This window comes from Oncorhynchus mykiss, chromosome 3, assembly GCF_013265735.2.
Source record: "Oncorhynchus mykiss isolate Arlee chromosome 3, USDA_OmykA_1.1, whole genome shotgun sequence".
Classification (NCBI taxonomy): Eukaryota; Metazoa; Chordata; class Actinopteri; order Salmoniformes; family Salmonidae; genus Oncorhynchus; species Oncorhynchus mykiss.
This window is the reverse complement of record NC_048567.1, coordinates 51500710-51789067: the sequence shown is the minus strand read 5'-3', so window position 1 is coordinate 51789067 and position 288358 is coordinate 51500710. Positions and strand designations below refer to the sequence as shown.

Below are 288358 nucleotides of genomic sequence, written 5' to 3'. Positions count from 1 at the left end.
ACAAAACCGTGACTCGTCAGTAAAGAGCACTTTTTGCCAGTCCTGTCTGGTCCAGCGATGGTGAGTTTGTGCCCATAGGCGACGTTGTTACCGGTGATGTCTGATAAGGACCTGCCTTACAACAGGCCTACAAGCCCTCAGTCCAGCCTCTCTCAGCCTATTGCGGACAGTCTGAGCACTGATGGAGGGATTGTGCGTTCCTGGTGTAACTCAGAGAGTTATTGTTGCCATCCTGTACCTGTCACGCAGGTGTGATGTTCGGATGTACCGATCCTGTGCAGGTGTTGTTACACGTGGCCTGCCATTGCGAGGACGATCAGCTGTCCGTCCTGTCTCCCTGTAGCGCTGTCTTAGGCGTCTCACAGTATGGACATTGCAATTTATTGCCCTGGTCACATCTACAGTCCTCATGCCACCTTGCAGCATGCCTAAGGCACGTTCACACAGATGAGCAGGGACCCTGGGCATCTTTCTTTTCGTGTTTTTCAGAGTCAGTAGAACGGCCTCTTTAGTGTCCTAAGTTTTCATAACTGTGACCTTAATTGCCTACCGTCTGTAAGCTGTTAGTGTCTTAACGACCATTCCACAGGTGCATGTTCATTAATTGTTTATGGTTCATTGAACAAGCATGGGAAACAGTGTTTAAATCCTTTACAATGAAGATCTGTGAAGTTATTTGGATTTTTACGAATTATCTTTGAAAGACAGGGTCCTGAAAAAGAGATGTTTCTTTTTTTCCTTTGTTTATTACAGTTGGCCATTGGTATTTAGAGACGTCATGCCCATAGGGGGCACAAGGGCATGGGCCCTCCCTTGTCCTGTATTTTGTTCTTCTTCAGAAGTTCACTTAGTTACTCAACTTCATTTTATAAAAAAATATCTGTCAGTGGTATTTTGAGGAGGGGGCAACGAGTTATTCTCCCTAGTAAGTGGTTACTTCCAAGGTGCACCACAGAGCAAAGTTATGCTAGGCAGGATGCTAGATACTTGAGTGCGTGCAGACAGTATCGTCAGTGGAGGAGAAGAGAGAGAATGTAGAGCTACACACGCAGTGCTAGATTTGATTTTAGCTGCTGGTGATGGGAAGGACTCGCAGAAGGTATGTTTGTATATTCATTTGATCAAGCTATGTATCCTATTGATTCCTTGATTAATAAATAAACATTTTTGTTGTTTCTCTGTAATACTAGCCACCTAACAATGTTATGAAGTTAGCTTTAGCTAGATAGGTTATCAATCTCCCAACCTCATAACTAGCTACCATTTCAGGCTATCAATCAAGTTAAAATAGTTTGTCTAACTATCTTAGCTGACATGCCGGCTGGCAAGATTGGTAGACTTTAGAAAAGCAAGCACTAAATGTTGGTCTACTGAATAAGACTCACATTCCTTTATCCACATTTTAGCATAGATGCAGAGAAGCATATTTAGGGTTCGATACTACTGCATATTCCAGTGTGGCAGTTGTACTAAACTCCTAAGGCATAAAAGTTATATAAAAAATGTATGTACATCATTAATTAAAATGACAATTGAACAGGTAAATATGTATGCTTAAATAATTTATGCAGAAAAATATAAAAAATGTTTTTACATAGAATTAGGCATAATGATTAATAGCTCTAGATTGCAAGTGTTTGAAAAATGCTAAATTCTCCAACTTCCCAAGGGTAGATCAACCCCGCTCCAGAGCACACCCCCCATCCATCCACACATACTTCGTGCCCCCTCTAAAATAATGACTGTTGGTATTTATTGTGCTCATGCTGAACTCATTGCCGTACATTCACTCATAAAATGTACGGCAAATAACATCCTTACACCACTGACCCCAGAAAAAAACTCAGCAATTAGTGTGTATTCTTCACAAGGTTAACTGCTTTGCAAGTGAAGACATAGATCTGTCTAGAGTAGTAAAAACAGTGTGCTTCGCTCCATGTTTAGCCTCTGGCAATTACCATTAAGTTGTTAGCCTTGAGGTGTGAATAGACAGCTAGCTACCAAGCTGCGTGCATCAAAATTGACTTTTCTGCCTTAGGGCAATATAGCACTGCAGTTTCCTCTCCTCACCACTAGAGGCCGAGAGTCATAAAATACACACATGAACCAAGAAAGTAATCATGATTCATAAAAGATGATCCAGATCTCGTAATCAACATCAACACAAGGTCACCTACACAGTATTACAAAATCGTTTGAGGATCCTTTCACTCACATTCAGTGAGTCTAGTACTGATATATAAAGATGAAAAGGGGGAATAAGGATGACAGAACCATAGAACTCTCAGAAAGCGGATAGATAGAGTCGGCAGACGTTAAGAGTAATGTAATGTAGACCTCAGGGCACCGGACATGTCTGAGGCTGATACAACCACTTCAAACACCTCGTCTCATTAACATTCATCGCTGGGCTCTAATTGGTGGAAGGAACGGATGGATGTAAAAGGGAGGAGGATAGGAAGGGAGAGAGGGAGGGAAGAGCCCAGCTCTGTGGCCATTAGCCAAAATGAATTAGTGTGGCCAAGCCATAAGGGACTGCATGCTGCTTACAGTGGCAAAACCTGGCTTCCGGATTTTACAGAGATCATTATCAGGGATCATTACACTCTCCTTCCCACAGGCGTATAAGGAGATGGTGTGTGTGATGTCCCTCCTCACATAAGAGAGCACTAACTGAAGGAATGTGAGGTCTTGAAGCTTCAGTCAACACGTGTCATACTGTAGTAGGGTACTGTGGAATACTATGGGTACTAACCATGTAAAGGATGAGATATTCACCATTTTTAGCACAACCTACCCACGCATGTAGAAACATAAAAATAAAATAAATCGAATAGATGTCCCCATTCAAGTCAATAATGGCATAATGGGTGGACTGGTGGCCATTTTGAGTGTACCCATTAGAGCAAAGCAGGAAGGTAAAGCAGGAAGTAAAAGCAGGAAGTGTACCCATCAATCTGTGCTGTGATTTGTTTAATGTTTAGTTTAAACTGACATTACACAAAATATATCCCATTGCATGAGCCACATCAGTTAGCAACATTTGAGTGAACTTTCTACATACCACTACAACCACACTGCACACGGCCCTAACCCATCTGGACAAGAGGAATAGCTATGTGAGTATGCTGTTCATTGACTACAGCTCAGCATTTAACACCATAGTACCCTCCAAACTCGTCATCAAGCTCGAGACCCTGGGTCTCGACCCCGCCCTGTGCAACTGGGTACTGGACTTCCTGACGGGCCGCCCCCAGGTGGTGAGGGTAGGTAACAACATCTCCACCCCGCTGATCCTCAACACTGGGGCCCCACAAGGATGCGTTCTGAGCCCTCTCCTGTACTCCCTGTTCACCCACGACTGCGTGGCCATGCACGTCTCCAACTCAATCATCAAGTTTGCGGACGACACTACAGTGGTAGGCTTGATTACCAACAATGACGAGATGGCCTACAGGGAGGAGGTGAGGGCCCTCGGAGTGTGGTGTCAGGAAAATAACCTCCAGAAGGCGAGGTCAGTACAGGTGCATCAAAGCAAGGACAGAGAGACTGAAAAACATATTCTATCTCAAGGCCATCAGACTGTTAAACAGCCACCACTAACATTGAGTGGCTGCTGCCAACACACTGACTCAACTCCAGCCACTCTAATAATGGAAATGTATGTAAAAATGTATCACTAGCCACTTTAAACAATGCCACTTAATATAATGTTTACATACCCTACATTACTCATCTCATATGTATATGTATATACTGTACTCATTTAAACTGTTGCATCTTGCCATCTTTATGTAATACATGTATCACTAGCCACTTTAAACAATGCCACTTTTATGTTTACATACCCTACATTACTCATCTCATATGTATATACTGTACTCTATACCATCTACTGCATCTTGCCTATGCCGTTCTGTACCATCACTAATTCATATATCTTTATGTACGTACATATTCTTTATCCCTTTCCACTTGTGTGTATAAGGTAGTAGTTGTGGAATTGTTAGGTTAGATTACTTGTTGGTTATTACTGCATTGTCGGAACTAGAAGCACAAGCATTTCGCTACACTCACATTAACATCTGCTAATCATGTGTATGTGACAAATACAATTTGATTTGATTTGGTCATTGGATCACAATATCAGGCAGCCATCGCGAGTGTTCCCATGAGTTTACCAGTCAAACTGTCAGGGTCAGAGGTTCCAAGACTATTCTATTCATTATATTTCCATGTGTAGAATACTAACACTGCACAGATGGTTGACGGGATTTCATATAGATTGCAAGTGTACATTTCTGCCTGTGCCGTGTAGAGAACTCATTTAGATGAGTTGTTATGTAGTCAATTTGAACACAATACAACGCAAGACTCGACATGACAGGAGAACCTACACTCCTAGGACATGGTTAAAGTTGCACATTTACAATTTACAAACAGCAGAGGCCTATTCAAATACCTTTACCAACCATACCATGGGGGCAAGGCTGCTTTCCTCTACAGTGCCTTTGGAATGGGATTCTGGGGCTTGTTACAGGCATAAGGGAACATGGCAGATGGAAGCTTCTTAGGCTGGGGAGGGGAAATCACCATCCCTCAGACACCTTGTATTTGTTATCCTGGTGTCTGTCCCTGGAAGTGAGCAAATGTATCAAAGTGGGAGAGGTGTTCCTGGGCATTCTAAAACCATTTACACAGTAATGCTGTACAGCTGGTGGAAAGCGTGCCAAGGAATGAAAGCAAAGGTTCTGCATCTGACTACATAACATTAAGCTTGCATGGTAGCCACTCAGTGGAACTCACACACACCTACAGAAATCGCATACACCTACATACCAGAGGAGGTTTGGTGGGAGGAGCTGTATGAGGATGGGCTCATTGTAATGGCTGGAATGGAATCAATGGAACAGAGTCAAACATGTGGTTTCCATGTATGTTTAATACCGTTCTATTTATTCCATTCCAGCCATTTCAATGAGCCTGTCCTCCTATAGCTCCTCCCACCAGCCTCCTCTGCTACGGACATGCACATGTGCACGGTGCCCACACACATGCATGCATGTGCACACATGCACACACACACGGGCACACATGTACGAGCAGACACGCACGCACACAGTCACACACACTTGTTCAAACACGCCAACAGAAGAACAATAATTGACCCTGACCTCTTCCTGTTGCTCTCCATCCGACACAGGTGTTGAATATGAGCCGTTGAATATGCCATCCTGAAGGGTTGTGAAAAGTAATGACATTTAAGAAACAGGGGCATAGAGCTGGGAGGAGATAAGAGGTGAGGAGAGACTCTACAGAGAGGCAGGATAGGTTCTGACACTGTGACTAAGTGTGAAATGGTGTCCTCTGGGTCTCGGTTATGGAGAGCCTGGGTTTCATTACATTCATTTCTGTGGAAGGTAAACAACAGGAAGGAGAGAGGAGCCAGAAGTGGGCTTTTTGTTCCTGCTCAAGAAGGATATCCTTCTTTCAGCAGAGCTACCTTTCAGGTGCACTCATTATCAGTTAAGACAAATAGGCCTTTATGCTGCCGCCCCTCATTTGTTTAAGACAAAGTCATGTAATTAAAATCTAATCAGAGACGGGGCCAGAGTGCCAAAGAATACATGAATAGTTAAATCTGTTTTGCTTCTGAATCTTAATGAAATGGTAATTTATGAAAGCTGCGGGCTTAATTTTGGCCAGGGAGCAAATTAACTGGATTTCAAGAGATTCCCTAAAGTATTTTCCCCTCCCAGCTTTTCCTCCTCAATGTGTGTTACATATGGAAATCGGAATAAAAGTTCTATTTAAAGCTTGCCCCAACAGCTTATCCAACAAATTCATACAATTTTTCCCCCCCAAAAAATGTAATCAATGTATATTCTCAGAAAAATTATGTTTTCTTGGTGGTGTAGGAGTTGTTGCTATTTAATATTATGGCCAAGAGGGAGGTTCAAATCATGTTTTGAGGCAATGCCGATTTTACACCCTTGAGTGAGCGCCTTAATCTGCGTTGGCTCAGAGTATCTCCAGCTCTATAAATGGAGGAGTTAAAAGTCTTAAGTTATGTAAGCATCCCAGGGCAGACGACTCAGCTGGCCTTGTAAATAATGGAAGATGTTGAAGGGCAACTGCACTTCCTGATTTGGCCTAATTTTTTAAGAAATGCTAGCAGCCATAACATGAGTTGGTTTTGGGGTGTGGTTTGATGCAGGTGTCTCATGTGTGTGTGTGTTCGCAAGTGGGAAGAGTTAGCCAAATTATTTGGCCAATTAGCTTTAGCCGGCTGGTGTATGACAGTGGCAAAATTGGTTTGACTTTGGATAGCCCACTCTGGGGTTAGTTAGGGAATAAATTACAGAACGTTAAATAAATGTATTGTGTTACAGGATTCATGATGCTTGTATCTAAACCAAAGTAGATTGTTTTAAGACTATATTCTACATCAGTTGGGGTCTCTATAAGTTATAACATGAGGTATTAAACCTACCATGAAAGTGCATCATTGTAGCTCTGTATGCTAATATAGAACAAATGTTTGCTTTGGGGTACAGTAAGTTGAGCCAATGGCCACTAAACCCCATACAAATTATGATGACATTTTGTCAGTTGTATGTATAATTTGCATAATATTTTTGCAATGTGTCATGCGTTTTTATTGTTACATAGCCGACATCATCATGCCCCGTGGATACAAATGTAAAACAAGCAGGGGTCTAGGCCCTCTTGAGGATCTTAGAGAGCAGCCAAGGAAATGAGAGAAGGGGAAAAGTCCATTAGACAAAAAATATGTTAATGTACCTGTGCGGAAGAGAGGCTACGATAGAGTAGCAGAGGCACACAAGTTCTTATCTTATGACATGGAGTCTGAGCTTGCTAAACATATCAAGAATTTCACGAACCAGTTTCATGGGCTTAGTAGCCTCAAATGCAGAGAAGTTGCTTACGAATTGGCACATCGAAACAACATCTCTGTCCCAGACAACTGGTCAAGTAATGGAAGGGTAGGTGATATTTAACCAATATGTCTATATCCGAATGTCGGCGTACCTTTAAGATATAAAATATACCACACCCCCTTCCATGAATTCAACTTTGACCTACCAGCACCATTGATCACTGTCAATAGACACCATCATCCACTTACCCCAAGGCGGCTCAACTTACCCTCCCATGCTCCCATACCTGGGGTAAGTTGTGCCAAGAGACCATTATGTTTGAACAAGCTATGTTTTTAAAACTGTTATGTTTACATTCATTCTGATTATTTCAAGGGATACACAACATCCTGAAATATATGTAGATATCTTTGTTAAAAAATAATATATTTCCTTTGACATAGTATTGCTGAATGTAAAAAGTGTCTCAACTTATCCCTCTCCCCTAAATACGATCATTTTTTTCATAAAGCCAGTCTTGTCAAACCATCTATAAATTGTAGAAATTCATATCGAAATATAGAAATATAGAAAGCATTTCATGAATGTGCAAGGAGTGAAACAAAAAATATTGTCTCATTCACATGGTGAAAATCTTCTTTTTTTTTCATATATTTTTTTTTAACCTATCTTTCTTACCACTTTTTCCATGTGATTTCTTTCCTTCACAGACTACATATTTGGTCACAATTCATTTTGTGTATGGTTTCCTTGAAAATGCCACAATAGGCTGTTTTCTAAATTAGAAGTTGGTTTTTAGGGGCACTTACACTTTAAAACTGGCAGCCTCCACTGTCTCATCGCCATTGGCTTGACTTTGTTCCATTTCTGTTTGCATGAGTTGTTACGCCACATGCATGCATTTCCCGCCAAGTGGCACTGGTGTTGAAAGCAGACTTGTTATTGTGGATAAAATCCTGAGCCATCGCTACATGACCTGGGGGAGTATCCCAACTGTTAGGAAGAGACTGAAAATGGATCATGTCTCAAGGAAAAGGGATTGGGCATTAGTTTGATGTGAAAAGCCATATTGGACATCATCAATGCTCATTGGCATTTCAACACTATTTCAACCATGCTTATCAGGCCTATGTTTAAACCAAACATAGAGATATAGAGTATATAACATAGAGTATATTACACAGGTATTTGTCCTCCTAGAGTTACTCTCATTCAGCGACCCAGTCAAATAGCCTTTAGCGCTCCTTTACAAATGCAATCCTTTTCACACTAGGAATAGATGCTGAATTGGTTAAGTTCATATCACCAAAGGATTAAGGAGTCTATGTTTACAGAAATGGCTGAAATGAAAGCCTGCACATCTTTCAGTCTAGCCTACTACTGTGTTCCAATCGAGTATTATAGTCTGCACTGAAAGTGTCTGTGAATGTATTCATATTTTATTTTCACAATTTCACATGGGTTCTTGGGTTCAACTTGCAATTTCAAGCTTAATCAACTTCATCTCCAACATGGTGTCCAACCCTAGGCTGCTATACATTCATCTTTAGCTATTCATCACTCAATCGTATATACTGGCTCTACGTACTGGCTTTTTACTGGGTACGCATTGCCTTGGAGGGATGTTTGTGTTTTTCATTTTAAATGAGGCCATTTTCAAGGGGGCGATAATCGAGGTGTGTATCTAGGGGGAAATGAGAGACAAACGGTTAAATAAACGAGATCTCAAGTGGAAAATGACATGGTGTTGGACATGATTGCATTTCAAAAGATGTCTTCGAAGAGTCACACATGGCTCAGTGGAGTCCACCACTCACGGGCTGTCAAGACGTCTCCTTTGCCAAAACGTTCAGGGGCAAACACTATTTATTGTCAAATATGTTTTTGAAAGCCACTCTCCCTTTTCTAAATGTCTCTTTCAGCTGAAATTACAGCGCAGCTGGTAAGGATGGTACGGAATATATTTTCACGGACTGGAGAAATTGCTCGTCACTCTTGCTGAGAGAGTGCATGCATTTCCGCAAACATCTTTAGTAGGCGCAATTTGGCATTCTAGATTAATGAGATCTTTTTCTGCTAAAGCTGGCAGTGAAACACACAGGGTGATGAAGCTAAATCTAATCAGACTCCTTCCTCACAGAGAGTGGGTATTACAGTTTGAAGAAAAACTGAGTTAAAAACCGAGAGGCATCCCAAGGCTTGCAGTATCCCCGCTACACTATGATAGAGGTCCCGTATAATACTGATATTAGGATGTACTTTGAGCACCCGAAGAGTGTAGGGGTGGGAACAGACTGCTTTTGGACCCATTTGGTGGCTAAATGACTCGATACAAGGTTTATTTGGCAACACTCCACAGAGACTTAATTGACTGCAGCTGCACACCTTACACACCTGGCTGCAATTAGCGGTGCAGAAGCAACACATAGGCCATGCAGTAGCATTCACAGAGAGGAGAGAGCTGTGAGGAGAACCTGCCAAAGCTCTGTGGTGGGCGTTGGCCCACCCAGAACAGAACCCCAATATGCACAAGGATTAAGCTCTCTCTGCCCTGGGGTATAAGATTATCTTCCCAAGTACTTAAGTTTACTTAAGTTATTGCTTTAAAGAGCCAGTGTTTGATTTGGAGTGTTTACCATGCTTTAGTGAGGACTTTATTTTGGGACATTATTCCCCAAGCTGCCTGTTAAGTCTTATGAGTTAAATACCCATTTGAGAACTGCATTGTTTTGTCTAACTTTTGGTTTTGCACTACCATACACGTGACTACTCTCCACCTATGGGGTAGATAAATTACATTGTCATGTTGCGGAATTCTGGACAAAGGTGTATCTGTCAATGAATTGAGTAGAACATGTATTGCCTTTAATCTAACATTATCTATACAAAATGAGTGAGACAAAACCAAAGAGAAGAAACTGACGAAAGGACAGAGGCACTTTCACATCCTTCACATGTCTGTGAAATCATATCCTGCAGGCTCAGTGGATAGGTGTCAAGACTGCCTGCTCCTCTAACAAGGACAGGAAGACAAAATAAACGCATAGGCTTAGTGCAGTAAAAAAAATGTGATTTCCTTGTTTTATAAAGTATTCATACCCCTTGACTTATTCCACATTTGGTTGTTACAACCTGAATTCAACATTTTTGCCCCCCTCACCCATCTACACCCCATAATGACAAAATGAAAACATGTTTTTAGATTTGTTTCGGTCTGTTTTAGGTTATTATCTTGCTGAATGGTGAATTCATCTCCAAGTGTCTGGTAGAAATCAGACTGAACCAGGTTTTCCTCTAGGATTTTGCATGTGATTATCTCCATTCCATTTATTTTGTATCCTGAAACTCCAGTCCTTAACAATTACAAGCATACCCATAACATGATGCAGCCACCACAATGATTGAAGATATTGGAGCATGGTACTCAGTAATGTGTTGCATTGGATTTGCCCCAAACATAACAATGTATAGAGGACAACATTTTTAGCAGTATTACTTCAGTGCCTTGTTGCAAATAGGATGCAAGTTTTGGAACATTTTTATTCTGTACAGGCTTCCTTCTTTTCACTTTGTCTATTAGGTTAGTGTTGTGGAGTAACTAGAATGTTGTTGATCCATCTTCAGTTTTCTCCTATCACATCCATTAACCCCCTAGAGTCTATTGATGCACCGGTGTGTCAATCTGAGAAACATAATTCAAAAAATCCCCATCAAAATCTGTCAGTTTAAACTAGAGATAGGACTATCGTTTTTTTTTGTAATGGATGCGTCTCAAGCTATCGTATACGCCTATGTCGCACTTCCGCATATGCGGTGAAAGGTGGCAGAGCTAGAGTGGTGTTTGTCATCCCGGAAATCGGTCTTCTCACCAAAATGTCTGTAGCATTCGAATGGTTTGACCTAGAAACTATTATGACCCCACTGTGGAAAGGGGCGATTATCACGAACACGGAACTGTGAAGGTAGTTTTGTGCCTAACCAAAAAAGAGGTTAAATATGTGGAAAAATAAATAAAATAAAATATATATATATATTTCCTGAGCATTCTTATATCTCCTAGATATAGGACAGACACTTACTGTCTTTTTTGCCATTTATGAATGTGTTATTCAATGCGTTTCTCTGGGCTATAGTAGCAAAGGCACTGTATATTTGAATAGTAAGGTTAGAATAATATTGTTAAAATGATGATAATGCCCTTTTAGTGTAAGAGCTGTTTGAAAAGACCACCTGATATTTCCTCCTGTTTTGGTGGGATAGAGTTTTGTTTGGCCTTCCATGGTGACATCCCCATGCGGTAAAATATACTGAACAAAAATATAAACGCAACATGTAAAGTGTTGGTACCATGTTTCATGAGCTGAAATACAAGATCCCAGAAATGTTCAATACGCACAAAAAGCTTATTTCTCTAAAGTTTTGTGCAAAAATTTGTTTGCATCCCTGTTATTGAGCATTTTTCCTTTGTCAAGATAATTCATCCACCTGACAGGTGTGGAATATCAAGAAGCTGATTAAGCACCATGATCTTTACAAAGGTGCGCCTTGTGCTGGGGACAATAAAAGGCCACTCTAAAATGTGCCGTTTTTTCACACAACACAAAGCAACAGATGTCTCAAGTTTTGAAGGAGCGTGCAATTGGCATGCTGACTGCTGTCCACCAGAGCTTTTGACAGAGAATTTAATGTTAACTTCTCTACCATAAGCTGTCTACAGAGTTGTTTTAGAGAATTTGGCAGTACGTCCAACTGGCCTCACAACCGCAGACCATGTGTAACCCCGTCAGTCCAGGACCTTACATCTGGCCTCTTCACCTTCGTGACCATCTGAGACCAGCCACCAGGACAGGACAGCTGATGAAAATATGGGTTTGCTCACCTTTCATGGCCACTGGCACCCTGGAGAGCTGTGCTATTCACGCCATCACCTCATGTTTCAGCATGATAAAGCACAATAATGCAAGGCCCCATGACGCAAGGATCTGTACACAATTAATGGAAGCTGAAAATGTCCCAGTTCACCAGACATGTCACACATTGAGCATGTTTGGGATGCTCTGGATTGACATGTACGACAGCGTGTTCCAGTTCCCGCCAATAACCATCAACTTCGCAGAGCCATTGAAGAGGAGTGGGACAACATTATACAGGCCGCAATCAACAGCCTGATCAACACTATGCAAAGGAGATGTGTCGCACTACATGAGTCAAATTTTGGTAACACCAGATACTGATTGGTTTTCTGATCCATGCCCCTACCTTTATTTAAGGTATCTGTGACCAACAGATGCATATCTGTATTCCTAGTCATGTGAAATCCATAGATTAGGGCCTAATGAATTTGTTTAAATTGACTGTTTTCCTCATGTGAACTGCAACTCAGTAACATTGTCACGCCCTGACCGTAGATTGCTTTGTATGTTTCTATTTTTAGTTTCGTCAGGGTGTGATGTGGGTTGGTATTCTATGTTTTGTTCTATGTTTGTATTTCTATGTGTTTGGCCTGGTATGGTTCCCAATCAGAGGCAGCTGTCAATCGTTGTCTCTGATTGAGAACCATACTTAGGCAGCCTGGTTTCACCCTTGAGTTGTGGGTAGTTGGTTTCTGTTTTGTGTGTGTCATCTGACAGAACTGTTTTGTTCTCGTTGTTATTTTGTTTCATGGTCAGTTTTGATTAAATTTCCAACATGAATACCTACCACGCTGCACCTTGGTCCTCTCCTTCTTCCACCTATGACGACCGTTACAGAACTACGCACCACAACCAGACCAAGCAGCGTGGTAACCAGGAGCCGAGGGTTCTGGACTCCTGGACATGGGAGAAGATTCTGGACGGTAAGGGACCCTGGGCACAGGCTGGGGAATATCGCCGCCCCAGGGAAGAGCTGGAGGCAGCTAAAGCCGAGCGGCGGCGATATGAGGAGTTTGCATGGCAGCGCAACAGGGACGAGAGGCAGCCCCAAAAAATGTATTGGGGGGGGCACACGGGGAGTGTGGCTAAGTCAGGTAGGAGACCTGAGCCAACTCCCCGGGCTTACCGTGGAGAGAGGTTGACCGGGCAGTCACCGTGTTATGCGGTGAGGCGCACGGTGTCCCCAGTGCGCACGAATAGCCCGGTGCGCTACATCGCAGCTCCTCATATCGGCCGGGCTAGAGTGGGCATCAAGCCAGGAGGAATGAAGCCGGCTCAGCGCATATGGTCTCCAGTGCGTCTCCTCGGGTTATACCAGGTTATATGACACCAGCCCTACGCACGGTGTCCCCGGTTCGCCAGCACAGCCCAGTGCGGTCTGTTCCACCCCGCCGCACTTGCCGGGCTACAGGGGGAATTCAGCCAGGACAGGTTGTGCAGGCTCGGTGCTCGAGACCTCTAGTGCACCTCCACGATCCGGTCCATCCAGTGCCTCCTCCACACACCAGGCCTCATGTGGCAGCCCCACGCACCCGGCTGTATCTCCGTCTCCTCCCTCCAGGTGCTCGTTCTCGTTGTTCCTCATTGTTATTTTGTTTAGTGTTCAGTTTTGATAACATTTCCAACATGAACACTTACCACGCTGCACCTTGGTCCTCTCCTTTTTCCACCTACGACGACCGTTACAAACATCTTTGAAATTGTTGTGTGTTGCATCTATATTTTTATTCAGTATAATATCTAATAACTAGGCATGTTTTGCTTCATGGGCAAGTATGTTTCACTCATATTTCAAAGACATTGCTAATAACTGGGTCTGAATATAAACTCAGCAAAAAAAGAAACGTCCCTTTTTCAGGACCCTGTCTTTCAAAGATAATTCGTAAAAATCAAAATACAGTGCCTTGCGAAAGTATTCGGCCCCCTTGAACTTTGCGACCTTTTGCCACATTTCAGGCTTCAAACATAAAGATATAAAACTGTATTTTTTTGTGAAGAATCAACAACAAGTGGGACACAATCATGAAGTGGAACGACATTTATTGGATATTTCAAACTTTTTTAACAAATCAAAAACTGGAAAATTGGGCGTGCAAAATTATTCAGCCCCTTTACTTTCAGTGCAGCAAACTCTCTCCAGAAGTTCAGTGAGGATCTCTGAATGATCCAATGTTGACCTAAATGACTAATGATGATAAATACAATCCACCTGTGTGTAATCAAGTCTCCGTATAAATGCACCTGCACTGTGATAGTCTCAGAGGTCCGTTAAAAGCGCAGAGAGCATCATTAAGAACAAGGAACACACCAGGCAGGTCCGAGATACTGTTGTGAAGAAGTTTAAAGCCGGATTTGGATACAAAAATATTTCCCAAGCTTTAAACATCCCAAGGAGCACTGTGCAAGCGATAATATTGAAATGGAAGGAGTATCAGACCACTGCAAATCTACCAAGACCTGGCCGTCCCTCTAAACTTTCAGCTCATAGGAAGAGAAGACTGATCAGAGATGCAGCCAAGAGGCCCATGATCACTCTGGATGAACTGCAGAGATCTACAGCTGAGGTGGGAGACTCTGTCCATAGGACAACAATCAGTCGTATATTGCACAAATCTGGCCTTTATGGAAGAGTGGCAAGAAGAAAGCCATTTCTTAAAGATATCCATAAAAAGTGTCGTTTAAAGTTTGCCACAAGCCACCTGGGAGACACACCAAACATGTGGAAGAAGGTGCTCTGGTCAGATGAAACCAAAATTGAACTTTTTGGCAACAATGCAAAACGTTATGTTTGGCGTAAAAGCAACACAGCTGAACACACCATCCCCACTGTCAAACATGGTGGTGGCAGCATCATGGTTTGGGCCTGCTTTTCTTCAGCAGGGACAGGGAAGATGGTTAAAATTGATGGGAAGATGGATGGAGCCAAATACAGGACCATTCTGGAAGAAAACCTGATGGAGTCTGCAAAAGACCTGAGACTGGGACAGAGATTTGTCTTCCAACAAGACAATGATCCAAAACATAAAGCAAAATCTACAATGGAATGGTTCAAAAATAAACATATCCAGGTGTTAGAATGGCCAAGTCAAAGTCCAGACCTGAATGCAATCGAGAATCTGTGGAAAGAACTGAAAACTGCTGTTCACAAATGCTCTCCATCCAACCTCACTGAGCTCGAACTGTTTTGCAAGGAGAAATGGGAAAAAATGTCAGTCTCTCGATGTGCAAAACTGATAGAGACATACCCCAAGCGACTTACAGCTGTAATCGCAGCAAAAGGTGGCGCTATAAAGTATTAACTTAAGGGGGCTGAATAATTTTGCACGCCCAATTTTTCCGTTTTTGATTTGTTAAAAAAGTTTGAAATATCCAATAAATGTCGTTCCACTTCATAATTGTGTCCCACTTGTTGTTGATTCTTCACAAAAAAATACAGTTTTATATCTTTATGTTTGAAGCCTGAAATGTGGCAAAAGGTCGCAAAGTTCAAGGGGGCCGAATACTTTCGCAAGGCACTGTAACTTAACAGATCTTCAATGTAAAGGGTTTAAACACTTTTCCCATGCTGGTTCAACAAACCATAAATAATTGATGAACATGCACCTGTGGAATGGTCGTTAATACACTAACAGCTTACAGACGGTAGGCAATTAAGGTCACAGTTATGAAAACTTAGGACACTAAAGAGGCCTTTCTACTGACTCTGGAAAACACCAAAAGGTAGATGCCCAGGGTCCCTGCTCATCTGAGTGAACATGCCTTAAGTATGCTGCAAGGAGGCATGAGGACTGCAGATGTGGCCAGGGCAATAAATTGCAATGTCCATACTGTGAGACGCCTAAGACAGCGCTACAGGGAGACAGGATGGACAGCTGGTCATCCTCGCAGTAGCAGACCACGTGTAACAACACCTGCACAGGAGTTACACCAGGAACGCACAATCCCTCCATCAGTGCTCAGACTGTCCGCAATAGGCTGAGAGAGACTGGACTGAGGGCTTGTAGGCCTGTTGTAAGGCAGGTCCTCACCAGACATCACCGGCAACAACGTCACGTATGGGCACTAACCCACCGTCGCTGGACCAGACATGACTGGAAAAAAGTGCTCTTCACTGACGAGTCACGGTTTTGTCTCACCAGGTGTGATGGTTGAATTTGCGTTTATCGTCAAAGGAATGAGCGTTACACCGAGGCCTGTACTCTGAAGCGGGATCGATTTGGAGGTGGAGGGTCCGTCATGGTCTGGGGAGGTGTGTCATAGCATCATCAGACTGAGCTTGTTGTCATTGCAATCTCAACGCTGTGCGTTACAGGGAAGACATCATCCTCCCTCATGTGGTACCCTTCCTGCAGGCTCATCCTGATATTACCTTCCAGTATGACACTGCCACCAGCCATACTGCTCATTCTGTGCACGATTTCCTGCAAGACAAGAATGTCAGTGTTATGCCATGGCCAGCAAAGAGCCTGGATCTCAATCCCATTGAGCACGTCTGGGACCTGTTGAATCGGAGTGTGAAGGCTAGGGCCATTTCCCCCAGAAATGAGGTGCCTTGGTGGAAGAGTGGGGTAACATCTCACAGCAAAAACAAATCAGCAAATCTGGTGCAGTCCATGAGGAGGAGATGCACTGCAGTATTTAATGCAGCTGGTAGCCACACCAGATACTGACTGTTACTTTTGATATCGACACCCCCCCCCCCCCCCCCCCTCTTTGTTCAGGGACACATCATTCCATTTCTGTTAGTCACGTCTGTGGAACTAGTTCAGTTTATGTCTCAATTGTTGAATGTTCATACAAATATATACACGTTAAGTTTGCTGAAAATAAACGCAGTTGGCAGTGAGAGGACTTTTTTTTGTTGCTGAGTTTATAATAGCTGTGCTCAAAAGATTGTGCTTGTGTGTGCTTGCCAATCTGTGCATGCATGCCAATGTGTGTAAATGTGAGCTACTCGTAAACTTATCTTTAAGTCGGTATAGACCCCATCTGAATGATGAGTTTGCCTAACGATCAGCGCAGGAGGGCCTGTCAAGGGGGAGAGAACATGTCATTGGGAATGTGGAGTGTTCCTGATTGACTTGTCATTGAGACCTCCCATGTCCCCCGCCCCCACGCTGCAACAGCACTGTTCCTCTGACACTCTGCTACACTGCCGTGTCAGACACTTTGATCTGCTCATTATGTTCTCCAACCGCTGGTGTCTACATCTACCCAGTCCTCCGCCTTCCCAGCATGCCACCTGTCATGGGGCTCGCTCAGTTCCCTTCCCACTGTCCTAGAGGTTGACATAGACTAGAGTCTGTTGGACCTAACTTGGATGTGAGGGAATATGGGTGTCTCAGGCAAATAAACTTCCTTGAGATTGGCATGGACTGTCACTGTGGTTCTACGTGTTATTTCTAGAGCTTTGGGATGCTGTTTTTAAATCAGGAGGGCTATTGTTGGAAGCACAAATCTGTTGGGAATATTTGATATTTGATGTGATGTAAAGCTTGCATTACGAGTGACTCATTCTGCCGTGCACAACAGACTTTGCCCATTCAGATTAATCACGTTTGTGGATCCCTAGAGAGAAGTAGTATTATGTGAATTCATCCTCAAACCACAACATGTGACCAGAATTGATTTATTGCCATGAATGTAAAAAAGAGCATTGATGGATGATCGTGGTAAATACTGTTCATTTAAGTGCTCTGGGCAGATGTTCATTAAATAAACATATGACTTTTCAATAAATTACATAGTTTATTTAATTAATTGGTCATTTGAAGTTTCTTATCTCAAAAACCTCTGCTTAACAGCCTCTTATTACTAGTAACAGGTGTATTACAGCATTGGCATCCTGAATATTATCTCAAATCAGAGGCTTAAGAATCCAACAACTGCTGGATAAGACCTTCTGAGGGCATTAAAAATGTATACTCTTAAAATGCTGATGTCAAAATAGAAGCTTCTTAACATCAACTGCACCCGAGACAAAAGCACACAAAAATCACACACCACAGCATGCATATCAAAAGAGAGAAATACATTTAGTGCAGGAAAATGTCATTTTGCAAGGCTGCAATGGCGCAACAGTGCCCCCTTTTGAAACTGAGCCTCCTCTCCTTCAGTGCAACTGCCAACCCAACCGTCACTACTATGGCCATGCTGACATGTCTACTGCGCCTACTCTGTTTTGCGCTCCACAATCCTACATCTCTCACGCAGTCAGTTGAAAAAGGAAGAGAAAGGAACAAGAAAAACATGAAAAATGCAGTTCCATGTTTCATAAAACCAAAGAAATCACTTTCATACACATTTTAAATAGAAACCAATGAAACAAGAGAGCATTGAAGTGTTGGACCCAGAAACTGTTTTCACTGATTCAAACTGTTGATTAAACTACACTGAACAAAAATAAACACAACATGCAACAATTTCAAAGACTTGATAGTGTTAGTTCATATACTGAACAAAAATATAAATGCAACATGTAAATTGTTTGTCCAATGTTTCATGAGCTGAAAAAAAATGGTCCCAGAAATGTTCAAAATACCCCAAAATCCTCTTTCTCTAAAATATGCACACATTTCCTTACATCCCTATTAGTGAGCATTTCACCTTTGCCAAGATAATCTATCCACCTGACAGGTGTGGCATAATAAGAAACTGATTAAACAGCATGATCATTACACAGGTGCACCCTTGCTGGGGACAATAAAAAGCCACTCTAAAATGTGCAGTTTTGTCACAAAACACAATGCCACAGATGTCTCAAGTTTTGAGGGAGCGTGCAACTGTCATGCTGACTGCAGGAATGTCCACCAGAGCTGTTGCCAGATAATTGTATGTTAATTTCTTTACCATAAGCGCCTCAATATCATTTTAGAGATTTTGACAGTACGTCCAACCGGCCTTACAACCACAGACCGACCACATGTAACCACGCCAGCCCAGGACCTCCACATCAGGATTCTTCACCTGCGGGATCATCTGATACCAGCCACCAGGACAGCTGATGAAACTGTGGGTTTGCAGAAGCAAAGAATTTCTGCACAAACTGGCAGAAACCATCTCAGGGAAGCTCATCTGCATGCTTGTCGTTCTCACCAGGGTCTTGACCTGACTGCAGTTTGGCCACTGGGGCAGCGTGCTCTTCACGGATTATTCTCGGTTCCAACTGGGCGAGTGTGGGGTTATGGTATGGGTAGGCATAAGCTACGGACGATGAACACAATTGCATTTTCTTGATGGCAAATTGAATACACAGAGATACCGTGACGAGATCTTGAGGCCCACTGTCGTGTCATTCATCCGCCGCCATCACCTCATGTTTCAGCATGAGAATGCACAGCCTCATGTCGCAAGGATCTGTACACAATTCCTGGGAGCTGAACATTTCCCAATTCTTCCATGGACTGCATACTCACCAGACATGTCACATTGAGCATGTTTGAGATGCTCTGGATCGACGTGTACAACAGCGTGTTCCAGTTCCCGCCAATATCCAGCAAGTTCGAACGGCCATTGAAAAGGAGTGGGACAACATTCCACAGGCCACAATCAACAACCTTATTAATGCGAAGGGGATGTGTCACGCTGTATGAGGCAAATGGTGGTCACATCAGATACTGGCTGATTTTCTGATGCAGTACATTTCTGTCTGACAACTGCCCGGTACAATCGAAATCGGGATTCGTCCATTAAGGGCACACTTCTCCAGCGTGCCAGTGGCCATCGAAGGTGAGCATTTGCCCAATGAAGTCAGTTACGACGCCGAACTGCAGTCAGGTCAAGAACCTAGTGAGGATGACGAGCATGCAGAGGAGCTTCCCCAAGACAGTTTCTGTCAGTTTGTGCAGAAATTATTTGGTTGTGAAACCCACAGTTTCATCAGCTGTCTGGGTGGCTGGTCTCAGACCATCCCACAGATGAAGAAGCAAGGAGTGGAGGTCCTGGGCTGGACTGGTTACACGTGGTCTGAGGTTGTGAGGCCGGTTGGACGTACTGCCAAATTCTCTAAAACAACGTTGGAGGGGGTTTATGGTAGAAAAATTAACATTAAATTATCTGGCAACAAGTCTGGTGGATATTCCTGCAGTCTATATACCAATTGCACGGGTCCCTCAAAACTTGAGACATCTGTGGCATTGTGTTGTGTAACAAAACTACACATTTTAGATTGGCCTTTTATTGTCCCCAGCACAAGGTGCACCTGTGTAATGATCATGCTGTTTAATTATCTTATTGATATGCCACACCTCTCAGGTGGATGGATTATCTTGGCAAAGGAGCATATAAAGAAAATTGTGCACAAAGTTTCAGAGAAAATCTTTTTGTGCGTATGGAACATTTCTTGGACATTTTATTTCAGCTCATGAAACATGGGATCAACATGTTGTATTTACATATTTTTTCAGTGATTCAATTGGTAGAAAGTATCACGTGAAGTCCAAGACGCAAGATAGGCTGCTATCATGATTGGGATCTAGCAGCAGGATGTGCGTAACTGGAGAACTCCCCTTGTTTCACTAACACCCTCAGCTATTGAGCCCTTTGTGTGTATCACCACTAGCAATCAAGAGTAGATTAGAACTACGAGACATTAGCTCCTCCAACTGACAAAAGAAAGAGAAATTAATCACTGCTTCTCTCACAGAGGCATAACTATTTCTAGAGATGTGGTCACTGCCTTTCAGGCCTAGCCAGCCACGCCACCGGGAACAAAAATTTACTCCAGACTGGCCAACGATAGCATCGTATGGCAAAACATTAAATCTGAACTACCACATGAACTGTGCTGCTCAGTTTTCAGAGTTGGACTTCATGAAACTGATTTTCAGCTGAATGGTTTATAGCCCAGATAAACTGCACTAAAGAATTGGGTCATAACCTTGTAGAAATCGAACTTTTCATATTCATAATGTAGCCTACTCTTTGTCCTCCAGTTGCCCTTTTGAAATGCGTTTTCCCATTCTTGCACATGGTTGGGGTCTAGCTTTAGGAAATTATCCGTCTGAGGCCATAAGAGAGTTCTGTAAAACGGATTTCAACTGTGACCGTGACATCCTATAACAAGTCATGAGACTGACTGCTCATTTCGTATAATGCCAATTACAACTCTTCCCTGTCTCATGGGCTGTGAAAATCACCACTGTCGACAGATTTCAAAGTGGCCCATGTGAAAATGTAGTCATGGGAGGGAGGCCTTTGTTCATTTCACAGGGTTTCACCTGCTAGATCCATTTGCACAGTAAAGAGCAGCAACGCTTCACTCAAGGATCACGCGGACACTTTAAGGTGAGGTCGACAAGGGCTCATTTAATCGCACTTAATGCCATGTGTTCAATTAACACTTTGGGAGATGACACCAGCCGGCCAGGTACTATACCCAGCGTCTAATTGCCACAGCCTGCTGCTCTGTTCCTCTCGGTCAGTGTAATAGCTCCGTGTAGTCCATATTCGCTGAGCTACAGTGGCGTAGGTGTGTAAATGCTGGAGGTGTGTGTGTGTGTGTGAGTGAGAAATGCTGAAGAGTCAGCTGGTGGTAAATGAAAAACAACCAGGCTCTTAAAAAAATCACCCAGTGAAGAGAGTGTGGAGGGATTGCACTTCTGTTTTGGGTACATGAAGACCTGAAGGGTATGATACAAAGCAGGATCAATGAGTTAGCCAGCTCTCTTCGATAAACAACTAAAAATAACTTTCAAATGTCTGGTTCAATAAGAAAGCCGAACTTCAATATGTTCATGGTGATCCATAACGCCAGAGTCGGAAATTAGCTGCACCTGAATGATCATCTTTCTCTTTCATGAAAGTAGTATATCTAATCTTGCCCTTAGAGCGTGTCATAACTTTAGATTTCGTTATTTATAAATTGTGCTTGATATGCCATTATGGAACGGCTGGAAGCCAATCAGTCTGAGCCCAGTCAGGATCTGCAGACACAGAGTACAACAGGCACACTGAAGGCCTGCCTAATTGGCTACCTGCTTCCATACCTGGAACTGTGGTTTAGAAAAACAGTAAACCCTTACGGGGCTGTGTGACACCGCACTATGCACTGACAAAGTCACTGTGGGAAGCATCTGCTAAAGAAAAGACTAGCGGATACATTATAATGATACAAGTCAGTGAAGTCACTTAAACTGGGACAGCAAACTTGCAGGCTATGAAAAAAATAATAATATGATGATTGAGGATAAACTGTAATCTCTCCTCTTAATCCAATTGCCATTATCCCTCTTGAAAAGGCTAGATGCACATTTCACAAAAATAAAACAAGTTTTTAGATTTACTTTTAATGCATAATTCATGGACATAATACAATTTCTCCTCAATACACACAGTCGGACCAGAGAAGAGAATGTTCCAGATTGGATCAAACGGATAATCCCATATTTAGACTTCTCCACCCATAGGGAGGAGTGAACAGGTATGTGGGGGGGTTGAGGGAGGGAATGAGGAACGAACCATTCATCTACAGCAATCAGCTCCAGAGTAGTCAGGTCCACTCATTCACTTCAGCCAGATGTTCGTGTCTCCTATGTCTGCATTATAACCTGCAGCGTACTTCTTTCCCAGGATCTTTTGGAAAGAAAAGGACAGTCAAATTAATTAGAGTGAGATAAGTGATAGGGGATATAGCCTATTATGTATGCTAAAACATCTGGGATGTATTTGCTGAAACAGTTGCCAAAAATATAGGAGAGAAAATCTTAGTGAAGTTGCAAGTAAAATACAACGTAGTTAAGCTAGGTATAAACAAGAACAACTTAATAAATGTTTGCCTTTTTGGAAATAAATCAAGTTAGCAGCCTAATAGTTATTCTGAGAGTTCTGTAACCCTTTTAGTCTGGGCATACAGGTCATAACCTACGCTTCACTGATGAAATCCTTAAAACGAATCCAACGCGAGGGTCAAGGAGTCATCCTTGACTTAAAAAAAACATTTGTGGGAATTGCCTGGGTAAAAAGAGACACACGATATTCCACAGGACACTTGGGCAGGTTTAACAGTTCTCCGATTTAAGAAGCCGGGCCTTCTTATTCCCTTAAGCTTTGAAGAACTAGCCACTCAAGACTCATCCATCCTTAGATGTGGGAAGACAGCAAAGACTAATGGTATAGCAAAGTGTTTTGTCACTAGGGGCGACATTGCAGTCCATCACCCCCTAGCCTTAGCAAACAGCGCGTTATGAGTTCCTGCTAATGTGAAGCCACGTCAGTGACAGACTGATCGACAGCCAGGCTGCTCTCAGTCACCTAGGCGACACTAGCCCATCAGTCTTGTGAGCATGAAACAAAAAAGATAGTCTAGTGTTAACTAAGGCCTACATTAACACAGCTTCTCTTTCTTTCAACTGTTATCAGTCAGCCAAAGAAGCAGAAAACAGACTTAAATATAAAGACATTTACAGCCTCAAAAACAAAAATCAGCCAAGAATGAAGAAGTGGTGTTGGATTGCAAACAGCAACACTGATAGACATTCAAGTTTTGTTTACCTAGTTTTACTTTGACATCTGCGGTACAACTTAGCGCAAGTTTGAGCTGGCGAAGCCAAAATGATATCACCAGACAAACACCTATCGGTTGTTGTTCTTGTCAAACAGTACAGTACACACTCTACTGCGGAATCCTAGCTTGCACTTCAGAAGAAGTGAACTTTGTCAAGTAGAAGTATGGATGAGAAAACGCAGACAACCTAAGCCCGCCATAGTTCACATTCCCCAAGCTTGTCCTCCCACTCGTTCCAGTATAATAGCGGGCACCGAGCAAAATGTCAGCTCAAAGAATCCTGTAGCACATTATATACCCCCACATCTCCAGTCAATAAACTTTAAAGGTCAGCACAGAATGTTTTCCTGCAAGACTGATGACACCAATGACTTGGAGAATATTCCACATATGGCATTTCCCTTTTCGTATATCATTTGATATTTCAGCTACCAAAATAGTTATTTAATATGCTGGAGGCAAAACCACAAGACGGCCACAAAACCCAGAAGAGACTGAGAGGGAAAATACTATTGAAGGAGGGAAAAGTTTTCTACCTTTGCAGTATGGTACCTATAGCTCATACCCCACTTTATCATAATCTGGTCATATCAGGTGATCGAGCCACACCACATCATAAGAGAAGTAGAGTGCTTTTCTCCCTTACTGATTTGAAGGCATAGTAGCCTGCGTCATACTCGTGAGCCCCAATGGTGACCTCAGGCAGGAAGTTGGGTACAAGGGTCAGGTCTGCAACCCTCATCTTGTCTTCCACCCTTTGGAGAGAGAGGAAGGAAAACAGCAGGCTGATGAGAAAGCTTCCAGAGCTCCAATATGAACTATATAGGCCTACCCATGTACGTGATGGAAAAGTAAGGTCTACACGTGTAGGGAACAAATTAAGTGGTTATACTTACAGCATTCTCATGTAGTGGAGTGTGACATCATCCTGCTCTACCCAAGGTCCTTTCTCAAATTTCAAGTCCTCAATGTCTTCTGCAATCTAAAGAGAAAAAACAAAAAAGTGAAGTCTGTTTGATGAGAGAGTTTTGTGAGAGAATAAGACAGGTTTTCAATAGCAGTCAGTGCATTTCAGTATGATGCATTGGCTAGGCCTATAACATATCAACACCATGTTTGTTTTCTCACCAGAAACTACAAGATTATTATTATATAATTTGATGCCTCTAGTCATTCACTGGATTTTCTTACCCTCTCCATGTCTTGTGCTTGGGTAGCATCATAAGCGAGCAATTCTGCATTCTCACTGAAATAAAGAAAAACTCTCAACACTTTTCTTGTAAATGGTTGAAGGTCAGATCGGAGTTGTCTTGAGAAATTGCATTGTTAAAAACGTTCAAGTTGTTAAAAGACAGGGTCATCTCGGAGGTATAATGAATATATGTTTCACTAGAGAGCTTTCTAATCCACTAACCTGATTTTGGGAAGGTAGGTCTTCTTGTAGGCATCCTCAATGCTCTTCAGATAGGGTAGGGGTACATCCTGAGGGTAAGACAGGATAGATTCATAAAGACAGGAACAACACACACCAGAAAATAGACTATTTGAAAAGACCGCTAACACCAGACCCAACACAATTCTCTTGCTTAGTCAAAGTGCCTTAAACGGATTTAACTTAACAAGCGGAACACCCAAAGTGGTAAAGAAGCAGAAGATCTGTTTGGAGCTGTTGAAGCAGATTCTCACCTTCAATGATCTGATCCGTAGAGCGGAAAGGTAATTAAACCTAACTTAAGAATAACCACGGCACGCAAAACCAAATAACTCAGTGGCAACTGATATGAATCTATTTGAAGGGCCATGCTTGAATTCTTATCCGGGCTTCAGCTTGATTTAATTCCTTTATTGACCAGTATTAAGACTTTAGAAGTTTGACAGATGGTTTGTTTCCAAAAATGCTACCCATCCAATCCTATTGGTGATCTAAAAACACAAGTGCAGCTTTTGGGCATATACAGTATCTTCAGAAAGTATTCTCTTTTTTTATGTATTCACTTTTTCCACATTTTGCTGTGTGTTACACAACCTGAATTTAAAATGGATCGAGATGTTTTTGTAACTGGCCTACACACAATACCCCATCATGTCAAAGTGGAATTAGGTTTATTGACATTTTTGTGGCAAACTTAAATAAGTTCAGGAGTAAAGTCTACCTTAACAAGTCACATAAGTTGCATGGACTAACACTAATAGTGTTTAACAAGACCCTTGAATGAGTATGCGTCCAAACTTTTGAATGACGACCTCATTTCTGTACCCTACACATACAGATAATTGTACGGTCCCTCAGTCAAGCAGTGAATTTCAAACACAGATTCAACCACATAGACCAGGGTGGTTTACCAATGCCTCGCAAAGGGCACCTACCAGTAGATAAAAAAAGCAGAAATGTAATATCCCTTTGAGCATGGTTAAGTTATTAATTACATGTTGGATGGAGTATCAATACACCCAGTCACTACTAAGATAAGGCCAATGGTGACTTTAAAACAGAAAAAAAAATGTAACGGCTGTGATAGGAGAAAACTGAGGATGAGTCAACAACATTGTAGTTACTCCACATTACTAACCTAGATGACTTGAGTGAAAAGGAAGCCTGTATAAAATAAAATACCAAACATGCATCTGTTTGCAACAAGGTAAAAACAAACGTAATACTGCAAAAAATGTGCAATAACCTTTTAGTCCTGAATAACAGGTGTTATGTTTAGGGCAAATCCAATACAACATGTCACTGACTACCACTTGCTATATTTTCAAGCATAGTGGTGGCTGCATCATGTTATGTCAACAGTGTGCAAAGCTGTCACCAAGGCAAAGGGTGGCTACTTTAAAGAATCTCCAATATAAAATATATTTTGATTTGTTTAACACCTGTTTGGTTACTACATGATCCCACGTGTTATTTCATAACACAAAATAACAAATTATTATTTTATTTTTTTAAATAAAGAAAAACCCTTGAATGAGTACGCATCCAAACGTTTGACTGGTACTGTATAGTTGATTTTAAAAACACACAGGATATGTAAAAAATAAAAATTCTGCCAATTGATTGGTCGAAAGAAAAGAAGACTTTCGGTCCACCGAGATTTAATCGAGGACAGCCCTAAAGTTTTTTTTTTTTATAATAAAAATAAAAATAATTTACAAAACGTTAACATTTTTCTTCCAGTTCAATATTGCAGAGTATTTTGTGAAGATTGTTGACAGAAAAATTACAATTCATTCCATTTTAATCCCACTTTGTAACAAAAACATTTTGGGGAAAAGTCCAGGGCTGTGAATACTTTCTGAAGGCAATAGCCTAAATGCCTCGATGAAAATGGTTATTCAACATGCACCCTAAACATTGCATAGATAAAAAGATCCATCATGTTGATCACTGAAAGGATACATTTGGCTTTAAATACGGGAGTGTGATTCAACATCTTTAAAACTGAGATTTAAACATGTTATATATTTAAATCCAATCAGAGATGTGAGAATTACACTCCGGAAAGAAAAGTTTGGAACACAGATCTGAAGTATGAATCAAACTACCTAAGTTGAGCAACAAGACTTGTCCTAAAAGCTCCTTTTTCTGGTAGAATTTGAGGCTGCATATTTATCTCAATTTGCACCGAATTCCACCAGCCCTCCATGATTATGTTTAAAGACAGGATTATTGCTGGGGCCACAATTGCATAATGCTAAAAACAACCAGGATTTGTGAGGCCCGCCCACCTGCCAAATGTGAGAGGTCCTAAATGGGCGTACGTGAAACCAACAACTAATTTCTATAATTTTCACACATTACCAGAGGCATTTGGCAAAGGAAAGGTTCCAATTAAGAACATTACTTGCTGTTAGCAACAGACTGATAATCATTTTTTAAATGTTTCTAACCTAGCTCATGACCACAGTAGAGACTTTTTGAGGAGTTTAAAACGTTTTTTGTTTAAAGCCCCAAATACATTAATATTAGAAAAAGTTCACATAATAATGTGAACTTAATAATTAATAATAATTACTGGACAGGACACCAAATTGGTTGAGTAAAACTTCCATAGGTTCTCTACCAGCTGATAATGAATGGTCCTTCAGTCAAACAGACAAACTATATGCCTAGAAAAGTATAGCATGGATATTTTCCTTGTTTGTGTCTCCCTACTTTGCCTGATGCCTTTAGCTTCTTCTGCACTTCTTCCGCTGGCTTGTCCACATAGATGACCAAGTGAGGGGGCAGGAACTCACAGATGCTGATACCTTTGATTTCATTGTAGTGGTCTACACCTGCATTACAGAACATATGAGATTCAACCACAGCAATGTAAAATGCCGCTTTTGTAGTAATGGTGGCACACATAAAAAAGCATCTTCACCCAAAGTTTATTTATTTAAAACACTAATGACCTTTCAATATCATGGCTTGTCAGGTTGGTGTTAAACCAGATCTGATTCATCATATATTGCTAGGTAAAGCCCTGCCTTATCTCAGCTCACTATAGCAGCACCCACCCGTAGCACGTGCTCCAGCAGGAATACTTCACTGGTCACCCCCAAAGCCAATTCCTGCATTGGCGGCCTTTACTTCCAGTTCTCTGCTGCCAATGACTGGAACGAATTGCAAAAATCACTGAAGCTGGAGATTCATATCTCCCTCTCTAACTTTAAGCACCAGCTGTCAGAGCAGCTCAGATCATGGCACCTGTATATAGCCCATCCAACTACCTCATCCCCATACCGTTTTTTTTTTTTGCTCCTTTGCACCCCAGTATCTCTACTTGCACATCTATCACTCCAGTGTTTAATTGCTAAATTGTAAATATTTCACCACTATGGCCTTACCTCCCTTATCTGACCTCATTTGCACACACTGTATATGGACTTGTCTATTGTGTTATTGACTGTATGTTTGTTTATTCCATGTGTAACTGTTGTTGTTTGTGTCGCACTGCTTTGCGTTATCTTGGCCAGGTCGCAGTTGTAAATGACACTATTCAGATCTGTACCAGCCTTATTATAGAGATTTCAGTACTTACACTGCCTTCTGATGTATCCCTGTTTGAACATGGCCTCCACAAACACCATGTCACTGTAGGGGGAGCGCTCCAAGATCACACCTTGGCCTAGAATGGAGAAAGTTTATGAGAAGGACATGACTAAAAACCCAAAAAGGAAAGAATAATATTTTTGCAATAAGCCATTTAGAATAACACAAGGCATTAATTTAAACTACAGGAATGTAAGCTCAAGAGCTCAATTCTTTGTTTTCCCCGATTCCCTAACACAATCCTGATGTCATTTGTGAGTGATATCTGAGCGCATTCCCATAGCCAGCCAGCCGTACCTGTGGTTAGCAGGTGCTCCATGGCATCTGACCACTGAAGGAGCCTCATGAGGTACATCCATGCTTGTAGCCGGTAGGAGTTCCCGTCAGCAGCCTTGGGGTCTGCATAGAACTTCTCCAAGCTGCAGTTACCGTTGAAGGCGATAGGCAGAGGCTCCTTCTCCGCTGTCATCTTGTCCAAGTAGTGCGTGTTGGGCTCAGGCATGTACAGCATCCCTACAGACATCAAAGTGTTAATGGAGTCAATGTACATTAATCCTGTTTTGTACCAGAAGGTAGGGAATTAAGTTTATTTTTAGTTAATGCAATTGGCATTATAAACTTCTAACTCCCCAAGTTATAAATATGTATAAATAAGTAGTCTAGACTTCAATAACTGCATCGACAACAGGATCATTACCCAGCTTATCAGCCAGACTCTTGGCCAGCGCCCCCTTTCCCGAGGCCAGGTTGCCATCAATGGAGATGATCTTGCTGTTCTCTTTGAACCTTGGGGTTGTCCTCTCGCCCAGTGCATATGCCCACCAGCCGTACCGTAGGTTCCTTAATGAGCTTGTGTGAATACCAGCCTAAAGATAAGATATGTTGATCAATTAATTCTCAAATAAAATATTGAGTTGTACTCCGTATCAATAGAATGAGTATGTGAGTGTCATCCTTCTGACCATCCTGCCCACCATGAAATAAATATGCTTCATTGTAATTGATAAAACTGAAATACTAGCTAGCATGTCAGGAGGATGACAAGAAAGGGATAACGGTAATTAGACAATTAGTTCAAATAAGCTAGCTAACAAACGAATTAATATTGCCGCTAATAACAATACATTGCGACACAATAGTTGTTGACAACCACATAAGACACCAATCTGCTAGTTAGCCTTCTTAGCATTAGCATTCTTGTTATGGTGTCCTTGTATCGAGGGCGGCTTGTGAACTCGTTGCGCGAGAGAGCATTTTGGAAATGATTCTGCCAATCTTACCGTCTGAATAAGTGTCCCTGCTTTGAAAACGGCTGTCCCCGAGGGGATGACCAAACGAATCACCCGTAACGCCATGATTTTACCACCAGACCCGCAAATCTGACCCAAAAATCACCCTCTATGCAAGTTATGTCGAGGCGCGATAATAACGCGTGAAATTGTCTTTTTTGCCCGTAGTCGAGTAATATTGACGTCATCAAGTGTGTCCAATTGTATTGCCTGAAAGAAAAATACAATTTAAAATGAGCGCCATGGTTATCGTTATGGTAAGGGGTAAAGTTAGGGTTTAGGGTAGGGACGTCCCAAGGATCCCGGATAACACTTACCAGATATAAAGATTTACATATTATCTACTGTCTTCGCCACAGGAGGTTGGTGGCACCTTAATTGGGTAAGACAGGCTCATGGTAATGGCTGGAGCAGAATTAGTGGAGTGGCATCAAATCACATTTTATTTGTCACATGGGCCGAATACTTACGAGCTCCAAAACAACAATGCAGTTTTAAAAAATACGGACAAGAATAAGAGATAAAAGTAACAAGTAATTAAAAAGCAGCAGTAAAACAACAATAGCGAGACTATATACCGGTACAGAGTCAATGTGCAGGGGCACCGGTTAGGAGAGGTAGTATGTACATGTAAGTAGAGTTATTGACGCGATTATGCATAGATGACAACAACAGAGAGTAGCAGTGGTGTAAAGGGGGGAGGGGGGCAATGCAAATAGTTTGGGTAGCCATTTCATTAGATGTTCAGGAGTCTTATGGCTTGCGGGTAGAAAATGTTTAGAAGCCTCTTGGACATAGACTTGGCGCTCCGGTACCGCTTGCCATGTGGTAGCAGAGTGAAAAGTCTATGACTAGGGTGGCTGGAGTCTTTGACAATTTTTAGGGCCTTCCTCTGACACAGCCTGGTATAGCGGTCCTAGATGGCAGGAAGCTTGGCCCCAGTGATGTACTGGGCCATTAGCACTACCCTCTGTAGTGCCTTGCGGTCGGAGGCTGAGCAGTTGCCACACCAGGCAGTGTTGCAACCAGTCAGGATGCTCTCAATGGTGCAGCTGTAGAACCTTTTGGGGATCTAGGGACCCATGACAAATCTTTTCAGTCTCCTGAGGGGGAATAGGTTTTGTTGTGCCCTCTTCACGACTGTCTTGATGTGCTTGGACCATGTTAGTTTGTTGGTGATGTGGACACCAAGGAACTTGGTCAAGGAACTTCATCAAGCTCTCAACCTGCTCCACTGCAGCCCCGTCGATGAGAATGGGGGCGTGCTCGATCCTCTTTTTCCTGTAGTCCACAATCATATCCTTTGTCTTGATCACATTGAGGGAGAGTTTGTTGTCCTGGCACCACATGTCCAGGTCTCTGACCTCCTCCCTATAGGCTGTCTCGTCGTTGTCGGTGATCAGGCCTTCCACTGTTGTGTCATCAGCAAATTTAATGATGGTTTTGGAGTCATGCCTGGCTGTGCAGTCATAAGTGAACAGGGAATACAGGAGGGGACTGAGCACACACCCTTCAGGGGCCCCTGTGTTGATGATCAGCGTGGCAGATGTGTTGTTACCTACACTTACAACCTGGGGGCCGGCCCATCAGGAAGTCCAGAATCCAATTGCAGAGGGAGATGTTTAGTCCCAGGGTCCTTAGCTTATTGATGAGCTTTGAGAGCACTATGGTGTTGAACGGTGAGCTAAAGTTAATGAATAGCATTCTCACATACAGTTGAAGTTTACATACACTTAGGTTGGAGTCAATAAAACTTGTTTTTCAACCACTCCACAAATTTCTTGTTAACAAACTATAGTTTTGGTAAATCGGTTAGGACATCTACTTTATGCAAGGCACAAGTAATTTCTCCAACAATTGTTTACAGACAGATTATTTCACTTATAATTCACTGTATCACAATTCCAGTGGGTTAGAAGTGTACATACACTGTTGACTGTGCCTTTAAACAGCTTGGAAAATTCCAGACAATTATGTCATGGCTTTAGAAGCTTCTGATAGGCTAATTGACATAATATGAGTCAATTGGAGGTGTACTTGTAGATGTATTTCAAGGCCTACCTTCAAACTCAGTGCCTATCTAGTTGCTTGACATCATGGGACATCATGACATCATGACATCATGACATCATGACATCATGGGAAAATCAAAAGAAGTCAGCCAAGACCTAAAAAAAAATAATTGTAGACCTCCACAAGTCTGGTTCATCGTTGGGAGCAATTTCCAAACACCTGAAGGTGCCACGTTCATCTGTACAAACAATAGTATGCAAGTATAAACACCATGTGACCACGCAGCCGTCATAACGCTCAGGAAGGAGACGCGTTCTGTCTCCTAGAGATGAACATACTTTGGTGCGAAAAGTGCAAATCAATCCCAGAACAACAGCAAAGGACCTTGTGAACATGCTGGAGGAAACAGGTACAAAAGTATCTATATCCACAGTAAAACAAGTCCTATATTGACATAACCTGAAAGGCTGCTCAGCAAGGAAGAAGCCACCAAAACCGCCAAAAACAGCCAGACTACGGTTTGCAACTGCACATGGGGACAAAGATTGTACTTTTTAGAGAAATTTCCTCTGGTCTGATGAAACACAAATAGAACTGTTTGGCCATAATGACCATTGTTATGTTTGGAGGAAAAAGTGGAGGCTTGCAAGCCGGAGAACACCATCCCAACCGTCAAGCACGGGGGTGTCAGCATCATGTTGTGGGGGTGTTTTGCTTCAGGAGGGACTGGTGCACTTCACAAAATAGATGGCATCACGAGGGTGGAAAATGATGTGGATATATTGAAGCAGCATGTCAAGACATCAGTCAGGAAGTTAAAGCTTGGTCGTAAATTGGTCTTCCAAATGAACAATGACCCCAAGCATCCTTCCAAAGTTGTGGCAAAATGTGGGCAGAACTGAAAAAGTGTGTGCGAACAAGGAGGCCAACAAACCTGACTCAGTTACAACATCTCTGTCAGGAGGAATGGGCCAAAATTCACCCAACTTATTGTGGTAAGCTTGTGGAAGGATACCCGAAACGTTTGACCCAAGTTAAACAATTTGAAGGCAATGCTACCAAATACTAATTGAGTGTATGTAAACTTCTGACCCACTGGGAATGTGATGAAAGTATTAAAAGCTTAAATAAATCACTCTCAACTATTATTCTGACATTTCACATTCTTAAAATAAAGTGATGATCCTAACTGACTTAAGACAGAGTTTTTGCTAGGATTAAATGTCATGAATTGTGAAAAACTGAGATCAAATGTATTTGGCTAAGGTGTATGTAAACTTCTGACTACAATTGTAGGTGTTTCTTTTTGTTCAGGTGGGTAAGGGTAGTGTGGAATGCAATAGAGATTGCATCATTTGTGGATCTGTTGGGGCGGTATACCAATTGGAGTGAGTCTAGGTTTTCTAGGATAATGGTGTTTATGTGAGCCATGACCAGGCTTTCAAAGCACTCATGGCTACAGACGTGAGTACTACGGGTTGGTAGTAATTTATTCAGGTTACCTTAGTGTTCTTGGGCACATGCACTATGGTGGTCTGCTTAAAACATGTTATTACAGACAAGGAGAGGTTGAAAATGTCAGTGAAGACACTTGACAGTTGGTCAGCGTGTGCTCACAGTACAATCCGTCTGGCTCTGCGGCCTTGTGAATGTTGACCTGTTTAAAGGTCTTACTCACATTGGCTGCGGAGAGCGTGATCACACAGTGTTATTTGCCTTGAAGCGAGCATAAAAGTAATTTAGCTCTTCCGGTAGGCTTGTGTCGCTGGGCAGCTCTCGGCTGTGCTTCCCTTTGTAGTCTGTAATGGTTTGCAAGCCCTGCCACATCCGACGAGCGTCAGAGCCAGTGTAGTACGATTCAATCTTAGTCCTGTATTGATGCTTTGCCTGTTTAATGGCTCATCGGAGGCCATAGCAGGATTTCTTATTAGCTTCTGGGTTAGAGTCCCACTCCTTGAAAGCGGCAGCTCTACCCTTTAGATCAGTGCTGATTCTGCCTGTAATCCATGGCTTCTGGTTGGGGTATGTACGTACGGTCACTGTGGGGACGACGTCATCGATGCACTTATTGATGAAGCCAATGACTGATGGGTGTACTTCTCAATGCCATCGGATGAATCCCAGAACATATTCCAGTCTGTGCTAGCAAAACAGTCTTGTAGCTTAGCATCTGCTTCTTCTGACCATTCTCAGAAATTCTCAGAAGGCAGCCCGCCCTTTGGCCCCTTTTTCTCCGCCTCTTCTTCAAACAAATCGCGGGGATCGGGGCCTGTTCCCGAGAAAGCAGTTTATCCTTTGCGTTGGGCAAAGTCGTGAAAGAAGAAAAAGGATTCTGCTAGTCCGTGGTGAGTAATCGCAGTCCTGATGTCTAGAAGTTATTTTCGGTCATAAGAGACGGCAGAGGCAACATTATGTACAAAATTTGTAAAAAAATAAGTTACAACGCAAATAAACAAACAATAAAACACAATAGGTTTGATGCCATTCCATTGGCTCCATTCCAGCCATTTATGAGCCTTTCTCCACTCAGCATCCTCCACTGGTCTCCACCCTTACTTCACCCATGCACACTAAGCTTTGATAATACAGCTATGTTGGTTTACAAGTTGGCCTACAACTGTACTTCAAACAGACAGCATTTACCTGTTAGCAGACGGTCTTATCCAGAGTGCCTTCAACTAGGTAATCCACATATCACAGTCTTCTCAAGTAATACTTTCTTCAATAAAGCCGTTATCAGGGAAAGCAGTGCTAGTATGAAAATATGAGTGCTCATGCTAAAAAGACTAGCAAACTATAGCAATGTTAGTTATTTTGTTTGTTTGTTTCTATTACTGGGGTTCGTTCAACCAAGGTGCTTTTCGTGCTCCTTGAAGAGATCAATTCAAGGAGCAAATCATTATTTTACTTTTAAATGTGTGTAATGTTAGATATTACTGTGCTGATGGAGCTAGCATTTCATTACACCCGCAATAACATCTGCTAAATATGTGTATGCCACCAATAAAAAGTATTTAATTTAATTTGATTTCAACCAGACACGAAGAAGCGACAAAATCTGTCCACCAAAATAAGACCATTTTGGCATTTTTGTATGGAGTCAATGAGAACTTGTCGAATTTGGTCAACAAAAAATTGAATTGCTAATTTTAGGAGGCAAGTCAGTTAAGAACAAACTCTAATTTACAATGAAGACCTGCCAGGTTAACTACCTTGTTCAGGGGGCAGAACAACATTTTGTCATATTAGGGATTCGATCCAGCAACCTTTTGGTTACTGGCCCAACACTCTAACCACTAGGCTAACTGCACCCCAATGAGGCTTAATTGATCGAATGTAAGTTTCGTAATTGTTAGGTTGTTATGAAACTGATTTAAGTGGATTCACGTGGCATTTCGGGCAAATGAAAAAAAAATAGTGAGTTGTGCCTGTTGTTCGAACTCATATCCCCCCTCTCATTGGCTAGAATGGTCCCACCAGATCTCGCCTTCTCCTTCTCCATCTTCGAGGACATGTATTTCCATTACACTAAGTAGAACGGTCACTCGTCTATCTCGTCATTATAATAGAAAATATGTTATTCAACACAGAGCAGATGTAGGCCTGCTGTATGTCCACTAGATGGTGCTAACTGACCCTGTACTATGCTGCAATGATAACTTAGTAGGTATACTGTACTGGATACAGTAGGCTGCAGTATATCAAAATGGGTTAACGAAAAATATGTTAAGTGTATCTTAGAGTAATCAATTATGTTTATTTGTCTGTTTGCTACTGGTATTTCATTAAAGTGCTAAATATATATTTTTGACATTCTCAACGCATGTAAATAAGAGTTTGTTCTTAACTGACTTGCCTAGTTAATAAATAAAGGTTAAATAAAAACATCTAAAATAAATAAAGTTCATGTTACTGTATGTTACTGTATCCTGGACAAAACATATCTGCTTGGGAGGATGTGCTGGTCAAATATATGAGATTGAAAAACATATATTTTATGTAGATGTTTATTTTTAGATGTGAAGATCTTAACACACTTAATGAATACATATATTTTCCAGTATTACAAATATTATTTTGGGAAGATAGTATTAATCACTATTGTTCACGTGACAGACAATCGCTTACAGAATCACTACTTTCTTTCTGGAAGGAGCAGTCTACATGTCCAGACCCTACAGTTGCTTATCTTGAGATGATCGCCAAGTTATTTTCTCTATTACCTTCTGACATGCCTCCAACAGTATTTTTTTTTATTGTAAATCTTTAGTGCATTTCATGCTTGTTCATGGCAAACGGCCATCGGCCTACACCAAGCCAACTAAGCTAAGCAGAAAATGTTGAGTTCTATGACCCAAGAGCATTCCCTTAGAGTAAAAAAATATGTATATTTGGTTTTATGGGGTCTTAGATTTAAATGTTGATGTTTCAGCAGCAAGTTTAACCACTGTGGTCCCGAGTAGGAAATTATTCCCTGACCAATGTCAACCACACTAAGTATTCTTAAGCACTGGTCCTAGACACAGTTTCTTAACCCTAGTATTAACCCAAACCCTAAAACTAAACTGACCTTTAAACTCATTCACTTTAGTGACCTTTTAAAGTCTATCTACACGCTATCATAGATGTAGTGCAATGTCATTGATTTAAGCCCTAAGTAGACCATTGCTGCCTGTATTTGGAGTCTTGAATACAAAAGCTGTATTATTGATGATGCAGGCATCTGTTGACCCCTGTCAAGGCTGGCTCTAGCCTTTTGAGGGCCCTAAGCGAGATTTTGTTGAGGGGCCCCCTCACCAAACGGCAGAGAGAAAAAGTTAAGTATTAAAGATTATTGTCTGTATTAAAGATTCTTTTCACGTTTTGCCTTGGGGTGTAGAGTAAATGTTTCAGTTTAAAAGCAAGTTTTCTACAGTTCTACACATTTTTCCAATGGAGGAGAGAATGTTGCAATTTTACAACAAATGTCGTGCTATTCTTATTGTACTAATTTTGTCATGGGGCAGAGAGAAAATGTTGCAGCTTTAAAGCTAATTTCCTGCAAATCTATCCATTTTGCCATGGGGTGGAGAGACGTTTTTGCAGTTTTAAAGCTAATTTCCTGCAATTCTACTTATACCATGTTAATGATATCTGAGTGAGAGTGACTCACTCAATGGGGGCCCCCTGGAGGTCATGACCCCTGGGCACGTTCCCTGCGTGCCTGGTCGGTATTTGGCCATGATTCTTACAAGTTTTGATAATTGGGGGCCTCCCGAGTGGGGCAGTGGTCTATGGCACTGCATCACAGTGCTAGCTGCGCCAATATAGATCCTTGTTCAAGTCCAGGCTCTATCGCAGCCAGCCACGACTGGGAGACCCACGGGGCGGTACACAATTGCCCAGCGTTTTCCGGGTTAGGGGAGGGTTTGGCCAGCAGGGATGCTCTTGTCCCATTGCACTCTAGCAACTCCTGTGGCGGGCTGGGCACAATGCAGGCTGACACAGTCGCCAGGTGTATGGTGTTTCCTCTGACACATTGGTGCGGCTGGCTTCCGGGTTAAGTGGGCAGCTTGGCTGGGTTGTGTTTTGGAGGACGTCCGGCTCTTGACTGTGGCCTCTCCCGAGTCCGTACAGGAGTGGCAGCAATGAGATAAGACTGTAACTACCAATTGGATACCACGAAATTGGGGAGAAAAAGGGGTAAAAGTAGAAAAAATAAAATAATAAATCAATTGTTTAGATAATTGGCTAAACTAGCTTAGCAATCTAAAATTTGTTAGCTTACATGGCTACTTGAGTGACTGTCTGTGACTGATGCACAACCAAATGTATTACTTTCACCTTGTATATTCTTCTATTCTAACTCTCAACAGTAAGTTGAGATAACGACTGAGTTCCAAAAATAAAATACAAATAACCTAACATTTATGTCGCTTATGCCTAGAGCCGTCCCTGACCCCCGTCGCCACACCACTAACACCTGTAGCACTCTCGGCTTCCTTACTGTCAGCTCCTGAGCGTGACTCGGCAGCTGTTATCCCTGTCGTCCCGGAGACCATGAATGTAAACATGGCCTACTGTCAGCCCCAGTCGTCCATATTTCATTCCTCCAACTTCAAGCCAACATTTCTCACATATTTTCTGCAGGAAAAATCCTCAAAGTGAAAAAGGTAAACATGTGTGATTACCTGCCAAAACTTTGTTTGAAAAGGTTGGGAAAGATTTCAAGGACACTAAAGAAATCCGGGCACACCTCATCAATTATTGCAGTGATTGAAGACTAATATTTGTTTAGGCCACGCTTTATTAAAGATAGTTTACATGAATGAAGATGGGCAGAGAGTAAATCTTAACACTGTACGACAGTGCAGTGCTGTGCAAAAATTGTCAACTTCAAAACTTCTAGTGTGCAATTTGTGCTGCCCTTGAAAGATAAGCCGCACATGCACATACATGCAAAAGCACATACAAAGCATAGAAACGCCCACCCTCTCACTATTACCCCCATCCCCACATAGACACATGCAAGTGCACACAAGTTCACACAACTACACCCACCCATACACACACACATGCTTGTGGAGACACACAGACACGCACTCACACACACTTATCTACAGGAACCAGGGTAATTGGTAAATAATGTACAGTGCAGTAAAACAACAATATGCCACATTTAGGTCTCACGGCTTAAGCCCTGTGAGGCCAGTTGTGGGATTTGGCAATGCGTCTTTGCCAAATTTCCCCTGGTTTATGGCAGGTTTTATTTAACTTTTCTGCAGCTCAGAGTGGCTTTTACAGTGCCAATAGGGAGGCAATTTGCCTGCTTTGTTTATCATTAAACAACTGGAGGCCCATGGCAACAAAAATAGGTTTAAGCTTTCAACCCGGTGCTTTAACTGAAAATAGTTACTTTATGGGAGGGATTTATATTGATTTGCCATATATTGCTGTTCTTATCATCACTCTTTACAGCCCTTATCTAATCTGCATAACCCAGCTGCATACTTCCATTTCATATTATGAATATTGCTGACCTATAATAAGAAAGTCTATAGTGCATTTGATAGAGATACCCTTGCTTCTGTGTAATGAAACAGAACATTATTTTTCACTATTAGAACATTTTTGTTCTTGATAACAGATTCCAGTCAATAGGAGAAGGGTGCTAGTAGACAACACAATCTGTTTCTTGTCCATAGGGAGCAGAGGAAGAGTCAAACACAAAAGGCAGAAAAAACACAACACATGGGGCAACAATTATGGTCCTCGCTTCCCTGCATGACAGACATTGTGGTTTCTCCCGAACTCAGAACACACAGAAGCATTTGCCATAGTTAGCTAATAACATCACCCTTTACAGCTCGACCGCTGCAGTCCAAATCGGCAGAAACCCCTGGACACATTATATGACCTGATGGTAATAGTAGCAGTTTTATAGTCTTATAGCAGGACTGAGTCAAAATTTGAGGTGTTCTAATAATGCATTTGCAGACTTCACACGCTACTGCCTTCCCACAGGAACAGCTAGCATCATGTTTTCATATGAGTCTGCAGTGCCCTGCACAGAGGCTGAAGTTAGGATGAGGAGAAAGGACTGCATTTCAAGTTACAATAGTCTAGCTATGTTGCTTATTTTATGTTTGTCAGAAACACGGTACAGTACATGTGTGCATCCTTTACTGGTTTAAACAACCAACCATGCTACTGAGCCTTAGTAAACTTTTGGAAAAAATGGTGTTGACCAGATACAATGCTACATTTTCACAGTAAACAAATTAACAACTGACTTTCAGCACGCTTATAGAGAAGGGCACTCAACATGTACGGCACTGACACAATTTTTTTTCACCTTAATTTAACCAGGTAGGCAAGTTGAGAACAAGTTCTCATTTACAATTGCGACCTGGCCAAGATAAAGCAAAGCAGTTCGACACATAAAACAACACAGAGTTACACGTGGAGTAAAACAAACATACAGTCAATAATACAATAGAAAAATAAGTCTCTATACAATGTGAGCAAATGAGGTGAGATAAGGGAGGTAAAGGCAAAAAAAAGGCCATGGTGGCAAAGTAAATACAATATAGCAAGTAAAACATTGGAATGGTAAATTTGCAGTGGAAGAATGTGCAATGTAGAAATAGAAATAATGGGGTGTAAAGGAACTAAATAAATACAGTAGGGGAAGAGGTAGTTGTTTGGGCTAAATTATAGATGGGCTATGTACAGGTGCAGTAATCTGTGAGCTGCTCTGACAGCTTGTGCTTAATGTCACGACTCAGTGCGTTACACTTAAAGATAGTGAGGGAGAGAATTGTTTCCAGTTTCAGAGATTTTTGTAGTTCGTTCCAGTCATCGGCAGCAGAAAACTGGAAGGAGAGGCGGCCAAATGAGGAATTGGTTTTGGGGCTGACCAGAGAGATATACCTGCTGGAGCACGTGCTACAGGTGGGTGCTGCTATGGAGATCAGCGAGCTGAGATAAGGGGTCTTGTAGATGACCTGGAGCCAGTGGGTTTGGCGACGAGTATGAAGCGAGGGCCAGCCAACGAAAGCGTACAGGTCGCAGTGGTGGGTAGTATATGGGGCTTTGGTGACAAAACGGATGGCACTGTGATAGACTGCATCCAATTTATTGAGTAGGGTGTAGGAGGCTATTTTGTAAATTACATCGCCAAAGTCGAGGATCGGTAGGATAGTCAGTTTTACGAGGGTATGTTTGGCAGCATGACTGAAGGATGCTTTGTTGCGAAATAGGAAGCCATTTCTAGATTTAACTTTGGATTGGAGATGTTTCATGTGAGTCTGGAAGGAGAGTTTACAGTCTAACCAGACACCTAAGTATTTGTAGTTGTCCACATATTCTAAGTCAGAACCATCCAGAGTAGTGATGCTGGACGGGCGGGCAGGTGCAGGCAGCGATTGGTTGAAAGGCCACAGAAGGAGAGTTGTATGGCATTGAAGCTCGTCTGGAGGGTTGTTAACACAGTGTCCAAAGAAGGGCCAGAAATATACAGAATGGTGTTGTCTGCGTAGAGGTGGATCAGAGACTCACCAGCAGCAAGAGGGACATCATTGATGTATTCAGAGAAGAGAGTCGGCCCAAGAATTGAACCCTGTGGAACCCCCATAGTGACTGCCAGAGGCCCGGACAACAGGCCCACCGATTTGAAACACTGAATTCTATTAGAGAAGTAGTTGGTGAACCAGGCGATGCAATAATTTGAGAAACCAAGGCTATCAAGTCTGCCGATGAGGATGTGGTGATTGACAGAGTCGAAAGCCTTGGCCAGGTAAATGAATACGGCTGCAGAGTATTGTTTCTTATCGATGGAGGTTAAGATATCGTTTAGGACCTTGAGGTGCACCCATGACCGGCTCTGAAACCAGATTGCATAGCGGAGAAGGTGCGGTGGGATTCAAAAGGCTCGGTACTCTGTTTGTTGACTTGACTTTCGAAGACCTTAGAAAGGCAGGGTAGGATAGATATAGATCTGTAGCAGTTTGGGTCTAGAGTGTCCCTCCCCCCTTTTGAAGAGGGGGATGACCGCAGCTGCTTTCCAATCTTTGGGAATCTCAGACGACACTAGGGGTTGAACAGGCTAATAATAGGGGTTGCAACAATTTCGGCAGGTAGTTTTAGAAAGAAAGGGTCCAGATTGTCTAGCCCGGCTGATTTGTAGGGGTCCAGATTTTGCAGCTCTTTCAGACCATCAGCTGACTGGATTTGGGAGAAGGAGAAATTGGGGAAGGCTTGGGCGAGTTGCTGTGGGGGGTGCAGTGCTGTTAACCAGGGTAGGGGTAGCCAGGTAGAAAGCATGGCCAGCCATAGAAAAATGCTTCTTGAAATTCTCAATTATAGTGGATTTATCGGTGGCGACAGAGTTTCCTATCCTCAGTGCAGTGGGCAGCTGGGAGGAGGTGTTCTTATTCTCCATTGACTCTACAGTGTCCCAGAACCTTTTTGAGTTTGTGTTGCAGGATGCTGGGGGCAGAGGGTGGTCTATAGCAGGCGGAAACGGTGAGAGACTTGTTTCTAGAGAGTTGGATTTTTAAAAGTAGAAGTTCAAATTGTTTGGGTACAGACCTGGATAGTAGGACAGAACTCTGAAGGCTATCTCTGCAGTAGATTGCAACACTGCCCCCTTTGGTCGTTCTATCTTGTTTGAAAATGTTGTAGTTAGGGATGGAGATTTCAGAGTTTTTGGTGGTTTTCCTAAGCCAGGATTCAGACACGGCTAGGACATCCGGGTTGGCAGAGTGTGCTGAAGCAGTGAAAAAAAAAAAACTTAGGGAGGAGGCTTCTAATGTTAACAACATGCATGAAACCAAGGCTATTACGGTTACAGAAGTCATCAAAAGAGAGCACCTGGGGAATAGGAATGGAGCTAGGCACTGCAGGGCCTGGATTCACCTCCACATCGCCAGAGGAACAGAGGAGGAGTAGGATAAGGGTACGGCTAAAAGCTATGAGAATTGGTCGTCTAGGACATCTGGAACAGAGAATCAAAGGAGCATGTTTCTGGGGGCGATAAAATAGCTTCAAGGTATAATGTACAGACAAAGGTATGGTAGGATGTGAATACAGTGAAGGTAAACCTAGGCATTGAGTGATGATGAGAGAGATATTGTCTCTAGAAACATCATTGAAACCAGGTGATGTCATCGCATGTGTGGGTGGTGGAACTGAAAGGTTCGATAAGGTATAATGAGCAGGGCTAGAGGCTCTACAGTGAAATAAGCCAATAAACACTAACCAGAACAGCAATGGACAAGGCATATTGACATTAAGGAGGGGAATGCTTAGCCGAGTGATCATAAGGGTCCAGTGAGTAGTGAGGTTGGTTGGGGTCATGGCGATTCAGACAGCTAGCCGGGCCATGGGTAGCAAGCTGTCAGAGGATGGAGGTCTGTTTATAGCCACCTCGTGCGTTTCTGTCGGTAGATTAGTGGGGTTCCGTGTGGTAGAGGGGACCAATCCAATTAGTGAAAATAGATATACTGTAGTTATAGTGACCCAAGAAAATTGTCAGATGGACCTATCCAGATAGCAGCCGATAAGACAGCTAACGATTAGCGGGCCGCAGATGGGCGTTCAGGTAACGTCGCGACGGAGAGGCCAGTTGGATAACTCCCTTAGGCAGATAACGTCGGTATTCCAGTCGTGAAGGCCGGTGTGGCTTTACGTCGGCAGTAAAACAGGTCCGTATAGGTGATTGTAGCCCAGGAGTGGCTGATGGAACTCTTCACCTGGATAGCTCCGGAATAATTGATGTTTGCTCCGGGATCGACGTCAGCCAATAGTCACTTGGATAGCAGCTAGCTAGCTGCAAGATCCAGGTGTAAATGTCCAGAGCTTGCGGTAGAAATCCGACGATATGGAGAGAAAACAGGTCCGGTATGCTCTGGTCTGAGTCGCGTTGTACAAAACTGGCGATAGCTTTTCAAGCTAAAGGATAGCTGATGACCGCCAACTGTGGTTAGCTGAATACTAACGTTAGCCAGTAAACTGGCTAGCTTCTGGCTAGCTTCAAATGACTGATATTTGGCTGAAAGAAATTGATATTAAGAAGTCGGGAGCTGTTTTTTTTAGACTTCAGTGTAGCTTTTGACATTATGGATCATAGTCTGCTGCTGAAAAAAACGTACAGTGCATTCGGGAAAGTATTCAGACCTCTAGACTTTTTCCACATTTTGTTACATTACAGCCTTGTTCTAAAATGGATAAAATAGGTTTTTCCCCTCATCAATCTACACACAATACTTCATAATGACAAAGCAAAAACAGTTTAAAAAAAAAACGTTAGCAAAAAAAATACAAAGAAATTAAATATCAGATTTACGTAAGTATTCAGACCCTTTACTCAGTACCTTGTTGAAGCACCTTTGGCAGCGATTACAGCCTCAAGACTTCTTTGGTATGACGCTACAAGCTTGGCAGACCTGTATTTGGGGAGTTTCTCCCATTCTTCTCTGCAGATTCTCTCAAGTTCTGTCAGGTTGGATGGGGAGCGTCGCTGCACAGCTATTTTAAAGCCTCTCCAGAGATGTTAGATCGGGTTCAAGTCCGGGCTCTGGCTGGGCCTCTCAAGTGCATTCAGAGACTTGTCCCGAAGCCACTCCTGCGTTGTCTTGGCTGTGTGCTTAGGGTCGTTGTCCTGTTGGAAGGTGAACTTTGCCCCAGTCTGTGGTCCTGAGCTTTCTGGAGCAGGTTTTCGACAAGTATCTCTCTGTAATTTATTCATCCTTCCTTGATCCTGACTAGTCTCCCAGTCCCTGCCAATGAAAAACATCCCCACAACATGATGTTACCACCATCATGCTTCACCGTAGGGATGGTGCTAGGTTTCCTCCAGATGTGATGCTTGGCATTCAGGCCAAATGGTCTGATTGTCCTTTATGTGCCTTTTGGCAAACTCCAAGCAGTCTGTCATGTGCATTTTACTGAAGAGTGACTTCAGTCTGGCAACTCTACCATAAAGACCTGACTGGTGGAGTGCTGCAGAGATGGTTGTCTTTCTGGAAGTTTCTCCAATCTCTACAGAGGACCTCTGGAGACCTGACCAAGGCCCTTCTCCCCCTATTTCTCAGTTTTGCTGGGTGGCCAGCTCTAGGAAGGGTTTTGGTGGTTCCAAACTTCTTCCATTTAAGAATGATGGAGGTCACTGTGCTCTTGAGGACCTTCAATGCTGCAGAATTGTTTTGGTACCCTTCCCCAGATCTGTGTCTTGACAGTTTCCTGTCTCGGAGCTCTATGGACAATTCCTTCAACCTCATGGCTTGGTTTTTGCTCTGGCATGCACTGCCAACTGTGGGTCCTTATATTGACAGGTGTGTACCTTTCCAAATCATGTCCAATCAATTTAATTTACCAGAGATGGACTCCAATCAAGTTGAAGAAACATCTCAAGGATGATCAATGGAAACAGGATGCACCTGAGCTCAATTTTGAGTCTCGTAACAAAGGGTCTGAATACTTATGTAAATAAGGTATTTCTGTTTTTATTTGTCATAAATTTGCTATAATTTTGAAAAACTTGTTTTCGATTTGTTATTATGGGGTATTGTGTGTAGATTGATGATGAAAGCAAGCCCGGGGTCAGGGCAGGCAGAAGACGGGAAAACACGCTGGTAAGACCTGACAAGACAAGACAAACTGGTAACTGTGACGTCTGTCGTTAGATGAATGAGACCAAAGCGCAGCGTGGAAAGTGTTCATGATATTTTATTACTGAACACCAACAAAACAACAAAATACAAAACCGAACGTAAAGTTCTGGAGGACTAGACAACAACTATGCAAAAACAAGATCCCACAAACTAAAGGTGGAAAAAAGTCTGCCTAAGTATGATCCCCAATCAGAGACAATGATAGACAGCTGCCTCTGATTTGGAACCATACACGGCCAACAAAGAAATATAACAAGTAGAATGCCCACCCAAATCACACCCCAACCCAACCAAATAGAGAAATAAAAAGGCTCTCTAAGGTCAGGGCGTGACAGCAACAGACAGACAGAGAACACAGGTATAAATACACAGGGGATAATGGGGAAGGTAGGTGATACCTGGAGGGGTGGAGACAAGCACAAAGACAAGGGAAACTGATCAGGGTGTGACAAATTGGTGGATAGTAAAAACCTAAAAGCATTGTATTGTATCTCCTTCACTGCAGCCGATGTGAGTAAAACATTTATACGTGTTAACCCTCGCAAGGTTGCAGGCCCAGACGGCATCCCCAGCCGCGTCCTCAGAGCATGCGCAGACCAGCTGGCTGGTGTGTTTACGGACATATTCAATCAATCCTTATCCCAGTCTGCTGTTCCCACATGCTTCAAGAGGGCCACCATTGTTCCTGTTCCCAAGAAAGCTAAGGTAACTGAGCTAAACGACTATCGCCCCATAGCACTCACTTCCGTCATCATGAAGTGCTTTGAGAGACTAGTCAAGGACCATATCACCTCCACCCTACCTGACACCCTAGACCCACTCCAATTTGCTTACCGCCCCAATAGGTCCACAGACAACGCAATCGCAACCACACTGCACACTGCCCTTACCCATCTGGACAAGAGGAATACCTATGTGAGAATGCTGTTCATCGACTTGAGCCAAAGGGGTAAGTTGAACCACCCTTGTTTCTAGGAAATCATGGACAAAATAAATAATTTGACCAAATAGGTCATCATTTCATGGAGTCTGTGAAGGAAGAAACCACATGGAACAAGTGGTAAGCAAGTTAGATCCAAAAAACTGATTTTCACAAAGGCAAATCATTTTTTTGTGTTAGAAGTTTCATGATGCTTGTATCTGAACCAAAGTAGATCATTTGAGGATTATTATATATATCATGGGTTGCAATAAACTTCAATATGAGGTCCTAAACCTAGTATGAAATATCCTTGTAGCTGTGTGGGCTAATATAGTCTAAATGTTTTTCTTCGGGAAAGTTGAGCCAATGGCTATGGGCTAAGTTTAGCAATGGTTGAGCCAATGGCAAGTTGAGAACATTTTATTGTTTTCTTCCCAGGTGTAATGCAAGACATTACCACTGGGATATAAGGTAACAACTTGTCCTGGCCTATTTTAAAAGTGTTTTAAAAAAGTACAAAGTGTTTGGCAATGGATACTTCCACAATGTCAGATTTACAAAAAAAAATGATGTTTTCGTCTTTTGAGCTTCTTGTCAATAAATCTATGCAGCCTACTCAATCACTTTTTTATAGCTACTGTTTACAGGCCTCCTGGGCCATATATAGCATTCCTCATTGAGTTCCCTGAATTCCTATCGGACCTTGTAGTCATAGTAGATAATATTCACATTTTTGGTGACTTTTAATGTTCACATGGAAAAGTCCACATACCCACTCCAAAAGGCTTTCGGAGCCATCATCGACTCAGTGGGTTGTGTCCAACATGTCTCTGGACCTACTCACTGTCAGAGTCATACTCTGGACCTAGTTTTGTCACATGGAATAAATGTTGTGGATCTTAATGTTTTTCCTCATAATCCTGGACTATCGGACCACCATTTTATTACGTTTGCAATTGCAACAAATAATCTGCTCAGACCCCAACCAAGGAGCATCAAAAGTCGTGCTATAAATTCACAGACAACACATAGATTCCTTGATGACCTTCCAGACTCCCTCTGCCTACCCAAGGACGTCAGAGGACAAAAATCAGTTAACCACCTAACTGAGGAACTCAATTTAACCTTGCGCAATACCCTAGATGCAGTTGCACCCCTAAAAACTAAAAACATTTCTCATAAGAAACTAGCTCCCTGGTATACAGCAAATACCCGAGCTCTGAAGCAAGCTTCCAGAAAATTGGAACGGAAATGGCGCCACACCAAACTGGAAGTCTTCCGACTAGCTTGAAAAGACAGTACCGTGCAGTATCGAAGAACCCTTACTGCTGCTCGATCGTCCTATTTTTCCAACTTAATTGAGGAAAATAAGAACAATCCGAACAGCAAAAAATTATACTGTTGCAAAGCTAACTAAAAAGCAGCATTCCCCAAGTGAGGATGGCTTTCACTTCAGCAGTAATAAATTCATGAACTTCTTTGAGGAAAAGATCATGATTATTAGAAAGCAAATTACGGACTCCTCTATAAATCTAGGTATTCCTTCAAAGCTCAGTTGTCCTGAGTCTGCACAACTCCACCAGGACCTAGGATCAAGAGAGACACTCAAGTGTTTTAGTACTATATCTCTTGACACAATGATGAAAAAATCACGGCCTCTAAACCTTCAAGCTGCATACTGGACCCTATTCCAACTAAACTACTGAAAGAGCTGCTTCTTGTGCTTGGCCCTCCTATGTTGAACATAATAAACGGCTCTCTATCCACCGGATGTGTAACAAACTCACTAAAAGTGGCAGTAATAAAGCCTCTCTTGAAAAAGCCTAACCTTGACCCAGAAAATATACAAAAATATCAGCCTATATTGAATCTTCCATTCCTCTCAACATTTTTAGAAAAGGCTGTTGCGCAGCAACTCACTGCCTTCCTGAAGACAAATAATGTATACGAAACGCTTCAGTCTGGTTTTAGTCCCCATCATAGCACTGAGACTGCACTTGTGAAGGTGGTAAATGACCTTTCAATGGCATGAGACATTAGTGCTGCTTTTGATACCATCGATCACCACATTCTTTTGGAGAGATTGGAAACCCAAATTGGTCTACATGGACAAGTTCTGGCCTGGTTTAGATCTTATCCGTCGGAAAGATATCCGTTTGTCTCTGTGAATGGCTTGTCCTCTGACAAATCAACTGTAAATTTCCGTGTTCCTCAAGGTTCCGTTTTAGGACCACTATTGTTTTCACTATATATTTTACCTCTTGGGGATGTCATTCGAAAACATAATGTTAACTTTCACTGCTATGCGGATGACACACAGCTGTACATTTCAATGAAACATGGGTCATAATTGCCCTCGCTAGAAGCCTGTGTTTCAGACGTAAGGAAGTGAATGGCTGCAAACTTTCTACTTTTAAACTCTGACAAAACAGAGATGCTTGTTCTAGGTCCCAAGAAACAAAGAGATCTTCTGTTGAATCTGACAATTAATCTTAATGGTTGTACAGTCGTCTCAAATAAAACTGTGAAGGACCTCGGCGTTACTCTGTACCCTGATCTCTCTTTTGACGAACATATCAAGACTGTTTCAAGGACAGCTTTTTTCCATCTACGTAACATTGCAAAAGTCAGAAACTTTCTGTCTAAAGATGATGCAGAAAAAATAATCCATGCTTTTGTTACTTCTGGGTTAGACTACTGCAATGCTCTACTTTCCGGCTACCTGGATAACGCACTAGATAAACTTCAGTTAGTGCTAAATACGGCTGCTAGAATCCTGACTAGAACCAAAAGATTTGATCATATTACTCCAGTGCTAGCCTCCCTACACTGGCTTCCTGTCAAGGCAAGGGCTGATTTCAAGGTTTTACTGCTAACCTACAAATCATTACATGGGCTTGCTCCTACCTATCTCTCTGATTTGGTCCTGCCGTACATACCTACATGTACGCTACGGTCACAAGACGCAGGCCTCCTAATTGTCCCTAGAATTTCTAAGCAAACAGCTGGAGGCAGGGCTTTCTCCTATAGAGCTCCATTTTTATGGAATGGTCTGCCTACCCATGTGAGAGACGCAAACTCGGTCTCAACCTTTAAGTCTTTACTGAAGACTCATCTCTTCAGTGGGTCATATGATTGAGTATAGTCTGGCCCAGGAGGGTGAAGGTGAACGGAAAGGCTCTGGAGCAACGAACCGCCCTTGCTGTCTCTGCCTGGCCGGTTCCCCTCTTTCCACTGGGATTCTCTGCCTCTAACCCTATTACAGGGGCTGAGTCACTGGCTTACTGGTGCTCTTTCATGCCGTCCCTAGGAGGGGTGCGTCACTTGAGTGGGTTGAGTCACTGATGTGATCTTCCTGTCTGGGTTGGCGCCCCCCTTGGGTTGTGCCGTGGCGGAGATCTTTGTAGGCTATACTCGGCCTTGTCTCAGGATGGTAAATTGGTGGTTGAAGATATCCCTCTAGTGGTGTGGGGGCTGTGCTTTGGCAAAGTGGGTGGGGTTATATCCTTCCTGTTTGGCTCTGTCCGGGGGTATCATCGGATGGGGCCACAGTGTCTCCTGACCCCTCCTGTCTCAGCCTCCAGTATTTATGCTGCAGTAGTTTATGTTTCGGGAGCCTAGGGTCAGTTTGTTATATCTGGAGTACTTCTCCTGTCTTCTCCGGTATCCTGTGTGAATTTAAGTATGCTCTCTCTAATTCTCTCTTTCTTTCTCTCTCTCTGAGGACCTGAGCCCTAGGACCATGCCTCAGGACTACCTGGCATGATGATTCCTTGCTGTCCCCAGTCCACCTGGCCATGCTGCTGCTCCAGTTTCAACTGTTCTGCCTGCGGCTATGGAATCCAGACCTGTTCACCGGACGTGCTACCTGTCCCAGAACTATTATTTTACCATGCTGGTAATTTATGAACATTTGAACATCTTGGCCATGTTCTGTTATAATCTCCACCCGGCCACCCCTCACAGCCTGGTTCCTCTCTAGGTTTCTTCCTAGGTTTTGGCCTAGAGAGTTTTTCCTAGGCAATGTGCTTCAACACCTGCATTTCTTGCTGTTTGGGGTTTTAGGCTGGGTTTCTGTACAGCACTTTGAGATATCAGCTGATGTACGAAGGGCTATATAAATAAATATGATTTGATTTGATAAACGCGTGGACACAATTGATTTGTCTCGTTGTGCAGGTTGAAGGAAGTTGCTAACTAGCATTGGCACAATGACTGGAAGTCTATGGTAAATGCTAGTATGCTAGTAGATACCATAGACTTACAGTCATTGCACTAGAGCTAGTTAGCATTGGCACGCAAAACTACTAACTTCCTTCCTACTGGATGCAGAGACATACTTTTTTATCCATGGGTTCATCTAACTATTGGGAAGTAGACAAAGGGCTCCATTGCCAATATCCCGAAGTATCCCTTCAAGCCTGTGTTTAAAGACGCTTAAAATTATTAAAAAACAAAAAGGCGATTGTGATTCTGTTGAATTGTGTTTGGTAAGTAAAGATAGACATGTTTTAATAGGTAGTGGTAATATTTCATTCAGTACAAAAATGTGTAGGCAGCTTAACTTACCAAACACGGGGTAAGTTGTGCCAAGAGACCACTTTTTTTTGGACAGGCTATGTTTTCAAAACTGTAATGTTTACATTAATTCTGATTATTTCCAGGATACACAACATCTTGAAATATACAGTGCATTCAGAATGTTTTCAGACCCCTTTTCCTTTTCCACGTTTTGTTTCGTTACAGCCTTTTTCTAAAATTGATTAAATTAATTGTTTTCCTCATCAATCTACACACAATACCCCATAATGACAAAGTGAAAACATTTTTTTTTTTTTTGCAAATGTATTAAAAATAAAAAACAGAAAGACCTTATTTACATAAGTATTCAGACCCTTTGCATCTTGTTTCTATTGATCATCCTTGAGATGTTTCTTCAACTTGATTGAAGTCCACCTGTGGTAAATTCAATTGATTGAACATGACTTGGAAAGGCGCACACCTGTCTATATAAGGTCCCACAGTTTACAGTGCATGTCAAAGCAAAAACCAAGCCATGAGGTTGAAGGAACTGTCCGTAGAGCTCAGAGACAGGATTGTGTCGAGGCTCAGATCTGGGGAAGGGTACCAAAACATATCTGCAGCATTGAAGGTCCCCAAGAACACAGTGGCCTCCATCATTCTTAAATGTAAGAAATTTGGAACCACCAAGACTCTTCCTAGAGCTGGTTGCATTGCCAAACAGAGCAATGGGGGTGAATGGCCTTGGTCGGGGAGGTGACCAAGAGGATGGTCACTCTGACAGAACTTCAGAGTTCCTTTGTGGAGATGGGAGAAAACTTCCAGAAGGACAACCATCTCTGCAGCACTCCACCTTTATGATAGAGTGGCCAGACGGAAGCCACTCCTCAGTAAAAGGCCTATGACAGCCCGCTTGGAGCTTACCGAAAGGCCCCTAAATTACTCTCAGACCATGAGAAACAAGATTATCTGGTCTGATGGAACCACATTTTAAGTATTTGGCCTGAATGCCAAATGTCACATCTGGAGGAAACTTGTCACCCTCCCTACGGTGAAGCATGGTGGTGGCAGCACAATGCTCTGGGGGTGTTTTTCAGCAGCAGGGACTGGGAAACTAGTCAGGATTGAGGGGATGAAAACCAGCTCCAGAGCGCTCAGGACCTCAGACTGGGGCAAAGGTTCACCTTCCAACAGGACAATGACCCTAAGCACAACAAAGTACTGAGTAAAGGGTCTGAATACTTATGTAAATTTGATATTTCAGTTTGTGTGTAGATTGATGAGAGAAAAAAAGATTTCATCCATTTTAGAATAAGGCTGTAATGTAACAAATACTTTCCGAGTGCACTGAATGTAGATATCTTTGTTAGAAATTATACTATATTTCCCTTGACAGAGTAATGCTGAATATAAACCTAAACTTACCCAACTTCCCCCTTTAAGTCATGCATTCTGGTGCATTCCTGCATTTCCTTTACTATTAAATACCAGTTGAAGGCTTTAATGAGACTCAAACCAGTATGCTATTGGAGGAACAGGTTTATTAATCCTGGGTGTGATGCATGTGTTTAAAGCCTGTGCCCGTATAAATAAAAAAAAACAAGCTACCAACTCAAACTTAAATAAACCTTGTTAAGTAGCCTCCCATTTTGTCTAAGAGGTACAGAACTTAACATTGCTGTGCTTAAAAATAGTATGGATAATATATCTGTCAGATATACAGTACTTAAAAAATATTGTCAGTAACAACAACAGAGAACCGTGTTGTCTGTTGCAGCTAAAAAAACGGCAGGACAATAAAAGATAGTGAGTGAGGTTGTTTGCATGTCCACAAAAACTCAGCCAGTCAACTATGTAGTTTCTCCTTCAGACCAAATCTATCTATAAAGACATCTTGCCACGGAGTCTATTGCCCTTCACCGGTGACTGTCACCCAGGAATGCACCGTGGCCACATAAACAAACACACATAATAAATGAATCCCATAGGAACAGCTGCATGATAGGCCTCTCCACTACCATGGTCAGAATTCTGTGGCAAGGACAGCAACCATGTTCCTCAGCTCCCACAGTCTGAATAGCACTTTGTCTGAATTTTTATTCTTCTGCACGAGCAAAACTATCATTACCACTGGACTGCTGCTGAAATTAGAGGCAGGCTGACTGGCTGGCTAGCTCACTGTAAAGCAGAGCACAGAGCTAGGTTGGCCTGCCTGCAGCGTTATGGCAACAGGAGTTTAACAAAATATGAAATGTTGGAAAAATACAATTTGACGAAGGCACCCACAAACACACTCCCTCATTTATGCTACAACTCTCACAGTTGTGTTTAATACAGTCATTTCCCACCGCCCTTTGATGTTCTGTAATGATAGCTTACAGCGAGTTTATGAATGTGTGGTTGGTTACAGGTAACAGGTAATGGGCCTGTACAGGTAATAGAGAAGCCAGACTTGAAAAGCAGGTCACCCTTGGAACGTCGCAAAGTTTACCACGTCCACAAATACTCAGCCTTTTTTTTCTCTTCCTTTACTATTTGTCTGGTTGTTAGGGAAGTGATTTACATGGCCCTAGGGCAGAATGTATCCTCTCCCAATGATAGAGACATGGCAGATACTCCATACATATACCTACAGCACCTCTCAATCATGGCCCACAGTAGTAGATCATGAGTGTACATGTGTAAGATCTTAATTTGAGCCACTTTTCTACATCAGGAAATGTTAATTATTATGTGGATTATAATTCATGGACATCTTTGTAGGGGTTGATACATTTTTCTTCCTGGAAAATAAAGTCTGCAAATTTTAAACGGGAAATTATGAACTTCAGAAGCAGTTTTAAACCTCAAATGTTTTAATGTTCTACATTGCAGGAAAGTTTTCCTGCAACAGGATGATCAAATTTAGATCCTACATCTGTTTGAGATCATGCTGCGGATGTTGAGCAATGTTTGTTCATCTTTTGTTTGTGAGAGGCAATGGTAGCTTACTTTCACTGATGGGGAGGGAGGAGAATGGAGTTCCCTGCATACTTCGGGCACAGGATGGGAACATGGTAACAGATGCTTGCTATGAGGAAGTGTCACAGGGTTTTCTAGATAAACATGCTGTTTACAGAGGGCCACAGGGAGTGCTGGGAGTGTGAAACGCTGTCTCTGTGTGCCACACGCACGGCTTCTGACTGTCACTGAGGTGTGGTGATGTGTGGGAATATGGGCTGTGTTCTTTGGTCTATATGCTCTACAACATACAGACAGCCACCAGGGCTCTGCATGGGGCTAAGTTGAACTTTTTATCAATCTCTCTCACTCTCCAGGCTTTTGTCATTAAATAAGTGAGGCTTGCACCAACTTGATGCTTGAAACCGTGCTGCAAATGTCAGCCCATCATTGTCAGACATAAATGTATTGACATTAAATTAGTAGGTTATTACTTTATTATTACCATGATATTGTACAATTAAACCACTATTACTTTTCTTTCACTAATGCAGGCACGGATCCATCCAAAATATCTGTAAGAACTCTACCAGCTAAGCTATGGTTCCCCCTAGTCAGATGTGTCACCCATGATGATGTTGAGTTGGAGCACCTGCATACAGTACGCTGTAAAGGTGTTACTGTGAATTTGACAGAAGCTTACAGTCAGCTCAGTGGCAAGTAAAATTCTCTATTTCACATTACAGTACACCGACAGTAATATAAATATGGTATCAATGCAAGTACTGTGTAATGACACAGTAAAATACCGTAAAATTGTGTATATGCTCCTAAAAACCAGTGAGATGGGAGAGGCGGGACTTGCAGCACATCAAGCATCACAAATAGAACCAAATGATATTTTAGTGCATGTTAGAGGATAAGCATTGGCCTACATGGTTATATTATTTGTGCATGTCATATCGAAAGTTGTTATAACTCTGTAGTTACTAAAATGATTGAATAACATTACTTGCAAATGTAAATGTGTAACTGATTCTACTGCACATGACTTCCAAATGAAAATGAATGTGTTTATAATCGATTTAATGCACGCAACAAACGTAGGGAGTTCTTTGCGCTTTTTCTACTGCTCTCGGGTATCCACTTCTATTCTGGTCCACCTTAAAAGTGCTCCGACTGTCCGTGTATGATTTCCTGACAACGCCCCATGCCAAAAACGATAGGCCAATTTTACCTGCTGTAAAAGAGCAGCTCCGAAGCTGTTCAAAGGGTTGGGTTGGGCTACGGCAAAATCTACCACTTTAGAATAAGTATTTTATTGTTTGTTTGGGGGTCTGGAGAGACTGGACTTCTCACGGAAAAAGAACAGGATCACGCACATATTAAGCTATTCATTCAGGGGAATTTTCCTAAAGTTGCTTAATCCCCCAAACACTTCTGGATTTTCACCGCGCATCTAACACGGTCGACTTTGACCGCCTGGGTCTGTCTACGTCGCGTTACGGGAGATCTGCGTTACAAAGAGACCTCTCTATTTTTAAATATGTTTTTATTTTATTTTACCTTTATTTAACTAGGCAAGTCAGTTAAGAACAAATCTTTGATGGGATTCACTTATGTCTGGACATTAACTTCCCTTGTTATTTGAGAACTGTCTGTGAGGAAGACAGTGAATGTTATTTTGTTGGTGTTGTTGAACATTTTATAGCCGATTTACAGCAGAAGCGTCACCATGTTGAGTAACAACGCTGGAGTCTATGCTGTCAAAAAGCGGAAGAAGCCCGTTCAGAAAACGTAAGGATGTCATTTAAACTTGTTTGACCAGACAATAAATGTTTTGGGAAGTTCGATTTTAGGTCTAGCTTGAGGTAGATAGTCTACAGAATCGTGCATGATTCTAACATTTGCAACATGTCTTTTCCCGACCATATATACCAAATATATTGACATGTTATAATGCAATTTCTCACAAATATGCTAATGAAAATACAATGTGTGCATTGCATGCATTACAATGTCAAGTGAGTTATTTTACTCTCGTTCGATGTAATTTCAGTAACAGCCAATTCAATGGCGTATTCAATAGCCAGGTGAGATATAATTAATATGTTTAAGCTTTACATTGGCTATTTATCCATGCAGCTAAATATAATCATTTACTTCGTGCTGTTGGATTATTTTCTTCATAAATGGTTATTAGTGTTGGTCTATTGCTAATTTTCTACTCTTTCTTCTGGGGTAACTGGCTTTCTTTCTACACAGACAGTGGTAAAAGTCTCACGTTTACGCACGCAAAGCTTGTAATAGTGCATGTGTGTTGTGTTGATGTGTTGCTGTAAATTTATGCCTGACCAGAAGTTCTGGTGCCTCCATTTAGTTTTCACCGGGTCACCTTAAGAATCTCTCATCGTGTATAGTTTTGGTCTGGCATGGAAATAGTACTCTTGCATTAATCACAATCAAGTTTGAGAGTCGGCTGCGCTCTCACGCGATGCTTAAAGGAGGGCGGGGTGCGCGGGATGATCGCTGGCTTGAAGTATGTTATTGTAATCTGATATACGGTTTCTTCTCATTATGCGAAAACACTTCTGCGTCTTTTCTACTTTTTTCGTTTAAGCATATTTTTTTGACACACACTGATATTACACAACCCAGTTACAAAAGACACGTGTTTTATAATGCCGTTTTTCGCGACTAAGTAAGATTTACTAATAGCTTGGCTGGAAAAAACAAAACTTTTCCTCCATGGAAAACTTAAGCGGTGCAATATGTTTGTATTTGTTGTAGGCTACTAGTATGCTATGACATTACATTTCCAATGTTTCCACTTTTTTTTTATGATTCCAATAAAGTATTGAGAATGTTTCACGCGCACGAATAATTAATAACACCTAGATAAGTATTTGCTTACTATAATATATCCTAAAAATAAAATGTTAAAACGTTGATTTCACCAGGTTAATATTAGTTCATTACCATCTTCATGCTGTTATTTTCATGCATTCTAAATGCATTTTCTTTAGGCGTGACATGTTGGATTTGTCAAAACAACCAGACAAAATGAATGGAATGTGTTACAGCTATATGTGCATGTGTGCTTGTGGGCATGTGTCTGTTGAACGTCTATGTTCTCCATGTTAGTGAAATCATATACAGTTTTTTCAAATAGACCTTTCCCAGTATAAATCCCACATCAAAAATAAGTAACTTTAGACATGTGCCTGTGCGGACATATGTCTCTGTCTTTGTGAAGATGTGGGGCTGTTCAGAGAGGCCTAAGGTTTCCTGGACAGCCATCTGGGTTTTGCAGCACAAAGGCACCATGAGACTGACTGTAAAAAAAACTGTGGTCACTGCATAGTAGCATTCCAAAAGGGTTCTGTCCATCTGAATCTCTCATTTCTTTGTCAATTTTTTTCTCTCGCCTTTGCTCATAGGCCTACGGCATGCTTTCATACGTTTCTGCTCTTGTGTTTTCAGTAGGTTAAAGCATTCTACAAGTGGTTATATGCCTAATCATGTTAGACCAAATATGTGCATTACAGTAAAGATATCCAATATTATATTTTTAGTAACTGTAACTATTCTTTCAATATAAATGACAGATTGTTCTGTTAGGCCTCTAAATGTACAATTGAAAAGTACATGGACAACTTACACATTAGTACTATTGTAATTGCATAGTTAAGTTGCCTACCTGATGTAAAGTGTTTAACATATACAGTATATCTGAGACATTTCTACATCAGGTTGTGATTACTCCCAGAGCCCACTGTGTGACAATATGACTTAATTATTTCCTTAAGGTCATTAAAGTCTTTGTGGGAAAGATTGTGTGAAGGTGTGTGTTGTGTGTGTGTGTGTGTGTGTGTTTGCATGGTAGCTTAAGTAGCATGTGTGTGTTTGTATCTGTTTGTGAGTGTGAGAGAGTTACGGATGATTAAGATAAAATGTATTATTGAATGTTCAATTTTGTGGCAGAACACACTGTTCATAAGTAGATTTCCAATGATTTGTATGGTGTTACAGTTGTTAATCCGTTTCAGAACACGACAAAAAGCTTATTATGAGAGTGCTTACCATGTTCTGCTGGTGTCAACATTATTGTTGGCCAACAGCGAGGTAGGGGGATTAGTATGTCTCTACTAGCTAACAATGGGGGAAAGGTAGGTGTGTGTGTGTGTGTGTGTACACAAAGTCTAGCTGATAGAGGTGAGGCAGAAAGCCAAAACAAATCTTATGCACAACAGCATAATGGCTTATTGTTCTATGGTTGTCTCATATCTACAGGGAGGCCTCCACAACAGCCTCAACTGTATACATCAAGTCACTGTTCTCAGCTGAACTTAGGCCACAACAGAAATTCACTAGGACCAGTTTGTTCTAACTGCAGCCTACATGTCAAACCAAAGACATATTTTAACAAACGTTTAGATTAATAATGTACCTGAGTGTGCTACTGTTGTTTATGTGGAGAAAAACCCCCACTCTACTTTCAACCTTAAATAATGCTTAATAACGCTACACTGTCTCTTTTATGTTGCCCCGCCTGATCTGGGGAATGGGTTTTAGTTTGAGACAAGAGACAGTTTCTTTGAACAAAGTAACAAGGATGGTAATACCATCGTGATACCAGCCTTCATAGCCAGGCTTTCTTCTACGTATAGGCAGCAGCCCTCAGTCTTTCTAGTGCTAGGGATCAGCTGATCAGACTGCAGCTCCCTGGGGGTTCGTGGAGAGGGGGACTCACTCAGTTTCCTTGCCAGGAGAGATGCCCTCCTGGCTGGCTACAGGACAACTTGAAGTGAGGTGTCCATACGTTACGGTGCTGTGGAGCCGTAGCGGATGAAACAGATCAGTCCATTTTCATCCGCAACTAACAGAGCTTAGGTGGAAGGAATGTTCAGAGCACCTCAGGAACAGATAAATGGATGTGGATATTGTGAAATAAAGTAGCTCTGTGTGTGTAGCCTTTCCTTCAGTGTTTCTGTAGTGTAGTAAGCTGTCCTTCATTAGAGTGTTTCAGTGCTGTTTATGCTAAATGTCATGTGCTGTTTGAGTGAGTGTCCACTCCAGTCCACCATGTGGCTGAATAAGTCCATGGTTTCAAAGTTGTTAGATCTGATTGCATGATTGTAGTTGTGGGTGCAGCCTACACATTTTTGGATGTATTCTCAGCCTGTTCAAAATACTTTCATGATCCCCAAACCACCCACTTTGAGCAGACAAAAGCATGCCGATTGCATTACAACGTACTGTGTGCAACATGAATCCCTATGAATCAGAGTGAAGGGTCTTTGGGTTCAGCCATGTCTTTTTGCACTTTAAATAGACTATCCATGAGAGAGGAAGAGAGAGAGATGAGGTAAACCTAGTTTGCTCTAACTCTAACAATGACTGCCCTGATGTCTGTGTCTGGAGTCCCATGATGCACTGCAACCGAAGGTGGAAAAAATGGGTCTGAATACTGGCATTTGTCTCCGCAGGCGTTTTTGAAAAGTGAGGTCAGTCTTGCTCTATTTCTGGTTAGGTATTGCTTGGGTCTAAGGACGGGAATTGAATTATGGCTGTATTCCCTGCAGGAAATTCAATAGGGAAGAGGGGGAAAAAACTATACCTATGATCATCGGCAGTTTCTGTAATGGGAAAGTCACACAAAGTATGGGAGAAGCAGCTCTGTGAGGAAGGTGGAACCCTTGAATTTGGGAGAAGGGGAGATGTGTGGTTGTTGAACCTGACCAGCAGCTGTTATCTCCTGCTGTTCACTAGCCTACACTAGTTTGGGTTGGGTCTTGTGTTGAGTTGGACTGTTGTATTGAAATGGATTAAAACCTTATATAGTCCACTTATCATGGTTTTTCTCCAGTTGGTGTGAATATGCTTTTTGTCCCCTGAGAATTCATTGTCTTACTGTTACAGTATGTGTTACAGGCACTGTTTGAACAAAGCCCTTGAGATAAATAGCAGCTGCCACTCCTCCAACCCACATTTGAAAACGTTTAATGGTGTACTGAAGTCGTCCACTTTTGCTCCAGCAGGTGTGAGGGGAGTTGTAGCCTCCTGACTCCCATGGTTTGGGTTTAGGGTATGTGTCATCTCCCTCCCTCCCTCTCTTCCAGTCCCAGCATGCTTGGCTTGAGCCTGAGCATGTGTGTCTGATTTGCAATTAATGACATGTGTGGTGGTCAACAATGGTGGTCCCAAGACTTCATCACACAGTTGCTCCTGAAGTGAAATAGAACATGAGCTCAACAAAACAAACAAAGACCATGAGTAGCCTCTGATGTGGCCAAAAATACTTGGTTTTGACACAGTGGAAATTAGAAAAAAAATCGAATTTAAGTCCTCAAGGTTGCATTGGAATTATTAAATAGATGTGAACGTTTGTAGACATTAATAACTGTCCATCTTTGTTAATTGTAATTTTTCCACTATTCCACTACAGGCTTTTTTTGCATTGCAGGATGTTTAATATTGGATAAACTGTAGAGAGGAGTGATATTTGTATAGTGCATGCCAGCAGCTGCACTGTAGGGTATTCAACGCTTTTCTACTTAAAGCAGGCCATCCCTCTGGCCTCAGGCGCTGCGATTGTCTCGTCTGACTCCTATCTCAGTAGGCTAATGATGCATGATGACTCACATTATAAAACAGTGTTCTTCACTATGTTTATTAGTCACGTTTATGAGTTGCATCGTCTTTCCTGCTTTCGGGCAAGAGTGGCGTACCACATTGCTCAGTGGGTTTCAATGCTGTATGTGGCGCACCACTATTGCTCATTGGGTTTCGATACTGTTCATGTTTTTATTAGTGTGTCATACACCAGTGATGGGAAGTTTGGCTGTTTTTACCGACTTTTCAACTCATTCAGTCAAAAAAACATGAATTTGTTTATTTGATTCAGTAATGCCTAGAGCACGCAGGACCCACTACCGGCGAACGATGGACTAAAAACGTGAAAGAATCATGACGGGGGGCTTATTGGAGCTGTCGTTTGTGACTGAGAATTCTGAAAGTGTGCTTCAAACTATGTACAGTTGTGATTGCTAGGCATACAAATAAGATTATTTCTTGATACCTTTGAAACCAGTTCTAATTGCGGCCGCAAACGGACTAGATTGTGAGCGACTCTTGACGTAATGCCATTGCTTGACTGTGCGAGGGAGATTAGCACAACAAACTCCAGAAGCCCCCCCAAATGATTTGTTCGTTCACAAGTTCGAGTGTTGAGCAGAGGCAGCCTATGTATGTTTGGGTAGAAAGCTGTGTCCATCAATAACAAACAATAATCAATGAATTGCTTTCTTTTTTGCACCATGTAATCAGTTATGAGTTCTATATATGCCTTTTCCTTCTCTATGCGCCCTGCAGCATGAACTATTTTCTGTGTGCACGTGATAGACAGTTGTTGGTAGGAGCCGCTGAGCTGGGGGAGCTCGTATTAATCCTGCTGTAGGACTCATTACGGCCAGCAGCAGGTCACATGAACAACTCAAATGAAAGAGTCGCATGCAAAAAGAAATTGAAGTTGTTCAAAAAATAACAAATTGTTTACGAACTGTACCTCCCTATCGTACCCCAAACTCAGAAAAAGCTATGCCCTGGCAGGGCCTGCAGGCAAGGATGACTGAAGTGAGTCGGTCTTGGTTCATTTCGTTTTTAAAGTTCCTGTTCCCCTCTGCTTATGAAAGTGTTACGAAATGTTTCCTTTGTTAAATGATTCATGCTTCTTATTTCATCACAGGAAGCTGTTTTAGTGGATGTCACTCTTGCCAAGCATTTAAAGCTTATGGCATTTAGCTATAATAACATGTGTCATTGACATATTTTAGGTAAGCTAAAGTCTAAAGTGTGATGTGTACACTGGCCATTATGAAGTGCAGTGCATTTTACAACAAACTAACCACAACGATAATGTCTCTTTGCCCCTCAGCAAGAAAACCCCTGCTCCAGAAGTGGTCAAGTCGAACCCTTCCAAACGCCACCGGGATCGGCTGAATGGGGAGCTGGACAGGCTGACGGGCCTTCTACCATTCCCTGAGGATGTGTGCTCTCGCCTGGACAAACTCTCCGTGCTCCGCCTCAGCGTTGGGTACCTGAAGGTCAAGAGCTTCTTCAAAGGTGAGTGTCAGCTCAAGTGCCAGTCAAGTACCAAATTAATCAAACAAACATTGCTTGACTTGGGCTGGAGCTGTCCGGAACGCCATACCGGCACTTCACCTTTTTGGGGAACCGTGTACCAGCTCCTCTATAGAAGCAAAGTAGCCTATCGCTGGCCCAGATTCACACACCGAGGCAAAAAAGGTTGACCAAAGCGGAATGAAGGCGGGATCTTCATTGAATAGCAATGGAGAGTAGGCATTCATTTCCTGATTCCGCTTTGTTCGAGTTTATTTTCAGCTAGTCTGTGAATCTGTGAGTGACAGTAGGCTGTTTGAGATTGAACCAGATTGAAAATGTGCCAGCCTGAATGACATGAGGCGCTGTACCAAGTTGTCAAGTTATGGTTTTTAAGGTCATCAAAGGTCATGGAAATTAGTTGAATAATTGTTGTTCATGTAATTCATGAAGGCACACTTTTAAATATGATCAATCAATAAAAACAATTTTGAAAACGACATATCAGCCGTTATAGAAATGACCCTTCAGTATATGTCTGGGGTTCTGCATGTGTGCCAGTGCGAGTAGGCCATTGCCCGAGGAGAGAGAGCGCAACATTTCAAATCAAATTACATTTTATTTGTCACATACACATGTTTAGCAGATGTTATTGCGGGTGTAGCGAAATGCTTGTATTTATTTAAGATCGACTGCAGCAGGTATAAAATAATGACAGACTAACTTGATCACCAATTCAAAACATAACTTGTAGCAGTTATGTCGCTAGTTAACTATAGCTAACTAAGCATTCATTTTGTTGTTGCCTTTCCACTGGCACGGTAGAGCCTAAATAAATCTGTACCATTGGAAAGCTGGGATTCCCCTCTATTAAACAGTAGCCATGTAACTGAATTGACAAATAACTTGCTGTGCATAGATCTCCCCCAAAACATGAATATTTGAGCTTTATATATTAACATGCCGAGTTAGATATCGTGCTTGAAGTAGTCTACCTTGTCCATTTGATCCGTGATTTATTGAATGAGGGAATCATTTTACAAAGATAAAGGTTTTTGGTTGTAATGTTGAAAAAGCCAAGCCTGCACACCCAGGAGCTCTCCATATGGAGGGTTGACCAGATGTTGACAACATGTGACTAACAGTGCAGTTCCACAGTTGAAGCTGGAAGTTTACATACACCTTAGCCAAGTACATTTAAACTCAGTTTTTCACAATTCCTGATATTTTATCCTCGTAAGCATTCCCTGTCTGAGGTCAGTTAGGATCACTACTTTGTTTTAAGAATGTGAAATGTCAGAATAATAGTAGAGAGAATGATTTATTTAAGCTTTTATTTCTTTCATCACATACCCAGTGGGTCAGAAGTTTACATACACTCAATTAGTGTTTGGTAGCATTGCCTTTAAATTGTTTAACTTGGGTCAAGCATTTCGGGTAGCCTTCCACAAGCTTCCCACAATAAGTTGGGTGAATTTTGGCCCATTCCTCCTGACAGAGCTGGTGTAACTGAGTCAGGTTTGTAGGCCTCCTTGCTTGCACACGCTTTTTCAGTTCTGCCCTCACATTTTCTGTAGGATTGAGGTCAGGGCTTTGTGATGGCCACTCCAATACCTTGACTTTGTTGTCCTTAAGCCATTTTGCCACAACTTTGGAAGAATGCTTGGGGTCATTGTCCATTTGGAAGACCCATTTGTGACCAAGCTTTAACTTCCTGACATGTCTTGAGATGTTGCTTCAATATATCCACATCATTTTCTTCCCTCATGATGCCATCTATTTTGTGAAGTGCATCCGCCCCTCCTGCAGCAAAGCACCCCCACAACATGATGCTGCCACCCCCGTGCTTTACGGTTGGGATGGTGTTTTTTGGCTTGCAAGCCTCCCCCCTTTTCCTCCAAACATAACGATGGTCATTATGGCCAAACAGTTCTATTTTTGTTTCCTCAGACCAGAGGATATTTCTCCCAAAAAATATGGTCTTTGTCCCCATGTGCAATTGCAAACCGTAGTCTGGCTTTTTTTATGGCGGTTTTGGAGCAGTGGCTTCTTCCTTGCTGAGTGGCCTTTCAGATTATGTCGATATAGGGCTCGATTTACTTGTTTTTTACCTTTATTTAACTAGGCAAGTCAGTTAAGAACAAATTCTTATTTTCAATGACGGCCTAGGAACAGTGGGTTAACTGCCTGTTCATAGATACTTTTGTACCTGTTTCCTCCAGCATCTTCACAAGGTTCTTTGCTTTTGTTCTCGGATTGATTTGCACTTTTCGCACCAAAATACAATGGGGCAAAAAAGTATTTAGTCAGCCACCAATTGTGCAAGTTCTCCCACTTAAAAAGATGAGAGAGGCCTGTAATTTTCATCATATGTACACTTCAACTATGACAGACAAAATGAGAAAAAAAATCCAGAAAATCACATTGTAGGATTTTTTATGAATTTCTTTGCAAATTATGGTGAAAAATAAGTATTTGGTCACCTACAAACAAGCAAGATTTCTGGCTCTCACAGACCTGTAACTTCTTCTTCTTCTTCTGTCCACTCGTTACCTGTATTAATGGCACCTGTTTGAACTTGTTATCAGTATAAAAGACACCTGTCCACAACCTCAGAATAATCTGTCTGTAAACAATTGTTGGAAAAAGGGAAAAGCTAGAGGAAATGTTGTGTGGTTGACTGCAGAGCATCAGCTGACCCAGGACATAACAACATGACAACAATTGAACTAGAATCTCCAACGCAGCATACACAGCAGTACTAGGCCTTCCTTTGGCTCCCAGAATCACAACAATCCTACTATGGCACGATAGGCCCTGATTCCAGCTAATTTCCCTGAACAAGGGCCATTTGTAAACACATCTGAAAGCGCTATCTTGTATTTCCTTGTTCCGTGACTATTTTTATGTACTGTTGAAAGTCTGCACTCCCCTAGTGGGTTGGCAGCAGGACAGCCTCAGAGCGCGGACATGAATAAATCAAGATGTTGTTGCATCTGTAGAAATGTGCCCAGGCCTGCCCCTGTCACTCTGTTTGTCTAACCTGGGTCACCTAAATATTTGAAGCCTTTGGGGCCATTTCTACTTTCGACGCAGACACAACAAACGTGTCGCCAGTAATGCACTTGGTAGACAACATAACGGGATGTTTTTGTTATCATGCTGTATAGTTTCAATACCATACATCAGTGAATCTTTCTGTTACGTCATGGCTATAAAATACTTACATAAACAGGCAAACAGGCAACGTAATTCCTGAGACGAAAAATAAAAGAAACGACATAAGTTATAGCTCAATACTCCAATTAGCATCTGTCTTAAGCCAGTACTGTATCTCGGAAAAGGAACCATGTCATCGTGGTCCATCTCTCGAACTCTCTTTCTTGGAATTTCAGATCATCAAATCTTTAACTCTTTTTACCTTGTGTTGTTGTGGTGATGATAATCGTAAGGAAAGAGTCCTGAAACAGACAGGTATGTTTCACTGCTCTCGTGCCAATGTGCCATTGGCGACAGAAAGCTACTTAAGAGTGCATGGCATGCTAGGAATCTGATAGAAGGGAAAGAGCACATCCTCAACAGTCGTTACGTTACCCCCCCCCCCCCCCCCCCCCCCCCCCTCCCCAATGTAATGGATACCACTGAAAATATCACAGGCTGCCACTTAATCATATCGATAAATTGAGTGTTGAGCACAGCAGAGGTGGAATTTACATAAGCTTTGGCCACTGGCCCATATTACCTAACAATGATTGACTGGGATTGGGACAGTCACATACCAAATGTTTGGTTCTATATCATGCAGACCAATGTCCAGTTACTCATAAGATGCCTAATCATTCAAAAACCAACTACAACAACCTCAACATGGCAGCCATTGAGGGTTAACAGACATCAAAGCCGGAGCGTTGGCAGAGGAATTGCTGAGTCAGTTACTTTGGCGCCTCTGGCACAGCCACCATATCCTCTCAGTCTCCATGTCTTCTTACACTCTCAACCCTGGCCAGAACCATAACCCTGGCCATTGGTGAGCGTTGATGGGCAGTTTCAGCTTTAGAAAACCAATGACTTCTTTATTCACATTCTCAGTGAATCCTCAATAACTCAGCCCTCAACCTCTACCGCCATAGGCGCCAACATGAGGTCCTGTAGTGGGCTAGGCATTGACAAGCTCACATCCCATAGATTTATGAGCTGTTAGAACTAGTTATTTAAAGTTTATCCCTCTCTTCTCACAGTCTATTTAGCTCTGGAAAAAGTCCCTGGTCTGTGTACAGTGCAAGACTCGCTGATTTAAAGAATGGATCGGTTTGAAAGTGTTGAAAGACAAATCACAGCTCTGCTCATCTCAAACCAGAGGTGATGACGTTCCTAAAGAGAGTTGACTCCTCCTCATATGTCATTGCGCCCTCTCACCCCTTTCTCTCCCACACGAGATATGATTTATATTCCCTGTCATAGAGAAGTTCTTATGTCAACTTTGCGTGGGGTAAGCGTGTGACCCGGTGATTCATAAACTGTGTTCCATTCATGTTTAATTACACAGGTGAGCTATGAAGGCCTGAAGGATTCTGGTCTGCGCTGTTAAAGTGGATAAAGAGGAGAATGATAAAGGTGTCTGTGAGGGAGGCAATTCTCTCTCTCTCTCTCTCTCTCTCTCTCTCTCTCTCTCTCTCTCTCTCTCAATTTAAGATATTTATTGGCATGGCAAACATATGTTAACATTGCCAAAGGAAGTGAAGTAGATAATTAACAAAAGTGAAATAAACAATAAAAATGAACAGTAAACATTATACACACAGAAATTCCAAAATAATAAAGACATTTGAAATGTCATATTATATCTATATACAGTGTTGTAGCAATGTGCAAATAGTTAAAGTACAAAAGGGGAAAATAAATAAACATAAACACAGTGCATTGCGAAAGTATTCGGCCCCCTTGAACTTTGCGACCTTTTGCCACATTTCAGGCTTCAAACATAAAGATATAAAACTGTATTTTTTTGTGAAGAATCAACAACAAGTGGGACACAATCATGAAGTGGAACGACATTTATTGGATATTTCAAACTTTTTTAACAAATCAAAAACTGAAAAATTGGGCGTGCAAAATTATTCAGCCCCTTTACTTTCAGTGCAGCAAACTCTCTCCAGAAGTTCAGTGAGGATCTCTGAATGATCCAATGTTGACCTAAATGACTAATGATGATAAATACAATCCACCTGTGTGTAATCAAGTCTCCGTATAAATGCACCTGCACTGTGATAGTCTCAGAGGTCCGTTAAAAGAGCAGAGAGCATCATGAAGAACAAGGAACACACCAGGCAGGTCCGAGATACTGTTGTGAAGAAGTTTAAAGCCGGATTTGGATACAAAAAGATTTCCCAAGCTTTAAACTTCCCAAGGAGCACTGTGCAAGCGATAATATTATATTGAAATGGAAGGAGTATCAGACCACTGCAAATCTACCAAGACCTGGCCGTCCCTCTAAACTTTCAGCTCATACAAGGAGAAGACTGATCAGAGATGCAGCCAAGAGGCCCATGATAACTCTGGATGAACTGTAGAGATCTACAGCTGAGGTGGGAGACTCTGTCCATAGGACAATAATCAGTCGTATATTGCACAAATCTGGCCTTTATGGAAGAGTGGCAAGAAGAAAGCCATTTCTTAAAGATATCCATAAAAAGTGTCATTTAAAGTTTTCCACAAGCCACCTGGGAGACACACCAAACATGTGGAAGAAGGTGCTCTGGTCAGATGAAACCAAAATTGAACTTTTTGGCAACAATGCAAAACGTTATGTTTGGCGTAAAAGCAACACACCATCCCCACTGTCAAACATGGTGGTGGCAGCATCATGGTTTGGGCCTGCTTTTCTTCAGCAGGGACAGGGAAGATGGTTAAAATTGATGGGAAGATGGATGGAGCCAAATACAGGACCATTCTGGAAGAAAACCTGATGGAGTCTGCAAAAGACCTGAGACTGGGACGGAGATTTGTCTTCCAACAAGACAATGATCCAAAACATAAAGCAAAATCTACAATGGAATGGTTCAAAAATAAACATATCCAGGTGTTAGAATGGCCAAGTCAAAGTCCAGACCTGAAACCAATCTAGAATCTGTGGAAAGAACTGAAAACTGCTGTTCACAAATGCTCTCCATCCAACCTCACTGAGCTCGAGCTGTTTTGCAAGGAGGAATGGGAAAAAATGTCAGTCTCTCGATGTGCAAAACTGATAGAGACATACCCCAAGCGACTTACAGCTGTAATTGCAGCAAAAGGTGGCGCTACAAAGTATTAACTTAAGGGGGCTGAATAATTTTGCACGCCCAATTTTTCAGTTTTTGATTTGTTAAAAAAGTTTGAAATATCCAATAAATGTCGTTCCACTTCATGATTGTGTCCCACTTGTTGTTGATTCTTTACAAAAAAATACAGTTTTATATCTTTATGTTTGAAGCCTGAAATGTGGCAAAAGGTCGCAAAGTTCAAGGGGGCCGAATACTTTCGCAATGCACTGTATGGGTTGTATTTTACAATGGTGTTTGTTCTTCAGTGGTTGCCCTTTTCTTGTGTCAACAGGTCACAAATATTGCTGCTGTGGTGGCACACTGTGGTATTTCACCCAGTAGATATGGGAGTTTATCAAAATTGGATTTGTTTTCAAATACTTTGTGGATCTGTGTAATCTCTCTCTCTCTCTCTCAGTTGTGTTGTTCCTCTGGCATTTTGTTGGCACCTCTAAATCACGCAGACAGATGGTAGTGAGTAGAAAAGCTGCTCTGACTTTTTTTTAGATACTTGTAGGAGGTATTTTTAGTACACAATGGATGATAGCTATACATGCTTCATACACAGTTGGTTTGTTGTGTCTACACTTCTTTGATGCTCAATGGCTAAATGGCTCTATTTTTTTACAATTTGGAAAAGAATGAGTGGCAGAAGAATTAAAATAATGAGACAGCTCCCTTCCCCTCCTCTCTCCTCTCTGCACTCAGTCAGAGGTCAAGGTTCAGAAAGTTACCCTCTCCCCCGGCCCCGGCACACACCTCCTCTTCCATCCTCCCTCCTGGGAGTCCCTTTTCAACAGGAAAAACATCCCTGTCCCAAAGTGGGAGTGGAGGAACAAACATCATACTGTTGAACTTTCAGTGAGTCTGGGCTTTCACTTGGCTTACAGGAAGTTGAATAGATACGGTCCTAATAGACAGGTAACTGCCAAAATAAAGGAAACACCAACATAAATTGTCTTAATAGGCCGTTGGGCTACCACAACCTGCCAGAACCGCTTTAATGTGCCTTGGCATAGATTTTACAAGTGTCTGGAACTCTATTGCAGGGATGCGACACCTTTCTTCCACAAGAAATGTAAAAAAATAAAAAATGTATGATGGTGGAAAACGCTGTCTCATGCACCGCGCCAGACTGCGCTGTGATCTGGTGACTGAGACACACACACACACCCTAACCCTATTTAGGGGACTTTGAGTGGTTTTCTGGCCTATCCAGAAAAAATAATAAATTTTCTCTACCTCTGAGCGACAGAGCAAATCCAGCAATCGTGGTTTCACCTCACTGTGAAACTCTCAACATAATTTTGTAGAATTGAAACACGACCACTTTCCCTTGGTCACAGAGGAACGAAATGACCTTTTGCATAAAACTGAAGTTATAACGAGTCTGCAGACGTTAGAATGGTGTCTCTGCGTTGCTCAGAGGAGGCTTGGCAGAAAATGCTCTGTCGTCAGTTATATGAAATGGGGCCAAATTTGTAATTTCACTAAATATGATCATATTTATTCTATAGTTATAAGAAAAGTGAAATCTTATAGTAATTCATTTATAATTTGATTGTTACTATATTTAGAAAGCATTTCAGTCATTTCAAGCCCTATTCACCCAGAGTTGTTGAATATATTTTCATTATATTTGTACTATGTACTCGAGCTTACGTCATCAAAATGAGTTTTTTTAACAAAAAATTCTGTCCCTTTCAAGAACTATGCAGCATTCCTAGTTATTGTTAATGGCCATCTCATGAAAAATAATTTATTTTGGGAATGTCTATTTAGAAGGAAATCTACATTCTGCCATAAAGCTCAAGAGGCCCGCTATGTTCCTTTGTGACACCTCTATCAAAGTTGCAGAGATCTCTTCTTCTACAGTAGCCATGGTATTTAAAATAATGGGCAACTGGGCATGTTTTTACATGACCCTAAACATGATCGGATGTAAATTGCTTAATTAACTCAGGAGCCGCACTTGTGTGGAAGCACCTGCTTTCAATATACTTTGTATCCCTCATTTACGCAAGTGTTTCTTTATTTCGGCAGTTATCTGTACATGTATGTATCACGGCTCAGGATATGACCCAAATGCAGACACAGAAGGTGGATAGTACAGTTCTCAGATGATTTATTGTGAACACGAGGCAGCCAAAGGGCAGGTCGAGGACAGACAGGGGTTTGTGATCAGGTCAGAGTCAGGCAGGTACAGGACAGCAGGCAAGCTCAGAGTAAGGAATAGTCAGAACTGAGAAAACTAGGAAACAGAACTTAAGAAATAGGAAGATGGGAAAGCACGCTAGACGAACTGGCAACAGACAAACAGAGAACACAGGTATAAATGCCCTGGGGATAATGGGGAAGATGGGCGACACCTGGAGGGGGGTGGAGACAAGCACAAAGACATGTGAAACAGATCAGGGTGTGACTATGTGTAAATTGTGTGTGTCAGTGTTCATTATGTCAACAAACATAGTGACTAAAATATTTGTCAAACATTTTTCAGTGGCAATTGATGAGAATATAACTGATTCAAAAGACCCTGAAAAAAACTCTAACTAAACATTTTTTTTATTTCAGTTGACTAAAAGAAGACGAGACAAAATTATCTAAATCTGACAACTAAGTGTACTGGACAAGAGTTTTTGGAGAGATTGAGAGCTTTTCAGTGATAAGCACAATTAATATTAGCAGCACAGCAGCTCAGCGCAGTTCTGTTCAGCAGTAGGAAGGACATGCCACACCTCCTCAGAGATGTCCCTCCTGCAAGGGAGCAAGCGATTAGTGTGGCCAGACAGTCTCCGCTCTGCCTTCGATTATACAGATTGCGCAGGGGACTCCTATGCTTCCCTTTGCTTTAGATACCCTTTGCCTGGTCAAGAAACACAAGCTGCTTTACAAAATTAAATACAATAGCAGCATTGAGTTTAATTTTAATATAACAGTCTAGCTATGTTTTTCTCTCTGTTGAGTATATAAAGTTGTCTGTCTTTGAATTTGTAACGAGTCTGCAGACATTGAAATTGATGATTGAGTTGAAGGCGAACCCTTGTGGGGCCCCTTTGTTGAGGATCAGCGAAGTGGAGGTGTTGTTTCCTACCTTCACCACCTGGGGGTGGCCCGTCATGGAAGTCCAGGACCCAGTTGATTTGATTTGATTTGAATGCTGAGCTGTAGTCAATGAACATAATTCTCACATAGGTATTCTTCTTGTCCAGATGCAATAGGACGGTGTGCAGTGCGATGGCGATTGCATTGTCTGTGGATCTATTGGGGCGGTAAGCAAATTGAAGTCGGTATAGGGTGTCAGGTAAGATGATATGATCTTTAACTAGCCTCTCAAAGTACTTCATGACGACAGAAGTGAGTGCTACTCATTTAATGGTAATTTATTTCAGTTACCTTTGCTTTCTTGGGTACAGGAATAATGTTGGACATCTTGAAGCAAGTGGGGACAGCAGACTGGGATAGGGAGAGATTGAATATCTCCGTAAACAGCTGGTTTAGCATGCTCTGAGAACAAGGCTAGGGATGCCGTCGCGAGGGTTAATACGCTTAAATGTCTTACTCACGTCGATCACGGAGAAGGAGGGCCCATAGCCCTTGGTGGCAGGCCGCGTCGGTGGCACTTTGTTATTGTCATGTCTGCTTACCGCTCCCCCTCTCTGGTTGCTCGAGGACGCCTGGCTGCCCACCATTACGCACTCCTGCCACCATCGTTACGCACATCAGCACTTCATTGGACTCACCTGGACTCCATCACTTTATTGATTGCCCCTTCTTTATCTGTCTATTCCTCAGTTTAATCCCCGTGTCAGCATTAATGTAATTTTGTTTCCCTTGTTCAGACACTGTCCGTGATTTGTTTCATGTCTGTTATTGATTAAATATTCACTCCCTGTACTTGCTTCTCGTCTCCCAGCGTCTGTCCTCACATTTATCCTCAAAGCAGGCAAAGGTGTTTAGCTTGTCCGGAAGCAAGACGTTGGTGTCCACAACGTGGCTGGTTTTCCCTTTGTATTACGTGATTGTCTGTAGACCCTGCCACATACGTCTCGTGAATTGCAACTCCGCTTTGTCTCTGTATTGACGTTTAGGAACACCTTCCTAATGTTGAATTGCACCCCCTTTTGCCCTCAGAACAGCCTCAATTCCTCAGGGCATGGACTCTACAAGCGTTCCACAGGGATGCTGTTCCATGTTGACCCCAATGATTCCCACAGTTGTATCAAGTTGGTTAGGTGGTGGACTGTTCTTGATACACACGGGAAACTGTTTAGCGTGAAAAACCCAGCAGCTTTGCAGTTCTTGACACACGCAAACTGTTGGGCCTGGCACCTACTACCATACCCTGTTCAAAGGCACTTAAATATTTTGTCTTGCCAATTCAGCCTCTGAATGGCATACATACTATACAAAATCCATGCCTCAATTGTCTCAAGTCTTAAAAAGCATTCTTTAATTTAACCTGTCTCTTCCCCTTCATCTACACTGATTGAAGTGGATTTAACAGGTGACTGCTAAGGGATCATAGCTTTCACCTGGATTCACCAGGTCAGTCTATGTCATGGAAAAAGCAGGTGTTCCTAATGTTTGTCATATTTCTGTTGTAGGGAAGATAATTGGATGTTATGCAAAAAAATATGTTGATAGGACAAGGCTAGGTATGTTTGTGCACATGGAAGTCAGTGATTTACAGAGCATTTGCAAAGTATTCAGACCCCTTGACTTGTTCCACATTTTGTTACGTTACAGCCTTATTTTAAAAATTTAGTTTTTTAAAATCCTCGTCAATACCCCACAATGACAAAGCAAAAACAGGGTTTTAGACATTTTTGCAAATGTATTAAAAATAAAAAATTATAAACAGAAATACCTTATTTACATAAGTATTCAGACCCTTTGCTAAGAGACTTGAAATTGAGCTCAGGGGCATCCTGTTTCCATTTATCATCCTTGAGATGTTTCTACTACTTGATTGGAGTCCACCTGTGGTAAATTCAATTGATTGGACATGATTTGGAAAGGCACACAACTGTCTGTATAAGGTCCCACAGTTGACAGTGCATGTCAGAGCAGAAAAACAAGCCATGAGGTTGAAGGATTTATCTATAGATCGCCGAGACAGGATTGTGTTGAAGCACATATCTGGGGAAGGGTACCAAAACAATTCTGCCGCATTGACGTAAATTGAAGAAGTTTGGAACCACCAAGACTCTTCTTAGAGCTGGCTGCTGGCTCGGCCAAACTGAGCAATCGGGGGAGAAGGGCTCCAGAGTTCCTCTGTGAAGATGGGAGAACCTTCCAGAAGGACAACCATCTCTGCAGCACTCCACCAATCAGGCCTTTATGGTAGAGTGGCCAGACGGAAGCCACTCCTCAGTAAAAAGGTATATGACAGCTCGCTTGGAATTTGCCAAAAGGCACATAATGGACTATCAGACCATGAGAAACAAGATTCTCTGGTCTGATGAAACCAATATTGAACTATTTGGCCTGAAGGCTAAGCGTCACGTCTGGAGGAAACCTGGCACCATCCCTACAGTGAAGCATGCATAACGCAGCAGCATCAATGGCAGGTTCTGGGAGACTTTGAAAGGGCATTTGGTTGACTAAAATTTCTCACTGTTTTTGTCATTTTGAATATAACTAGACAAAATCATTATTCAAATTACAACAATTTGACTAAGACTGATGATATTTTAGTCAAAGTTACATAGACTAGACTAAATCAAAAATCTTCATTTGAAGCCTAACAATTTGTTCAATGGGCAGGTTTTTTCCCTGACACCGTGAGGCTACTTTCCCATTATTATCATGTGCTGGAGGAACAGAGACATAGTGGCACCTGCCCAATGCAGCATCATTTGTATTCTGCTATTAGTGGCATTTTTATGGGCATACAATACATGCCAATGTAACCCCTCGCCCTTTGACCCTACTCCTTTAGCATCCACATGTTATGGACATGCAGCACCTGAAACCTTGCACACTTGTCTCAGCCCCAACCGGTCAACAAGTTTAAAGAGCACAGTGTCCATGCCAACTCTAGCCTTGCGTGGCATGGTCTTTTAAAAACTGGGCTTAGCGACTTTGAATCGGTGATTAAAGGGCCTCAGTTGCATTGTTGTCGTTTTTCATTCTTTATTTGATATGATTGAACAATAGACGCCGGAAAGTGGGTCATTTGCACACTTGGCAATAGCAGATTGCATCATCACACATTGCATTGTCTCATGGTCCACACTGTAAAGTATTCAAAGAGCTTTGATATTCATTGTGATGTCGTTCATTGTCTCTGTTTCCGTCGGCCGGGTTGAATTCCCAGAGACTGTGTTATGTAGTGAAGTTGAAAATCTCACAGAATAGTAGAGTATGGACCTACACTACCAGTCAAAAGTTTTAGAACATCTATTCATTCAAAGGTTTTCCTTTATTTCTACTATTTTCTACACTGTAGAACAATAGTGAAGACATCAAAACTATGACATAACACATTTGGAATCATGTAATAAACAAAAAAGTGTTAAACAAATCAAAATAGATTTGAGATTTGAGATTCTTCAACTAGTTACCCTTTGCCTTGATGACAGCTTGGCACACTCTTGCCATAGTCTCAACCAGCTTCCTGAGGTATCATCCTGAAATGCATTTCAAATAACTGGTTAGCCTTCTTAAAAGTTAATTTCTGAAATGTATTTCCTTCTTAATGTGTTTAAGCCAATCAGTTGTGTTGTGACAAGGTAGGTGTGGTATGCAGAAGATAACCAAATTTGGTTAAAGACCACGTCCATATTATGGCAAGAACAGGTCAAATAAGCAAAGAGAAATGACAGTCCATCATTACTTTAAGACATGAAGGTCAGTCAATCCGGAACATTTCAAAAACGTTGAAAGTTTCTTCAAGTGCAGTCGCAAAAACCATCAAGTGCTATGATGAAACTGGCTCTTATGAGGACCGCCACAGGAATGGAAGACCCAGAGTTACCTCTGCTGCAGAGGATAAGTTCATTAGTTACCAGCCTCAGAAATTGCAGCCCATATAAATGCTTCACAGAGTTCAAGTAACAGACACATCTCAACATCAATTGTTCAGAGGAGATTGTGTGAATCAGGCTTTCATGGTTGAATTGCTGCAAAGAAACCACTACTAAAGGACACCAATAAGAAGAAAATACTTGCTTGGGCCAAGAAACATGAGCAATGGACAGTAGACCGGTGGAAATCTGTCCTTTTGTCTGGAGTCCAAATTGGAGATTTTTGGTTCCAACCGCCGTGTCTTTGTGAGATGCGGTGTGGGTGAATGGATGATCTCTGCATGTGTGGTTCCCACCGTAAAGCATGGAGGAGGAGGTGTTATGGTATGGGGGTGCTTTGCTGGTGACACTGTCTGTGATTTATTTAGAATTCAAGGCACACTTAACCTGTAACGGCCGTTGGTGGAAGAAGGTGAGGACCAAGGTGCAGCATGGTAGGTGTTCATCTTTTATTCGTTGAACTGAACACTGAATAGACAAACAATAAAGAGAACAACCAAAACATTTCTGTCTGGTGCAGACACAAAAACAGAAAGCAACTACCCACACCACACAGGTGGGAAAAGGCTACCTAAGTATGGTTCTCAATCAGAGACGATAGACAGCTGCCTCTGATTGAGAACCACACCCGGCCAAACAACACAGAAATCCAAAACATAGAATGCCCACCCTAGTCACATGTGACATGACCAGCATGGCTACCACAGCATTCTGCAGCAATAAGCAATCCCATTTGGTTTGGGCTTGGTGGGACTACTGTATCATTTGTTTTTCAACAGGACAATGACCCAACACACCTACAGGCTGTGTAATGGCTATTTCACAAAGAAGGAGAGTGATGGAGTGCTGCATCAGATGACCTGGCATCCACAATCCCCCGACCTCAACCAAATTGAGATGGTTTGAGATGAGTCAGACCGCAGAGTAAAGGAAAAGCAGCCAACAAGTGCTCAGTATGTGTGGGAACTCCGTCAAGACTGTTGGAAAAATGTGTTCCAGGTGAAGCTGGTTGAGAGAATGTCAAGAGTGTGCAAAGCGGTCATCAAGGCAAAAGGTGGCTATTTGAAGAATCTCAAATACAAAATATATTTTGATTTGTTTAACACTTTTTTGTTTACTACATGATTCCGTATGTGTTATTTAATAGTTTTGATGTCTTCACTAGTTTTCTACAATGTAGAAAATATTACAAATCAAGAAAAACCCTTGAATGAGTAGGTGTTCTAAAACTATTGACCGGTAGTGTAGAAAACTAGGGAAAGGATCCAGCCTTTTCCATCGTACGTTTTCTGGTGAAAACATTGCACACAATTTTATAATACACAAAAAAATATGTTTATTTTTTATTTTCGGAGGAGCATTTTTCTTAATTCTCAGATTGACCAAATGTGTTGACCCTCATGCCATTGGTGAATAGAATCACAACAGATATAGAAGCACAAAAACAAGTCCACTGCATCGTTTCAGAGGGTCTTTGCCTGGGCAACAATACAGATAGTATCAGCCAGCTCGGTCTACTCTGTACTGCTCCCCCCAGTCAAAACAAACACTGGTAGAGCTCTGGTGGGGGCAGGTTTAGGACGTGATAAAGATCCTGTAAACGGTTTGGGAGAGAAATGGCAGAACAAAATATATTTGACGGATGCGGATAGTTACATTTAAAGGGCCATTTATGAAAGCTTGATGTGTGTGTCTTTGCTTTTCCTTTTCAAATTCCTTTTCAAATGGCTGAAATGGCCCGAACTGATTTGAAAACGGCATATTGTATGTGTGTCTTGGCTTTGTATCGAGACTTTATTAGGTAACGTTAGATATTTTGGAACACTTGTAGGACATTCTCCTGGCGGCACATTGTGTGTCATTGTAAAAAAGCAAATAATGGAGCGTCTTTTCAAGTTAATTGAAAAAATCCTCAGTATGTCTGTTTGCCATTATAGCTGCTTTGTTGATGTCAAATCGCTCGCTGTTCATTTCTATGTCTTAGGAATGTCCACAAAGCACCCACATTGACACAAACCGACCAACCCAAACAAGGTCAAAGTGTATCACAACAATAAGAACACTTGTCAAAAACACAATCATTTGAGAATGGGGTAAAAACTTCTAAAAGCCTTCTACTTGGGAGAGGCAAGAGCATTTGTATTGGAGAAGTCTTGTTGTTTGTTATTGAATCATGATTAACTGATCATCAGTCTATTTTCTTGAAGGACAAGCTGTTTTGGGTAAAACTCTCTTTAAACCCCAGTGTAATTCACCTGTCAACCCAATATCAACATCTCCAGGAAAGACCATTTTAATGAAGTGACAGGTTTTATTTTCATTGAACAATTGCCTGTTGGCTCTCACTCTATGGCTCGCCTTTCAGTATAGCGTGAGAATACAAACGACCATTGGGAAGTCGTTTTAATGATGTTTTCATTTCTACTAACCAAATTTGGTTTAAGGGTTATGATCTGGGTCCCACTGCCGACATGATACTCCCATTTTCTGCCTTATTTTGGATCATAAGAACTTTAGGCGTTTGAACCTGCACACCATTCTGCTCAGGACACATGAATAAATAATAGTCCTTCTAAATGCCAACCTTTTTGGAGCTGACAAAAATAATCAAATTTGATTCAAATATAGCCTGGGTAACTTATGTTATATAAGGGCATAGATTATGATTGCTCATCTTATGTTGGAAGGTTGACCTGAAGTAGGCAGGTGGTGGTCAAATGTTTAGTAGATCCACTGCTGTTGTGCTCTTTCACCCTCTCATTGTCTGCCTTTGTGTTGTTGTTGGCTTCCTTCAGGCTGGCCTGCTACCATGGTTTATACGCTGACATTTAACAACTCCCACAGAGGACCACTCTGTTTGTTTAAAACTATAATCAACGGACTATGAACCATTTCAGAGACTTTATAGAGAATTCTCAGGCAATGATAAAAAAAATGGAGGATATATTAGTCTTTCTGTGATTCATATCTCTCTCAAAGTATTGAAGAATTGTGAAATATCAACAACAAAATACAAGCCATGAAGGACGACATCATCCTTCCTCTAGAACAGCAAAGAATTCAGAAGAAAACCAAACACGTCTAATGCAAACAAGCATGACATAAACAACAAGAAGAAGCGGCCTGTTTTGGGAGAGTAGTTCTATTTTTTCTGAAATGGCTGTCGGTGTGCCATTGAGTTCATGCAACAACCTAACACGCCTCTCTTTGACCCTGTTCTCTTCTCTGAAAGGGCAGGTCACAGAAGGAATATCAACCACCATTACCACTCACACTCTATCAGACATAGCCTAATCCCCTCCCGCTGTTACTCACTACCATCTCAACCAAACACTATCTGATCTGAGAGGCTAAATTTAGACGGGAGATATGGGCCAATTTCAACATGTTTTTTTTGTCTTCAAACTATTCCCGTACGTCTCGGCACAATGAGTTCTTTCTCCCAGCTTTGATCAACTGCATACAAGGTCATAAGGATCAGTATGGCAGTGTGATATCTAGAGCACACCAGGCACAGAGTTAGTTTGGGTTGCCAGATCATATTCACTTTTGCCAAGGAGGAAGATTCCTATCCTAGATTGTGCCCCCATCAAGCATCATTTTTTAACAGACACGGAGAAGAACTCAAATTGTTCATTGCATCTCTCATACTGAGTTATGAATGGTGCCTTAACCCTGTTTATTTACTTGGATGAACCCCTCATCCAGGTTGGCTTAGTTGACTTTCATGAGGCGGAGGGTAGCCTAGTGGTTAGACTAGTAACCGCAAGGTTGCAAGATCGAATCCCCGAGAGGACAAGGTAAAAATCTGTCGCTCTGCACCTGAGCAAGACAGTTAACCCACTGTTCCTAGGCTGTCATTGTAAATAATAATTTGTTGTTAACTGTCTTGCCTAGTTAAATAAAGGTAAAAAAAAACAAATGCAGTTCTCCATAAAGTAGTACTTGTAACATAAATCAAATCAAAGTTTACAGTGAATTGCTTACTTACAGGCTCTAACCAATAGTGCAAAAAAGGTATTAGGTGAACAATAGGTAAGTATAGAAATAAAACAACAGTAAAAAGACAGGCTGTATACAGTAGTGAGGCTATAAAAGTAGTGAGGCTACATACAGACACTGGTTAGTCAGGCTGATTGAGGTAGTATGTACATGTAGATATGGTTAACGTGACTATGCATATATGATGAACAGAGAGTAGCAGTAGCGTAAAGTGGGGTTGGTGGGTGGTGGGACACAATGCAGATAGCCCGGTTAGCCAATGTGCGGGAGCACTGGTTGGTCGGCCCAATTGAGGTCGTTTGTACATGAATGTATAGTTAACATGACTATGCATATATGATAAACAGAGTAGCAGCAGTGTAAAAAGAGGGGTTGGGGGGGGCACACAATGCAAATAGTTTGGGTAGCCATTTGATTACCTGTTTAGGAGTCTTATGGCTTGAGGGTAAAAACTGTTGAGAAGCCTCTTTGTCCTAGACTTGGCACTCCGGTACCACTTGCCATGCGGTAGTAGAGAGAACAGTCTATGCTCCCAGTCTATAAGGGATAGGTTGTTATTCTGGCACCACCCTGCCAGATCTCTGACCTCCTCCCTATAGGCTGTCTCATCGTTGGAAGTAGATTTATAATAAATAGATTTATAATTTATAGTAAAATATATACAGGGGTACATGTGTTTTGGGGAAGGGGGGATGGAGTGAAAATGTATAAATTGAGCAGTATAATAAGTGGTAGCAGCAGTTGTGATGTGCTAAGGTGCACAGAATCAGAGCAGGCGGTCAGTAGAGTTCACGTGTTCAGCAGTCTGATGGCTTGCAGATAGAAACTCTCTGAGCCTGTTGGTCATCCTCCGATACCGTCTGCCCGACGGTAAGGGAGAGAACAGCTCGTGGCACTGTACTATGACAGGAAAAGGCAGACGATGTTGCCTTTCCCTCCAGTCATGGAAGTAACAGGAACATTAATCAAGTGAGTGACAGAGGGTTGGCCCTATAGGGCAGCTAGCTCACCCCATTGGCTCTCGCTGTGTCATTATCCCCACCCCCACAGGCTTCATGCCCATAGCGTCATGTGGCCCCTCAGATTTGTCCTGTTAAAAAATCAGAAAATAGAAATGGGTTTAGTTTTTTCTCTGTAATACTACTGGAAACTTAGCAATTGTATGAAGTTGTCTTTAGCCCAGATAGGTTCCCAATATCCCAACCTCATAACTAGCTAACAAGAAGCCTTTTCAGGCTATCAATCAAGTTAAAGTAGCTAGCTTGTGTAACTATTTTAGTTGGCATGCCTGCTGGCAAGGTTGGTAGACTTTATAAAAGCAAGCAATAACTAAATGTACTGAATTAAGACTTGCATTCCTTTCAATTTTTAATCAGAATTGAGCAGAATGCAGAGAAGCATATTTTGTTTCTTTAAAAAACAAAACCACCAATCAGGAGGATACAGACAAATCAAGAGGTACAGTATATATAGATATACAGAAAAATATACATATTTATTTAGATAGAATTAAGCATAATGATTATGGCTCTAGATTGCAGGAAAAGACCGTTTCAGGTGTTCAAAAAATGCTAAATTCTCAAAGCCCCCCTCCGGACCACCTACCAGCTGTCCGCACGTACGTTGTTCCCGCTCAGATTTTTGGGGTGCATGATGTCCCTGCCTGCCACTTCCTGCACATCTGCGTGAGAACAGAGATCTTTGTACTGGATCTGCTGGAACTAAATGTTTTCAAATCAAGATAATATTCCCCTATGCATAGCTGGCATGCTTTCATTTCTCCCCCTCTCTTTCTGGCACTGCTCTTCTCGTAGCCCCTCTCTCTCTACGACAACGTCGTGCACTTTCATTTATACTCGTTAATTCTCTTTCTTGCGCAATCTGCCTTTTCATAAACTCTCTGTCAGTCCCAGTCCCGTCAACTGCATTCCTTTCAGCCTTTCACTTTTTTAGAGCTCGTACTCAGCCTCTCTTTCTGGCTAGCACAGTCTTTCTTTCACAAATCTCCTGTCTTGTCTCAGTGTCCAGATTTTGTATTACATTTTTTTATTGAACCTTTTCTTAACTAGGCAAGTCAGTGTCCAGATTTAAGTTTGCATACAGTGTATTCTTCAGGCACTACTTAAGCACAACATTGCACATGATAAGTTATAGTGGGCCGTCAAGTCACGTCTTTCATGTACTGTACATAATATACTGCAGACAGATCTCTCCTAAATAGCCGAACCAGCTGTATTACCTCCTCTTTTTAACATTTTAATTTCAGCTAATTATATTCCTTTGAGAAGATATCACATTCTTGAAGGGCTATACCAGTTCCTCTTACACTGAATGACAAGGAAATCTTGCCTGGAGTGAAGCTCATGTTCATTGTTATAGAATCCTATAATGGTGGTTGTAACAGACAGAGGAGGCCACAGTAGGCTGGTGGTTAATGCCCTGTCAGAGTGGTGTTGGGTTTCATAGCCAGGCATACTGAAAAACACTTTCATGGACAATCAGCCACGGTTTAAAAGGGTCAAAATGTCCTCCTCTTCAGTCTAGCTAAACAGCATTGGTTGGATGAAGATATCAGATATCGTTATCAAACATCTGCTGCAAGTTTAGTAACACTTGGAGGGCAGTAAGTGAGATTGATTTGTTTTCTATTCTACAGTAGGGTTGTGTGCCAAACCATTAGCTGCTGCCAGACCATTAACTTAATCATGTATGCGCTTACTGTTATTTAACATGAATCACCTGGATTTGTACATGATAGAGTATGATAACAGGAATCAACCAATGGCAGGGGCCGTGGATGAAGGTGGATGCTAGGTCAACACATGCTGTGATGACATGGACTCTAAATAGGCTTTTCACTACACTCGACTTTTAGAAGAATCAACAAATCATGTGTGCTTTCATATGGGTGGTGGCACATTGGTTGTATGTAGGTCAATTCAGGGCCCTTTGAAAAAGCTGTGGCTTTTATTAGCACATTGATGCAAATGTGTCTTTTATTTCATTGCTAATCTGTTTTCCTAAAAGACAATGCAGGTATTATGGGAAGGTATTTGCATAGGTAGCTGACTGTGTGAAGGACAAGAGTGATAACAGCATGTCGTCTTTTACATGTATTTGTCAGGACTTTGCTGAACTGAAAAATAAAAAGCACAGAGAAAACATTGTAGGGGTTGTGAGGATCTGGATGACTGCCAGACGTCTTTGCAGTGTTCGTGTGAGACCACACAAAATGACGCTTGCAAAAACAGTCCAGCCGACTATCTGGCAGTGTCGGGTTTTGATTGTGTTAAACCTTGGGTCTGTGCCAAAAGACAGGTTTTCTCATTGAAAGCTGCAGGACTGATCTAGCAGCCTACACACACACACACACACACACACACACACACACACACACACACACACACATACACACACATCCTCCCTCCTCCCGCATGGGCCCCTAGGGCTTTTGTAAGCAATACCGACAAGAGCGTTTCCCTTATCTGAGCAGCTGCCGCAGGAAAATCCCAGGATGTGGCCTCTCCCCAGCCCATCCGTCCACTCTAGTCACGCAACGCTTTTAGCGGTGAGAGGGGCCCCCTGAGCACACACCCCCCTGCCTGCCTCTTGGAAAGTGCGCACACAGCACACAAACATAAACACATACAGTACAACACACACATAAGTGAATGCTAACATGCTCACATAAAGTCATGTCCATCTAGAAACAGACATTAACAAGTACACACACATAATGAACGCTGCTCAGGCTCAAGTCTCTGAACAAGCTCCCAGGCAAACCAAGCTGTGCATCAAACGACCAAACAAATGAAAACAGACTAAATATCAGACCTAATGACAAACACACTGCCTCTACCTACTGTGTAGCCCTGCCGCCTCTCTCACACATAGACAGGCAATCTCTCCAAAACACACAGTGCAAGGCAGGCCAATCCAAGCCAGAATCTGGACGATCCAATACATCCTATTTTTTTTTTGTTGCCCTCCTCACTGTTTGCGTGAGTAAGTGGGCCCTCAGCAGCGCTCTGTGTGTTTTGAGTCTGGTTTTCTTTCGCAGTGCATTGTGTTCTTTCTTCTTCTTTTTTCCATTGTTAACTGCTAGCGTTTATTGCACTGTTATGTGTGGCGGTGCATTGTGCAGTACTGTATGGTTACTGCTCTCCTGTGCTGCTCCTGAGTCCTGGTCCACCACTTGGCTGCCAGACTGGGGAGGTCAGTGGAGTTCCTGAGGCTGAGACGGAGAGGGCTGAGGGGGTCCCACGACCCAGCAGACCCAATCGGGCAAGGCTAGCTCCCCAGTGAACCAGACACAGTGGGGTCAGGAGGGTCAGTGGGAAGGGGATGTACAGATATCCTCTGGTTGAGGAGCATCCCTGGCTGTCAGTCCTGCAGCCACAAATAATGAACATAATTTAACTGTATGTCCCAGACAGTCCCATGCACTTTGTAGGTTTTTTCTCTCTCTTTTTGTACCATTAAACCAGATTAAACTGGTTTTGTTATCTATTGAGTCAACTAAGAGAGTATAGAACAATTCCAAAGACATCAGTAAATCTACTGATTACAGAGGAACACTGCAGGCCTAATGCTGGGAAAACCACCTCAAAGAAAAACAAACAAGGTTTAATATGCTTCCCCCAATAGGAAACCGTCAGTGTAGTAAACCGTCACGTGCTCTTCTCCTATGGTAACTCCTATGCTCATTCACTCAGACTGTACAGCACATGAACACACTGTACATTACTACAACAGACATCACTCTTTCTCGCTCTCTCTACTCTCTCCCTCTCTCTCCCCATCTCACTCTCGCTCTGAAGCTGTTTTGCAGGTCAGAACCTGCTCATCGACTGATGATGTATGCCACTCAGACACCAGGGGGAAACAAAAGCTCCATTCAGCTGTGGGGATTTACTCTTTAAACTCACATAGATTGGGTGGGCTCAGGTGGACTGAGCTGTGTGTGTGTGTGTGTGTGTGTGTGTGTGTGTGTGTGTGTGTGTGTGTGTGTGTGTGTGTGTGTGTGTGTGTGTGTGTGTGTGTGTGTGTGTGTGTGTGTGTGTGAGTGTGCGTCATGTAGATTGGTCATGTTTTTAGGAAAAATAAGGAAAGATAATGAGATGGGTCAATTTTGCTAGCATGTGTATATGTTACCAAGTGGAGCCCCCTAGTGGGGGAAGGGGGTGGATGTTGAGATAAATGAGGCTGTGAACAATGAGTCAAGTTTCAGTGGTCTACCAACTTTCTGGGAGCTTTTCAACTTGCTGATGTGGCACTTCACTCACATTGGCAAAGGGGGCACAGGCCCGGCACAGCCAAAACAAACAGACAAGCTGAATGCCAGTAGACGAGCTTGGCACACACTGTCTCTCGCTCTTTCGCTCCCTTGAAATGCTGTGCAGTAATAACAAAGTTACAGACTCCCTGCCGTTTCTCGCCCCGGGCGTTGTATGTGCCATTAACAACATAAGCAGTGGGATCTCAGCCTTCCTTTTATAACTGAGGCCGTGCCAAAAGTCGCTTTTTGTAATCCCCTGACTGGAAGTGGTTGTCTTAACAGGCTTTGTAGCTCTCTTGGGAATGTCACACAGTGTTTCAGGTACAGACCAGTGGCGTCTTGCCACTCCCATTTCACAACAGAGGTCAATCAACCTCGTTGGTCCATTGCTTAAATGAAGGTTGATCACAGATTTAATTAAGAGGGGTGCACTCTGTATAGTACGGACAAGACCCTAGAATGTTTGTTGACGTGTACCCACAGATACAGACTCCTAGAGTATGTGAGACTCCTCAAATACTATTGTGAAAATGATTGGCAACTTGAAAGAGTTGTAGAGACAGCATAGAAGGTCTTAGACAGGTTTTAAAAAAAGTGATCTGAGACATTTGTCTATAAAAGTCTGTGTTCTACGTAATAAAAAAGACATTAACATTTTATTTGTCACATATTTGACTTGGATTATACGATACCTCCCAATATCCACAGGTGGAGTAGCTTTTGATGTTCCTATTGTTAGAAGCACTTCCAACATTTCACTACAGTGGAAAGCTTTTCTTATCAGGCTTTTCCACTGTGGATGAAATGCCACTCCGCAGCCAGAACACTGATCATGTTAAGAAACCCTTAATGTATTTTTAAAACAAAACAAATGGTACCATTTTGGGCTGTTTAGTACTCTTTCTTCTGAAAGTCTTCCCAGGTAGGGAGAAGCCAGGGAATCGTAATCCAGGAGCCTAAAAGTGATTTACCACACACGGTCAGTCACACACATCCACACGTATCATACCATTCTCATTCTCACATAAACAAATCTGCATACTATAGTTTTTTACACATATTTAACCCCTTGCAAAATATTGTATACAATGTGTTATTATTTGTCCTGTTTGGAAACGTCTTTGTTTTTTTATGACAGATTTGTTTCTTTAATCATCTCTCAGAGGAATGCATGGTTGGACTGGTTGTCGCTCATGTCGTCTAAAGAAGAACCCTTTCACAGAGAGAGAGTATTCACGACTGTAATCATTACAACTGCTCGCTTCTATGTAAACATTTAGTTGTCGTTAAAATGGGACAGTTGTGAAAGTTATGAATGCCATATCTGTTTGGCAATCTTAGGAATACCTTCTCTGTACGTATTACTGGATGTCCTTGTTCATTTTAATTGCGTATCATAGCAGTTGTTTCCCTGAAGCCAGTCCACATAACTGTGAAGCCCCAGAAATATGAGCCGTTGGTTGGTAGCACAGTCCCATATATATCATGAAAAAGGATTTTCGTGGTATTGGTTTCGTTCAAATTCTTTGATTTCAGGGAGTTGTGGTTTGATCTGATATGATATGGAGTATTGCACCCATCATCGGGTTGGCCTTGTCTTTGAAATGGGATGGTATGCCTATAATGTCCACAAGCAAGCTGCAATAAAACCATTTGCTTTTTTGTCTTGCAACAATGTTACACGGTTCATAAAGCCCTACTATGAAATATGCATAATTAATATTGCAAGGAAAGGCGTCCTCCTTAAACCTGGTGCCCATCTGTTTTTCACTCCAGTGAAAGCATGGCAGGTTGACTTGTTCAACAACAACAAAAAGTCTGGATATTTTTTTTACAAGGAGTTACAGACTAAACATGGATAGCCCATGTTGCTGGTACTTCGACAGATGTGTGCGAACTGGCGTCCAACAATATGTCGTTCAGAGGAAAATAGAAACATTTGAGGTTCAGTCCTGATCATGATTGATGGAATTTCCTCGCAGCACCAGGATTTTCATTTGGGCGATGGCTGGGCTTCAAACCCATTGAGCGAGAGCAGCACCATGATTTTCATTTGGGCGATGGCCGGGCTTCAAACCCATTGACCGAGAGCAGCACCATCTCTCATGACGGAATCTTACACAAGCCAGTTGTTTTCACTCAGCGTCACCTAATCCCACTCTGTTTGGCTGTGGTACAGGGACAGGGATGAGAAGAAGAAATTATAGAAACGGATTATTGTGTCCGGTAGAATCACATAAGCATTGTGTCTTAGAGACAAACTCTGTGTTTCTGTCCAAAAAAGAAAGAGAGGAAGAGGACAGGGGAGAGATAAGGGGGTGTGGTGGATAAATGGGTAATGACAGAGGAGAGGTGAGGAGGACAGTCCGTAAAGGACAGATAAAGCCAGAAGAGAGAGTGACCTTAAAGAGAGGGATTGGCAGATGAGTGAAGAAGGTGTGAAAGTGGGAAGGAAGCCAGTAGAGCAGGTGAGAGGAGTGGAGAGAGGGAGTTGGGGCAGTAAGAGGGAGATAAAGAGAGAACGGAAAGGGGGAATTGAGGATACAGTAGTGGGAGGGAGGGAGGGAGGAGAGAATGAGTGGCAGGCAGAGTGGAAAAATGTGGAAGAGAGAGATGGGCAGGGATGTGAAGGAGGAGTGGTGAGAAAGGGAGTTGGTATGTTTTACTGAGCGCCAACATATGAGCCCTACTGGAGAACTTGGCTGAGGGAACAAAAACGAAGAAAAAGTGAACCCTAGACTCCCCAGAAACCCCAGAAACCCCAGACTCCCCAGATACCCCAGACTCCCCAGAAACCCCAGACTCCCCAGAAACCACAGAAACTCCATACTCCCAAGACTCCCCAGAAACCCCAGACTCCCCAGACTTCCGTGCGTATTGCTTTCAGGATAGCGTGCTGATGTGAGCTTGTTTTTCCCCCCCTCTACCGCCCCCTATCCCTCTCCTCCCCTCTCTGTCTGCAGCGACCATGAAGAAAAGCAGTGTCCTGTTTCCCAGTGGGAATGGGCTGAACATTAATGGGATGGAAGCCACAACCTTCTCCAAGGGGGACCTTCTACTCCAGGTACAATACAGTACAGTACAGACCACTGACTTCACAGAACCAACGCACACAGACAGACAGACAGACAGACAGACAGACAGATGCGTAGTTCAAGAGCCAGACATTGTTTATTTGTTTGTTAATCCAGGTGGATTGAGTTATAATCCAAGACCACCCATTTAGCACGAAGTTCTGATAGGTGAAATATGTTGTCCTGGTGCTTTATGCCAAGGTCTGGTCACGGTTTACTACACTCAACACAGTGAACACTCTCTAGTTTTATAGCACACGGTTTACTACACTCAACACAGTGAGCACTCTCTAGTTCTATAGCATAAGGTTTACTACACTCAACACAGTGAACACTAGTTCTATAGCACACGGTTTACTACACTCAACAAAGTGAACACTCTCTAGTTCTATAGCACACGGTTTACTACACTCAACACAGTGAACACTCTAGTTCTATAGCACACGGTTTACTACACTCAACAAAGTTAACACTCTCTAGTTCTATAGCACACTGTTTACTACACTCAACACAGTGAACACTCTCTAGTTCTATAGCACACGGTTTACTACACTCAACAAATTGAACACTCTCTAGTTCTATAGCACAAGGTTTACTACACTCAACACAGTGAACACTCTCTAGTTCTATAGCACACTGTTTACTCACGCTCACATGTCAGGTACACTTTCGCACCGGGCGATGAATGGCATGTTTGGGTTTCTTCTCTCACGACGGAGGCTGTTATGATCACCAGTCAATGCTGAGGGATCTGTGAAGGCAGAGCATCAGAGGCAGATAGCAAGTAAACAGGTTGCCAGATTATAATACCGCCAGATAAACAAAATGTCCTCTTCAATGAAGCACTCTAATTGATGTGTTTGTGGACGACGCTCGACTACAGTGAAAGTGAGAGGACGATCAGCATGTATGTGCGCGCGTGCTTGTGTGCCTGTTGGTTTGTGTATGCGTGCGTGCATGCGCCGTGTTTGTGTATGTGTGAGAGTGTGTATATAAGTGAGTGTGTTACTGTTTTAACATTGTGTTTTATTCTTGCAGGCTCTGAATGGCTTTGTGCTGGTGGTCACAGCTGAAGGACATGTGTTCTATGCCTCTCCTACTATCCAAGACTACCTGGGCTTCCATCAGGTAACACCTCCAACATCTGTAGCATAACACAACTGCAACATCACATATGTAAACCTTGCTCCTCATCACTGCATAACCTCACCACTTTCTGCCTTTGTAAAAAATAATGATCGGGTGTCGTGCAGATTAATATTGAAATACGAAGGCAAGACATTTGAATGAAGGAAACAGATTACATCTAGGAATTAGGGGGATGAAGTGGGCTTTTGTTGAGTTTCTGCTCAGGCTAGTTGAATCCCTTTGAGAATGAATCTTCTAAGAGACAGAGAACCAAAGGCAACATTTGTTGTTAATCAATGTGAGCAAGGCAGTGCACCATCTTTGCTGGAGAGCTACGGCCCACTGCATAACTTGGTAACAATCCAGATTTCCATTTATCATCAAGGAAAGCGAATGTGCAACTCAACGACCTGTTAACTAATCAAAATAGGCAGGTGTTGAAGGAAGCGTCTTGTAGCAAATTTGCAGTCGCGCTTTGCCTTTTTTCCTGGAAATGATCGTCTGAGAATTCCTTATATAACCATGATCATGACATTCTTTTCCGCAGACGAAGAGAAATCCCATTGTTGTGGATGTGCTGGTCAACTTCTACTCCCATACTGAGCTATATGATCTATTGTAGCACATGTGCTTTGTGTTAGCCATGCCTTCTGTCATTACTGCTAGTGCATCTATACAGTTCCGCGAAGCCCACAAGAGAGTGACGTATAGCTGGGGTAATGATTTGATCCTTTGTCATTGCTGCCGCAAACATAAAGTAAGATTACAGACTCAGTACTGAGGCATACATTTTCAAACATATGTGGCGAACCCTATGGCCTATGTTATAGTAACTTGCAACTGAGCATAAGGTACATACAGTAGAGACAGGACAAGGATGTCTTTCAAACCAAAAGAGATCAAACTACAGTTAGGACAGCTATGACTGCATTCTGTTGTGCGATGAAAATAGTTTGCTTGAATAATCATACTAGCTTGACAGTTATTGACCTCATCCAATATATATATATATAGATATACAGTGCCTTGCGAAAGTATTCGCCCCCCTTGAACTTTGCAACCTTTTGCCACATTTCAGGCTTCAAACATAAAGATATAAAACTGTATTTTTTTGTGAAGAATCAACAACAAGTGGGACACAATCATGAAGTGGAACGACATTTATTGGATATTTCAAACTTTTTTAACAAATCAAAAACTGAAAAATTGGGCGTGCAAAATTATTCAGCCCCTTTACTTTCAGTGCAGCAAACTCTCTCCAGAAGTTCAGTGAGGATCTCTGAATGATCCAATGTTGACCTAAATGACTAATGATGATGAATACAAACCACCTGTGTGTAATCAAGTCTCCGTATAGATGCAGCTGCACTGTGATAGTCTCAGAGGTCCGTTAAAAGCGCAGAGAGCATCATGAAGAACAAGGAACACACCAGGAAGGTCCGAGATACTGTTGTGAAGAAGTTTAAAGCCGGATTTGGATACAAAAAGATTTCCCAAGCTTTAAGCATCCCAAGGAGCACTGTGCAAGCGGTAATATTGAAATGGAAGGAGTATCAGACCACTGCAAATCTACCAAGACCTGGCCGTCCCTCTAAACTTTCAGCTCATACAAGGAGAAGACTGATCAGAGATGCAGCCAAGAGGCCCATGATCACACTGGATGAACTGCAGAGATCTACAGCTGAGGTGGGAGACTCTGTCCATAGGACAACAATCAGTCGTATATTGCACAAATCTGGCCTTTATGGAAGAGTGGCAAGAAGAAAGCCATTTCTTAAAGATATCCATAAAAAGTGTTGTTTAAAGTTTGCCACAAGCCACCTGGGAGACACACCAAACATGTGGAAGAAGGTGCTCTGGTCAGATGAAACCAAAATTGAACTTTTTGGCAACAATGCAAAATGTTATGTTTGGCGTAAAAGCAACACAGCTGAACACACCATCCCCACTGTCAAACATGGTGGTGGCAGCTTCATGGTTTGGGCCTGCTTTTCTTCAGCAGGGACAGGGAAGATGGTTAAAATTGATGGGAAGATGGATGGAGCCAAATACAGGACCATTCTGGAAGAAAACCTGATGGAGTCTGCAAAAGACCTGAGACTGGGACGGAGATTTGTCTTCCAACAAGACAATGATCCAAAACATAAAGCAAAATCTACAATGGAATGGTTCAAAAATAAACATATCCAGGTGTTAGAATGGCCAAGTCAAAGTCCAGACCTGAATCCAATCTAGAATCTGTGGAAAGAACTGAAAACTGCTGTTCACAAATGCTCTCCATCCAACCTCACTGAGCTCGAGCTGTTTTGCAAGGAGGAATGGGAAAAAATGTCAGTCTCTCGATGTGCAAAACTGATAGAGACATACCCCAAGCGACTCTTACAGCTGTAATTGCAGCAAAAGGTGGCGCTACAAAGTATTAACTTAAGGGGGCTGAATCATTTTGCACGCCCAAGTTTTCAGTTTTTGATTTGTTAAAAAAGTTTGAAATATCCAATAAATGTCGTTCCACTTCATGATTGTGTCCCACTTATTGTTGATTCTTCACAAAAAAATACAGTTTTATATCTTTATGTTTGAAGCCTGAAATGTGGCAAAAGGTCGCAAAGTTCAAGGGGGCCGAATACTTTCGCAAGGCACTGTATATATATAGTATAGAGTCTATTCAGTGTTGACAGGTAACTATGATGCCCCACTGAGAGGGATGCCAGTCTTAATACAATCCGTTGGAGTTTAGCACAACAAACACACACAGAGTTTACTTCTGCCACAAATTAGAAGTCTTTATAGTAGTTGGATTATATTTAGAGTTACAGTTCGCACGAAGCCTTTCACATTGGTTTTCAGTAGAAATTCATTCAAAATACAGGTCACTTCCAAAATCAAGGAAGTACTTGACTATTGAGAGATACAAAGTATATTGAAAGCAGATGCTTCCACACAGGTGAGTTAATTAAGCAATTAAAACATACCATCATGTTTAGGGTCACGTATAAAAATTCCCAGTTGCCCATTATGTTGGCTACCATGGTTAGAAGAAAAGATCTCAGTGAGTTTGAAAAAGGGGTTTCAAAGGAGCATAGGGAGCTTAAAGGATGTGTGTGTGTGTGTGTGTGTGTGTGTGTCTCGATCACCAGATCTCAACCCAATTGAACAATAATGGGAGATTCTGGAGCGGCACCTGAGAGCACGTTTTCTACCACCATAAATAAAACAAATGAGGGAATTTCTTGTGGAAGAATGGTGTTGCGTACCTCCAATAGAGTTCCAGACACTTGAAGAATCTATGCCAAGGCCGATTAAACCCGGTCTCTCGGCTCGTGGCGGCCCAACGCCCTTTTAAGACACTTTATGTTGGTGTTTCCTTTATTTTGACAGTTACCTGTATATCAGTGCCATCTGACAATGTGATGTTACTCTGTTGGTTTGAAGAGTCCACTATGGCTTTGACCACAAACCGCATTGTTCCTCTTGTTCTGAAGAGAGCGCCAGAATTCCAAATTCTAAGTGAATCCGAGGAAACCAGAAACAAACAGTGTCCAGGACCCACTTTAGTCTTGTGGCTTCAGGGTTTGTTTGCTTAATAACAGACATAAGCTGAGCTCCATTACATTGCCGTTATAGTTTCTCAGTGGTGGGCAGCACAGTTGCATTTCCTATTTTAGGTCCTTCTAAAGGCTCCTATTAGTTGTCCATTCCAGCGGAGGCCAGACTATTTGTGAAGTACACATGTCATTAAGTAACCCTGATATGGCCTGTAGACACCATTATTATTATGTGTCTACCATAATAAATCGAGGCTACAGCCATAGTCATAAACTACACCTAAAGGAAAACCGTACAAAAACGATATTTTGGTATTTGTTTCATTAGTCCATTGTTGACATAGTCCCAAAATGTTTTGCATGTCAGCAATCAAGTTTTCAAGATATATAACCTTCAAAATACATGAATAAAGCTGTAATGAAGCATCATACCGGCTGTATTTCTGTATTTTGAAAGTTTTACACTGAGTGTACAAAACATTAGGAACACCTTCCTAATATTGAGTTGCACCCCCTTTAGCCCTCAGAACAGCCTCAAACCTTCTGTACAAGGTGTCCAAAGCATTCCACAGGGATACTGGCCCATGTTGACTTCAATGCTTCCTACAGTTGTGTCAAGTTGCCTGGATATCCTTGGGGTGGTGGACCATTCTTGATACACACAGGAAACTGTTAAGCATGAAAAACCCAGCAGCGTGGCAGTTCTTGACACACTCACACCGGTGCGCCTGGCACCTACTACCATATCCTGTTTTAAGGCACTTGAGTATTTCATCTTGCCCATTCCCCATCTGAATGGCACACGTACACAATCCATTTCTCAATTGTTTTAAAGCTTAAAAATCCTTCTTTAACCTGTCTCCTCCTCTTCATCTACCTTGATTGAAGTGGATATAACAGGTGACATCAACAAGGGATTGTAGCTTTCATCTGGATTCTCCTGGTCAGTCTATGTCGAGGAAACAGCAGGTGTTCCTAATGTTTATAAAATCGGTATATAAATTGAAAACTTGATTGCTGACATGCAAAACAATTTGGGACTATATCAACAATGGACTAATGAAACAAATACCAAAAGATAGTTTTTGGGGTGGAATTGTCTTTTAACTTTGATAGAGTACAATCGTTGAGTTTGCCCTCTCTCTTTGTCTGTCTGTAGTCAGACGTGGTTCACCAGAGTGTGTTTGAGCTGATCCACACAGATGACAGAGCCACGTTCAGACGACAGCTTCACTTTGCCCTCAACCCCAAGCCCTTTGACCCAGAGCAGGGAGGAGACGGTGAGTGATCTGGAGGGAATGGTTTGTGGCAAGTTTGGGTCGTTTATTTCAGTGAATTTTTGTGTAAGTCATCGATTGATGTCAATGGGAGCCTGTTCAAGCTACGTGTGTATATTTCAAGTTAAGTTTTGCCCCATGTTTTTGATGATAAGCTCTCATTATACAATCTTTCACCCTGTTTTTTTATGTTCAGGCATGGCAAGCAGCAGTGACATCACCAGGAACATTGTGACCTATAACCCTGAGCAGCTCCCCCCAGAGAACTCCTCCTTCCTGGAGAGGAACTTTGTGTGTCGCTTCCGCTGCCTCCTGGACAACTCCTCTGGCTTCCTGGTGAGTCTCTCATCTATAGGGCTGTAGAGAACACATCCACTTTGTATTGTCACCAGAAAGTACTTCATACACTTTATTGTGTCATAAGAACTAGGGTTGCAAAGCTACCGATCATTTACCAAAGTTAGTAGAATCTTCAGTCATTTTGGTAAATAACAGAAACTCTATGGCAATCTATTGTAACTTTGGTAATTTATACTTGAATAACTTTGGGGCGGCAGGTAGCCTTGTGGTTAGAGCGTTGGACTAGTAACCAAAATGTTGCAAGATTGAATCCCTGAGCTGACAGGGTAAAAATCTGTCATTCTGCCCCTGAACAAGGCAGTTAACCCACTGTTCCTAGGCTGTCATTGTAAATAAGAATTTGTTGTTAACTGTCTTGCCTAGTTAAATGAAGGTAAAAAAAAATGTTTTCATATATAGTATATATTTTTTTTATATCTGTGTCCATATTGTCCATGGGTTTCTAGTAGAAAGACCATATGGTTTAAGAGAATATAGTTTAATTAATGAAAAATATACAGTGGGGCAAAAAAGTATTTAGTCAACCACCAATTGTGCAAGTTCTCCCACTTAAAAAGGTGAGAGAGGCCTGTAATTTCCATCATAGGTACACTTCAACTATGACAGGCAAAATGAGAAAAAAAAATCCAGAAAATCACATTGTAGGATTTTTAATGAATTTATTTGCAAATGATGGTGGAAAATAAGTATTTGGTCAATAACAAAAGTCTATTTCAATACTTTGTTATATACCCTTTGTTGGCAATGACAGAGGTCAAGCATCATGCTTTGGGGATGTTTTTCTGCAAAGGGACCAGGACGACTGATCCGTGTAAAGGAAAGAATGAATGGGGCCATGTATCGTGAGATTTTGAGTGAAAACCTCCTTCCATCAGCAAGGGCATTGAAGATGAAACGTGGCTGGGTCTTTCAGCATGACAATGATCCCAAACACACCACCCGGGCAACGAAGGAGTGGCTTCGTAAGAAGCATTTCAAGGTCCTGGAGTGGCCTAGCCAGTCTCCAGATCTCAACCCCATATAAAATCTTTGGAGGGAGTTGAAAGTCCGTGTTGCCCAGCAACAGCCCCAAAACATCACTGCTCTAGAGGAGATCTGCATGGAGGAATGGGCCAAAATACCAGCAACAGTGTGTGAAAACCTTGTGAAGACTTACAGAAAACGTTTGACCTCTGTCATTGCCAACAAAGGGTATATAACAAAGTATTGAGATAAACTTTTGTTATTGACCAAATACTTATTTTCCACCATAATTTGCAAATAAATTCATTAAAAATCCTTCAATGTGATTTCCTGGAATTTTTTTTTCATTTTGTCTGTCATAGTTGAAGTGTACCTATGATGGAAATTACAGGCCTCTCTCATCTTTTTAAGTGGGAGAACTTGCACAATTGGTGGCTGACTAAATCCTTTTTTGCCCCACTGTATATAAATCGACAATGGCATTATTTTCAATTATCTCTGCAAATCGTACAATGATTGACTTTTTCACCAAATATTGAAAACAAATACATATTGACATACAGTACATTGTAGAAGAATAGTGAAGACATCAAAACTATGAAATAACACATATGGAATCATGTAGTAAACAAACAAGTATTAAACAAATCAAAAATATTTTTGATTTTCGATTCTTCAAAGTAGCCACCCTTTGCCTTGACAGCTTTGCACACTCTTGGCATTCTCTCAACCAGCTTCACCTGGAATGCTTTTCCAACCATCTTGTCAGAGTTCCCACATATGCTGAGCACTTGTTGGCTGCTTTTCCTTCACTCTGCGGTCCAACTCATCCCAAACCATCTCAATTGGGTTGAGGTCGGGTGATTGTGGAGGCCAGGTCATCTGATGCAGCACTCCATTACTCTCCTTCTTGGTCAAATAGCCCTTACACAGCCTGGAGGGGTGTTGGGTCATTGTCCTGTTGAAAACAATTGATCGTTCCACTAAGAACAAACCAGATGGCATGGCCTATCGCTGCAGAATGCTGGTTCAGTGTGCCTTGAATTTTAAATATATCACAGACAGTATCTCCAGCAAAGCACCCCCACACTATCACATCACCTCCTCCGTGCTTCACAGTGGGAACCACACATGCAGAGATCATCCGTTCACCCACTCTGCTTCTCACAAAGACATGGTGGTTTGAACCAAAAATCGCACTGGTCTAATGTCCATTGCTCGTGTTTCTTGGCCCAATCAAGCTTCTTCTTGTTATTGGTGTTCTTTAGTAGTGGTTTCTTTGCAGCAATTCGACCATAAAGGCCTGAGTCACGTAGTCCCCTCTGAACAGTTGAGCAGCAGAGGTAAATCTAGGTCTTCCTGTGGCGGGCATCATGAGAGCCAGTTTCATCATAGCGCTTGATGGTTTTTGCGACTGCACTTGAAGAAACTTTCAACGTTTTTGAAATGTTCCGGATTGACTGACCTTCATGTCTTAAAGTAATGATGGACTGTCGTTTCTGTTTGCTTATTTGAGCTGTTCTTGCCATAAAATGGACTTGGTCTTTTACCAAATAGGGCTCTTCTGTATACCACCCCTACATTGTCACAACACTGATTGATTCAAACACATTAAGAAGGAAAGAAATTCCACAAATTGACTTTTAACAAGGCACACCTGATTGAAATGCATTCCACATGACTACCTCATGAAGCTGGTTGATAGAATGCCAAGAGTGTGCAAAGCTGTCGTTAAGGCAAAGGGTGGCTACTTTGAAGAATCTCACATTTAACATTCCACAATGTAGAATAATAGTAAAAATAAAGAAAAACCCTGGAATGAGTATGTGTGCCCAAACTGGTACTGTAGTAAAATAAATAAATAAGTCTGTAAAAAAAAAAAGATGAAGGATATATCATGCTGAAAGCCTCATATTAAAAACACCAATGTTATTCACTATAAGTTGATGGTTTATATTTAGGATAATGTTTAACAGCTTTGTTATTCTATTTTTTTTTGTGTGTAAATAATCTTATTGAATTATTTTATATATTTGACATGTGATTCGGCCAGATAGAGAGGGCCATTCATAATTACAGAAACTAGTGATAATCTGAAGTACCCAAAAGGGCCACTAGTCATGTCTTGTGATGGATTACATAAAATCCTTGAAAGTTACCAGAATTCTGGTAGTTTACTGGTAAGCTTTGAAAGTTTCCAGTAATATACCCTCCCTTTGCTACCCTAATAATAACACATACCAGCACCGTTGATCAATATGACAGTGTACAGTGAGTGGTGGATCTTGGCAAAGTTTGGCTAAACTTTTTATACAGTCACCAGCCAAGTTTCTGAGTCTAACATCCCTTTGTTCTCCTCATATTCAGGCTCTGAACTTCCAGGGGCGTCTCAAGTTCCTCCATGCCCAGAGCATGCTGGGGGATGACGGGACACGCAGCCAGCCCAACCTGGGCCTGTTCACCATCGCCACCCCTGTCCAAAACCCGTCCATTTTGGAGATCAGAACTAAGACAATCTTCTTCCAGACCAAACACAAGCTCGACTTCACCCCCATGGGTGTTGATGCCAGGTGACTCTAAAGGCCTGAAACTAGTTCTCACTGGGTCCCAAAAAGTTGGAAGCTTTGGCCTACATTTAGGAAAGATGTATGATAGTATTTAACCTGTGCCTTGATCAAATGTATGACTTAAGAAAAAATGTGTCACAATTTCACTTTTATATTCAACATGTTTGAGGGATGACTTCACAGGTGAACATGTGTTATGTGCTGTACTTTCCACTAATGCTCATATGGTGTGTCCTGTCTTGTCATCTCTCTACAGGGGGAAGGTTGTCCTGGGCTACTCAGAGATGGAGTTGTGTATGAGAGGCTCTGGTTATCAGTTCATCCATGCAGCTGATATGATGTACTGCGCAGACAACCATGTCAGAAGTAGGTTTTCTTCATCCTTTATAATAACTCTTTATTCGTTTGATCAATATTTTTTTTCAGATTTATCTAATGCTATGAATCTTCTTCTCTCAGTGATTAAGACAGGAGAGAGTGGTCTGACCACGTTCAGACTGCTTCAGAAGACTGGGTGCTGGGTCTGGGTCCAGGCCAATGCCAGGCTCGTCTACAAAGGAGGAAGACCTGACTTCATCATCGCACGCCAGAGAGCTTTGCTGTGAGTTATCTGCAATATGTCTGTATCATAATTTTTTATTGTTTCTCAAAATATATGATTGCATATTCATTCATTCAGTCATTCATACATATGATACAGTAATTCCGAGGGAGAGGAGCATTTACGCCAGAGGAAGATGGAGCTGCCCTTCAGCTTCACCACCGGGGAGGCCCTGCTGTACGAGACCGGCCCCACTCTGGATGCCACTGAGTTCCAAACCAACTCCCCAAAAATCCGCAAGGTGGAGTCTCTGGACCCCCAGTCTCTGCTGGGCTCCTTAATGAACCAAGATGAGTCCATCTACACCCAGCCCCAGGAGCCTCAGCTACCCATAGACCAGGCATTCATGGACAGCCGAGCGCTCACCAATGTGGCCTGTAACTCCTGGCAGAGTAGCATGGAGCCCCAGGGGCCCGACGGGGATGATGATGGTGACGGCCCCAGTGAGGTGAAGCAGAAGGGGGCGGTGGTGGCCATGATAGACGCCCTGGAGAAGATGGCACGAGATGGGGACCTGTGTGAGGCGCTGCAGGGGCTGGACGTGGACGAGGCCGAGCTGATGGAGTGGGAGAGTGCCCTCCTCAGGCTGAGCCAGGAATCCAACGGGACTGGGGGCGGGGATACCTCCCCGGAGCTGGATGACATCATGACCAATGACATCTTCTCTTACGTGGAGGAAGCCTTGTTCAAGGAGAGCAGCGAGGGGAGCGGTAACCAGCCCAACTGCTCCATTATGGTCAACAACAACCCTAACCTAAACCTGTTCACAGAGGTGTTTAACAACAACAACCAGGATGGACCATTCCCAGGAATGGTCAGCCCTACAGGTGTAGGACAGTGCAAGCCCGGGTTGCTTGACAGCCGCAGCTTTATCCATAATGGCTCCCCAGTGAACAGTCTAAATGGTCAGGTAACAGGCAATGGACCAGATGGTTTGGCAGGACAGAACCAGGCAGGACCACACCAGGTGTTCAACAGCACCCAGAGGCTCTCCCACTTTGGCCCCCAGATCCCTCAGATGGACCTGAACATCCCCACCCTGCAGCAGCTACAGCTCAATGACATCTTCACCCCCTCTCTGGAGCTCCCCGAGCTCAGTATCCCACACAGCTCAGGCCAGAACGGGGCTGTTACGTTTTGCACCAACATGGCTGGATCCTGTGCTCAGGCACCAAACAACCACATGGGAAGCCCTCAGGGTATCACTGGCCGGGTCCACTCTAACCAGCCACCTCCACAGTTTTTCACTCATAATGGCTTGCCAGCTACAATGGCATCAAACGGACCACAACAGATCTCTGTTCCGCAGTCCAACCATGTAGCACCTAGTCTGGTGGATGGCTGGGCATCCATGATTCCCAGTAATGCCTTTGTTTCACCCCAGATTGAATCTAGCAATCTCAATCTATCTAATCCCCTTCCGACTGCTTGCCTTCAGGGAAACAGTGCACCATTTCAGTCACTCAAAATCCAGAGAGTTCTGCAGTGGCCCCAGAACCAGCAGCAGCTGCCACCCCCAGCCAGCACAATACAGAATGGAATAATGGCAAATGGACACACATTCATCCCTGACTGTCACAGTCAAGACTCAGAGACTCAAAGAGTCCCTCTCACAGGCATTTGGCCACAGAACCCCAACAGACTGTACCACCAAACTCAGCATGGGGGATTGGCCAATGGCCAGCCTGCTCCATCCAGTAGCTGCATGTTTGAGAACATCTCACCCCACCTACCTAATGGAAACAGCCACGTGGATGGCACCAGGCTGGCCTCCACGTTGTCTGTATGCCAGAGTAGGATGGTGGACCCCCAGGACCAGAGTCCTCCAAAGGGCTCTTGCTACTTCCAGTGGGGCCCCAGTGAGCCGGTGGTGGGCACGTCAGCCGTCATCCAGGACAGCACCAGCACCAGCCCCCCGTCTCGCCCGCTGGTGGCCAACATAACCACCCCTGAGGGCCTACTGGCCATGCAGCAGTACCTGGCTGGATGCAGCGGAGTCGGACAGACACAGGTAACTAAGCACCCTCTCGTCCTCTGCTGCTACTGTTATGGATGGAGCAGTGATTTTTTTCCTTACCAAATGAACTGGTTTTCACACAGATAGGAAAACTCAGGGCCCTAAATAGTTATGAAGTAATTTCTTGATAGGAATCATTTTTACTTTATGATATGAAACTTTATGAAACAAGCCAGGCATCTGATTCTATCTTTTGTCATACTTTTCCCCCAACAGATTCCAAGCCTCCCTGTTATAGACAGCAATGGAATATTATCTTTACCACCCCTTGTAAATGGATCCATGTGCTTTACAGAGCACAACCAAATCAACTATTGCAACTTCTAAACATGCGTCACATTGCCTTACGAGGTACAAATGGCGGACAGAGAGAGGAGGAAGCCATCCATGAATCTATTCATCCTTCCGTGAATCTATTCATCCTTCCATCTGTACGCTTTCATAGACAACCCTCTGCCTTAAGAGATGTCTCAGTGAGGGTGTTGTGAAGACAAGCCATCCCCTCATCATGTGTGGTCAAACACACCATCCCATCTCCCCATATCAGTGTTTGCAGTAAATACAAGGACTCCTTTAATTACCCCTTGTCACTTCTGTCAGCAATGGAACAAAAAGCGATAACTTCAAATTGAACTTCAAATTCAAGTTTTCACTCATGGGAAAACAAAACAAAATACTAATGTTGTACACAAAAATAAAGTCATAACAAACATTTTTGTATGGAGTGTAAATACAGAAATTGAATCTATATTCTTATATAAAGACATTATGTAAAACGATGTGAGTGCACTTGTGTTTATGACTGTGATGAATATGACTATGTTTACAGCGTGTGTGTGCAAAGGCGTTCGTGTGTCTTTGTGTTCTCTTCTTCTGGAGAGTGAATGAAGCCGTGTACAAATGTCCCGTGTAACTCAGTTGGTAGAGCATGGCACTTGCAACGCCAGGGTTGTGGCTTTGATTCCCAAGGGGGACCAGTATGAAAATGTATTGACAAGAGCATCTGCTAAATTACTAAAATGTAAATGTACTAATAGACATTCTGAGGAAAAGATGATTTATTTCATTGAAATGTCTGCATTGGTTGCAGAGTAGGCCGTATGACTAACCATGCAAGGCATGTGCTTTCAGATGATACCCCTTGTAATGCTATTGGTATCCAAATGTCATTACAGTTTGACAATACTCTGATGCAGTATGTCGATAATGTTATATCAATAGTAGTAAACCCTTTGTTTGTTTTTCTTTGCTTTTGTTTTATTTTGGTATTATCTAAACTTCACTAAGCCATACGCTAACTTCTTATGGTCATAATACTAACTGTGGAGGAATGCGGGCCCTAATGCTGCATCTATAAGAGACGCAGAAGTCCTATAAGGACTAGTATAGTAACCATAGTTACTACAGACATGGGACTAGAAGTCGAACTTCCCACGAGGCTGCCATGATGACTCCGCATATTCAACAAATGGAACTCCATGTCAGTCAATGATTGACAGAAAGATGTCAGATCCTCCCAATTTAAATGTCCCCTGACACTGAAGGCTCCCGTCATCACTCATCTCTTGTCTCCCTCAGAGGGCTCTGAGACTAAATCAATATGGCCACCCACCTTTCATTTCCTTTGACCTACTTCCTCATTCTGCTCATTTGACAGGGCAAGATAGATGAGAGGAATATGGAGGAAACTAAACCCGGCCAACTAGAGGGCCTCTCCTGCCAAACTGCTCTCACCATTTCAGCTCGCTCAGCTCAGTAAGGCAGAGGAAAGTACATATAGTAAATGGAGCTATTCTATGTACTGGTTATATTCACATTTAGCTTTGGCTTTTAAAATTGTATTTAGTAATTGTTCTTGTTGCTTTAACCAGCTGATATACAAGCTTTCAAAGTGCCTGCCTTGAAATGTTGATAAAGTTTCTCGTATCAAAGCTTATATAAAAGAAAGGGAAGGGTATGCTATACAGTATACTGTATATTAGCCCTGAGCCATGTAGCTATTCTTTAAGCGCACTCTTCAACAGTCTTCAACATCAGGCAGTTGCAGAGTTCAGCATATTATGAATATTTACATTTTTGCATTTGTTGGTTGTATGTTTGTTTATTTGTATGTTTTGTTATTATGTCTAGTGGCCGTACAACATCTGTTAGACAGGTATTTTCTTTGTAAGCCTATATTTCCACAGAAATATATCATTTAGTGTAGTTTACTTGTATTTAGCCAAGTATAGTGTATGTAATGTATTGACAATTACCAACTTACTTGTTACCATTTGTTTCTTAATTGTACAATTAAATTTGATATTAAAAATATTCCTAATAACTTACTGCTGTGTTACTTGGTCATTGTTAAAGTGAAATACTCCTGTTAGCCACTGGAGGGTGCATCTCTTCACTGTTGACTGAATAACAATCATCTCACTGGCCTATGTAAACAGTGCAATGAGAAGACTAGGATTTCCACTAGGGAATGGGGATACCTAGTCAGTCGCTCAATTGAATGCATTCAACCAAAATTTTACCTAGCCTCTCTGAATCAGAGAGGTGCGGGGGGGGGGGGGGGGGGGGGGGCTGCCTTTATCGACGTCATCAATGCCCGGGGAGCAGTTGTTGGGGGTTAACTGCCTTACTTACTCAAGGGCAGAACAGCAGATTTTTCCACCGTCTCTGGGATTTGAACCAATGACCTTCCAGTTACTGGCTCACTAGGCTATCTGCCGCTATAGTACAGCCACAAAAATGGCCTATATCGTATCAAATTGAGGAAAAGAAAAATGTGCTTTTTTTGTCTTCATTTTAGGTTTGAGTTAGGCATAAGGTTAGCAGTGTGGCTACGGTTAGGGTTAAGGTTAGGGTTAAGTTTAAAATACAATTTTAAGAAGATAGATTTTAGAAATAGGCGGGGTTTAGGACATTGTGGCTGTAATAACTAGTGATGACCTGTGCTTAGAGCTAAAACAAATCTAGACTGAGCTAGAGGAAAGTTAGGACACAAACTGTGGCGCCCAACAGATTCCTTAAATGCTCTGACAAACAGACAGACCACCAACGCTTTAAATACACAGATGTTAAATCAACTGTAACTGAAGGTGTTCCTGAATAATAATAAAACATCTAAGCAAATGTTACCATTGACAAAACAAATTAAATGAGATAATATCTGTTACAACCATAAATAGACATGAAAGAACCTGGCCCTATTGATGAATGCCAAACTTCAATCACTCACAGACAAGTACTGTATCTTGCCAACAAAAGATACATATTTGCACCATTCTCATTGGGTCTGCATTATGACATCATTATCACCTCTCAACCCCACTCTGTGCATCCAAAGTACCTCTTTCTGGATCTGCATCAATTGAACTTGCCCCGAAACCACTTCTATCCTCAATCAGTGAATTAGTCTTGCTATGGTTTTATAATAACGGGATCAGGGCTGTTGCGCTGTGGCAGGCAGAGACCAGAGAGACAAAGACGGCTGGGTTTGATGAGGTTTCCAGGCCCCTGCAGCCACAGGTTGGCACACAGCAACGTCAATCATACCCTACCATGCTGCCCGGCCCAGCCCGCAGGCACAATTCACATAAAAGCCCTGGCGCAGACTCTGACTATTACTTAGTCATTAATCATAGAGAGAGGGAGAGTGGGCATTGTTCACAAACAGATCCCCCTGATTCACCGAGTCACTATAGGACATAAGAAGTTTCACTGCGTTTTCTTCTCATTGTCTTCTCATTTACTTGTGTACATTGAGGGATGTGCACTCAAAGGAACAGACAGTACAGGGTTCCTGTATGTTAACAATCACACATACACAGTGCATGGATACACAGGGTTACATGTGCTATAGTATTTTCACCAAAGTATCCCACAGAACTACAGAAATAAATGTCCCACATTTGATTATCTAAGATTAATTTGCTCCAGCAGAGAAAATGGATTGTTTGAAGGTAACTCGAGCTACCCCTAAAGAAAACTCCAGTGCTCTACTTAAATGAAAGGATTAAGGCAAAGGAAAACAGAAAAATCCAATCTTACAATCAGCTATGCATAATATTATACTCTCACGCAAGTTATTTTATGTTTGCCAACCCCTCATCAGGAATTCTCTATTTTTTCTATTTTCTTTACCGTGGATTTTGCTAGCTTTGGAGACTGTACAAGAAAGAAGAAAAAATACTTCCATTTTTTTAAAGAGTTGTGGTTCTGAAAGTGATAATTTTTCTACTGCACCTGCATTCCTTGCGGATATCATTGAGTTTGGGGAATTTAAGACGTGATTTCACACCCGAATTTATAAAGGTTTTCAATGGCTTAATGTCTTAAACAAAATGCTCTCCTGCTGATACAGCATGTTGCATGTCTCAGTTTATGAATATGGGATAATCTATAGTTACAGAACATGTGCTTTCTATAAGATTTGGGAATAAGAACTGACGGTCTAAAATTATACTGTTACACATAGATAAGGAACACAAAGACTGAACGACTGGATCGCGTCTCTAGCAATCGAACTGATAAAACGAACAACCAGCCGGCTTGGGTAATAACCCTAGATTTATGTCGAGCCTAACAACACCCATGCCAATATATCCTCCAAACACTGTTTTCTCGGGCATTATCACTTAAATGGAGAACAGAATTAATATAGTAAAATCAGATAAAGTTATTTTTTTCTAATAAAATGCCACTTGTGCAATGGAGACACGTCACGCAATTTAAAAGAAGAACCAACTATTTGAAATACTTTTCTACTCGACATCCAGTGGGTTTTTACAATGCAAGTGGTCCTTTGTAGCTTAGTTGGTAGAGCATGGCACTTGTAACGTGTGGGTTTGATTCCACCCATACGTAAAATGTATGCACGCATGACTGTAAATCGCTTTGGATAAAAGTGTCTGCTAAATGGCATAATCATTATATACATTGGAAATCCCACTTGTTCCGCTTCATTTGGGTGTTCACTCACTCAGACAAGAGATTTTATAACACTTTTATAAGGTAATATATATATAACATTCAAAAGATCTTCATGAATGTTTATAATGCAGTGCACATGAGGGTGTTATACATTTCTTATGAATGTCTTACAGTTTAAATGATCCCAGTGTAACGGATGTGAAACGGTTAGCTAGCGGTGGTGCGCGCTAAATAGCGTTTCAATCGGTGACGTCACTTGCTCTGACCTTGAAGTAGTGGTTCCGCTTGCTCTGCAAGGGCCGCGGCTTTTGTGGAGCGATGGGTAACGATGCTTCGTGGGTGACTGTTGTTGATGTGTGCAGAGGGTCCCTGGTTCACGCGAGGGCACGGTCTAAAGATATACTGTTACACCAGCCTAGATAAGTGCATTACAATCACTTCCAAGTGAGTAAAGTATCTTGGGACTGTGGCTAGCGGTGCAACCAGAAGGTTGGAAGTTCATTTCCCTTGGGTAGCTAAAAGATAGTCCACATAAATGTAATTATTAGGACCTTTATACTCACCAGATTTACCAGATCTCTACGTACTCTATAGATACATCATAGGTAATCTATAAATACAGTGGGGCAAAAAAGTATTTAGTCAGCCACCAATTTTCATCATAGGTATACACACGTATTCAACTATAATGAGAAAAACAAATCCAGAAAATCACTTTGTAGGATTTTTAATGAATTTATTTGCAAATTATGGTGGAAAATAAGTATTTGGTCAATAACAAAAGTTTATCTCAATACTTTGTTATATACCCTTTGTTGGCAATGACAGAGGTCAAACGTTTTCTGTAAGTCTTCACAAGGTTTTCACACACTGTTGCTGGTATTTTGGCTCATTCCTCCATGCAGATCTCCTCTAGAGCAGTGATGTTTTGGGGCTGTTGCTGGGCAACACGGACTTTCAACTCCCTCCAAAGATTTTATATGGGGTTGAGATCTGGAGACTGGCTAGGCCACTCCAGGAACTTGAAATGCTTCTTACGGAGCCACTCCTTCGTTGCCCGGGCGGTGTGTTTGGGATCATTGTCATGCTGAAAGACCCAGCCACGTTTCATCTTCAATGCCCTTGCTGATGGTAGGCTTTGTTACTTTGGTCCCAGCAGGTCATTCACTAGGTCCCCCAGTGTGGTTCTGGGATTTTTGCTCACCGTTCTTGTGATCATTTTGACCCCACGGGGTGAGATCTTGCGTGGAGCCCCAGATCGAGGGAGACTATTAGTGGTCTTGTATGTCTTCCATTTCCTAATAATTGCTCCCACAGTTGATTTATTCAAACCAAGTTGCTTACCTATTGCAGATTCAGTCTTCCCAGCCTGGTGCAGGTTTACAATTTTGTTTCTGGTGTCCTTTGACAGCTCTTTGGTCTTGGCCATAGTGGAGTTTGGAGTGTGACTGTTTGAAGTTGTGGAAAGGTGTCTTTTTACTGATAACAAGTTCAAACAGGTGCTATTAACACAGGTAACGAGTGGAGGACATAGGTGCCTCTTAAAGAAGAAGTTACAGGTCTGTGAGAGCCAGAAATCTTGCTTGTTTGTAGGTGACCAAATACTTATTTTCCACCATAATTTGCAAATAAATTCATAAAAAATCCTACAATGTGATTTTCTGGATTTTGTTTCTCATTTTGTCTGTCATAGTTGAAGTGTACCTATGATGAAAATTACAGGCCTCTCTCACCTTTTTAAGTGGGATAACTTGCACAATTGGTGGCTGACTAAATACTTTTTTGCCCCACTGTATATCTGTACAAAGCCCGTGTCTATCATTTTGCAGTAGCTTGGTTGTAGTTTAACTAAATTCAAATCTAAGTAGTGTTTTCAGTTGTTATTTTTTGTTGTTGTTGCCATGTAACAGTCTAGCTAACTACTGGAACTAAGCAGTACTTTTTTTTTGCAAAAAATACAATAAAATAGGTGTGAAGTAGGCACTCATTTCCTTCATTTTGGGCATAAGACCTGCCTAATTCTAAATGTAAACATCATTTTTGTTTTTAATAAGCTATATGACTCCAAAGTGATCTATTTTTGCAATTTGTAGTCTATGACTTTTCGGATTTACATATGATATTTTTTCACAAAGTAGTTTGGATGTAGTAAACTACTTTTTCATTAAACTATATTTTCCTTAGGAGCAGCTTTAGTGTATATTATCTTCTTCCAGTGTGAAGTAATTGGTAGCTTGGTAAACTATATTTTCAGAGTAGCTTCCCCAACACTGCATGATGGTTACCACAGTGCAAAATGTTAACCTTTATGAACCATTCACAGCTTTGGAATCACAAATTTGACACCTCCCTCAAACACAATAACACATTGAGTATTGTATTCACTACCAAGTGTACTCAGACAAAAAAACCTTTGCAGTTTGCACACAAAAAAGAGACACAGCTTGAATTTTTTTCTTTGGTCCTGCTGGGATCTGAGTGAGCATGGAAAACACATTCACAGCTGTGGTAGTGAAGAGAGGAGGAGAGAAGGGGAAAGGAGGCGATGGCCCCTGGGACTGGTTGTGTCTAAACAAACACACAATATCTCTCTGGCTGGCCTGGCAGAAACACTCATCATGGCCCATGGGATTTCTGCTATCCATTTGGCTTGGTGTTTTGTGTTTCAGGGCAAACAAACAAATGAACTGACAAACAACTAAACAAAACTGCCAGGTCCCCACTCATTGAATACAAGAAGAGTGAAAGCAGGGAAGATGAACAATGCCACCAGTCATCATATTGATATTGGACTGACAGTTGACATTTTGAAATGCTTGTGAGAATTGCGGGTTGGTTGTAGTTTATATTTATTTTTTATAGTATAAGTGGTTTCCAACAACAAACAAAATGTCCCAAACCATACCCATTTTGTACTATTTTCATCTCGTTTAGCATATTATGTGCACTGCTTCATTTTGGTACAACTACACAGAATGTACAATTCCCCAAAAGCCACGAAAAAATCATAAACAACATATTTGTGGTGCAGGCTCAATGATATGTATGGAGAGCTACCAGCCACTAACTGCGTTGTACTGAGAATCCAAAGGCTCTGCTCTACATACGTGATTCTAAATGTGTCTCTCTCATCTTCACGTAGCACAGGATATATAGGCCCTGCTCTCTCAGCATCGGGAACGCCAGTCACATGACTCCATGTATGCATTATCATAGTTTTATTTTGTGAAAGCATTCACTTGAGCCTGCCTGTGTACATTTTGTTAAGATTATGAGAAGCTCAGCTGCTTTCCAGCAGTAAAATGTTTTATTAGGCCTTGACCTAGACAGACACAGTTCCCGTGCTATTACAAGCATGCCTATAAATGAAAACAACAACAAAAAGTAATCAGATTAATCATGAATCTATATGCAAAGAGGTAGGCATGTGTTTGGATTTTGTAACATCAGCGGGTATGTAGACATTTTTATGAATCAAATGTATGCTATGGCACGAAATGTGGACACATTTTTAATGCATTGCATCTCAACACCATGGCTATGCTAAACCATGAATTTAGAATAGCATGGTTTCATTATTTAAACGTCTAACCTCTGACCCAAATACAGCAAAGGCCACTTAGGCTCAACATGAACCTCTACTCTCTCATCTCCACTCTGATTGGACGAAACAGGCAGCTCAGGAACGCGCAAACATTGACGTGGTTGCTTGTGTTTCCAGGAGATTTTCTCATTAATGCACGGCCGGAACTCTCTTGCTTGCCTCATGCCTATTGCGCGTGCCCGCCTAAATCTGTGCCCCGGACCCTAGCAGGGTGATGCGCGTGCCCGAACCTGACTCGATAATTGGGTATAGCGGAAGTTTAGCATTGGACTAATATACAATATATAAAATATCCTAACAACCTTGTTCGATTATTATCGGTGTAAAATATGAAAAAAATTGCCTGGGAAATCATTGGAAAGGTGCATAGAAGGTGCATGGAAGAGGATTAAGCCTTTCTAAACGCACTGGCATTGCACATCAAGATCACCATTCCGCTAGACGAGGAGAATAATTACTGGGGTTGTATATTTGTTTGAAGCATTCTTTTGCAGACCAATTAAGCTTGTCGATGGATTATAAACAGCATTGCAACTTTAATACATTTGATCAATTTTAACGGAGGCAGTCTGGATGGCAATCTGAGCGCGCAACGATGCCATGCATCACCATGCATTTATAGAAATTTGAATTATTCTCCCGTCTCTGGATCAGCGCACAGTTAAATGAGAACATATCAACTAAAAGTAGCACTGTTTGTTGTTTTTCGTTTAGATGTGGTTGGCCTCTCGCGAATGTGTTTACGTTCTTCATCTGAAGGATTAGTATAACAACATTTCTTGTGGGCTATATGTAGCTCGAAGGCAACTGTAACCTAATATAATTTTTGGGAGATTCATCGGGCTTGCAATACAGCCACATCATGTATGCTGGACGTAAAAGGAGAAAACCAGTCCAGAGAGCGTAAGTACATTGTATTTCTGTGAATTGAAAGGTATTTTTGCAAACAGAAATAGCGTAATGTTCTTAAACCCTGCACCCATACCAGCTATACTCTTTTAGTGACCGTTGTAAGTAGGCCATCCTATGACAGCTCGAAATAGATGTAAATTTGTCATCAAGTGTGCAAATTTAAATAGCATATTTTAACCTGAGTTAAATTGATAAATCGATGGCGCACGACAGGACAAATAAACAACTTTTAGTGCGCCCTACAGGACAGTGTCAGAAAGGCCTCGACCAGGCACTCACATTGTATAACAGTTTATTTGACTATACGAGTATTAATTTGTTACAGAATATATAGGCTACCATAAATCAATAGTACAACATTTTCTGGATATCTAATGTGATCGTAATTCGATATTTAATTCGATTTCCCAGTAAGCTTAAAGTAGCATGCTCTCGAACGTTTCACTTGTCTTCATAAATTATTGTTTTTGCATTTGTTATTTTATGTCAACAATGCGTTTCGTTGGTTCTGGGTACAAATGTTTGATGGAAACGAATCGGACAATGTCCAATGTTTGTGATGGAGGTACAGATGCATAAGGCAAGAACTTTCAGATATTTAAGAGCACTTGCACCTGCTAGAATTCCTCACTGAAAAAGAACCATTCATGCGCCAAAATGCACAGTGCAAATTCATACAACAAATGGCTTTTTACTATTATTACATTTCCATTTATAGCCTGTGTATTATTATTTTTGAAATAAGCCTATTTAGTAATTTACTAATTTAATACGGAAAATTGGTCTAACATGAATATAGGCCTAACATCTGTTTACATACATACATCTTTGTTGAACCAACATTGTTTGTTGTGAGTGGAGAATGTGTTGCTGTTCATGGTACAATGCCTGCAGTGCGTTCAATGCTCTGGAGGCATTTATTGAAATGATTTGTTAAAGCATGAGTGGGTTGTTGGAGCACTATACATGATGAGTCAAAGTGTATTAACAATAAAAACCATTGTGTCATTCACACATGGAAATTCATGTTTTGTATTTTCCTTATGTGTTTTCATAATTTTAATGTTTCTCTAAAACATTTTTTGGAATTATTTGAATGATTTATTTATTTCTACAAAATGATAATTTGTAAAAAATATTGATAATGCTAATAATTGTTAATAATGCCCTAATACAACCATCATTATAATTTATCAGAAGACCTACCTAGAATTTTCTGTAAAAATATTACGTTTCAATAAATGGTTTCTTCTCTCTCAGGGTGAAACAGCCCCCATCAGAAGGGGCCAAGTCGAACCCCTCCAAGCGCCACCGGGACCGTCTAAATGGAGAGCTGGAGAGGCTGGCCAGCCTTCTGCCCTTCCCAGAGGAGGTCACCACCAGCCTGGACAAACTCTCCATCCTCCGCCTAAGTGTCAGCTACCTCCGGGCCAAGAACTTCTTCACTGGTAAGAAGTAGTCCACAAAGAACGCCCTTATTACTCTTGAACTATTGATTGAATAGGGCCCTTAGTTTGAGGTTCTCAATCAAGTGCTCCCTGAAATGTAGTGCTTTCTGTGTAGACATAAGGATGCTCCTTGGATGCAAACAGGGGGCCACTGATCCCTCACTTTGTACAGAACAAGGGCGCATTACCATAGCACAGGGCTACTACAGCATGTAGCTAAAGCCTATCCTAAAAATATGCTCTACTTAAACAGCATCAGAGCAGAGAGCTGACAGAGCAGTTAGCCTGAGCCTCTTTCAGCATCCCTGTGCTGCCTTGCTGTCTGGCCTGTACACTAAGTAGTTGAACAGAGCAGTAATTGCTGTGCATCGTCATGGGAAGCACTGTGTGTAGCCACTGTGGCTTTGTAAACCTCCTCATTCATGCTCCCATCCCTAGAACTGTTATGAAGATGTCAAAACAATAAAGCTCCTGAGTCTCTCATGTGGCCTGTGTTTCCCGATGCCTTCAAAGCACATATCAGCTGTGATGTGGAAGGAAAGAGCCCCAGCTGGAGCAGCAGCCATCACATTATTTCATCCTGGAGAAGAAGAAGGGGCCTCAATATTTCATAGAGGCCCGTAACTCTGCCTGTATTTGGAGTTAAGGATGGAAGAGAAAGCAGGGTCTCCATTAAAAACCGAGAAGTGTGTGTGAGGGAACAAAATAATTGCATGCAAGGAGGACGGATTTGTATTTTTTCTCTCCTATGTTGTGAGGGAAAGACACTGTTATTTTAGGCAGTGATATTTTAAAGAGAATGCTGCAATGCGGGCGTTGGATGTACTCAAAGCATTAATAATTGAGAGAAATCTCAGAGTTTAAAGAATTTATGAAATGGAGGAAGAGCAATGTTTGTTTAAGAGTGTAGCTTTTTGAAATGGCTGTTTGGTGTGAGACGGATGGGATCCGAGGCTCGTGATACCAGTGTGTTGGGGGGAGATATTGCAAATGCATAGTTTTTCCAGTGTGGAGGGAGATGCCTTAAGTGCACATGTACAAATATTTTGCGGAGAGGGTTGGAGATGCCCCAAGGCAGGGTTTCCCAAACTCAGTCCTCAGGACCCCAAACGGGGGAACGTTATTTTTTTTTTGCCCTAGCACTACACAGCTGATTCAAATAATCAACTTATCATCAAGCTTTGATAATTTGAATCAGCTGTGTAGTGGTTAGGGAAAAAACCAAAACATGCACCCCCTGGGGTCCCAAGGACCGAGTTTGGGAAACGCTGCCCGAAGGGGTGGGGGGGGGGTGAATCCAGACCAGACCTTAGCTATGGGATTATATCATCTATCGCTTTAATCAATTGAAAAAGCTATATGAAAGTATTCTTACCATGGTAAATCTAGTCATTTCTCGGGTCATCGAGGGGTTGTTTAATCTCTGAAATTGCTTAACTTTGCTTGAATATGAAACATCATGATAGGTGCACTATAGGTTAACTGATTATTGTATTAGGGGTCTAACACGTCTTCAGCCTGTCAAAATATATTGTTGATATTGTATTTCAGCGTCACAGGCTAAAGCATGCTGACAAGCCCTCTTATCTTCGTTGTGTAACTGTATTAGCGTAGTTCCTTCCTTGACAGTGTCGTGTCTTTGGCTATGCCGGATTAAGTGATATGACATGCTATTCTATGAAATAATTTCTCCATAATTAATATTACCTGATTGAGCTAATCATGTAAATGTAATTAACTAGAGAGTCTTATGCATTCTAAATTACCTCCCATTTGGAAAAGGAAAATGCAATAAATATTTACTCTGAGCTGCGCTTCGGTAGGTTGGTGGTAGATGGAAGGCCGTGTTGCCCAACCGAGTTCTTTGAAGAATGTCTCTGCTGGTAAATTGAATACGTTGTAGTAACGTCGTTGTGTGGTACACGGGATACTCTGTCTGTTCCTTCCTAACCCTCATTTGCAACTCAACGGCTAGGAGCTATCACTTTTGTAGTGAATAAGAATTCAAAGTTCATACCATTCGCAACCAAAGCTCACGCTGATGTTGGCTTCGTTCTGTAGTTATTATCTGAACCATTCTGACATCGGACCGTCGTCCTCGGAACAGGAGGTTATATTGTCGCCAAGGGCTTATATAGGAAGGGAGAGGAATTTAGGATGATTTTAGGAGGATTTTAGAAGCTAAAATCACATTTCATCCCATCACAAATAATTTCATATTCAAACATTTAAATTGAACTATAATTCCATGTTAATCCGATAACTCTGATGTGTAGACTTTCCACTGTAGAGTTTGTCATCTTATCATTGATGAGAATGTCTCAGATGACAACCAAACTGACATCATATTCATTAAGTACCACCGCATATGTTCCATTGGTCGGATTACCAGAATATAGTTCATTTCCCCCCACCTTCTGATGTTCCCAGAATCCCTATGTTAACCAAGGGTTTTGCAAATGTAACATCAGTAGGGTAGAGAGAGGAAAAAGGGGGGGAAGAGGTATTTATGACTGTCATAAACCTACCCCCAGGCCAACGTCATGACAATAGTCAGTGATAGATTGCCGGTGTTCATGAAGTACATGAGGAGAGTGAACCTTAACCTGCAGCCGATCATGGCCCTTGTCTACCTGCCTATAGTCTCTCCCTGTGTCCCACCATAATTTGCTGTATGTACACAGACCAAATGCTGCTCTGTGTGCTGGGTTTAGGGTGGTTGGTTTATGGAGAGTTGGTTTAGTTCTTCATTACCATTAATGCGTGTGTATGGTGGCTAGTAGTCCTTGTAGCCATCACCATCATTACCCAACTAATTGCTGTTAATTTTTTATTTATTTAATTTTTTACCTTTATTTAACTAGGCAAGTCAGTTACGAACAAATTCTTAGTTTCAATGAAGGCCTAGGAACTGTGGGTTAACTGCCTGTTCAGGGGCAGAACGACAGATTTGTACTTTGTCAGCTCAGGGATATGAACTTGCAACCTTTCGGTTACTAGTCCAACGCTCTAGGCTACCCTGCCACCCCAAATGAATGAATAATGAATGAAGTCTACCTGCAGTTAATGCTGTGTATTGTTGGTTTAGTAATAACAACCGGAGTGAACTAGCATCGTGCTATGGTAGGGACGCCATGTTCTGTATTTTTCTTTAATACCTCAGATGCCCTCTGTTGTATTTTGTTTATCTCGGCAGCAGGATGTGTGTGTTGTACCATAGTCCAATGTTGTTGCTGTGTGTGTAATTAAATGTCTTGTACAAGTTGAACAAAGCCTAGCAGAGCCCGTATAATCCGTCCGACAGTATTATCCATCCCAGCTGCCTCCTGTCTCCCTTGTCTTTAGGCCTTCTTGCATCCCTCCTCTACCAGCCTTAAAGGCAAAGTGCTGTCATAATACAGTTTTTCCTATGTTTTGTATCATATTGTACAACAGCTGATGAAACTAATAATGTATAAGTGTTAAAAAATGTGATCAGTGTTAGTTTCTTGTTGAAAATGCAATATACACAGGACCTTCTAAGCAGCAGATTTGCATGAGTGGGAGTTTCGGCTTTCCATGGTGACATCACCATGCAGTAAATTGGTTAATAGACCAATAACAACAAGAGTTCCAAACCTCGCTGCCGATAACAGCTTGTTTTCAGTTTTCCCCTCCCCACTCAAACCATTCCCAGGCAGTCCTAGCAAAATACTTGCTTGAGAAATAGTTTTTTGCTAAAAAGCAAATTATGGTACAGTATGGTATTGTTACCCTGAAATTATTTGATATTGATATAAAAACAGCTGCCTTTAAGGAATAAGAGCAGGAGTGGCTAAAACCTAAAGCACCACCAGTAAATACCAAATTATTCTGTGTGCAGTATGCATAGGCATTTCTCCCCTATAGACTAGGCCACAGCTTCTCTCACAGCTGCTGTTTACATTTTTGATGGACTGGATGTGAAAATATTTTATGATACATTAGGCAGCATTTGGTTTGGTCCATGCTAATGTCTCAGATAAAGACAGTACTCTGTCCTGTTCCAAATTAAATATGTTCTGTTCTGGCTGTTAAGGGACCGCACCAAATGTTGATCTGCCGTTGATCTGCCGTTCATTCGAGGTGGTGTGTTTTATGGATGACCTGCTGGCGGACGTCTCACTGACAACATTTCCCCACGATTTTAAATGTAGAATCAGTTTGCGCTCGGTTTGCAAATTACAGCCAGCACTCTGTTCAGAGATGCTAAGTACTCTCGGCCGGCAAACGCTACCGGTGTGTCCGAGCCCTAAGTAGATTCCTTCTATCCTGCAACTGGACCAGGCAGGTGGCTACCCAGAGAGGCCTTGCCCCCTGTGCTTAGAGGCCTTGCCCCCTGTGCTTAGAGGCCTTGCCCCCTGTGCTTAGAGGCCTTGCCCCCTGTGCTTAGAGGCCTTGCCCCCTGTGCTTAGAGACCTTGCCTCCTGTGCTTAGAGGCCTTGCCCCCTGTGCTTAGAGGCCTTGCCCCCTGTGCTTAGAGGCCTTGCCCCCTGTGCTTAGAGACCTTACCTCCTGTGCTTAGAGTCCTTGCCCCCTGTGCTTAGAGGCCTTGCCCCCTGTGCTTAGAGGCCTTGCCCCCTGTGCTTAGAGACCTTGCCTCCTGTGCTTAGAGTCCTTGCCCCCTGTGCTTAGAGGCCTTGCCCCCTGTGCTTAGAGGCCCTGCCCCCTGTGCTTAGAGGCCTTGCCCCCTGTGCTTAGAGATCTTGCCTCCTGTGCTTAGAGGCCTTGCCCCCTGTGCTTAGAGGCCTTGCCCCCTGTGCTTAGAGGCCTTGCCCCCTTTGCTTGGAGGCCTTGCCCCCTGTGCTTAGAGGCCTTGCCCCCTGTGCTTGGAGGCCTTGCCCCCTGTGCTTAGCAGGTTACACCTAGAGCAAACAACAATTCACTCCCAGGATTACCCGTACCCAGAATCTACACAACACAGCCACCAGGAGCTGGGGCAGGTGTAATTTCATCACAGCGAAACATGGGAGGTTATAACAGATGGAAGGAGCTTGGTGGTGTCTGTGTCCCAAATGGCACCCTATTCCCTATAGACTGGGCCCTATGGACCCTGGTCAAAGGTTGTGCACTATACACGGAATAGGGTGCCATTGGGGTGTCATCTCTGTGACTCCAGGTCCATGTGACACACCATGGTGGCCTCAGGTTATTTGGATTTTGTTTGAATGTCAACGTGTCCATTTAGAATGTGCTTCTGTATATTATGTCATGCACGCACCCATCAACTGCTGTTTATGGTAATATATTCTGCTAGATATTTACTGTAGCGTAAACACTAATGCAATACTGTCATAGTTTTGCTGGTGGCTTTGTAAGTTCTTTTTCATTGATATTTCATCCTTGAGAATTAATGATATGCTTATTAGTCTGCTATTGTGCAATCTCCAACCCCTCCTCCCCTCCCCTCCCCTCCCCTCCCCCGTGTGTGTTTGTGTGTGTGCGTGTGTGTGCACATGAGTCAGCATGTCAACTGCAATTCCACTCCCAAGTCTCCCTATATGTGGAATAGGGGAGGAAGTCATTCTGACATACATTAACAGGCACACATACTGTAGACTCACACACACTATGGCCTCCCACTGCTGCTATAAGACTGCAGCAATTAGAACTGTGTGTAAAGCTGTATAGCTTGTCTGAAAGAAGCCCTCTCGGAGCTCTGGCTCTGGACTCTAATATGTTGTCAGTGTTACCTCTGTTAATGGACCACTCCCGCTGTGATGGAGGTCCCCACACTAACAACCACAGACAAGCCAAGCTCCAGTTGTGTTTCTCTCTGGCTCGCTGTACTGTAGCACGGTGCCACTCTTCGTCCAGCCTGGCAGTCAGATGAGGAACAAAAATGAGTACACAAATCAAATGCACTCATAATATTTTGGGTGGTGTAAATGTGAAAGCCCTTCATTTAGAAGGTATAATTAGAAGACGGAACTGGAAGGCTGAATAACTGTTGACACAAACCCAAGTGCATCAACCTCCAGCATTATAAATAGACATCCATGTTTTGTGTGACACTATTTCACATAAGTACAACACAATGAAAATACACTTGCCCTAAATTTGTAACAACCACCTTTTCTTTCGTTCCGTTGTTCCAACAAAGATGCCCAGGGGCCCCCTGGGAGCGAGGTATGGCCCTTCTATTGTGAGTTGTTTTGTTGTAAAGACGGAGGGGTGAAAAGGGCCACCATGTCACCACGCGTTTCTCCTGCGAGGCGGAAAGTGGCCAGGCCCTCAGATAACTTAACTTATCCAATAAGAGCACTCAAGGGATTCCTGGAAAAGCTGAGTTTACTTGCAACTAAACCAGGAGGCAGGATTGCCCTTTATTTTCATCCTTCCCTCTGTTAATTTGCTTTCTGTTGCGGAACTTCCTCATCCTTAGGTAGCTGATCAAATCAAATCAAATTGTATTGGTCACATGCGCCGAATACAACAGGTACAACAGGTAAACCTTACAGTGAAATGCTTACTTACGAGCCCCTAACCAACAGTGCAGTTTAAAAAAATATGGATAAGAATAAGAGATAAAAGTATCAAGTAATTAAGAGTGGCTGTAAAAAATAACATAACAATATATACAGGGGGGTACAGAGTCAATGTGCGGTGGCACCGGTTAGTTGAGGTAGTATGTACATGGAGGTAGAGTTAATTAAAGTGACCTAGTCATAGATGACAACAGAGAGTGGCAGTGGTGTGGAGAGGGGGGGGGGGGGGGGTGCAAATAGAGGGGGCTGAGCACGTGCCTCTGAGAGGCCCCTGTGTTGAGGATCAGCGTGGCAGATGTGTTGTTACCTACCCTTACCGCCTGGGGACGGCCCGTCAGGAAGTCCAGGATCCAGTTGCAGAGGGAGGTGTTTAGTCCCAGGGTCCTGGGCTTATTGGTGAGCTTTGAGGGCAATATGGTGTTGAACGCTGAGCTGTAGTCAATGAATAGCATTCTCACATAGGTGTTCCTTTTGTCCAGGTGGGAAAGTGTGTGGAGAATGTGGAGAGCAATAGAGACTGCATCATCTGTGGATCTGTTGGGGCGGTATGCAAATTGGAGTGGGTAGGGTTTCTGGGATGATGGTATTGATGTGAGCCATGACCAGCCTTTCAAAGCACTTCATGGCTACAGACGTGAGTGCTAAGGGTCGGTAGTCATTTAGACAGGTTACCTTAGTGTTCTTGGGCACAGGCACTATGGTGTTCTGCTTAAAACATGTTGATGTGTTACAGACTCTGACAGGGAGAGGTTGAAAATGTCAGTGAAGACACTTAGCTAGTTGGTCAGCGTGTTTAGCTCTTCCGGTAGGCTTGTGTCATTGGGCAGCTCTCGGCTATGCTCCCCTTTGTAGTCTGTAATCGTTTGCAGGCCCTGCCACATCCGACGAGCGTCAGAGCCGGTGTAGTACGACTCGATCTTAATCCTGAATTGATGCTTTGCCTGTTTGATGGTTCGTCGGAGGGCATAGCGGGTTTTTGTATAAGCTCCCGGGTTACAGTCCTGCTCCTTGAAAGTTGCAGCTCTAGTCTTTAGCTCAGTGCCTGTAATCCATGGCTTCTGGTTGGGGTATGTATGTACGGTCAATGTGGGGACGACGTCATCAATGCACTTATTGATGAAGCCATTGACAGATGTGGTGTACTCCTCACTGTCATTGGAGGAATCCCAGAACATATTCCAGCCTGTGCTAGCGAAACAGTCCTGTAGCTTAGCATCTGCTTCATCTGACCACTTTTTTATTGATCTAGTAACTGGTTCTTCCGGCTTTAAGTTTTGCTTGCAAGCAGGAATCAGGAGGATGGAATTATGGTCAGATTTGCCAAATGGAGGGTGAGGGAGAGCTTTGTATGCATCTCTGTGTGTGAAGTATAGGTGGTCCAGAGTTCTTTTCCCTCTGGTTGCACGTTTAACATGCTGATAGAAATATGGTAAAACTGATTTAAGTTTCCCTGCATCAAAATCCCCGGCTACTAGGAGCACCTGCCTCTGGGTGAGCGTTTTCTTGTTTGCTTATGGCGGAATACAGCTCATTAAATGCTATCTTAGTGCCAGCCTCTGACTGTGGTGGTATGTAAACAGTTACAAAGAATATTGATGAAAATTCCCTCGTACATGTAGGTAATGTGGTCTGCAGCTTATTATGAGAAACAATACCTCCGGCGAACAATAGCTCGAGACTACCTTAGATATCGTGTACCAGCTGTTGTTTACAAAAATACATAGACCACCGCCCCTTGTCTTACCAGAAGCCGCTGTTCTATCCTGCCGGTACATCGTATAAACAGCATGTTTATGTATGTTGCAATTGTTGTCATTAAGCCACGACTCCGTGAAGCATAAGATGTTACAGTTTTTAATATCCCGTTGGTAGTTTCATCTTCCGCGTAACTCGTCCATTTTATTGTCCAAAGATTGCATGTTTGCTAGCAGAATTGAGGGGAGTGGGGGTTTATTCGATCGCCTCTGACTTCTCAGAAGGCAGCCCGCCCTCCGGCCTCTCTTTCTCCGCATCCTCTTCACGCAGATCACTGGGGTCGGGGCCTGTTCCCGAGGGAGCTGTATATCCTCCGCCTCGGGCTCGTCAGAGTCGTGAAAGAAGAAAAAGGATTCTGCTAGTCCGTGGTGAGTAATCGCAGTCCTGATGTCTAGAAGTTATTTTTGGTCATAGGAGACAGTAGCGGCAACATTATGTACAAAAATAGTAAAAAAACAAGTTACAAACAACGCAGATAAGCGAACAAAAAAAACACAATCGGTTGGGGGCATGTAAAACATCTGCCTTCTGCTCCGGCGCCATATTACATCTGACCCAGTCCCCTTCAATGGAGTAATGTGTTTTTTGGTGTGAAGCTATCTAAGTAGTAGTTTTACCCAGAGGTTACTTCAGAGCGTCTGATTCTGAGAACACCCTGATAAAATGTCTTGATAGTTTGATTCTATCAACAAAATTGAGGAGTTAGGCCTAATGGCCACTATGTGCAAATGGGACAGCTGTGCTGATGTTTAATGTTGTTCTTCTTTCAGTACATTGTTGGCATCATGGCCTACTTTAATGCTCATAAATCAATTTACGCAACTCAACAAGTCCATATTTTTCGTTTCTTATCAAAAGCTGCATCTTAAAACGAGTGGGGGATGTGCAGGTCCATTGTTTAGGATAACAGATGTAATCCAGTGATACTATTATAGGAGTATGGTTGTTATGATTGTAGTGCACTAAAACTTTTGGCATATGCTGTAAATATAGATTGAGATTAGAATGAATAATCCCTGTGGATTCTGAAAGGATTCTGTTTGCTTTGGAGGGATGTTCGCCAGCATGTTCAGACTAATACTGGAATTAGCAAACAACTTTTGCTCCATGCATCACAGCTCAACCACTAGTTTTAAAATCTTGTTTCATTCTCTTATCTTTCACCACAGAGAATAGGGAAAAAAACGGTTTAGTAAGAATATCCCAACAAGGGTCTTTCTTGAACGACTCAATTAAGTGATAAGAAAAGTGTTCTTATTACTAAGATCATTGCTATTGTCACCATAGGAACATGTTTTCCTTGATGTTAAAGGCCTTACTCCCGAATGTCATCTCAGGTCTAGAATTAAAACATTTGTCAACAGGGTTGGGTAGGTTACATTCTAAATGTAATCGGTTACAGTTACTAGTAACATAATCGGATTACTTTGATTCCCCCCAAGAGGCATTAGAAGACAAAAAGGATCCATCAAATGCATTTGGTGTGTCATCATAATGGTCTCGGGCTTGTGGTCAGACTCGCTTAGTTGGAAGAAACTTAAACTTAATGCTGAGTTGAATGTCATTGAGAAAACAGTAAGGTATCATAATGTAAGCATTTCACTGTAAGGTCTACACCATGTAACAAATCAAATTTGAAGTTTTTGCAAACATCAAATTTAAAAGTAATCCAAGAAGTAATCTAGTTTTTCAAAAGTATCTATAATTTGATTACAATAAGTTAACTGGTAACGTAACTGATTACAGTTTCACAAAATATTTAATCAGATTACATGAAATCAGTTACTCCCCAACCCTGCTTTTAAGGCACCATTAGCCTTTGGTTCAACATATGCTGAACAAAAATATAAACACAACTCGCAACAAAGATTTGACTGAATTACAGTTCAAATAAGGAAATCAGTCAAATTAATTATTCACACGTTTCCATGTAGGTGTGCCATTATATCCAGTGGTGGAAAAAGTACCCAATTGTCATACTTGAGTAAAAGTAAAGACACCTCAATAGCAAATGACTCACATAAAAGTGAAAGTCTCCCAGTTAAATACAACTTGAGTAAAAGTATCTGGTTTAAAATATATACTTACGTATCAAAAGTAAAAGTATAAATCATTTCGAATTGATTATATTATGCAAACCAGACGGGACAATTGAATTAAAAAAATTCTCTTTAGGAATTTCTTTAGAGCTCCCGAGTGGCTCAACGGTCTAAGGCACTGCATCTCAGTGCAAGAAGCATCACCATAGTACCTGGTTTGAATCCAGGCTGTATCACATCCTGTAACGGTTTTCTTGGTGAGAAGGAGAGTCGGACCAAAATGCAGCGTGTAGATTGCGATCCATGTTTTAATAAACAAACGTAAAACACGAATCAATACAAACACTACAAAATAAAGAACGTAACGAAAACCTAAACAGCCCTATCTGGTGAAAACACAGACAGGAACAATCACCCACAAACAGTGAAAACCAGGCTACCTAAATATGATTCCCAATCAGAGACAATGACGAACACCTGCCTCTGATTGAGAACCATATCAGGCCGAACATAGAACTAGACAAACTAGACATGTAACATAGAATGCCCACTCAGATCACACCCTGACCAACCAAAACATAGAAACATACAAAGCAAACTATGGTCAGGGTGTGACAGTACACCCCCCCCCCCCCCCCCCACCACCTCCTTAGCGTCCCTAGATAGGTTACCCTCCTTAATGACAGCTCGGGACAGAGGGGCAGCTCGGGACAGAGGGGCAGCTCGGGACAGAGGGGCAGCTCGGGACAGAAGGGCAGCTCGGGACAGATGGGCAGCTCGGGACAGATGGGCAGCTCGGGACAGAAGGGCAGCTCGGGACAGAAGGGCAGCTCGGGACAGAAGGGCAGCTCAGCACTGAGAGGAAGCCCAGGCAGGTAGTTGGATCTAGCAGATCCTGGCTGGCTGGCGGATCTGGAAGAGTCTGGTTGACTGGCGGATCTGGAAGAGTCTGGTTGACTGGCGGATCTGGAAGAGTCTGGTTGACTGGCGGATCTGGAAGAGTCTGGTTGACTGGCGGATCTGGAAGAGTCTGGTTGACTGGCGGATCTGGAAGAGTCTGGTTGACTGGCGGATCTGGAAGAGTCTGGTTGACTGGCGGATCTGGAAGAGTCTGGTTGACTGGCAGATCTGGAAGAGTCTGGTTGACTGGCGGATCTGGAAGAGTCTGGTTGACTGGCGGATCTGGAAGAGTCTGGTTGACTGGCAGATCTGGCTGCTCCATGCTGACTGGCAACTCTGGCTGCTCCATGCTGACTGGCTGCTCCATGCTGGCTGGCTGCTCCATGCTGGCTGGCTGCTCCATGCTGGCTGCTCCATGCTGACTGGCTGCTCCATGCTGACTGGCTGCTCCATGCTCCATGCTAACTGACCGCCCTGGCTGCTTCATGCTGACTGGCGGCTCTGGCTGCTTCATGCTGACTGGCAGCTCTGGCTGCTCCATACAGACTGGCAGCTCTGGCGGCTCCTTGCAGACTGGCGGCTCCTTGCAGACTGGCAGCGTCGGCGGCAGACTGGCAGCTCTGGCAGCTCCATGCAGACTGGCAGCTCCATGCAGACTGGCAGCTCCATGCAGACTGGCAGCTCCATGCAGACTGGCAGTTCTGAACAGGCGGGAGACTCCGGCAGCGCTGTAAAGGCGGAAGACTCTGGCAGCGCTAAACAGGTGGGAGACTCCAGCAGCGCTGGAGAGGAGGAAGGCTCTGGCAGCGCTGAACAGGCGAGGCGCACTGTAGGCCTGATGCGTGGTGCTGGCACTGGTGGTACTGGGCCGAAGACACGCACAGGAAGCCTGGTGCGGGGAGCTGCTACCGGAGGGCTGGGGTGTGGAGGTGGTACTGGAAAGACCGGACCGTGCAGGCGCACTGGAGCTCTTGAGCACCGAGCCTGCCCAACCTTACCTGGTTGAATGCTCACGGTCGCCCTGCCAGTGCGGCGAGGTGGAATAGCCCGCACTGGGCTATGCAGGCGAACCGGAGACACCGAGCGCAAAGCTGGTGCCATGTAAGCCGGCCCAAGGAGACCAGATGCGTAGAGTCGGCTTCATGGCATTAGGCTCGACGCTCAATCTAGCCCGGCCGACACGCGGAGCTGGAATATACCGCACCGGGCTATGCACCCGCACTGGAGACACCGTGCGCACCACTGCATAACACGGTGCCTGTCCGGTCTCTCTAGCCCCCCGGTAAGCACAGGGAGTTTGCGCAGGTCTCCTACCTGGCGTAGCCATACTCCCTGTTAGCCCCCCCCCCCAAGAAATTTTTGGGGCTGCCTCTCAGACTTCCATCCGCGTCGCCGTGCTGCCTCCTCATACCAGTGCCTCTCTGCTTTCGCCGCCTCCAGTTCCTCTTTGGGGCGGCGATATTCTCCAGGCTGTGCCCAGGGTCCTTTACCGTCCAAATCGTCCTCCCAAGTCCATTTCTCCAAGTAATGCAGCCTCTCCCACTGCTGCTGCTGCTCCTGCCTCTGTTCCTTCTCTTGCTGCTGCTGCCTGTTGACACACCGCTTGGTCCTTTTGGGGTGGGTGATTCTGTAACGGTTTTCTTGGTGAGAAGGAGAGTCGGACCAAAATGCAGCGTGTAGATTGCGATCCATGTTTTAATAAACAAACGTAAAACACGAATCAATACAAACACTACAAAATAAAGACCGTAATGAACGTAACGAAAACCTAAACAGCCCTATCTGGTGAAAACACATAGACAGGAACAATCACCCACAAACACACAGTGAAAACCAGGCTACCTAAATATGGTTCCCAATCAGAGACAATGACGAACACCTGCCTCTGATTGAGAACCATATCAGGCCGAACATAGAACTGGACAAACTAGACATGTAACATAGAATGCCCACTCAGATCACACCCTGACCAACCAAAACATAGAAACATACAAAGCAAACTATGGTCAGGGTGTGACACATCCGGACGTGATTGGGAGTCCCATAGGATGGCGCACATTTGGCCCAGCGTCGTCTGGGTTTGGCTGGAGTAGGCTGTTATTGTAAATAATAATTTGTTCTTAAACTGACTTGTCTAGTTAAATAAAGGTTTTAAAAAAGTATAAAGTAGTAGTTGTCAAAAATGTAAATAGTAAAATACAGATACCTAAAAAAACGACTTAAGTAGTACTTGAAAGTATTTGTACTTAAGTATTTTACGCCACTGATTATATCCAATGTAAAGGCAAGCTTAGAATGGCTTTAGTATATAAATAGGCACAGGCAGCAATACAAAATAACATGGACATGCAGACCTAGGACACACGTGTTATACAACTCTTCATTGATCAGGACATAGATATAGAAAATAAATAATGTAGTGCAATATCCCCCATGACAATGGTATGGCTGTGTTGTATGTTTACGATTACAATTTGTGGTTAGACTAATTCTAATTCTATGGTTGTATGCTGTTGTATGTTGAATGTAAATGTGGAGTTGCTCTTGTGTGAAACATGACATGGGGTTAAATATACATCAATCAAATCAAATGGATTTAGTCAGTGCTTTACCTTTGCTTCACATGTCTCTATAGGCTACATCTGCACTGAAATGTGTCAACATAATGCCATTATACACAGGGTGTGCAAAAAGGAACACTTTCCTAGTATTAAGTTGCACCCCCTTTTGCTACAAGGTGTCGAAAGCATTCCACATTGGTGGGCCAGGGTGACTTCTAATCCGTTCCCCAGTTGTGTCAAGTTGACTGGATATCCTTTGGGTGGTGGACCATTCCTGATACACACAAGAAACTGATCGCCGTGAAAAACCCAGCAGCGTTGCAGTTCTCACACTCAAACTGGTGCGCCTTGCACCTTCTACCATACCCCGTTCAAAGGCACTTAAATCTTTTGTCTTGCCCATTGACCTTCTGAATGTCACACATACACAATCCATGTCTCAATTGTCTCAAGGCTTAGAAACCTTTCTTTAACCTGCCTCCTCCCCTTCATCTACACTGATTGAAGTTGATTTAACAGGTGACATCAATAAGGGATCATAGCTTTCTCCCGGATTCACCTGGTCAGTCTATGTCATGGAAAGAGCAGGTGTTTCTTATGTTTTGTACACTCCGTGAATAATGCCAAGTCATAATTGTGTAAACAACCTTTAGTGTAATGAATATTCTATATATACTGCCACTGTGACAAGGCATGTATCCAAATCCTGTGAACAAGCTGGAAATAGTCACAAGTCGTTGTAGTATTTGGATGCAGATTTGTTACATAAGCTGCATGCCTGTTGTAAAAGTCTTGTGACATGTCATGATACTCATTGGGGTTGTTCAGTTCAGATCACAGAGGCTTTTTCAAGGACCCCCATACCTCCCTTCCCCCCTCCAGCCCCTCCCCCTTCTCTGTCCATCCTCTGCACTCAGATGAGAAAAAGGCAGAGCTCTCTCTCTTTCCGGGTTCCATGATCTGCAGTGGGTGATCCCTTCATCCCTCTCTTTCCCCTCCTCCCCCTCATCCCCTTCTTCCCGAGCTAAGCCAACCCCCATCCCCCAGTCTGTCATGTGGCCTGGTGCATTGTGGAATGCTGTGCACCGAAGGGAAGGCATGGACAATAGGCAATGACCGCTCCACCAGCCCCTACCTCTAAATATGTGAACATGTTATCAGAACTCAGAGACAAATAGGCAGTGCAGGGTTTCGTGCTTACTGCCTGCATTAGCCACCGCATGTTCTTGTTAACTTGTGTGTGTTTTGTGCATCCATGTGTATATCAGTGGGTGCGGGGCTGTGTGCATCGCGTGTTCATACACTGCAGTGTGTCGAGGCCGAGGGAGTTGAAATGTTCTATATTTGCTCCCAGACATTCAGAAAAAGAGGCCATTCACACAGTGCTAGAATAATTAACACACAGACATATGCACACCAATGTACAGTACTAGTCAAAAGTTTTGACACCTACTCATTTAAAGGTTTTTCTTTATTTTTACTTTTTTATATATTGTAGAATAATAGTGAAGACATCAAAACTATGAAATAACACATAAGGAAACATGTAGCAACCAAAAAAGTGTTTTAAAAAATGTATTCTTCAAAGTAGCCACCCTTTGCCTTGATGACATCTTTGTACACACTTGGCATTCTCTCAACCAGCTTAATGAGGTAGTCAGCTGGAATGCATTTCAATGAATAGGTGTGCCTTGTTAATTTGTGGAATTTCTTTCCTTCCTAATGCATGTGAGCCAATCAGTTGTGTTGTGACAAGGTAGGGGTGGTATACAGAAGGTAGCCCTATTTGTTAAAATAACAAGTCCATATTATGTTGTAATCAAAAAAGTATTAAACAAATTAAAATATATTTTAGATTCTTTAAAGTAGCCACCCTTTGCCTTGATGACAGCTTTGCACACTTTTGGCATTTTCTCAACCAGCTTCGCCTGGAATGCTTTTCCAACAGTCTTGAAAGAGTTCCCACATATGCTGAGCACTTGTTGGCTGCTTTTTCTTCACTCTGCGGTCCAACTCATTCCAAACCATCTCAATTGGGTTGAGGTCGGGTGATTGTGGAGGCCAGGTCATCGGTTGGAGCACTCCATTACTCTCCTTGGTCAAATAGCCCTTACACAGCCTGGAGGTGTGTTGGGTCATTGTCCTGTTGAAAAACAAATGATAGCCCCACTAAGCGCAAACCAGATGGGATGGCGTATCACTGCAGAATGCTGTGGTAGCCATGCTGGTTAAGTGTGCCTTGATTTCGAAATAAATCACAGACAGTGTCACCGGCAAAGCACCACAACACTATCACACCTCCTCCTCCATGCTTCATGGTGGGAACCACACATGCGGAGATCATCCGTTCACCTACCCTGCGTCTCACAAAGACACGGCAGGTGAAACCAAAAATCTTACATTTGAACTCATCAGACCAAAGGACAGATTTCCACTGGTCTAATGTCCATGGCCCAAGTAAGTGGGCCATGGCACACAGATCCTAATCCAGACACTTGTCCTCTCCCGTCTGTACTACAGCAACCCGCTGTTGGCTGGGCTCCCTGCTTGTGCCATCAAACCCCTGCAACCTATCCAGAACGCTGCAGCCCGCCTGGTTTTTAGCCTTCCCAAGTTCTCTCATGTCACACCGCTCCTTCGCACAATCCACTGGCTTCCAGTCAATGCTCGCATGCACTACAAGACCATGGTGCTTACCTACAAAACAACAAGAGTAAGTGCCCCTCCCTTCCTCAAACCCTACACCCCAACCTGAGCACTTCGTTCTGCCACCTCGGGTCTCTTGGCTCTCCCACCCCTGCGGGAGGGCAGCTTCGGCTTAGCCCAGTCCAAGCTCTTCTCTGTCCTGACTCTACTGATGTTATTGAGGAAAAATGTACTTTCTATGCCTGTGATATTTGGTTGACCCACCTAGCTATCTTAAGATGAATGCACTAACTGTACGTCGCTCTGGATAAGAGCGTCTGCTAAATTACTCAAATATAAATGTAATCTCTTCTTATGCTAATGTTAGTCAACATTATGGGCAACTGGGCATTTTATACATGACCCTAAGCATGATGGGATGTTTTGATTGCTTAATTAACTCTGGAACCACACCTGTGTTGAAGCACCTGCTTTCTATATACTTTGTATACCTCATTTACTCAAGTGTTTCCTTTATTTTGGCAGTTACTGTATGTGCTGACACACACGTTCTCTTTTTCTACGTCCCCTCTCTTTCTCTGGCTCTGTTGTTCTAAACACAGCAATTCAGAAGCACAGACATGCACGCTCACAGAGAGAGCTTGGTTGGTGTTAGCAGGGATGGTTTGATTCGGGCAGCGATCCAAAGTAAACGTTAGCCTTAGCCAGTTTTTACCCAATCATGTCTCCCATCTGGGTCATTTGGGTGGGGCAGTTTCCCCCATGGCCAATACACACAGCCATGGCTCTTGTACATCACATTTCTAAAAGGGGTCTGTGTCATTATGGTCCCACCCCACCATTGGCTTTAATGCTTTTCGCTGATGCTATCCAAAATATAGAACCATTTCATGATTCAGGGTCCTGCACTTGTTATTCTGCATAACGTGGCAATTGAGAACCTCATTGGTGATGCAAACATAGGACTCAGCTCCGTTGTCCAGTCTCAAACGAAAGGTGTGAACTGCATTAGGGTTTTTGAATGGAACAGGTTTATCAATGAGTGCAGTACTCCAAATAAAATGTGACTGAAAAAAGCCCTTCATGTTGAACTAAATGCCTTATTTGGTAATATTTTATCGAGTGGCTGGATGTGGGCTTGCTTTTTTACTAATTCTGTTTTTTGGCAGGGTCATTGTTTTGTCTTTGTGTCTATCATCCACATTAGTGTATCAAGTGGCCTTTTTAACGCTATGGCCAGATGCCAGTGTCAGGAAGGGATTGGCGCTGCAAATTGAAAGGATGCAAAGAGCTCTAGAACATCCCTGTAATCCACTTGTAAATAGCATGATGGGACAAATAGAAAATCGTCAAACATTTGATAAATATTGTCAGTGTTTTGAAATGGGTTCCTACGGTTTTGCTGCAAGCAAGCCTCTCTTGTCAGAAAAATCCCAAACAACATACCTGGATCGGGTTATGAGTTCTACTCCAAAGAAAGAGTCACTTAACACAATGTGATGTGATGCCTCCATGTTGAAGGCTTGGATCGCTTCCAATATCATGAGCCCAGAGCCCAGAGCCCAGAGATGGGATGGGGGAGGGTGTCTGGATGCCCATAGTTGGAGCTCCATTCTCAGTCCCAGGTACCTCAGCAGTATATATCCACATGTTTCCCTCCCTACTCACCCCACTACTTCAACCCCACTCCCCTCCTCCTACCTCACCACACACTGATGACAAGTCAGCGATACTGAATTTTAGAGTCCATGGGCCTTTCACAAGCTGTCCAATTTTCAGGGTCACTGCTTATTTGTCGGGTTTGCTTAATCAAATTCTCAGCCTGCCTCATCCTCACATATTATGAGAGGGTGGAGGTAGGAGGCCAGTTCTGTCTAGTTTTGCTGTAGCCTATAGGCTTTAAATAAGGAAATATTAGAAAATGAACAAGAAATAGTAAAGGTAATGTGTTGTCACTCACAAAGAAAGCACACACATTGGTCTGGAGATCCGACAATGGTTTTGGGTGGAAGTGGTAGTACATAGGGGCATCCTATGAAATATGTATTTTTATGTTTTTATTGCTCGTTGGCTGGTGGCTCTCTAGGTCCATTATGCTAAGAGGCATATTTGGCTAAACCAAGAAATGCCCTCAAGGATTTCAGGAGCACTATTATGCCATATGTATGAGATGGCCATGTACATTTTTCATTATGTACACTGCTGCCCACTGACGCCTGATAACCATAGATGCTCTTTGTCCTCCTCTGGACATTTAGCCAGGCAGGTGTTGGCCTACTTTTTGGATGAGGAATGTTGGGAAAAAAACGTAGTGTTGTGTTAACATTTGGATTTCTCTGTTTAGTGACATGTTGATTTAATGTCATATGTTGAACAATCTTGAACATCCTTTTACTGTCTGTCTATAATGTTAATAATGAACTGTTATGGTCTACTGAGTTCCTCCAAGCTCTCTCTCTCTCAATTCAATTTCAATTTTTAAGGGCTTTATTGGCATGGGAAACATGTTTACATTGTCAATACAGGTGAAATAGATAATAAACAAAAGTGATATAAACAATACAAAAAATGTACAGTAAACATTACACTTATAAAAGTTCCAAAAGAATAAAGACATTTAAAATGTCATATTATGTCTATGTACAGTGTTGTAATGATGTGCAAATAGTTAAAGTACAAAAGGGAAAATAAATAAACATGAATATAGGATGTATTTACAATGGTGTTTGTTCTTCACTGTGTGCACTTTTCTTGCGGAAACAGGTCTCAAATCTTGCTGCTGTGATTGCACACTGTGGTATTTCACCCAATAGATATGGGAGTTTATCAACATTTGATTTGTTTTCTAATTATTTGTGGGTCTGTTTAATCTGAGAGAAACATGTGTCTCTAATATGGTCATACATTTGTCAGGAGGTTAGGAAGTGTAGCTCAGTTTCCACCTCATTTTGTGGGCAGTGTGCACATAGCCTGTCTTCTCCCGAGAGCCAGGTCTGCATTTGGCGTCCTTTCTCAATAGCAAGGCTATGCTCACTGAGTCTGTACATAGCCAAATATTTTCTTAATTTTGGGTTAGTCACAGTGGTCAGGTATTCTGCCACTGTGTACTCTCTGTTTAGGGCCAAAATAGCATTCTAGTTTGCTCTGTTTTTTGTAAATTCCTTCTAATGTGTCAAGTAATTATCTTTTTGTTTTCTCAGGATTTGGTTGGGTCTAATTGTGTTGCTGTCCTGGGGCTCTGTGGGGTCTGTTTGTGTTTGTGAAAAGAGCCCCAGGACCAGCTTGCTTAGGGGGTTCTTCTCCTGGAATCGCTTCCTTTTAGGTGGTTATAGAATTTAACGGCTCTTTTCTATATTTTGATAATTAGCGGGTATCGGCCTAATTCTGCTCTGCATGCGTTATTTGGTGTTTTACATTGTACACAGAGGATATTTTAGCAGAACTCTGCATGTGGAGTCTCAATTTGGTGTTTGTCCCATTTTGTGAAATCTTGGTTGGTGAGCGGATCCCAGACCGCACAAGCATAAAGGGCAATGGGTTCTATAACTGATTGAAGTATTTTTAGCCAGATCCTAATTAGTATGTCAAATTTAATGTTATTTTTGATGGCATAGAAGGTCCTTCTTGCCTTGTCTCTAAGATCGTTCATAGCTTTGTGGTAGTTAACAGTGGCGCTGATGTTTAGGCCGAGATATGTACCGTTTTTTGTGTGCTCCAGGGCAACGGTGTCTAGATGGAATTTGTATTTGTGGTACTGGCAACTGGACCTTTTTTGGAATACCATTATTTTTGTCTTACTGATATTTACTGTCAGGGACCAGGTCAGAATCTGTGCAGAAGATCTAGGTGCTGCTGTAGACCCTCCTTGGTTGGGGACAGAAGCACCAGATCATCAGCAAACAGTTGACATTTGACTTCAGATTCTAGTAGGGTGAGGCCAGGTGCTGCAGACTGTTCTAGTGCCCTCGCCAATTCGTTGATATACAGTACCAGTCAAAAGTTTGGACACGCCTACTCATTCAAGGGTTTTTCTTCATTGTAGAATAATAGTGAAGACATCAAAATTATGAAATAACACATATAGAATAATATAGTAACCAAAAGTGTTAAACAAATCAAAACATATATCCCTTGATGACAGCTTTGCACACTTGGCATTCTCTCAACCAGCTTCACCTAGAATCCTTTTCCAACAGTCTTGAAGGAGTTCCCACATATACTGAGCACTTGTTTTCTGCTTTTCCTTCACTCTACAATCCAACTCATCCCTAACCATCTCAATTGGGTTGAGGTCATGTGATTGTGGAGGCCAGGTCATCTGATGCAGCACAATCACTCTCCTTCTTGGTCAAATAGCTCTTACACAGCCTGGGTCATTGTCCTGTTGAAAAACAAATGATATTAAGCACAAATGATAGTAAGCACAAATCAGATGGGATGGTGTATCGCTGCAGAATGCTGTGGTATCCATGCTGATTAAGTGTGCCTTGAATTCTAAATAAATCACTGACAGTGCCACCAGCAAAGCACCCCAACACCATCACACATCCTCCTCCATGCTTCATGGTGGGAACCACACATGTGGAGATCCTCAGTTCACCTACTCTGCGTCTCACAAAAACACGGCGGTTGGAACCAAAAATCTCACATTTGGACTCATCAGACCAAAGGACAGATTTCCTTCAGTATAATGTCAATTGTGTTTCTTGTGTTTCTTGGCCCAAGCAAGTCTTGTTGGTGTCCTTTTGAAGTAAAAATAAAGAAAAACCCTTAAATGAGAAGGTGTGTCCAAACTTTTGACTGGTAATGTATATGTTGAAAAGGGTGGGGCTTAAGCTGCATCCCTGTCTCACCCCCCAGCCCTGTGGAAAGAAATGTGTGGTTTTTTTGCCCATTTTAACCGCACACTTGTTTGTGTACATGGATTTTATAACGTCGTATACCACATTCCATCAATTTGTATAGCAGGCCCTCATGCCAAATTGAGTCAAAAGCTTTTTTGAAGTCAACTGTCACTGGTGTAGAGAGGAGTAGGCAGTCGCCGGTTTAGAACTACTGAATTTATTTAAGCACCATAGAACAAAGCGGGACGAATCCCAAACGGTGTTGTGCTGCTCCAAATATATCTTCATCCACAAAAAGGCACAGGGCAAACCCAAAGTGCAAAATATAAAGTACTCAGGAAATAGTAGGAGAGATTCCTCCCAGGAAAACAAGTAACATGTATAATGACCGACAAAGACAAATGGCAGTGTATGGGAGTATATATACAGTGGTAGAATGGGGATTGGAACCAGGTGTGTGTAACGATGACAAGACAAGTCCGGGGTTGATGAGTGAAGGGCTGGACAGGAGCTGGACAGGAGGGGGAGACAAATCGAAGGCTGGTGTGACATCAACAACGAATGATAAGACTTTGCCTTTGTTTTGGTTTGTTCGTTTTTCAATTAGGGTGTGCAGGGTGAATACGTGGTCTGTCCACTTTTGTGGATTGTGGTGACCAGTCCTTGGTTGATCAGTCCCTGTTTCCAAATATTGTAAAATAGATTGTGTCTGTAAAATGTGTTTAAGATGTATAAATTGAAGGTAAACGCCAAAGTGTTTATTAGTTTACTCCAATTGGGAGATCGGTGGTAGGGTTTGCGGGGGAACAATAATAAAGGTATATTCTTTAAAAAAAAGTATGTATGTCTATATAGGTATGTGTATGTATATATGTGTATATGTGGGGGATTGGAAATGATACAGACAATTACATTGATGGAACCAATATTCTTTCCGCAATATTAAGCTGATCCACCCCTAAGAAAAAAAAGAAAAAACATATTGGGGAATATGCCAGAGCTGAGGAGGTTGTTAAAGAGTTTAAGTATAGCCAATTGGAATTTGTGGTCTGTATATTTTATCATTTCATTTAGGATACCCTCAACCCCACAGGTCTTTTTGGGTTGGAGGGTTTGTATTTTGTCCTGTAGTTCATTCAATGTAATTGGAGAATCCAGTGGGTTCTGGTAGTCTTTAATAGTTGATTCTAATACTAGTATTTGATCATGTATATGTTTTTGCTGTTTGTACTTTGTTATAGAGCCAAAAAGATTGGAGAAGTGGTATATCCATAGATCTCCGTTTTGGATAGATAACTCTTCATGTTGTTGTTTTTTTAGAGTTTTCCCAGAAGTGGTTAGATTCTATGGATTCTTTAATTACATTGAGCTGATTTCTGATGTGCTGTTCCTTCTTTTTCCATAGTGTATTTCTGTTTTGTTTTAGTGATTCACCATAGTGAAGGCGTAGGCTCAGGTTTTCTGGGTCTCTATGTTTTTGGTTGGATAGGTTTCTCAATTACTTTATTGTCACGTCTGCTCCCAATCCCCCTCTCTGGTGGTGGAGGTCACCAGTTCACTCATCATTACGCACACCTGCCACCATCGTTACGCGCACCTGCGTTTAATTATGGGACTCACCTGGACTCCATCACGTCATCATATCCTGCCGATCCTTGACTTCGTTGATGTCATTTACAAAATAGCCTCCAATACTCTACACAGCAAATTGGATGCAGTCTATGGCCTATTTATTGCCTTACCTCATTTGCACACACTGTATATATACTTGTCTATTGTGTTATTGACTGTATGTTTTTTTTATTCCATGTGTAACTCTGTGTTGTTGTTTGTGTTGCACTGCTTTGCTTTATCTTGGCCAGGTCGCAGTTGTAAATGAGAACTTATTCCCAACTAGCCTACCTGGTTAAATTAAGGAGAAATATATATATATATTTTTAAATGTACCTCCCCTATATCTGTGACTTCCTCAGTTTCATTCCTGAGTCAGCATTGATGTTATGTTTCTCCTGTCCAGACACTGTTCTTGTTTTGTTTCATGTCTATTTATTATTATATCCACACCCTGTACTTGCTTCTCGTCTCCCAGCGTCTGTCATTACAGAACCATCACAAAATATACTGTTGAGGTTTTCTACTGTTAAGTTTACACCTTCACTATTACAGTGAAACATTTTGTCCAGGAAACTGTCTAGAAGGGATTGAATTTGTTGTTGCCCAATAGTTTTTTGGTAGATTTCCACACTATTTTCCATCCATCTATACTCTCTCTCCAAGACAAAGGGTCATAAAAGTGTTTCTTCAAACCTAGGTGTGATACTATGTGACCTCACAAGACTACAAGCGATACCAAGCGATACCATGTGACCTCTCAAGCTGGACCTCTCTCAAGGAGGGAGAAAAACCTGTACAGTAGGCACAGGGCCTGGACCTTCACCACAGTGCCTGGTCCTTCACCTTCATTGGCAAAGTACTGGTGAACTGATAAGTTAGGGAAAGTACCTTTTAGAGAATAGTACTTGTAATCCAGTACAGAATTTGAGACGGAAGAGCCCATTACACTAAACAATCTCAGAAGGAGACTTAGTCTTTAAAGAGCTTGTGCAGCCTGAACGGTACATTTAAGCTATCCATCTTCTAAGAAAGAAGGAGAAGACAATTAGAGCACAACTGCAACTCAAGCAAGGAGCCAGCATTGAAGAGCAACAAGCATGAGGACACCAACTCAGAACCAAAGGAGCAACCTGAAGGAGGAACCACCCAACTCAAGCAGAAAGGACACAGCCATCTTCTTCCTTTGTTCTCCTCCATGTGGCCTGAACAATCAAGAAACCACAACAGACTTTGTTCACAGATTGAGTACAACATCGTAACGTTCAGAATCTCGAGGTCTTTACTTCTTGCTTTCAATATATTTCCTACCGTTTCATGATCCTTCTCATTATGTTTGTATATATTTTGATTTGTGTTTTTAAATGTTGATTGTATAAAGAACTTGTGTTGGTATTATTATTCTGGGAAACAACTCCAAATGATTATCAAATAATTCATACCTTTAGATTAATCAATTTATTACTATTATTCTAATTGTAGTCTGATAGAGTTATTACGAAAATATCTCAGAAGTGGGGTCTTCTTAGAAGGCCATTTTGTTCAATAACTGGACTGGTGCCTCGTTAATCATTTCATAGTAATAAGTGTACACACTACCTTACACCTGTTGAAGACTTTACATAACGTTGCTCTTATTGCTGTGTAGGTACACTGTAATTACAGTACATGGTAATGTTGTGATTGCATAGTAATGGATTTGTGGAGCGAGTTAAGTGGAAAAACAAGTAATAACAACTGTCAAAAATAAAGGCTGTCCTTTTGATGGATCGTACTCTGGCCTAAGTGTGAAGCCCAGCACCGCTAATGAGAAACCAATGTAAAATATATTTAGTTGATCTATAATTTATGAGTTTGTCAGTGAAAATAAAGCCCAGGCAACACAGTAGGGCTTCAGTAATCAGTTTGGAGGCATATCTTTTTCCTCGTGGATGCGTTGGAGAGCCATGTGACAGAGCAGCACCACAAAGCGCAGTGACTTACTACAATGGCATCAATAACAACAACGTTTACCGCAGCAGACTGGCTGACAAAACGCCTCTCAGGCCAAAGGACATGACACTGAGCCTGGGTAATACAGCTTGCTACATATCCAGTCGCTGCGTTATGCAATGTATGTCAACAGACCATGAAAGGGCTAGCTTAAGATCGAAATATCAATGTATGGTTACTTATTATGGAAGGTAATGAATTATACTTTCTGCAAGCACGTTTTTAGCGTTGATGTGATGGTGGACATAGACCATTTGTCTTTAGGGTCAATGGATGCTTGTTTGAGTTGGTACAGTAACACAACAAGATCTAGGGCATGGACATTTTCAACTCACAAATACTCACAGTCCATATGACATGTCTGATGTCCATAAGATGATATGATATGTCAAACCCCTGATAGAGAGAATGGTGTGGGAATTAGGTCAGTGTGTCCACTCAACGGCTTGCACTAAAGCTCCGTGTGAGAGGTTCAAGCCCTGTCAAACACCCATACAAAAGCTCTTATGTCATCAGTTGTCGGCTCCAGCCCTCCAATCCTCTCCTACTCCTTTTTCTGGTGACCCATCACAGACAACAAAAGGGCTGACCCAGACCCCATTCACACAATCATGTCAAGACATCACCTTAGGAGTCAAGGGTTGTCTTGGGTCACAGCACGGTGTTGTTATAGGGGTCAGAGATGAATACGGCCAACCGCATCATCATCAGGGTTCCAAACTTTTCTTTAATTCGCCCATCATCTCTTCTCCGTTTGTTGGGTTCGTTTAATGAATCCATGAGAGACTGACTCAATAGATTGATTGAATAGAAAACTCTCCGAAGTTGAAAAGCCATGGTTTTTGTTTGTAACTAATACAGTTCTGTATCGCTTCTGTGGAGATTGTTGGGTTAGAACATGGTATTGTATTGCAGTACATTGCATTGTATAAGTGATCATAGTGTTAACCTTAGCAGTAAACCATTTACTGGGCATTCCGAAAGTATTCAGACCCCTTGACTTTTTCCACATTTTGTTATGTTACAGTCTTATTCTAAAATTGATTCAATATTTTTTTTCCTTCATCAATCTACACACAATACCCCATAATGACAAAGAAAAAAAAAAATGTTTTTAAATAAAAAATATGACATTTACATAAGTATTCAGACCCTTTACTGAGTACTTTGTTGAAGCACCTTAGGCAGCGATTACGTTTCAAGTACCGGCTCTGGCTGGGCCACTCAAAGACATTCAGAGACTTGTCCCGAAGACACTGATGCGTTGTCTTGGCAGTGTGCTTAGGGTCGTTGTCCTGAAGGAGAACCTTCGCCCCAGTCTGAGGTCCTGAGCACTCTGGAGTAAGTTTTCAACAAGGATCTCTCTGGACTTTGCTCCATTCATCTATCCCTCGATCCTGACTAGTCTCCCAGTCCCTGCTGCTGAAAAACATCCCTTCAACATGATGCTGGCACCACAATGCTGACGCTTGGCATTCAGGCCAAAGAGTTCAATCTTGGTTTAATCAGACCAGAGAATCTTGTTTCTCATGGTCTGAGAGTTTTTAGGTGCCTTTTGGCAAACTGCAAGCAGGCTGTCATGTGATTTTTACTGAGGAGTGGCTTCCCTCTGGCCACTCTACCATAAAGGCCTGATTGGTGGAGTGCTGAGCACTTGTTGGCTGCTTTTCCTTCACTCTGCGGTCCAACTCGTCCCAAACCAACTCAATTGGGATGAGGTAATGTGATTGAGGAGACCAGGTCATCGGATGCAGCACTCCATCACTCCCTTCTTGGTCAAATCTCTCTTACACAGCCTGGAGGTGTGTTGGGTCATTGTCCTGTTGAAAAACAAATGATAGTCCCACTAAGCACAAACCAGATGGGATGGCGTATCGCTGCAGAATGCTGTGTTAGCCATGCTGATTAAGTGTGCCTTGAATTCTAAATAAATCACTGACAGTGTCACCAGAAAAGCACCCCCACATCATCACATCCTCCTCCATGCTTCATGGTGGGAACCACACATGCAGAGATCATCACAAAGACATGGCGGTTGGAACCAAAAATCTCAAATTTGGACTCATCAGACCAAAGGACAGATTTCCACTGGTCTAATGTCCATTGCTTGTGTTTCTTGGCCCAAGCAAGTCTCTTCTTTCTTATTCGTGTCCTTTAGTAGTGGTTTCTTTGCAGCAATTTGACCATGAAGGCCTGATTCACGCAGTCTCTTCTGAACAGTTGATGTTGAGATGTGTCTGTTACTTGAACTCTGTGAAGCATTTATTTGGGCTGCAATTTCTAAGGCTGGTAACTCTAATGAACTTATCCTCTGTAGCAGAGGTAACTCTGGGCCTTCCTTTCCTGTGGTGGTCCTTATAAGAGACAGTTTCATCATAGCACTTGATGGTTTTTGCGACTGCACTTGAAGAAGCTTTCAAAGTTCTTGACATTTTCCGGATTGACTGACCTTCATGTCTTAAAGTAATGATGGACTGTCTTTCTCTTTGCTTATTAGAGCTGTTTTTGCCATAATATGAACTTGGTCTTTTACCAAATAGGGCTATCTTCTGTATACCATCCCTACCTTGTCACAACCGAACTTATTGGCTCAAATGCATTAAAAAAGGAAAGAAATTCCACAAATTAACTTTTAACAAGTCACACCTGTTAAATGAAATGCATTCCAGATGACTACCTCATGAAACTGGTTGAGAGAATGGAAAGAGTGTGCAAAGCTGTAATCGAGGAAAATGGTGGCTACTTTGAAAATGTCCAATATAAATATATATTTTTCTTTTTTTAACACCTCTTTGGTTACTACATGATTCCATATGTGTTTTTTCATAGTTGTGATGTCTTCGCTATTATTTTGCAATGTAGAAAATAGTAAAAAATTAAGAAAAACCCTTGAATGAGGTGTCCAAACATTTGACTGTACTGTATATAGTGTATATTTTGTCTTGCCCACATTAAGTACACGTTTTTAACCAACCACGGCTTTTTGTAAGGCAACAAAGTCAGATTGCAGCTCTAACAATGTCTGGTCTACAGTTGGGATAATGGCATACATAATAGTATCGTCTGCATACAGATACATATTACACTTTTTAACAGATAGGCCAGTGTTAGTTATTTAAATAGCAAGGAGAACAGGTCCCAATACTGACCCCTTTGGTACACCTTTAATAATATCCAGGAACCTAGACTTCTCACCATCAGAAATTACACATTGTGTCCTGTCTGACAGATAATTCTCAAACCACTTGCAAGAAGCCTGATCCGGGCATATTTCAATCAACATTTGAATGGAAGTGTGATGGTCAACAGTGTCAAAGGCCTTGGGAAGGTATATAATAAACAAGGCAGCACAGTGATTTTTATGATCTAAGCAATTTAACATTATCTAAAAACAAGCGTAGCGGCTGAACAGGCGCTTTGTCCAGGTCTAAAACATGGATTGGTGCACATTAAGAATGGAGTGAAAAGTTCAACAAGTTATTGGCCAGGGATTCAAAATCTTTGGAAAGGCAAGATCATTTTCAGATTTGATGGTAGTTATCTAAGTCAGAAGGATGTCCTCTGTTATGTAAGGGGAGGACATGTGCCACTTTCCAGATCTTAGGGGTAACACCAGAAACAATTGTCCAATTAAAGATATAGGTCAACGGTTCTGCAATAAGTGGGGCAGAGAGCTGCAGTAAAAAGGGATTAAGTGAATCAGACCCTGCATCTTTAGCAAAGCACTTACTACATCATAGCCATCAAATGGTTGAAATGAAAATAAAGTATGTGAGTCTATTATTACATAATTATCTACAATCTGTTTCCCAAGGTGACTAGAGCATCCTTTCTTAAATGACGTGTTGGTCGCGGACCTGTTAATGGTGGGTCGCAACGTGTCAGAGTAAATGTATAATTATATAATTTATTACTGGAATTGATTTGGCCAAGTGCAACTGCGCTCACTGTTCAGTGCGTTCTCTGCTTAGCAGCGTTCTCTGCTCAGTTTGGCAGCTGCGCAAGTGGGAGATGCCCGTGTTCTTCGTGGTTTACCGGATATTCTTTTCTGCAGTTTTCTTGAAGATCATTCCGCGACCCACACGTTGCAGCGCTGTCGTTCAGCAGCAGATGATGCGCTGTCAGTCACTGACTTGTCATTCCCACTCGCCACCACTTACCATTGTCATCAAAAGGACTCAAGCTAACTAGAAGTTCTGACTGAGCTCAGTTGTCATGAAACGCAAATACGGCAATTCGTTTCTCTCTCTTGGTTTCATACAAACTTTGAGAAATAACGAGGAGCGCCCACCATGTGTTTTGTACGGGGAAGTGCTTAGTAATGAGTCTCAATACGAACAAATTAATAAAACGACACTGTCCTGTCCAAACATCCACAGCATGAGGGTAAACCTAGGGAGTTCTTGCAGAACAGGGAATAATGCTCCAGGAAACAGTGCTTCAACAGTGGAAAAGTAAGTCAGCTAGCAAGGCATTGTTGTCATTTTATAACAGGTGGTGATGGTAAGCGAAATAAGGGAGTATTATCTCTCATACTAGTAGATGTGAGTTTCTCTTTCAAACAATACCCAGACCTTGTACACAGCTAATAGCTAACGTTATCCAAAGCAATCCAGCAAGCTACTGATGGTGCAACCATAAGTAACAGTAAATACAGACAAAGATGCAAAATGATCAGATCTACTGTACATTTTACTGTAGAATGTATTATTGGAAACAAATGATCAGATCTACTGTACATATTACTGTATAATTTATTATTGGAAACAAATGATCAGGTCTACTGTACATATTACTGTAGAATTTATTATTGGAAACAAATGATCAGGCCTACTGTACATATTACTGTATAATTTATTATTGGAAACAAACGACCAGGCCTACTGTACATATTACTGTATAATTTGTTATTGGAAACAAATCTAGATTGGAACTGTTGCAGTTAAAATACAAGTCTTCATGTTTATTCTCAACTGGAAAAAAAATAATGAAGCAAGAAGCTTTTTGAGGCAAACACTCACACTGGTCTGGGTTGCTCATCTACAGCAGGAAGTGATCTCCTGCCTGACTGAGAAATTAGTAGATGTTCTGGGCCAGTTTGGCACCACATACCTATGCGAGTCAGGGTTGTAAACTCTGGCATACTTAAAAAACAAGTACAGAAACAGTCTCAAGACTGAGCATGACCTCCGTGTTACACTGTCATTACCTGGGTCCAGAATAGACATGCTTGTTGAAAACTTCAACCTGTGCGATTTGATCTATCAGCGTATTCCAGTTCAGAGTAAACAAATAGTTATCGTATTTTAACAGCAACAGTTCCAATTTAGACTTTTTTTTTTCAACATTACTTTCTACAGTAAGCCTGATCATTTTTCATCTGTACTGTTACTGAGCCTGTGTGTGTGTTCTGTTATACATCTGTGTGATGTGGTCAATCAGTTTATTCCAGTTCAGAATTAAAGTTATTTATTGTATTTTAACAGCAACAGTTCCAACCTAGACAGATATGTAAGAGTGTTTTTAATGGGGAACAATATACATGAATAGCTATTTATATGGCTATTTCATTTCATTGTGTCTTTGTTTTTTTTCTATATTCCATTTGTTTTAGGCATAAGGGTAATAAAATGTACCAACATTTACACATATTTAATAAGCTTGGGTCCCAGGAAAACAGAATTTCTCATTTGGGTCCCAGGCTGAAAAAGTTTAATAAGAACCCCTGGACTAGAGGACTCCCTCTAGTGGAATGAGATTAATTTTCAGAGACTATTCTTGGATGACTTGAGGGAGGATGGGTAAGGTAAAGTAGAAAGAAGGAGCATGGGAGAGGGAGGTGAGGAGAGGGGGCTAGAGCTCAGCGAGCAGAGAAAGAAAAGTGCAAATATAGTGACGCCCGAAGGAGTTGTCACCTCATTTCACTCTGATGCAGCATTAATGTGTCTCTCTCACTCTCCCTCTGAGTGCTGCTTCTCCAGCAATGCTGTTTTCTCTTAATTCTGCCATAGACAGGAGGCTACGGTTTGCACAATGAATGACGTGTCACTGTGATTGTTGAATATCATTGCGTGTCAAAGATGTTTCAATTTGCATTTAATTTTTTCATTTCCCTCTCCGCTGTTGGACGACAGAATTATCCTAAGACTATTGCTGTGTGTTGCTACTGAAGACTACTTTTACAACAGACCAGTGATTTAATATTTTTTTGACACCATGCACTATGAGTCTTAAGGTGAATGACCACAAAAAAAATAGGTGAAAAATCAGTGAGAACTCTCAAAGCGTCACAGTCTGTTTAGAACGCTGAGATGACCTCCCGTTCTTTTTTTCAACCATGAATGTGCTGATGTGTTGGCTCCCAAGCCATTATGATGTAACCAGGTTAGACAAAGATAAAAGGTCTGGATAGTAATTTTTAAGATGCTATTTGAGGAAACTTTTATGAGCTGGGATCCTGTCGTGCGTACAGTGTGGTTAGTGTACTAAACATAAAGCATTCTGACATTCACAGCAGTGCTTTGTAAACATTATTACAGGACTAACGCCTGTCACTCTCCCTCTCTCTCTCTCTCTCTCTCTCTCTCTCTCTCTCTCTCTCTCTCTCTCTCTCTCTCTCTCTCTCTCCCTCCCTCTCCCTCTTTCTCTCTCTCTCTCTCTCTGCAGTAGCCCTGAAGAACTGTACTTGCAACGGAGAGCTGGCCAATGGTGGTAGCGATGACAACGACAAAGCCACGGGATTGGCCAATAGTTGGCTGCCTGAAGGCGAACTCTTGCTGCAGGTCAGCGCTAAGGGCTTGTCATGGCCTAACTTCAGCTGACTGCACTGCCAGCTGAATCGCTGTGTGTGTGTGTGTGTGTGTGTGTGTGTGTGTGTGTGTGTGTGTGTGTGTGTGTGTGTGTGTGTGTGTGTGTGTGTGTGCGAGCGAGTGAATGAGTCTGGACCACGTTCATGTTTTTCCTTTTAGCAGAAAATCAGTTTGGACAGAGAGACAGGGACTCAGGGATAGCGTATCAGTCAATATGTCTGCTCCTGTCTATGTCTGTCTGAGGCTCCCATATGAAATGTGTGAGTGCCACTTGGAGTCAGCTGAGTCGGCTAACCGTGTGGCTTAACATGGCCCTTTGGATATTTTTGCAAGATAGGCACCAAAGCACTTGAGAAAATATCTCCTTTTCAAAAATAATAAACATCAAAATGTGGAATCTTCTTAAATAAAAAAAAATAAAAACACTCTCTCCTCTTTTGGGAACTACAAGGCTAAATATCCAGTGATGAAATGTCGGATAAACCTCATAACTCATTAGCCAGCACTTTGTCTTTAATTCAACATGTAACAGGGCAGGTAGCCTAGGCAGTTAGAGTGTTTTGGGCCAGTAACTGAATGGTCGCTGGCTCGAATCCCCGAGCGGACTAGTTAAAAATATGTCCATGTGCCCTTGACAAGGCATTTAACCCTAGTCGCTCTGAATAAGAGTGTCTGCTAAATGACGGAAATGTACATCTGCTTATTAATTCCCAAGGCTCTAATACGCTACACCTCAATTTATCATTCTAGTATTCATTGTCATTTCATTTACTTTAAAATTCCAACTCTAGGGAGCTATTTTAATTTTGTTTCTCTATATGTGTTATTGAGTGGAGAGTGAGCTAGTTGGCTGCCAAATCTCTTTTGGATACGCTAGAGTCATTGATTTTCCAGTCCAGTTCCCCTCTATGTGCAGCACAGTGGAATTCCAGAGTATAGCAGAGGAAACAGTCTGCCAACCATCCCTGCTCTATGAACAAAGTTTCATTATTAAGATAAACCTACATCTCTCCGATGTGTTAGTAATGAAGCATGAAAGCTCATTCTGGGGAGGAGGAATTAGTCAAGATGGAATCTTTTAGTCAGATTGAGATAACCGCCATGGGACATTGTAAAAGACTGGGAGACAGGAAGAAAAGGCAAGGTTAAGGGAAGAAGCAGAGAAGGTGAGCGGTGAAGAGGGCTATTTCTGACCATGTCTGATTTTCTCTCTCCTCATTTTCTTCTCTGTAGTTCAACGTCAGACACTTGGTAGTGAATTATAGAGGAGCTGTGAGGTCATTCATTATTTACTGCAGGAGAGGAGGAGGAAAAGAGAGGCAAAACAGATTAATTGAGTTTTCGCCCTTCACTGTCATTGTTGAAAATAGACATGTTTTCAACCTCTTATACTCAAAGTAGTCCCCCAGAAGCCTAACACTACCGTCAAGTGGGAAAGTAGTTCTGCAGAATGCTGGCAGATACTGTAAGTGTTCATACGGTACAAGCATGCTCAAATGGAGACCGATTGGAGATGTGATCTCTATTCTGCTCATCCAGGAAGTCTACAATCTAGCTTGCACAAATTGTGGTTCTCTAATTGCAAGACTTCAAGGACATTAAATACTCACTTCAATGCAGTGTTTTAGTACTCGAGTCCAGGACTCTGACTTGACTCAGACTTAAGTCACAATATTTATGACTCATGACCCACCTTAGACTTGACCAGTGGCGAATCGGACTTGGACTCAACCAGTTGTAACTTTCTTTTCGGAAAATCACTCTCTTTTCGATAATTCAACATATCAGCTACAACAGCAAATGTTTGATAGCTGTATCATCTATTTAGTGTGGCTTGCGAAAGCAGACACCCTTTAAATAATGTACCACTTATTTCAGACTTTATTGTAGTTATTCCCTGCAACACTACTCCTCTTACACCGTTTAAGTGAGAAATGCCATTCAAACTATGAAACGTGCAGACTGGTTAGCACCAATGTGTTTGCATACAACTTTTTGATTACATTTATTCGTTCTAAAGGCCCTATTATTACAAATTACAACGGCTTCTCATGCCATGCAGTTCACCCCAGCCCCCATACTCACTAACCAAACTACAATAACCCCACTTATTATAGCTAACCCATGACCTTACCTATCTTAAAACATTCAGTATTACTACTGCAATGTGCAGCTACAAGCACCTCTGGGCTACTTGCCTCTACTTGGTCTCCCACTGAAGGATACTATCCACTATTTATAAAACAGTCACTCCCTCTACTACACCAGCCTCGATTTTTCAACACTAACACAATTCTAAACTTCTTCCGCAAGGTGCACCATCATATTTCTCTCACCAAATGATAGGCTAAAACTTTTCTAATTCCTCACGAGCAAAAGTGTAGTAGTCTGAGTGTATCCAAAGTAATAAGGTTGTTATAGTAGTCTTATCAAAGTAATGAGACCAGCTATTTTAATATATTTAACTTTGACTATATTTCACTTCTTCAACTACCACAAAAAATACTTTTAAAGAGCTGAAGCAAGTCACACAATTGTTCTTCATTGAAAATTACCATCTATTTAGCCTTACAAATGTGCAACACTGTAATGAAGTGTTGCTTTAAAAAATGATTGGAGAGCAATACAAAGAACTCAAACTTGAACTCAGACTCGAACACTAGGGACTTGGGACTCGACTCTGACTCGAGGTTTAGTGACTTGACTACTTCACTGCTTCAATGTATATGGAACAGTCTTCATAGGGTGTCTGCCACTAGGGGCTTGCAACATTTATTTCACTTCACTAATTTGTAGTTGCTGAATGCCTGGGACATTAGACCCTGGAATCTGGCTATTTACTGTACTTCCAAGATGGTGTACAAACCATCCAAGCTGACATGAGGATGTTTGTGTTTTGCCGGACTGCAGTGCTTACACACAGATAATTGGTGCAGATAATTGGGGTGAATCACTGATTATTAGTGAAAGAGCAACATGACATCGCCATACTTTAGTCATGGCTCAGCCCCTGGGAAGACTGAGTGTACTTTCTGTGTTTGCACCCATTGCACTGTCCGTACATGAGTTTGTTCGTGTTAGTGTGTGTGTGTGTGTGTGTGTGTGTGTGTGTGTGTGTTGGCCTGGGTTTTTGTGTGAGTGTTAGCAGATCAGGTGATGGATGAACATGCTAATGTCTGTTTTGTTTTAATAAGGTAAATATGGTTATATGCCTGTTTGTAAGTCTGGTCACTAAATGTTCTTGTGTGCAAGGGCAAGGGAGTGTGTGTGGTTAGTGGGGTGGAAACATTGGAGCAGCTGTTCCTGTTTGGGATAAAACAAATGAGTGACTAATCTCTTATTCCTGATATTATTTGATTACCTCTAGTTCAGAACAACCCTGCCTTGCATACAGTAGACTGACAACACCTCATCCTCTCTTAGGGTTTAGAGTGCAACAATCTCACTGTAGGATACATACAAATGTGGGATCATAATTTGACCTATGTTGTCACAGCAAAATAATCCTACAGGAAAAGGATTAGAAATGTTAGTCCATAATGTTGCTTGATGGGTGGTTAGGCTATTAGCTGGCCAAAAGTAGGCTTCATGAAAAGTGCAATAACGTTAATATAATTGTGTGTTAGTGTAGGTTTTCCGTGAATTTATGTAAATCACAAAACTCATCTGCATTTCCTCATCTCATCTGCATTCTCAGCAACAGAAGAGTGATCAAATTAATATCCTACATCTGCATGACCACCACTACAGTCACATTTTTGCTAAAGTAATCAAAACACACAGCAGAATTCTGAATGAGATGCATGTTCTAACAGAACCCGGAGATATGCGAGGACTAAGGAAGGACTAAGAAAGGAGGACTAAGCCTAACAGAAGTTTAATAAGTGATCATTGTGTTGTCTAACAATTTTTCCTCATCTCGTGCATGTTTGACCTACAGGCTCTGAATGGCTTCATCCTGGTGGTCACTAATGATGGGACCATTTTTTACTCCTCTCACACCATCCAGGATTACCTGGGCTTCCACCAGGTACCGTACAGATTGTCCCCCCTCCCTTTCCGTAGCCCAGTGAAGGTTATATCCCTAAAACATGACCAGGTTGTTCTGTCTTTCAGCTCATTCATAATGGACAAGCAGGCATCTGGTGAGGCAGCTTGATCATCTTTGTGGTCTTGACTGAATAATAGCATTCATTCTACAGCTGGGTAACCCCAGTGCAGCATTGGCATGCATGTTTGCAAACGTTAACGCATAATCCTCCATCGACACCTGGTCATCTCTGATCGAGGTTTTGATCATTAATTACATGCAATACGGACATCCAATGTTACCTTGTACAACTGTAGAGGTTTTCCGTGTAAAGACAGTTGCCTATAGATGCTATGGTCTTGCAAAATAGATTTGTATCTCAATGAGACTAACCTGTATAAACCTGGTTAAATGAACATAATATTAATTGGCATTATGGTTGTGGTTTGAGGTTGGGGGTTGCGTGCGGTGTCTGCTGCGATTTGTCGGGGGCCGTTGTCTGGGCTGTGGCCCCTGCCTGCTCAGTGTGTAGTCTTAATCTGCTCAGCAGGTCCACAGAGAGAAACTGGGAGAGACCAGTCTATTAATAGCATGACCTTTAGTGAAAAGAAACCACCAGCCATGGTAGTGGGCAGTGGGCAGTGGGCAGCAGCACTAGCCAGCACGACAGCGCCACAGACGCTGAAGAGATGGATGGGAGGATGGAGGGGGGTGGAGGCACGAAGGATTGAAACAATTCTCACACATTATGCAGTCTACTGTATGAAATCCAGACCCTGGAGATGTTCAGTACACACTGAGACACTGGGAATTCAACACACTCTTGGAGATACAGTATATCCCAGACTCTTTCACTATAGCGATGTTCCCATAACATCACTCCTTCAGTTTAGCAGTATAGTGTCCGAAGTTCCCTCAATGTAATTTGCATTAGGATGCCCTCAATAATGTAGATTTTGTGTGTCTGTATTGTGCATGCTTTCCATAATCTTTATTTTAACTGTCTTTATAATATGTATATTTCCAAAACCTTTATGTTGTTTGTCTCTATATAATCTGCCAATCTTTGTCTCCCTACCCCCTCCTTCCTTCCTTCTCTCACTCCCTCTCCCTCCTGCCTCTCTCTCCTTCCACAGACTGATGTTATGCACCAGAGTGTGTATGAGTTGGTTCATACTGAGGACCAGCAGGAGCTGAGGAGTAACCTCCACTGGGCCCTCAACCCACCTGACATTGTGGCCCCTGTGACCCCACTGGGAGAGACCCCCTCAGGTGATCTCGTGCCTCAATGTTAGACCTCTATGAATACCCTCTTCATAATGCATTGCAAATGCCGTTATAACACCTTGTAAACATCTATAACTAATAACTGCTCATAAACATCTAAAACCTTAGACCACGGGTTCTCCATCCTTGTTGCACATTTTTTTAGAGAAAGGTTCAGGCCTCTGCACCGAACTACCTCTCCAATAGGGGTAATGTTGCAATGTTTTCCTTCTGGTAGAGAGGACGCTGTCACATGGCGTGCTAAGACTACATTAGCCTCTCGGGCTAATTATATAAGTGTATTTTCAACAGAGCTGGGAGAAGAGGACCACAGTCGGGTCAATAATTACTCCAGAGAGAGGCCACATACAGAACAGAACAGAACAAAAGCAGCACAGTTAGCAGTTTCAATGTGCTGAGAGATATTGAATAAGGCTTTGTTTACTCATTTTTAGCTTTTTGTGTTGATGAATTCCTTTACGAACATAAAAATAATAATTATTTAATGAGATGTATAAGCAGTTTCATCAGTGATTACCTCAACTGTTTGTATTACCATTTTAGAGAAGTGGCACAGATTTGTTCTGTTTCTACTGTATGACTGAACTGTATACTGTAATCTTGAGGATAATTTCCAAGTATAGTGAAATAGGTGGTTAGAGGATTTTGATGGTAACGCCTGGTCTGAACATGTCATATCTTCTGACCCACAGATGCGGAGCCGGACAGCAGCACTACTGCCACTGTGACCTATAACCCTGAGCAGCTCCCCCCAGAGAACTCCTCCTTCCTGGAGAGGAACTTTGTGTGTCGCTTCCGATGCCTCCTGGACAATTCCTCTGGCTTCCTGGTAGGTGTTATTGCCACCCCAGCCATCAACCCGACCTAACACCCCTCACCCCAACCAAATGCCTTCAATATCCGAATAGTGTGTGTCTAACAATCTTTTAGGCTCACCCAGAGTCAAGCTCACATTGAATTAGTGTGACATGTTAATACGTCACAATGCGATTTTGATGGATTAACATGGACATCAGATTCAATTAAACATATGGGCTTTGGACAGAGAATCAAACACACGGACAATCGAAGACGAAAATATACATAATGTCTTAAACAAATGTTTGCATTCTCCCACCCTGCCAGGCCCTAAGTCTGCAGGGCCGGCTGAAGTTCCTGCATGGTCAGAACCAGCGCCAGGATAACGGGGGCAAGGCGCCCCCCCAGCTGGCCCTGTTTGCCATCGCTACGCCCCTCCAGCCCCCCTCCATCCTGGAGATCAGGACCAAGAACATGATCTTCAGAACCAAACACAAGCTGGACTTCACCCCCATGGCATGTGACGCAAAGTACGCTCACTTTGACTTGCTCATTATCACGCTGATGTTGTGGCAGTTGCAATCATTGAAATACATATACATCTTACCCAGAGAGCTTACATTTTCGTACTGGTTTCCTGTGGGAATCGAACCCACAATCTTGGCATTGCAAGCGCCATGCTCTACCAACTGAGCCACATGGGACCAATAACTGGACTGATGTACAATAGTACTGAATAGATTGTCATTTGTCACAGTCATAATGTTATTGTAATGTAGCACTTGTTATCATATGAAGTGAAACCATGCTTATTGACATTATCCTTCGTCTTTTTGCAGGGGGAAAATTGTGCTTGGGTATACTGAAGCTGAACTTCGGGTGCGAGGTTCCGGCTATCAGTTTATCCATGCAGCGGATATGTTGTACTGTGCTGAGAACCATGTCCGAAGTAAGCCTCATGTCTATTATGTCTATCTATCATCAGGTTATTTAGGGGTTCAAGCTTTGAAAAAATGCAAACATGGGAGTATTTATTTCGGATTGGGTTGAATTGGTTCTGTCCTCAAACATCAGTGAGGCCGGGTCTGACCAGGTCAAAGATGGTGGTCACAGAGTTCGGACAGCTTTCCCAAGTAATCCCAGTAGATTACGGAGCAGATTGAGCAAAGCCGCAGAGCCGATAGGATAGGCCCACAAATCCACTACATGAGCAGAGTACCAGCAATGATCCATTTACAGTGCCTTCAGAACGTATTCACACCCCTTGACCTTTTCCACATTTTGTTCTGTTACAAGCTGGGATAAAATCTATTTAATTGTAATTTTTTGTCAACGATCTACACAAAATACTCTGTAATGTCAGTAGAAGACAAAAAGTATAAGTATTCAACCTCATAAGACAATACATATTATAATCACCTTTCACAGTCTTTCTGGGTTAGTCTCTAAGAGCTCTGCACACCTAGACAGTACAATATTATCACATTATTCTTTTTAAAATTCTTCAAGCTCTGTTGGTTAGTTGTTTATCATTGCTAGACAGCCATTTATAAGTCTTGCCATAGATTTTCAATCCGATTTAAGTAAAAACTGTAACTAGGCCACTCAGGGACATTCAATGTCATCTTGTTAAGCAACTCCAGTGTATATTTGTCCTTGTGTTTTGGGTTATTGTCCTACTGAATGGTATATTTGTCTCCCAGTGTCTGTTGGAAAGCAGACTGAACTAGGTTTCCCTCTAGGATTTTGCCTATGCTTAGCCTTATTCTGTTTATTTTTCTAAAAAAATATTCCCTTGTCCTTGTTGATGACAAGCATACCCATAACACGATGCAGCCACCACCATGCTTGAAAATATGAAGAGTAGTACTCAGTGATGTTCGGTGTTGGATTTGCCCCAAGCATAACATTTTGTATTCAGAACAAAGTACATTTCTTCGCCAAATTTTTTGCAATTTTCTTTAGTGCCTTATTGCCAACAGGATGCCTTATTTTTTATTATGTACAAGCTTCCTTCTTTTCACTCTGTCAATTAGATTAGTATTGTGTAGTAACTACAGTGTTGTTAATCCATCCTCAATTTTCTCCTATCACAGCCATTCAACTCTGTAACTGTTTTAAACTCACCTTTGGCCTCTTCGTGAAATTCCTGAGCCGTTTCCTTCCTCTCCAGCAACTAAGTTAGGAAGGTTGCCTGTATCTTTGTAATGACTGGGTGTATTGATAAAACATCCAAAGTGTAATTAATAGCTTCACCATGCTCAAACGGATAATCAGTGTCTGCTTTAGGTGCCCTTCTTTGCGAGGCATTGGAAAACCTCCCTGGTCTTTGTGGTTTAATCTGTGTTAGAAATTCACTGCTCGACTCAGGGACCTTACAGACAATTGTATGTGTCGGGTACAGAGATTAGGTAGTCATTAAAATTATTTTAAACACTATTTTTGCACACAGAGTGAGTCCATGCAAATTATTAGGTGATTTGTTAAGCACATTTTTACTCCTGGATTTATTTAGGCTTGCCATAACAAAGGGGTTGAATACTTATTGACATTTCAGCTTTGCATTTTTTATTAATTTGTAAACATTTCTAAAATGTCCTATTTTACATTGTGTGGTTTTGTGTGTAGGCCAGTGACACAAAATCAAAATGTAATCCATTTTAAAAATCAGGCTGTAACACAACAAAATGTGGAAAAAGTCAAGTCTTCACATTGGAATTTTTACTAGATTAGTTTCTTAAACAAATAAATCTACCAACCATTGCTCCTTGCTAGAGCACAATCTTATGGCAACGATAAGGCAACGATAGCTAGCTAGATATGTATTTAGAATCATTAAGTAGAACAGAAGTAGAACTCTACCCATTGTCACTTCTGCAGAGTACTGTAGCTTTGACAAAATGTACTACTTACCATGTGTATGCCTCACTCTAAAAGACTGTGTCCTGTGGATTCAGTGATGAAGACAGGAGAGAGCGGTCTGACCGTGTTCAGACTCCTCACCAAGGACAACTGCTGGAAGTGGGTCCAGGCCAACGCCAGGCTGGTCTACAAGAACGGCAAACCAGACTACATCATCGCCACGCAGAGGCCTCTGATGTACGTGAACTCCCCTGGGCCCTGTCAGATCCAGCCCCAAATACACACACTGTCTGGGAACAGTAGTTTTTCCGACTCAGGTCATATGGCCAGGAAATATTCACGGTCCTAATAGCTATAGGGACACAGTTATGACATAGTTGTCACGAATCCCGGCGAAGATGGTGCCTCTTCCTGTTCGGGCGGCGCTCGGCGGTCGTCGTCTGTGGGGGAGCTGGGGTGGATGTCGGGAGACCACTCCTCTCCCATCGCTCCATCCTCTCCATCATCAGGTCCATCGCCGAACCGATCCGATGGAGGACGGCTGTATGATGGACGACACGCTCCTCCATCGATGGAAGAGGGGTGGTCGCTGCTCCTGCTGACTCCATGGGTTTGGTGCAGGCTTCCGTCATGTACTTCTAGAAGTAGTGGGTGGAGGAGTCAGGCGCAGAGAGCAGGGTAGTTGATATGTGGAATATTTATTCCCAAAAACTAGTGTCGGTCAACGCCACACACACAGGCGCAATAAGACCCAGTCCAAAACAACAGGACGAAAACGGTACGAGAACAAAATACTTCCACAGAAATCACACACATCAAATAACAGAAAACAAGCCCTCACAAAAGCCGGCGGGCCTACCGGGTTTAAATAGCCCAAAACCACACTCTAAACAAGAAACAGGTGCAACTAATCAGACAAAACTAAATGAAACAGAAAAGGGGATCGGTGGCAGCTAGTAGGCCGGCGACAACGACCGCCGAGCGCCGCCCGAACAGTAAGAGGCACCATCTTCGGCGGGATTCGTGACAATAGTTGTGTTTTTCTAATGTGACGAGAACACCAGACAACACAGATGGAGGAAGGGATTATCGTGTGTGTATGATCTCAGTGAGACCATTTTCAGATCAGTTTCCATGCATGACCAATCATGTGGCAGTACAGTAACACGCCGTTTAAACAGTGGTGAATTCCGACCATGACAATCTCACAGGTGTTGTTTATTTTCTGTCCATCTAGGGAGGAGGAAGGGGGCGAGCACCTATGTAAACGATCCATGCACCTCCCCTTCACCTTTGCGACGGGAGAGGCCCTGCTCTACCAGTCTAACCACCCAATTGCACGCTTCAACGACGGTGCCCAGGGCTCTGAGAATAACGTCAGCAATTCCAAGAAGGGACGGACTGACAGGGTCTCCAGGGATGGCCTGGACCCAGGCTCCCTCTTGGGGGCGCTGATGAGTCAGGATAAGTCTGTGTACGTCTGCCAGCCAGCCCTGGAGCCCAAGCTGTCCTTCCACAGCAGCCTGTTTGGGGACCGGGTCGGCCTCTCTGACTCCGACCCCACTGCTTTGCTCCAGGGCTGGGATGAGTCATCCAATGGTGTAGTGGGTCCGGGTTTTCCAGAGCCGGCGTCAAGCTTTGATCCACTGCTGGCAACCCTAGACTCCCTGTCCCTGGAGGGTCAGGGGGGTGTGGTGGACAGGGAAGGGGACAGAGGCAACGGGGAGGCCTGTTCCAATGGGGAGCTTTTTGGGGCTCTGGAGGGCCTGGGGCTGAGCGCCGAGGACCTGGAGCTGCTGCTGCTGGACGAAAGGATGATCCAGGTGGAGATGGACCCTGAGCGGATTCCTACCCTGGATGACCTGCTGACCAACGACGAAATCCTCTCCTACATCCACGACTCCCTGGAGTCAAAGACAGACGCGGCAGAGGACGGGAGCCAGGTGCCCTCCACAATCCCGGGAACAACTGCCCCAATAACGACGACAACAACAACAAAGGCACCTGTTGAAAGTAATCCCACTTCTGCCACCAATGTGCACTCTCAATACCTTCCTCATAAGTCTTCCGTAGTGGGGCAGGCACCCATAGTTCAGCTTTCCCAGAAGATGCAGCAGTACCTCAGCATGCGACCAGGGGTGGTGGTCCAAGACTGGGCCCAGCATAACAATCACCTGCCCCATCCTGTGGTGCATGGACTCCAGGGGCAGAGTCAGCCCATACACAATGGACAATGGACATCCCAGCACATTCTAGCCAGTACAGAGGTCCCGGTTGACCACTGTCACACCCCCCAGTCTCTGTTCAATGGAATGGCGTCAGAGCCGGATGGGGATCTTCACCGGCGGCAAGCCGACCAGCACCAACACTACCTCCAGCAGCATCAACAGCAGGACATAGTCCAGAGCCAGCTCCCTCTGCGCCATGCCAAACAGCCGGACGCCAATCTCAACGGAGTGTATGGCATTCCAAACACACACACAGAGCATCACCCAGCTGGTAAACAGCAGTGGCAGGACTACAGCTACAGCCACCTTGGGGAAACCACCCTGAACAGCAACCCCTGCCTCAGCAATGGCCACATACCTCCCGTCACACACACCACCGTAGACGCTTGTATGGATTTCACTATGGCTGATAATCCCAGCATGGATTATATCATCAACGAATGCTCGTATGGGGGGAACGAGGAGCAACAGGGGACAGAGGCCGCCGTTTCATCCTACCAGAGGATGAACCACAAGCAGCAGCAGCAGGAGCAGCTGCCCCCTCCCTTGGCTCAGGTGCTGTCCAGCCTCTCGCAGTGCCCTCCGCCAAACGCTACCCTGGAGCAGATCCTGGGGGTTGGACAGTCCTACAGACAGCTGCCCTCACAGGAGGCCTATGACATGGTAACCTCTGACATCCCTCACGACCCCAACCACAGTAAGGTGAGACCACAGTGATTATATATTAATATATTCTAATTCTATTCCTTTGGGTGAGAGCTCCTGACAGTGGCATTAGAGTTGATGGTAGGGCTAGGGATGGAAATGAGTTACATTTAGGGTTAAGGTAAGGTTATGGCTTTTTTTTACTGTGAATGGTAGGGTTAAGGTTAGGGGTATGGGTCTCCTAATTGAATATGCACTGCCTAAGAGTTAGATGATTTGCATAAGGGTTCATCAGTTTTTACATCTCTTCCCCAACCTTCATATTGATTTGAAGACCAGTGCATGATCCAGCAGAGGCTTTAGCTGGGACAATGGTCCCTAGCAGAGGGCCTCAGAGGCCATGACAGCTGGACAGTGGTAGACAAAGTTCTGAATCATCCCCCTAGTTGCTTTGCATTGTTTATTTTCAAATCAAATGTTATTTCTCACATGCGCCAAATACAACAGGTTTAGACCTTGCAGTGAAATGCTTACTTACAAGCCCTTTAACCAACAACGCTTTAAGAAGTTAAGAAAAGATAAATAAAAAGTTTTTAAAAAAATAGATAAGTAAAACATAGAAAATAAAAGTAACAAATAATTAAACAACAGCAGTAAAATAACAAGGAAGGCTATATAAAGGGGTACCGGTACAGAGTCAATATGCGGGGGCACCGGTTAGTGGAAGTAATTGAGGTAATATGTACATGTAGGTAGAGTTAAAGTGACTATGCATAGATAATAAACAGAGAGTAGCAGCGTATAAGAGGGGTCTGGGTAGGCCTTTGATTAGCTGTTCAGGATTCTTATGGCTTGGGGGTAGAACCTGTTAAGAAGCCTTTTGGACCTAGACTTGGCGCTCCGGTACCGCTTGTCGTGCGGTAGCAGAGAGAACAGTCTGACTAGGGTGGCAATTTTTTAGGGCTTTCCTCTGACACCACCTAGTATAGAGGTCCTGGATGGCAGGAAGCTTGGCTCCAGTGATGTACTGGACCGTATGCACTACCCTCTTTAGCACTTTGCGGTCGGAGGAGAGTTTATTGTTAAATAATCGTAAGGAAGTGGGGACAAAATAATGATCTTATTGTTGACGAGAGTGAGGAGGAGTGAAAGTAGGAATCTGTCAAGGAACAGTTACCACCACTCATTTTGTGCCTCTTGTTCTGTTTGTATGTTCAGGGTCACCAGTATGAATCTAAGATAAAAGGCCTTCTGGCCAGCCTGAGTTGTTTTCCTTTTTTTCCTGACCTACGAATTTGCTCTGCTACTGTACCATTGCCTAATAAAGACACACAGAGGCTCAGGCAAAAAGGGGGTGGGGATAGAGGCCAGCGGCAGGCTTTCAGTGACGCCTGTAGAAAAATCCAGTCAGCATTTTCAGTTCAAAGTGGATTGTCCCATTGTTTCTGATGGACAGAGAGTGGATACATTTGGAGCATTCATAACAGGGCCTACTGGGACATTGACTCTAGTTGGCATAGTACATCCGCCAGTGCAACAACATGAAAGAGACATACATACATACCGCACTCTCTAATGCCCTACTGACCCCCTGGAACTGCAATTCAGACCGTGCATTGAATTAATAGAGACTTTGTAAAGGGAACTGACAAGTACGTGATCCCAGATTTGAGGAAAATTAGTCGGAAGTGACAGTGATTATCCATAGTTCACACCAGGACAATTGCAATTCAATGTGTTTAGATAAATCATTACGATCACGATTAATTCAAGAATAACTTCAAGAATGTATACTGCGAATCACAATCTGGGTAAGGTAAAAATCATTTTTTAGATGTATGACTTTTGATGGTTTGATATTGAGAATGTATCTTTCAACAACTCTTGATTAAATCGCCAATACTTCTGACAATGCAGTCATAGATATGTCATGTGTTAATCTGTTAATCAACCATCAACGGTCATATACCATTCACAAGCTGACATGCACTTTCCCGTCATTGTTTCCCTGTCTTCTTCTTCTTCCTCTTTTCTTAGATGGAAAATGGCTGCATTTTTAACGGGGCCTACTCAGGAGGCTGTGTTCTGCCCAATGGGAATGGTGTGGTGCCCTCTAACGGCCAGCTCCCCTGCCCTGACACTTTATCCAGCCTCCCTGATGCCCAGTCCTCAGGCTTTTACCTCTGACTGGGGACCACCAGGGGACACTGACTGACTGACTCAAGGAGGGTCACAACCACCCATCCTACCACTGGACCAGCCTTGTACTGTACAACTAGTTGATACCATGGATCAAAAACAAGACATAGGCCTAAATGTTTTCAGTACTTTTTGTTTTGTTTGATGTTTTATAATAACATAATTATCATTTGAGTCCTTTGTTTATAATATGCTGTCAGAGCGCTAAAGTTTAGTTTTATTACGTTTTTTTTAAATAACACAGAGAAGTAAATGAGAGTCTTTTAACTGTTGTTTCTGTGTTTTTCATGTAAAAAAAAAAGCATTCTCTTTTTCCTCCCATTTGAAGTACAGCATGGTAATTGGTAGTCAAGGAGACACTACCTACCCCAGCATGTATAGATGCTAATGGCACCATCATCTTTATGATTTGTGACACATGACATCATCATCAGTGTTACGAGTTGTCATACAATAGGAATGTAACTTTCAAATACAAAGGTCAATGCTCAAGTTTACTTGTAATGGGTAATGTAATGAATTGTCTTAGAAAATGAGATACGTGATGTCAAGTAAAAAAAGGTTTAAAAAAGGTTTAGAATATCTGAATTTGGTCTACAATATCCTGCACTTTATTTCAACCACCCACTGATGCTGATACGGAAGTCGGTCGGGGATACCAGGGTTATTTAGGTCGGGATACCAGGGTTATTTAGGTCGGGGATACCAGGGTTATTTAGGTCGGGGATACCAGGGTTATTTAGGTCAGGGATACCAGGGTTATTTAGGTCAGGGATACCAGGGTTATTTAGGTCAGGGATACCAGGGTTATTTAGGTCGGGGATACCAGGGTTATTTAGGTCGGGGATACCAGGGTTATTTAGGTCGGGGATACCAGGGTTATTTAGGTCAGGGATACCAGGGTTATTTAGGTCAGGGATACCAGGGTTATTTAGGTCGGGGATACCAGGGTTGTTTAGGTCGGGGATACCAGGGTTATTTAGGTCAGGGATACCAGGGTTATTTAGGTCAGGGATACCAGGGTTACTTAGGTCCATTTTTTTTTTTTACGTTTTAATATTTAAGGTGGCTGTTACTGATGTATGTTGGAGAATGTGTAACAATAATTGTCATTTTTTTGTAAAAACAAATGGTATTATATTTCAGGTGATGGGTTGATGTCCTCACAGGCACATACACTTCTATACAATTGTCATAATAATATTTATTTCACTTGAATTATCCTTTTGATGTTGTCATTGACATCTTGTACCTCTGGGTTAGAGCTTGTCCAATACTAAAGTCAACTGTGACTGAACTAGCAGAAGACCTCAGTATTTATTTATTTTACAACAATTACATTTTCATCAATTGTCATTCATGTCCTCTAACATACAATACATTAGAGGGTAACATCTTGGTGAGAGAGGAAGTATATTGTCAGAATCTATAGGTTTCCAACAACTATTCCGGTCTTAAGATGACGATCTAATGACAGTTCACTGACCGATTTGTAAACATTGAAAACCAAACGTGAGTATTATAAGGTCTCTTCTGGAAGGATACAATTTTGAATGTTTTATGTAAATAGTAAATGATTGGGAAGTAATGCTGAATAGAAGTGTGTCATCATGAAGATGCTAAAAAGAGATTTCTCCTTGTAGTTGTTACGATAATTATTGTCATTATTATTGTTATCATTATGAGTTTTAAGTTGAAATGTGATACAAGTGGTTACATGTTTTCAGAATCAACTTGGTTACTTTCCCATTTCTTTTTTTTACCATGAAAATGTTTGATATATTTAACATGATTGATGTGACCTATTAACAATGTGATAAAAAAAAAAGTGTACATTAAAACAAACAATGGTTTTGAGAAATACAGGTATGTAATTAGGTTCTGTGTCATTTCACTTGTTTTAAGCACTATTTTTTTTTAAACACACTGCTGCTTCAACTCTTGTATTGACTCAGTTTTGATTGTACATATACTGTACTTACTCTCATGTCACTCTTCTGAGATTACAAAATTGTGCCATACTACTGACACTCAAGGGATTTAATGTTTCGAGAACTTTATTTTGTCTTTTACGTAGTCACATTGAATTGACATGAACATGCTAACAGGAGCAGGTGCAGATGTTATGATGATAGAAAATGGATACATTTTTACCCATGTCCTTTGACCGCTTTTTTGAAATGTATCCCTTTGGTCCTTTGAAATAAAGGATTTCTGCAATCACATTGAAACTTGAATAATATTACTATTATTTGGCAAATGTGTTCAGGTGAGATGTATCTTTAACAAGGCGTATTTATTTGAAGTGTCTTTGGGTCCAACCACCGTGGCCAATGGAGACTTAAATTAATAGCATGAATCCCATCAGAGAGGGAGACTAAAATACAGTATCTCTTTATGATGGTTTGAACTTTGGCACCGGCTCTACCGCATCAGTACTTTAGAAATATTCACACAGGCTTTAAAAGGGATAGCCTGTTCACTGTTCTCTCCTCCATACTGATACATATTGCTTCTTTGACTAGACTGCTCTCTCTCTCTCTCTGCTTCTTAATGGGATTTCAGAGTAGGCCACGGCTGCTTTTTTCATCATCATACCCCAGGCCGAAAACCAGACATGGTAAGGCTGAGTAGAAGCCTTTTTATTTTAGAAAGATGACTCTAGTCCTCTTTCATTATTTTGGTAAAATAAAAGTTTTGCTTTTGACATCACTGACGTTGTGAAAAAAGCAGACTACTGTATTTGAGCTTGATGCTTTCTGTTTGTATGTTTGTTTTATCTTTCTGTGCACAGTAGTCTCTATAGCCCGTGGCTTGGCTGGGGCTTTTGAAAAGAGAAGAGATACAGTTGGGCTAGCTGAGGAGGCTCCTGTCGGTGCTGTTTCAGTAGTCTCTGTAGCCCGTGGCTTGGCTGGGGCTTTTGAAAAGAGAAGAGATACAGTTGGGCTATCTGAGGAGGCTTCTGTCGGTGCTGTTTCAGTAGTCTCTGTAGCCCGTGGCTTGGCTGGGGCTTTTGAAAAGAGGAGATATACATTTGGGTTAGCTGAGGATGCTCCTGTCGGTGCTGTTTCAGCCTTAATAGTGGAGTGACCCAGACTGAGCAGCCTCGTCTCAGCCCACAGAGCTTACCGTAATGCTTTGTGACCAGCGGGCCGCCAGAGGGGAACACAGGCCGTGTGGGTTGAGAAGGGAAGAGGGAGAGGAGGGGAAGAGGAACAGTCACAATATTGTGATGGTCCTTACACCATGGTTACGCTTCAGCGGGCTGTGTCTCCATCATACTCCTTCCCCCAGGTTAGTGACTGAGCAACAGAGATCACATAGGACTTATGCCCTAACCTTTCATAATTCACAAGGAACAGCTTGTCTATACAAAATGAACAATGTGTACATTACAATATACATTTAGGGGCGGAAGCCACCTCTCTGTCACTTTCACCACATACAATTTGAATCTCTCGCTCTCACTCTCTCTTAGGCTTATTAAGCTACTCAACAAACAGCAAACTTAAGGAACTCTTCGATAAAATGTTTAATAGTATTGGATGGTGTTACCCAAAGCAAAATGCTGACATCACCACTGTGCCATTGCAACTGTATAGTGCAGAGCCTACAGATAATGCGAGGGAAAGTGACAAGGAAAAAGCCCATAATAAGAGCAGAGGGGTGCAGTGATTATAACCCATGCATCCTGTGGCTTTCTGACATATGGCCAAGGGAAACGTCCTCAATTTGTCTTATTTTTCAATTGAAAGGGTTTATGTTTCGGTTCTTTTAGGCATATGTCAACGAGAGGCGGAGTGGACGTCACTTTGAATCTGATGATGACTAGCTGAGGGGAGAGGGGTCTTTCCGCTCTCGACCTATAAGATAAGAAACATTTAGACATGACCCATCTCATCCTATTTCGAAATAACAAGGCAAAAAAGCAACCAACATGACCAAGTGTGCCCAAGGGACATTGTTATGGATATAATGCTCCATTTAGAGATATGATCTTTGTCAGGCTCGGCTGGCTAAAGGGAAGGCTGATATATTGAGATAATGACCGCCCAATTAGCTGGCTGTCCTGCAGACTGAGGGCCAGGGACGAGTGAATCATCACCCAAATGCATCCTGTTCTGTTCTGTTCCCACTCACAACGGCTGAAGAGTGTCATTGTGGGATGTTTAGTGGCATTGATATCCAGCCGGAAAAAACGGGGTCCTACGTAGTTGGAGCACACGTCACAGTGTAGTCTGTAGCCGTACTACGCCACCTTGTGTTTAAAAGAGGGCTAGAACCTCTGTAGAAAGGAAGATTTAAGACCAATGTAAAAGAGGACGAAAGGCACACAGATTCGATCTCTCCAATTCACCAGTTGACAGAGACCACACAGAGTTGCCAAGTAGTCAAAAGTTTCTTGATCTTCAGGTGAGGGTGGTTGAGGGAAGTGGGAAATAGTATTTTCTGAAATGGGCCACTGGCCCTTTAAGAGTCGCTCCAAAATCAGGATCTTCTGAAACCGGAACCTGGTGCTTTAAGAGTCCACTTCGGGTTGGGGAGAATGTTCTTATTGCGCAATCCTTATATTGTCCACAGTGTCCAATAGGATCTACACGTCCACACTAGCGGGTCCATTTCTCTGCCACCACTGAGCCTGCTTAGACAGGGAGACAGAAGTTGAGGCACCAGAAAGACCGTGAGAACATCCAAAGGACAATCTTGTAAGGCACAGAGTCATTTGGGGTGAATATGAATGTAGCCTACTCGCCTGTGATTTCACTCCCCTCTTATCACAGCACCTGTCCAGTCGTGATATAGCCTACTGCTTTCATTGACATCCAAAACATTGTGTAAAACAAGCAAGCACCTCCAGAGATGAAAAGGTTTAAAAATGATTCAAATCAATTGTCCATCAAGGCACTACCCCATGAATGAGGGCCGAGTTCCTCCGTTCTCTACATCGAGCCTTAGCTGTGTTTCATTTCGGACCTGGGGGAGACACACACAATCAATTTGCGTGCACGCTGGCAATCAACTCAAAGGAAAAAAAGTAAAATAAGCATGTGTTTGTTATGAAAACATGGTTCACACTTGAATGGGAAAAGAAACAGAGTTTCAGTTGCACTCCGCCATGGGTTGTTGTGCTGACCAACCTTACTGAGCTGCAACATCGGGCAGGCATCACCCTTAGATTGGTCCTTGTGGACTTTCTTTGTTGGTCCTCTGTCCTCGACTCTCCTCGGCCCTATTGAGTAGGGTTTGTTTGATCCACCCTTTCATGCACCTCTCCTGGAGGGTCAGGTTGAGACCTGGGTGCTGGCACCCTTTCAGGCATCTCTCCTCGAGGCTTCGGTTGAGACCTGGGTTCCTGCACCCTTTCAGGCACCTCCCCTGGAGGTTCTGTGGGTGCTGGCGTCTTCTGTGGCGCCAGCACCCACGGCACAACAGGGTAAGGGCATGTTCTCAAATGATGCCGTTCTGGTCCTTCCTGTCCTTCAGGCCTAATTCTGTACACGGGGTCATCTGGGAATAAGGGGGCAACTATTACAAAGCGTTCTGGTCCCCATCTTGGGGCCAACTTACCCTGAGCCCTCCAACTAAAGTTTCTCAGTGTCTCTCTCTCTCTCTCCTGGGAGTAGAGGCAATACCTTGGCTCATCTGTCGCATTAGTATTAGTCTCTGTCTTGTCTTTGTTCTGCTTGTTTTGCTACAGTTTCATAGGCCCGCTGTAGCTTCTTGTGTTCCCCCTGGTCGGTAAGGTTGTCTCCCATTACCAAGTCCACTGGGAGACAGGCATGCCTGCCAAACATCACATAGAAAGGAGACAGACTAGTGGAGTCATTTTGTAAGCATTTCACTGTAAGCTCTACACCCGTTGTATTTGGCGCATGTGACAAATACAATTCGATTTGATTTGATTAGCACTGTTGTTATAAACATGTGTCAGCTCAGGGAGTTTGTACACCCAGTGGGTATGTTTTTCCTCCTCTAGTGAACTTGAAAGGGACAATAGCGTGTGGTTAAATGTTTCTACTGGCTCATTACCTTGTGGCCAGTAGGGTGTGGCTCCATACATCTTACTCAGTTTGGCAACAATGGCTGACTCAAAAGCTGCTCCTTATGCATATTACATAGCTCCTCGGTCTGAGTGAATGTGCTCAGGACAACCGAAGGGCTGTATTACATGCTGCCATAATGCCTTAACAGTGAAACTAGCAGTCTGATTTCTGATGGACACCACCCATGCAAACCCGAGAGAACACATCCACCATGACCAGATTATATGGGTGCGTGTCTCCTGGTCACCCTAATGACAGGTTATTAATAGCAAGAACCTCTAGAGGATGAGAGGTGACAGTAGAAACCAAAGCGGCTCTTACCTCTGGTCTTGCTTTTCGTGATAGACAGTGGCTGCAGTTGTGAATTTGTCAGAAACAGGCTGTGTTAGGCCCAATAGTTCAAATTTGTAAGAACTATAGTTCTTGTCAATGTGCTCAATGGGAGTTAGGGTTCAGCTGGCACAGGCTATGATATGCTCTGTACGCTGGTGTCTGACAAAAAGGACAGCACCTAATGTAGGCCTCCCAGACTAGCATCTGCCTACAGTTTGAATGGTAAGGAGAAGTCAGCAAATGCTAGAATATGGGCACTCACCAGCATTCACTTGAGCTCCTCAAAGGCCCTCTGATAGGTGTCAGTCCACTCAACCGGGTGGTTCTTCTTTCCCAGCTGCCTGGTCCTAGTCAGTAAAGTATTGAGAGGGGCTGCGAGGCCTGTGGGGAGATGCGACTCGGAGAAAAAACACACACACTGAAATCCATTTACATGCACGCTGTCAGTAAACTCGTAGAAAAAAATAAGCATTTTAAATGCTAAATAAGCATAAAAATAAAAAAAAATGAAAACATGGTTTTCAACATGGTTGAATGGGAAAGAAAAGTTGTTTCAGTCACACTCCGCGACAAATATACTGATGGAACACTGCAACATCAATGTCACTGGAGATTATTCAACAGACATTTACCAATTGAATTAACTTGATCTCATGGCATTGCAACATTTGATATTTGTCTAACAGCTGGATTTTGGAAAGATGAATTATGAGTTGGAGTGACCTGACTTGTCAAAATGATGACATTAGCTGGTCAAAATAATGACTGCAGTAATGCAGAAAGACCAAATCGATTAAGTTTAGGCAAGGATTCAACTTGGTTCATTAAAAAAAGAAAAGTATTTAACCTTTATTTAAGGTCCAAGCTATCTTATTCACCAGACAGGTTAGGAGGAGTTAAAGCAGAAATAGTGGTCCCTGGTCAACAGCCTGCTTTTCTCTAAACAAAGGTTTGGTCAGAAAATCCGATCCTTGGGAGGGGTTGAGTTTCCCCAGAGCTGCTCACGTATTCTGTTTTCAATTACAGCGATGTTGTTGCGCCTGTGTTGATGTTGCTGATATAAATATTTAGTCATTGTGACCTTTCGTCATAGTTGACCTCTGGCGGTATTCTATTTCTCCGCTCACGTTTTTTCTCCTCCCGTCTACCTTGCTCCTTCCCTTCTTCCCTCTTTCCCTCCATCCACTCCTCCTGCACTGAAACGTGGATCTCGTTACACATCTCGATCGGACTAGTTCTGAGCGAGGGATTCTGGGGGAGGACAAATACCTGGAGGCCAGGCCTATGTAGCTGGATATGGTTGATTACGACCCCCTCTAGCCAGTCACAGGCTCATTGGTTAGATGCGAGTCATGTGCCGCTCTCACTCTTTACGAAGACTAATTTTGCGAGCATCAGCACTGAACTAAATGGTCTAAATGGTACAATGCTCCAAAGCCCCCAGGGGGTGGGAGGTGTCAACATTTTCAAGTAAGCCGAAATTACTGGTGTCCAAGTCAGCATAATGTTTGTCTTTTTGAATTCATTGAAGTGTATCTGTCGCTACAATGGGAGTGGGATTGTTAAATTGTCATAGTGAGACCCAGTAGTAAAAATTTATCAACCATTAATTTCATATCCAATCGCAAAACATAGTCAGTTGAAACTGAGATGATCATCTTTATTCCTACCCCATCCATTACAATCCTCTATAGATGATTATACATTATAATGGTCAATACAGACATATTGCTATGCATCCGAAGCCTCTGTGAGAACAATACTCAGATACCAAGTTCAGATACAGGAATTCTTTACTGTCTCAATGTAGAGTAATTTGATTGCAGCAGTATAAATACAAAAGACATAAAAGTATACGACAAATCGGGTAAACAAAATCATAAAAAAACGTGGGCAATTGATGAAAGATAATTTTTACATTTGTGGAAATGTTAAATGGATGTAGGAGAATATAACACATTAGATCTGGTAAAAGACAATACAAAAAAGAAACCAACTGTTTAAAAAAAATATTGTACCATCATCTTTGAAATGCAAGAGAAAGGCCATGATGTATTATTCCAGCCCAGGTTCAAATTAGATTTTGTCCACTAGATGGCAGCAGTGTATGCGCAAAGTTTTAGACTGATCCAATGAACCATTGCATTTCTGTTCAAAATGTTGTATCAAGACTGCTCAAATATGCCTTATTTGCTTACTAATACCTTTTCATGTTCAAAACTGTGCACTCTCCTCAAACAATAGCATGGTATCTTTCACTGTAATAGCTACTGTAAATTGGACAGTGCAGTTAGATGAACAAGACTTTAAGCTTTTTGCCAATATCAGATATGTCTATGTCCTGGGAAATGTTCTTGTTACTTACAACCTCATATGCTAATTGCATTAGACTACGTTAGCTCAAATGTCCCGCTGGGGACCCACCAATCCTGATTTTAATTTTTTATTAAATAGGGGCATTCAGGGGAATCAGACACCACTTTCTTATCTCTGGTCTCTTCCTCTTGTATCAGTAAACTCCCCAGCAGAACCCCTGCTGCAGCCCCTATAGTAGTCCCTGTGGCTGCACTTAGTGGTGCCCTCACAGAGCCAGCCATGGCCCCAACCACTGCCCCCAGTACTGCTGCCCCAATCTTCAACCATGGTGCTTCTCTCTGTTCATCTCCAACTCTCTGCTCTCGTCCTGCTGTGTCCCTCTGCCTCTCACCATCCTTCTGTGACAACATCTGTGTCTTTCTCAAATTTCTATGTTGAGTCTCTGTAAAAGAGAGCGCATGCATTATGATTTAGCATGAACAACAACCATATTTTACTTTAACTACATTTATAGCTAAATGAAATCTGATATAGAGGCAGTTAACACACTCACTTAGATAAGAGTTGTCCACCATGTCCGCGGGTGCTGTAGATTCCACTCTGTGCAGTTGTATTCGATCCTCCTTAATCTTCACATGGTTGATCATGTCTTCTCTCACTTTATTCTGCTGCTTAAGCTCCGCTACATCTCTCTCTAGCATTGATATCTCCACCTCTTTCATTTCATACTTTTGTTTATTCTCTTGTAACTCCTTCTGTGTCTCAACAATCATGGCATTCAACTCCTCTTCTCTTTCAGACTTTCTCTTTTCCAGGTTTTCTATCTTGTCTCTCAGTTCTTTACTTTCTCTTTTATGCTTCCTCTCCATCTGATCCAATGCTCTGTCTTTCTCCACACACATTTGTTTGAGGGATTCCTTCTCTCTTTCATACTCCATACGTCTGTCTTCTATCTCCTTTTCTCTCATTGTGTTTCTCTGCTCCATCTCTTTCAACATTCCATCTTTCTCCTCATATCGCTTATCTATTTGCTCTACTTTCCTCTCTTCCTCTTCAATCATCCTTTTAAGCTTGTCATTCTCCCTCTCTTCCTCCTCTAGTCTTCTCCCAATCTCCTCAGAGCTTTTTGTCAACTTCTTTTTGCTCTCCCTGAGCTCCCAGTACATTTTGAGCCAGTGTTCACCATCGTTTCCCATCACTGTCTCCTCAATTTTCTCCAGAAGTTCTGTGACCTGAGGGCCTCCAGCCGGGCTTGTGTTATCAAAGACATGGTACCTGTTGCTACATTTATCGACAAGCCACTGAAGGGCAGGCCATCTCTCGATGTGAAGTTCGATGGCTGTGTCGCCAAGCTTGTCTCCCCAGGTGAACAACACTATAGCTTGACTCCAGACTGACCGACCAATCAGATTTAGTTTTTCTTCTGCTCTTGACCTGTCTGTCCCTGTGAATGTTTCGTCACAGCGTACGACCACGAGGACAGCGTGCGGCTCGGGAGCACAAAGAGATACACCTTGGGTAATCTCAATTTTTACTACTTCAGGAGTGTCCTCAGTGCAGTATCGCCCATGCCACCCGGGTGTGTCCACCACTGTGACTTGTCTTACGGTGATGTCACCCTGTCTTTTCACACTGTGTGAAGTCGTGTGTCCAGCCTCAAAGGTTTTCTTACCCAGGATGCTATTTCCAGATGAGCTCTTCCCAACCAATCGAGGTCCCACTATCATGATTCTCTGTTCAGCTTCAGATAGTTGGTGGGACTTACCTAAATGGGAGATATTTATTTTAGATTACAATCTATTTGCATGATTTCAGATATGGTACCAAACCAATTCAAATGTAAGGGTAAAGTTTTGGGGAAATCATTTGGTAAAAAAATATATATATATACAGTATATATTTTGAATTCTTCCGATGCTCACCCCTGAGCAGAGATCTGAGTGTTTCCCTCTGTCTCTGAACCTTTATCCGTCTCAAACTCGCCCTCTCCTCCTCTGCCATCCTCTTAACTTCAATTGCCATTGAAAACCTCTCATTCATGACAACATAAGCAGGACCACCTGCCACCATTTCATCTATCTTCCTCAGCAGCTCTGGGACCTGAGTGACATCATTGCCCCATGTGTTGGCCCTAGTGTTTAAAGCATGGTACCTATGCCCACACTTCTCCACCATCTCCTGGAGAAACCCATGTCTCGCTATGTGTTCCTCTAGTGACATTCCCCTGAGTTTCTCACATTGGGTAAACACTACCATCATGTGTCTCCAGAGTATGTGGTTGAGAAGCTTGAGGGGGCCCTCTACTGTCCATTCCCTGCCTTTGCGTGAGTTCAAAGGGATGACCATGAGGAAGGCATGGGGACCTGGTTGACACATGGATATGCTGGCTTCTATGTTACGGTGGACAAGGAGAGGGTCCTGCACAGAGTACTGGATGCATCTGTCTGATGTGTTGACCACAGTGACCTGCCGGCCATCCACTAGACTCTGTCTCCTCACACACATCTCCACGTCCCTCCTGGTGTCAAACAGCTTCCTGTCCAGGATGGTGTTTCCTGTTTGACTCTTCTCCAGCCAATCCCTCCCCAGGAGGATGATTCTCAGCTCAGGGAGAGTACGCTGGTCCCCTATTAGAGAGAAGAGTACATGTTTAAAAAATATAACATAATTGAATTTAGGCATTACAGTATTAACAAATTTCCAATATATGACCAATATTTTAGCTAGAATCAACATAACATATGACTATTGATGACGAGGCCTATATACTGTAAATAAAATGTGAGAAAACTATAAGCAATGCACTGAAAAGGTAGATATAACTCAGTAAACTGACCATTCTGTCTCTTTGCTCTGGAAGCCATTTAGTACCTCTTTCTCTCTCTTTCTCCCTTTGTTGGACTTCCCTGAAGTATACTCATTGAACCCTAATATCCTTTCCATTATCTTTCGTTTTGACATGCTGGTCAACAGTCAAAGTCCAGTTTCTCCTGACTGTAATGTAACTCCACCCACATTGCTGAGAAATGACATTTCTTTCAGTAAAGATAACACATCTTCATGAAGCAAATTACATTGACTGACAGACACAGTTATATAGGTAGTCAGTCGTGGATCTAATGATTTCTGTCATGTCATTGAACACCAAATGTCAGAAAATTATCCATACAAAAATGCTAATCTAACATCGAGTAACGTTTAGAATGGTGTGCCTTAAAAAAGTATTTATCCGCTTCCTCAAAAAGCTTTTATTATTCAGATTCAAATTCAGAGTGAATGTAACAGGTGTTCCACTGCCAGGCTGTACAATAATCCCTGAGTGAGAATTAACTGATTGCAAACCATGCAAAAAGTAATAGGGCCTTGGCTACAGTTAAGAAATCCTGATTAATTACTGTCATTCTCGAAAAATACTTAACAAGCTCTCTCCTAGAGATAGTATTGCAAGACTTCCTGGAGTCACTGATGACTTTTAAGCTTAAATAATAAAGGGCTGAGTTTGCAATCCAGTGTACAGTATTTTCTTACGATACAGTTGAAGACTGTACTGAAGAGACCCACTCCCTTCAACCTGCTTGTGCAAGAGATATATTATTATTTGTGTTTTCCCATCTCCTTAGTGAAAACACCATTTAGACATCATAGTATCAGCGTAAGATTTGATAGTTGACTCTCAGCTTGTCCTTCAAACGGTCTGTTATTGCCAAAGCATGTGAGCAAAGGTTCTAAATACAATTACAATTTCAGTCAATACAACATATTCATAATTTACATTATGTAAATTGTATATTTATATTATATACAGCTCCTCAGAGTTTGGAACACACATAGTCCAAGTCTATGTTAGGACTTGCATATAAACCATGGGTATTTGAAACACATGGGTGTTTCAATGTGATATAGCTGTGTGAAGCGTGTGACTAATACCTGCCTTGCCAAAGTCTTCAGACCTGGATTTCTTCACATTTTATTGTGTTACAATGTGTGATCAAAATAGATTTAATAGCATTTTTTTTAAATAAACAATCTACAAAAACTAATATGTAATGTCAAAGCGGAAAAATATTCTGTATATATTTTGGGGGGTATTTTACCCCCAATGTTGTGATTTCCAACGGGCTTGGGAGAGGCTAAGGTCGAGTCATGCGGCCCCCTTGGCCAAACCCTCCCCTAACCCGGACGACACTGGGACAATTGTGCACCGTCCATTGAGACTCCCGGTCACAGCTGGTTGCAGTGACGCCACAAGCACTGTGATACAGCGCCACTTGGGAGGCCCTAGATTAGTATATATATATATATATATATATATATATATATATATATATATATATATATATATATATATATATATATATATATATATATATATATATAAAGATAAATTAAATAATCATAACTAAAGGGTAAAGTCTACTAAACTTACTCCATGTCATTGACAGAAAAACTTGAATTGTTGCAACTCATTGTGTTGCTGTCCGCCGGTGGCTAGCTAGCCAGCTAGCTAAAATTGTCCCTTTCCTAAATTAGACACGACTGGAGATAGGGATTTGGACTTGTGGTTTTACTTAATTCTCCGTACTTGCCAATGATTATAACGGAAAATCTGATCCAACCAATAATTCATACATTGTTGTGCCTGGCCTGAGAGGATCTAAGTTATATGTAGTTAGATGTAGAAGGCTAACGTTAAGTAGATAACATTGCCCACGAATTGAAGTTATGCCACAAAACAATGAGATATTTCACCGGATGTATAAATGTGAAGCATCCGCTTGGCGTTTCCGAGGGAGCGCAGTGGCTGGCAGTGGTAGAAGATGGAAAGAGATGGATTTTGGCAGACGTTCTGCAAATTTTCTCATCGATTAAACATTTGATCTAAATTAAATGTTATGTTCCCAGAACTAGAATATGTTACAAACATAGTGGACTAAGTTTTGTAGACTTTACCCTTTGCCAAAGTTGTAAAAAATTGTGTCGTTCAGAACGATTGTTAAAGCGAATTGGGTAATTGCACACGCGCACTTCAGAGTAGGCGTTCCCTAACGGAAATAGGCACGTGTGCTAGCGCGTGCTTGGCTCTGCCCACTATGATTCGTTTGTTCTTTTTTGAAAGGACAAGATGTGGTCTATCTTGGTTTAGTTATAAACATATTTGGTTAGGCTAGCGAACAAGCATTTTAGCCAGGAAGCCTAGGACAACAAAAATGTAAAGCGTGTACTGTATGACAAAATGATAAACGCTAATGACAAAACGTTTTTTTTTTTCTACAAGTACGGTGAGTCAACATGTTTTTCTAAATGCACACAGAAATCAGACAGCCACATTATATTTAGTTTACGTTGACTGGACTAAATTATTGTGTAGATTTTAGTTGTCACTGTATTAGACCAAGCAGAGGTGATTTGATTATGTTTAAATGTTAAAGTTTAAATGGTGATGGAATAGTGGAGGCAGCTCATGTTTTCTTTGTAACTTGCGGTAACTCTGTGGTTAATAGTTGTTTATAGTCGGAAACTTACTTGGCCATGCAACGGTTTGTTACTGTACATGCACTATGCATTGTGGACTTCACTGGACAGAGGTTGCTATCAGGTTTTGTGATAAAAACAAAGGTGTGGTTGAATTTATTTGGGTTTTGTCACGGTCGCAAGGCATATGAATTAACAGGTTATAGAACAAACAACGCAATTATCACAACACATTTTACCCATGCACCGCTACGGAGTTAGAGTTGGATTTTTCCAGTAAAAACTTTCCAGTGTTAGAAAATGTCAAATAACATTAACTTCTCTGTATTTGTCCTGGAAATATATACATACAGCTGGGCAACATTCCAAACACTTAAAAGACACGCTAAACCCTCTGCCATCAAATCAATTGTATTTATATAGCCCTTCGTACATCAGCTGATATCTGGGACAGATATCAGATGGGACTGCAAGGAGTCATCATGCCAGGTAGTCCTGAGGCATGGTCCTAGGGCTCAGGTCCTCTGAGAGAGAGAAATAAAGAGAGAATTAGAGAGAGCATACTTAAATTCACACAGGACACCGGAGAAGACAGGAGAAGTACTCCAGATATAACAAACTGACCCTAGCCCCCCGACACATAAACTACTGCAGCATAAATACTGGAGGCTGAGACAGGAGGGGTCAGGAGACACTTTGGCCCCATCCGATGATACCAGGGCCAAACAGGAAGGATATAACCCCACCCACTTTGCCAAAGAACAGCCCCCACACCACTAGAGGGATATTTTCAACCACCAACTTACCATCCTGAGACAAGGCCGAGTATAGCCCACAAAGATCTCCGCCACGGCACAACCCAAGGGCCAACCCAGACAGGAAGATCACATCAGTGACTCAACCCACTCAAGTGACGCACCCCTCCTAGGGACGGCATAAAAGAGCACCAGTAAGCCAGTGACTAAGCCCCTGTAATTAGGGTTAGAGGCAGAGAATCCCATTGGAAAGAGGGGAACTGGCCAGGCAGAGACAGCAAGGGCGGTTCGTTGCTCCAGAGCCTTTCCGTTCACCTTCACACTCCTGGGCCAGACTACACTCAATCATATGACCCACTGAAGAGATGAGTCTTCAGTAAAGACTTAAAGGTTGAGACCGAGTTTGCGTCTCTCACATGGGTAGGCAGACCATTTCATAAAAATGGAGCTCTATAGGAGAAAGCCCTGCCTCCATCGGTTTGCTTAGAAATTCTAGGAACAATTAGGAGGCCTGCGTCTTGTGACCGTAGCATACGTGTAGGAATGTACAGCAGGACCAAATCAGAGAGATAGGTAGGAGAAAGCCCATGTATTGCTTTGTAGGTTAGCAGTAAAACTAACTTTTTGGGGTTTTAGTCTTTAGGATTCTAGCAGCCGTATTTAGCACAAACTGAAGTTTATTTTGTGCTTTATCCGGGTAGCCGGAAAGTAGAGCATTGCAGTAGTCTAACCTAAAAGTAACAAAAGCATGGATTAATATTTCTGCATAATTTTTGGACAAAGTTTCTGACTTTTGCAATGTTACGTAGATGGAAAAAAGCTGTCCTTGAAACAGTTTTGATATGTTCGTCAAAAGAGAGATCAGGGTCCAGAGTAGCGCCGAGGTCCTTCAGTTTTATTTGAGACGACTGTACAACCATTAAGATTAATTGTCAGATTCAACAGAATATCTCTTTGTTTCTTGGGACCTAGAACAAGCATCTCTGTTTTGTCCGAGTTTAAAAGTAGAACGTTTGCAGCCATCCACTTCCTTATGTCTGAAACACAGGCTTCTAGCGAGGGCAATTTTGGGGCTTCACCATGTTTCATTGAAATGTACCAATTGTGTGTCATTCGCATAGCAGTGAAAGTTAACATTACGTTTTCAAATGACATCCCCAAGAGGTAAAATATATAGTGAAAACAATAGTGGTCCTAAAACGGAACCTTGAGGAACACCAAAATGTACAGTTGATTTGTCAGAGGACTAACCATTCACAGAGACAAACGGATGTCTTTCCTACAGATAAGATCTAAACCAGGCCAGAACTTGTCCGTGTAGACCAATTTGGGTTTCCAATCTCTCCAAAAGAATGTGGTGATCGATGGTATCAAAAGCAGCACTAAGGTCTAGGAGCACGAGGACAGATGAAGAGCCTCGGTCTGATGCCATTAAAAGGTCATTTACCACCTTCACAAGTGCAGTCTCAGTGCTATGAAGGGGTCTAAAACCAGACTGAAGCATTTCGTATACATTGTTTGTCTTCAGGAAGGCAGTGAGTTGCTGCTCAACAGCCTTTTCTAAAAAAAAAAATAGAGGAATGGAACATTCAATATTGGCCGATATTTAAAAAAAAATATTTTCTGGGTCAAGGTTTGGCTTTTTCAAGAGAGGCTTTATTACTGCCACTTTTAGTGAGTTTGGTACACATCCGGTGGATAGAGAGCCGTTTATTATGTTCAACATAGGAGGGCCAAGCACAGGAAGCAGCTCTTTCAGTAGTTTAGTTGGAATAGGGTCCAGTATGCAGCTTGAAGGTTTAGTGGCTGTGATTATTTTCATCATTGTGTCAAGAGATACTAAAACACTTGATCCTCGGTCCTGGCAGAGTTGTGCAGACTCAGGACAACTGAGCTTTGAAGGAATACCTAGATTTAAAGAGTCCATAATTTGCTTTCTAATAATCATGATCTTTTCTTCAAAGAAGTTCATTAATTTATTACTGCTGAAGTGAAAGCCATCCTCTCTTGGGGAATGCTTCTTTTTAGTTAGCTTTGCGACAGTATATATATTTTTTCGGATTGTTCTTATTTTCCTCATTTAAGTTGGAAAAATAGGATGATTGAGCAGCAGTAAGGGCTCTTCGATACTGCATGGTACTGTCTTTCCAAGCTCGTCGGAAGACTTCCAGTTTGGTGTGGCACCATTTCCGTTCCAATTTTCTGGAAGCTTGCTTCAGAGCTCTGGTATTTGCTGTATACCAGGGAGCTAGTTTCTTATGAGAAATGTTTTTATTTTTTAGGGGTGCAACTGCATCTATGGTATTGTATTGCGCAAGGTTAAATTGAGTTCCTCAGTTAGGTGGTTAACTGATTTTTGTCCTCTGACGTCCTTGGGTAGGCAGAGGGAGTCTGGAAGGGCATCAAGGAATCTTTGTGTTGTCTGAATTTATAGCACGACTTTTGATGCTCCTTGGTTGGGGTCTGAGCAGATTATTTGTTGCAATTGCAAACGTAATAAAATGGTGGTCCGATAGTCCAGGATTATGAGGAAAAACATTAAGATCCACAACATATATTCCATGGGACAAATCTAGGTCCAGAGTATGACTCTGACAGTGAGTAGGTCCAGAGACATGTTGGACAAAACCCACTGAGTTGATGATGGCTCCGAAAGCCTTTTGCAGTGGGTCTGTGGACTTTTCCACGTGAATATTGAAGTCACCAAAAATGTGAATATTATCTGCTATGACTACAAGGTCCGATAGGAATTCAGGGAACTCAATGAGGAACGCTGTATATGGCCCAGGAGGCCTGTAAACAGTAGCTATAAAAAGTGATTGAGTAGGCTGCATAGATTTCATGACTAGAAGCTCAAAATACGTTTTTTTTTTTTTTTGTAAATTGAAATTTGCTATCGTTAATGATAGCAACACCTCTGCCTTTGCGGGATGCATGGGGGATATGGTCACTAGTGTAACCAGGAGTTGAGGCCTCATTTAACACAGTAAATTCATCAGGCTTCAGCCATGTTTCAGTCAAGCCAATCACATCAAGATTATGATCAGTGATTAGTTCATTGACTATAATTGCCTTTGAAGTAAGGGATCTAACATTAAGTAGCCCTATTTTGAGATGTGAGGTATCACTATCTCTTTCAATAATGGCAGGAATGGAGGAGGTCTTTATCCTAGTGAGATTGCTAAGGCGAACACCGCCATGTTTAGTTTTGCCCAACCCAGGTCGAGGCACAGACAGTCTCAATGGGGATAGCTGAGCTGACCACTTACTGTGCTAGTGGCAGACTCCACTAAGCTGGCAGGCTGGCTAACAGCCTGCTGCCTGGCCTGCACCCTATTTCATTGTGGAGCTAGAGGAGGTAGAGCCCTGTCTATGTTGGTAGATAAGAAAAGAGCACCCCTCCAGCTAGGATGGAGTCCTTCACTTCTCAGCAGGCCAGGCTTGGTCCTGCTTGTGGGTGAGTCCCAGAAAGAGGGCCAATTATCTACAAATGCTATCATTTGGGAGGGGCAGAAAACAATTTTCAACCAGCAATTGAGTTGTGAGACTCTGCTGTAGAGCTCATCACTCCCCCTAACTGGAAGGGGGCCAGAGACAATTACTCGATTGCTGACACATCTTTCTAGCTGTTTTACACGCTGAAGCTATGTTGCACATCCATCAAATGAAGTCAGACATCATCAGAAGTATCCACGAGTTGCAGGGCTAGGGAGGAAGGAATCATTTTTAAATGGACCGCCCTTGCCTGGAAATTTGTCACTCGATCATCCCGCGATGTTTGTTTTCAGCTACGGATAGCTTGTGGGTGCTTTATTTGCACTACGTCAATCATGATTGCATGTCTACTTATATTAACTATAGAATTATTAATATATACCTACTGTATGATAGCTAGCAAATTAACAAACTAATGTTAGTGTGAATAAGAAAAAAATATTTCTACAATTTCCAGAAGCTAACCAAACAAAAACAAAATCGATTTAATGACACGTGTTTGTGCATTAGTAGCACAATTTCTAACTTATTTACATTAGTTTTTAGTTACACTTGTATGTTGACTACATATTGACGTTTTGGAAGACTTTTCTTAGCTGGTGTACAATCATCGCAAATGTTATTATGGGGCGTTTCAGGTCCCGAAGTGGACATAATTGTACACTTGCAAACTCCATTAAAAATGAGGGCTGAGGGGTTACCGTTGCAAACTACCCTGCTAATAATTTGGACCGACAAGAAATATGGCCGTGGGGATTCACCCAAGGGCTTAGGGCCGAGGGCTGTGTACTTTGATTTTTGAAACGCAACCCTGGACTGATAGATATTTGAAGGAGAGGTTGGACTGCGACAGTGTCTGATGGGTATTGTATTTTGGAATTATGGGAAGGACACTGGAGATGAGCTGAATCGTTTGCCCCACAACTCCTAAACTACTGCAGACTGCAGCCTGGACGTAACATAGTAAATGTAAATCCGGGACATACAAATGAGTATTATACCTTACATTTGGTATGGTTACATAAGAGAGAAGGTTACTTAACTCAAAAATGAAAGTAGGGTGGTTGGTCAGGCATATCAAGTTAATGTCAAGTTAACATCACGGACAACCTTAGCATTTTAGATAATTAGAAACTTTTCAACTACTTGCTACTTATATCTTCTTTGCTACTACTTAATGTTATCTGACCCTAACCTTAACCCTTTAATCTAACTCCTAACCATAACCTTAACTCTAACCCCTAGGCTAGCTAACATTAACCACCTAGATAACCTAGCTAACATCAGCCATAACAAATTGCAATTTGTAACATATCATACGAATTGTAATTCGTAACATAAAATACAAAATGGATGATGGACATCCACAAAGTAGTACAATACAAAGTTTAACACGTCATACCATTTTTATTTAACTAGGCAAGTCAGTTAAGAACAAATTCTTATCATGCATCAGTATCATGCTGTGGGGTTGTTTTTCAGTGGCAGGGACTGGGAGACTAGTCAGGATCGAGGGAAAGATAAGTGGAGCAAGGGATAGGGAGATCCTTGATGAAAACCTGCTCCAGAGCGCTCAGGACCTCAGACGGGCAAAAGGTTCACCTTCCAACAGGACAACGACTGTAAGCACACAGCCATGAAAACACAGGAGTGGCTTCGGGACAAGTCTCTGCATGTCCTTGAGTGGCCCAGCCAGAGCCAGAACCTGATCAAACATCTCTGGAGAGACCTGTAAATAGCTGTGCAGTGACATTCCCCATCCAACCTGACAGAGCTTGAGTGGGTTTGCAAAGAAGAATGGGAGAAACTCAAATACAGTGCCAAGCTTGTAGCGTCATACCCAAGAAAACTCATACTTAAGTTTTTTATATATATATATATATATATATATTTTTTTTTTTTTATATTTTTTTTTTTATTGCAAACATTTCCAAAAACCTGCTTTTGTGTTGCCATTTCAGTGTTGTGTGAAAAAAAAAAAAACAATTTAATCCCTTTTATAATAAGGCTTTAATGTAACAAAATGTTCTGTCATTCTTTGAAGGATATTATCTAGCAAGCTTAGCAACTTTGCTCATTTGACCCTTGTTTGACTACTGTTACAAAGTTTTTATGATTCAACAAAGCTATACTCGGGATGTGTTCTGCACTTCCTGGGCGCACTCTGTGTTGAGATAGCCTACTGCTGAAATGCGCTGAATGCTGCAACAAGTATTAGACGTTCATTCATGTTTCTCATACGAACAAAAAGTTGTTCCAAATGTCAAATTTTGAAGTGTTTAAGGTTAAGTTTAGTCATTAACTCCAAAATATTAAGGTTAGGTATTAGCTCAGAATGGTTAAGGTTTGGGATAGGCTTAAAACAAAATACGTAACCTTTTACACCAGAAGCAAATGCTTACGCCCATCCACAACACCCTAGCAAAACCGAAACCTACTTGAAGGTAACATTGTTGTCCCTAGTGGCTGGTTTCTACATCTCCCGGTGTCCTCAGACATGGATGGATGTAATTAATTGAGGAACATGATAACTCTGAATTTATAAACAGCCTGTTTCAAAATTCACAACAATGTCATTGGCGATCAAAAATATACTCATTACTAAATATCCGTTTAATTTGCTCTGAAATCATTACATAGTGACGCAGCCAAGTCAACAAGGTGGCTCAGCGCTCTCTTATAGACCATATCTGGGTTTTAAACGCTTTAAATGGTCACTGGATAAATATGAATTATTCCCTGTACTAAAACTGGGAAGATTTTGGGGAAAAGATTCATTTCTAGCTGTAATTATATCTGAACAATATATTTCTATTTTGCATCAATTATTGTGAAAGATGTATTCAATGAACCTTTGATCACAGAAATTATGGCAATTTAGATTTTCAGTATATTTGATGGGTATTGCAAGTGTATTGCCTAATGTGAAAACAGTGTAATGTACTGCAATTTACTGTACATCATTTTTTCTAATGGATTAACTGGTTGTTAAAATGACTAAATTGAGAAGTGTTTGCTGATTAAATAAATGTTTGCATGGTATTTCACAGTAAACTTATATTTTGGATAATAGGTTGTGTGGTAAAATACGTCTCCAAACCAAATTAATGCACAAAAAGGTTTCGAATGTGACTTTCTGCATTAAGTGTTACCGGTTTGGAGTTTTGTACTAAGAGTTTAAAAAACTCACTTTATGCTTGTGAAAATAGCACCAAAGTGATTTGATGTTTTTTTTTTAAAACATCTATATTTTCCATAGAGGTCATGGTTTCTTCATTCAAGCTTGATATGTTAAATGGCCATTTCAATCATCCATATTATGTCAACATTTCAATTTTCATAATTTCTGCTGTATCTATAACAGGATATCCTAACAACATATTGAATGAGAAATGTGACTTTTGTTCTTTCTAGTTGCAAGTTCCTGTTTTACAGAAAATGCGCTCCTTCACATTCAGGGTATGCTCTTTCAGTAATTCTTCACTCTGAACCTAAAAATGTTTTCTGCATATGTATTTTATTCCCTCTTGAAAATAAGTATGTCATGTATTGTAAAAACAAGTAAAGCATGGTCCTGATGTTTTATTATAGGGTCTTGTGTGGAATGATAGTTCCTGTCCGACTTTACAATAAGGTAACATTCTATTTTTTGTTCCCCTTGTCTTGAAGTTGGTGGATGGTGGTCTCATGTTCCTGCTCCTCAGTTTGACTAGGATTTCTGCCCAGAGAGAAATGTCCTTAAACCCCACTACAATAAGTCATTACACAGGTATAGCATCTTCTTCAGATTTCACACATTTCTACATCCCATTATTACAATGTATAGTGAATATATTGTACCTTGAACAATAGACCTCTTTTCCTTCACATGCAACTTAATCGGGTAATGTCTGTTCATGTTTTGGCAGAGTCCCCATGTCAACTATTTGACAAGTATGAAACTACTGTGACAGAGGGGGAGGCCCTTAGTTTGCCAGCCTACTATGACCTGAGTGAGTTGGTTTGGGCCAGCGTGACTGAGTTTACCTGGTACAGAAACAGAACCCAAGAGCTCTCGTCCTCTGAGGAAGAGCGTGTGCATCATCATGGACCGGTGCTCTTCTTCCTCCCCCTTTTAATCAACGACTCTGATCAGTACTACACCTACTGGTAATACAACAACTGTGTGTGTGTGTTTTAGGGGTTACATTGGTAATTGAGAGCGGGGGAGCCCTGTTTGGGAGGGTGAGGGTTGAGTCTAGGGTTAGTGTTGAACCTGGATGTATACATAGGGCTAGGGTAGGCATGCACATTTACAAAGAACAAACCTTAGGGTCCCTTCTCTTGCATGAACGTTGAATAAAATTCTATTCGAACTTACTCTGCCGACTTGAAATTGGAGACAAAATATCCACAGAAGACTATTATTACCGACTTCAAAACGCAGAACTCTGTGTGTGGCAATAAAGATGTTTGCTCCTGACCAAGCACAAGACGGAAGGACATGCACAATGATGCATGCATATTGACACAAATTCTGCAGGTGTTTACATGGTTTTGAGCATGTGCCAGGTGATAGAAATTTCAACGGCAGTTCTGGCACTCTAAAAAGTTGGGTAAATAATACTTTCCTGTGGATATTTTGTCTCAATATTCAACCCACTGAAGGACCAACCAAGACTTGTAAGGAAACGTTCCACGTTTTTATACTGCTTAGTTTCAGGCTGTGTATATACTCTTAGAAAAAAACATTTGCTCTTTACAGCCTAAATGGGTTCTTCGGCTGGCCCCAGTTAGAACCCTGTTGGTTCCCTTTTGGGTAACTGTTACACTGTATATCCCTATGTTCCAGGAGAAAGGGAGCAGACACCTGCCTCATTTTTGTGACAGAGGTGATTGTGGTCAAAGCCCAACCGTTCGATCATTCAGTCTTGTTTAACGATATCTCAGAGTCAGCAGAAAACATCGCTATCCCATGTCCTGACCCTGTGGAAAAACTATGCCAAGATGGAAAAGATAACTTAGCCTGGTATAAGGTACTGAACATGACCGGAATACTAACACAAACCTCAAGTCTGCAAAACTATTCAGCATTGGTTCTCAACTCCTGTCCTAAATCTCATAATGAGTGGAATCAGGTGTGTTACTGCTATTTCAGCAAAGAAGTTTGTCAAATTGTTTGTCTTTAATTTCAGAATTTCAGTCTCATTCCAAACGAGTCTGAGAGAAATCTGTGGGTGTATGGCGCCTCCAAAGCAGACGAGGGCATCTATACGTGTGTGTGCACGTGGGAGCACAATGGGACGGTTCTCAACACTTCTGCATCCAGGAGACTAAAGATCCAAGGTATGTAGGTTGTGACTTGATGACCGCTCTGTCAATCCTCTCAGCAGTTTATTTATTTGATTTTAGCTTTGCTGAAACCTCATCCAAGATGGCAGCAGGGTCAGCAAACATGGAAACTCTAGGCTACATTACAGCAGGTTATTAGGCTACACTAGGTACATTAGACTCCATTTATATCAAACAAACAGAATCAAAAACATCAAAAGTGACCCTCATATCACATGTGGGCTTTGTGGCAGCAACAATCATCAATAACAACGTTTTGAATATATCCAAAAGTATCTTTCTGACTAAACTGTGTGTTTGTCTCCTTCAGCTCCCTCTGCCTCGCATCCTCCTCAGATCAACCTGCCTATAAACGGAAGCACAGAGACCACTGACCTGTGTAGGGATCAAACCTGGCTCAAATACTTGTGTTGTGCTTGATTTGGTTTGCCCAGGAAATATCTCTCTGTCTTCATAGTATCTCTTGTTCTTCATAGACACCACTAAGAAGTTGAGGTGTGAAGCGTTTTGTGGGCAGAACATTGAAGACAACTGTCACGTGTGGTGGGAGATAAATGGAGTGAAAGTGCGCTCGCAGCAGCAAGGCTACTCGGTGAACACCACCAGGTAGGTACACACATGCACACACACACACATGGATTCATGCATACACACAAGCACACACACACTTGTTTTTGAGAACAAGGTTACAGAATTAACACATTTCCTTGAAAGCAAGACCCCAGATTCACTGTTGAGAATTTGCTGTGTGAATGTTTTGTGTGTATGTGTTACTGTAGTGAGGTGGAGGTATCTTCAATGCGGAGTATCTTCACAGCTATCCTGACCATAAACACAGTGACTATGAGGGACCTCCAGTCAAAGTTCACATGTGTTGCAATGAACGACCAGAAATGGAATTATGCAGTGGTTACTCTCAAGCTAAGAGGTTAGTGCACACACTCTAAAACAAACATCACACAGACATACAGTTGAAGTCGGAAGTTTACATACACTTTGGTTGGAGTCATTAAAACTAGGTTTTCAACCACTCCACAAATTACATCACTCCATCAACCACTCCACGTTCATCTGTACAGGTTCACGTTCATCTGTACAGACATTTTTTGGAGAAATGTCCTCTGGTTGGATGAAACAAAAATAGAACTGTTTGGCCATAATGACCACCGTTATGTTTGGAGGAAAAAGGGGGAGGCTTGCAAGCCGAAGAACACCATCCCAACTGTGAAGCACGGAGGTGGCAGCATCATGTTGTGGGGGTGCTTTGCTGCAGGAGGGACTGGTGCACTTCAGAAACTAGATGGCATCATGAGGGAGGAAAATGATGTGGATATATTGAAGCAACACCTTAAGACATCAGTCAGGAAGTTAAAGCTTGGTCGCAAATGGGTCTTCCAAATGGACAATGACCCCATGCATACTTCCAAAGTTGTGGCAAAATTACTTAATGACAACAAAGTCAAGGTATTGGAGTGGCCATCACAAAGCCCTGACCTCAATCATATTGAAAATCTGTGGGCAGAACTGAAAAAGTGAGTGTGAGCAAGGAGGCCAACAAACCTGACTCAGTTAGACCAGCTCTGTCAGGAGGAATGGGCCAAAATTCACCCAGCTTATTGTGGGAAGCTTGTGGAAGGCTACCCGAAACAGTTGTCCCAAGTTAAACAATTTAAAGGCAATGCTGACCCACTGGGAATGTGATGAAAGCTGAAATAACTCATTCTCTCTACTATTGTTCTGACATTTCACATTCTTAAAATAAAGTGGTGATCCTAAGACAGTGAATTTTTACAAGGATTAAATGTCAGGAATTGTGAAACTGAGTTTAAATGTATTTGGCTAAGGTGTATGTAAACTTCCGACTTCAACTGTATATGTCACAGACACACAAAATCACACATGCAAACTCTGTAACTTTCTTGGTGTTGTGTTCTCCCTGTCTCCCCCCCAACAGGGTTTATGGGTCTATGTGTGGTGCTACTGCTCTTCTTCTTGCTAGCTGCTGTGGCTGTCAAAGTATTTGACATCGATCTGGCGCTCCTCTTCCGTGGAGTTTTCAAATGCTGTGGTCGATCTGAGGGTAAGAACATCTAGCCACCCACTGAAGTGTAATGATGCTATTTCACAAATATTTTTCATTGTACAGAAATGCTTATTCAGCCTACATGATCTATATAGTATTGGATACCATATAAACATATTACTACATTTAGTTCTTAGTCACCACACTGAAGCATGGCCCACTGATTGTGCAGTGCAGTTGTCTGCAGTAGGCCCTTCTCAACAGATCCCGGCTGGGGTCAATCCCACTGCAAGTGTAGAAGTAATGGGCAAATTTATATTAAAATAACTAAATTTCAGTTCAACTAGAATTTAATCAAATCTCTACAATCTACTCCTTTCCTGCGGAGGTTTGACAGAAACCTCTTTGTCTGTGTTTTCAGATGGGAAGGTCTATGATGCTTACGTTGTCTACCAGATGGATGGCTTAGATCAGGAAAGGGAGGAGAAAGTGTATCACTTTGTGAGCATTGTTCTGCCCACTGTCCTGGAGCAGAAGTGTGGCTTTAGACTCTTCATCCACGGCAGAGACGACTTACCTGGGGAAGGTTGGTTCTTTCAGACTGTGTCCTACCCTCTAAGAAGCAATAAACAGTACTAAAGTCAAAAGTTAACTTCTCCCTCTCCTCTCTGTTCTGTTGTCCCCAGACAACATGGAGTTGGTGGAGGACTGCATGCGACTGAGCAGGAGGCTGATTGTCATCCTGACCCCTAGCTCAAGCACACGGTCAGGCTCAGGAGGTCAAGGGTCATGTGGCCAATGGGGCTACTCGTCTTCGTTGACCACAGCGGAGGACTATGACTGTCAGGTGGGGCTCCTCCAGGCTCTGGTCCACAGTGAGATGAACGTTATCCTCATCCAGCTGGGGGACATGGGGGAGGGTGGCTACACACACCTGCCCCCCGGCCTGCAGCACCTGGTCCGCAAGAGTGCCCCCTTAATGTGGCATGAGGGAAGGCGTGGGTCGACGCTGCCCAACTCAAGCTTCTGGAAGAGGGTGCGTTACATGATGCCTTGGCCGCGCTCAACTAGTTTTGACAACCAGTTAATATGACTGTTCTATGTGAACATTCAGGTCTGAGGACTTGACGTGCGTGTGGAGGTCTGGGTTCTCTGAAAATCCTTATTCCATTCATATAAATATCATTAATTATTCCAGTGCTGTGCAGAGATATACACAGGTTAGCTGAGAACGTCACAAAAACGATGTGTACAATGTGGCAGAAGGCCGTGTGTTTTTGTGATTCTGGATGGCTAGCAACAATGACAAGAAACTGCCATGTGGGGAATAGTAAGTGGCTAATTTCAGCTAGTTTTATCTTGTTCTTGATTCCATGTCTTGTTTTTAGGTATTTTGACTGATGTCATTTTTATGCTAATATGGCCAAATGTGCTTGCTTACTAACCAACAACTGTAACAATGTATTTCTGAGAGAACAAGTGTTCATTGTGTAACTTTTTTATGTTTTCAATAAACATTGGAGACTAAACATTGTTGACAACTTGTAAACTAGCTAAACCAACCCGTTCTGTTTTGCCCCATATTTGTGCACGTCTGTTTTGTTGCTAAACAACCAACCTGTCTATGGCAGCTGCCATAGTGACATCCAGTTGAAGTCAAGCTTCTGATAGTCTAATTGACATAATTTCAGTCAATTGGAGGAGTACCTGTGGATGTATTTCAAGGCCTACCTTCAAACTCAGTGCCTCTTTGCTTGAAATCATGGGAAAATCAAAAGAAATCAGGAAAGACCTCATAAAACATTTTTTTAGACATCCACAAGTCTGGTTCATCGTTGGGAGTGATTTCAAATCGCCTGAAGGTACCATGTTCATCTGTACAAACAATAGTACACAAGTATAAACACCTTGGGACCACGCAGCTGTCATACCCCTCAGGATGGAGACTTGTTCTGTCTCCTAGAGATTAATTTACTTTGGTGTGAAAAGTGCAAATCAATCCCAGAACAACAGCAAAAGACTTTGAAGATGCTGGAGGAAACCGGTACAATAGTACATATCCACAGTAAAACAAGTCCTATATTGACATAACCTGAAAGGCCGCTCAGCAAGGAAGAAGCCACTGCTCCAGAACCACCATAAAAAAAGCCAGGCTACGGTTTGCAACTGCACATGGGGACAAAGATTGTACTTTTTGGTGAAATGTCCTCTGGTCTGATAAAACTAGAACTGTCTGACCATAATGGCCATTGCTATGTTTGGAGGAAAAAGGGAGAGGCTTGCAAGCTGAAGAACACCATCCCAACCATAAAGCACGGGGGTGACGGCATCATGTTGTTGGGGTGCTTTGCTGCAGGAGGGACTGGTGCACTTCAAATTAGATGGCATCATGAGGAACTAAAATTATGTGGATATATTGAAGCAACATCTCAAGATATCAGTCAAGAAGTTAAAGCTTGGTCGCAAATGGGTCTTCCAAATGGACATTGACCCCAAGCATACTTCCAAAGTTGTGGCAAAATGGCTTAAGGACAACAAAGTCAAGGTATTGGAGTGGCCATCACAAAGCCCTGACCTCAATCAAGGAATGGGCCAAAATTCACCCAAGTTATTGTGGAAGGCTTCCCAAAACATTTGACCCAAGTTAAACAATTAAAAGCAATGCTACCAAATACTAATTGTGTGTATGTAAACTTCTGACCCACTGGGTATGTGATGAAATAAATAAAAGCTAAAATAAATCAGCCTCAGACGGGCAAAAGGTTCACCTTCCAACAGGACAACGACTGTAAGCACACAGCCATGAAAACACAGGAGTGGCTTCGGGACAAGTCTCTGCATGTCCTTGAGTGGCCCAGCCAGAGCCAGGACTTGAACCTGATCAAACATCTCTGGAGAGACCTGTAAATAGCTGTGCAGTGACATTCCCCATCCAACCTGACAGAGCTTGAGTGGGTTTGCAAAGAAGAATGGGAGAAACTCAAATACAGTGCCAAGCTTGTAGCGTCATACCCAAGAAAACTCATATTTAAGTTTTATATATATATATATATATATATATATATATATATTTTTTTTTTTTTTTTATTTATTTTTTTTTATTGCAAACATTTCCAAAAACCTGCTTTTGTGTTGCCATTTCAGTGTTGTGTGAAAAAAAACCCAAATTTAATCCCTTTTATAATAAGGCTTTAATGTAACAAAATGTTCTGTCATTCTTTGAAGGATATTATCTAGCAAGCTTAGCAACTTTGCTCATTTGACCCTTTGTTTGACTACTGTTACAAAGTTTTTATGATTCAACAAAGCTATACTCGGGATGTGTTCTGCACTTCCTGGGCGCACTCTGTGTTGAGATAGCCTACTGCTGAAATGCGCTGAATGCTGCAACAAGTATTAGACGTTCATTCATGTTTCTCATACGAACAAAAAGTTGTTCCAAATGTCAAATTTTGAAGTGTTTAAGGTTAAGTTTAGTCATTAACTCCAAAATATTAAGGGTAGGTATTAGCTCAGAATGGTTAAGGTTTGGGATAGGCTTAAAACAAAATATGCAACCTTTTACACCAGAAGCAGATGCTTACGCCCATCCACAACACCCTAGCAAAACCGAAACCTACTTGAAGGTAACATCCCTCACTGTTGTCCCTAGTGGCTGGTTTCTACATCTCCCGGTGTCCTCAGACATGGATGGACTTTGAGGAACATGATAACTCTGAATTTATAAACAGCCTGTTTCAAAATTCACAACAATGTCATTGGCGATCAAAAATATACTCATTACTAAATATCCGTTTAATTTGCTCTGAAATCATTACATAGTGACGCAGCCAAGTCAACAAGGTGGCTCAGCGCTCTCTTATTTGGGGAGAACCCTGGCATAGAGACCATATCTGGGTTTTAAACGCTTTAAATGGTCACTGGATAAATATGAATTATTCCCTGTACTAAAACTGGGAAGATTTTGGGGAAAAGATTCATTTCTAGCTGTAATTATATCTGAACAATATATTTCTATTTTGCATCAATTATTGTGAAAGATGTATTCAATGAACCTTTGATCACAGAAATTATGGCAATTTAGATTTTCAGTATATTTGATGGGTATTGCAAGTGTATTGCCTAATGTGAAAACAGTGTAATGTACTGCAATTTACTGTACATAATTTTTTCTAATGGATTAACTGGTTGTTTAAATGACTAAATTGAGAAGTGTTTGCTGATTAAATAAATGTTTGCATGGTATTTCACAGTAAACTTATATTTTGGATAATAGGTTGTGTGGTAAAATACGTCTCCAAACCAAATTAATGCACAAAAAGGTTTCGAATGTGACTTTCTGCATTAAGTGTTACCGGTTTGGAGTTTTGTACTAAGAGTTTAAAAAACTCACTTTATGCTTGTGAAAATAGCACCAAAGTGATTTGATGTTTTTTTTTAAAAACATCTATATTTTCCATAGAGGTCATGGTTTCTTCATTCAAGCTTGATATGTTAAATGGCCATTTCAATCATCCATATTATGTCAACATTTCAATTTTCATAATTTCTGCTGTATCTATAACAGGATATCCTAACAACATATTGAATGAGAAATGTGACTTTTGTTCTTTCTAGTTGCAAGTTCCTGTTTTTCAGAAAATGCGCTCCTTCACATTCAGGGTATGCTCTTTCAGTAATTCTTCACTCTGAACCTAAAAATGTTTTCTGCATATGTATTTTATTCCCTCTTGAAAATAAGTATGTCATGTATTGTAAAAACAAGTAAAGCATGGTCCTGATGTTTTATTATAGGGTCTTGTGTGGAATGATAGTTCCTGTCCGACTTTACAATAAGGTAACATTCTATTTTTTGTTCCCCTTGTCTTGAAGTTGGTGGATGGTGGTCTCATGTTCCTGCTCCTCAGTTTGACTAGGATTTCTGCCCAGAGAGAAATGTCCTTAAACCCCACTACAATAAGTCATTACACAGGTATAGCATCTTCTTCAGATTTCACACATTTCTACATCCCATTATTACAATGTATAGTGAATATATTGTACCTTGAACAATAGACCTCTTTTCCTTCACATGCAACTTAATCGGGTAATGTCTGTTCATGTTTTGGCAGAGTCCCCATGTCAACTATTTGACAAGTATGAAACTACTGTGACAGAGGGGGAGGCCCTTAGTTTGCCAGCCTACTATGACCTGAGTGAGTTGGTTTGGGCCAGCGTGACTGAGTTTACCTGGTACAGAAACAGAACCCAAGAGCTCTCGTCCTCTGAGGAAGAGCGTGTGCATCATCATGGACCGGTGCTCTTCTTCCTCCCCCTTTTAATCAACGACTCTGATCAGTACTACACCTACTGGTAATACAACAACTGTGTGTGTGTGTTTTAGGGGTTACATTGGTAGTTGAGAGCGGGGGAGCCCTGTTTGGGAGGGTGAGGGTTGAGTCTAGGGTTAGTGTTGAACCTGGATGTGTACATAGGGCTAGGGTAGGCATGCACATTTACAAAGAACAAACCTTAGGGTCCCTTCTCTTGCATGAACGTTGAATAAAATTCTATTCGAACTTACTCTGCCGACTTGAAATTGGAGACAAAATATCCACAGACTATTATTACCGACTTCAAAACGCAGAACTCTGTGTGTGGCAATAAAGATGTTTGCTCCTGACCAAGCACAAGACGGAAGGACATGCACAATGATGCATGCATATTGACACAAATTCTGCAGGTGTTTACATGGTTTTGAGCATGTGCCAGGTGATAGAAATTTCAACGGCAGTTCTGGCACTCTAAAAAGTTGGGTAAATAATACTTTCCTGTGGATATTTTGTCTCAATATTCAACCCACTGAAGGACCAACCAAGACTTGTAAGGAAACGTTCCACGTTTTTATACTGCTTAGTTTCAGGCTGTATATACTCTTAGAAAAAAACATTTGCTCTTTACAGCCTAAAAGGGTTCTTCGGCTGGCCCCCAGTTAGAACCCTGTTGGTTCCCTTTTGGGTAACTGTTACACTGTATATCCCTATGTTCCAGGAGAAAGGGAGCAGACACCTGCCTCATTTTTGTGACAGAGGTGATTGTGGTCAAAGCCCAACCGTTCGATCATTCAGTCCTGTTTAACGATATCTCAGAGTCAGCAGAAAACATCGCTATCCCATGTCCTGACCCTGTGGAAAAACTATGCCAAGATGGAAAAGATAACTTAGCCTGGTATAAGGTACTGAACATGACCGGAATGCTAACACAAACCTCAAGTCTGCAAAACTATTCAGCATTGGTTCTCAACTCCTGTCCTAAAGCTCATAATGAGTGGAATCAGGTGTGTTACTGCTATTTCAGCAAAGAAGTTTGTCAAATTGTTTGTCTTTAATTTCAGAATTTCAGTCTCATTCCAAACGAGTCTGAGAGAAATCTGTGGGTGTATGGCGCCTCCAAAGCAGACGAGGGCATCTATACGTGTGTGTGCACGTGGGAGCACAATGGGACGGTTCTCAACACTTCTGCATCCAGGAGACTAAAGATCCAAGGTATGTAGGTTGTGACTTGATGACCGCTCTGTCAATCCTCTCAGCAGTTTATTTATTTGATTTTAGCTTTGCTGAAACCTCATCCAAGATGGCAGCAGGGTCAGCAAACATGGAAACTCTAGGCTACATTACAGCAGGTTATTAGGCTACACTAGGTACATTAGACTCCATTTATATCAAACAAACAGAATCAAAAACATCAAAAGTGACCCTCATATCAAATGTGGGCTTTGTGGCAGCAACAATCATCAATAACAACGTTTTGAATATATCCAAAAGTATCTTTCTGACTAAACTGTGTGTTTGTCTCCTTCAGCTCCCTCTGCCTCGCATCCTCCTCAGATCAACCTGCCTATAAACGGAAGCACAGAGACCACTGACCTGTGTAGGGATCAAACCTGGCTCAAATACTTGTGTTGTGCTTGATTTGGTTTGCCCAGGAAATATCTCTCTGTCTTCATAGTATCTATTGTTCTTCATAGACACCACTAAGAAGTTGAGGTGTGAAGCGTTTTGTGGGCAGAACATTGAAGACAACTGTCACGTGTGGTGGGAGATAAATGGAGTGAAAGTGCGCTCGCAGCAGCAAGGCTACTCGGTGAACACCACCAGGTAGGTACACACACACACATGGATTCATGCATACACACAAGCACACACACACTTGTTTTTGAGAACAAGGTTACAGAATTAACACATTTCCTTGAAAGCAAGACCCCAGATTCACTGTTGAGAATTTGCTGTGTGTATGTGTTAATGTAGCGAGGTGGAGGTATCTTCAATGCGGAGTATCTTCACAGCTATCCTGACCATAAACACAGTGGCTATGAGGGACCTCCAGTCAAAGTTCACATGTGTTGCAATGAACGACCAGAAATGGAATTATGCAGTGGTTACTCTCAAGCTAAGAGGTTAGTGCACACACTCTAAAACAAACATCACACAGACATACAGTTGAAGTCGGAAGTTTACATACACTTTGGTTGGAGTCATTAAAACTAGGTTTTCAACCACTCCACAAATTACATCACTCCATTAACCACTCCACGTTCATCTGTACAAACAATAGTATGCAAGTATAAACACCATGGGACCACGAAGCTGTCATACCGCTCAGGAAGGAGACGTTTTCAGTTTCCTAGAGATGAACGTCATTTGGTGCGAGAAGTGCAAATCAATCCCAGAACAACAGCAAAGGACCTTGTGAAAATTCTGGAGGAAACAGTAACAAAAGCATCTGTATCCACAGTAAAACGAAGAAGCCACTGCTCCAAAACCGCCATAAAAAAGCCATACTACAGTTTGCAACTGCACATGGGGACAAAGATTGTACTTTTTGGAGAAATGTCCTCTGGTTGGATGAAACAAAAATAGAACTGTTTGGCCATAATGACCACCGTTATGTTTGGAGGAAAAAGGGGGAGGCTTGCAAGCCGAAGAACACCATCCCAACTGTGAAGCACGGGGTTGGCAGCATCATGTTGTGGGGGTGCTTTGCTGCAGGAGGGACTGGTGCACTTCAGAAACTAGATGGCATCATGAGGGAGGAAAATGATGTTGATATATTGAAGCAACACCTTAAGACATCAGTCAGGAAGTTAAAGCTTGGTCGCAAATGGGTCTTCCAAATGGACAATGACCCCATGCATACTTCCAAAGTTGTGGCAAAATTACTTAATGACAACAAAGTCAAGGTATTGGAGTGGCCATCACAAAGCCCTGACCTCAATCCTATTGAAAATCTGTGGGCAGAACTGAAAAAGTGAGTGTGAGCAAGGAGGCCAACAAACCTGACTCAGTTAGACCAGCTCTGTCAGGAGGAATGGGCCAAAATTCACCCAGCTTATTGTGGGAAGCTTGTGGAAGGCTACCCGAAACAGTTGTCCCAAGTTAAACAATTTAAAGGCAATGCTGACCCACTGGGAATGTGATGAAAGCTGAAATAACTCATTCTCTCTACTATTGTTCTGACATTTCACATTCTTAAAATAAAGTGGTGATCATAAGACAGTGAATTTTTACAAGGATTAAATGTCAGGAATTGTGAAACTGAGTTTAAATGTATTTGGCTAAGGTGTATGTAAACTTCCGACTTCAACTGTATATGTCACAGACACACAAAATCACACATGCAAACTCTGTAACTTTCTTGGTGTTGTGTTCTCCCTGTCTCCCCCCCAACAGGGTTTATGTTTATGGGTCTATGTGTGGTGCTACTGCTCTTCTTCTTGCTAGCTGCTGTGGCTGTCAAAGTATTTGACATCGATCTGGCGCTCCTCTTCCGTGGAGTTTTCAAATGCTGTGGTCGATCTGAGGGTAAGAACATCTAGCCACCCACTGAAGTGTAATGATGCTATTTCACAAATATTTTTCATTGTACAGAAATGCTTATTCAGCCTACATGATCTATATAGTATTGGATACCATATAAACATATTACTACATTTAGTTCTTAGTCACCACACTGAAGCATGGCCCACTGATTGTGCAGTGCAGTTGTCTGCAGTAGGCCCTTCTCAACAGATCCCGGCTGGGGTCAATCCCACTGCAAGTGTAGAAGTAATGGGCAAATTTATATTAAAATAACTAAATTTCAGTTCAACTAGAATTTAATCAAATCTCTACAATCTACTCCTTTCCTGCTGAGGTTTGACAGAAACCTCTTTGTCTGTGTTTTCAGATGGGAAGGTCTATGATGCTTACGTTGTCTACCAGATGGATGGCTTAGATCAGGAAAGGGAGGAGAAAGTGTATCACTTTGTGAGCATTGTTCTGCCCACTGTCCTGGAGAAGAAGTGTGGCTTTAGACTCTTCATCCACGGCAGAGACGACTTACCTGGGGAAGGTTGGTTCTTTCAGACTGTGTCCTACCCTCTAAGAAGCAATAAACAGTACTAAAGTCAAAAGTTAACTTCTCCCTCTCCTCTCTGTTCTGTTGTCCCCAGACAACATGGAGTTGGTGGAGGACTGCATGCGACTGAGCAGGAGGCTGATTGTCATCCTGACCCCCAGCTCAAGCACATGGTCAGGCTCAGGAGGTCAAGGGTCATGTGGCCAATGGGGCTACTCGTCTTCGTTGACCACAGCGGGGGACTATGACTGTCAGGTGGGGCTCCTCCAGGCTCTGGTCCACAGTGAGATGAACGTTATCCTCATCCAGCTGGGGGACATGGGGGAGGGTGGCTACACACACCTGCCCCCCGGCCTGCAGCACCTGGTCCGCAAGAGTGCCCCCTTAATGTGGCATGAGGGAAGGCGTGGGTCGACGCTGCCCAACTCAAGCTTCTGGAAGAGGGTGCGTTACATGATGCCTTGGCCGCGCTCGACTAGTTTTGACAACCAGTTAATATGACTGTTCTATGTGAACAATCAGGTCTGAGGACTTGAAGTGCGGTTGGAGGTCTGGGTTCTCTGAAAATCCTTATTCCATTCATAGAAATATCATTAATTATTCCAGTGCTGTGCAGAGATATACACAGGTTAGCTGAGAACGTCACAAAAACGATGTGTACAATGTGGCAGAAGGCCGTGTGTTGTTGTGATTCTGGATGGCTAGCAACAATGACAAGAAACTGCCATGTGGGGAATAGTAAGTGGCTAATTTCAGCTAGTTTTATCTTGTTCTTGATTCCATGTCTTGTTTTTAGGTATTTTGACTGATGTAATTTTTATGCTAATATGGCCAAATGTGCTTGCTTACTAACCAACAACTGTAACAATGTATTTCTGAGAGAACAAGTGTTCATTGTGTAACTTTTTTATGTTTTCAATAAACATTGGAGACTAAACATTGTTGACAACTTGTAAACTAGCTAAACCAACCCGTTCTGTTTTGCCCCATATTTGTGCACGTCTGTTTTGTTGCTAAACAACCAACCTGTCTATGGCAGCTGCCATAGTGACATACAGTTGAAGTCAAACTTCTGATAGTCTAATTGACATAATTTCAGTCAATTGGAGGAGTACCTGTGGATGTATTTCAAGGCCTACCTTCAAACTCAGTGCCTCTTTGCTTGAAATCATGGGAAAATCAAAAGAAATCAGGAAAGACCTCATAAAACATTTTTTTAGACATCCACAAGTCTGGTTCATCGTTGGGAGTGATTTCAAATCGCCTGAAGGTACCATGTTCATCTGTACAAACAATAGTACACAAGTATAAACACCATGGGACCACGCAGCCGTCATACCCCTCAGGATGGAGACTTGTTCTGTCTCCTAGAGATTAATTTACTTTGGTGTGAAAAGTGCAAATCAATCCCAGAACAACAGCAAAAGACTTTGAAGATGCTGGAGGAAACGGGTACAATAGTACATATCCACAGTAAAACAAGTCCTATATTGACTTAACCTGAAAGGCCGCTCAGCAAGGAAGAAGCCACTGCTCCAGAACCACCATAAAAAAAGCCAGGCTACGGTTTGCAACTGCACATGGGGACAAAGATTGTACTTTTTGGTGAAATGTCCTCTGGTCTGATAAAACTAGAACTGTCTGACCATAATGGCCATTGCTATGTTTGGAGGAAAAAGGGGGAGGCTTGCAAGCTGAAGAACACCATCCCAACCATAAAGCACGGGGGTGACAGCATCATGTTGTTGGGGTGCTTTGCTGCAGGAGGGACTGGTGCACTTCACAAATTAGATGGCATCATGAGGAACTAAAATTATGTGGATATATTGAAGCAACATCTCAAGATATCAGTCAGGAAGTTAAAGCTTGGTCGCAAATGGGTCTTCCAAATGGACATTGACCCCAAGCATACTTCCAAAGTTGTGGCAAAATGGCTTAAGGACAACAAAGTCAAGGTATTGGAGTGGCCATCACAAAGCCCTGACCTCAATCAAGGAATGGGCCAAAATTCACCCAAGTTATTGTGGAAGGCTTCCCAAAACATTTGACCCAAGTTAAACAATTAAAAGCAATGCTACCAAATACTAATTGTGTGTATGTAAACTTCTGACCCACTGGGTATGTGATGAAATAAATAAAAGCTGAAATAAATCAGTCTCTACTATTATTATCATCACATTCTTAAAGTGGTGATCCTAACTGACCTAAGACATGGAATTTTTACTAGGATTAAATGTTAGGAATTGTGTGAAACTGAGTTTAAATGTATTTGGCTAAAATGTATGTAAACTTCCGACTTCAACTGTATATGGCACAGATGTCCGTTTTTGTTTTTGGTCCTTATATATTCTTTAATACAGGGCCGACATACAAGTTCCGTACTTTTTTCCCCTTCTACTTGCCTCCTCCATTTTTGTGGTAAGGCTGCAATTAGTTGGTTGTAATTTTCTGTAGAGCAGACTTTTCCAAATGTCTGTGTTAGCTGCATGTGTGACATAACTCCACCAGTCCTATTTATATCATTCACTAAAATTATACCTTTTTTAAACAATTCTTCAAAAACAAAGGTTTTAATCAATTAGTATTTTTGAGTTTAACCACAATATTTGTTGTATTATTTGTTCTGTCTTTTCAGGTGGATTAACTGAAATTGCAACCAACTAAGGCTTGTTTAAAAAATAACTATATTTTGTAGATTATTTACTTTTCAAACAACCCAAAGTGAGCAGGTGTAATCTGAAAAAAGGGGAAAAGGCCATTCTTGAACATAGGATGAGACATTCCTACCAATTTTCTAGAGAACCCTTTTGGATTTAAGTATAACTTTTACATAACTGATGCCTTTAGTGAGAGGTCTAATGCTTTAATATTTAATCATTTCTGCCCTCAATTCATATCCGTTATATAAATAGGCCCTTTTAATTTTGTCTGGCTTGCCATTCCAAATATAATTTAATATTTTTTGTTCATATAGTTTAAAAAGCAGGCCACTAGGTGTAGGCAAAACCATAGCAAATAGGTAAACTGTGATATGACTAAAGAGTCAATCAGGGCAATTTTTTTTTCCACAAATAGACAGGTATTTTCCTTTCCATGGTAGCAAGATCTTACTTATTTTTGCTAACTTTCTATAACAATATATTGGAGTGAGAATATTTCTTTCTTTTGGGATTTGTATACCGTGTATGTCCACATCTCTGTCAGACCATTTAATTGGTAAACTACACGGTAATGTAAAATTTGCATTTTTTTGTGATTCAATACTAAATGTAGTAAATTATCATCATTTGGTTTTAATCCAGAGAGGATAGCAAAAGTATCTAGATAATCTATGAGGCCGTGGAGAGATTCTATATCTTGTTTTAAAATGAAAACATGAATCAAGCAACGGATTTCTAATCCCTTAATATTAGTGTTTGATCTAATTCTAACAGCTAACATTTCGATGGCAATAATAAATAGATAAGCTGATAGTGGACAACCTTGTTTTACTCCTCTGGAGAGTTTAAAACTTTCTGAGATGTAGCCATTTTTTACAATTTTACACCTAGGGTTACTATACATAACTTTAACCCATTTTATAAGAGGTTCCCCAAAATTTTAATATTCTAGGCATTTATATATAAACTCCAGTCGTACTTTATCAAAAGCCTTTTCAAAATCAGCTATGAAAACCAGGCCTGGTGTCCCCGATATTTCATAGTATTCAATTGTTTCCAGTACTTGTCTTATTATCTCCAATGTGTCATCCATGTAAAAAAAACTGTCTGATTAGGATGAATAATATATATTTACCTTTATTTAACTAGGCAAGTCAGTTAAGAACAAATTATTATTTTCAATGACGGCCTAGGAACAGTGGGTTAACTGTCTGTTCAGGGGCAGAATGACAGATTTGTACCTTGTCAGCTCGGGGATTTGAACCTTCCGGTTACTAGTCCAACGCTCTAACCACTAGGCTACCCTGCCACCCCAGGGGTGACAATACTTCTTGAATTCTGTGCGCCAAGCATTTTGCTAGGATTTTTTTGCATTACAACACTGAATTGTAAGAGGTCTCCAATTTTTTAATTGTACTAGATCTTTATATATACCACTTGGGTCCTGTTTCAGTAATAATGATATCAGACCTTCTTGTTGCATGTCTGATAATCTACCATTTATATGGGAGTGGTTAAAACATGCTAATAATGGTCCTCTGAGTATATAAAAAAAAAAGTATGCCATCCAGCCCTGGAGTTTTCCCAGCCTTAAAGGCTTTAATTGCATCAAGATGTTCCTCCTCTGTAATTTGACCTTCACATGAGTCCTTTTGTACAGATGTTAATTTGACATTATTTTTAGGGAAAAAAAATCCATACAATTAGGTTCAGTTAGTGGAAATGGAGGACACTGAAACGAAAACATATCCTTATAGTACTTTATTTCCTCTTTCAAAATATAATTTGGTGAATCATGCATGACTCTATTTGTTACACGTTTCAATAAAAAAAAGTTGGTATCATTTCTATATTGAAGATTGAAAAAGAATTTTGTGTGTTTTTCCCCATATTCCATCCAGTTCGCTTTATTTTTTATAATATATTACACGGGATCTTTCTTGAATAAGTTCCTCCATTTATTTTTCCTCTAACTTATTCTGTGCCTCTATGGTACCGTTTTTATTGCTATCTAATTGTACTGTTAGTCCTTCAATTTCCTTTGTTAATATGGACTCTTGATCTTTTGAAAATTCTATAGGAGTAATATACACTGCTCAAAAAAATATAGGGAACACTAAAATAACACATTCTATATCTGAATGAATTAAATATTCGTATTAAATACTTTTTTCTTTACATAGTTGAATGTGCTGACAACAAAATCACACAAAAATGATCAATGGAAATCAAATTTATCAACCCATGGAGGTCTGGATTTGGAGTCAAAATTAAAGTGGAAAACCACACTATCGGCTGATCCAACTTTGATGTAATGTCCTTAAAACAAGTCAAAATTAGGCGCAGTAGTGTGTGTGGCCTCCACGTGCCTGTATGACCTCCCTACAACGCCTGGGCATGCTCCTGATGAGGTGGCGGATGGTCTCCTGAGGGATATCCTCCCAGACCTGGACTAAAGCATCCGCCAACTCCTGGACAGTCTGTGGTGCAACGTGGCGTTGGTGGATGGAGCGAGACATGATATCCCAGATGTGCTCAATTGGATTCAGGTCTGGGGAACGGGCGGGCCAGTCCATAGCATCAGTGCCTTCCTCTTGCAGGAACTGCTGACACACTCCAGCCACATGAGTCTAGCATTGTCTTGCATTAGGTGGAACCCAGGGCCAACCGCACCAGCATATGGTCTCACAAGGGGTCTGTGGATCTCATCTCGGTACCTAATGGCAGTCAGGCTACCTCTGGCGGGCACAAAGAGGGCTGTGCAGCCCCCCAAAGAAATGCCACCCCACACCATGACTGACCCACCGCCAAACTGGTCATGCTGGAGGATGTTGCAGGCAGCAGAACGTTCTCCACGGCGTCTCCAAACTCTGTCACATCTGTCACGTGCTCAGTGTGAACCTGCTTTCATCTGTGAAGAGCACAGGGCGCCAGTGGCGAATTTGCCGATCTTGGTGTTCTCTGGCAAATGTCAAACGTCCTGCACAGTGTTGGGCTGTAAGCACAACCTCCACCTGTGGACGTCGGGCCCTCATACCACCCTCATGGAGTCTGTTTCTGACCGTTTGAGCAGACACATGCACATTTGTGGCCTGCTGGAAGTCATTTTGCAGGGCTCTGGCAGTGCTCCTCCTGCTCCTCCTTGCACAAAGGCGGAGGTAGCGGTCCTGCTGCTGGGTTGTTGCCCTCCTACGGCCTCCTCCACATCTCCTGATGTACTGGCCTGTCTCCTGGTAGCGCCTCCATGCTCTGGACACTACGCTGACAGACACAGCAAACCTTCTTGCCACAGCTCGCATTGATGTGCCATCCTGGATGAGCTGCACTACCTGAGCCACTTGTGTGGGTTGTAGACTCCGTCTCATACTACCACTGTGAAAGTGAAAGCACAGCCAGCATTCAAAAGTGACCAAAACATCAGCCAGGATGCATAGGAACTGAGAAGTGGTCTGTGTTTATCACCTGCAGAACCACTCCTTTATTGGGGGTGTCTTGCTAATTGCCTATAATTTCCACCTGTTGTCTATTCCATTTGCACAGCAGCGTGAAATTTATTGTCAATCAGTGTTGCTTCCTAAGTGGACAGTTTGATTTCACAGAAGTGTGATTGACTTGGAGTTACATTGTGTTGTTTAAGTGTTCCCTTATTTTTTTGAACAGTGTATATGCCAATTATGTGATGATCTGACCGCATTCTGTCCCCTATCAACACTTTTTCAACTTTTTTTTTTTGGTGCCAGAGGTCAGGGTATTTTAAGTCTCCATTTATCCAACAATTTCAATATATCCATGACATTCAAGATTTTCTTAAGTGCCTGAGGGTGATAGTTTGTAATGTGATTTCATTTCTGGTCCGTAGAGGTATTTAAAACCGTATTAAAATCTCCCACCATAATAATAGAGTCTAGTGTTGCTTGTAGAGTTGATCAATTCTTATATGTATTTTCAAAGAAGCTTGGATCATCATTATTTGGACCGTATAGGTTAATAAGGCATATATGTTAATTGTCCAATAACATATTTAAAATAATCCATATACCTTGATGATCTATTTGGACAATTTGCACATTTTGTTCTGGGATTTGAACTAGCAACCTTTCAGTTACTAGTCCAACACTCTAACCACTAGGCTACCCTGCCGCCTCAGGGTAGCCTACTGGTTAGAGTGTGGTTTGAGTGTTTTGAGTAATACATTTATCATGAACACTTACCACGCTGCACTTTGGTCCATGCCTTCTGACGAGAGACGTGACAGAACCACCCACCACAAAAAGACCAAGCAACGTGGTCAGGAGGAATGGACATGGGAGGACATTTTGAATGGGAAAGGATCCTGGATGTGGGAGGATATCCTGGCTGGGAGGGATCGCCTTCCATGGGAGCAGACAGAGGCAGCAAGGAGGGAGCAATTTTACAAGTGGTCACGGCTAGCACGGAGGCAGCTCCAAAAAAATGTTTTGGGGGAGCACACTGGGAGATAGGCGGAGTCAGGGTTTAGACCTGAGCCAACTCCCCGTGCTTACCATGGGGAGCGTGTTACTGGTCGGGCACCGTGTTATGAGGTGATGCGCACCATGTCTCCAGTGTTCAGTCAAAGCCCGGTGCGCTATATTCCAGCTCCTCGCATTGGCCGGGCTAGAGTGGGCATCCAGCCAGGACGGATGGTGCCGGCTCAGCGCTCCTGGCCTCCAGTGCGTCTCTTCGGCCCAGGATATCCTGCGCCGGCTCTGCGCACTGTGTCTCCGGTGCGTCTGCACAGCCCAGTGCGTCCTGTGCTAGCGCCCCGCATTTGCCGGGTGAAAGTAACCATCCAGCCAGGACGAGTTGTGCCAGCTCTACGCTTGTGTAGAGTGTATCCGGTGTATCCGGTGCCTGCTCCACGCACCAGGCTTCCAGTGCCTCTCCCCAGTCTGGTGAGACCTGTTCCGGTTCCACGTACCAGGCCTCCAGTATGTCTCCCCAGCCTGGTAAGCCCTGTGGCAGCTCCACACACCAGGCTTCCAGTACGTCTCCTCCTTCCGGCTTCACGTAAGAAGCCTCCAGTGATGATCCATGGCACGAAGCCTGTAGTGATGATCCATGTCACAAAGCCTGTAGTGATGATCCATGGCCCGGAGCCTGTAGTGATGATCCATGGCCCGGAGCTTCCAGTGATGATCCATGGCCCGGAGCCTGTAGTGATGATCCATGGCCCGGAGCCTGTAGTGATGATCCATGGCACGGAGCCTGTAGTGATGATCCATGGTCCGGAGCTTCCAGTGATGATCCATGGCCCGGAGCCTGTAGTGATGATCCATGGCCCGGAGCCTGTAGTGATGATCCATGGTCCGGAGCCTGTAGTGATGATCCATGGCCCGGAGCCTGTGGTGATGATCCATGGCCCGGAGCCTGTGGTGATGATCCATGGCCCGGAGCCTGTAGTGATGATCCATGGCCCGGAGCCTGTAGTGATGATTCATGGCCCGGAGCCTGTAGTGATGATCCATGGCCCGGAGCTTCCAGTGATGATCCATGGCCCGGAGCCTGTAGTGATGATCCATGGCCCGGAGCCTGTAGTGATGATCCATGGCCCGGAGCCTGTAGTGATGATCCATGGCCCGGAGCCTGTAGTGATGATCCATGGCCCGGAGCTTCCAGTGATGATCCATGGCCCGGAGCCTGTAGTGATGATCCATGGCCCGGAGCCTGTAGTGATGATCCATGGCACGGAGCCTGTAGTGATGATCCATGGCACGGAGCCTGTAGTGATGATCCATGGCCCGGAGCTTCCAGTGATGATCCATGGCCCGGAGCCTGTAGTGATGATCCATGGCCCGGAGCCTGTAGTGATGATCCATGGCCCGGAGCCTGTAGTGATGATCCATTGCCCGGAGCCTGTAGTGATGATCCATGGCCCGGAGCCTGTAGTGATGATCCATGGCCCGGAGCCTGTAGTGATGATCCATGGCCCGGAGCCTGTAGTGATGATCCATGGCCCGGAGCCTGTAGTGATGATCCATGGCCCGGAGCCTGTAGTGATGATCCATGGCCCGGAGCCTGTGGTTATGATCCATGGCCCGGAGCCTGTGGTGATGATCCATGGCCCGGAGCCTGTAGTGATGATCCATGGCACGGAGCCTGTAGTGATGATCCATGGCACGGAGCCTGTAGTGATGATCCATGGCCCGGAGCTTCCAGTGATGATCCATGGCCCGGAGCCTGTAGTGATGATCCATGGCCCGGAGCCTGTAGTGATGATCCATGGCCCGGAGCCTGTAGTGATGATCCATGGCCGGGAGCCTGTAGTGATGATCCATGGCCCGGAGCCTGTAGTGATGATCCATGGCCCGGAGCCTGTAGTGATGATCCATGGCCCGGAGCCTGTAGTGATGATCCATGGCCCGGAGCCTGTAGTGATGATCCATGGCCCGGAGCCTGTAGTTATGATCCATGGCCCGGAGCCTGTAGTGATGATCCATGGCACGAAGCCTCCAGTGATGATCCATGGCACGAAGCCTCCAGTGATGATCCATGGGCCGGAGCCTCCAGTGATGATCCATGGCAAGGAGCCTGCAGCGACGGTACCCAGTCTTGAGCCTGCAGCGACGGTCCGCAGTCCGGAGCCTCCGGCGATGATCGGTGGTCTGGTTTCTCTGGCGATGATCTGCAGCCCGTTTCCTCCAGTGAAGGTCCATGCGCTAGGAGCGCCACCAAAGCGGAGGGATCTGCGGGCGGAGGGGGATCTACGTACCGCACCGGAGCCGCCGTCGTGAAGAGATGCCCACCCGGACCCCTCCCCTTTAGAGTCAGGTTTTGCGGCCGGAGTCCGCACCTTTGGGGGGAGGGGGGGGTACTGTCACGCCCTGGCCATAGAGAGGCTTTTATTCTCTATCTTGGTTAGGCCAGGGTGTGACTAGGGTGGGCATTCTAGTTTCTTTATTTCTATGTTCGTGTGGTTCCCATTTAGAGGCAGCTGGTTATCGTTGTCTCTGATTGGGGATCATATATAAGTTGTCCTTTTTCGTTTGGGTTTTGTGGGTAGTTATTTTCTGTTTAGTGTCTGCACCTGATAGGACTGTTTCGGTTTTCACTCTTTGTTATTTTGTTCGAGTGTTTTGAGTTCTACATTTATCATGAACACTTACCACGCTGCGCTTTGGTCCATGCCTTCTGACGAGAGACGTCAGGGAAAATATATTTCACCCCCCCAGTCCTTTTTCCACAAACCTTCATCTAAAATTGTTGAATGAGTTTCCTGTAAACAATAGATTATTATATTCCTTCTTTTATCCAGGTAAATACTGATCGTCTTTTCTTATCTGCTAAGCCATTACAATTGTAACTGGCTATACTTATTTCACCACTTACCATAATGAGACACAACTTTCAATTCTATTTATCAAAATATATGTTTGTAAACGTACCATTAAAAAGTAACATGATGATTGAGTGTCTATATAGCTGTACCATGATATTCGCATTGCTACTAAGTAAACCTCCAATTGGTCCCCACTATTCCACCCGCTAAAAGCCCTCCTCATCCCGAGTTGGGTTGTCATCCCAATGCCCACAGGCCACCCCTGACCCCCTGTATCCCATAGCCCTGAAAAGACTGGGATCCATCCTTCGAAAAGAGCACACAGAAGTAGATCAACCGCCAAATGCATTTCCATCACCCTCACCTCAATTTGATTTTTTTAAAATCCTATTTCTTATTTTCCATAAATATCTATTAATATTTGTAGTAAATGTAGGCAATTTATGCAAAGGATTTTATCTCTCACCAGTCTCGCCATTACGAAAATTACATTATTGCAAGCAATTGTTATATTAGCAAACAATTATTGTGAATCATCCAATATTGTCCCTAACTTATTTTTTTCCTTTGCAACAGTTGTGGGATACGCACATACACATACATAGGCTCACTTTCTCAACAGTTGCACCAACCCAGAGCCCAACTCAAGAAAGGTCTTGATTTACAAATGCATATACAGTTGCAGCTGTATGAGAAGGCCTGCAGGACAGTTTTAAAAAATGGGCAGAAATGGAGAGATTTTATGAACCATTGTCACGTCCTATATGATGGAGGTCAAATGTACACCTTTTCCCTGAAACACCCACAACACGGTCCCCCGTATTGACCATATTCCCAAGCATCTCCATGCAGTCAGGCTTTTGATTTTGTGCCATCAGGGCCACAATAATATACCTCCTCTTTGAATGTTTGATTGTGAGTTACTGTATGGGTTACTGCAGCTCGTGTTTCCAGCACTGCCACTTCCTGGGTGGGGGCACCCCTCCGGAATCCCCACCGGCTAGGTACAAGGTCGTCAAGGTTCTCATTAGCAGCTTTGAGAATTTCCTTGTAAAGTATGCTCTCCCTTAGGGGGCTTTGGCTTTGCAGGACCAACCCTGCCAAGCAGGCTCAAAATCTTGAGGGGGCAGTGCTGCTCTAGGTCTCTGATCGCATTTTGGCTGCATACAGGCCACTTACAGCAGGCCCATAAAACAGTTAGGGACTTCTCCTTAGTATCTGGGTCATTCAGGTGGGTGTCTAGGGTATAGGGTTGTGGACCGTTTCATCAATATAGGATCATAAATAAATTAGATATATATCATTTATTTGAAAAATGTAGTTCCCCATGAAAGGACAATAAATAAATTCAATGTGTAACTTATTTTAAAACACTGTTGGTGTATATACCATGGTAGGACAATATATACAGTGGGGCAAAAAAGTATTTAGTCAGCCACCAATTGTGCAAGTTCTCCCACTTAAAAAGATGAGAGAGGCCTGTAATTTCCATCATAGGTACACTTCAACTATGACAGACAAAAAGAGACAGAGAAAAAAAATCCAGAAAATCACATTGTAGGATTTTTAATGAATTTATTTGCAAATTATGGTGGAAAATAAGTATTTGGTCAATAACAAAAGTTTATCTCAATACTTTGTCATTGCCAACAAAGGGTATATAACAGAGGTCAAACGTTTTCTGTAAGTCTTCACAAGGTTTTCACACAATGTTGCTTGTATTTTGGTCCATTCCTCCATGCAAATCTCCTCTAGAGCAGTGATGTTTTGGGGCTGTTGCTGGGCAACACGGACTTTCAACTCCCTCCAAAGATTTTCTATGGGGTTGAGATCTGGAGACTGGCTAGGCCACTCCAGGACCTTGAAATGCTTCTTACGAAGCCACTCCAGAGAGAGACTGAGAGACAGAAAGAGAGACCGAGAGACCGAGAGACAGAAAGAGAGACGAGAGACAGAGAGAGAGAGACAGACAGAGAGACACACAGAGAGACACACAGAGAGAGAGACAGAGACAGAGAGAGTCAGAGAGAGAGAGAGAGACAGACAGAGAGACAGACAGACAGACAGACAGAGAGCGAGACAGACAGAGAGAGAGACAGACAGACAGAGAGAGAGACAGAGAGAGAGACCGAGAGACAAAGAGAGACCGAGAGACAGAGCCAGAGAGAGAGAGACCGAGAGACAGAGAGAGACCCAGAGAGACAGAGCGGGAGACCGAGAGAGGGAGACCGAGAGAGAGAGACCAAGAGAGAGGGAGAGAGAGAGCGAGACCGAGAGAGACAGAGAGAGACAGAGAGCGAGACCGAGAGAGACCGAGAGAGACAGAGAGAGACAGAGAGAGACCGAGAGAGACCGAGAGAGAGACCGAGAGAGAGACCGAGAGAGAGACAGACAGAGAGACAGACAGAGAGACCGAGAGAGAGACCGAGAGAGAGACCGAGAGAGAGACCGAGAGAGAGACCGAGAGAGAGACCGAGAGAGAGACCGAGAGAGAGACAGAGAGAGAGACAGAGAGAGAGACAGAGAGAGAGACAGAGAGAGAGACAGAGAGAGACCGAGAGAGAGACCGAGAGAGAGACAGAGAGAGAGACAGAGAGAGAGACAGAGAGAGAGACAGAGAGAGAGACCGAGAGAGAGAGAGAGAGACAGAGAGAGACAGAGAGAGAGACAGAGAGAGAGACCGAGAGAGAGACCGAGAGACAGAGAGAGACAGAGAGAGACCGAGAGAGACCGAGACAGAGACCGAGAGACAGAGACAGAGACCGAGACCGAGAGACAGAGACCGAGAGACAGAGACCGAGAGACAGAGACCGAGAGACAGAGACCGAGAGACAGAGACCGAGAGACAGAGACCGAGAGACAGAGACCGAGAGACAGAGACCGAGAGACAGAGACCGAGAGACAGAGACCGAGAGACAGAGACCGAGAGACAGAGACCGAGAGACAGAGACCGAGAGACAGAGACCGAGAGACACAGAGCGAGAGACAGAGACCGAGAGACACAGAGCGAGAGACACAGAGCGAGAGAGAGACAGAGAGACAGAGCGAGAGAGAGAGAGACAGAGAGACAGAGCGAGAGAGAGAGACCGAGAGAGAGAGAGAGACCGAGAGAGACCGAGAGACAGAGACCGAGAGACAGAGAGAGTCCGAGAGGGAGAGACAGCGAGAGACCGAGAGAGAGACCGAGAGAGAGAGAGACCGAGAGAGAGAGAGACCGAGAGAGAGAGAGAGACCGAGAGAGACCGAGAGAGACCGAGAGAGACCGAGAGAGACCGAGAGAGACCGAGAGAGACCGAGAGAGAGACAGAGAGAGAGAGAGGGTCTCATGAGGGTCTGCTATACAAATTGATGGAAAGTGGTGTTGGGGGTAAAACATACGACATTATAAAATCCATGTACACAAACAACAAGTGTGCGGTTAAAATTGGCAAAAAACATTTCTTCACACAGGGTCGTGGGGTGAGACAGGGATGCAAGCTTAAGCCCCACCCTCTTCAACATATATATATCAACGAATTGGCGCGGGCACTAGAAAAGTCTGCAGCACCCGGCCTCACCCTGCTAGAATCTGAAGTCAAATGTCTACTGTTTGCTGATGATCTGGTGCTTCTGTCACCAACCAAGGAGGGCCTACAGCAGCACCTAGATCTTCTGCACAGATTCTGTCAGACTTGGGCCCTGACAGTAAATCTCAGTAAGACCAAAATAATGGTGTTCCAAAAAAGGTCCAGTCGCCAGGACCACAAATACAATTTCCATCTAGACACTGTTGCCCTAGAGCACACAAAAAAACTATACATACCTTGGCTTAAACATCAGCGCCACAGGTAACTTCCACAAAGCTGTGAACGATCTGAGAGACAAGGCAAGAAGGGCATTCTATGCCATCAAAAGGAACATAAATTTCAACATACCAATTAGGATCTGGCTAAAAATACTTGAATCAGTCATAGAGCCCATTGCCCTTTACGGTTGTGAGGTCTGGGGTCCGCTCACCAACCAAGACTTCACAAAATGGGACAAACACCAAATTGAGACTCTGCATACAGTATTCTGCAAAACATATCCTCTGTGTACAACGTAAAACACCAAATAATGCATGCAGAGCAGAATTAGGCCTATACCTACTAATTATCAAAATCCAGAAAAGAGCTGTTAAATTCTACAACCACCTAAAAGGAAGCGATTCCCAAACCTTCCATAACAGGGCCATCACCTACAGAGAGATGAACCTGGAGAAGAGTCCCCTAAGCAAGCTGGTCCTGGGGCTCTGTTCACAAACACAAACACACCCCACAGAGCCCCAGGACAGCAACAACAATTAGACCCAACCAAATCATGAGAAAACAAAAATATAATTACTTGACACATTGGAAAGAATTAACAAAAAAACAGAGCAAACTAGAATGCTATTTGGCCCTAAACAGAGAGTACACAGTGGCAGAATACCTGTCCACTGTGACTGACCCAAACTTAAGGAAAGCTTTGACTATGTACAGACTTAGTGAGCATAGCCTTGCTATTGAGAAAGGCCGCCGTAGGCAGACATGGCTCTCAAGAGAAGACAGGCTATGTGCACACTGCCCACAAAATGAGGTGGAAACTGAGCTGCACTTCCTAACCTCCTGTCCAACGTATGACCATATTAGAGATACATATTTCCCTCGGATTACACAGATGCACAAAGAATTCAAAAACAAATCCAATTTTGATAAACTCCCATATCTACTGGGGGAAATTCCAGTGTGCCATCACAGCAGCAAGATTTTTGACCTGTTGCCACAAGAAAAGGGCAACCAGTGAAGAACAAACACCATTGTAAATACAACCCATATTTATGCTTATTTATTTTCCCTTTTGTTCTTTAACCATTTGAACATTGTTACAACACAGTATATATATATATATATATATGTATAAAAATACATTTGTAATGTCTTTATTGTTTTGAAATTTCTGTATGTGTAATGTTTACTGTTCATTTTTATTGTTTATTTCACTTTTGTATATTATCTACCTCACTTGCTTTGGCAATGTTAACACGTTTCCCATGCCAATAAAGTCCTTTGAATTGAATTGAATTGAGAAAGAGAGAGACCGAGAGACCGAGAGACCGAGAGAGAGACAGAGAGAGAGAGAGACCGAGAGACCGAGAGACAGAGAGAGAGACAGAGACAGAGAGACAGAGAGAGAGAGAGAGACAGAGAGAGAGAGACAGAAAGAGAGACCGAGAGAGAGACACCAAGACCATGTGTGTATGTTTGGGTCTGTGTTACATGAGAAGGTGTGTGCCTGTCTTCATTTTCTTTTGACATAATAATCGGCACGTTTATCTTGTGAAAGTAGACAAGTTTCTCAAAGGTTGTACATTTCAATTGATTTAGGACCTTAGTCAATATGTCACTATGGCACCATAGACAGGTTGGTTGTTTAGCAACAAAACAGAAGTGTGCACAGATATGGAGCAAACAGAACGGGTTGGTTTAGATTGTTGACAACATGTAAACTATATTTAGTCTCCAATGTTTATTGAAAACATAAAAGTTGCACAATGAACACTTGTTGTCTCTCAACTACATTGTTACAGTTGTTGGTTAGTAAGCAAGCACATTTTGCCATATTAGCATAGACGTGACAGTCAAAATACCTAAAAACAAGACATGGAATCAAGAACAAGATAAAACTAGCTGAAATTAACCAGTTACTATTCCCCACATGGCAGTTTCTTGTCATTGTTGCTAGCCATCCAGAATCACAACAACACACGGCCTTCTGCCACATTGTACACATCGTTTTTGTGACGTTCTCAGCTAACCTGTGTAAATCTCTGCACAGCACTGGAATAATTAATGATATTTCTATGAATGGAATAAGGATTTTCAGAGAACCCAGACCTCCAACCGCACTTCAAGTCCTCAGACCTGATTGTTCACATAGAACAGTCATATTAACTGGTTGTCAAAACTAGTCGAGCGCGGCCAAGGCATCATGTAACGCACCCTCTTCCAGAAGCTTGAGTTGGGCAGCATCGACCCACGCCTTCCCTCATGCCATATTAAGGGGGCACTCTTGCGGACCAGGTGCTGCAGGCCAGGGGACAGGTGTGTGTAGCCACCCTCCCCCATATCCCCCAGCTGGATGAGGATGACGCTCATCTCACTGTGGACCAGAGCCTGGTAGAGCCCCACCTGACAGTCATAGTCTTCTGCTGTGGTCAGCGAAGACGAGCAGCCCCATTGGCCACATGAGCTTTGACCTTCTGAGTCTGACCATGTGCTTGAGCTGGGGGTCAGGATGACAATCAGCCTCCTGCTCAGCCGTATGCAGGCCTCCACCAACTCCATGCGGTCTGGGGACAACAGAATAGAGAGAAGCGGGAGAAGTTAACTTTTGATGTTTATTTCTGTTACATTTGCTTCTTAGAGGGTAGGACACAGTCTGAAAGAACCAACCTTCCCCAGGTAAGTCGTCTCTGCCGTGGATGAAGAGTCTAAAGCCACACTTCTGCTCCAGGACAGTGGGCAGAACGCTGCTCACAAAGTGATACACTTTCTCCTCCCTTTCCTGATCTAAGCCATCCATCTGGTAGACAACGTAAGCATCATAGACCTTCCCATCTGAAAACACAGACAAAGAGGTTTCTGTCAAACCTCAGCAGGAAAGGAGTAGATTGTAGAGATTTGATTAAATTCTAGTTGAACTGAAATTTAGTTATTTTAATATAAATTTGCCCATTACTTCTACACTTGCAGTGGGATTGACCCCAGCCGGGACCTGTTGAGAAGGGCCTACTGCAGACAACTGCATTGCACAATCAGTGGGCCATGTATATGTAGTAATATGTTTATATGGTATCCAATGCTATATAGATCATGTAGGCTGAATTAGCATTTCTGTACAATGAAATATCTTTGTGAAATAGCATCATTAAACTTCAGTGGGTGGCTAGATGTTCTTACCCTCAGATCGACCACAGCATTTGAAAACTCCACGGAAGAGCAGCGCCAGATCGATGTCAAAGACTTTAACAGCCACAGCAGCTAGCAAGACGAAGAGCAGTAGCACCACACATAGACCCATAAACATAAACCCTATTGGGGGGGAGACAGGGAGAACACAACACCAAGAAAGTTACAGAGTTTGCATGTGTGATTTTGTGTGTTTGTGTGACATGTGTCTGTGTGATGTTTGTTTAAGAGTGTGTGTACTTACCTCTTAGCTTGAGAGTAACCACTGCACAATCCCATTTCTGGTCGTTCATTGCAACACATGTGAACTTTGACTGGAGGTCCCTCATAGTCACTGTGTTTATGATCAGGATAGCTGTGAAGATACTTCGCATTGAAGATACCTCCACCTCGCTACAGTAACACATACACACAAAACATTCACACAGCGAATTCTCAACGGTGAATCTGGGGTCTTGCTTTCAAGGAAATGTGTTAATTCTGTAACCTTGTTCTCAAAAACAAGTGTGTGTGTGCTTGTGTGTATGCATTAATCCATGTGTGTGTGTGTGCATGTGTGTACCTACCTGGTGGTGTTCACAGAGTAGCCTTGCTGCTGCGAGCGCACTTTCACTCCATTTATCTCCCACCACACGTGACAGTTGTCTTCAATGTTCTGCCCACAAAACGCTTCACACCTCAACTTCTTAGTGGTGTCTATGAAGAACAAGAGATACTATGAAGACAGAGAGATATTTCCTGGGCAAACCAAATCAAGCACAACACAAGTATTTGAGCCAGGTTTGATCCCTACACAGGTCAGTGGTCTCTGTGCTTCCGTTTATAGGCAGGTTGATCTGAGGAGGATGCGAGGCAGAGGGAGCTGAAGGAGACAAACACACAGTTTAGTCAGAAAGATACTTTTGGATATATTCAAAACGTTGTTATTGATGATTGTTGCTGCCACAAAGCCCACATTTGATATGAGGGTCACTTTTGATGTTTTTGATTCTGTTTGTTTGATATAAATGGAGTCTAATGTACCTAGTATAGCCTAATAACCTGCTGTAATGTAGCCTAGAGTTTCCATGTTTGCTGACCCTGCTGCCATCTTGGATGAGGTTTCAACAAAGCTAAAATCAAATAAATAAACTGCTGAGAGGATTGACAGAGCGGTCATCAAGTCACAACCTACATACCTTGGATCTTTAGTCTCCTGGATGCAGAAGTGTTGAGAACCGTCCCATTGTGCTCCCACGTGCACACACACGTATAGATGCCCTCGTCTGCTTTGGAGGCGCCATACACCCACAGATTTCTCTCAGACTCGTTTGGAATGAGACTGAAATTCTGAAGTTAAAGACAAACAATTTGACAAACTTCTTTGCTGAAATTTTTATTTTATTTTATTTTTATTTCACCTTGATTCCACTAATCAAGAGCAGGTGCAACCCTTAGGAGCTTTAGGACAGGAGTTGAGAACCAATGTTGAATAGTTTTACAGGCTTGAGGTTTGTGTTAGCATTCCGGTCATGTTCAGTACCTTATACCAGACTAAGTTTTCTTTTCCATCTTGGCATAGTTTTTCCACGGGGTCAGGACATGGGATAGCGATGTTTTCTGCTGACTCTGAGATATCTTCAAACAGGACTGAATGATCGAACGGTTGGGCTTTGACCACAATCACCTCTGTCACAGAAATTAGGCAGGTGTCTGCTCCCTTTTTCCTGGAACATAGGGATATACAGTGTACCAGTTATCCAAAAGGGAACCAACAGGGTTCTAACTGGGGGCCAGCTGAAGAACCCTTTTAGGCTGTAGAGAGCAAATGTTTTTTTCTAAGAGTATATACAGCCTGAAACTAAGCAGTATAAAAACGTGGAACGTTTCCTTACAAGCCAGAATGTTGAATACAATTGTATTACATGTTACCCTAACAGCTCTTTGTGTGGTTGGTCCTTCAGTAAGTCAAATTGTGCGACAAAATATCCACAGGTAAGTATTATTTACCCAACTTTTTAGAGTGCCAGAATTGCCGTTGAAATTTCTATCACCTGGCACATGCTCAAAACCATGTAAACACCTGCAGAATTTCCGTCAGTATGCAGGGACCCTAAGGTTTGTTCTTTGTAAATGTGCATGCCTACCCTAGCCCTATGTACACATCCAGGTTCAACACTAACCCTAGACTCAACCCACACCCTCCCAAACAGGGCTCCCCCGCTCTCAATTACCAATGTAACCCCTAAAACACACACACACAGTTGTTGTATTACCAGTAGGTGTAGTACTGATCAGAGTCGTTGATTAAAAGGGGGAGGAAGAAGAGCACCGGTCCATGATGATGCACACGCTCTTCCTCAGAGGACGAGAGCTCTTGGGTTCTGTTTCTGTACCAGGTAAACTCAGTCACGCTGGCCCAAACCAACTCACTCAGGTCATAGTAGGCTGGCAAACTAAGGGCCTCCCCCTCTGTCACAGTAGTTTCATACTTTTCAAATAGTTGACATGGGGACTCTGCCAAAACATGAACAGACATTACCCGATTAAGTTGCATGTGAAGGAAAAGAGGTCTATTGTTCAAGGTACAATATATTCACCATACATTGTAATAATGGGATGTAGAAATGTGTGAAATCTGAAGAAGATGCTATACCTGTGTAATGACCTATTGTAGTGGGGTTTAAGGACATTTCTCTCTGGGCAGAAATCCTAGTCAAACTGAGGAGCAGGAACATGAGACCACCATCCACCAACTTCAAGACAAGGGGAACAAAAAATAGAATGATACCTTATTGTAAAGTCGGACAGGAACTATCATTCCACACAAGACCCTATAATAAAACATCAGGACCATGCTTTACTTGTTTTTACAATAAATGACATACTTATTTTCAAGAGGGAATAATATACATATGCAGAAAACATTTTTAGGTTCAGAGTGAAGAATTACTGAAAGAGCATACCCTGAATGTGAAGGAGCACATTTTCTGCAAAACAGGAACTTGCATCCACTGATAAGAAAGAACAAGAGTCAGATATCTCATTCAATATCTTTTTAGGATATCCTGTTATTGATACTGCAGAAATGATGAAAACTAAAATGTTGACATAATGTGGATTATTGAAATGGCCATGTAACATATTAAGCTTGAATGAAGAAACCATGACATGCAACAAGATTATGGAAAATAACCTGTCTTTGCTTCAATTTTTTGTTCAAATCGTTTTTGGTGCCATTTTCACAAGCATGTGGTGAATTTTCAAAACTCTTAGTACAAAACTCCAAACTCTTACACTGTTTTCACATTAGAAAATACACTTGCACTACCCATCAAAATGTACTGAACATTTTATTGTCATCATTTCTATCCCATGTGCGATCAAAGGTGTGTTCACTGAATACATATTTAACAATAATTGATGCAAAATATAAATATATTCAGATATAATTACAGCTAGAAATGAATATTTTTCCCCAAAATCTACCAAGTTTTAGTACAGGGAATAATTCATATTTATCCAGTGACCATTTAAAGCGTTTAAAACCCAGATATGGTCTCTATGCCAGGGTTCTCCCCAAATAAGAGAGCGCTGAGCCACCTTGTTGACTTGGCTGCGTCACTATATAATGATTTCAGAGCAAATTAAACTGATATTTAGTAATGAGTATATATTTGATCGCCAATGACATTGTTGTGAATTTTGAAACAGGACGATCATAAATTCAGAGTGTTATCATGTTCCTCAATTAATTCCAGCCAGGTCACCCATGATACATGTCAGTATTAGACGTCCATCCATGTCTGAGGACACCGGGAGATGTAGAAACCAGCCACTAGGGGCAACAGTGAGGGATGTTACCTTCAAGTAGGTTTCGGTTTTGCTAGGGTGTTGTGGATGGGCGTAAGCATCTGCTTCTGGTGTAAAAGGTTGCATATTTCGTTTTAAGCCTATCCCTAACCTTAACCATTCTGAGCTAATACCTACCCTTTGTTCGTATAAGAAACATGAATGAACGTCTAATACTTGTTGCAGCATTCAGCGCATTTCAGCAGTAGGCCATCTCAACACAGAGTGCACACAGGAAGTGCAGAACACATCCCGAGTATAGCTTTGTTGAATCATAAAAACTTTGTAACAGTAGTCAAACAAGGGTCAAATGAGCAAAGTTGCTAAGCTTGCTAGATAATATCCTTCAAAGAATGACAGAATACAGTGCATTATTCAGACCCCTTAAAAAATATCCATAGCCTATCTACTGTCATATCGTTTGATGATCACATATTCTCTATCAAAGGTCTCATATGGGCAACAAGTACGAGACAGCGCAGAGAAGCGGGGAAAATGTTACAGCTGTATTTTAACATTCATAGGCAAGAGACGTGATTTGATAATGCAACCTACATGGATTATGGATTAAAGAGTTATGAAGTTAGACATGTTTGTGTGAGAAAGGAGATTTTGGGTGTCAGTGGGATTGGGACTGGATAGGAAAATAGCCTTGGCTATAGGTCAGGAGAAGATAGAATCTTACCTCATGCCTCTCTGAATTGTTAACAGACTTTATGTCTGTGACAGAGGTGCCTATGTAACGAATTGTTTATAGGCCTATCACGTTTGTGACCGTCTGTGACAGCTCAAAGAGGCACATGTTATTTTATAAGCTACACAGTGGGGGTTTCCAGTGGGGTTTATTAACTGCATGTGGGTCGCGTATGCAGTCCAGGAGTGTCAATTATGCCTGTGCTTTCAATTAATGACGACTTTGTGTGTAAACACCCTAGGTTAAAGGCTTCAATGTGATAATCTGTTTGGAGAAAGTGCTGTTAATTTTTGCTAATCTGATGCTGCGTATGTTGTGTATTTTGTGGAATTGCATTATTGCTGACATCGGGGGCAAATTTAGCATCTTCCTGAGTCTTGTCATTACATTTTTTGGAGGAAAATGAAGTGTTCCCATGACATCCCCGGGATCCCGGTAACCCATGTTAACCCTTAATTACTAAATAGGTGTACTGTAATGACATGAGACAAATGAAAATGAAACAAACATAACGTTCAGCAGGCACTAGTTTGCGTCAAGACTGTCTTTAGCATTTGGCCAAAGGTTCTCATCAACACAGTAACTATCCTTATTGTTCATGAACCTGGGGAGAAACCTTTTGTCATAGCGAATCCAAGACTAATGTCATCACATGCTTCATCCATGGCCTGAAGGAGGGTGGCTCTTGGGGATGGCAATCATACACCTACTACCTGTACTGCAATCCTGTATTGTATTTAACAATATTGTGTTGCACTTATATATTTTAATAATAATAACAACAATAATAATGGATTGGATTTATATAGTAAGAGGGAAACTCATCTCATCTACTACCAATGTGTGGCACCAATTTGGGTGATGATGCACAGAAATAATTTTGTGTCAGCACGCTCACCATACATTAACTAGCACTGTGGACAGGTGAGGCGTGATATACAGTGAGCTCCAAAAGTATTGGGACAGTGACACATTCCCTGCTGCTCTGGCTCTGCACTTCAGCACCCCAGAACCGAAACGATACAATGACCACCAGGCTAAAGTGCAGACTGTCAGCTCCAACAGAGAGCATTTCACTGTGAGGTTTACAGCTGTTGTATTCGGCGCATGTGACTAATACAATTTGATTCGATTTGATTTTATCCACACCAGGCGAACCGGCCATAAACCACAGCACCGTCTGTACTTAGTCCCCCGACCCCAGGGGAGCAAAAGCACGGGAACAAATTCACCCATACGTGCACTAAAGTAGTAAAACAATCAGCACCTGGACCCACATTCCCAGCATTCAACAATACTTGTTTGTGGTCCTGTGTGGCTCAGTTACGGAGAGCATGGCACTAGCAACACCAGAGTTGTGGGTTAGATTCTCACTGTGGTCACATATGAAAATGTGTGGATTTATATTTGTCACTTTGCATAAAATTGCCTGCTATGTAAATGGCATATATTACAATAGTACTGTACTGGCAATGACATTTCAGTAAAGCAGTGTGAAACCTTCCCTTCATAAAGATTCCAGCAACTTCATTTTGTAAACATATTTACTGTTTAGGGGATGCATTTGTTACATACAATCAATATAATTTTTTAAAATCCTAATAGTCATCATCGTTGTAGAATATTATCTAGTGCTCAAAATCTGCAGTAGACAAACCAGTTTAAAATCTACAAATCTGTCGTTCTGCCCCTGAACAGGTAGTTAACCCACTGTTCCTAGGCCGTCATTGAAAATAAGAATTTGTTCTTAACTGACTTGCCTAGTAAAATAAAAATAAATAAAAATTATCAATTTTGAGCAGTTGGATGAATTAATAGTAAAATGTATTTTAACAAATTAGAAGATAATCATATCAATAATGATGTGAGCATTGTATTGTAAAAACAATTATTTTATTTGAACATGTATTGCAATGTGAAACATATTCTAGATGGAACACTGATCAAGTTTGGTGAAAAGGTGTCTGTATTATTTTGACAAGCTTATTTTATACTTAGCCAATTGGAAATGTGGTTAGAATTTTGAAACCACTGCCTTTTGATGATCTGTTTTGAGTTTTGTACATAGCGTGGTGAAAACTTACCACATTCGCAGAAAAAGTCATCTGACAAATAGCATATTTTACAATAGTTTTTCAAATGTTGTACTGCACTGCTGGTGCACTGTAGATGCTTGCTGATGAGACAAGCATGAACCATATTCTGATGACAATATTTCAACAATTGGCACCTAAACATCCCATAAACAGCACAATTTCAACATAGATGCATACATTTCCACATAGTGCTTGTTGAAGCATACTCAGCTTTGCACAGAAAAAACACACTTAAAGTGATCTGTAATCTAATCAAGTGAATTGCAAGCCTTACCTACGCAGCAATCCTCCCTCAGTCTAAAGTAGCATCTGAGTAGAATTTACACAGTAGGTGTATATCTGGAACTGGAATCTGCTAAATATGAGCAAAATGAGCAGTGTAAACTTCTATTGTAGGCCGGAGTATGGGTAGTGCTTTCTAGCAGGTATTTGCATATTCCCATTAGGGAAAGCCTATTCTGTGACGTTAGCTTGTGCAATAACTCAATTCTCCCTTGCAGTCCTTCTTAACAATGCAAGTTTTTAAGACTCTGGCAAAGGGTAAAATCTACAAAACTTAGTCCACTCTGTTCGTATCAGATTCCGGTTTTGGGAACAGAAAATTTGTATTGAGGTCAAACGTTTCATCATTGAGACAATTAACATAATGTGATTCCATCTGACTCCATCTTCTCCCACTGCCACTGGGCTTCCTCCCATCACCATATTTGGTAGTGAGTGGAAACCCCAACCAGATGCTTCACACTTATATATATATTTTATTTAACCTTTATTTAACTAGGCAAGTCAGTTTTATTGCAATACTGACATTTGGTCATACTGTAATGACAAAATTCAAGTGTGTTACTTTTCATATAACATAACATAACATCTTCTCTCTAATACGGGACCAGTATAATCTCCCTGAGCTAAGAATCATCCTCCTGGGTAGGGATTGGCTGGAGAAGAGCCAAACAGGAAACACCATAATGGACCGGAGGGACGTGGAGATGTGTATGAGGAGAAAGGGTTTAATAGACAGCTAGCAGGTCACTGTGGTCAACACATCAGACAGTACTCTGTGCAGGACCCTCTCCTTGTCCACCGTAACATAGAAGCCAGCATATCCATGTGTCAACCAGGTCCCCAATGCCTTCCTCATGGTCATCCCTTTGAACTCACGCAAAGGCAGGGAATGGACAGTAGAGGGCCCCCTCAATCTTCTCAACCACATACTCTGGAGACACATGATGGTAGTGTTTACCCAATGTGAGAAACTCAGGTGAATGTCACTAGGGGAACACATAGTGACACATGGGTTTCTCCAGGAGATGGTGGAGAAGTGTGGGCATAGGTGCCATGCTTTAAACACTAGGGCCAACACATGGGGTGATGATGTCACTCAGGTCCCAGAGCTGCTGAGGAAGATAGATGAAATGGTGGCAGGAAACAGGGAGGGGAGTGAACGCGCTTACCTTGTCATGAATGAGAGGTTTTCGATGGAGACTGAGGTGAGGAGGAGGGCAGAGGAGGAGAGGGTGAACCTCAGATAGATGAATGTTCAGAGACATAGGGACACACTCAGATTTTGGCCAAAACCCTGGATAAATCTCGAACCCTAGAGGAACCAATACGGCACCGACCAGCAGTGTGACCTCTGCGGCCACAAATGGTACACGTGAGAGCCCCTCCTCCGGTCTCCCTGTGCGCAGTACCTCCTAACTCCATAGGCACCGGAGCGGTGGTGCTGGGAAAAGAAATCGACAGAGCCCTCTCTGGATGTCCGCTGGTGACCAGCAGGTCGTCCAGCCGAATAGACATGTCCACCAGCTGGTCGAAGGTAAGTGTGGTATCCCTGCAGGCCAACTCCCGACGGACATCAACGTTAATGGTCAATGAGAGCCCTGTCGTTCCATCCCGCTCCAGCGGCCAATGTCCGAAATTCCAGTGAGAACTCCTGGGCACTCCTCGTCTCCTGCCTTAGGTGGAACAAACGTTTCAACTGCCGCTCTACCTTCGGGAGGGTGGTCGAAGAATGCCCGGAAGTGGCGGGTGAAGTCTGTGAAGTCATCTCCCTATACAGCGTTGTCCCACTCCAGAGCTTTCCCTGAGAGGCACGAGACGAGGGCTGCCACCCTCACCCTTCCCGAGGGAGCTGGATAGATGGTGCTCAGGTAGAGGTCTGTAGCAGGAAGACCTGGCACCATCATACTCTCTGGGAAGGGCGAGACACATCCCACTGGAACCGGGTACAGGAGGGACGGTTAGTGAGGACTCCTGTTGTACTAGATGAGGTACTGGAGGACCTCCTTGTCTCTACCAGTGATCCATCATCTGAACTATGCGATCCTTAGCGATGCCGAGATGGTGAATCAAAGCCGTGTGCTCCTGGACACGCTCCTCGACTCCGCTGCTATAGGTACCTGTCCCTGCTGACTCCATCATTGGTGTGGTATTCTGTCAGGTATGTGTAAGTGGCTGCAAGGGAGTCAGGCAGGTATTTGGTAGCACACAGAGCCTTTTATTCAGGCGAACCAAAAGCACATGGCACAATGAACACGAAATACAAAACGGGTATACATAACCAGACTAACGTACTCACACATCAAAACAGATAAACAATACCACACAAAGACATGGGGGAAACAGAGGGTTAAATACACAACACATAATGAGGGATAATGAGAACCAGGTGTGTGGGAATACGAGACAAAACAAATGGAAAATGAAAAATGGATCGGCGATGGCTAGAAGGCTGGTGACGTCGACCGCTGAACACCGCCCGAACAAGAAGAGGCATCGACTTCGGCAGAAGTTGTGACAATAAAGGGCACACTCACAATAAATATTGATATAGATTTTATTTCATTTACTCTTTCTGTAGAACATAACATTATACTATAATGTGTAATTATTAATGTTTTCTCATAGAAAAAGTCTAGGTCAGGGACAAGGGCAAAATAGTGAAATTGAGGGAAAAAATGCATCTGAAAAGTAGCTAAAATACTTGATAGAGAGGTGTTTAAAAAAAGTATGGGGTGATTCCAGTGTGAACTTAACATACAAATATATTTATGATTCTTTTTTATATAAAATTCCCAAAATTGACCTGAGGACATGGAAGTGCCCGTAGTTGCAGAATCACCCGTATATAATTGTCCAATGAGTAGAGATAAACAATGTAACATGTTTTAAAAGCAAATGCAGTTGCAGTGCCTGAGCCTAGTGTCGTGTCTTTGGCTATGCCGGATTAAGTGAAATGACATGCTATTCTATCAAATAATTTATCCATAATTAATATTACCTGATTGAGCTAATCATGTAAATGTAATTAACTAGAGAGTCGGGGCACCACAAAATAATATTTATAGAGCTGTTATCTTCCGAATAAATTCTTAAAGACCTAGTAATATTTTACATCAATAGTAGTCAATATTAATCATCATCTTAATTCAGTCTCATCTGAAAGTTGTAAATTCTTGGTTATCTGCACGAACCCTGGCTAACAAGTTGAATCAGCAATGCAAAATTGGGTTTAATTATTTATTTACTAAATACCTAACTAATCACACAGAATTACACATACACATGATTAAATCATAACTTGATTACAAATTACATCATAAAGGAAAACGTCCCTAGCGGGCGGAACAGATATGAGTGAAAGAGCGGGAAGACTGTGGAACAAAGGGCGAAGCTGTGCTATCGTAAATACAGTATCTTATGCATTCTAAATTACCGCCCATTTGGAAAAGGAAAATGCAATAAATATTTACTCTGAGCTGCGCTTCGGTAGGTTGGTGGAAGATGGAAGGCCATGTTGCCCAACCGAGTCCTTTGAAGAATGTCTATGGTAGACGGAATATTCTGTCTGTTCCTTCCTAACCTGCGTTTGCAGCTGCTGTTGCTAACTCAACGGCTAGGAGGTATGACTTCTGTAGTGAATGAGAGTTCAAAGTTCATACCATTCGCAACCAAAGCTCACGCTGATGTTGGCTTCGTTCTGTAGTTATTATCTGAACCATTCTGACATCGGACCATCGTCCTCACATCCTTGGAACAGGAGGTTATATCGTCGGCAAGGTTTTATATAGGAAGGAAGAGGAGGGCGTGTTTGAAAAGTTTTATAGCCCATGTCCCTTCACAGGGGCAGGCCACTGATTGAGCAGAATTATGAAAACCCAAATCTCACATTTTAGAAGCTAAAATCACATTTCATCCCATCACGAATAATTTCATATTCAAACATTTAAATTGAACAACAATTCCATGTGAATCCGATAACTCTGATGTGTAGACTTCCCACTGTAGAGTTTATGTCATCTTATCATTGATGAGAATGTCTCAGATGTCACAGAACTCCAAGATCGCATAGCAGTTCAGACGTCTTTTGTCCTCGTCTTGTCGTGTCCTGTATATATATATATTTACAACTTTTTTCACATACATTTTATTTTTATTTTCCATCAACTCATCTTCAAAACACTCTCCTGCAACCCGCCTCACCAATTTATATTTATAAAAAAGTATTATTTACCTCAGATCTGTAATCCTCCAAGAAGCTAGCCAGAAACTCCAAGAAGCTAGCCAGAAACTAGCCAGAAGCTAGCCAGGAGCTAGCCCAGAAGCTAATCCAGAAGCTAATCAGAAGCTAGTTAGCTTCTTTACTGGCAAATCGTTAGTATTCAGCTAATCACGGTTTGTGGTCATCAGCTATCCTTTAGCTCGAAAATCTATCAAAAATCTATCGCCAGTTTTGTACGGCGCAGCGCGGCTCGGAACGGAACATACCGGACCAATTTTTCTCTCCATGTCCCTGGATTTCAACTGCTCTCTGGACATTCATACCCGGATCTCACAGCTAGCTAGCTGCTATCCGTGTGACAATCGGCTTTCGTCGATTCCGGAGCAAACATCAATTATTCCGGTGCTAGCCAGCTCCGTCAATCACTCCTGAGTTCCATCATTCACTCCTGGGCTGCAGTCACCTATCCGGACCCGTTTTACTGCCTACGCGGAGCCCCACCGGGCCTTCACAACTGGACTGCCAACGTTATCTACCTGAAGGAGATCCGGCTGGCTCCTCCGTCGCGACGTTACCTGAACGCCCATCTGCGGCCCGCTAACCGTTAGCTGTCTTACCGGCTGCTATCTGAATAGACAATCGGACAATTAATTTATTTTTATTATTATTATGTTTTCTTCTCGGGCCTCTATAACTATATCTATTGTTCTTATTTTTGTTGTTGTTGTGTGATTTGGATTAATCCCCTCTACCACTCGGAACCCCACTAATCTACTGACCGAACGCAAGAGGTGGCTAACAACATACCTCCATCCTATGCTAGCTTGCTACCGATGGCCTGGCTTTCCCTCATCAATCTCTTTCCTGATGAAGTCAGTCATGTAAAGTAGACATGAATCGGTGGAGTATGTTTTTCTATAGCCCGACTGAAAATCATACATTAGACCCTGTTTGTTAACATATTCATACATTTGCTCATGTACAATTCTCTCCAGGATCTTTGATGTTAAACAGAGGATAGATACAGGCCTATAATTCACAAGGTCAGACTTTATCCCCTTCTTATACAGAGGTATACTTTTTTAGCTTGTTTCATGTCCCTGGGAAAGGTGCCTTGTTCAAGAGAGAGATTAACGATACACGTTATGCAGGCCTGTGGCTTTAGAGCATTTAAGATCTGCCAGCATACTGACTCTTTTGGCTGTTGCTACCTTTGCAAAAGAAAAAGAGTTTGGCTGAAGCCCTAACTCTACATAATACTTATTGACTTGGTTGCTTCCATACAAACCAGAACTGGTGGGCAGCTTGCTAACCAGCTTGCTGGCAACAGAAGTAAAAAAAAGAGTTGAATTCATTGGCAACCTCTGCTTTTTCATATACCATCTCCCCTTTGATGTTCAGTCCAATACTGTTTAGTTTGTTTTCTGTAGTACAACTACAACAGAGTTCCTTAAATGATTTCCAAAGCTTTTTAGGGTCATTTTTGTTTTAAATAGGACAAAATCATGGTTCTCTTGAAAGTTCTTACATTTTTTAAAGGCCTTATTCCTTGCTTGGATAGATTCTAGAATCACATGATTAAACCAAGTTCTAGATCTCTGCTTTACCCTGACCCGTCTAATGGGAGCCAGCACATTCACCACATCAAGGAATCTACATTTAAAGGCTTCCCAGGCACCCAAGTTCATAGTTCATAGTCACACTCAGGAACTGGCATGGTAATATGTGTGCCGATATCTACTGCTGTATAAACCTACATGCATAAAATAATAATTATGGTTAGAAGCCGGCGACGTCGGAACAGTGGAGTGGAATATCATGAAAAAGGTCATCAAGGACATCAACCACCCGAACAACTGCCTGTTCACCCCGCTATCATCCAGAAGCTGAGGTCAATATCAAAGCTGGGACAGAGAGACTGAAAAACAGCTTCTATCTCAAGGCCATCAGACTGTTAGACAGCCACTAGCACATTAGAGGCTGCTGCCTGTAGGCATAGACTAGAAATCACTGGCCACTTTAGGGAATGGAACACAAGGCACTTTAATAATGTTTACATATCTGGCATTACTCATCTCATATGTATATACTGTATTCTATACTATTCTACGGTAATTTACTCACTTAATAATGTTTACATATCTGGCATTACTCATCTCATATGCATATACTGTATTCTATACTATTCTTCGGTATCTTAGTCCGTTCCGCTCTGATGTCACTCGTCCATATGTATATAGTCTTAATTCATTCCTACGTAGATTTGTGTGTATTGGGTATATGTTGTGTAATTTGTCAGATATTAATTGTTAGATATTACTGCACTGTCGGAGCTAGAAGCACAAGCAATTCGCTACACCCGCGATAACATCTGCTAATCACGTGTATGTGACCAATAAAATTTGATTTGATGTCAATGATAACAGATAAGTAAGTAAGTAATTAGTTGAAAATTCAAAAGGCACTCTCACATCTGAGCTATCTTTGTTGCAGGTGCCTGCTAACAGTTGAATAAGATGAGAAAATAGAAGAAACCCGCACATTGCTCTTGCTAGTATCATTGCTCTTTATTAAGCTTTACGTGTCGGCCTCAAGGCCTTCGTCAGAGCTTTGACGAAGGCCATGTGTAATAAAGAGCAGTGATACTAGCAAGAGGATGGTGCGGGTTCCTTCTGTTTTCTTAGTAAGTAGTTAGTTACCATTACCAAGTGAAAAGCATGCTCAATTGGATTCAGGTCAGGTGATTGACTTGGCCATTGCAGAACGTTCCACTTCTTTGCCTTAAAAAAGTATTGGGTTGCTTTCGCAGTATGCTTCGGGTCAAAAACTCCCCAAAAACAGGTGTGCCAAGCTTGTGGCGTCATACCCAAGAAGACTTGGCAGCTGTAATCGCTGCCAAAGGTGCTTCAACAAAGTACTGAGTAAAGGGTCTGAATACTTATGTAAAAGTGATACATATAAATATATATTTTTTAAATTTTAAATATATTTTTTCAAAAATGTCTAAAAAACAATTTTTGCATTGTCATTTTAGGGTATTGTGTGTAGATTGAGGACAGCCTTATACATTTTAGTATAAGGCTGTAATGTGGAAATAGGTGATGAGGTCTGAATGCTTTTCAAATGCAATTTTTTTCTCATAGCTTTATAGACTTTCCATTTGTGCACAGAAACACCATCCACAATAGAAATAAGGAAAGTATGTCTGTATGTATGTATTTATTTATTTGTATTTCACCCTGATTTAACCAGGTAGTCTAGTTGAGAACAAGTTCTCATTTGCAACTGCGACCTGGCCAAGATAAAGCGTAGCAATTCAACACATACAACAACACAGAGTTACACATGGAATAAACAAAACATACAGTCAATAATACAGTAGAACAAAAGAAAACAAAAAGTATATATACAGTGAGTGCAAATGAGGTAAGTTAAGGAAATAAATAGGCCATGGTGGCGAAGTAATTACAATATATCAATTAAACACTGGAATGGTAGATCGGCAGGAGATGAATGTGCAGGTAGAGATACTGCGGTGCAAAGGAGGAAAATAAATAAATAAATACCAGTATGGGGATGAGGTAGGTAGATAGATGGCCTGTTTACAGATAGGCTAAGTACAGGTGTAGTGATCTGTAAACTGCTCTGACAGTTGGTGCTTAAAGCTTGTGAGGGAGATGTGGGTCTCCAGCTTCAGAGATTTTTTGCAATTCGTTCCAGTCATGGGCAGCAGAGAACTGGAAGGAAAGACGACCAAAGGAGGAATTGGCTTTGGGGGTGACCAGTGAGATATACCTGCTGGAGCGCGTGCTACGAGTGGGTGCTGCTATGGTGACCAGTGAGCATAGATAAGGCGGAGCTTTACCTATCAGAGACTTGTAGATAACCTGTAGCCAGTGGGTATGGCGACGAGTATGAAGCGAGGGCCAACCAACGAGAGCGTACAGGTCGCAATGGTGGGTAATGTATGGGGCTTTGGTGACAAAACGGATGGCACTGTGATAGACTGCATCCAGTTTGTTGAGTAGAGTGTTGGAGGCTATTTTATAGATGGCATCACCGAAGTCGAGGATCGGTAGGATGGTCAGTTTTACGAGGGTATGTTTGGCAGCATGAGTGAAGGATGCTTTGTTGCGATATAGGAAGCCGATTCTAGATTTAATTTTGGATTGGAGATGCTTAATGTGAGTCTGGAAGGAGAGTTTACAGTCTAACCAGACACCCAGGTATTTGTAGTTGTCCACGTATTCTAAGTCAGAGCCGTCCAGTGTAGTGATGCTGGACGGACGAGCAGGTGCGGGCACCGATCGATTGAAAAGCATACAAGCATGCTGTGTCCTTCTGCTTCTCACCATCTTTCTATGAAAACAGCTGTCTTTCCCAAATGTCTATGTTGAGTATACACACAATACCATATTTTATTCAGTTTATTAAAAAACACAAGGTTTAAACTCCTTGGATATATAGATCTGATAAGGAGAGGTATATTGATGTCGAATAATGTATCTCACACTCACTGAGATACGAGATGTTTACCATGTCCACATAGCCACTAGCAGGTGCTGTAGATTCCACTCTGTGTAGTTGTATTCGATCCTCCTTAATCTTCACATGGTTGATCATGTCTTCTCTCACTTTATTCTACTTCTTAAGCTCCGCTACATCTCTCTCTAGCATTGATATCTCCACCTCTTTCATTTCATACCTTTGTTTATTCTCTTGTAACTCCTTCTGTGTCTCAACAATCATGGCATTCAACTCCTCTTCTCTTTCAAACATTCTATTTTCCAGGTTTTCTATCTTGTCTCTCAGTTCTTTACTTTCTCTTTTATGCTTCCTCTCCATCTGATCCAATGCTCTGTCTTTCTCCACACACATTTGTTCGAGGGCTTATTTCTGTCTTTCGTACTCCATACGTCTGTCTTCTATCTCCTTTTCTCTCATTGTGTTTCTCTGCTCCATCTCTTTCAACAATCCATCTTTCTCCTCATATCTCATCTATTTTCTCTACTTTCCTCTCTTCCTCTTCAATCATCCTTTTAAGCTTGTCATTCTCCCTCTCTTCCTCCTCTAGTCTTCTCCCAATCTCCTCAGTGCTTTTTGTCAACTTCTTGTTGCTCTCCCTGAGCTCCCAGTACATTTTGAGCCAGTGTCCACCATCGTTTCCCACCACTGTCTCCTCAATTTTCCACAGAAGTTCTTTGCCCTGAGGGCCTCGAAATCAAATCAAATCAAATCAAAATGGTCACATACACATGGTTAGCAGATGTTATTGCGAGTGTAGTGAAATGCTTGTGCTTCTAGTTCCGATTACTTGCAATATCTTACAAGTAATCTAACAATTCCCCAACAACTACCTAATACACACAAATCTAAGTAAAGGAATGGAATAAGAATTTATACATATAAATATATGGATGAGCAATGACCGAGCAGCATAGGCAAAATGCAATAGATGGTATAAAATACAGTATATACATATGAGTAATGCAAGATATGTAAACATTATTAAAGTGGCATTATTAAAGTGGCCAATGATTTCAAGTCCGCGGTTCAACAGTTTGATGGCCTTGGGATAGAAGCTGTTTTTCAGTCTCTCGGTCCCAGCTTGGATGTACTTGTACTGACCTCACCTCCTGGATGGTAAGTGGGGTAAACAGGCAGTGGCTCAGGTGGTTGTTGTTTTTGACGATCTTTTTTGGTCTTCCTGTTACATCGGGTGATGTAGGTGTCCTGGAGGGCAGGTAGTTTGCCCTCGGTGATGCGTCGGGCAGACCGCACCACCCTCTGGAGAGCCCTGAGGTTATGGGTTGCCATACCAGGAGGTGATACAGCCCGACAGGATGCTCTCAATTGTACATCTGTAAAGGTTTGGGAGGGTTTTAGGTGACAAGCCAAATTTCTTCAGCCTCCTGAGGTTGAAGAGGCGGTGTTGCGCCTTCTTCACCACACTGTCACCACACTGTCTGTGTGGATGGACCATTTCAGTTTGTCCGTGATGTGTACGCCGAGGAACTTAAAATGTTCCATCTTCACCACTGGTGTCCCGTCGATGTGGATAGGGGGGTGCTCCCTCTGCTGTTTCCTGAAGTCCATGATCATCTCCTTTGTTTTGTTGACGTTGAGTGAGAGGTTATTTTCCTGACACCACACTCCGAGTGCCCTCACCTCCTCCCAATAGGCTGTCTCGTCATTGTTGGTAATCAAGCCTACTACTGTTGTGTAGTCTACAAACTTGATGATTAAGTTGGAGGCGTGCATGGCCACGCAGTCATGGGTGAACAGAGAGTTCAGGAGGGGGCTGAGTATGCACCCTGGTGAGGCCCCAGTGTTGAGGATCAGCGAAGGATATGGGTATGTTGTTTTCTACCTTCACCACCTGGGGGCGGCCAGTCAGGAAGTCCAGGACCCAATTGCACAGGACGGGGTTGAGATCCAGAGCCTCAAGCTTAATCATGAGTTTGAAGGGTACTATGGTGTTGAATGCTGAGCTGTAGTCAATGAACAGTATTCTTACATAGGTATTACTCTTGTCCAGGTAGGATAGGGCAGTGTGCAGTGTAATGGCGATTGCATCGTCTGTGGACTTATTAGGGCAGTATGCAAATTTAAGTGGTTCTAGGCTGACAGGTAAGGTGGAGGTGATATGATCCTTGACTAGTCTCTCCAAGCACTTCATGATGACCGAAGTGAGTGCTACGGGGCGATAGTCATTTAGTTCAGTTACCTTTGCCTTCTTGGGTACAGAAACAATGGCAGGACCTAGGATCAAGAGAGACGCTCAAGTGTTTTAGTACTATATCTCTTGACACAATGATGAAAATAATCATGGCCTCTAAACCTTCAAGCTGCATACTGGACCCTATTCCAACTAAACTACTGAAAGAGCTGCTTCCTGTGCTTGGCCCTCCTATGTTGAACATAATAAACGGCTCTCTATCCACCGGATGTGTACCAAACTCACTAAAAGTGGCAGTACTAAAGCCTCTCTTGAAAAAGCCAAACCTTGACCCAGAAAATATAAAAAACTATCGGGCTATATCGAATCTTCCATTCCTCAATTTTTTTTTAGAAAAGGCTGTTGCGCAGCAACATGTTTTATTTATTTTATTTATTTATTTTACCTTTATTTAACCAGGTAGGCAAGTTGAGAACAAGTTCTCATTTACAATTGCGACCTGGCCAAGATAAAGCAAAGCAGTTCGACAGATACAACAACACAGAGTTACACATGGAGTAAAACAAACATACAGTCAATAATAAAGTATAAACAAGTCTATATACAATGTGAGCAAATGAGGTGAGAAGGGAGGTAAAGGCAAAAAAGGCCTTGGTGGCAAGGTAAATACAATATAGCAAGTAAAACACTGGAATGGTAGTTTTGCAATGGAAGAATGTGCAAAGTAGAAATAAAAATAATGGGGTGCAAAGGAGCAAAATAAATAAATAAATGAAATACAGTTGGGAAAGAGGTAGTTGATAGGGCTAAATTATAGGTGGGCTATGTAAGAGACCCATGTAAGAGACGCAAACTCGGTCTCAACCTTTAAGTCTTTACTGAAGACTCATCTCTTCAGTGGGTCATATGATTGAGTGTAGTCTGGCCCAGGAGTGGGAAGGTGAACAGAAAGGCTCTGAAGCAACGAACCGCCCTTGCTGTCTCTGCCTGGCCGGTTCCCCTCTTTCCACTGGGATTCTCTGCCTCTAACCCTATTACAGGGGCTGAGTCACTGGCTTACTGGGGCTCTTTCATACCGTCCTTGGGGGGGGTGCGTCACTTGAGTGGGTTGAGTCACTGATGTGATCTTCCTGTCTGGGTTGGCGCCCCCCCCCCCCCCCCCCCCCCCCCCCCCCCTTGGGTTGTGCCGTGGCGGAGATCTTTGTGGGCTATACTCTGCCTTGTCTCAGGATGGTAAGTTGGTGGTTGAAGATATCCCTCTAGTGGTGTGGGGGCTGTGGGTGGGGTTATATCCTTCCTGTTTGGCCCTGTCCGGGGGTGTCCTCGGATGGGGCCACAGTGTCTCCTGACCCCTCCTGTCTCAGCCTCCAGTATTTATGCTGCAGTAGTTTATGTGTCGGGGGGCTAGGGTCAGTTTGTTATATCTAGAGTACTTCTCCTGTCCTATTCGGTGTCCTGTGTGAATTTAAGTGTGCTCTCTCTAATTCTCTCTTTCTTTCTCTCTCTCGGAGGACCTGAGCCCTGGGACCATGCCTCAGGACTACCTGACATGATGACACCTTGCTGTCCCCAGTCCACCTGGCCGTGCTGCTGCTCCAGTTTCAACTGTTCTGCCTTATTATTATTGGGCCATGCTGGTCATTTATGAACATTTGAACATCTTGGCCATGTTCTGTTATAATCTCCACCCGGCACAGCCAGAAGAGGACTGGCCACCCCACATAGCCTGGTTCCTCTCTAGGTTTCTTCATAGGTTTTGGCCTTTCTAGGGAGTTAAATTTGATTTGATTTGGCCATTTTGAAGCATGTAGGGACAGCCGACTGTGATAGGGAGAGATTGAATATGTCCGTAAAGACACCAGCCAGCTGATCTGCGCATGCTCTGAGGATGCGATTAGGGATGCCGTCTGTGCCGGCAGCCTTGAGAGGGTTAACACGTTTAAAGGTCTTACTCAGGTCGGCCACGGAGAAGGAGAGCCCACAGGCCTTGGTAGCGGGCTGTCTCGGTGGCACTGTATTATTCTCAAAGCGGGCAAAGAAGGTGTTTAGTTTGTCAGGAAGCAAGGGGTCGCTATCCGTGACGTGGCTGTTTTTCTTTTTGTTGTCCGTGACTGTCTGTAGACCCTGCCACATACGTCTCGTGTCTGAGCCGTTGAATTGCGACTCCACTTAGTCTCTATACTGACATTTAGTTTGTTTGAATGCTTTGTGGAGCGAATAACTACACTGTTTGTATTCGGCCGTATAAATGCGGTGGTTCGCGCTTTCAGTTTTGCAGGAATGTCGCCATCTGCCTCCAGCATGGCTTGTGTTATCAAACACATGGCACCTGTTGCCACATTTATTGACAAGCCACTGACGGGCAGGCCATCTCTCAATGTGGTGTTCGATGGCTGTATCTCTAAGTGAAAACACTATAGGTTTGACTCCAGACCGACCTACCAATCAGATTCAGTTGTTCTTCTGCTCTTGACCCGTCTGTCTCTGTGAATGTTTTGTCACTCCATACAACCTCAAGTACAACTTGGGAGCACAAAGAGATACACAATGCACCGTTTAACTCCCTCTGGAATGTCCTCAGTGCGTTATTACCCATGCCACCTGGGTGTGTCCACCACTGTGACTTCCCTCATGGTGATGTCACACTGTGTGATGTCATGTGACAAGCCTCAAAGTTTTGGGGGAACTTATTTGGTAACAAGACATTAGATTTAAAAATACACATTATTTTCCCTGAGCAGAAATCTGAGTGTGTCCCTATGTTTGTGAACATTCATCTATCTGAGGTTCACCCTCTCCTCCTCTGCCCTCCTCCTCACCTCAGTCTCGATTGAAAATCTCCCATTCATGACAACATAACCACGATCACTCCCCTCCCTGTTTCCTGCCACCATCTCATCTATCTTCCTCAGCAGCTCTGGGACCTGAGTGACATCATCACCACATGTGTTGGCCCTAGTGTTTAAAGCATGGTACCTATGCCCACACTTCTCCACCATCTCCTGGAGAAACCCAAGTCTCGCTATGTGTTCCTCTAGTGACATTCCCCTGAGTTTCTCACATTGGGTAAACACTACCATCATGTGTCATCATGTGGTTGAGAAGCTTGAGGGGTACCTCTACTGTCCATACCCTGCCTTTGTGTGAGTTCAAAGGGATGACCATGAGGAAGGCATGGGGACCTGGTTGACACATGGATATGCTGGCTTCTATGTTACGGTGGACAAGGAGAGGGTCCTGCACAGAGTACTGGATGCATCTGTCTGATGTGTTGACCACAGTGACCTGCTAGCTGTCTATTACACCCTTTCTCCTCATACACATCTCCACGTCCCTCCGGTCCAGGATGGTGTTTCCTGTTTGTCTCTTCTGACCAAATGTCAGTATTGCAATAAAACTGACTTGCCTAGTTAAATAATGGTTAAATAAAAAATATATATAAGTGTGAAGCATCTGGTTGGCGTTTCCACTCACTACCAAATATGGTGATGAGAGGAAGCCCAGTGGCAGTGGGAGAAGATGGAGTCAGATGGAATCACATTATGTTAATGGTCTCAATGATGAAACATTTGACCTCAATACAAATTTTCTGTTCCCAAAACCGGAATCTGATACGAACAGAGTGGACTAAGTTTTGTAGATTTTACCCTTTGCCAGAGTCTTAAAAACTTGCATTGTTAAGAAGGACTGCAAGGGAGAATTGAGTTATTGCACAAGCTAACGTCACAGAATAGGCTTTCCCTAATGGAAATATGCAAATACCTGCTAGAAAGCACTACCCATACTCCGGCCTACAATAGAAGTTTACACTGCTCATTTTGCTCATATTTAGCAGATTCCAGTTCCAGATATACACCTACTGTGTAAATTCTACTCAGATGCTACTTTAGACTGAGGGAGGATTGCTGCGTAGGTAAGGCTTGCAATTCACTTGATTAGATTACAGATCACTTTAAGTGTGTTTTTTCTGTGCAAAGCTGAGTATGCTTCAACAAGCACTATGTGGAAATGTATGCATCTATGTTGAAATTGTGCTGTTTATGGGATGTTTAGGTGCCAATTGTTGAAATATTGTCATCAGAATATGGTTCATGCTTGTCTCATCAGCAAGCATCTACAGTGCACCAGCAGTGCAGTACAACATTTGAAAAACGATTGTATATATGCTATTTGTCAGATGACTTTTTCTGCGAATGTGGTAAGTTTTCACCACGCTATGTACAAAACTCAAAACAGATCATCAAAAGGCAGTGGTTTCAAAATTCTAACCACATTTCCAATTGGCTAAGTATAAAATAAGCTTGTCAAAATAATACAGACACCTTTTCACCAAACTTGATCAGTGTTCCGTCTAGAATATGTTTCACATTGCAATACATGTTCAAATAAAATAATTGTTTTTACAATACAATGCTCACATCATTATTGATATGATTATCTTCTAATTTGTTAAAATACATTTTACTATTTATTCATCCAACTGCTCAAAATTGATAATCACTTAACTGTTTGGTCAATTTATAGATTTTAAACTGGTTTGTCTACTGTAGATTTTGAGCACTAGATAATATTCTACAACGATGATGACTATTAGGATTTTTAAAAATTATATTGATTGTATGTAACAAATGCATCCCCTAAACAGTAAATATGTTTACAAAATGAAGTTGCTGGAATCTTTATGAAGGGAAGGTTTCACACTGCTTTACTGAAATGTCATTGCCAGTACAGTACTATTGTAATATATGCCATTTACATAGCAGGCAATTTTATGCAAAGTGACAAATATAAATCCACACATTTTCATATGTGACCACAGTGAGAATCTAACCCACAACTCTGGTGTTGCTAGTGCCATGCTCTCCGTAACTGAGCCACACAGGACCACAAACAAGTATTGTTGAATGCTGGGAATGTGGGTCCAGGTGCTGATTGTTTTACTACTTTAGTGCACGTATGGGTGAATTTGTTCCCGTGCTTTTGCTCCCCTGGGGTCGGGGGACTACGTACAGACGGTGCTGTGGTTTATGGCCGGTTCGCCTGGTGTGGATAAAATCAAATCGAATCAAATTGTATTAGTCACATGCGCCGAATACAACAGCTGTAAACCTCACAGTGAAATGCTCTCTGTTGGAGCTGACAGTCTGCACTTTAGCCTGGTGGTCATTGTATCGTTTCGGTTCTAGGGTGCTGAAGTGCAGAGCCAGAGCAGCAGGGAATGTGTCACTGTCCCAATACTTTTGGAGCTCACTGTATATCACGCCTCACCTGTCCACAGTGCTAGTTAATGTATGGTGAGCGTGCTGACACAAAATTATTTCTGTGCATCATCACCCAAATTGGTGCCACACATTGGTAGTAGATGAGATGAGTTTCCCTCTTACTATATAAATCCAATCCATTATTATTGTTGTTATTATTATTAAAATATATAAGTGCAACACAATATTGTTAAATACAATACAGGATTGCAGTACAGGTAGTAGGTCTATGATTGCCATCCCCAAGAGCCACCCTCCTTCAGGCCATGGATGAAGCATGTGATGACATTAGTCTTGGATTCGCTATGACAAAAGGTTTCTCCCCAGGTTCATGAACAATAAGGATAGTTACTGTGTTGATGAGAACCTTTGGCCAAATGCTAAAGACAGTCTTGACGCAAACTAGTGCCTGCTGAACGTTATGTTTGTTTCATTTTCATTTGTCTCATGTCATTACAGTACACCTATTTAGTAATTAAGGGTTAACATGGGTTACCGGGATCCCGGGGCTGTCATGGGAACACTTCATTTTCCTCCAAAAAATGTAATGACAAGACTCAGGAAGATGCTAAATTTGCCCCCGATGTCAGCAATAATGCAATTCCACAAAATACACAACATACGCAGCATCAGATTAGCAAAAATTAACAGCACTTTCTCCAAACAGATTATCACATTGAAGCCTTTAACCTAGGGTGTTTACACACAAAGTCGTCATTAATTGAAAGCACAGGCATAATTGACACTCCTGGACTGCATACGCGACCCACATGCAGTTAATAAACCCCACTGGAAACCCCCACTGTGTAGCCTATAAAATAACATGTGCCTCTTTGAGCTGTCACAGACGGTCACAAACGTGATAGGCCTATAAACAATTCGTTACATAGGCACCTCTGTCACAGACATAAAGTCTGTTAACAATTCAGAGAGGCATGAGGTAAGATTCTATCTTCTCCTGACCTATAGCCAAGGCTATTTTCCTATCCAGTCCCAATCCCACTGACACCCAAAATCTCCTTTCTCACACAAACATGTCTAACTTCATAACTCTTTAATCCATAATCCATGTAGGTTGCATTATCAAATCACGTCTCTTGCCTATGAATGTTAAAATACAGCTGTAACATTTTCCCCGCTTCTCTGCGCTGTCTCGTACTTGTTGCCCATATGAGACCTTTGATAGAGAATATGTGATCATCAAACGATAGGACAGTAGATAGGCTATGGATATTTTTTAAGGGGTCTGAATAATGCACTGTATTCTGTCATTCTTTGAAGGATATTATCTAGCAAGCTTAGCAACTTTGCTCATTTGACCCTTGTTTGACTACTGTTACAAAGTTTTTATGATTCAACAAAGCTATACTCGGGATGTGTTCTGCACTTCCTGGGCGCACTCTGTGTTGAGATAGCCTACTGCTGAAATGCGCTGAATGCTGCAACAAGTATTAGACGTTCATTCATGTTTCTCATACGAACAAAGGGTAGGTATTAGCTCAGAATGGTTAAGGTTTGGGATAGGCTTAAAACGAAATATGCAACCTTTTACACCAGAAGCAGATGCTTACGCCCATCCACAACACCCTAGCAAAACCGAAACCTACTTGAAGGTAACATCCCTCACTGTTGCCCCTAGTGGCTGGTTTCTACATCTCCCGGTGTCCTCAGACATGGATGGACGTCTAATACTGACATGTATCATGGGTGACCTGGCTGGAATTAATTGAGGAACATGATAACACTCTGAATTTATGATCGTCCTGTTTCAAAATTCACAACAATGTCATTGGCGATCAAATATATACTCATTACTAAATATCAGTTTAATTTGCTCTGAAATCATTATATAGTGACTCAGCCAAGTCAACAAGGTGGCTCAGCGCTCTCTTATTTGGGGAGAACCCTGGCATAGAGACCATATCTGGGTTTTAAACGCTTTAAATGGTCACTGGATAAATATGAATTATTCCCTGTACTAAAACTTGGTAGATTTGGGGGAAAAGATTCATTTCTAGCTGTAATTATATCTGAACAATATATTTCTATTTTGCATCAATTATTGTGAAAGATGTATTCAATGAACACACCTTTGATCACACAAGGGATAGAAATGATGACAATAAAATGTTCAGTACATTTTGTTGGGTAGTGCAAGTGTATTTTCTAATGTGAAAACAGTGTAAGAATATAGTACTTTCTGCATTACAAGTGTTACCAGTTTGGAGTTTTGTACTAAGAGTTTTGAAAATTCACCACATGCTTGTGAAAATGGCACCAAAAATGATTTGAACAAAAAATTGAAGCAAAGACAGGTTATTTTCCATAATCTTGTTGCATGTCATGGTTTCTTCATTCAAGCTTAATATGTTACATGGCCATTTCAATAATCCACATTATGTCAACATTTTAGTTTTCATCATTTCTGCAGTATCAATAACAGGATATCCTAAAAAGATATTGAATGAGATATATGACTCTTGTTCTTTCTCATCAGTGGATGCAAGTTCCTGTTTTTCAGAAAATGTGCTCCTTCACATTCAGGGTATGCTCTTTCAGTAATTCTTCACTCTGAACCTAAAAATGTTTTCTGAATATGTATTTTATTCCCTCTTGAAAATAAGTATGTCATTTATTGTAAAAACAAGTAAAGCATGGTCCTGATGTTTTATTATAGGGTCTTGTGTGGAATGATAGTTCCTGTCCGACTTTACAATAAGGTAACATTCTATTTTTTGTTCCCCTTGTCTTGAAGTTGGTGGATGGTGGTCTCATGTTCCTGCTCCTCAGTTTGACTAGGATTTCTGCCCAGAGAGAAATGTCCTTAAACACCACTACAATAAGTCATTACACAGGTATAGCATCTTCTTCAGCTTTCACACATTTCTACATCCCATTATTACAATGTATAGTGAATATATTGTACCTTGAACAATAGACCTCTTTTCCTTCACATGCAACTTAATCGGGTAATGTCTGTTCATGTTTTGGCAGAGTCCCCATGTCAACTATTTGACAAGTATGAAACTACTGTGACAGAGGGGGAGGCCCTTAGTTTGCCAGCCTACCGTGACCTGAGTGAGTTGGTTTGGGCCAGCGTGACTGAGTTTACCTGGTACAGAAACAGAACCCAAGAGCTCCCGTCCTCTGAGGAAGAGCGTGTGCATCATCATGGACCGGTGCTCTTCTTCCTCCCTCTTTTAATCAACGACTCTGATCAGTACTACACCTACTGGTAATACAACAACTGTGTGTGTGTGTTTTAGGGGTTACATTGGTAATTGAGAGCGGGGGAGCCCTGTTTGGGAGGGTGAGGGTTGAGTCTAGGGTTAGTGTTGAACCTGGATGTGTACATAGGGCTAGGGTAGGCATGCACATTTACAAAGAACAAACCTTAGGGTCCCTTCTCTTGCATGAACGTTGAATAAAATTCTATTCGAACTTACTCTGCCGACTTGAAATTGGAGACAAAATATCCACAGACTATTATTACCGACTTCAAAACGCAGACCTCTGTGTGTGGCAATAAAGATGTTTGCTCCTGACCAAGCACAAGACGGAAGGAAATACACGATGATGCATGAGTACTGATAGAAATTCTGCAGGTGTTTACATGGTTTTGAGCATGTACCAGGTGATAGAAATTTCAACGGCAGTTCTGGCACTCTAAAAAGTTGGGTAAATAATACTTTCCTGTGGATATTTTGTCGCAAAATTCGATCCACTGAAGGACCAACCACACAGAGAGCTGGTAGGGTAACATGTAATACAATTGTATTCAACATTCTGGCTTGTAAGGAAACTTTCTAAGTTTTTTAACTGCTTAGTTTCAGGCTGTATATACTCTTAGAAAAAAACATTTGCTCTCTACAGCCTAAAAGGGTTCTTCAGCTGGCCCCCAGTTAGAACCCTGTTGGTTCCCTTTTGGATAACTGGTACACTGTATATCCCTATGTTCCAGGAGAAAGGGAGCAGACACCTGCCTCATTTTTGTGACAGAGGTGATTGTGGTCAAAGCCCAACCGTTCGATCATTCAGTCCTGTTTAACGATATCTCAGAGTCAGCAGAAAACATCGCTATCCCATGTCCTGACCCCGTGGAAAAACTATGCCAAGATGGAAAAGAAAACTTAGTCTGGTATAAGGTACTGAACATGACCGGAATGCTAACACAAACCTCAAGCCTGTAAAACTATTTACCATTGGTTCTCAACTCCTGTCCTAAAGCTCCTAAGGGTTGCACCTGCTCTTGATTAGTGGAATCAAGGTGAAATAAAAATAAAATAAAATAAAAATTTCAGCAAAGAAGTTTGTCAAATTGTTTGTCTTTAACTTCAGAATTTCAGTCTCATTCCAAACGAGTCTGAGAGAAATCTGTGGGTGTATGGCGCCTCCAAAGCAGACGAGGGCATCTATACGTGTGTGTGCACGTGGGAGCACAATGGGACGGTTCTCAACACTTCTGCATCCAGGAGACTAAAGATCCAAGGTATGTAGGTTGTGACTTGATGACCGCTCTGTCAATCCTCTCAGCAGTTTATTTATTTGATTTTAGCTTTGTTGAAACCTCATCCAAGATGGCAGCAGGGTCAGCAAACATGGAAACTCTAGGCTACATTACAGCAGGTTATTAGGCTATACTAGGTACATTAGACTCCATTTATATCAAACAAACAGAATCAAAAACATCAAAAGTGACCCTCATATCAAATGTGGGCTTTGTGGCAGCAACAATCATCAATAACAACGTTTTGAATATATCCAAAAGTATCTTTCTGACTAAACTGTGTGTTTGTCTCCTTCAGCTCCCTCTGCCTCGCATCCTCCTCAGATCAACCTGCCTATAAACGGAAGCACAGAGACCACTGACCTGTGTAGGGATCAAACCTGGCTCAAATACTTGTGTTGTGCTTGGTTTGGTTTGCCCGGTATACTGTATCTCTCTGTCTTCATAGTATCTCTTGTTCTTCATAGACACCACTAAGAAGTTGAGGTGTGAAGCGTTTTGTGGGCAGAACATTGAAGACAACTGTCACGTGTGGTGGGAGATAAATGGAGTGAAAGTGCGCTTGCAGCAGCAAGGCTACACGGTGAACACCACCAGGTAGGTACACACATGCACACACACAAACGTGGATTCATGCATACACACAAGCACACACACACTTGTTTTTGAGAACAAGGTAACAGAATTACCACATTTCCTTGAAAACAAGACCCCAGATTCACCGTTGAGAATTCGCTGTGTGAATGTTTTGTGTGTATGTGTTACTGCAGCGAGGTGGAGGTCTCTTCAATGCGGAGAATCTTCACAGCTATCCTGACCATAAACACAGTGACTATGAGGGACCTCCAGTCAAAGTTCACATGTGTTGCAATGAACGACCAGAAATGGTATTATGCAGTAGTTACTCTCAAGCTAAGAGGTAAGTACACACACTCTTAAACAAACATCACACAGACACGTCACACAAACACACAAATTCACACATGCAAACTCTGTAACTTTCTTGGTGTTGTGTTCTCCCTGTCTCCCCCCAACAGGGTTTATGTTTATGGGTCTATGTGTGGTGCTACTGCTCTTCTTCTTGCTAGCTGCTGTGGCTGTCAAAGTGTTTGACATCGATCTGGCGCTCCTCTTCCGTGGAGTTTTCAAATGCTGTGGTCGATCTGAGGGTAAGAACATCTAGCCACCCACTGAAGTGTAATGATGCTATTTCACAAATATGTTTCATTGTACAGAAATGCTTATTCAGCCTACATGATCTATATAGTATTGGATACCATATAAACATATTACTACATTTAGTTCTTAGTCACCACACTGAAGCATGGCCCACTGATTGTGCAGTGCAGTTGTCTGCAGTAGGCCCTTCTCAACAGGTCCCGGCTGGGGTCAATCCCACTGCAAGTGTAGAAGTAATGGGCAAATTTATATTAAAATAACTAAATTTCAGTTCAACTAGAATTTAATCAAATCTCTACAATCTATTCCTTTCCTGCGGAGGTTTGACAGAAACCTCTTTGTCTGTGTTTTCAGATGGGAAGGTCTATGATGCTTACGTTGTCTACCAGATGGATGGCTTAGACCAGGAAAGGGAGGAGAAAGTGTATCACTTTGTGAGCATTGTTCTGCCCACTGTCCTGGAGCAGAAGTGTGGCTTTAGACTCTTCATCCACGGCAGAGACGACTTACCTGGGGAAGGTTGGTTCTTTCAGACTGTGTCCTACCCTCTAAGAAGCAAATGTAACAGAAATAAACATTTCTAAAGTCAAAAGTTTCTAAAGTCAAAACTTCTCCCGCTTCTCTCTATTCTGTTGTCCCCAGACCGCATGGAGTTGGTGGAGGCCTGCATGCAGCTGAGCAGGAGGCTGATTGTCATCCTGACCCCCAGCTCAAGCACATTGTTAGGCTCAGGAGGTCAAGGGTCATGTGGCCAATGGGGCTACACGTCTTTGTTGACCACAGCGGAGGACTATGAATGTCAGGTGGGGCTCTACCAGGCTCTGGTCCACAGTGAGATGAACGTTATCCTCATCCAGCTGGGGGACATGGGGGAGGGTGGCTACACACACCTGTCCCCTGGCCTGCAGCACCTGGTCCGCAAGAGTGCCCCCTTAATGTGGCATGAGGGAAGGCGTGGGTCGATGCTGCCCAACTCAAGCTTCTGGAAGAGGGTGCGTTACATGATGCCTTGGCCGCGCTCGACTAGTTTTGACAACCAGTTAATATGACTGTTCTATGTGAACAATCAGGTCTGAGGACTTGAAGTGCGTGTGGAGGTCTGGGTTCTCTGAAAATCCTTATTCCATTCATAGAAATATCATTAATTATTCCAGTGCTGTGCAGAGATATACACAGGTTAGATGAGAACGTCACAAAAACAATGTGTACAATGTGGCAGAAGGCCGTGTGTTGTTGTGATTCTGGATGGCTAGCAACAATGACAAGAAACTGCCATGTGGGGAATAGTAAGTGGCTAATTTCAGCTAGTTTTATCTTGTTCTTGATACCATGTTTTGTTTTTAGGTATTTTGACTGATGTCACGTCTATGCTAATATGGCAAAATGTGCTTCCTTACTAACCAACAACTGTAACGATGTATTTGAGAGAGAACAAGTGTTCAATGTGCAACTTTTTTATGTTTTCAATAAACATTGGAGACTAAACATAGTTTACATGTTGTCAACAATCTAAACCAACCCCGTTCTGTTTTGCTCCATATTTTTGCACTTCTGTTTTGTTGTTAAACAACCAACCTGTCTATGGTGCCATAGTGACAGGAGGGAGGGAGTGAGTGAGTGAGTGAGTGAGTGAGTGAGTGAGTGAGTGAGTGAGTGAGTGAGTGAGTGAGTGAGTGAGTGAGTGAGTGAGTGAGTGAGTGAGTGTGAGTCAGTCAGTCAGTGTGTTGAAAATATACATTTTTGGAGTGAATTTAACTAATCTGATGCCCAGAAGATAGTCATTGAATAAACTGGATGGGGAAAAGGACACGACTGTAAATCTGAACAGTCAGCATTACAGATACCATGTAGGCTAATTATGAAAGTGATAACTGCTGCCACAGAAGATCATCAATCAACAGATTTATTGTTGTATTTTTCTGTGATGTTATATCGATTCAGGTTGTCATTTCATGTTGTTTTCATGTGTATCTGAGCTATTGCCTTTCAAGCAGGCAGAAATACAGCAGGTATGACGAGTTTTGTATTTCTGCCTGCTTGAACAGCAAACAGGTCAGATACACATGAAAACATGAAATGAACACAGGAATCGATAGATCGCTCAGAAATGCACAAAAATGATATGACATTCAAAATGGGTGAATGTTCCCTTAAGGTCTCATAATAGCCTAGAACATATCAATGGTAAAAGACTAAGCAGAAAACACAGGATGGTAAAGGAAATATAATAAACATATAGTTCACAACAACTGACTTGAGAAAGACTGATAATGTGAACATTTTGCTAATGGGACCACAAACGAATCAGAAAACTTGGAGATCTACCAGCCAGTTTCTCTAGTTGATTTTCAGTATGATACAGTATGTGATTGAGGTAGAAATGTATAACCTTTAACTTCTTCCGGTGCTGCAGTCTTTAATCTTTTAACCACACTTTGGTTTTGGTAGAAAAGTCACTGCCAGGAAATGCTTATGTTTGCTTTTTTTTAATGAATAAAAAACATTATTTTATTCACCAGAGGGTGTGTCTGAAGTTACACATCCCAATATTACAACAGTTTAACTGTTTTGAAATAAAATGTTCAATAAATGTTCTTAAACATCCTCTTGTTATACGCTTTGGGGTTCGGTTCAATTTCGTTTTGGATTTTGTTTTGGATTTCAAGGTTGGTTCTCTTCGGGTGTGGCTTGCCCTGATTGGTATCATCCTCGTTGGTCAGGATGTGTTGCACCATCCTCTTGTCTCACCTGTTCGGTTTGTGCCACGTTTATTTGCACTCTCTTGCCTAAGTTGGTGTAGGTTTTCTTTTCCTTTAATTTGTCTGATATCAGGCAAATCTAGTGGGCGTCCATGGTGGGTGTTAAGATCAGGCTTGGAAATAAGTCATTTCAAATCATCTCGTTACTGTAATTGAGTAGCCTTTCTGTGCAGGAAGAACCAGAATTACATAGAGCTTGACACCATATTTTATGACAAACAGTTTATATATGTCCTTTACCATTATAAACTCATTTGATTTCTAGGTTAAATGAGTTTAAATTAAATATGCAGACAAAATAAATATCTTTCTTCTAAAAAGTGAGCTAAAAAGTGGGGTTGTGTCCGCGACAAGGTTGTCATGGCAAAAAAATAAACAAGGGACCGCAGAATGCGGATAACTTCAGACTTCCTGTCTCCACCATCTTAGACATAAAGGCTGTGAGAACTGGTTAGAACCTGTTCTCATTTGTACTATTTTTCTGAGGAAGTGGAGCCAATTACCTATCTTTTATTATATAGATACTAAAGAAAAATAATGCAACAAGTAAAGTGTCGGGCCCATGTTTCATGAGATGCGATAAATGATATAAGAACATTTCCGTACATTCAAAAAGCACATTTCTCTCAAATTTTGTGCACAAATTAGTTTTACATCCCTGTTCGTAAGAATTTCTCATTTGCCAAGATAATCCATCCACAGGTGCTGTATATCAAGAAGCTGATTAAGCAGCATGATTATTACACAGGTGCACCTCATGCTAGGGCCAATAAAAGGCCACTTTAAAATGTGCAGTTTTGTCACAACACAATGTCACAGATGTCTCAAGTTTTAAGGGAGCAGGCAATTGGTCATTTTAATGTCGTTTTAGAGAATTTGGCATTATGTCCAAGGACATTCATGTCCAAGGTCATTCACATCCGGCTTCTTCACCTGTAGGATTGTCTGAGACCAGCCACCCGGACAGCTGATGAAACTGAGGAATGTTTCCGTCTGTAAAAGCAGCCTATTTTGGGCTGCTCCCCTGCCCAGTCATGAAATCCATAGATTAGGGCCTAAAGAATTTATTTCAATTGACAGATATCTTTATATGAACTTTAAATCAGTAAAATCGTTCATTGTTGCATGTTGCGTTTATATTTTTGTTCAGTAGGTTACCTCCCCCTAGAAGGGAGTATAGCTCCTTGTGTAGATGAGGTATATATAGACTGTAATTTGTAAACAAACAAGATCCTCTCTGGTATATCCTGAGTTCCTTTCCAGTATATCCTGAGAATTCCTTTCCGGTATGTCCTGAAAGTTACTCTCCAGGTTCATCCTGAGAGAGTGATCTTCCTTGCAATTGCTTGAATAAACCTCTTATTACTGATAAATTAGTTCTGCTGATCTTCTAACGAGTTTTCTGAGTCATAATACCCCTAAAACCTAGAGGTCAAACACGGAAATGGTTCCAATAATTTTTCCAACGTACATTTTTCCATAGGGGATTTTTAGAACAATTTATGTTATGAAACCTATGTTTCATGTAGGTTTTGATAACCACGTAAATCTCTCTCGGACAAGGTAGATTATATGAAGCTGATATGAAATCCCGCTTTGCCCTCCGACGAACAATCAAACAGGTAAATCGTTATAACAGGACTAAGATCGAATCGTACTACACCGGCTCTGACGCTCGTCGGATGTGGCAGGGCTTGCAAACTATTACAGACTACAAAGAGAAGCACAACCGAGAGCTGCCCAGTGACACGAGCCTCCCAGACGAGCTAAAAAACGTATATGCTCGATTAGAGGCATCAGCTGTTCTGGACGACTGTGTGATCATGCTCTCAACAGCCGACGTGAGTAAGACCTTTAAACAGGTCAACATTCACAAGGCCGCAGGGCCAGAAGGATTACCAGGACATGTACTCAGCGCATGCATGGACCAACTGGCAAGTGTCTTCACTGACATTTTCAACCTCTCCCTGTCGGATTCTGTAAAACCAACATGTTTTCAAGCAGACCACCATAGTCCTTGTGCCCAAGAATACTAAGATAACCTGCCTAAATGACTACCAACCCGTAGCACTCAGGTCTGTAGCCATGAAATGCTGTGGAAGGCTGGTCATGGCTCACATCAACACCACTATCCCAGAAACCCTAGACCCACTCTAATTTGCATACGTCACCAACAGATCCACAAATGATGCAATCTCTATTGCACTCCACACTGCCCTTTCACACCTGGACAAAAGGAACACCTATGTCAGAATGCTATTCATGGACTACAGCTCAGCATTCAACACCATCGTGCCCTCAAAGCTCCTCACTAAGTTAACTTCTTGGTGACTTGGGGGGCGGTATTGAGTAGCTTGGATGAATAAGGTGCCCAAAACTGCCTGCTACTCAGCCATAAAAGCTAGAATATTCATATGATTAGTAGATTTGGATAGAAAACACTCTGAAGGTTCTAAAACTGTTTGAATGATGTCTGTGAGTATAACAGAACTCATATGGCAGGCGAAAACCTGAGAAAGAATCGAACCATGATGTGGGAATCCAACCATGAGGTTTGGTCGTTTTTCAACTCATTCATGGGATATTCAAATCAAATCAAAATCAAATCAAATTTTATTTGTCACATACACATGGTTAGCAGATGTTAATGCGAGTGTAGCGAAATGCTTGTGCTTCTAGTTCCGACAATGCAGTAATAACAAGTAATCTAACTAACAATTCCAAAACTACTGTCTTGTACACAGTGTAAGGGGATAAAGAATATGTACATAAGGATATATGAATGAGTGATGGTACGGAGCAGCATAGGCAAGATACAGTAGATGGTATCGGGTACAGTATGTACAAATGAGATGAGTATGTAAACAAAGTGGCATAGTATAGTATAAAGTGGCTAGTGATACATGTATTACATAAGGATACCGTCGATGATATAGAGTACAGTATATACGTATGCATATGAGATGAATAATGTAGGGTAAGTAACATTTATATAAGGTAGCATTGTTTAAAGTGGCTAGTGATATATTTACATCATTTCCCATCAATTCCCATTATTAAAGTGGCTGGAGTTGAGTCAGTGTCAGTGTGTTGGCAGCAGCCACTCAGTGTTAGTGGTGGCTGTTTAACAGTCTGATGGCCTTGAGATAGAAGCTGTTTTTCAGTCTCTCGGTCCCAGCTTTGATGCACCTGTACTGACCTCGCCTTCTGGATGATAGCGGGGTGAACAGGCAGTGGCTCGGGTGGTTGATGTCCTTGATGATCTTTATGGCCTTCCTGTGACATCGGGTGGTGTAGGTGTCCTGGAGGGCAGGTAGTTTGCTCCCGGTGATGCGTTGTGCAGACCTCACTACCCTCTGGAGAGCCTTACGGTTGAGGGCGGTGCAGTTGCCATACCAGGCGGTGATACAGCCCGCCAGGATGCTCTCGATTGTGCATCTGTAGAAGTTTGTGAGTGCTTTTGGTGACAAGCCGAATTTCTTCAGCCTCCTGAGGTTGAAGAGGTGCTGCTGCGCCTTCTTCACGATGCTGTCTGTGTGAGTGGACCAATTCAGTTTGTCTGTGATGTGTATGCCGAGGAACTTAAAACTTGCTACCCTCTCCACTACTGTTCCATCGATGTGGATAGGGGGGTGTTCCCTCTGCTGTTTCCTGAAGTCCACAATCATCTCCTTAGTTTTGTTGACGTTGAGTGTGAGGTTGTTTTCCTGACACCACACTCCGAGGGCCCTCACCTCCTCCCTGTAGGCCGTCTCATCGTTGTTGGTAATCAAGCCTACCACTGTTGTGTCGTCCGCAAACTTGATGATTGAGTTGGAGGCGTGCGTGGCCACGCAGTCGTGGGTGAACAGGGAGTACAGGAGAGGGCTCAGAACGCAACCTTGTGGGGCCCCAGTGTTGAGGATCAGCGGGGAGGAGATGTTGTTGCCTACCCTCACCACCTGGGGGCGGCCCGTCAGGAAGTCCAGTACCCAGTTGCACAGGGCGGGGTCGAGACCCAGGGTCTCGAGCTTGATGACGAGCTTGGAGGGTACTATGGTGTTGAATGCCGAGCTGTAGTCGATGAACAGCATTCTCACATAGGTATTCCTCTTGTCCAGATGGGTTAGGGCAGTGTGCAGTGTGGTTGAGATTGCATCGTCTGTGGACCTATTTGGGCGGTAAGCAAATTGGAGTGGGTCTAGGGTGTCAGGTAGGGTGGAGGTGATATGGTCCTTGACTAGTCTCTCAAAGCACTTCATGATGACGGATGTGAGTGCTACGGGGCGGTAGTCATTTAGCTCAGTTACCTTAGCTTTCTTGGGAACAGGAACAATGGTGGCCCTCTTGAAGCATGTGGGAACAGCAGACTGGTATAGGGATTGATTGAATATGTCCGTAAACACACCGGCCAGCTGGTCTGCGCATGCTCTGAGGGCGCGGCTGGGGATGCCATCTGGGCCTGCAGCCTTGCGAGGGTTAACACGTTTAAATGTCTTACTCACCTCGGCTGCAGTGAAGGAGAGACCGCATGTTTTCGTTGCAGGCCGTGTCAGTGGCACTGTATTGTCCTCAAAGCGGGCAAAAAAGTTATTTAGTCTGCCTGGGAGCAAGACATCCTGGTCCGTGACTGGGCTGGGTTTCTTCCTGTAGTCCGTGATTGACTGTAGACCCTGCCACATGCCTCTTGTGTCTGAGCCGTTGAATTGAGATTCTACTTTGTCTCTGTACTGGCGCTTAGCTTGTTTGATAGCCTTGCGGAGGGAATAGCTGCACTGTTTGTATTCGGTCATGTTACCAGACACCTTGCCCTGATTAAAAGCAGTGGTTCGCGCTTTCAGTTTCACACGAATGCTGCCATCAATCCACGGTTTCTGGTTAGGGAATGTTTTAATCGTTGCTATGGGAACGACATCTTCAACGCACGTTCTAATGAACTCGCACACCGAATCAGCGTATTCGTCAATGTTGTTATCTGACGCAATACGAAACATCTCCCAGTCCACGTGATGGAAGCAGTCTTGGAGTGTGGAGTCAGCTTGGTCGGACCAGCGTTGGACAGACCTCAGCGTGGGAGCCTCTTGTTTTAGTTTCTGTCTGTAGGCAGGGATCAACAAAATGGAGTCGTGGTCAGCTTTTCCGAAAGGGGGGCGGGGCAGGGCCTTATATGCGTCGCGGAAGTTAGAGTAACAATGGTCCAAGGTCTTTCCTCCCCTGGTTGCGCAATCGATATGCTGATAAAATTTGGGGAGTCTTGTTTTCAGATTAGCCTTGTTAAAATCCCCAGCTACAATGAATGCAGCCTCCGGATAAATTGTTTCCAGTTTGCAGAGAGTTAAATAAAGTTCGTTCAGAGCCATCGATGTGTCTGCTTGGGGGGGGATATATACGGCTGTGATTATAATCGAAGAGAATTCTCTTGGTAGATAGTGCGGTCTACATTTGATTGTGAGGAATTCTAAATCAGGTGAACAGAAGGATTTGAGTTCCTGTATGTTTCTTTCGTCGCACCATGTCACGTTAGTCATAAGGCATACGCCCCCGCCCCTCTTTTTACCAGAAAGATGTTTTTTCCTGTCTGCGCGATGCGTGGAGAAACCTGTTGGCTGCACCGCTTCGGATAGCGTCTCTCCAGTAAGCCACGTTTCCGTGAAGCAAAGAACGTTACAGTCTCTGATGTCCCTCTGGAATGCTACCCTTGCTCGGATTTCATCAACCTTGTTGTCAAGAGACTGGACATTGGCAAGAAGAATGCTAGGGAGTGGTGCGCGCTGTGCCCGTCTCCGGAGTCTGACCAGAAGACCGCCTCGTTTCCCTCTCTTTCGGAGTCGTTTTTTTGGGTCGCTGCATAGGATCCACTCCGTTGTCCTGTTTGTAAGGCAGAACACAGGATCCGCGTCGCGAAAAACATATTCTTGGTCGTACTGATGGTGAGTTGATGCTGATCTTATATTCAGTAGTTCTTCTCGACTGTATGTAATGAAACCTAAGATGACCTGGGGTACTAATGTAAGAAATAACACGTAAAAAAACAAAAAACTGCATAGTTTCCTAGGAACGCGAAGCGAGGCGGCCATCTCTGTCGGCGCCGGAAGTCTTTTTGGTCATGTTGCACTTCCTACGGCTTCCACTAGATGTCAACAGATGTCAACAGTGGAAAGTTGTTTGAGGCTTCTACTGTGAAGGAGGGGCTCATAAGGGCTCTTTGAGTCAGTGGTCTGGCAGAGTGCCACGGGCTCGTGACATGCGGTCTTGAGAGTTTCATTGCTTTTCTACAGACAAAGGAATTCTCCGGTTGGAACATTATTGAAGATTTATGTTAAAAACATCCTAAAGATTGATTCTATACATCGTTTGACATGTTTCTACGGACTGTAACGGAACTTTTTGACATTTCGTCTGCTCCTAGTGAGCGCGCTTCGTGACTTTGGATTTGTTTACAAAATGCGCTAACAAAAGTAGCTATTTGGACACAAATGATGGACATTATCGAACAAATCAAACATTTATTGTGGAACTGGGATTCCTGGGAGTGCATTCTGATGAAGATCATCAAAGTTAAGGGAATATTAATAATGCTATTTCTGACTAATGTTGACTACACAACATGGCGGATATTTCTTTGGCTGGTTTGGGCTCTGGGCGCCGTACTCAGATTATTGCATGGTGTGCTTTTTCAGTAAAGTTTTTTTTAAATCTGACACAGCGGTTGCATTAAGGAGAAGTTTATCTAAAGTTCCATGTACAATAGTTGTATCTTTTATCAATGTTTAATACTGTGAATTGATGTGGCTCTCTGCAAAATCACCGGATGTTTTTGGAACTACTGAACATAATGCGCCAATGTAAACTGAGATTTTTTTGATATAAATATGAACTTTATCGAACAAAACATGTATGTATTGTGTAACATGAAGTCCTATGAGTGTCATCTGATGAAGATCATCAAAGGTTAGTGATTAGTTTTTTTTTATTTTTTTTTTTACCCCCTTTTTCTCCCCAATTTCGTGGTATCCAAATGTTAGTAGCTACTATCTTGTCTCATCGCTACAACTCTCGTACGGGCTCGGGAGAGACGAAGGTCGAAAGTCATGCGTCCTCCGAAACACAACTCAACCAAGCCGCACTGCTTCTTAACACAGCGCGCATCCAACCCGGAAGCCAGCCGCACCAATGTGTCGGAGGAAACACTGTGCACCTGGCGACCTTGGTTAGCGTGCACTGTGCCTGGCCCGCCACAGGAGTCGCTGGTGCGCAATGTAACAAGGATATCATTACCGGCCAAACCCTCCCTAACCCGGACGACACTAGGCCAATTGTGCGTCACCCCACGGACCTCCCGGTCGCGGCCGATTGCGACAGAGCCTGGGCACGAACCCAGAGTCTCTGGTGGCACAGCCCTTAACCACTGTGGGAGGCCCCACCTGGGAGGCCCCTTTAGTGATTAGTTTTATCTCTATTCCTGATTATTCTGACTCCTCTCTTTGGCTGGAAAAATGGCTGTGTTTTTCTGTGACTTGGCTCTGAACTAACATAGTTGTTTGTGGTGCTTTCGCTGTAAAGCCTTTTTGAAATCAGACACTGTGGAGGGATTAACGATAATTGTATCTTTAAAATGGTGTAAAATACTTGTATGCTTGAGGAATTTTAATTATGAGATTTTTGTTGTTTTGAATTTGGCGCCCTGCACTTTCACTGGCTGTTGGCGGGGGGGACGCTACTGTCCCGAATATACCAGAGAGGTTAAGGACCCGGGGACTAAACACCTCCCTCTATAACTGGATCCTGGACTTCCTGACGGGCCGCCCCAGGTGATAAGAGTAGGTAACAACACATGCGCCACACTGATCATCAACACGGGGCCCCTCAGGTGTGCGTGCTCAGTCCCCTCCTGTACTCCCTGTTTACTCATGACTGCACGGTCAGGCACAACTCCAACACCATCATTAGGTTTGCTGATAACACAACAGTGGTAGGCCTGATCCCCAACAATGATGAGGAGACAGCCTATAAGGAGGTGGTCAGAGACCTGACCGTGTGGTGCAAGGACAACAACCTCTCCCTCAATGTGATCAAGACAAAGGAGATGATCGTGGACTACAGGAAAAGGAGGACCGAGCATGCCCCCATTCTCATCGACGGAGATGTAGTGGAGCAGGTTGAAAGCTTCAAGTTCCTTGGCATCCACATCACAAACAAACTAAAATGCAGACCAGCTGGTGGGTTTACAGACATATTCAATCAATTCTTATCCCAGTCTGCTGTTCCAACATGCTTCAAGAGGGCCACCATTGTTCCTGTTCCTAAGAAAGCTAAGGTAACTGAGCTAAACGACTACCGCCCCGTAGCAATAACTTCCGTCATCATGAAGTGCTTTGAGAGACTAGTCAAGGACCATATCACCTCCACCCTACCTAACACCCTAGACCCATTCCAATTTGCTTACCACCCCAATAGGTCCACAGACGACGCAATCGCAACCACACTGCCCCAACCCATCTGGACAAGAGGAATACCTATTTGAGAATGCTGTTCATTGACTACAGCTCAGCATTTAACACCATAGTTCCCTCCAAACTCGTCATCAAGCTCTAGACCCTGGGTCTCGACCCCGCCCTGTGCAACTGGGTACTGGACTTCCTGACGGGCCGCCCCCAGGTGGTGAGGGTAGGTAACAACATCTCCATCCCGTTGATCCTCAACACTGGGGCCCCACAAGGGTGCGTTCTGAGCCCTCTCCTGTACTGCCTGTTCACCCACGACTGCGTGGCCATGCACGCCTCCAACTTAATCATCAAGTTTGCGGACAACACTACAGTGGAAGGCTTGATTACCAACAACGACGAGACAGCCTACAGGGAGGAGGTGAGGGCCCTTGGAGTGTGGTGTCAGGAAAATAACCTAAGACTCAACGTCAACAAAACAAAATAGATGATTGTGGACTTCAGGAAACAGCAGAGGGAGCACCCCCCTATCCACATCGACGGGACAGTAGTGGAGAGGGTAGTAAGTTTCAAGTTCCTCGGCGTACACATCACGGACAAACTGAATTGGTCCACCCACACAGACAGTGTTGTGAAGTAGGCGCAGCAGCGCCTTAATCATTCCACTTAAACTGGCTGTCTAGTTAGCAGACAAACTAACATACTGTGCAGAGATGAACTACATTACTTTAGTTGGCTGCTTTGAGCAAAACTTGAATGCAATATAACATATTCTAGGAGCCTATTGTTTGTAAATGATCTTTATTAATTTCAACTTGTTTTTTAACAATGTCAGGTTCAGACAGAGATGAGTGGGGCCTTCATCAAGTACAACATGGGGTTAGAAAATAGTTCAACATCACATATCAATTCCCACTGTGCCGATGATGAAGTTATCTACATTATTTTAGATGTCTGCTTTGAGAAAAACTTGTATGTAATATAACCTTTTCTGGGAGCTTAGTATGTGTGTATGCACTAAGCAATTGTCCCTTCCAGTGATGTGGAGCTACCTTTGGACCTGGTGCCAGTAAGGATGGTCTTCACAGAGGCGATAAGACCCTCCCTCCTCCTGGATATAGAAATCCTTCAACTTCACTGCCTCTTCAATGGTAAGATCCCTGGCACCATAGGGACACTTGACCTCCACCACTGCTGTGGTGGCCACCAGATCATCCGGTGAGGCACCCAGGATCCCAGACCCTGTGACCCAAAGCCCTGACTCTTGCACATCCATCCCTGTAGCCATTTTGATTACCTTTTTATTATCTGTGCCCCACTTTACAGACAACACCCCATCCAACAACTATGATCTGAGAACCCTTTTTAGCAGCAATGGTGTAATGCGTTTGGCCCTAACCACTGCTCCATAATTGCTGTCCGTCAACCTCCTTCTCCTCATGGTGTGCCAGTTTGGGTTGGTGCGCTGTCAAACTGTTGCCTGCCGTATAGCCTCTTGCTGCTCAGATAACAGCACCATGCCAGCCAGGATGCCTGCATGACCCAGGCACACTTTTTTAGAAGTCCTGAATGGCATGAGGCTTGGTACCAGTGATGTACTGGGCTTTACCCACAACCCTTTGCAGTGGTTTGCGATCGGAGGCCGAGCAGTTGCCATAACAGGCAGTGATGCAACTAATCAGGATGCTCTCGATGTGGCAGCTATAGAAGTTTTTTGAGGATCTGAGGACCATTGCCAAATCTTTTCAGTTTCCTGAGGGGGAATAGGCTTTGTCATGCCCTCTTCACAACTGCCTTGGTGTGTTTGGACCATGATAGTGTGTTTTTATGGACACTTAGGTTGACCCGTTGATGAGAATGAGAGCGTGCTCGGTCCTCCTTTTCATGTAGTCCACAATAATCTCCTTTGTCTTGATCACGTAGAGAGAACCTGCACCGGAGACGGTTCCTTAGCCACTGAAGATCCTCCTCTGTGTGCTCTTGGGACAGAGACTTGTAGTCTTTGGCCGTTTCTCCACTAACTGCACCTGGTTGGGCACGGCTGGCTTCCTCCACTTGCATTCCCCATCGTGCATCTGATATTGTGATCCGATGCATGGCTAAACTTGTGACCTTCATGGGGGCATTTGCATGTGGGAATCCCCTGGTCACCTATAGATACCTGTCAAAAGGAATGATGTTACAGTGCATTCGGAAAGTATTCAGACCCCTTGACTTTTTTCACATTTTGTTACGTTCTATCTAACACAGATAAAAAAAATTTAAAAAATCATCTTCAATCTACACACAATACCCCATAATGACATAACCTGTTTTTGCTTTTACATATTTTTCCAAATCTATTAAAAATAAAAACAGATACCTTATTTAAATAAGTATCCAGACCCTTTGCTATGAGACTCAAAATTGAGCTCAGGTGCATCCTGTTTCCATTGATCATCCTTGAGATGTTTCTACAACTTGTTTGGAGACCATCTGTGGTAAATTAAATTGATTGGACATGATTTGGAAAGGAACACACCTGTCTATATAAGTTCCCACAGTTGACAGTTCATGTCAGAGCAAAAACCAAGCCATGAGGTTGAAGTAATTTTCCGTAGAGCTCCGGGACAGGAAGGTTACCAAAACATTTCTGTGGCATTTAAATAAATGGAAGATGTTTGGAACCAACAAGACTCTTCTTAGAGCTGATCGCCCGGCCAATCTGAGCAATCGGGGGAGAAGGACCTTGGTCAGGGAGGTGACCAACAACCCAATGGCCACTCTCCTCTGTGGCAATGGGAGAACCTTCCAGAAGGATAACCATCTTTGGAGCACTCCACCAATCAGGCGTTTATGGCATTGCCCAGACAGAAACCACTCCTCAGTAAAAGGCACAGGACAGCCTGGAGTTTGCAAAAAAGCACCTAAAGGACTCTCAGACCATGAGAAAAAAAGATTATCTGGTCTAGTGAAACCAAGATTGAACTCTTTGGCCTGAAGCCAAGCATCACATCTGTAGGAAACCTGGCACCATCCTGATGGTGAAGCATGGTGGTGGCAGCATCATGCTGTGAGGATGTTTTTTAGAGGCAGGGACTGTGAGACTAATCGGGAATGAAGGAAAGATGAACGGAACCAAGTACAGAGTTCCTTGATGAAAACCTGCTCCAGAGAGCTCAGGATCTCAGACCGAAACGAAAGTTCACCTTCCAACAGGACAACGACCCTAAGCACACAGCCAAGTCAACGCGGGTGTGGCTTCGGGACAAGTCTCTGAATGTCTTTGAGTGGCCCAGCCAGAGCCCGGACTTGAACCCGATCGAACATCTCTGGAGAGACCTGAAAATAGCTGTGCAGCGACGTTCCCCATCCAACCTGACAGAACTTGAGAAGAAGAATGAGGGAAACTCCCCAAATACAGGTATTCCAAGCTTGTAGCGTCATACCTAAGACGACCTGAGGCTGTAATCGCTGCCAAAGGTGCTTTAACAAAGAACTGAGTAAAGGGTCTGAATACTTGTGTAAATGCTCTATTTTAGTTTTTATTTGATTCATTTTTGCAAAAAAATTGAAACACCAGTTTTTGCTTTGTCATTATGGAGTATTGTATGTAGATTGATGAGGGCAAAACAAGAATGTAATCAATTTTAGAATATGGCTGTAATTTATCAAAATGTGGAAAAGGGGTCTGGATATTTTTTGAATGCACGGTATATAGTCAGAACTAGTGGGTCTAATGACTTGTCACGTCATTGAATACCAAATCTCAGAAATGTATCTGTGCAAAAATCCTAGTCTAACGTCAAGTAATTATTAGGATGGTGTGCCTTCATATCAAATGGACTGCACGAAGAAAAAATATTCAGCTTCCTCAAAAAGCTTTTATTATTCAGATTCAAATTCAGAGTGAATGTAACAGCTGTTCCACTGCCAGGCTGTACAATAATCCCTGAGTGAGAATTAACTGATTGCATGCTGTGCAAAAAGTAATAGGGCCTTGGCTAGTTAACAAATCATGATTAATTACGGTCATTCTCGAAAAATGCTTAACAAGCTCTCTCCTCTCGCAAGAGTTATTGCAAGACTTTCTTGAGATACAGTTGAAGATTGTACCAAAGCAGCATACCACCCTGCATTCCCACTGCTAGTTTGTTTCTGAAGCTAAGCAGGGTTGGTCTTGGTTGGTCCCTGGATGGGAGACCAGATGCTGCTGGAAGTGGTGTTGGAGGGCCAGTAGGAGGCACCCTTTCCTTTGGTCTAAAAATATATATCCCAAAGCCCCAGGGCAGTGATTGGGGACATTACCCTGTGTAGGATGCAGTCTTTCGGATGGGACGTTAACACTGGTGTCCTGGCTAAATTCCCATTCTGGCCCTCATACCATCACATCATTCTGGCCTCCTAATAATCCCCAGTTTACAATTGTCTCATTCATCCCCCCTCCTCTCCCCTGTAATTATTCCCCAGGTTGTTCCTGCCAATGAGAATGGGTTCTCAGTCAACTTACCTGGTTAAATAAAAATAAAAACAAAGAGGCCCGCTCCCTTCAACCTGCTTGTGCAAGAGATCTGTTGTTTTCCCCCCTCCTTAGTGAAAAATGCCATTCAGTAAAATAACGGCATGAGAGTTGATTCTCAGCTTGTCATTCAAAAGGTTTATTATTGCCAAAATATGGAAGCAAAGGTTCTGCTAAATACAATTGTAATTTAAGTCAATATAACATATTCAAAATGGATTAAATTGAATGTATTAAATTATTTATATTATATACAGATCCTCGGAGTTTGGGACACACGTAAGTAGTCCAAGTCTATGGTAGGACTTGAAAATAAACCATGGGTATTTGTAACACATGGGTGTTGCATTGTGATATTGCTGTATGAAGGGGGTGACATATGTATATGTACCTGGTTAGTATACGGTCCTGAGGATGGAAGGATGATGTTGGTGATTCAAAGAGCATCCCATGTGCATTGCAAAAAAAGGAAATCTTGACAAGTCTACAGTCTATATTTACGCAATAAGGCACCTCAGGGGTTTGTGTAATATATGGCCAATATACAACGACTAAGGGCTGTTCTTGTAAACGACGCAACTCGAAGTGCCCAGATACAGCCCTAAGCCGTGGTACATTAGCCATATACCACAAACCCCAGAGGTGTCTTAGTGCTATTATAGACTGTTTAACAACGTATTTAGAGCTTAGAAAATTATTGATCGGCCCAAACACCAATCTCAACGTCTACAATGAAGAGGCGACTCCAGGATGTTGGCCTTCAAGGTAGAATTGCAAAGAAAAAAACTGATCTCAGACTGGCCAATAAAAATAAAATATTAAGATGGGCAAAAGAACAGACACTGGACAGAGGAACTCTGTCTAGAAGGCCAGCATCCCGGAATCGCCTCTTCACTGATGATGTTGAGACTGGTGTTTTGCGGGTACTATTTAATGAAGCTGTCAGTTGAGGACTTGTGAGGCGTCTGTTTCTCAAACTAGACACTCTTGCTCAGTTGGGCCTCGCACTCTTTCTATTCTGGTTAGAGCCAGATTACACTGTTCTGTGAAGGGAGTAGTACACAACGTTGTACAAGATCTTCAGTTTCTTGGCAATTTCTCACATGGAATAGCCTTAATTTCTCAGAACAAGAATAGACTGACGAGTTTCAGAAGAAAGGACTTTGTTTCTGGCCATTTTGAGCCTGTAATCGAACCCACAAAATGCTGATGCTCCAGATACTCAACTTGTCTAAATATGGCCAATTGTATTGCTTCTTTAATTAGCACAAGAGTTTTCAGCTGTGCTAACGTAATTGCAAAAGGGTTTTCTAATGATCAGTTAGCTAATCCAAGTTTATAATTTTAAAAGGCTAACACAATATGACATTGGAACACAGGAGTGATGGTTGCTGATAATGGGCTATAATAGATATTCCATAAATAAATCTGCTGTTTCCAGCTACAATAGTCATGTACAACATTAGCAATGTCTAAACTGTGGATATATATATATATACACACACATACACAGTATCAGTCAAAGTTTGGACACCTACTCATTCAAGGGTTTTTCTTATTTTACAATTTTTTACATTGTAGAATGGTGAAGAAATCAAAACTATGAAATAACACATACAGTTGAAGTCGGAAGTTTACATACACCTTAGCCAAATACATTTAAACTCAGTTTTTCACAATTACTGACATTTAATCCTAGTAAATATTCCCCGTCTTAGGTCAGTTAGGATCACCACTTCATTTTGAGAATCTGAAATGTCAGAATAATAGTAGAGAATTATTTATTTCAGCTTTTATTTCTTTCATCACATTCCCAGTGGGTCAGAAGTTTACACACACTAAATTAGTATTTGGTAGCATTTGCCATTTATTTGTAATTTTTAATTTGGGTCAAATGTTTCAGGTAGCTTTCCACATGCTTCCCACCATAAGTTGAGTGAATGTTGGCCCATTCCTCCTGACAGAGCTGGTGTAACTGAGTAAGGTTTGTAGGCCTCCTTGCTCGCACACGCTTTTAAAGTTCTGCCCACACATTTTCTATAGGATTGAGGTCAGGGCTTTGTGATGGCCACTCCCAACACCTTGACTTTGTTGTCCTTAAGCCATTTTGCCACAACTTTGGAAGTTTGCTTGGGGTCATTGTCCATTTGGAAGACCCATTTGCAACCAAGCTTTACATTCCTGACTGATGTCTTGAGATGTTGCTTCAATACATCCACATAAGTTGCCATCCTCATGATGCCATCTATTTTGTGAAGTGCACCAGTCCCTCCTGCAGCAAAGCACCACCACAACATGATACTGCCACCCCCGTGCATCATGGTTGGGATGGTGTTCTTCGGCTTGCAAGCCTCCCCCTTTTTCCTCCAAACATAACAATGGTCATTATGGCCAAAAACGTATATTTTAGTTTCATCAGATGAGGACATTTCTCCAAAAAGTACAATCTTTGTCTCCATGTGCAGTTTTATGGTGGTTTTGGAGCAGAGGCTTCTTCCTTGCTGAGCAGCCTTTCAGGTTTTGCCGATAGAGGACTCGTTTTACTGTGAATATAGATACTTTTGTACCCGTTTCCTCCAGCATCTTCACAAGGTCCTTTGCTGTTGTCCTGGGATTGATTTTCAATTTTCGCACCAAAGTACGTTCATCTCTAGGAGACAGAACGCGTCTCCTTCATGAGCGGTATGACGGCTGCGTGGTCCCATGGGGTTTATACTTGCGCACTATTGTTTGTACAGATGAACATGGTACCTTCAGGCGTTTGGAAATTGCTCCTAAGGTTGAAGCAGACTTGTGGAGGTCTACAATTTCTTTTGATTTTCCCTTTGATGTCAAGTACAGAGGCACAGAGTTTGAAGGTAAGCCTTGAAATACATCCACAGGTACACCTCCAATTGACTCAATTATGTCAATTAGCCTATCAGAAGCTTCTAAAGCCATGACATCATTTTCTGGAATTTTCCAAGCTGTTTAAAGGCACAGTCAACTTAGTGTATGTAAACTTCTGACCAACTGGACTTGTGATACAGTGAATTATAAGTGAAATCATCTGTAAACAATTGTTTGAAAAATGCAAAGTAGATGTCCTAACTGACTTGCCAAAACTATAGTTTATTAACAAGAAATTTGTGGAGTGGTTGAAAAACTTGTTTTAATGACTCCAATTTAAGTGTATGTAATTTAAGTGTATACTTGGCATTCTCTCAACCAGCTCCTTGAGAAATGCTTTTCCAACAGTCTTGAAGGACTTCCCACATATGCTGAGCACTTGTTGGCTGCTTTTCCTTCACTCTGCGGTCTCTCAATTGGGTCGAGGTCAGGTGATTGTGGAGGCCAGGTCGTCTGATGCAGCACTCCATCACTCTCCTTCTTGGTTAAATAGCTCTTACACAGCCTGTAGGTGTGTTTTGGGTCATTGTCCTGTTGAAAAACAAATGATAGTCCCACTAAGCGCAAACCAGATGGGATGGTGTATCGCTGCAGAATGGAATGAGTAGGTGTCCGTACTTTTTACTGGTACTGTAGGTATGTATATATAGAACTAAGTGCATTTTTATTCAATACAATATATAGGCTTGCTTAGATGTAACTTTTTGCAGTGTGTGATTCTGCCATTGTCTGTATTGATAGTTCATGACAACCACAGGTCGCACCTTAATTGGGGAGGACAAACTCATAGTAATGGCTGGAATGGAGTGAATGGAAAGTATCGTACACATTTAACATGGTTTCCATGTGTAGGATACCATTCCATTCATTCTATTCCAGCCATTATGAGCCAGCCTCCCCTCAGCACCCTCCTGTGATGACTTGGTCTCATTAGAATGACATCTGCTGCAAACTGAGAAATTCATTCAGACAAACTGACAGCATTAGAAATCAACTGTGATTAAATCCTTTAATATTCTTAATTGTTTAATTGAAAACAGATATTTAGAAAAAGGACAAATAAGTGGCACATCTTGACTCAACTTTTATGCCAAAAAGGGTCAGATTTCAGTGTCGTATTTCTAACGTTACCCAATTCTTAAGTTTCGAAAACTTGACCAAAAATGAGAAAAATTCAAAGTTAGTGGGATTTTTTTCCCCCAAATAAAAACCCACAGGTTAACTTCTCTGCATGTTCTGTTGCACTGAAATATATACACCTTATACACAGAGCTGGACTGATCGATACCTGAGGGAGAGGTGGTACTGTAGTTTAGAGTTATGGGAAGTAGACTGGTGATAACATTATGCCCCAAAACTTTGAACATATATCTCCTAAGCTACTGTAACAGTTGTATTGACAGTTGAGAGATGTAACAGGAGCTGTAACAGAGGTATCGAACACAGAAGCATCATGGGACAGTAAGTATTATTAAAACGGGGCCCTCTTAACTATTACTGTAACTAGGAGCAGATTCTCATGGGACCCTCATCTCTTCAGCTTTACAAATAGCTATACTTTAACTAACCCTAACCCATTTTTTTCTGGAGTGAGAAATAAAACACGAGTTCCTCGTCATTTTAACAGAGGGCAGATTTATGTGAATCTTACTGAGTCAGTGTCCCTCACTACTTGCCAATCAAAACCTAATACTACTGAGGAAGTGTTGTCTAAGTTCACACACACACACACACACACACACACACACACACACACACACACACACAATGCAATGAAGCTGCACTCTGTCTGTTAAGGCTTGCATGAATCTGTCCTGGTTAAAAAACATTTAACGCAAAAAAAAAAAGAACAACAAAGGGACATCAACATAGGGAGAAAAGATGGTGACGGTGAAACAGAATGGTGTTCTTTAGACTAGTGATGACGTGTTGCTATCATGTTTGCATGTTGCGCTGACAAGCCCAGTTATAAAGGTGTCATCCGCCTCCCTATACACCAACCCCTCAGATGACCACAGATGGGGCGGGTCACCATTAAGACTACCATCATAGAGTGTAAATAACTGTCCAATGAGTAGAGATAAACAATGTAACATGTTTTAAAAGCAAATGCAGTTGCTGTGCCGTACAATGAATTGCAGCAAAATAAAATGAGAAAAATAAATAAAAAATAAGAACTACTCCTTCCTGTGCAATTCAGGACCCAAAAGTAGCTTTAGTAACATCATGTTACTCATAGGTGGCTACTGATAATAAGATCCTATTGATCCTCGCATCTCAACATATACCTTGGCATAATAAACCCATAAACATGTCAGTACTACCCCGGAGAGAACTCAACTACCCACAGTGCACCATTATGGATGAAGGGTTGGTGGAGTGTTTCTGAATAGAAGACTGTAGTGGAGGGAGAGATGAGGTGGGGAGGGAACCTAGCAACAAATCAAACAATCATCCTAGCCTAAGCAAACTTGAATTAAGGCAAACATTACTACAGTCTAGAGCTGAAGAGCAGAATCAAATGTCCTTTCAGTAATGAGGTTACAAGTGGACAGTAGTAAGTGCTGGGTTTCCGTACACTAATGCCACTACCAACCCCATCACTGTTTTAGGAGAGAAGGGGATGGCAGTGAGACCAGCAGCTCTCAGCTTTGATCATTAGAACAACTCATTCATTCAGTAAGTACTGCATTTCAATTATAAAGGGTAGCTGGGGGTTATCATTGTCTGTTTTGACTGGAATTGGTGGTTAAGGTTATTATAAGAGGTCACACTAACACTGAGGGTGGTTTAGCATGTTTAAACCAGAGCAGAGATGGCAGGAGAACAAGTTCATAGTTCACTCGGGAACTGGCATGGTAATATGTGTGCAGATATCTACTGGTGAGCAAGCAATGGAGAATGCTGTAAAACCTACATACATAAAATAATTAGGGTCAGAACCCGGGGGCGTTGGAATAGTGGTGTGGAATATCATGGCAATGTTAATAAGTTACCATGAAGTTAATGAATACAGAGCCCTTGCTGTAGTCTTAACACACAGAACCCTGACTCAGTATTTAAAACACTGGAAGTCCCATCTCTGCTGTTGAACATAGCTCTGTTAAAAATAAGTCCCTAAGTAATATTCAACAGCAGCCAAACTCTATCTGACTGTCTTGGTAAGAATGCATAGACTTATAGAATCATAGAGCCACCCCATTATATTTGCTCATGAATAAAAATGGTTCCCACAACAGAGAGATGAAGCACAGTGAAAATAAACACCTTTTTTGCTCAGAGGTAAAAAGCAAAGCGGAAACCTGGCAGGGCTCCACACTGACCGTTTTGTACAGTGAGCATACGTGTGCCTAAGTTGAAGAAAGTACACAAAGAAGGAGCACAATGAAAAATATTTGAAGGTAACAAGCCGTTTTCTTTGTAGTAATGGTGCAATTACGACGGTCATGAATTTGCGCTCTGTGTATTCCCCATGGCACTCAGGGGCTGCGGTACAGTGAAATCATTGCAACAATTATCATCTGGGTGATTTTTTTTCTAGGCGGACAGCAACATATTTAGGCGCGTAGGTGAGGAAAATGGTCGCATTGTAGAGCTCTGCCAGGCTTTTCGGTAGAACGAGGGGGAGATATACTGTACTGTATGTTACAAGGTGAACACTGAAGTAACACCTCAACCTCAAATCAAAAACTAGATTGAAAAGAAAGTTATGGAAAGGAGAGCTGCTGATAGGCTTGGTTCCTAGGGTCAAAGGAGTCGAAGAGTGCGAGGTGGCGGGGGGACTGGGGGGGTTGGATAAGGGGGCAAGGAGCATGTCCACAGCAGTACCTCCTGTTCTCAGTCCTGCCCTCTCCTACTCCACAGAGAGCTGGCTGCAGATGGTCTCCCTTTTCTCTCTACACTCCTCAAATGGTCAAACCCCTCCTTCTCTTCCTTCCCTCATCGTCCAGATCCATCTCTGGTGTAAATCGGTTTGACCCCCCCCCCCCCCCGGAGTGCTTACTCGCACACACCTCAGGACAACAGAATAGGTGGAAGGGGACCGCAGGAGGACCGTACGAGAGCGACCGCGGTCGGGAGGGAGAGTTCTAGTTCTGTTTCTTAGCCCCCTCGTCGCCGTAACTGGAGCCCGTCTTCTTTATCTCGGTGACACCGATCAGGCGACGGATGGCTATGGAGGCTGAGGAGGACCAAAAAGATAACAGACAAGAGATTATGGACCAAATCTCAAAGGAGGCAGAAAACATTGTCAGGAACTACGCACATTGGTCAACATCTCAGTCACATTCCCATGTGTGTTAAGAGTTAGCTATAAACCTCATGGTTATTGGATCGACGTCCCAGCCCCAGCCTAAGGTAAGAGTAACGAGGAGGCATTATGTACCCTCTACTCACCAATGATAAGGAAGAGGCTGAAGCCGAGGATGAGGAGGGGGGAGCCACTGACCACCACACCGCAGGCGAAGTTTATGAGGGGCGAGAGCAGCAGGGTCGCCCAGAACAAGAAGTTAAGTAGCGTCCACAACCGGCGAGGAGGGGTGATGGTAGGACCTGGGAAAGTGCCCTCTTTATGATAGTGTTCTTGCAGAGCATCCTGGAGAGGGACACAGAATGAATGTCAAGGTACTACCAAACCTGGTTAAACATATTTTGTTGTTATTTCCAAATAAGGTATGTGTCAGTAACTTATCTCACATGGGAGTTTATCTGTGTGTGAGACTTGTACAGGGAACAAAACTGCATTTAACCATATGCATTAACAACTCAAGCACTGAAGAGCCCTACCTTCTCCTGGTAAAGCTTATGAAGCCAGTTGGCACACTCCTTCTCATCTTCTGGGATCTCATCTACAGGGAACCGTCTGTAGGGAGAAGGAGCAGGGGAGACAAGCAGTCAACACAAAATCAGGAGATAGCAGGGGGAGCCCTGCTATGGAGTGCAGTAGAGCAGACGTTTCCCCAAACTCGGTCCAGCCCCCCCGGGTGCACGTTTTGGTTTTTGCCCTATCACAAACCAGCTGACTTCAAATTTTTAAAAAAACTCATCCGTTGATTATTTGAGTCAGCTGTGTAGTGCTAGGGCAAACACCAAAACGTGCACTCAGTGCGACGTTTGGGAAACCATGGAGTAGAGAATGAGTCTGGTATTGCAACATCTAACCACCAGGGGGCAAACTCACCCAAAGTTCAGATGGGGCACCTCAGACGGTGTTCATCTACAGTAAAACAGGGCCGTAAAACAGCCTTTGGATGTATAGCATTATGTATCATTTGCCACAAGCACCTGTTTTTGCCACACCATGCTACTCTCCCCGTTTAGACTCACAGGGGGCTCATTCACGCAGTGGAGCTGTTTTGATATGCCCCTCCGTGTAATCTAATTTAAAGGAAAGGCTTTGAAGGTCTCTCAATGTTCTCATTCAAATGGTCATTATGATTTGAAAAGAAACAGCCCATGTCGTCATAGACAAATGGCTCCCTGTAATCTTATAGTTTTACTCACCTCTCCCTAAGAGTTCGTTTTTTTTTTTTTTTTCCCCCTGAAGGCTGGTACTGTAACTCGTGATTGACTTATGGTCTCAAGGACATATAAGGCCGCCGAATCCTGTTTTTCACCGCAGGGCAAGCCGTGATCTCTGTTGATGCCTTTCTCCCTTTACCTCCCTTTACCTCTGCGGGTTGGGTAGGACAGGACTACCCCAGCAACACAAAGGAGTGTTAGGTAAGATTCTGGTTCAGTTCTGAGAAGTCCACTGTCCCGCTCACTATTTAAAAAAATAGCGATGTGCTTGGAAGAAAGCCAAGAGGCTAACAGAACGTCATGGCTTTTCGCTCGAAACGGCTCAAGTAATAACCACAGAGTCACACATATTGATTAGTACCCACCTGATTCTCATATCGGCCATGTATCTCTTGCCGTTGATTATGCCCAGCAGAGTGGGGACTTGGTGGTCTTTGAAATTCAGTGTGACATCATACACGGCAGATACTAAAAACAATGAAAGACAGAAGAGAAAACCTATAATAAATACGAGACCTTATTTTGAACTGCGTGGGTATGTGTGCGTGCGCGACACGTGCATGCATGCCCCACCTGTGCCCTTGAGGCATTTCAGTGTTGTGGTGAAGCCTTTGGTCCTGGGCAGCAGGTGGTATTTGAGCTTGGGCAGGCCTTTACTCTCTGCCACTTCCATACTGATCTGGTGTTTCTTCTCTGTGAAGCGAGTGCCTTCGGAGTACAGCAGGAACTTCGGAGACAGGAAAAGGAGCGTCAACAAAACATGTACTCACAAGGGATTCAGAGACGCGCGCAAAACGTTGAGCTTAGACAAACACACGCAAAGATAAAAAAACTGCAAGTTTAGAAATACACAAGATACACTACTGGTTCAGACAGGCACACATCAGCTGAGGTGACCTCCTTTCCCCCTATCCTCTTAAGACTCCCCAGCAGGGCCAGCTTGTGTTACAGATCAAGTGCATCTCCAGGAAACGTTACTCAAAATAAAGTTCTTATCATACCTCAAGGACTTCCATTTAGAGTGGGTGCAGCGTCAACAAAATATACATCCTCAGACAGACAGAAGACTGTTTAAAAGAAAACACTGCACATCTTGTTGTCCTCCTGTCCCCGAGGCGAGTTGGTCAGTCATGCGATTCCTAGGTGTTGCTTAAATCAGATCAGACGACCTGATTAGCCAAATCTCTGTCGTTCCCGGTAACCGTAACGAGAGGTGGAAGTGGAAACTTGCAGCCTGAGCAACAACATGTGTCTAAAGATTGTTAGGGAGGGCTATTAGGAGCCAGACCAGAATCACACTGACCTAGATACCCCTGTGGCATTTCAGCTTGATGAATAACACTAACAAGACCTACTCCAGACAAGACCAAACTCCTGGACCTAGTCCAATAAGTTACGGCAGACTGAAGCTGGGAGCTCAAGGATCAGTCCTGTGTGTAGATTCACTGTACGAGCTGTCTGGGCCTAATGTGCGCTGCCAACAGAATGTCAAGAAATGTAGTCATGTGGCCCAGGATAGAAAAATGTAGGCCTTAGCCCTTTACACTCGTACCCGTATTCGGGTAGAAATGTGCAGATTTGGGCACTGATAAGAACTCAAATTGGAACGCAGTGGCTGTACAGTTCAGGCTCTCCACTTTACAGCGCTGTATGGTTATTGACTGACAAGAAGTTCTGAACTTGAGCAACACACGTGACAAGAAGTTGCCCCCATCCCTCCCGCTAAATTGGGCAACTTTCTTTGTCGTCTGACTGAGGGAAATGCTGTAAATTAAGAGGACTCAATGTATTTTGAAAGATGAGATGTTGGGGATTATAATAAAATACCGCTTTGATGTCAGAGGCAAGTAAAAACAGTCCAAATGTGCACTTCACATTTCCATGTCATACACAGTGTCAACGTTTATGGTCACCATGTTTGATTCAGAGTACCAAGATCACACGGCGTCATACCCTGGGTTGTCCTGAACAATAAACGGGCCCGTTTGTCTATTGTGAAGAAAATGTGCCGCGGAACACGCACCTGAAAGCACTCATGACTAGGGCTGTGGCGGTCACGACATTTTGCCGGTTATTGTCAAGCAAATGACTGCCGTTCTCACCGTAATTGACCGTTAATTAACATAAACATGTTTAGCATCTCCAGTTCATTCAGCAGAGAATATATGCTTATAAGTCACGTGCCATTATTTTATATGATTTCATAGTAAGAAGAATATAATTGAACTTAGCTGAATAAAATAATAATAATACACACACACACACAATACGTTTGGATTTAGAATGGCCCGTTGTCAAATGGGCAGGAACAGGGGCAGGGAGGGAAAAAAGAAACATCATACGTGTGCACTCGAATAGCGAATGGAGGCCGCTTTCCACAGTTCGGTTTTCATAATTATGCAGGGCAGGCTATTCCAGTTTTATAGTGGAGCATGTGCTTAATACTAGCAGCTGAGAAATAAAGTCGCAGCTGGGATCATCCTCTTTTTAGTGGCAACCATCAAAACTCTCATAAGGGACTACATATAGAAGTGTCTGGGCTGATCAGAACCCTTATTTCACTCCATGCATCAACCATGGAGAAGCATGCAGCCTTAACTTTGGATGGAATCTGTTCGGTAACATCAAAAAATTCAAATGATTCTCAACAAAACATATTTCATTAAAACTGTTGACAGCCCCTGTCTCTGCGCGGGGGTGGGGGCTTGGGCTCAGACTGTATTAAGGCCTATCCATATTTTGAAAGCACTGTCCATTTCCTTGTGTTTGGCTTTGAAACAACATCCACAACCACCATGTTTTCCACTCAGTCGTGAACTTTTCAAAAGCATGATACTGATAAGTGTTTGATGTGATTTTCTATTGCATTTGCATTGCTGTCAGAGTGGTTAGAGGGACAATAGAGCCCTGAGAACCAGACCATTAGCGACCTGATGGTCGTTAGCGAGTTGGGTACTAGTACCAACACACGGACAGAGTGCACTAAATGAGATTACCGTGATTCAACGGTCACATGGAATTTGACTGCGGTCATGACTCAGGATGACTGGTGTGGCGGTAATATGGTCACTGCAACCACCCTACTCATGACTCATGATGACTGGTGTGGCGGTAATATGGTCACTGCAACCACCCTACTCATGACTCATGATGACCGGTGTGGCGGTAATATGGTCACTGCAACCACCCTACTCATGACTCATGATGACTGGTGTGGCGGTAATATGGTCACTGCAACCACCCTACTCATGACTCATGATGACTGGTGTGGCGGCAATATGGTCACTGCAACAACCCTACTCATGACTCATTTCTATGCGCACCAAAATGGTGATCCTTTTGTTGGCAAGAGAACAAGCTTTCAAAGTATGCCCACCTGACCCAGATAGCGATTTAAAAATGGGCTGCTTTTGGATTGCGTAAAGAACAGTAATTGTGTGACGGCGGGGATGCAGGGTTGTGTTCCAAACAAAACAACTACTAGTGTGCTTGCTCTATTTCCTCACTGGCACAGCTAGGAGAGCACAACAACAAAAAAGCACCCTATAGTTTAAGACCCTTCTGTGAGCATGGCAATTACTTAGAAACCGCACACTTTGGAGAGGTGTGTTGCCACTTGGAGACACCAGTTAGTCCTCTCACTCAAACTCTTGTTGCACCAACCCCACATTCTCGTATGCTATTTTCTTATGCTACTGAATGTTTCCAAAGAATCGTCAGATTCTGTTATCAACAAATGCGGTTGAAAAGTACAGTATATGTCAAATGCACATAAAATCAAGCATACTGTTCAGATTCAGTCTCGTGTCAGGTGAAATGTTGTCCCCTCAACTTCAGGTGTAATAATTTCCCCATAATCTCCAAACTGTTTCAATTGCTACTATTCTTATGTATATGCTTTTCATATGTCTTCTGTAAGAAACATTTTAATTTAGCCCTCTCCATATAGGCCAATTCCCATGAGTGTAAAGGGTTAACCAAAGGAGACACACTCACCCACATAAACTCAGGGTAGTCTTTGAGTCTGTCCAGACCTCTGAACACAGTGTCTCTGTCCTCCTCCCACTTCCTCTTACAGAACACAATTTCCAGGAAGTACCAGGTCCATCCAATCAGAGGCACTTTCAGCAGCTCATGCTTGGCCAGCACCTTGGAACTCTGGGCAGGAAAAGAAAGCGTGGGAACGGTAAGAGTCCTGAAGTGTGTCTCTAGGATCAATCTCATCTACTTCTCTTTATCGCTACGGAATCTGAAAACGCACAACAGTTGAGAGCAATATGGGAAGGCGTCATTTGGTTTCACATGTCTGATTCTTTCAGATCGGGGCTGATAATAGAAAGGCGGCAAAGTAGGGAGGCCGATGAGTTTGGACTATTGAGATGACCCCCATTTAGTGACTGATGACTAGTAGATAGTCGAGACAGAAGATACACTGACCCCTAGGACTCCGTATCGCTCACACATCGTCCAGCCGCAGAGGAAGTCAATCTCGTAGTTGTGGTTGAGGATGATGATGACGTGCTCCGTGCCAAACTTCTCCACCGTGGCCTGGTCTGTATAAAGGGTGCATTCGGTGCCCGACCACCACTCTAGCAGCATCACCAGCTCTGCAACAAGTCCAAATATAGAAATGAAAACCGACTCAACTACCGTCCACGGAGTAAAAATGATCAATATCGAAGCGCCAGAGTCATTATTTCACAAGATCCCCTTTTGGAGGTGTGACACAAGGGTCTTATAATACACACAGGATCTCTCTCACACACACACACAAATTCTAGCGTGGGGGACTCACGGCTCCAGAGGGAGTAAGAGAGCCTGGTGTTGATCCTGCGGTAGAGCTGCTTGTTGAAGGGCCACAGGACACAGGTGAGGAGCTGGATGAAGTTGATGATGAGGCCGCTCACCACGAACACAAAGCCCAGGAGGAGCTGCAGAACAAACTGGGTCTTCAGATAGGCTAACAGATCCATGGCTGCTGCTACTGAGGAGCCTCCTCTCCTCTGCACACTACTAAGGACCTGTGGGAAAAGGGAGAGAGAAGAGAGAGTGCGAGGGTGCAGGAGGAAGAGGGGGAAGCGAGGCAGGAAGGTGAAAGTAGGTAAGATAACAAGAGGGGTGGTGAAGAGAGGAAGAGAAGAGGGAGATTTAAAAGGACAGAGCAGTAAAAAGGGGAGAGGAGAAAGAGTAAAAGGAGAAACAATGAACATGTTGTTACATTAGATGCGTTTGCTCAGAGAGAAGATCAAATAAATACATTTGAAACGACGTGTGCGGTTGAGCGAGCCGAGAAGACATCAATGTTTCATTCTCACCACGGTGGACTCCCTCTCTATAAGCCCCTCCTGCACGGCCCTTCACTCAGTATGACGGACCTGGGAAAGAGACAGAAAAGCCTACTGTAAACCATAGTGTACGGTTGGGCAAAAGTGTACAGTCAAGAAGAAGTGGTAGTATAGAAGCTGGTCTACCTCATTAACAACCAGAACCTACTAAACTCTAAGCTAGCAGACAGAGGGGGGGAACCTCTAGCCTTTGTCTAGATTCTGTATTGCTGTGTGTGCGAGTGCCTGTCACAGAAAATAATGAATAAAGTCACAGACCGAATGAGCGTGACAGACAAGGAGGCTTACATGTGTTGTTACAGAAGGTGTGTCAGAGCACAGGGACTATAAGTGGGTCTCTGTGAAGCATTTTCACTCACACGGACCAGTGAGTCACAACACAGCCCCCCAGTCCACTGTGACCTTCAACCCCATGCAGGAGCATTTTTAAATGTATTTATTTCATTTCACCTTTATTTAACCAGGTCGGCTAGCTGAGAACAAGTTCTCATTTACAACTGCGACCTGGCCAAGATAAAGCAAAGCAGTTCGACACATACAACACAGAGTTACACATGGAATAAACAAACATACAATCAATAATACAGTATAAAAAGTCTATATACAGCATGTGCAAATGAGGTAAGACAATAAATAGGCCACGGTGGCGAAGTAATTACAATATAGTAATTAAACACTGGAATGGTAGAATGTGCAGGTAGAGATACTGGGGTGCAAAAGAGCAAAAAAATATAATAATATGAGGATGTTGGGTGGGCTATTTACAGATGGGCTGTGTACAGGTGCAGTGATCGGTAAGCTGCTCTGACAGCTGACGCTTAAAGTTAGTGAGGGAGATAAGTCTCCAGCTTCAGTGGTTTTTGCAATTCGTTCCAGTCATTGGCAGCAGAGAACTGGAAGGAAAGGTGGCTAAAGGAGGAGTTGGCTTTGGGGGTGAACAGTGAAATATACCTGCTGGAGCACGTGCAACGGGTGGGTGTTGCTATGGTGTTCAGTGAGCTGAGATAAGGCGGGGCTTTACCTAGCAAAGACTTATAGATGACCTGGAGCCAGTTATAGATGACCTGTCATTTGTAAATGACATCGCCAAAGTTATTAATAATAATTAAGATGCACGCATGACTAAATTGATTTTGGATAAAAGCGTCTGCTAAATGGCATCTCTCAAAAAGGAGGCAATGGGTTGCAAAGTGTGTATTTGTGAGAGGAATAAGATGCATGAATAAGATGCGTTTTGTTCGCTCTCAGAACAGGCCAACCATGTCTCCATTGTTCGGGACAAATGACCAGCGTTCCAGAGAGGGAGGAAGACAGACAGAGAGATTGTGTGCAAGTGCAATGATGTGTGCAATGTGTACGTGTGTAGAATCGTTTGGCAGAAAGGCAGCAGTGCAGACTACATTTCAAACACTACCTTCCTAAGTGCAAAACATTCTTAGTATCTCGTCTTGCACAGTGCTGAGAAGTCAAGTCTGTGTGCTGTATTGAACATCACTGAATGGGTGTTAAGCCAGCTCCATTTTGATGTTTGTCCACTACACAGCAGGTGATGGGGATATTTTAATCCAGACTGTAGCCTATAAACAAGATCAATCACCCATGGAAGCTCAAGGCTTATTCTATTCTCTGATTTAAAAGGACCGGAGGAGATTTTGTTGCCCTCACAACTGGCTTAGCTTAAATCATGGTGATAGGCATACAGTAAAATGTACAGTAAAATGGCAGTGTCATATTAGTAGTATGTGTGCTCTTTCCAGAAGTGGCTGCTCTTTGTTTAAACCATGGATGGGCAACTTGGTGGCCTTTTGTCGGCCCACGGACCAATTTCACACAAAAAAAAGAGATACTTTTGAGAGTTAGAATAATATAACACACAACCAAATTTAGAAATTGCACCTTGTGTATCAGTCACTCAGACCATGTCAGTAAAAAAAAAAATGTTTTAATGGTAAATTAGTCTAGCGACCAGCTGTCTAAACTGTCTAATAAGCATGGTCGAATTACCGACTGGGGTGGGGCCCATTGATCATCAGTTATCATATAAAAAACTGCAAACATTTTCCTCCGTCCTATGGCTAAATGTGTAAACTTGCAGAGGGAATTAGCTGTAAAAACTGCTAATTTCTCACCACCCCATGGCAATTTGTTTTTGAATTGCATGAAATTAGCAAAGAAAATTAAAAATTCTCTGCACCATGGCAAAAAGTGTAGAATTTCAGCAAACTTATTTTAAAAACGGCTAAATTTTCCAAATGCCTCATGGCAAAATGTGCAGAAAATTAACTGAGGGGGCAATAGAAATAGTGATTGTTTTTGCTTATAAATTACACACCCTGCCTTGCTGTAAACGTTTCTAAGAGAAGGAGCCTGTGTGGTTTTGAATTGCTTTCATGGAGGACTGGCTGAAATGTTAAGGATCATCAAAATATTATTTTCACCATGAGCAAAAGCTATTGGCTTTCTACCCAGTTGCAAAGGGTTCATTTAATAAACACAACAGGCCATAGATCATTTTCCAGGAACAGCGGCAGCAGGAACAGCGGCATCTAGTGAGCAAAACCTGGGACTTTCAAACTAATTTCTGTGCGAAAATGCAAGTGACTTCAATGTCTAATTTCTCCATTGGTGTCTTTTGACCATTTATTTGGATTCCTCACGTCTTAGCCTTTGTGACTGTGTTGTAATATTCCAGACCGGTCTCAGGACCACATTTTCAGTGTCTCGTGTCAGATACATTTGTAGTCTGTCTTGTCTCGGACATTGAGGACTTCATTTCTTCCAGAAACCAGCCGAGACCAGCGGATTAAAAAAAACTCAGCCTCCATTCAGTAAAACGCACAAAACCACTTCGACAAGGCCAAATATACACACATTATTACAAGATGGCATTGACAGATATGGCAGCTCTGCTTCTAGCTTCACAAGCATTTCGTACACCTGCAAAAACATCTGCATGTGACCAATAAAATGTGATATCTATTATAGACATGTTTGCGCAGTGGCGAACCTATTGGACATTGGACACAGGCTCAGTGTGGAGCATTGCATTTACTCACTTCTTAATCCCCACTGATGTGTATCAAAGTAGCCTACATAATCACAAAGCACGTCAAATATATTCACATGCATGCCCCACACAGCCTAGTTTCAGCGGAATACCATCTGCAGGCAGCAAGAGCGCACAGCACTCAGCTGGTTTAAGGCATGGAGCAGCTCACAGATTAATGTCATTGGCAGCCGGAAGGAAAGACATTTCAATGCAACAATGGATATTCTAACCAGGTTTTGAAAAAGTTTACTCCGAAAGTCTTAGTTAGTAGGCTATTTATGAAGCTGAAAATAATATAATTAGAATGATCATTATTATTTTATAAATCCTTAGTCCTTCTCTCAAGGCGTAGAAGGTCCTCATTGTTGCCCACTGTATTTGGGTTAGTAATAATTTGTAGTGTGGCTCCATACAGCCTACATTTGACCTTCAGAATCCATTTGTTGTTCTGAAACATGAACACAGAAATACTGCACATTTTCAACTCTTATTATGGTGGCTATTTGACAAAATTACAATCATGGTCTTTAACTGGGCTCTCACTGTTCTGGTCTCGGTCTTGACTGTCTCGGACCCCTTGTCCTCCTCCCGATCTTGACTGTTTGGCCCTCCCTCTGACCTTGGTCTAGACTTGGATTCGATTTGCTCCGGTCTCGAGTCGGTCTTACTTTAGGTGGTTTCGAACTAGAGGTCGACCGATTAATCGGAATGGACGATTAATTAGGGCCGATTTCAAGTTTTCATAACAATCGGAAATCGGTATTTTTGGACGCCGATTTTGCAGATAAAAAAAAAAGGTAAACTTTTTTTTACACCTTCATTTAACTAGGCAAGTCAGTAAAGAACACATTCTTATTTTCAATGACGGCCTAGGAACGGTGGGTTAACTGCCTTGTTCAGGGACAGAATGACAGATTTTTACTTTGTCAGCTCGGGGATTCAATCTTGCAACCTTACGGTTAACAACGCTCTAACCACCTTCCTCACGAGGAGCCTGCCCGTTACGCGAATGCAGTAAGAAGCCAAGGTAAGTTGCTAGCTAGCATTAAACTTACCTTATGAAAAACAATCAATAATAATAGCTAGTTATAACTACACATGGTTGATGATATTACTAGTTTATCTAGCATGTCCTGCGTTGCATTTAATCGATGTGGTGCGCATTCACGAAAAAGGACTGTCGTTGCTCCACCGTGTACCTAACCATAAACATCAATGCCCTTCTTAAACTTCTTTAACTATGACATAACATTGAAGGTTGTGCAATGTAACAGGAATATTTAGACTTATGGATGCCACCCGTTAGATAAAATACGTAACGGAACGGTATTTCACTGAAAGAATAAACTTTTTTTTTTCTCGAGATGATAGGTCATTAATATCGTCCAATCCGGAAACTAAGAGCGATGGTAGGCACCAGCAGGCTTGTAAGCATTCATTCAAACAGCACTTTTGTGCGTTTGCCAGCAGCTCTTCGCTGTGCTTCAAGCATTGAGCTGTTTATGAATTCAAGCCTATCAACTCCCAAGATTAGGCTGGTGCAGCTGATGTGAAATGGATAGCTAGTTAGCAGGGTGCGCGCTAATAGCGTTTCAAACGTCACTCGCTCTGAGACTTGGAGTAGTTGTTCCCCTTGCTCTGCATGGGTAACGCTGCTTCGAGGGTGGCTGTTGTCGATGTGTTCCTGGTTCGAGCCCAGGTAGGAGCGAGGAGAGGGATGGAAGCTATACTATTACACTGGCAATACTAAAGTGCCTATAAGAACATCCAATAGTCAAAGGTATATGAAATACAAATGGTATAGAAAGAAATAGTCCTATAATAACTACAACCTAAAACTTCTTACCTGGGAATATTGAAAACTCATGTTAAAAGGAACCACCAGCTTTCATATGTTCTGAGCAAGGAACTTAAACGTTAGCTTTCTTTCATGGCACATATTGCACTTTTACTTTCTTCTCCAACACTTTGTTTTTGCATTATTTAAACCAAATTGAACATGTTTCATTATTTATTTGAGGCAAAATTGATTTTATTCATGTATTATATTATGTTAAAATAAGTGTTAATTCAGTATTGTTGTAATTGTCATTATTACAAAGAAAGAAGAAAAAAACAGCAGATTAATCGGTGTCGGCTTTTTTTGGTCCTCCAATAATCGGTATCGGTGTTGAAAAATCATAATCGGTCGACTTCTATTTCGAACACAACACTACTTTGTTAAGAAGTTGTTTGGTCCAAATCAGATGTCGGGTATTATATATTTAATGAATATTATATGAATTGAATGGCCAATTTGGGTGCAATCAGTTAAACTTAAAAAAAATTTTTAAGTCAAAATATAAGCTAGCCCATTGGTTACGCCTACCCCTTATCCAGTTCTCTCAGACCTACAAGAAGTGTCTAGACCAGAGGGGTCAAAACGTTTGGATTGTATGTGTGTGGGGCTGGCCTAGTCCTAGTATATTTCGTATTGGCAAAATGCATTCCAACGTGTTGCACAACCTGTGAGACAAACCCAGGGACGAGAAAGCAGTATGTTGGGAGTAGAGACATGTCTGGTACCACGTTGCCAAACAAGTCATTTCCTAATAAAATTGCAAAACTGCACTGGAAGGTTGCCCTATAATTCTCCCACCCATTGCTCAAGTAGTGCCTTGAGAGCATCTGAGAACACAGAGGAGAGGGCTACCAATTGGGGTTATACACCATTGGGGGAATATTCCCACGTCATAATCAGTTAAAATTGAAAGGCATTATGCATTGTAGATTAGTCAGAGTAATCCCCTACATTTAGACCATTAACCTGACTATCAGAATGACAGATTGCAGTGTACCTTTGTAGTCAAAGCTTCAAACAGGAACCCAAAAAAACGCTTCCAACTGAGACCAAAAGAAAAGGCTCTGGGTTTTGAGGTAAAGTAAAGAGCACGTACACACTTTCTCTCCCACATGCACAGCCTGTTCAGGTGTGACCACGGGATCAATTTATTTTCCAGCTCACTGCAATAAATATTGGAAGAAAATGCTTTCGGTGTGCATCTGTGCACTTACAGTAGCAGAAGCGGGGGCAGAAATATTTTTTAATTTTTTATGAACAATTCGATCAACTGGGAGTCCTAAAATAATTCTCCGCTTTAACATCCTCAAAGAAACATATGTTCAGAGTAGCCATGGTAACAGACCCAGATGTAACACACTAGGTAATGGGTATTATAGGTGCTCCTTCCGCATCCAGTTCCTCTCTTACTTTTCTAGCCATTTTAAAAAGCGACAATCCTTAGTTGAAACAATAACAAAACATGCCCCGGTTTCAGTAAAAAGCGGAGGGATGGGGCTGGAGAAATGTAACCACCCAAATTCATAGAAAGATCTCTGGGTGCAAGGACTGACCATCCATGTTTTGAGGCTATATAGTGCTTACAATTTACAGTGGTTACAAACATTGAAGTAAAACAATCATATTTTTGGTTCTGATAGTGTACGACGGTTGAACTAAGCTCATGAGGCATTTAGAAGATAAATTATTTTCAGAAGTCAAAAATGTTGTTTGCTTTGTTGCTATGGTCATCGACGGTCAGCTGTTGCCCTCATTGTGTGAAGGTAGTAGCTGCTTTGACAAGAGGGGTAAACCAGGCGAACCCCGCTCTGCCCAGCGTTTTACTCTCTCCCGCTCCATCCCTTTCAACCAGGATCACCTCCAAGACCAAGGTTGGTGAGCATTACCTCAGACTAGCCCTCAAATGATCATATAGTAGTTGCTTCTCCATGGGAAGCAAGACCTGAGGGACCCAACTCAAGTAAACAGGCAGCGTAAGCAGAGCTCCAGCCTAGCCCCAGGAGCCTGAGAAAGAAAGCAAGGCCCACCTGTGGCCTCACACATTCCTGGGAGAGGATTACAGAGTACAGACACTGGGTTAAAGCTGCTTAGGAAAGGAACAGCTGCCTCTCCTCAATCACCTGGTTGCAGGTTCACTGGGGGATATGGTTATGTATGGCCATAGCAGCCATCTATTCTACAAACACCAGGAAAGGTCAAATTAGGATTTGAGAAAACCATTAGCCCACATCCGGCCAAAAAGGGACAAGATTCTCAAAGTCCATTTGATACAACTGCCTGGGTCATAACAAACATGTAGAACATACCAACGAGGGGATTAAAGATGGGATATGAGCTGACTACTCTTGAAGCTCCCCAAGCAAAATGCCAGGCACCCATTGAAGTCACAGAACTGGTCCAGATATCTACCGGAGGCCATCTGAACGGCCCTGGTTAGTGGCTGGTCCACCCCCCTCCTTTCAGTATGACTTACCAGTAGACGTAGTAGCCCATAGCCAGGACCACCAACGCCCCACAGATCCCGGTGAAGATCATCACCGCACTCTGATTCAGCATATTGACCTTTTGTGTATCCCACCAAAATAAAATTAAAAAGTTGAATAAAACCGATCGGGAAGACAGCGGATTGTCACTCACGGCCTATTCTGCTGCACAGCCATGGTAATCCCTCAGAAGGAACTAAGGAGAATATGATGAAAGTTGTAACTCAACCAGATCGCACTGGATGAGGTGTAGGTAGGAGGGGGGAGATCCCACGGAAAACTGCCCACCCAGCGCAAGAGACGACACTGCCCTCTACAATGGGCCAAAATAACTGAATTCCAACAAAGATGACCCAGAGGAACAGTGCACCTCCAGCTACCAGTCCACTTCAATTCAGACTCACTGGATGAAGCTAATGAGAGCTAGGTAGGCAAGAATGGCCAGTGTCTCCCTTCTAGAGGACAGGCATACATGTAAGCAGTATCTTACATGCCTTACTCATCTCTAATCCTCGGTGGATCAGATTAGCACTGATTAGGGAGCTACAGGCACCCTGGATAAGTCACTTCAAATTTCCATCAAACTGGAGGGGGCTGCGTTCTCTTGGAAAGGGGTGGAGTTAGCATGGCAGAACCTGCCATGGTAACGGTTTGACTACAAGTTGTTGGTTCTGGCTTTACTCTGCCGTTGGCTACCAACCAGTGCCACTCAAGAAAGGGCTGGAGAAATGACCTCAGAGCTAGGTTAACAGCTAGCTCCTTAACTCATTTACAGCAAGTGTCTTCTTGGTTTCTTGTTGCGGTTTGCTTTGTTTTGTTCTTTGAAGACATGGTGGGCTAAATAAACACTTGTCCAGATGGCAGCTATTTCAGCCACAACATTAAAATGTAAAGGCGGCTCATTCTCCTCACAAATAGCCCGACCAAGAAGAGAGGGCAAAGCTGGCCGCCGAGGAAGCTATCATGAGCCCTTGAGTTGGACATACAGTACACCAGCAGTGCTCGACAATAATGGTGGTCCGCTTACCCAGGGCAAGTTTTAAAAAAATGTTGGACAAGCAGATTATAGATTTAAATTGTCCGAATAGACAAGTAAAACATTTTTTTTTTAAATCATGCAAAAATCACAATATCAAACAATTAGGCTACTCCGATCGGAATTGGATCAAAGGGTCTTTCAATCATGCAGTTAAGATCAAAGCAAGGTTCGCTAACTCCTATGCTGTCAAGATCTCCCCTGAACATTTTACCCTTACATATAGATAAACATCTTAGGTACCTCACCAAACTTAGCAATTTGATACCTGGTTCATTGAATGGAATTATTTTACAAAAAGTTGTTGGTTGTAATTGTAATGTTGCAGGGTGGCCAACCATCCTCCAGGACAGTCCAGGAGAGCTACTAGGTGTAATTGTAATGTTGCACGGTGGCCAACCATCCTCCAGGACAGTCCAGGAGAGCTACTAGGTGTAATTGTAATGTTGTAGGGTGGCCAACCATCCTCCAGGACAGTCCAGGAGAGCTACTAGGTGTAATTGTAATGTTGCAGGGTGGCCAACTATCCTCCAGGACAGTCCAGGAGAGCTACTAGGTGTGCAGGCTTCTGCTCCAGCCCTGCTCAAACACACCACATTGTAATAAATTCAGCTACTGGTTGGTGTTTGACAGGGTTGGGTCAAAAGCCTGCACACTCAGTAGCTCTCCAGGTGGCGAGTTGATGAACCACATGTTTTATACAGTTGCCTAACAGTGCAGTATTTTACTTTGTGGGGGGTTAAATGCCTTGCTCAAAGCCACAACGGCAGGTGATATACTGTAATTACATGGGATCAAAGACCAGCAGCCTTCCATTGTGAATACCAGTGATAATAATGAATGTTATTCTGTAAAGTGGTTCCTTGCATCATACAATTTTCAGTCTCCTTTTTGGCTCATGGTGTTAACCATTTTTATTTTTGGACAAGTGACTTGAGATTTCGGGCAAGTAAAAAGTCGAACAGAGTGGCTATACAAGTTCAGTGTAGCCATAGATTCTGAGCTGTAAGGGAGAGATGACTGATAAGACATGAGGATCCAAGAGGTACATCTTCCTGCAATCAGCAGAACGGGGATGGCAGCCGTTAGGGAACGGGGAGGGTCGTTAGGGAACAGGGATTTGTGATATGGCGCCGACAGAGATGGTCACCGCGCTTCGCGTTTTTAGGAAACTATGCAGTATTTAGTTTTTTTATGTACCATTTCTTACACTGTTTCCACAGGAAATCTTAAGTCTTACTACATACAGCCGGGAAGAACTATTGGATATAAGAGCAATGTCAACTAACCAACATTACGACCAGGAATACGACTTTCCCGAAGTGGATCCTCTGTTTGGCCCACCACCCAGGACAACGGATCGGGTCCCAGTAGGCAACCCAAAACAATGGCGCCACAAAAGGGGCAGACGGCGCAGTCTTCTGGTCAGGCTCCGTAGACGTGCACATCGCCCCCCGCTCCAGAGTATAATACTCGCCGATGTCCAGTCTCTTGACAACAAGGTAGACGAAATTCGAGCAAGGATTGCCTTCCAGAGAGACATCAGAGATTGCAACATTCTCTGTTTCAATGAAACATGGCTCACTCTTTATACATTATCAGGGTCGGTACAGCCACCCAGTTTCTTCACGCATTGCGCCGACAGAAACAAACATCTCTCTGGTAAGAAGAAGGGCGGGGGCGTATGCCTTATGATTAACGAGTCGTGGTGTGATCATAACAACATATAGGAAGTCAAGTACTTTTGTTCAACTGACCTAGAATTCCTTACAATCAAATGCCAACTGCATTATCTACCAAGATAATTCTCTTTGATTATAATCACAACCGTGTATACCCCCCCCCTCCTGAAAGAACTTCATTGGACTCTATGTAAACTGGAAACCACATATCCTGAGGCTGCATTTATTGTAGCTGGGGATTTTAACAAGGTTAATCTGAAAACAAGGCTCCCTAAATTGTATTAGCATATCATGGCGGCCATGCACGCCTCCAACTCAATCATTAAGTTTGCAGACGACACTACAGTGGTAGGCTTGATTACCAACAACGACAAGGCGGCCTACAGGGACGAGGTGAGGGCCTTCGGAGTGTGGTGTTAGAAATAACCTCACACTCAACGTCAACAAAATAAAAGGAGATAATCGTGGACTTCAGGAAACAGCAGAGGGAGCACCCCCCCAATGCACATCGACGGGACAGTAGTGGAGAAGGTGGAAAGTTAAGTTCCTCGGCGTACACATCACGGACAAACTGAAATGGTCCAACCACACAGACAGCACGGTGAAGGTGCAACAGCGCCTCTTCAACCTCAGGAGGCTGGAGAAATTTGGCTTGTCATCAATGCACAATCGAGAGTATCCTGTCGGGCGGTGGTAATGTATTGGGCCTATAGTTTACTGCACAAATCTTATTGCTACAATACCATTTTGAATTGGTTAATGTTGCAGAGGTTTACATTTTTTAAGTCATGATAAAAAAAAATCTGAGTGGTAGAGCTCAGCTTGCATTTTGACTCAGTGATCTTGACTCAGAAAGGGTTAGTGTCCACTGTTCTAGACATTTCCCTGTTAACACTACCAATGTTTCCCTTTACTGTGGTAATTCCTATCGAATCAACCCATTATTAGCCACTCAATGTAACATAGTGAAACAAAACTAAGCAATAGGCAGAATGCATCGAAGTTGGCTTCTATTGCATTGACATGCACGACTTAGCCCGTATTCTACACAGACCTGTGTGACAGTCAGAGCTGTAGCAGGCCTATTTGCAAATAGACCTTTGCCATTCACTTTGAACTGGACTATGTTTACAGCATGAGTGGTCGTGAGTAGATGTGTTTGTTTTGCGATCAAAGCGAGAGCTGCATGTGGCCACGTGTGCACAATTTGTTCATATCCTTTGCTAGTTTGTGAGTCATTATCCCAGTTAAATCATTTGTAGTCAAAAATAGGGGAGCGCTTGCTTCCTACAGGAGCACAGAACATGTACATTTCTAGACACCTCTGAAAAGCGAGTCATGTAAAAAGCTTCTTTTTTTTTTTTATTAAAGGGGCAGTATTGTATTTTGAGTAAGGCTTGAATAAGCTAAGTAGCCAATAGGCAGAGGGTAGCATCATTTGTCTGATTCTCTATAATAATGGTACAGGAATAATAATGCATTTTATTTTGTAAAGTGGTTTCTTGCATCAAACAACATTTTCAGTCACCTAGTCTGAAGGACAAGTGGATAACAGGTTAATGTCAAGCCCTGCATGTTTTTGTCTCATGGAATGTAGGCCTGCATTGAAAGTCACATTGGCTGCTACTGTAGGCTGAATGATAGAACGGCTATTTCTAAGTTAAAATGTTATGGTATGGATTTTCTCCATTGTTTTTAATGGTAGGCCACTCTGGAGGGTTTACATTATGATCAAATATCCATAGTAGCCAACTTGGGCACTGTTAAAACTAACTTGAAACGGGTACTGCCTTAGTCTTCACAGTAAACACGTGCTGGAAGTTGCACAGAATTTTCAAAAAGTTCAAGTTTGCGCTCAGCATACCTGAAATTTGCTCAGTGCCCCCAAAAAACGAGGGAACATTGCTTTAGACTTTAACAAGAAGAGACTTGCCAGTCTTCCATCCCATTCTCCCCACTAAGGCAGCACTCACAATGATGAACAAGCACATGGTATACAAACACGAGAGAGAGGGATATATAAACAGGACCAGTCAAAAGTTTGGACACACCTACTAATTCAAGGTTTTTCTTTATTTTTTACTATTTTCTACATTGTATAATAATAGTGAAGACATCCAAACTATGAAGTAACACATATGGAATCATGTAGTAGGCAAAAAAGTGTTAAACAAATCAAACTAAATAATAATAAATATTAAACAGTAGTGTATATAATGGTGGACAGTGCACATCAGAGCAAAAACCAAACCATGAGGTCAAAGACGCACCGATATGACATTTTTGTTCGATACCAATGTTGGATATTTAACTTGCCCCCCAAAAAAACTATACCGATAACCGAATTTGAGCGGCCTTTTAAGCATTCTTGTACAATTAAATAGTTAACACACACGTGGACGCAGCAGTCTAAGGCACTGCATCTCAGTGCAAGAGACGTCACTACAGTGCTTTGTCATTAAGGGGTATTGTGTGCAGATTGATATTTTTTTTTTGAATATACATTTTAGAATAAGGCTTTAACGTAACAAAATGTGGAAAAAGTCAAGGGGTCTTAATACTTCCCGAATTCACTTTGACTACCTCTCTGGACAGGAAAATGTGCACCATATAACATAGTGGTGAAACATATCTGTAAAGGCATAGACAAACTTCTGAAACAGTTCAGAACAGTTTGTGCATATATTATGACATTTAGTGATATTTTTGTTTGTTTTGGTCTTTTTTTGGTCATTCAGCTAGGGATAAATCGCTTTTATGCACATTTTTACAGTTCAGAAATACTGAGAAAAAAAAAACATCTTAGCTAAATGTACAATTGCGCGACTAAGATCTCAGCAAAAACATAAAAAATTAATTATAGACTTCTTGAGTTCTTACGTTAATTCTGACTAATTTGAGGAAGTGTGTACTGGCTACGGCATCCCAAGATGGACAAACAGTACCATTGCCGCTTTCTAGTTATTCAAGCGAGGGTATTTTAGGAAGTATGTGAGCACACTTGTTCAGTCCAGTCAAACCGAAGCATGCAAACGGCTTAAGTCAGAGCTCCCAGGGGTGTCATGCACCCCAAAAATCTGAGGGGGCACAAAGTACTTAGCTTAACCTGTTAGATCTCTAGGGGCGCTATTTCATTTTTGGATAAAAAACGTTCCCGTTTTAAGCGCGATATTTTGTCACGAAAAGATGCTCGACTATGCACATTCTTGACAGTTTTGGAAAGAAAACACTCTGCAGTTTCAGAATATGCAAAGATTTTGTCTGTAAGTGCCCCAGAACTCATTCTACAGGCGAAACCAAGATGATGCATCAACCAGGAAATGAGCAGAATTTCTGAAGCTCTGTTTTCCATTGTCTCCTTATATGGCTGTGATTGCGCAAGGAATGAGCCTACACTTTCTGTCGTTCGCCCAAGGTCTTAGCAGCATTGTGACGTATTTGTAGGCATATCATTGGAAGATTGACCATAAGAGACTACATTTTCCAAGTGTCCGCCTGGTGTCCTGCGTGGAATTCGGTGCGCAATTGCCAGCTGCTCGTACTTTTCCATTTGATATAGGGGAGAAACCATGTGTCCAAGAACGATGTATCAATGAAGAGATATGTGAAAAACACCTTGATGATTGATTCTAAACAACGTTTGCCATGTTTTCAGTCGATATTATGGAGTTAATTTGGAAAAAAGTTCGCGTTTTGAGGACTGAATTTTCCGATTTTTTTTGGTAGCCAAATGTGATGTATAAAACGGAGCTATTTCTAATACACAAAGAATATTTTTGGAAAAACTGAGCATCTGCTATCTAACTGAGAGTATCCTCATTGGAAACATCAGAAGTTCTTCAAAGGTAAATGATTTTATTTGAAGGCTTTTATGTTTTTGTTGAAATGTTGCGTGCTGGATGCTAACGCTAATGCTAACGCTAAATGCTAACGCTAAATGCTAACGCTAGCTAGCTACTTTTACACAAATGATTGTTTTCCTATGGTTGAGAAGCATATTTCGAAAATCTGAGATGACAGTGTTGTTTACAAAAGGCTAAGCTTGAGAGATGGCATATTTATTTCATTTCATTTGCGATTTTCATGAATAGTTAACGTTGTGTTATGCTAATGAGCTTGCTGATAGATTTACACAATCCTGGATACAGGGGTTTTTTCATAGCTAAACGTGACGCAGAAAACGGAGCGATTTGTCCTAAACAAATAATCTTTCAGGAAAAACTGAACATTTGCTATCTGAGAGTCTCCTCATTGAAAACATCTGAAGTTCTTCAAAGGTAAATGATTTTATTTGAATGCTTTTCTGTTTTTTTGTGTAAATGTTGCCAGCTGAATGCTAATGCTAAATGCTACGTTAGCCATCAATACTGTTACACAAATGCTTGTTTTGCAATGGTTGAGAAGCATATTTTGAAAATCTGAGATGACAGTGTTGTTAACAAAAGGCTAAGCTTGAGAGCTAGCATATTTATTTCATTTCATTTGCGATTTTCATGAATAGTTAACGTTGCGTTATGGTAATGAGCTTGAGTCTGTATTCACGATCCCGGATCCGGGATGGGGAGATCAGAAAGGTTAAGCATACCTCTTGAGCTGTCTGTCGTCTTGACTGGTGGTTCTGTTTAAAATAAACTAAATATGCTTCTCTGCTAAAATATGATATGAGTCTTATTTAGTTATTGCTTGCTTTTGTTTTTTTTAAAGTCCACCAACCTTGCCAGCAGGCTTTCCAGCAAAGATAGTTGGCGAAGCTAGCTACTCTAACTTGATTGACAGCCTTGTGAGAACAGAAATGACAAGATTATGTTATAATACTCTTATTGCATCAAATGGTTGTTTTATGCAACAGAATAGTTTTTTTTTTTACACTCATCTGTGTGTAGACTGAATGAGGGCCCCGTGGGGGATTTAACACTGACAGTAGATTTACGATGGATTGATGATAAGACAACATTCCATTCCAGGATTAGTGTCTGTGTGTCTGTCTGTCGGTAACAGGGAGAACCAATCTCCAGCTTCTTTAAAGAAAGAATTTAGTACTATAGGTTGCGTTAGTATTTTGTATAAGCAAGCAGTAAATGAACTAGCCTGATATTTGGCACCATGTAGGACTGGGCGATATGGCCAAAATCTCATATCCCGATAACGATACATATCACGATATAGCAAATTTTCAGTAAATTCAATGAATAAATAGTTTATATAAAATTACCACATGTAAAGGCCTATTTCTTCTTACGTTATACTCAACAAATAAAAAGATACTTACTCATAATTTACTATTTATTTAGAATCTGTGCAAATGTTCAATTAAGCATGTAACAAAATATGAATGTATAAAATCTAAAAAGGGTAAATAGACAACACAAAATAAATAGGTCTAAAGGAAAAATTATATATTTGGGGGCTTGCCTGTTTTCCATGTTATTTGGGCATTAATACGTGTCACATATCAATTTGCATTATGTACCTTGGGTCGAGTGTAAGCACCATCTCACGACCATGTAAACTGGGGCCATGTCTTTGCAGATGTAAGTTGTAACGGGAGTTGTTATCTCCTTCCATCTTCGTGATTCTTTGCCATATGGTGTGCCGCTGGCAAAAGCCTCTTGCAAGGTCTGAGTCGGGGGTTTGTTTTGAGCACTCGACTGTACTTTTTTGGGTCTCACCCGTAGACTCTCTCCGTACTGTTTCACATGATTATTGCGTAGGTGGTAAGAGGTTAGTGGTGTTTGGACCTGTTGTCAGGACCGGCCTGTGCCATATTTTGCAGTGGACGGTTTTCTGGTCCGTGTCAGACTTTTCATACCCAAACCACGTCCATGCGACCGAAGTTGCCCCTCTTTTAGGTACGAGTTCCGTGTCTCCGTCCTCTGTAACACGTTCACTCTCTTCCATGTTTGTTTGTGTTGCAAATTTCCTTCCACAACACAAAGTGTCCTCTAATTGATGAAAAATATTGCCGTAGAGTGTGATTTGCAACAACAAAATAAACAGAGCATAATATGAAATGATAGACGTTTTTCTATCGTCACACGATATATATCGTCATATCGCCAAGCCATGTAAATTCGAATGTACATTTTGCTCTCATGCAACAGACCTTTGTATAAATTCTATCATCTGTGATTTGTCATGAACATCCATGATGGACTTTGCTATAAAATGCTGTGGCTTAGTCCTGCTGGTTGGGCTCTCAACGAATCCCCTACGGGTGGGTCCATTACTGCAGTAATTAAATAATAAAGTTTACTTGTTTTGAAGAAATGTAAAAAGTCTCCTTTTGATTAGAATAATTCCACGACAGCCTGAAATGGCTTATTGGTAGCTAGTTATGAGTTTGGGAAACTATTTTGGCTAGGTAAAGCAAACTTCATAAAATTGCTATGCGGCTAGTAATATTAGAGAGAAACTAAAAAAATACATGTATTTTTGTTAAACAGGATAATTCTGAGGGAACACATGCCCCTTGGTTCATGTTAAGTCTTTGCCCTAACACTACACAGCAGGCTAAATTCCCAATCTGGCCCTCATACCATCACGGCCACCTAATCATCCCCTGCTTCCACATCCCTTCTCTCCGCTGTAACTATTTCCCAGGACAATGCCGTAAATGAGAATGCATTCTCAGTCAGCTTACCTGGTAAAATAATGGTTTAAAAAATTAAATATCAAAGCTTGATGATTAATTGATTATGGTATGTAGTGCTAGGGCAAAAAACAAAACATACACCCCTTGAGGTCCCCAGGACCGAGTTAGGGAAACCCTGCCCTAAATTGAACAAAAAGACAAAGTGAGCATGTGCAAAAGGTAACATCACGAAGATCAAACATGCACATCATCCAGGTAGCTAGCGACATCTCAAAGAGATGCTTTAAATGATTAATTTTAGTACTGGTGCAATTTAATAAACTGTACAGTACAGAATCGCCAAGGCACGCAGAGTCTGTCATCCCATCAGGTTACTTTAGTGCAATGTACACATGCCAAGTCAGCTATACTTGCCTCGATCTGACCGATAGCTTGATTGCATGAATGCTGCATAATACATTCTGCAGTCAAACTTTTTTCATTATGTAATCCTAAATGTTGTGTTGCACACAAATCCACTAAAGTTCGACATTTACCATCTGCTTATATTTATATAAGGTCTACACATACGGTTTAATCACATTTTCAATTAAATGTATTTATAAAGCCCTTTTAACATCAGCCGATGTGGATAAATCCAACTTATGCATCACACAGAACTATGTCCCAAATGCTGCAAGGCAAACGCAGCGTTCCATTGGAAATGTATGGACTTCTGGTGTACCAAAACGTAACTACGCTCTGTCTGATCGAGACATGACAGAGAAACACATGCGGTGTCAACGTCCAAAAGTGAGCGATACCCACACTTTCCAATGTAACGTTACAATTCCTGAAAATAGAAATCACAAAACCAAGCAAAATGTGCATCAGGAATTGCATATTATTATTTTTTTACACAAGACAGCTACAGTATGTTTGTGATATGAATTTTGCTAGCAACTACCTAACAAGATTGAAGCTAACTACATAGCTTTCCCAATAAATACGTTGATTGCTCATTAAACTTACTGTTAGCAAAATACTGTTGGCTAGCCAATTACACAAACACAATAGATGGGACCAATCCAGCTAGCTATTCGTCTGGAAAACGAATTCATGATTGTAATTACGTAAATTAGCATGTAAGGTATAACACTTAGCAATCAAGCTTTCTGTTACCTACCTAGCTAACTGGTAGTTAGCACCCAACATCAGAAGATTCGTGCTTACTAGCACTAGCCAGAAAGCTAACGTTACCCCATGCTGTCACTCGCCGTGATAATGCTAACGTGTTAACGTTACCTGATTTCTGCGTGTGATGGGTCTCCGGATTTGTTCCAGTTTTGAAGATGCAAGCTTTTTAGCTAGTTCAAAACTAGTGCAGTCACTTTGGATTCTTCTGGATTCCAAGCTAAATTATTATCAGTAGCTAGCTAGCCAGCTAATTCAGTCATCAGAGTGGTTGCTATGCTATTGTTTGTCGCTGAAAGGACCAATTGAGGTATGAAAGAGCAGAGCTGAGACGATATCAAACTTCCGGTCCGGCCCCTCACCCATATTCGGAATGAAACAGTTCATGTCATTTGGCGGTTCCCATGAATAGATTTTTTGATTGAGTTTTATTAGGATTCCCGTTACCCGACGCCAATGTCGACAGCTAGTCTTACTGGGGTCCGACACACAACGAAAAATACAATACAGACTAAATAATTTACTATTTACGTACTTTATGAAAAACATTAACATGTAGTCGGTGCTTAATTTGTGCCGGATACCGCACCTCTCAGTTTTGGACTGTTTCGTTCCGGAACCCATTTTCTTGGATCCGGTACCTCTCGTGGCATGAACAATACTTTTCACTGTTTGCAACGTAAACAATAACTGAATATAATAAAAACAATCAGAGTTAGGCCAATTCAAGTTGACTCCTCTGTACTTCTCCTGGCTGCCCCATAAAAATATAATGGGAAAATATGACAGATAATTGATTCGTGTTGGGCCGGCCCGGGATTATAATTTGCGCAACATTGTAGACTATATAGACCAACGCGTGGACATTGATGTGGTGAGAGAAAGATGCGCGCCTGTATTTTGCACATAACTAGAATGTTATTCACGCTCTGTGATTTATCTCCCTCTACTCTGATAGACATGAGCCTGCAACTCTCATCTCTCCATCATTTATTTCCTCATAGAATCATAGACGCGGTTCTGGAGCTACTAGGGGGTACGAAGTAGTTGAGGTAGTAACTTCATAAAAGTATTCACACCACTTGACTTTTTCCACATTTTGCAGTGTTACAAAGTCAGATGAATATTGATTACATTGTAATTTGTCAATGATCTGTACAAAATACTCAAGGTGAAAGGAACATTTTAACATTTGTAAACAAAAGAAAACAATAAAACACCACATATTTTTTAATTAACCCTTATTTTACCAGGTAAATTGACTGAGAACACGTTCTCAATTACAGCAAAGACCTGGGGAACAGTTACAGGGGAGAGGATGGGGATGAATGAGCCAATTGTAAAATGGGGATGATTAGGTAACCATGATGGTATGAGGGCCAGATTGGGAATTTAGCCAGGACACTGGGGTAACACCCCTAATCGTATGATAACATCCCATCCAAAAGACAGCACCCTACACAGGGCAATGTCCCCAATCACTGCCCTGGGGCATTGGGATATTTTTTTAGACCATAGGAAAAGGGGCCTCCTACTGGCCCTCCAACACCACTTCCAGTAGCATCTGGTCTCCCATCCAGTACCAACACTGCTTAGCTTCAGAAGCAAGCCAGCAGTGGGTTGCAGGGTGGTATGCTGCTGGCCTATGTTTTGTTTGGATAAGTATTCAACCCCATGAGTTAATACATGTTACAATCACCACAGCAATTACAGCTGTGTCTTTCTAAGTAAGTCTAAGAGCTTTGAACACCTGGATCGTACAATATTTGCCCATTATTCTTTTATACATTCTTCAAGCTCTGTCAAGTTCGTTAGTTGATCATTGCTAGACAGACAAATTTTAAGTCTTGCCATAGATTTTCAAGACAATTTAAGTAAAAACTGTAACTAAGCCACTCAGGAACATTGAATGTTGTCCTAGTAAGCAACTCCAGTGTATACTTGGCCTTTTGTTTTAGGTAATTCTCCTGCTGAATGGTGAATTTGTCTCCCAGTGTCTGTTGGAAAGTAGACTGAACCAAGTTTTCCTCTAGGATTTTGACTGTGAGCTCTATTCCGTTTATGTTTATCCACCCCAAAAAACTCCCTAGCACTTGTTGATGACAAGCATACCCATAACATGATCCATGCTTGAAAATATGAAGTGGTACTCACTGATGTGTTGGATTTGCCCTAAACATAATGCTTTGTATTCCAGACAAAAAGTTCATTTTTTGCCACAGTTTTTACAGTATTACTTTAGTGCCTTATTGCAAAAAATAATGCATGTTTTGGAATGTTTTTATTCTGTACAGACTTCCTTCTTTTCACTCTGTCTTTTATGTTGGTATTGTGGAGTAACTACAATGTTGTTGATCCATCCACAGTTATCTCCTTTTACAGCCATTAAACTCTGTAACTGTTTTAAAGTCACCATTGGCCTCATGGTGAAAACCCTGAGCGGTTCCGTTCCTCTCCGGCAAGTAAGTTAGGAAGGTGCCTGTTTCTTTGTAGTGACTTGGTATACTGATACACCATCCAAAGTGTAGTTAATAACTGCACCATGATCAAAGGGATATTCAATGTCTGCTTCTGTTTTTTACCGATCTACCAATAGGCGCCCTTCTTTGCGAAACATTGGAAAACGTCCCTGGTCTTTGTGGTTGAATGTGTGCCTGAAATTCACTGCTCGACTGAGCGACCTTACAGATAATTAATTGTATGTGTGGGGTACAGAGATGGGGTATTCATTTCAAAAGCATGATAAACACTTTTTTTCACCATGTGACTTGTTAAGCACATTTTTACTCCTGAACTTATTTAGGCTCGCCATAACAAAAGGGTTGAATAGTTATTGGCTCAGAACATTTCAGCTTTTAATTTTGAATTAATTTATTTAAAAAATTTGAAACATTGATATTAGGGGTATTGTGTGTACATCAGTGACTCAAAATCTCAATTTAATCCATTTTTAATTCAGGCTGTAACAAAACATGGAAAAAGTCAAGGGGTGTGAATACTTTCTGAAGGCATCTAGGTACGGGTAAAAGCTGACTAGTCAATCAGGATAGATGGGTAGCAGCAGCATATGTGGAGAGTGTGAAAGTTTGTGCACAGTATGTGGCGTCAATATGAATGTGTGCGTGTTTTGTGTCTGTGAGTGTACAGTATGTAGTGTGTATGTGTGTGCTGGATTGTAAGTACAGTGCATTCGGAAAGTATTCAGAACCCTTGACTTTTTCCACATTTTGTTTTACGTTACAGGGTCTGAATACTTGTGTAAATAAGGTATTTCTGTTTTTATTTTTAATACATTTGCAAAAGTGTCTAAAAACCTGTTTTTGCTTTGTCATTATGGGATATTGTGTGTAGATTGATGAGGATTTTATTATTTTTTGTATTTTTTTTATTTAGTCCATTTTAGAATAAGGCTGTAATGTAACCATTGTATACACCATATCTACACTTGTTTTTGTAACCTTTGTTCTATTACATACACCATAATGTATACTTTTAAATTATACTGTGAGCTCAACATAAAAATACATTATTTTAAAAAGCATATAAAAACATTTTCCTTCAAGTATAATTTTTTTGAAAGTTTTAATGTTACTGTCCCCACTACAACAAAATAATACTAAATACGTGTAATTTTGTCCTTTCAATGTTTAATTGAAATACTGTAGAATTGCATGAATTCCTGTGGAGGATATGGCCGATTGGTGGCTTCAAAGCCTCCCATTGTTCAGTACATAACATCAGCAATCCAGGGTTTATATACATTGAATGAGACACTAGCTCAGATACAGACAAATTATGGCCTTTTTTTCACTCTGGGAATGTGGCATTGTCTTGCTTAACTGTTAGTCACAGTCATCATCATCATCATCATTCTCATCATCACACAGAGGTGAAAGAGACAATACATTGAAGTAGTACAGTACAGCGAACTACACCCACATAAGGCTTTTTTAAAACACTGCAGTGCAAGTCAACCCACTATACATCATGACTGCCAATATTCACACATGCCAAATAAAGTGCTTTTCTAAATACCCATTCCAACAATCAATAAGATTCATGCTATCCCCTTATGGTTATTGATAGTCCTCTGTACAGTCATGTACAGCATGGGATGGGTCAGGGATAACTGTCTTTGACGCCCTCTGCTGGTTACTGTAACCAACCACTGCCTCCTAGACCTCCAGTTGAGCTC

General features: G+C 42.4%; 8 protein-coding genes across 12 annotated transcripts; 4 read left to right on the top strand and 4 right to left on the bottom strand.

The window, feature by feature from the left end:
- Window positions 1-22081: 22081 nt before the first annotated feature.
- Window positions 22082-29812, bottom strand: LOC110520174 (NADH dehydrogenase [ubiquinone] 1 alpha subcomplex subunit 10, mitochondrial). Its single transcript, XM_021597302.2, has 10 exons — window positions 29634-29812; window positions 29051-29219; window positions 28651-28866; window positions 28343-28429; window positions 27472-27593; window positions 24733-24800; window positions 24510-24564; window positions 24215-24300; window positions 23965-24073; window positions 22082-22387 (listed from the first exon to the last, which is right to left on the bottom strand). Exons 1-10 carry the CDS (start codon window positions 29706-29708, stop codon window positions 22319-22321), a joined length of 1056 nt encoding a protein of 351 aa, XP_021452977.1. The 5' UTR covers window positions 29709-29812; the 3' UTR covers window positions 22082-22318.
- Window positions 29813-54768: 24956 nt separating this feature from the next.
- On the top strand, window positions 54769-100233 carry LOC100135875 (aryl hydrocarbon receptor beta; the record flags this gene model as incomplete). Its single annotated transcript, NM_001124252.1, is given in 12 exon segments — window positions 54769-54989; window positions 61129-61316; window positions 86887-86987; window positions 88036-88125; window positions 92830-92950; window positions 93144-93283; window positions 96638-96840; window positions 97094-97203; window positions 97297-97438; window positions 97538-99449; window positions 99672-100088; window positions 100095-100233. Coding segments are annotated over 11 exon segments (3180 nt in total). The 3' UTR covers window positions 99783-100088; window positions 100095-100233.
- Window positions 100234-108155: 7922 nt separating this feature from the next.
- On the top strand, window positions 108156-158279 carry LOC110520172 (aryl hydrocarbon receptor). 2 transcript variants are annotated; one of them, XR_005048987.1, is made up of 12 exons: window positions 108156-108885; window positions 110155-110342; window positions 141863-141978; window positions 145946-146035; window positions 147172-147307; window positions 148015-148151; window positions 148448-148650; window positions 148960-149069; window positions 151078-151219; window positions 152220-153912; window positions 155893-156702; window positions 156750-158279. XR_005048987.1 is itself a non-coding variant. In XM_036974559.1 (11 exons), the coding sequence occupies exons 1-11, from the start codon at window positions 108845-108847 to the stop codon at window positions 156040-156042; spliced, it is 3006 nt and encodes a 1001-aa protein (XP_036830454.1). In that variant the 5' UTR covers window positions 108156-108844; the 3' UTR covers window positions 156043-158279. The 2 variants fall into 2 exon arrangements, 1 of the variants encoding a protein (XP_036830454.1); XM_036974559.1 differs by having other exon boundaries at window positions 155893-158279.
- A 6202-nt stretch (window positions 158280-164481) lies between these two features.
- Window positions 164482-167714, bottom strand: LOC110520171 (GTPase IMAP family member 8-like). Its single transcript, XM_021597299.2, has 4 exons — window positions 167584-167714; window positions 166670-167374; window positions 165301-166512; window positions 164482-165189 (listed from the first exon to the last, which is right to left on the bottom strand). Exons 1-4 carry the CDS (start codon window positions 167609-167611, stop codon window positions 164867-164869), a joined length of 2268 nt encoding a protein of 755 aa, XP_021452974.2. The 5' UTR covers window positions 167612-167714; the 3' UTR covers window positions 164482-164866.
- Window positions 167715-169591: 1877 nt separating this feature from the next.
- On the top strand, window positions 169592-192135 carry il1rl1 (interleukin 1 receptor-like 1 (ST2L)). Of its 3 annotated transcripts, none has more exons than XM_036963761.1 (23): window positions 169592-170026; window positions 177905-177928; window positions 178139-178238; window positions 178378-178618; window positions 179301-179484; window positions 179644-179794; window positions 180111-180179; window positions 180277-180406; window positions 180580-180728; window positions 181755-181880; window positions 182245-182409; window positions 182510-182859; window positions 186441-186485; window positions 186696-186795; window positions 186935-187175; window positions 187854-188037; window positions 188197-188347; window positions 188664-188732; window positions 188830-188959; window positions 189110-189258; window positions 190532-190663; window positions 191028-191192; window positions 191293-192135. In XM_036963761.1, exons 1-23 carry the CDS (start codon window positions 169994-169996, stop codon window positions 191697-191699), a joined length of 3495 nt encoding a protein of 1164 aa, XP_036819656.1. In that variant the 5' UTR covers window positions 169592-169993; the 3' UTR covers window positions 191700-192135.
- A 14365-nt stretch (window positions 192136-206500) lies between these two features.
- On the bottom strand, window positions 206501-215063 carry LOC110520169 (interleukin-1 receptor-like 1). The gene is made up of 12 exons (XM_021597297.2): window positions 215019-215063; window positions 211069-211116; window positions 210759-210858; window positions 210379-210619; window positions 209646-209829; window positions 209302-209452; window positions 208917-208985; window positions 208690-208819; window positions 208368-208516; window positions 208115-208246; window positions 207608-207772; window positions 206501-207504 (listed from the first exon to the last, which is right to left on the bottom strand). Exons 2-12 carry the CDS (start codon window positions 211111-211113, stop codon window positions 207098-207100), a joined length of 1773 nt encoding a protein of 590 aa, XP_021452972.2. The 5' UTR covers window positions 211114-211116; window positions 215019-215063; the 3' UTR covers window positions 206501-207097.
- Window positions 215064-229728: 14665 nt separating this feature from the next.
- Window positions 229729-238371, top strand: LOC110520170 (interleukin-1 receptor-like 1). The gene is made up of 12 exons (XM_021597298.2): window positions 229729-229840; window positions 233686-233733; window positions 233944-234043; window positions 234183-234423; window positions 235150-235333; window positions 235527-235677; window positions 235994-236062; window positions 236163-236292; window positions 236466-236614; window positions 236733-236864; window positions 237229-237393; window positions 237517-238371. Exons 2-12 carry the CDS (start codon window positions 233689-233691, stop codon window positions 237921-237923), a joined length of 1773 nt encoding a protein of 590 aa, XP_021452973.2. The 5' UTR covers window positions 229729-229840; window positions 233686-233688; the 3' UTR covers window positions 237924-238371.
- An 18062-nt stretch (window positions 238372-256433) lies between these two features.
- LOC110520168 (1-acyl-sn-glycerol-3-phosphate acyltransferase gamma) lies at window positions 256434-284547 on the bottom strand. Of its 2 annotated transcripts, none has more exons than XM_036974558.1 (10): window positions 284275-284547; window positions 266279-266338; window positions 265759-265984; window positions 265401-265570; window positions 264960-265121; window positions 261537-261690; window positions 261329-261431; window positions 260229-260304; window positions 259839-260037; window positions 256434-259623 (listed from the first exon to the last, which is right to left on the bottom strand). In XM_036974558.1, exons 3-10 carry the CDS (start codon window positions 265934-265936, stop codon window positions 259532-259534), a joined length of 1134 nt encoding a protein of 377 aa, XP_036830453.1. In that variant the 5' UTR covers window positions 265937-265984; window positions 266279-266338; window positions 284275-284547; the 3' UTR covers window positions 256434-259531. The 2 variants fall into 2 exon arrangements, with proteins under 2 accessions (XP_036830453.1, XP_021452970.2); XM_021597295.2 differs by lacking the exon at window positions 284275-284547 and adding an exon at window positions 273671-273813.
- Window positions 284548-288358: the final 3811 nt, after the last annotated feature.

Bases quoted from the DNA above. Each gene is read 5' to 3' on its own strand.
- LOC110520168 (XM_036974558.1), bottom strand. From the start codon at position 265,936: ATGGATCTGTTAGCCTATCTGAAGACCCAGTTTGTTCTGCAGCTCCTC. The intron at 265,122-265,400 runs GTCAGTGTATCT...TTTCCTGCCCAG, and splicing joins AGCGATACGGAGTCCTAGGG to AGTTCCAAGGTGCTGGCCAA. The intron at 261,432-261,536 runs GTGGGGCATGCA...CATTGTTTTTAG, and splicing joins GAAATGCCTCAAGGGCACAG to TATCTGCCGTGTATGATGTC.
- LOC110520172 (XM_036974559.1), top strand. From the start codon at position 108,845: ATGTATGCTGGACGTAAAAGGAGAAAACCAGTCCAGAGAGC. The intron at 108,886-110,154 runs GTAAGTACATTG...CTTCTCTCTCAG, and splicing joins AGAAAACCAGTCCAGAGAGC to GGTGAAACAGCCCCCATCAG. The intron at 141,979-145,945 runs GTCAGCGCTAAG...TTTGACCTACAG, and splicing joins AAGGCGAACTCTTGCTGCAG to GCTCTGAATGGCTTCATCCT.
- LOC110520170 (XM_021597298.2), top strand. From the start codon at position 233,689: ATGCAAGTTCCTGTTTTTCAGAAAATGTGCTCCTTCACATTCAGG. The intron at 236,615-236,732 runs GTAAGTACACAC...TCCCCCCAACAG, and splicing joins AGTTACTCTCAAGCTAAGAG to GGTTTATGTTTATGGGTCTA. The intron at 237,394-237,516 runs GTTGGTTCTTTC...TGTTGTCCCCAG, and splicing joins AGACGACTTACCTGGGGAAG to ACCGCATGGAGTTGGTGGAG.
- LOC110520174 (XM_021597302.2), bottom strand. From the start codon at position 29,708: ATGGCGTTACGGGTGATTCGTTTGGTCATCCCCTCGGGGACAGCCGTT. The intron at 27,594-28,342 runs GTAAGTACTGAA...TCTGTAATGCAG, and splicing joins GGGATACATCAGAAGGCAGT to GTGTAGACCACTACAATGAA. The intron at 22,388-23,964 runs GTAAGGGAGAAA...TCTTTCCAAAAG, and splicing joins GCTACTATGCCTTCAAATCA to ATCCTGGGAAAGAAGTACGC.
- LOC110520169 (XM_021597297.2), bottom strand. From the start codon at position 211,113: ATGCAAGTTCCTGTTTTGCAGAAAATGTGCTCCTTCACATTCAGG. The intron at 208,517-208,689 runs GTAGGTACACAC...GTGTTACTGTAG, and splicing joins TACTCTGTGAACACCACCAG to CGAGGTGGAGGTATCTTCAA. The intron at 207,773-208,114 runs GTAAGAACATCT...CTGTGTTTTCAG, and splicing joins ATGCTGTGGTCGATCTGAGG to ATGGGAAGGTCTATGATGCT.
- il1rl1 (XM_036963750.1), top strand. From the start codon at position 169,994: ATGACAAAACGTTTTTTTTTTTCTACAAGTACG. The intron at 182,860-186,440 runs GTGCGTTACATG...TGTTCTTTCTAG, and splicing joins ACTCAAGCTTCTGGAAGAGG to TTGCAAGTTCCTGTTTTTCA. The intron at 188,038-188,196 runs GTACTGAACATG...CTTTAATTTCAG, and splicing joins ATAACTTAGCCTGGTATAAG to AATTTCAGTCTCATTCCAAA.
- LOC110520171 (XM_021597299.2), bottom strand. From the start codon at position 167,611: ATGGCTTCCAGAGCAAAGAGACAGAATG. The intron at 166,513-166,669 runs GTGAGCATCGGA...TCTCCCATTTAG, and splicing joins ACTCAGATCTCTGCTCAGGG to GTAAGTCCCACCAACTATCT. The intron at 165,190-165,300 runs GTGAGTGTGTTA...TCTCTTTTACAG, and splicing joins GGTGGACAACTCTTATCTAA to AGACTCAACATAGAAATTTG.